Genomic DNA, 232346 nt, shown 5'->3' on the forward strand with positions numbered 1-232346 from the left:
AGGAACCCTCGATAGCGGCTGAGCTGCCCTCCCTGCCCTGGTCCTTGTGCTGCGTTGGATGTCACCCTGGGGAAGCAATTGGCCATCGCCTCCTGAGACGGCTGCGTCTGGCACCGGGGGAGCCGGCAGTTGGCACCCCCCGGCCAGCCCGAGGGTGAGTGCATGGCTACCGAATGGGGGAGCCCGTGGCACCACTCCACGGGGCATCACAGGGCTGTCACTGCCCACCCCCCAGGCCGTGGGGCTGTCAGCTGGAATCCCGGGTCCCCACCCCGTGGGACTCTCATGGCCTCTCCCGGGGATGCCAAGGCCCTCACGCCACCAGCAACCCCGCGGCCATTCCCCGGGAGGAGGGGGAAGGGGCATTCCCGTGGCAGCGCCCGTTGCCCCCACCCCATGAAGGACCCTGCCGGTAGCTCCCCCCTGCTCGGCAGAGGGTCTCGGGGGGGGGGGGGGGGGGCGGGGGGGGGGAGGGTGTGCGAGGGGCCCGGCGTCTCCTGGGTCCCTCCCCGAGTCGAGGGCGGGGCGGAGCGGCGGGGCGGGAGCCCGGGCGGGGCGGCGCGCGGTGACGGCGCGGGAGCGCTCACCGGAGACAAAGGCAGTGCCGGGAGGCGGCGGCGGCGCCGCGCACCGGGCGCGCACCGGGCCCCCTTCCCTTCTCCCTTCCCCCCACCCCTGCCCTGTCCCCCCTCCCCACCGATGCCCTATGGAGCCGCCGCCGCCTGCCGCCTGAGCCACGTGCGCCGCCGGTAACGGGAGCCGCGGAGGGAACGGGCGCGGCGCCTCCGCCTGTTGCGCGGAGCGGAGGCAGCGGGACCGGGGCGGGGAAGCGTGGGGCCTCCATCACCGGGAACCGACGGTCGGGGCGGAGGCGCGCGGCGCGTAGCGGGGCGCGCGCCCCCGGGGAGGAGGAGGAAGAGAAGGAGGGGGCTGCCGTCGCGCCCGGCACTGGGGAGGTCCCCGGCGGGGTTCTCCCTCTGCGGCCGGAGACACCGGGCGGGTATGCGACGCGGACAGCGGGGCCCAGGCCGCGTCCGGGGAGAGCTGCGGAGCGGCCCAGGGGTACCGGCAGGGCCCTGCTCGGCGGCTGCTCCCGGTCCATTCCCCGCCCGGCGTGGGTGTCTCCCAGCCCGGCCCCCACGCCTCCCCCAGCCCGCACGTCCCTGGCCCCGGCAGCTCCGCTCCCCCCGCACCCCGAGCTGCAAACGCCCCCGTTCCCTCGGCGCCGACAGCCCGCCCTGCCCTAGTTCCCGGTGTCCCGTTATCCTGGTGCTTGACCCACGGCCCTTCCCGCACGGTGCTCCCCTCCACTCCGGTATACCTTCGCGGAGATACCCAGGCCAGGAGCCTGTTGCAGCTGGGGTCAGTGAGCTCTGCCCGCTACGAGCTGGCCTTAGCCAGGCTCCTCGGAAGGGGCACCCCCTCCCCAAACACCTCGATGCTGCCTCTGGCCCCACCTTCGTCTACATGATGAAGTACCCACCGCTGCCTGCAGTGCCAGCTGCTGTCTGCCGAAGTGGGGCTAGGGTTTCCTTGACCTCCTCTTTCCCCCCCCCCCCCCCCCATACCTCCTTCCTTGTAGATGGGCTTGGCCTCTGGCCCCACAGCTCCACTGTCCCTCCTGCTGCCCCGCCTGTCCCTTCGGCACCTACTGGTTCTGCCGTGGCAGCCGGCAGCATGACCCTGACCGATGGGGCAGTGGGAAATCCCACACCCCTTCACTGAGCAAAGGCACATAGGAACACGATGGTGTCTCCATGGTGGCCCTGCCATCAGCTGCCACCGCTCCATTGCTTGCTCTCCTTCCCACTGATGAGCCTGTTTTCTCCCACACCATGATAATAATAATCATGATGGGTGCTTGCATGCCTGCCTGCAAGCACCCATGGATGCTGCTCCCCGCTCACTGATGTGCATGGTCCCCCTGGCACATGCTGTCCCTATTCAGTGCTTGGCTGGACATGGCTGAGCTGTCACCCTGCCTAAGGACAGGGACCTGATCAGTGACACTTCCCATTGCCATCACCCCCTTCCCTCTGTCACCATGCCAGGGTGCCACCATTCCCTGAGCCTCTCCTCTGGCCACGAGGCTAGTGGTGCACGTGCTCACGCCAGCACCACGTGCCAGCAGCAGTGGGCAGCTCCACACATCCCTTCTCCTCCCTGAGGCACCCTGCCTGCTGTGGGGTGGCATGGGGTGTGGAGCTGCCTGGGCTCTCCAGTCGATTTGAGGCATTCTGGGCGGGGAGGAAGAGGGGATGGCAGCAGGCGCCTCATGATCTTAAAGGCACCTATGGTGTGGGGCCTCAGCACCCGGCTCCTGCACTAGAGGGCCCAGCACCACCATGGCAGGGTGCTGGGAGGGGTGCGGATTAGCAGCCGTGGGGGCGATGGCGGGGGTGCGCATGGGGCTGAGCATGGCTCCCCACCGGCTGCGGGTGCCGCTGCGCATGTGGAACGAATCACCATGGGAACGGGGCTACCGCGTCCCCGCCACACTCACACTCACATCTGTCTCGTTGCAGGGCCCCCCTCCCCAACGACCCTCTCCCAGCGATGGGCAGTGGGACCCCACCGGCCCCATCCCCCCGCCGCCCACCCCACCGTCCCCCTGCCCCACCACCCACCCAGGCCTGACCCACCTGCTCCAGCCCCCCACAGTTCCATGGCGAGGATGGACCCCTGACGGTGGGCACCTACGGGCCGAAGGAGACGCCGCCGCTGGGCACGGCACAAGGAGATGCTCTCGGCAGCCCTGACAGCATCGGGTGCTGCCCAGGCCCTGCCACCGCCGCCCTGAGCATCCCGTCCCCCACCCCGAGGGCAGAGAGAGAGGCAGGGGCCTCCCCCCGGGGCCGGCAGCCAAGATGGTGATGTCCCAGGGCACCTACACCTTCCTCACCTGCTTCGCGGGCTTCTGGCTCATCTGGGGGCTCATCGTGCTGCTGTGCTGCTTCTGCAGCTACCTGCGGCGGCGGGTGAAGCGGCAGCAGGAAGAGCGGCTGCGGGAGCAGAGCCTGCGTGCGCTGGAGCTGGAGCCGCTGCACTACGAGGGTTACGGGGGCAGCCCCCCCGGCATCGCCATTCCCCACCGCCTCCGCCTTGAGCCCCACCATCATCACCCTCACCACATCCCACCCCCCCGGCCCTGGAGCTGTCGGCACGGTAAGGAGCAGGGAGGGGTTCTCAGTGTCCCCAGATGGGATCTTTTGGGGAGGAAATGGTGCGAGAGCCGGGGAGCAGCACTAACGGCAGCAGGGGTCCGGGGGGGGCTTTGCCTTGCAGAGTCAGACTTGTCAAAGCCGCCGTGTTACGAGGAAGCCCTTCTGATGGCGGAGCCCCCACCGCCGTACAGCGAGGTGCTGATGGACACGCGGGGGCTCTACCGCAAAATCAATGCCCCTTTCCTGAGCCACGAGCGGCTGGAGAAGCAGGAGCAGCCCCCCAGCTACAAACCCCTTTTCCTGGACGCCAGTTACGGTTCGGCACTGCACCTGCCCCGCTCGGCCAGCCCCGGCCACGCCTGCCCGGACCTCTACCTGCAGGCAGAGTGCTCCCCCCGCATGTTTCCCAGCTGGACGGACTCGGAGCTCAGCAGCAGGGACACCTACGAGCCGGGACCCTGGCACCTCCCAGTCTCCATGCCCCTCTTCGGCAGGACTACCGCTGTCTAACAGATGCCTCGGGGGATCCCCGGACCTTGCCATGGGTACCTCTCCGGCACTAGGGGGGTGGTTCTGGTTGCCCGCATCACCCCGGGGACACCAGCCCTGGCATGGGCCATCGCTGCCGGCGTGGAAGGGGCTGGTTCCCCATCTGGCCCCTGCCAGCCTCCCCATGGCTGGGGCCCCCCCATGACTGGGGGCGCTGGGGACCTGGACTCTACTCTGTTTCTTAAATTTTTTGTTTGTTACAGTTTGAGAATAAAAGTTTGTGGCTCGGGTTTGCCTCCCGGCGGGCTGGCATCATGAAACCCCCGCAGGGCAGAGGCAATTTCTCCCCCCCCCCCCATCGCGACCCTCCCTGCCTCCCCCCCCAGCAGGCTGCAGCCCCCATGGGAGTCGCTTTATTTATTAACAGACATGAGCACACCGCCGGTACAGAACTTGTGCTTTCCAAAAACAGTTACGGGGCGGGGGAGGGACGGAGAAGGGCCAAGCAGGGGCCAAGCTGGGGGGAAGAGAGGGGGTCCCAGCGAGGAAGGAGTGGAAGGGTAAAAAGCCCACCGCCAGCTCCCTGCCGGGTTTTGGTGGGGGGAGGGGGGGAATGCCACCGGCCGCAGCCTCGCCTCGGTCGGGTTACTTTATTGCCATATTCATTTATTATTATTATGATTCCTTGTGTTTTGTTTTGATCTTTTTTAACTCGTGCAAAGTACTGGGAGGGGGTGCTCTCGGGGCGGGCACGATGAGAACGAGGACCCTGTCCCACAGCCGGGCAAGGAATGCGAGCATGTGTCCCCCCCCCACAAAGGGACGCTGGGGCAGGACACTGCTAAGGGGAGGCTGGGGGCTGACACGGCTCCTACCGACAACTTAAAAAAGAGAAGGGGGGGATGGGGCTGTAAAAGGTGCCCCGAGGCGGGGGCGCAGCGGGGTGGCCCCTACCCGGAGACCTCATCCTGCGGGGCCCCGGAGGGGTGAGGGGTGGGTCCAGCCCCTGTCTGCGGCCCCCGCTATGCCCCACGCCGGCTGGGGCGGGGAGCTGCCTGCGCCGGCAGTGGGACCCAGGCTTAAAGGTCCCCCCCGAAGCTCTCCTCCTCCTCGGGCAGGGGGTCCGTGTCCCAGCATGTGATGTCGATCTCTGGGGGAGCAGGGTAGGGGTGAGTGAATCCGGGTGGCATGAGATACCCCACAGAGGGGCTGTGGGGTGTCCCACAGAGCAACAAACATACTCCCCCCATCCCCACTCACCTGGGGGTTTGTTGTAGAAGACAGGCTGAGGAGCTTTGGCCGACAGCTCCTCCGGGGGGGGCACCTCCTCCTCCTGAGACTGGCTGAAGTAGCCCTCGCTGGCCTGGGGTGGGGCAGGTCATTAGGACCCACCCCCCACCACCACACCCCCAGCCACCTCATCATTCCCTGCCCAACCCTCTCCCACAGCTGCTCACCTGCTCCCCACGACCTGGTGTCCCATCCTTGGGGGCCATCTCTCCATTGGTGATAGGAGGGGTCTCCCGGCCCAAGTTGTCCTCCTGAGGGGCATGCTGGCAGTCAAGATCCTGGGGCTGGGGGTCCCCCATGTCAGCTGTCTCCTCCTCCTGCTCCACGTCGCAGAAGGTGGCAGGGGGCTCGGGCAGCTCATCAAGGCTCAGCAGGGCCCCCTCACTGGGTAGCACAGCTGGGGGACCCTCAGGGACAGGGGCAGCAGGCAGGGGCCAGGAAGCTGGGGGTGTCACCCCGTCGCTCTCCCACAGGTCGATGAGGCTCTCAGGGTTGGGGGTCCCTTCAGGCTGGGACTCGGTGGCCATGGGTGGCAGGGTGGGCTCAGCAGGCTCCAGGGTCACCAGGTCCCCCAGGGCATCACCCCCTTCTGTCCACACTGGCCTGGGGCTGGACTCATCCCTGGGGGACTCAGTGGCCTTGTCCTCGGGCCCTGGGAAGGGCCAGTGCTGCTCGGGGGTGGCTGGTTCAGCCTCCTGGGTGCTGGGGGAGTCTGCAAGGTGGGGACAGTCGTCAGTGGGGACAGACCCCTCTTTCCCTTATCCAGGGCTAGGGGACACTTGGGGACAGGGCTGTAGCTGGGGATGGGGGGAGTGGAGGGGGAGCTGTCCTGTGGGATGGGAGTAGCGGGGATGGGTGCAAGTGGCTGGGAAGGTAAGGGGAGCAATGGTACCAGGGCACCAGGGGGCTAAGGGGACATGGGAGGGTGTGGGCTGTGAAAGAGAGGAAAGGCGTGGGGGCAAGGCCGTTCCTTGAAGGGTGGCTGGGCCCTGCTGGGGTGGGAGGAGTGTCTGTGAGGCACAAAGGGATGTGGAGGGGACTGGGAGGAGTGCACTAGGAAGATGCAGAAGGGAAAGCTGGGACGCAGCAGAAGATACAAAGGGGCCAGTGGGACGCAGCAGGGACAGATGGGAAATGCATAAGAGCTGGCTGGGATGCACTGGGGATGCAGCAGGAGAGTAGGGATGCATGGGAGGCGGCAGCAACACTGTCAGGGATGTACTGGGAAACGCAGCACAGACAGCAGGACTGCCCTGGTTGATGCTGCAGCAATGGAGATGGAGATTCACTGGCTGGGGCAATGCACTGTCACTGTCAGATTGAAGCATGGGGAGGCTGAGCAGAGACAGCAGGGATGCACTGGTGTTAGAAAATGCACTGGAGGCAGCAGGGGTGTAACAATGTCGGCAGGGCTGCACTGGGGGATGCAGCAGAGACAGCTGGGATGCACTGGAAGAATGCAAGGATGACGGCGGGGATGCAGCGACGCAGAGCAGTGGGTATGGTGGGGACGTGCTGGGACGCAACAGAGCCGGCAGGGGCTACGACAAAGGCCGGAGCTGGGAGGCAGTGAGCAGGGCAGGGGGTGGGCAGCAGGGCTGCAGCACTAGGGCTGCTATGGTGGCTGCAGAGGAGCTGAGGGGGCTGCAGCGGGGGATGCACTGCAGGGATGTGCCCAGACAGCCACAGGCAGGGGCAGGCAGCGCCAGCCCTGTGCCCACCTTTGGGCATTGCCGGCGTCTTGCTGCCCGGCGCGCGGGTGCCCGGCTCAGCCAGCGGCGTGGCGGCCGGGCTGGACTCGCAGGGGCTGCAGCCCGCTGCCGAGGCCTTGCGATAGGTGTCCGAGTGGCTGCCTGCGGACAAGGGAGACAGGGTGCCATGGGGGGGCTGTCCCTATCAGGGGAGGACCAGCACCCTAGTGCCACCCCTGCTCTTGCCCCATGCTGACCAGGCCATCAGCTGTCACATTCATGTCACCTTGTACCTGCCACCGCACTGTTCCCTCCAGTGGTTGGGCAGAGGCACCCATGGGTGCAGCAACCACTATGCCCTGCTCTGGGCAACCACACACGCCTGCTGCAGCACCCGCATCTGCAAGATACAGGGACAGGCAGCCCTATGCCTGCCATGGTGCACAGTGGCCTTGCCCACACATCACCACAGCCTAACCTCTGCAGGCACAGCTCTGTGCCCTGCTACCCCAGGTTGGGGATGTATGGCCCCACATGGCCCCAAGCACTGTCTGGTCCCTTCTGCTCCACAGGCACAGCCCCGTATGATCCTGGGCACAGCCTTTTCCATCTCTGCGAGCACAGTCTGGCATGGTTCAGGGCAAAGTCTGCCCTGTCCCAATCTGTCCCACGGTCACAACCTGCTCCATCCACCTCTGCCTCAGGAGCAGAGCCTGTACTGTGCCCCTTCTATCCCATGGGCACAGCCTGCTCTAATGGCAGAGTATCTTCTCCCTGGGCACAGCTCTGCCCTGTCACTGTCTGTCACAGGGACACAGACTGCTCAGTGCTGCCTCCCCATACCATGGGCACAACCTGCCCCATGGGCACAGCCTGGTGCATACCCCAACCCTAGGGGCACAGCACCCACTGTGGGGCCAGACAGATCATGCAGGGTGTTAGTGGGTGCAGGCACAGCCCCTGTCAGGGTGCCCAGCCCCCTTGGGGTGCCCATGGGAGGGGCGCTGCTGTTGCTGTCAGTCCGGTGTGCCGTGGGGCTGGGATGGGCTGTGGCTTGGTCCCCCAGAGCTGCATGCCTGGGGACTCCCAGCTACCTACATGGGAAGAAAGAGGAGAGATTTGGGGTGCGATGGCAGGTGATATAGGGGAAGGGGGTCCGTGGGGGGGAGGAGGAGGAGGAGGAGGAAGAAGGTGGCCCACTGTCAGCTGTCTTTATGAAAGGACAGTGCAGACGACCTGCTGAGAGAAAGACAGACAGACGGACAGACAGGGAGACAGAGAGAGAGGGAGAGTGAGAGAGGGGGAGAGAGAGAGAGAGAGGGACAGGGAGAGAGAGAGAGAGAGAGAGATGGGTCAGTCCCTGCTCAGTGCAGCCATGGTGGGGCCAGGGCACAGGGGCATCAGGTCAGGAGGGTGCTGGGACAGGAGGTAGCACTGACAGTGCAGGGTGGGAGGATGGCAAGACGGGAGGATGGCAGGACAAGAGGATGGAATGACAGCAGGACAGAAGGATGGGAGGCAATGCTGCATGGCCAGGTGGGAAGAGAGGCCTAGACACAGGCATGTGATCAACTATCTTCTTAGGCATAGCACAGCCACCACAGCATGAACCCACAGCACAACCCACGGCACAGCACAGCTACAGCACACAGCCCACAGCACGACCGATGGCACAGCCCCACAGCACAGCGCATGGCATGACCCATGGCATGACCCCACAGCAAAAACACACGCCACAGCACCCTCCCTGCCCTGGCACAGTTCCTGAGCACAGCAGCACAGCACAACCCCCAGCACAGTCCTATGACATGGCCCCATGGCCAGAGGCATCCACCAGGACAGCCAGTCCCTGTCCTAGAGACACAAAGAGAGTCCTGGGACTGGACCCCAGGCTGTGGAGCAGCCCAGTCTCCCCACAGGGCACACTCTATCAGCTGGGAGCACACTGTGCCCTACACCTGTACCACTCATGCCCCTTTTAGCTTCCCCTGTGGGATGAGTTTCTTTCCCAAGCCACCCTCAGACTTCCATTTGCCCACCCATGCTACACTGACCATGCTGCCAGCACGGCTGCTGGCACAATGCCCTGACAGGTGAGCGGATGACATCCAACAGGGAGCAGGATGGGCCCCCTCTTGCTGAAGACACCCTTGCATCCAGCCCCTGCCAAGCTGCCCCAGCTGCAGGGGCCACATGAAGTGCAGCGGCAGTGTTGATAATGGTGGCACAGCGGAGCAGGACCTCCTGCTGTCCTTGTGCCCTCAGCACCCAACAGCACTGTAGATAGCAGAGAGGATATCCCCTCCCCACATTACAACCCTTGTCCTCCCAAGACCCTGCTGTGACCTGCTGAGCTGCAGAGAGCCCTAGCAGCACCACACTCACCTGCTCCACAGCCTGCAGCCCCTCTTGGCCTCTCCACAACCCCCCAGTGCCTGCAGTCCCCCAGCCCCTCACCTGTCCTGTGGCTGCCTGGCGAGACAGCATCACTGCTGCCTGATGCCACCCGCTCCTGCTGCTTGAAGAAGTCCCGGGGGTTGTCAGGCCGCTGAGCAATGATGGCAGCAGCCTCCTGTGGGGACAGGCACAAGGGAGGCTGAGACCCATTACCCCAGCGGTGTGAGGCTGTGGGCATCACTGGCTAAGGAGAAAGGATCAGCATCAGGCACAGCTGCCACTGCACTCACCTCCACCTCTGACTCTGATTTCCTGAGCTGCTGTCTGTCATCTTCCTCTTGCTGGTCCCCCTGGAGAGGGACATGGTGTAAATCTCCAAAGCCCCAAGACACCCCAGGAACATGGCTGGGAAAAGCCCTTCCCAGGGTGTGATTCTGGGTGCAGCTCCCCTGGCCCCATGCCCACTGCAGCACTCACAAAGATGGACTGCTCCTTCAAACGCTGCCGAGCCTCCTCTGCCTCCATGCTCCGCTGCTTCCGCCTGCCATGGGCACATAGGAGAGGGACTGGGCACTGGCTCCTGCCAGTCCCTACCCCAACCCATGCCAGGAACAAGCACCCATGCGCCCTCCCAGACGTTTGCAGCACGTGCAGAACCATCCTGCACATGCTCAAGTCTCTCCCTAGCCCCTGCCATGCCTGTGCTCCTCAATTTGCTCCTCTCGCTCCCGGTAGCGCCGCTCCCGCTCCTCCTGCTCCAGCCGCTCCTGCTCCATCCGCTCCTGCTCGAACCGCAGCCGGGCATCCAGGGCCTTTTTCCGCTCCTCTTCCTTACGCAATTCCTCCTCTTTCTAGTAGGGTGGGGATGAAGAACAGGGCTGCCCATCAGCTCAGCAGCAGCTCACCCCGCTGGTGCTACCCACTGTCCCAACCCATACCCCACCTTGGCTTGTTCCCAGAACTGCTCCCGATTGAGCCGCTTCATCTCCACCGTGGCATCAGTCTTCTGGTAAGTGGTGCCCTGGGACAGAGGAGAGGTGGGAGGGGTGGAGGGGCTGGGATCAGTGAGGGGGAACAACAGTAAGCAGCTCACAGGGTGATGGACTGTGGCAGACAGGAGCCCTGGGCCGGAGGGACACCCCGCACCTGTTGCCATCACCGCCACAGGGACATTACCACAGGCTCAGCGTTCTCATCCTCCCGCAGCCGCAGGCGGTGCAGCACGGGGCTGGAGACGCGAGCCAGCCCATTGGAGAGCCGCTGCCCAATAGCCCCTGGGTCAATGTCCTCCACGCTGCTGGCGTTGACAATGACATCCACACCCTGGGGGGAAAAGCAGCCATCAGGGACCAGGTTTGGTGCCCCAGTAGCATCATCCCCCTCCCAAGAGTCACTCACCTGGAAGAACTCAGCGATTTTGGCCACATGGCTGGCGCAGGCGCATTTGCGGGCATCCGGCACATCCTCACCCACCTGTGGCATCCAGGGAGGGGCTGAGCCAGAGAGGGGTGGCAAGGTGACCGCCACCCCGCTGACCACCACAGGGCAGAGGGACCGTGGGGCACCCACACTTCCCTGGCAACCCTAGGCTCCTCCCTCACACTCAGACATGTTCCTGCCAACACTGTAACCTTGCTAGGCACAGCATTGGCACACCCAGCATGGCCCACGTCACACTCACCCAGTTGACGAGGACATATTTGGGGAGCACCGCCTGGGGGTCCTTGACGCTGCAGAAGCCATACATCACCTTCTGGATCTCGAAGTGGCCAGAGAGCTCCAGCAAACCTCCACCTGGCACAGCACTGTCAGTCCAGGGCCATCCGGCACCAGGATAGGTGCTGGGGAAAATGCTGGAAAAGCTGAGCTGGTTGTGGGGACAGACGACCTTACCTCCTGATGCTGCCAGCTTCAGGTCATCGGAGCCATCCTCATATGTGTAGAGGGCCCTGGGGAGACACTATGAGTGAGCCACAGCTGTGGAGAGCATGGGGCACCCCTCCCCTTCCCCATCCTGCTAATGCTGAGGTCAGGACAGGTCCTAGGGGACTGGCCAGGTGTTCCCAAGCAGCCACACAGATACATCAGCCCCTTGCCCATCATAACTGTGAAAGACCAGACTACCAGACAGAGCAAGCAGGACTTTGGGCAGGACCTGTTCCTCCAGCCTCCTGGCTAGCAGCTGTGGGACAGGGTCCCAAGGATAGGGACAGAAGGGCTACTTAGGCACAGGAACCAGCTGTCTGCCATGCTGTGCTGTGAGCCTTACAGTCCCTTGTGTGACCATCCCTGTCCCATCCCAATCCCGATGGTTACTGACTGGCTTTGGGGACAGCCCCACGCCCCAGTGGGGAACTTGGGACTGCTCACATGCCAGGCTGCGTGAGCCGCTGGCCCAGCAGGCACCAGGCTGGGGGAGGACACCGGAGCACCAGCAGCAGCAAATCAATGTGCTGCTGGGGTGTGATGGGGCCGTCATGGAGACTGTTCCTTGGAAACCATTCCCAGCGGATGGGAAACTCCCTCTTGCTCCCACTGTGCCCTGGCCAGCCCTCCCTCCGGGGCTCCGTGGGGACCCCCAACAGCCCACACCTCCCCAGGGGCATGCAGTCAACTATGGGGGGGTGAGAATGCGTGCCGAATTGGTCCAGGGCGGGTGGGCGAGGGGATGAATGTTGCTAGGCAACCAGCATCCTCCATCACCATGGCAACCCCCCCATCCCAGCTGGGATGCAACTCGCCCCGATGACGAGGTGATTAGGAGGGGAGCGGGGGAGGCAGGCAGGCAGGCAGCAGGGACCTGCCAGGCCCTGGCAGGCACCCAAACCTGCCTGCCACCATCACGCGCTGCACCCGGAAAGCCAGGGCCACCCGTGCTGGATGCCCCTCACCATCCCTGCACCACGGTGGGTGGCTCTGGTGATTGGCATTCAGCTGGCAACACTTGTGCAATGCTTGCCGAAGTGCCAAAACCCTTGTGGTGCTGAGCACAGCCATCCTCACCCAAGCTTGCAGCCTCCAGTCAGAGACTGGGGGACAGGAATCAGGAAGGTCCCTATAGGCAAAGGCACTGCCAAACTGTGTCCACAGCTTGAAAGAAAAAGCAAGGGGAAGGCAGGCAGGTGCCTAACATGGAGGGGCCCTCCCTCCACCTCCTGGCACCCACTGCCCTGAGCCCCCAGCAGCCAGCCACAGATAATTGCACCAAGAAGATTGACTTTAATCCGCACATCTCGATCCTGCTAATCAGCCTCTCCAGTCAGCGCCAGCTCCCGGCCTGGAGCCGGCAAAGCTGCTGCAAAGCACTTTATGTCTGCACTGGGAAAGGGGAGCAAACACAGCCCCTGACTCCAACTGCAGCCCCAGTTTGGGGGACCTGCTGTGATCTTTGGAGATGATGGCATCATCTGAGGTGAGGCCAGGGCCATGGCAGGGGTTGGGGTCTCATACAGTTGGATACAGCTGGCTGTGGAAAAAGGAGGAAACAAGTATGGCAGAGCCACAGCATCACTACCTGGGGAGCTTGGTGGGTGCTGGGGCACTGCCTGCTCTCCCACACCATGCAGGGTAGTACCTGAGCACAGTGCTGCTGTCTGCACCCAGGACTGCTCCCAGGGCAGCTAGGGCTTGCTGTGGAACAGAGCCTTATTCTGAACACAGCCCAGCAGCATGGCCTGACCTCATGCTGGGATGCATGATCTGGAGGTTTCTGGTTCAGGTGCCAGTGGGGCTGTGCTGGGGCCAGCAGCATCCCCAAGGTTGGCCCAGGGTCTCACAGACTAACAGCATCACCACAAGCTGGCTGCAAGGAACAGCTGTGCCACAGTGGGGGCAGGAAGCAGCATTGCTTTACCCCCTTCCACAGGCTTTAATCCTCTATCCACCCCTTTCCCAAACCCTGGGGCTCCAGGCATGTGGGTCACCTGTGGGTGGAGGTGCCCTCTGCAGTCCACGGAGGCAAGGGACTCCTGTGAGGATTCCCCATACCCGGCTCCACTGCCCTTGCACGGCCTCATTGCTCACCAGAGCCGGCAGAGCACACATGGGTACCAGCATCTGGGGCACCCGCAGCTGCCTGCCCTCCACACCATGTCTGGGGAGGGGGAGCATCGCCCCAGCCCGGGCACATGTGTTTCCAATGTGGCTGGGAGCTCTAGGGACTCGCCGTGCTCAGAAAGCAGCACCAAATTCCTTTCCGATCGAGTAATAGGCCCCAGCAGCCTCCGCGGGGTCGGGCAGGGGGAGGGGACGCTCGGACCCTCCCGGACCGGGTTGAAGTGGGGGAATCCCAGACTAAACACAGGGATCCTGAACGGGCAAAAGCACAGCATCCCCCAGCAACAGTCTAGGGCCGGGCTCTGGCACAGTGTCCTCACAGCCCCCGGCTGAGCCAGGCTGTGTTACTGTCGAGGGACAGACTCCATCACCCTGCCTGATACAGCTCCCTCCAGCATCACCATTCATCCCGCACCCGGGCACTGGGCCCTGCAGCAGGGATTCTGCTCCCAGTGGCTCCAAGTTCCAGGCATCCCCGGTGACCATGGGATGGAAGGGACAGGAATGATGGGGCGAGTTCAGCCCCGAGGATGGGGATGGTGGGGACTCACTGCCCAGCCAGGGCTCAGCGCTGGAAGCAGGGAGGGCCGACCTCGGTGCTCGCCTTCCCGGGAACTGTTTCTGCTGCTCTCAGCACCTTTGGCAGGGAGGGCTGCTTTGCAGCGGATGCCGGGAAGCGAGATGTACCCAGAGCTGACAGCTGTCTCCTGGCCGGCAATATGCACCCTGCTCGCCCACGAAACCCTTAGGCTGGCTGCTGGACTGAGGAACTCCCCAGAGACCCAGGGCTGGCAGGGCGCAGGACCTTCCCCAGTCTGCCTAACCCAGGGGTCTCCCAGCCCTGTCCCAAGAGCAGGAAACCTGACTAGACAGCGGTATGCATTCCAGATGGGTTCTGGATCCCCCATCGGCTGGGTGTTAGGTGCACCCTGAACAGGGGCTGGATGGTCCCCAGCTGCACGGTGGGTGCCCACTCGCACGGCAGGCACCCCTGCCAGAGAACACCATCACCCCACGTTACCCATCACCCTGGCTCTGCTCAGCCAGCTGCACACCAGGCTGCCAGAAGCATCTCTCTGCTATGCACAGCACAGGCAATCTTGAGGGTCAAGAAGAAGGGGTCCCGGGGGCAGGTGGTCACAGCCAGCTCCACAGCACCAGGGTGGGTCCGGAAGATGTGGGTGGGCATTGGGAGAACAAGGGTGGTGGGGGGGATGATCTGTACCAGCTGCTGCGCCGGCTGCACCAGGGCCTGGATCTGGCTGGGGCCCGGCTCCCGCAGCCCGGGTGCCCCACACTGGGGATACAGGCAGGACATGGGGGCCCGGGGGCTACCCCCTGGGGAAGGCCAACCCCTGTCCCGAACCCTCGGCAGCCCCAGCCCGGCGGGGCGTCTTGGGCCGACGCACCGCGGCCTCCGGGGAGTGAGGCACCCCAGGAGTTTGAGGCACCAGCCCCAGGAGGGGATGTTCGGTCCCCCTGCGGCCGCAGGCCTCGCTCTGCCGGGAAGAGGGGCCGCCTGCTGCCGGGGCACCCGCGAGAGCGGCCGGGAGCGGGGCCGGGCTGGGGGCGCCCCGATCCACACCTCCCTCTGGGCGCCCCTGCCCGCTGCTCCGGCTGCAGACAATAGCCTGGGACCCAGGGCCCGGCCCAGCACCGGGTAGGGGTAGCCCCGAGCCCTCCCCTCCGTGAGCCGACCCTCCGTTCCCCGCGCTCGCTGCCCCGGCTGGGGTTCGGGCCGTTCCGGGGGGCGCTCCCGGGAGCGGTGGGTTCCGGCACTAGCACGTGCCGGCCCGGCGCAGACAAAGCGGGGACCGCGCCCCGTCCCGGTGCAGCGGCGGGCAGGTGCGGGTAACGGGGGCGGCAGGACGGGCACGCCACCCCCACGCCGCCCCGCCCGTCTTTGTGTGCCGGTGCTCCCGACACCGCGGGCCCGAGGAGGCGCGGGGCGCAGCGCGGGGCGCGGCCGGTGTTACCGGGCGGCTCCGTGCACAAAGGGCGGCGGCGGCGGGGACAAAGGGGCGGCGGCGGGCGCGCTCACCAGTCGGTGGGGCTGTCCTCGCCGATCACGTCCTGGTAGGAGGCGAGCAGCTCCAGGCGGTGCGCCGCGAAGCCGACGCCAGCCATGGCAGGGCCGGGATGCTGCCGGGGGGGACCGGAGGGACCGGCCGCCTGCCCGCCTCCGAGACACTGCCGCAGCGGCCGGGCGGAGGGGCGAGCGGCGGGGAGGCTCCGCCCGCCGCCGCGCCCGGTCCTAGCGCCGTGAACGGCGCCCCCCCACCCCGCCTCCACGCCTCCACCCCTCCAGCACCGGCCTTCGCCCCCGCCCCGGCCCCCGCCGCGCCCCCAGGGGACCCCACCCACACGCCGTGTCGCCGGGCATCTCACCGAGACCCCTGGGGTACGGGCAGCTTCGCCCCTGCATCGGACTGCTGCCGGGATCCTGCACCTCGGGCCGTTCCACGCAGCCTGGACCGTCCCCTGCCCTGGGGACCCTGAGCCCCAAAAATCTGCACCCCAGCTCGACTCTATTCACGGAAGCTGTACCCCGGGTGGTTCCAGTGGGTGCAGCTTTTGTGGGGACTCTTGCTGCTTACTTGCCCCTCCATCCCGGTGCTCCCAACCCCTTTCCGATCCCCTCAGGATCCTGGCCAGGCTTGTACAACAGGGTCTTTTCCAGGGGGTTTGTCTCTATGTGAATTCGCATTGCTGCTTTAGCCCTGGCCCAGCGCAGGGCTCCTTAGGGGCTCCAAGCTGGGCCCGCGTGCTCCGGCAAGGACAAGCACCATGCCCTGCCTCATGCTGCTTCCCTGACCCTAGCATTGTCCTCACCCTGATCAGAACTCTACTGAAGAAATCTCCATGCCTGAGAGACAGTGGGGAGTGTACAGGGCCCGATACTCGCAGGCTGGGGTGAGCAATCTGTGGGTGAGCGCCCCAAGCTCTTGAGCCCTGGGCTCTGTCCTGCACACCCTCCTTCCACCACCGTTTCCAAGCCAGGCAAGATTCGGAGCCGCCCTAAGAGGCTCCGAGAGTTTGTGAGCAGCTGTAGAGCAGCTGCCGGGGCCAGCGCAGGGGCCGAGGCTGTGGTAGGTGCCCCACAAGCGGCTCAGCTGGCTTTGAGGGTGAATGTAGCGAGATCTCAAGACATGGTGGGAGCCCTCAGCCCGCAGCCGCCAGGCTTTGTTCTCAGAGCAGCACGGCTGCAGCCCCTCCCCAGGCTCCACCTCCGCAGCCCACCCGAGACCCTCCTTCTGCACAAGTTCCTCACATGGTGTGCAGAGCTGGTGGGCAAGATCTACTCTTGACAAAGCATGGAGGCACCATGGGTGGTAGAAACAGCATCGGTGGGGTCAGAAGCAACAGGACACCAGCCAGAACCAGCTAAGCCCCCAGTTGGTGCAGGTCCTCCCTCAGGCTGCAGCACCACAGCTCAGCCCTGGCCTTGCTCCAAGGAAGGGTACCCTGGAGCTGAGCTGGCACAACCTGTTCCAGGGCTCCGTCCTGCATGGCTGCCTCCCTCTGCTCACAGGTTGCTGTCTTGGCTGTGACAGGGTTGGTTCAGCAGCTGCTCATGTGGAGACGCAATCACCTCACCTTCCCTTGTGCTTCCCCTGACCTTGGTTGCCCAGCTAGGACTTAAGCTTGGGAACTTACCACATCCCTGCTTGCCCTGGCTCTGCCAGGCTGGCACTGGCTGTTTCTGTCCTGTTTTGCAGCTGTGCCTGTTGCTTCTTGGTGTGACCATCCCATCACCCATATATGCCTCAGCTCGACTGCCCAGCCCCAGCCCAGACTGCCTCCATCATTCTCACTTTCCCCTCCCCATCTTTGAGGGAGTTTTGCTCTCCTACAGCTAGCATGAGGAAGATGTAGCACCAGGGAGATGTGGCATGGCAGCTGTAGGTCAGCTCCGGGTGATAGCAGGAGGCATTTGGTTTCCTGCAGCCATCTCCTGCTCCCAGCAGAACCTTCCAGTAGATTAGCAAGACAATTTTCCTTACAATTGCTCATCATGGCAAGAGCTGCAATTATTAATGACCGTTGCAGCTGCCAGAGCAGAGCAGGAGGAGTGGCTCTTCCCTAGAGCCGCTGCCCCTGAGCCTGTTCCAGCCGGAGGCGCTGGTGCGGCCTCACACCCATCCCAGAGGACAGCAGCTGCAGCACATGAGCCAACGCTTGGCTGCTCAGCACCGGAGCACGCCCAGAGTGCTGCACGTGGCCCCTGCGCACACCATCGCTGCTTGTCCCCTGCACAGGACTAGCATTCAGTATGCAGCAGGGACTAGGGACACTGCCAGGTAAGGAGGGGGGAGAGGGCTGCATGATCCAACACCTGCCCCATGACCCCTTGCAGTAGTTTTGCCCTTCAGATGAATTACTGCCTCCATTAGCAGTCCTACCTCCCATGAAGAGAGAAGGATGACCTAGGCGACAGGAGGGGTCCAGCCCCAGCTGATAGAGGCAGAAAAAAAAATCAGAAGGGGAGGTTTTCCCTGGAAATGTGGAAGGACTTGAGTCAGTCCCCAGGGGGAACAGGGCAAGGGCTAAGCATGACCTTCGTAGCTGGCTCCACTTCACTTGGTGAAACCGCAGGCCTGGAGACAGCCAGCACTTGCAGAGAAGTGTTTATTAAAGGCACTAAAAGCACCGTGGCTACATCAGCAGCAGCCTAACTGGAGAGTGTGGGTTTGGGAGGGGCACTTACAGATTGTGACAGCAGTGGCAGAGCACTCTTTGGTAGGAAACCATGCCCAAGCCTTGCAGAGCCCACCAGCCATCATTACATGTTGTGAGCCCACCACCAGGTGGGTTTGGTGTGCTGCCTTGCTCCCTGGCCCAGCCAGTCTGGGGTTGCTGCCATATGCCAACCCCCACACACCAGCCCAGGGAATTAGCAGGCCAGCTGGGCTGGGGCACATGAAGCACAGATTCCCATGCACACAGATAGGTAGGAACCCATGGCAGTAGGCGTAAGAGCAGCCAGGGGCTTGCTGCAGGCAGGGCCCTGGCAGGGGAGCAGGGCTGAGTCTCCAGCCATGCACTAAGCACACAGCAGGGAAAGTGGGCAGGCTGGCCCTCACCCACTCAGGGATGTACTGGGACCATCCCTGCCCCAGTACTGAAACTGCCAGGCAGATGAGCCCCAGCTGAGCAAGGGAATAGCCCTTGGTGGTTCAGAACTTCCCCAGCTCCAGCCTCAGCAGGGCTGCAGCCACGATGCTGTGTGGCCTGGGGGCAGGAGACCCATGCAGTGTCCCATTGCCAGGGCTCCTAGGGCCAGTTGAGGAGCACAGAAGAAGCCATTGAGCTATAAGGGGCTCTGGACCCAGCACTCTCCAGCTGGAGCCAGGCCAGGAGCTGCCAGGAAAGAGGAAGGAACAAGGAGTAGGTATGAGGGCCCAGCCTGTCTCCCTGGGCACAGCAGCAGTGGGGAGAGAAGCATGCAGGGCCAGGGGCACACGTGGGCACAGCTGAGCTCCTGCCCCTCACACATGGGAGAAAGCATGGCTCTTGCAGAGCGGCTTGTCCTTCTTAGAATAGAACGTCTTCCCTTCCAGGTTGGTCTGGCAGATCTGCGGAGGAGAGTGCAGGTAGTCAGGGTCATGGGGGCTGAGACAGTCCCCGAGTGCCCTCCCCAAGGCCCAGGGCTCAGAACTGGCATCACACAGCTGCCAAGGAGCAGGAGGCTCAGAGCAGGGTCCCAAGACACCAGCACAGAGCCAAGTGAGGAAAATCATGCGGCGGCAGGGACCCACACTGCTGGCATACGCGTGGGGCATGAGTGGCAGACACAGCCCCAGCCCCCATCAGCAGCCGGGGAGGGAGACACAGGGCTCACCGCGCAGACGAAGCAAGTGTCGTGCCAGCTGAATCCCAGTGCCTCCAGGAACCGGTCCCCAGCGTCAATCTTGAAGTCACAGCCACGGCACTTGGTGCCAAACATCTTCTCATAGTCTGTGAGGAGAGGCAGAGACCAGGTCAGTAGGGTTTCCAAGGGAGCAGGGCTGCAGCACAGCTGGGATCCCATGAGCACAGCCTGCAGAAAACTCACTCCTAGCCCCAGGGCAGACAATGCCCAAGACACCAGGGAGAGATGCCTGTGCAACACAGGGTGGCCTCAGGGAGAAGGCAAACCTCATCTCCCAGGATGCAGTGCTCACCCCTGATGTACATCCTCCGTCATCTCCATGGCAACACAGGGACAATGGCACTACCCAGTGGCAGCCAGGGAGGATTGGGATGGAGAGCTCAGGACAGCAAAAAGGGGGTCCCTGCATTCCCTATGGCCCAGGGAGAGCCCTGCAGTGCCGGACAGCCCATTCCCCACCCCCATGAGCTGCTGCTGAGCCCTGATGGTGCTCGATGTCCCATGGCCATGCAGAGTGACACACAGAGTCCCTGGGTCCTACCTCTCTCACAGTAGGGCTGTCCCTCCTCCATGTAGAAGGCACGGTTGCGGATGGGAGTTTTGCAGGCAGCACACATGAAGCACTGCACATGCCAGGTCATCTTCAGTGCATGCATGACCTCCTGAAGAGGAACCATTGTCAGCCAAGGACGGGACCACCCTGTGCTACAGGGGAGCCTCACCCAAGGCAGAACGGGACATAGAGTGCCCATGGGATGGCATCAGGACAGGAAGGGACAGAGGCAGACACCTGCAGGGGAATGGAGAGCAAGGACAGGAGGTGTGGGGCAGGCAAAGGGACACTCACTCCAGTGATCTTCTTCTTGCACTTGGCACAGCTGGGCGCGTAGCGCGTGTCATAGCACTTGGGGCAGAAGATAGAGCCCTTCTCCTCAAAGAAGCCACCCTCATCCAGCACTTTCCTGCACTGGCAGCAGGTGAACTCCTCAGGGTGGTAATAATGTCCCAGTGCCACCAAGTACCGTCCCCTGTAGCAGGACAGAATCACATCAGCCACGCTGGGACCCCAGACAGTGGCACGGCAGTGGTGGTGGCCAGGGCTCACCTGATGACCTTGTTGCACTTGTAGCAGAGGGGCGTGCGGTTGGAACCCTCGGGGCCTTGCTGGGCGGCCTGCACGATGGAGCTGCGGTTCTGCATGGGGGTCGGCGTGGCCGGCTGGCTGTGCTTGCTCACCACCGTACTGGTCTTGTCTGGGGCATAGCGCTCCGCAAACGAGGGGTCTACAGCCCAGGGTGGGCGGCTGGTAGGGCCAGGGGTTGCGGCAGGGGTCCTAGGGGCTGCACACACACACTTAAGTCTCCAGGACAGTGCTCCAGATCCCTTGACAGCCCCCTCCCAGTGCCCATGGATGTGCAAGCAGCAGCCCCCAGCACCACCATCTCTCTCCCTCCTGAGTCCAGAGGAAATGTTTTGCTTACCCAGTCCTGGCTCAGTCTTCATCGCTGCTCCTGGGGACGGGTCCAGCACGGAGACCTGGCTACAGAACAAGCAGTTAATCCAGCTTGTCCCACTTGCCCTCACTGCCCAGCTGGCCTGTGCATGCAGGCAGTATCTGTTGCCCTCACAAGCAGGCAGGAGTGTCTGGCCAAGCCCCCATGCTCAGCCAGTAGCTGGTTTGGTGATGGAGTACACCAAGCCAAGTGCCTTCAGCCCTGTAAAGACACATCACTCTGAAGGTCTATGGCACCCATCATGGTGGTCTGGGAAGTAGATGCCTCTTAGGTTCCAAAGACCCACCCCTGGGCTGTTCCAGACTGACCAGAGACACCTGGGACCACACAGACCCCAGCTGCTTGCTTATACACGGTGGCCATCCCCACCTTCAACAGGGTGCAAAGGGGCTTGGACCTGACACAGAATGGGGAACCTCAGGGTCCCACTCTGGTAGAGATGGGGCCAGGTTGGTCCTGGGAGAGGTAAGATCTGTGCCCCTTGGCAGGTTGCCAGCACTGGACATGCCCACTCAGGAGCAGGGCCAGGGACAGAGGCAGAGTCAGTGGTGTTATGCCTCTTCAACACAAAGAGACAACTACAAAACCAGGAGCATTTATTTGTGGCAGAGTGAACCAGGTACAACTGGGACCCAACATTCACAGCACTAGGGCAGAAGACATCACAGACAAGCAAAGTTAAAAACAAGGGGCAATGTGCACCACCCCTGCATGGGGCGAGGACCAAATCCTCCCCAGCCTCAGCTCCCTTTCCTGCACCCACATGAGAAGCCAGTGACACTTGCCCAGCTCTGCCCAGCCCCATGCTAGGCTCATAGGAAACTGTGTTCCAGGTACAGGCACTGCCCACACACACCATCCCCAGCAAGGTGTTGCCAGTGCCATCAGCTGCCCCCAGCCCACTGTGTTCAGGAAAACACGGCGCAGTTTGTTATCCCCAGCTCAGTGTCAGCCTGTGCCCAGAGGCCTGCATGGGAAACGCAGCCCTGCGTGCAGCTCCTGCTGCCACCCGGGCACACACTCCCCTTACCTGGGTGCTTTAACAAACACATCATCATGATCCTCCACTGAAAGCAGCAGGAGAGAAAGGAGGAGACAGGGTCAGTCTGCAGCAACCAAGGCCCAGGGACGAAAGGGAAAGCAAGGAAGGGAAGACAAAGGAGCAAAACCGACCTCTCACCCTGCAGGCCTCCTGCCCCAACACACAGCCCTGCCCAGCCCCAGGGCAGGGCGTGGCCCTAGCCCAGCAGCAGCTCCATGAACCCCCATATGGACCCAGGCAGCTCCTGACAGCTCAGTCTACCTGAAGGGTTGACTTGGGGCCAAAATCTAGCCTTGGTGCCACATCACTCCACAGCCTTTGTCAGGCACTGGCTACCCCAGCAAAGCCAGGCACTCCTGGCCAGCCAGGCAGCACCGGGCTCTGTGGGAACTTACTGCCTTCTGTGCCCACCAGCTGGGCCAGTTTCTGGAAGGAGCGGGACTGGGAGGTGCCGGTGCGGGGCTGCCAGTCCTGAGCATCCTCTATCAGCCGCAGCTTCCCAGGGTCACACACAGGGGTGCTGGAGGACTCCAGCGGCTGCGAGGGCTGCCTGTGAGTGACAGAAGGCAGCTGCTCAGCCAGCACCATGCACAGACCCTGCTTTGGCACAGGGCAGCGATCCCAAATCTGCTCTCAGACACGCTGACCTGACCCAGCACTCACCACTGCTCCCTTATGCCCAAGCTGGATCCACGGGCATCCCTGTGGCATCAGAGAAATGGCGGCACAGCAGTCAGTGACTGACCCATGGCTCAGTCCATCCCTCCTAAATGCACCACCAGCCCCACAGAGGCATAAGCTCCATGAAGATACCAGCAGCATTCACTCCAGACCAGACCAGCAGCTACCTCATTGTCCCACAGGACATCATGCCCCAGGCCCAAGCACTTCCCGGCATATCGCAACACCCCACAGCAAGGTGTTGCCAGCACCACCAGCTACCCCCACCCACTGCATCCAGTACACCATGCTGACATTTGTCCCTCTCAGCTCAGTGTCAGCAGTTCTTAGTGGGTCCTGCTCAGCAGGTCCTGCCCAGCACACCTGGCATAGGAACAGCCCAGTTAGGTGACAGCGTGGTGGGAGACAGCCTGCCTGGCAGGGCCCTCCCAAAGTGGCAGTCAGAACAGTGGCTAAGCATTGGCAGTGCCTGCTATGGAGATGACTGCAGGGTGAGCTCTGCAGCTCTACCAACAGCTCCTCTCTGTCGAGGGGACAGAGAGGTAACGAGGATGGAGAAGGAGAAAAGCAAAAGGAACAGGGTGAGAGCTTCCAGCTTCCCCAGAATCATCTCTGGCAGTGAGGGCAAAGCCAAACCTGCTGGTGGCACCGATCCACTCTGCCCAGTAAGCTGGCAGCCCCACCCTAGGAGCACAGGACATCATGACCCAAGTCTATTTGCTACCCAGTATCTTCCCACATGCCTAAGCCAGGCTTTCCCAGTGGTGGCATCCTCCATCCCTTGTTTGTCCAAGAGGCCACAGTGCAGCAGCTCAGTGCCAGCAGTGTGTACAGCTCCCACTGCTGCCCTGGCACACACTCCCCTTACCTGGGTGTTTTAACAAGCTCATCCTCACGATCCTCAACTGAGTGCAGCAGGAGAGAAAGGAGGAGACAGGGTCAGTCTGCAGCAGCCAATGCTCAGGGACAACAGGAAGGGAAACAAGGGAAAGGAAGAAAACCGACCTCTTCTCCTGCCCCAATGCACAGCCCTGACCAGCCACAGGGCAGAGCACGACCACAGCCCAAAGGTACTACTACAAACCCCCCCACAGCCTCAGGTAGTTCCCACTGGTTCAGCCACCCCAGGGGAGCCACAGAGGCCCAAGAACACACCTCCTCCTGCCACATCACCAGAGAGCCTCTACCAGGCACTAGTAGCCTCACTGAAGGCAGGCACACCGAGGCAGCCAGGCAGCACCAGGCTCTGTGGGAACTTACTGCTGTCTGCGCCCACCAGCTGGGCCAGTTTGCGGAAGGAGCGGGACTGGGAGCTCCAGACGCTGGGCTGCCAGTCCTCACCATCCTCTAGCAGCCGCAGCTTTTCAGGGTCACACACAGGGGTGCTGGAGGAGTCCAGTGGCTGCGAGGGCTGCCTGTGAGTGACAGAAGGCAGCTGCTCAGCCAGCACCGTGCACAGACCCTGCTTTGGCACAGGGCAGCCAAGCTGAAATCTGCCCTCTGACCCCCTCACCGGACCCAGAACTCACCGCTGCTTCCCTGTGCCCAAGCCGGACCCACGGGCATCCCTGTGGCATCAGAAAGTATGGCAGCACAACGGTCAAGTGTTTGACCCGTGGCTCAGCCCACCCCTCCCACACATGCTGCAGGCCCCACAGAAGCGTAAGCCCCAGGACGAGGCCAGCAGCATTCACTCTAGATCAGCCTCGCAGCCACGCCACAGCCCCACAGAACATCATGCCCCAGGTTCAGGCACTTCTCAGTACCACCCAAAACCCCCAAGAAGGCATCTGTGCAATCAGCTGCTCCTACCTACTGTGTCCAATACACCATGCTGCCATTTGCCCTCCTCAGTGCAGTGTTAGCAGTGCCCAGTGGGTCCTGTCCAGCACAAGCCAGCACAGGGACAACTCAGTGTGGAAACAACTTGGCTAAGGACAGCCTGCATGGCAGGCATGTGCCCAACTAAGATACTCCTGAGGTGACTGTCTATTTGATGGCAGTGCCTGTTGTGTGGCTTTGTCAACAACTTGGCTCTAGAGAGAGGATAGAGAAGAGAAGAAACAGCAACGGGGCAAAGAGCTGCCCCAGAGTCACCACAAGCAGCAAGAGTGAGCTCAAATGAGCAAAGTGTGCTGAGCTCCATGTAGGCACTCTTGTGGCTGCTGCTGCCACCCTGGAACACGCTCCCCTTACCTGGGTGCTTTAACAAACACATCATCATGATCCTCCACTGAAAGCAGCAGGAGAGAAAGGAGGAGACAGGGTCAGTCTGCAGCAACCAAGGCCCAGGGACGAAAGGGAAAGCAAGGAAGGGAAGACAAAGGAGCAAAACCGACCTCTCACCCTGCAGGCCTCCTGCCCCAACACACAGCCCTGGCCAGCCCCAGGGCAGGGCGTGGCCCTAGCCCAGCAGCAGCTCCATGAACCCCCATATGGACCCAGGCAGCTCCTGACAGCTCAGTCTACCTGAAGGGTTGACTTGGGGCCAAAATCTAGCCCTGGTGCCACATCACTCCACAGCCTTTGTCAGGCACTGGCTACCCCAGCAAAGCCAGGCACTCCTGGCCAGCCAGGCAGCACCGGGCTCTGTGGGAACTTACTGCCTTCTGTGCCCACCAGCTGGGCCAGTTTCTGGAAGGAGCGGGACTGGGAGGTGCCGGTGCGGGGCTGCCAGTCCTGAGCATCCTCTATCAGCCGCAGCTTCCCAGGGTCACACACAGGGGTGCTGGAGGACTCCAGCGGCTGCGAGGGCTGCCTGTGAGCGACAGAAGGCAGGTGCTCAGCCAGCACCGTGCACAGACCCTGCTTTGGCACAGGGCAGCGATCCCAAATCTGCCCTCAAACACTCTGACCCCCTCACCAAACCCAGCACTCACCACTGCTCCCTTATGCCCAAGCTGGATCCACGGGCATCCCTGTGGCATCAGAGAAATGGCGGCACAGCAGTCAGTGGCTGCCCCCCGGCTCAGCCCAACCCTCCCATACACACTACAAACCCTGCACAGAAGCCAGTGACACTCACCCACCTCCACCTGGGTGCCCCACAGCAGACTCATTGTGCCCCATGTCCAGGCACTGACCAGCACCTCCCAGCACCCCCAGTAAGGTGTTGCCAGTGCTATCAGCCTCCTCCAGATCCTATTTGCTCAAGAAGTCATGGTGCAGCTCAGCCTCCCCAGCTCATTGCCAACAGTGCCAGCAGGTCCTGCCCAGCATGCCCAGCACAGAGACACCATGTCTGAGACAGCCTGCCTAGCAGGTGCATTCCTGGCCAGAATATTCCCCAAGGTGAAGGTCACAACAGTAGGTGAGAGGTGTCAGTGCCTGCCATGTGGCTCTGCCAACAGCTCAGCTCTAGGGAGAACACAGAGGAGGGGGAAAGAAAAGTAACAGCAACAGGGCAAAGAGCTGCCCCAGGGTCACCACAAGCAGTGTGCACAAACCACCTGATGGGCACCCTCATGGCTCCTGCTGCCACCCTGACACACACTCCTCTTACCTGGGCTTTTTAACAAGCTCATCCTCATGATCCTCCACTGAGTGCAAGAGAGAGAGGAGGAGACAGGGTCAGTCTGCAACAACCAAGGCCCAGGAACAACAGGAAGGGAAAGGAGGAAACCCAATCTCTCCTGTCCCAACACACAGCTCTGCCCAGCCACAATGCAGAGCACAGTCCCAGCCCAGTAGCACCACCATGAGCCCACACACAGCCCCAGGTAATTTCCACTGGCTCAGCTGCTCCAGAGCAGCCACAGAAGGCCAAAACTGAAGTTCTAGTGTCATGATGTCCCATGACCTTTATACGTCTCCAGTTGCCCTGGCAAAACCAGACATCCCTGGGCAGCCAGGCAGTGCCAGGCCCTGTGGGAACTTACTGCCATCTGTGCCCGTCAGCCGGGCCAGTTTCTGGAAGGAGCGGGACTGAGAGGTCCCAGTGCGGGGTCGCCAGTCCGCAGCATCCTCTATCAGCCTCAACTTTTCAGGGTCATAGACAGGTGTGCTAGGGGGCTCCAGCGGCTGCCTGCATGTGACAGAGTTATCTGTCAAATCTGACAGATCCCCACCCACAGCATCACCACTCTGAGAATGCTCCACAGCTTCCCCCCAGCACAGAACCACAGCATACCGGTACCTGAGATGCTGTACACCACCTTACTCCCCACACCCCCTACTCCTCCTCCATGTAGAAAAGGCCCCTTAAGGGCTGAGACAGCACTGACCACCATTCCTGACTGTTTGAGACTGGCCCTGAGGACCAGGAGTGAAAAAAGACACTGCAAGAATAAGCCAAGGCCAGAACAACACTGGTAGTGGAGCTGCATGAGAGTCCAGTCAACATCTACAGTGCTCATGGCAGTGCCAGCTGCCTGCCTGGCCCTGGGCTAGGTAGCCAGCACAACCTGGCAGCAGTCACCCAGCTAAGCCAAGCTTCAGGGAAGGGACCACACACAAGTACACTCCAGGACCCTATCAGCCATCAGAGACAGACAGCACTGGCCCTTCAGGCTAAGGACAGCTTGCTGTCAGGAGAGACCCACCCATACGGGCAGAACAGCATATGCTGCCTGTCCCCAGGCCCTAGAAAATGGGGGTACTAGCAGGGAAGAGGTATGCAGGGAAGACAGAGAGAGCAGACAAAAGGCTTACTGACTTGTCAAGGCTCAGCACCTGTAAGGGAAAGGGAAAGACAAAGGGAGGAGAGAAAGAAAGAAAAAGGAAGGTGAAATTAGATGCGCAGCACATAGGAAGTTTCCAGAGCTCACCTATAACCTGCACTGGTCCCGCTGCCCCTAAGACTCATGCTCAGCTCACCCAGGGCTGGGAGCACACTGGGATGCTAGAGCAGATACCAACAGACTAAACCATATCTCCCTCAGCCCCCCAAAACAGGCCTGGGTGCCCAAGGCAACTGTGGCCACGTTCCCCCCCCACACTGCCCAGTTTCAGGGCAGCATGGCAGGAGGGGCAGGGATTGGCAGCTGCCTGACACACAGCAGCCAGGTGGGCAGTCTGCAGAGATGGGAGCTTCTTCCCTGTGAGCAGGACAAAGATGGCACTGCATAGAGGTCAAGGGCTTGCTTTCACCCAGCCCATCCGGCGGCCAGGGCACCAGCAGGATGTTCTTGACCAGGCACAGACACCACTTCCCTGCCACTGCAGACACCAGTGGGCATCCTGCTACAATTTCTGTGCCCAAAGGTCTCCCGGCACGTCCCCAAGATAGGGATCAGCACGTGCGCAGCTTTGTGTCCCCGCGCACGACAATCCTGTTATGCCACTTCAGCACCAGCCATCAGGGAGCCCTGGCACGGCACCGTTGCCCACTCCCACCCATAGGTGCCAGGCATGCAAGGCGCAGCAGGATCGGGCAGCGGGTTCCCCCTGATCTTCAAGGGGCAGGAGGGACAGCAACATACCCATTGTGCTGGGGGGTGCAGGTGGGCCCCAGGGGCGCATACGTCACAGGTTTCGTCACCAGCCCGGGCCGTGGGTTCGGAGGCGAGCCAGCCCCAAAGGGCCGAGCTGTTTTGTTGAGGGCGGTGCTGGGAGCGAAGTTATATTTCAGGGGCTCAGAGCAGGGGAGTGAGTCCTGAGCGAGACAAAACACACAGACACAGGCTCACACGTCAAGCAGCATGCAAGGGGCAGCCCTGGGCCAGGCAGCGCAGCAAACAGCCAGGTAAGAAAGCTGGACAGCACATGCACCTCAGATGCCAGGCTGGCATCTCGCACTGCAGGGCACCTGGCCCAGCGACAGGCGGTCACAAGCCCAACCCAGGGGTCGCTGGAGCATTAGTTCGTGCCTTGGGCATTCGCTGCCGCCCGAGGCAGGGCGCCGCATGCACACGCGCTGATCACAACCGTCCTGCGGCACAAAGCTGAACACGCATGGCTGGCTTCCATCCAGCAGCCACCGGTCACCGGCCCCAGCCCTGCCTCCCTGTGCCAGGCCACTCCCCAGCACTAGCAAACACGGGCCCCCGAGGCTGTTGAATCTCCTTCCCTGTGTTGGCCCTTCCTACACCCCAGTCCACACCCAGCAGGGTCAAGGACAGGCAGTAACCAGGGCCTGGGGGCCGGCTGGGCAGACCCCACTCCCTCTGATCCCTGCAGTGCCAGAAGTCAGAGTTGCTCCTCCAACAGGGAGTTTTCCAGCCCTCCAAACACACCCCAGTCCCCCAGGAGCAAAGTCCATTTGCCTGTCTATGCTCAGAGACTCCCCCTTCCCTGAGACAAGGCTAAGCTGCTGCTTCAGCACCAAGGGCAAGACGTACCTTCTGCGGCTTCCCCATCTGGTTCTGGGCTCTGCAAGAGAGAAGACAGCTGGGCAGGTGCTGGAACTGGCCCACCCACTACCACGATGCCAGGACACCAGGGATACAGCACTTGCCCAGGGGGAGCCACAACTGGCTGGCACTGCCCCATGGCTTGCAGGTGAAGGCTGGCAGCCAGACTAAGGCTCATCCAGCCAAGAAGAACCCTTGAACCCAGCTCCAAACAAGGAGGCAGTGATGCTGGGAGATAGTGATGCCAAGAAATGGCACTAAGGAGAGTGGCCATGCCAGGACCACAGGTTTGCAGGACCCATGACTCCTACCTGCTCAGGGTGAGGGAGAGCCGGTCCCCACAGGCACGGATCCTGTTCTGGGCCTCGATGTGTGTCATGGAGCTGGTGCTCTCCCCGTCGATGTACAGCACCCAGTCGCCCACTCCCACGCCAGCCTGGGCTGCCTTCCCGCCCGGTGTCAGCTGCAGGACAGACAGAGTCAGGGAGAGCCAGGCCAGACAAGCAGTGCCAAGAAAGTGGTGGGACACCCTTGGTCTCACAAAAGCAGGGGTCTGCTAGGACTCAGGCTCCCTCCTGCAAGGCACAGCCCAGTACAGGACACCCATGCTAGTCTGACCCACATGGATACAGGGAGCCTGGAACACCCCCACACACACAGCCCTGGTTTCCCAGCACATTATCCCAGAGCAGCCTATTCCCATTAGCTCAGCACTATCCCAGGGCACTGCCCAGCCCCTGCCCTCTGGCACAGCTGAGAGCTATGACAGCACCCAATAGCCCCATGCCCATGACTCAAATGGTGGAGGCAGCACTAGCTCAGCCTTGGCAGAAGGCCTGGCTGCCCCTGAAGCTATCCCCATAGTAGGAAGGGAGCACAGTGAGTCAGGGCCCATCAAGCAGCCCATGTCTCATTGCAAACCACAGGCATGGCCAGCCCTTCTCCTGAGGTGAGGGGGCAGAACATCCACCTACAGCCACCCACACTCATGTCCCATTCCCCTCCCGGCAGACATTACCTCATCCCCACAGAGGAGCAGGAGCCCCCTGGGGACACAGAGCCACCAGCTCCTACCCACTCTGCTTCCCCAGACCTCCCCCCACCAGAGCGGCTGGGAGCATAGCCACAGGATCTTGCCCAGCCATGGTGCTGGGAATGTGCCCTGCCCCTGAAATGGCTCTACTGAACAGCTCTACATCAGCCCAATGCTTGGGAAGCAGAGGCTGCCTTCCCCTCCTGCTAAGGATGCACAGCCAAAGGCGAGCAGGGCCCCAAACACAGCATGCAGCTCCCAGGCACTGACAGACAGACAGACAGACGTGGGCAGGCTGCAGCCATTCCTGCTTCTCCAGCAAGGAAGAACTTGAGGCGCTTGGACTTGGACCAAGTATTTCCTCAAGTCTTGTTTGACATGAACATAAAAGGAGCGAGCCAGATTCCCAGCACCATCAGAAGGCTGAAAAATCCCTGTTGCTGGAGCCTTGGCTCCTTCTTGCCCTTGTGCAGGGCCCAGCTTGCCCCAAAGCCACATTTCCGTTCCCCACACCAACACCAGCCCTCCACATAAAGCCAAACACCAGGCAGGACACAGTCTGGCTCCATCGGTATCCTACTGTAATGCCCAGCAGAACTCCTCTGGTCCCCCCATACTACCCAGCACCACTCCTCCTGCCTGGCACAGGGAGATGGCTGGGTAGCAAGTGACACCAGCCTGCTCCTGGCCACAGAGTTGCAAGCCCCAGCTTGCTGCCCTGGAGGGCTGGGGAAGACGCGGGGTGGCTGCGTAGGTTTGGAGGCACAAGCAGGAGCTGGGAGAGGTTTGCACAAAGCTGCCCAAGAAGAGGAGAGCACTGCAGGCTGCGTCACATAGGCACACCCAGCCTGGCCAGCACCACCATGCTCCCCTTCCTTCTCTGCACCAGCACACCAGGGAACCCCTTTGGCAGGTGCCAGCTCAGCCAGGAGCCATGGCAGTGCCAGCCCTCCTGCTTCCTGCCTGGTCCCGCTACCCACGGCTCGCTTCCTCCCCTCCGCCCAGCCAGTTCTTTGTTCTGTCTCTACCTCCTTCACCACACCCAGTGAGGTGCCTGCTGAAGACCCCTGTTCAGGGCTCACACACCCCAAATGGAGTCTCACCCAGTGCAGAGGGTAGGCTCACCCTGCACAAGGGCCCAGGCCACATTCCCCACCACCTTCCTGCCTGCAGCACTGAAGGCCTCTCCCTCCCTGGCTTGCAGATGCTGGGATGTGCCACGTAGCACCCAGCTATCCAGACTCCAGTCCGTATCCTGGCTCCACTGTGAGCAGCTCAGGGCAACAATCTCACAGCTTGCCTAGCCAAGGTGTCAGGCCCCCAGAACAACTCCTTGCCGCAAGAAATGCATGCACAGAGAGCCAGCATGGTACCTCTTTTGTGTGACCACCAAGCTGAAGCAGCTTCACAGTTGCCCTAGTAGAGTCACAGCAACAGACACAGACAAAACCCAAAGCATGAGCCAGTGCTACTTTTCCCCCCTCTACTCCTAGGCCCCACAAAGCAGGACCTCACCACAGCCCCCAAAGCCCAGGGCAGAATGCATCCTTCCAGCCTGCCCTCGCAAGCCCAGGCCTGACAGGACAGCCTCGCCTGCTTCTTCAGGCAAGCAGTGGCCAAGGACAGCAGTGTGCTCCAGGTAGAAGCTTTAGGGCTGAGGAAGTCACTGGGGTAGGCAGCAGCTTTAGGACTCAGATTGACAGGGTGCTGGGCCATCTCATTCAAGTTACACTGTTACCTAGAGAGGTCAGACCAGATGATCCTTCAGGTCCCTTCCAACCTTATGGGCTAAGATTTTGCAATTCTTCCTCTCAGACAGAGCCTGCTGCCTGGGCACACAGCCCAACCTCCCTAGAGAAGCCCCCAAAAGCTGGATACACCCCTTGGGAATGCCCTTGCTGCTCCTGCCTGCTCTGCCCTGGATGGCAGAGCTGGTCTGCTCATACGGCAGGTCGCTGCTCCATGAGGCCCCTGCTCTGGGCCCTGGGAGGCTCCTCCATCCAACCAGACCTTTTGTTAAGTGCTGGCTGGCAGCCAACAGAAACATTTTTTAGAGAATAAACTCGCTGAAGCCATCTCTGTATGCTCAGCAGCGATCAGTAGGCCCTGGGGCAGCAGCTGCACTGGCTACTCCAGCTTTACACAATACCCTCAGGGTCCATGCTCCATGCTGGTGTTCAGTGGGGTCCCATGTCCTCCAGGACACAAACAGGATGCTGGGGTCAAGCAGGGGGAAGGTCCCCATGCAGCACTCAGTGCCACAAGCAAAGCTGCCCTTTGAGAAAACCTCTGTGCCAGCTGCTCAGGCGTCAGCTACACAGGCAATGCAGTCACATTCCAAGGCTTATAAGGCAATTACATGGCCAGAGCTGCAACCAGCAACTGCCCAAGCCACCCAGGGACAGGGAACCACACAAACCCAGAGGCCAGCAACAGTTCTCACCAGGTGCCTCAGCCACAACTAGCTGGTAGCATAATAGGTCATGCTAGAGAAATGGGCTGGTTTTGTAGAGGGAACCACATCCCAGTGCAGACAGCACCACAAGCTGCCTCCTCTCTCTGCTCATTTTAGGAGCCAGGTGAGGTAGAGAGTTGGGATCCACAGAGTGAGTGGAAGGGCAGAAGGGCACAAGCCAGGTCCCAGGATGCAGAGCCCAGCATCAGGGTGCAGACCAGGAGACCAGCCTCACAATTCTAAGATGGTGAAAGCAGCTCCCCTCTTCCTGTGGTGGGCTCTGCAAGGAGCCTCCCCTGCCCCCTCCAGCAGCCAGAGTGACTCTGCAGAGGCTGTGCAGCATTTCATGTCTGCTGCAGTCTGCTGCCCGGAACACCCCCGTGCCGGATTGCAGCTGATAAGGCACCAAGGAGGCTATGCAGGGCCAGGCAGGACAGGATGCAGTACTCCCAGGGCCCCAGTTCATCTACATCCCCCATATGGCTCTGCTTCAGTCACCAAGATACAGCTTCCACAGCCTGCTACCCAAGATACAGGAAAAAGAATGTGTATCACTGGTCTCAGCTTCTCTTACCCTGGAAATGGAAAGTGGCATGCTGAAATCCTTCCCTCCTTGCAGCCTGAAGCCCCACGGTGCTGGCCCATTCAGCATCACTTTATAAGACTCCATGTCGCCCATCTCTGCAGGGAAAGAGGGTGTGATCCTGGCATTAGGGTACATGGGAAGAATGCTGAGAGAGTAGGCGAGGAAGGGGCTGGTGTCTAACAGGATGGAGCAGAATAAGACAGGTCACACTTCCAGCAGTAACTCCACCCTGACCATCCTACACTGTGGTTAGAGGCGCACCCCAAATCTATCACCATCTCTTCCATCAGCATGAGAGCTGAGGGGCCCAGGCTAATACTGACTAGAGCCAGAAAGTTAGGCAGAGCCCTGCTGCCTCCCATGGGCTCGGTTCACCCTCTCCCAAACCCAAGATGTGCTCTCCCATGCGGCAGCCCAGAAACTCTCACTGCTGAAAGCAGAGACCGTTTTAGGCTGCAAAGAAGCAAGAGCAGATACGGAACGGGCACTAGAAGTGTTTTTGCCGGGTGAGTTAACAGCAGCACGGGAGCTGCGTGATGCCACCCAAGGCGCTTGGCAGAGCAGGCAGGCAGGCTGGTGCTCCGGCAGCCGGCCGAGCAGATGCCACCTGGGAGCGAGCCCATCTCCGCACACGGAGCTGAGACTCCGGCGGGGAAGGAATCCCAGCGATCCCCTGCGTGCCAGGGCCATGCTGACAGCTGTCAGCTGTCCAAGCATCCGGGCGGGCGGGCAGACAGACCAGCCCCGGCCTCCCAGCCACCCCTCACCTGAAAGGAGCCACCGAGGCCCTGGAGAAGCCCCACAGGATTTTCGTCCTGCTGCAGCCAGGCCGGGAAGAGGGTCGGCTCCGGGTATCCTGGGCCCTTGCCACCCCTCTCAGAAGGGCCAGCGGGGCTCTCAGCTGGGAGGCGTTGCAGGCTGCAAGGCCGGGGGCCAGCGTGCCCCCGCTCTCCCCGGGCCGGTGAGGGCTATATAAGGCGTGTAAGACGACACCAGCCCGCTCCCCGCTCGGGAGGGCCGGAGGAGGGCTGCGTGTCAGGCATTCCCAGCAGCCGCGAAAGCCTCAGCTAGGCGCCGGGACCGGAGCGGGCAGGCAGCCCCTCCTGGGGCTCAGGCCGGGGAACACTAGCACCCCCACACCCTCCTACTCCTAAGTGGCTTCCAGGCCGGCCCACTGCTCCTACCCCACAGGTCCTCAGAGTCCCGCTCTTCCTCCTGCCCCGCGGAGACCCTCAATCCCCGCTCCCCATCCTGTGCCTCACAGTCTCTCTTCCTCGGGCCGTGGACCCCGGCCCTGCCCGACATGGGCCCGATCCCGCCCAACCGCCTTTCCCCCGACCCAGGCCTTAGTCCTGCACCCCTCATGACCCACCGATACCCCGGCAGAAGACGAGGGCCTCTCAGCCCTGCCACAGCCCACCCTGGCCTTCCCGCACTTACCCGCGGCCACCTGGGCCCCCGGGGAGCGAGGGGGAGCGGAGCGGGGCGGGGCGGGCTGCGGCGCAGCGGGGAGCAGACCAGACCCGGCGGACACGAGACTCAAACGCCAGCACCACCCCTGCCTGGCCCCGCCTTATATAGGATCGAGAGGGGGCAGGGCCGGCGGGCGGCTCGGCCAATCACTGCGCCCTCCAGCCTGCCGGGGCGGGCACGGCGGCGCACCCTGGCGGGGAGGCGCGGATTACCCCCGCCCTGCCCCGATTCCCAGCACCAGCAGAGGCGAGTTGATCCCGAGCTGTTTATTCTCCGCAGCCTACCACCGAACGGCATCCGGGCCGGGTTCAGGGCCAGTCCCGGGGGCCAGGGGTCTCCCGGCTGAGCAGCCGCACCAGTTTGGCCCGGAGGTTGCTCTGGGGTTTGTGCCCAGGACGGCCCGGCAGCAGCTCCTGCTCCCCACGGCCCCAGCACTGCTCCGGGGACTGGGGGCTGCCCCGTGGCAACGGGGCTAAAGGGGCCTGATTGTCATAGATAGGGCCCAGGTCACTGCTGTGGCCCTCTGGAGCCTGCCGGCACGCCACCTCCCACTGCCTTTCATCCTCTGCCTCCTCCTCCTGTGCCCTGGCTGGGCCCAGCTCCGAAGTGAAGATGTTCTCATAGAGATGCTCAGGGGCTTTCCCTACAGCCCAGGGCTCTCTAGAGGCCGGCTGCCCTGGTGTGAAGAGAGGCTGCTGGCTTCGGGCAATAGAAGCGTACACAATAGGAGATTGCGTCCCCCCCAGAGACAGGTTAGGCTGGAGCTCCTCGGCTCTGGATCCCCAGGGCTGGTGCTCAGGGCCTTGTACTTCAGAGGGAGAGAAGAGAGGGGAGTCTGGGGCAGCCTTGCCCTGCTGCTGACAGGCAATGGCAGCAGCCACAGCCCGGCACAGCTCCAGGGCCCGTGGGGTACTGAAGGTGAAGGTGCCCTCGCCAGAGTCACTGCGCCGACCAGCCTCAAAGGAGAAGACGCTCTGTGGAGATACATGACAGGGTGAGAGGTTGGCCCCCACCCTGGGCAGTCATCAGCCCCAATTAGTGAGGGGGATACTCACCTGCTCATGGCCAAACTTTCGGAGGAAGGGGTAGGGCCAGGTGAGCAGAGGCTGTCGGGACTGCGGATCCTTCAGCACCAGGCTCTGTGGAAGGGCTGAGAGCAGGTAGTGCCCGTGCAGACCACAGTGGGTAGCTGCATCTGTCCGGACAACCAGCACTGGGAACTCAGTCACTACATGAGTAAAGCAAGGAGGGGGTCAGCACTGCAGCACTAAGCTGGAGCCCACTCCAGCCCTGTCCACTGCCCTTGTACATACACTCCTGCCAGGAGGTGTAGAGGGAGTTCTCTTCCATAGGGACAGCAGGACTGGTCCGGGTCTCTGCACTGCTTTGCACTGTCTCCTTTGTGCCCTGAAACAGAAGGATGTGAGTGCAGCACCTGGACTAGGTGAGCACAAGCTCCTCTGCTTGCCCATGCACCCCAGAGCCCCTCGGTAGGAGGGGTCCCAGCTGTGCTGGACCTCATGGTACCTGGAAAGCCAGCTGGCAGAGCTGGGTGATCCACTCATCCCTCTCTTCTGCTGCCAGCAAGTAGCTCTTCTCGGTGGTGGTGAGGTAGAAGGCAGCAGTGGCTTTGGGGCAGCTCTCAGTGCTCGCTGGGCCCACAGAAACACAGTCTGACAGGCGAATGACCCGGCGGGCACAGTGCCGCAGGGAGGCCTTCTCCAGGGCAGTGCCATCATCCCGCACGTCAAACTTCTCCATGCGGGCCACACCGGAGGGGCTGGCAGCAAAGAGCTGGGCTCGCATCTTCCTCCAGGACCTCTGGGGCATAGGAAGGACATAGCAAGGACATGGGCAGGGGAAAAAAGGGTCAGCAAAGAGCTGCAGGCTGTATCCTCACAGTGCTGCCCTCTGTGCGGGCCCAGCAGTACTCAGCAAGAGCTGTGCAAGACAGGAGGGGTCACAAGGGGATCCCGGCCATCAGCTGCTGGGAGCTGGAGGAAGGCAAGACAGCCAAGGCCCACTGCAGACCCCCATATCTGTGGGGCAAGACAGTCCCAGAGCTAGACTGAGGGGGGAGCGAGCTCAGCTTGGCTTGCTGGGTGAGTCATACTCACTCCTCCCTTGCTGAGCACCAGGTACCCCTCTGTTCCCTGCTGCAAGTGGTGGTGGTGCTGCTGCTGCTGCAGCTGAGCTCGAGCTGTTCTCAGGACAGACTCTGATGCAAATTAAAGCCATTTTGAGCTGGTGGGGTTTCTGCTGGCAGCCTTACATCTGCTGAGCATGGCCAGGCCCTATAGCTCACAGCCCGCTTCCTCCCAGGGGAGGCTCTGTGGCACCAGCACCTTCCCAGTCTGTCAAGGGATAGAGGAGTTGCACGCCCCCATGCACCCCAAAAGTGCAGCAGAGCCTCCACCCTGCAGAAACCGGACACAGCTGAACACCCAAAATACCCACTACCATCAGCTCCCCTGCCTCCTACACCCAGGGTACCAGGCCTACACATGCAGGCCCTGCTTGCTTCAGCTCCAGGACTCAGGTCTCACTGGGTGAGGTCACAGTGTGATCATAGCCCAGCACATCTACTGAGCCCCTCATTGGGACATGCCCGACCCACCACAGCAGAAAGGATGCAACTAAGTCCAACACCCAGATCACAGCTGCCTGAAGCTAGCTTGACCTTGTGGAGACTCCCATTTTATCACTCATACCACGTCCAGAGGGGTACAGCACTCAGCTCCCACTCCAAGGGCACAGGGCAGCTGGCCAAGCCATGAGGGGTGCCCACAGATGGCACTGGCACCCCAGAGCCACACTGATACAGGGCTGGGGACAGAGCCATGTCCCCTGCACTACCCTGGGGTGCCCCACTCCCACACACACACTGGAACTGCACCTCATTAACACACGTTTATTCTTTCATTGCAAATCGTGTGGTGACCAAGCAAGAAGGGCAAGCCCAAGAGGGTTCCTGCAAGGATGAGTCCCCTCAGCCACAGGCAGAGCCCAGGGCCTCCCTAGGGCAGCTCTGAGGGATTTGGTTCCAGTATCCTCTTCCCAGGCTGCTACAGGCCCAACCCCAGACCTGGCATCAAGATAGATGAGGGCAAACCCTGTACCCATCCCCCAATCCAATCTTTACCTTTCCAAATTTGCTGTGCTGCACATAGAGGATCCCATCCTTCACAGGTTTCTCCATAGGCCCAGTGCTGCCCTGGCAGCCAGCACAATGTTCAGGGGCTTGAGCCACCAGCAGCAGAGAAAATGTGACTGCTGCAGCTGAAGTAACTGCATGGGGCAGACTTCCTTCTCTCAGAGACTTCCCCTTTCTGGTGTGTGGGATGAGAGGCAGAGGCTGGGCCATAGGAGGTGTCCATCCATCTGTCTGCCCTCCCCCTTACACAAGGGCAGTGGGGCAGAACTGTGGGGCAGAGCACAGGAAGTGCTGTGGGGACCGCCCAACACCAGCACAGCACCTCGTGTGTGTTTGGGGCATATGGGAACGGCCATCAGCTGAGGATGAACAAAACCAGGTAAGGGGAATGGTCCTGGAGTTGTTGAGGTGCTTTGGGGAGGAGCAATGCAAAATCCTGGCCCCCCTGCTGCCAGCTGAGGCACCATGAGTCAGTCACAGACCAGTTGCTCCACCTGAGGCTTCCTCCTCCCTTCAGGCACCGCTACCTGCTTGCCCAACTTGCCACTGACGTAAGAGCCTGTTGCAGCACAGCTCCAAGAGTTCCTCCCAAGGCAAGAGCTTCATCAGGCTGAGCTGGCAACAGCCCTAGTGGCCAAATGCCCAGAAAAGCAGGGGGCACAGCTATGCAGGACAGGCATCTGGGAACTGCCCTGGCTGAAAGGGATTAAAGGCTCACAAAAGGGGAATGCAGGGCAGCATGGTCCCCAGGCTAGAAGTCCATAGAGCTGTGGGCCAGGTAGTCCTTGCGTCCGATGTTGCTGACTTGCTTGGTCTGCATGGCTTCCAGCTTGGGGCAGTCAGTGATGCGATGGCCCAGGCCACCACAGAAGGCACAGCCCCGCTCACCTGCAATGAGAGAGGTGAGGTCAGGGAAAGCTGTGCCAGACCAGCAGAATTCCCCCCAACTCCAGAAGCTGCAACACCAGGCTGTCCACATGGCCGGGCAATGCCAGTCCCAGTGCAGGTAGAACCAGCCTGGGGACCCTGTGGTCTCTCACCTCCAATGTCAAGCATGGTCTCATCCCCACAGTGCAGCACCTGGAGCACAGGCGGCACCTTCTGCTTTGCCTCCAGGAGCAGGGCCTTCAGGTCCATCAGCACCGACTCATCTGAGGAGAGAGAGACAGATGAGATGCTGCCTGTGCAGGGGTGTGGGCACTGGCCCATTGCACTGTCTCCCCTCCACAGGCCATCATGACTTGTCCCTGCTTGTTTGAGAACACCCCCACTGCCAAGGCAGAGGCAGCTCCACCACCTCCAGCTTGCCTCATAGAGCCACAGTCTCCCAGCCCCATGCTGTTTCTCACCACAGGCCTTGTTGATGAAGGTGGTGGCAATGCCAGTGTTGCCCGAACGGCCTGTCCGCCCAATACGGTGAACTGGGGAGGAAAGCACAGGATCAGACTCGGGGGAGTGTGATGTGACAGACCACCCCCATTCCTGGCCACTGCACCCACCCCACCACACATTCATTGGTCCCCTATGGGGCCCAGTCCACACCATAGTTCTCAATCTCCTCTGGCATATCATAGTTGATGACGTGCTGGATGGCTGGGAAGTCCAGGCCCTTGGATGCGACATCAGTGGCAACCAGAACATCCTTCTTCCCATCCCGGAAGGCCTCGATGGCTTTTGTCCGTTCCTCCTGATCTGCAAAATGCCCAGCAGAGAAGATCAGCAAGGGCAGAGCTCCCAAGTCTTACCTGTAGCAACAACCATAGTGGCCTCAGAGCCAGACTTCCTGGATGAGAGAGCCTACACAGCCTTTCCCCAAATAAATGAGCAGAGGGACCTCCAGGTCCCATGGGGACCCTCACCATGCCTATGCCTACTACACACAATGCAGTGTTTGCCCCAGTCACTGCCACAGCCTGGCCTCACTCCACCGAACTGCTGCATGATGAGACTTCCCATGGCCATGTACTACTCTAGCAGGAGGGGGGTCAGGCATGGCCACACTGCAGCCTGGGATTTCCAAGACCCAGGCCTCTCCCAGGACCCGCACTGACCTTTCCCTCCATGGATGGCTACAGCCTCCACACCCTTGAGCAGCAGGTACTCATGGATTGCATCGACATCTGCCTTCTTCTCTGCGAAGATCAGCACCTGCAGCAGCACAGACACTGTGGAAGAGCTGACTTTCTGCAGGCTGGCACTGCTAGCACCAGCACAATCCCCCAGGAATCCCGTTCCCTCTTGCTGAGTGGAGTACACAACAGCTTTGGGCCCAAGACCTGCTGGTATGTGGAGCACAACTCATTCACATGTCTACCCCACCCATGACAGACTCCAGCAGCATCACAGCTGTATCCCCATTGCCAGCTCCACCTGCATCCTGGGACTGCATGTGGCCATGCTGCCAGGGCAGCCAGAATGCACTACTCACAGGTGGTGGGGTCTTCTGCAGGCACTCCAGAAGGTACACCATCTTGGCCTCCTCTTTCACATATTCCACTTCCTAGAAACAAGCACAAAGTCAAGTCAGGCTGACAGCAGAGAAACTGCCATCACATCATTAAAGGACACTAATCCATTAACCTTTTGGGAACCTTTTGATGCAAGGGATGCATCAAATGCCTTTATGAACAGTGCTGGCTCCCCACAGAGTCATGGGGAAGCTTCTGACTACCTCACCTGTACAACATCCAGGCTGGCAGCACCTGCTCTCCCAACATTAATAGTGATTGGCTTCACCAGGGCACTCTTAGCAAAGTTCTGGATCTTCTTGGGCATTGTAGCACTGAACAGGAGGGTTTGCCGCTGGCCCTGCACAGGGAATGGGTAAGGATTTAGCACTCACATAGGTTGGTGCAAGGATTGAGCTTCAGGGTGCTCATATTGTGCCATCTCAGTACCTTGAAGTAGGAGAAGATGGTACGGATGTCACCCTCAAAGCCCATATCAATCATTCTGTCAGCTTCATCCAAGGCCAAGTAACGGCAGATGTCCAGGCTCACCATCTTCTTCTGTAGCAGGTCCATCAGGCGCCCAGGGGTTGCCACCATCATGTGAACACCACTGTAGGACAAAGAGAAGGCATCAGGCCCCTGTATTCCCACCCCATGAAACAACACATAGGGAAAGTAACATTGACTTGGCACATCATCTTTGCCCCCACATTTTCCTGAAGCTATTTATCCCAGATTTTACCTCTCAGCCCTCTGCTAGAGCACAGCTTCAGCCCCACAACACTCCCACCCCAGAAGATCTTACTGTTTGATTGTCTCCATCTGCTCCTTGACAGACATGCCCCCGATGCAGAGGGCACAGCGCAGTGGTGGAAAGCCATCCTCCTGCAGCAGGCGACAGTAGTACTCAATGATGCCGTGGGTCTGCCGGGCCAGCTCCCTCTGCAGAGATAAAACTTACTCATTCCTAGGTTTTCACACAGGGAGCATCTGGCATTGCCACTGAATATATCAAAGAGCACTCCCACGCATCACCATGCCCCTGACACTCACAGAGGGACAGATGATGAGTCCGTAGGGTCCCTCTCGCTTGGAAAACGGCAGCCGCTTCTCCTGCTCCAGACAGAACATGATCACCGGGAGGGTGAACACCAAGGTCTTCCCAGAGCCAGTGAAGGCAATGCCAATCATGTCCCTTCCTGAGAGGCTGGCAGAGAAACAGGGCCAGCAGTGAGGGGAAGCATCACTGAATGGCTCAGATCTCCAAGGCTGAGCAAGGTGACAGGGTGCATCGGTCACCAGGGAAAAGCACCCTGTCCACACTACTGGGCAGGCTGCAGGGAAGCAGGCACCAGCTCTAGGATAGGGCCAGGACACTCACATGGTAGGGATGCCTTGGATCTGTATGGGTGTGGGCTGCTGGATTCCTTTTTTCTTCAGGCCTCTCAGGATAGCTGTCAGAAAACAAGGAACACGTATATTCATGACATGAACTCTTCCCCCCTTCCCTCCTACTCACGTCCTAACAGGAGCTTTTCCACCAGTGACAAACACCCCTTGGGCCAACAGTTAGGCGATGCAGCAGCACCGCTGGGAATTCAAGCTGCAACCCCTCTAACAGCAAGCATTAAAGATCCAACAGCTTCTCTCACTGACTCGCACTTCCCAGGAGAACAATGCCCTGTGTGCCCTGCCAGGCTCCTCTCCTAGCCCACCTGCTGGGAACTTCATCTCCTTGAAGCTCTTAATGGGGGGTGGGATGCCTTCCCCCTCCACCAGGATGTGGTACTTCTTGCGCACGCGATCGTGCCGTGCCTCTGTCATGCCCAGGATGTAACGAGGTGCTCTCCAGCTGCAAAGCCAACAGAGGAAAATCATGGTACAGAATGAGGCTGGGACTGCAGGGCCAGCAGCCAACACAGAGGCCTCAGGGAACTCCCTGTGAGGCTCAAATATCCCAGAGAAAGCAGGTAACTCCAAGGGACTTCCTTGTGTGAGCACAGGAGCAGATCTAAGCCAGTTCCATGCATTAAATGTTTCCCTAAGTCTGAGGAAGTAGTCCCAAGCTAACAGCAGAGAATTATTTATGGATGGTGAACAGAGCACGCCAAAATATTTTGAGCGCATCTCAGTCATCTCTCTGACACTGCCTAGAGCACCAGTGGCTCTGTGGGCTGCCCTGGTCTCTTCCTCTAGCTTAGTCACCTCCAGGATATGAAGATTCAACTCCAGCCTTCAGCTTTAACATAAAGGTGCTCTAGCAAACCTTACTGTATATAAAACAACATCCACAAGAACCCTGCAGGCTTTGATTTTACATAGTGTAGGAAGCCTGACAGCGGAGAAAGAAAATCCAGCAGCCACAAAGCAGTGCTCCTCCTGCCAGGCTGCATGGCCTTTAGTTCTCTTTAGCTGTGAGGAAGTAACCTCACCAGAAAGACAACTTCTGTACAGTGAAACTCACCTGGTTTTAATTGGATCATCGTAGGTGATGCCCTTTGCCATCTCCTTCACTGACATCAAAGCTACAAGAAGAAAGCTGACAAGATCAGTGCAAACTCTCCATCTCCAGATACATTCAACATCAGCACAGAACTACTTGGGCAGACCGTTTGGGAGACTATGTTTGGAGACAGAGAAGGAAAGCAGCACTCTTTAACAGCTCCTCTGAGTAGAGGAACACCAAGTTCTGCAGCCCACTATACCCAGAGGCCTTCCACAGAAATGTCTCAGCCAGGCAATCAAGCTGCCAGCCATAGGATCCTGTTATGGTCTCCCAGATCATTCCTCTGTGTGAACAGCCCGGAGTGTTGCAAGAAAGTAATACCTCTACTGCTATCCAGACACCTCAGGAGACAGGTCTCAGACGGGGATCTTCGACTCACCTCTGCCCTCTGCCACACTCTCGAGGATCTTCTCTTCCTCCTTCAGCTGCTTCTCCTTGGCTGACTCCTTCCGAGCTGGGGGGGAGATTTAGGGAACAAGTGAGGTTTCAGTCCCACCAGAAGCCACTTGGCAGTACAGACAGCCACTCCCTCACCTTCTGCCTTCTCTTTGAGGTGCTGGTGCTGGTCCAGCAAACTGATGTTGGACTGGGGCCCCAGCGGGATGTCATCCTCGTCACCCCGCTGCTCACTCCCGCTGTCTCGCTGCTCCTCCTCTGACACCACCTTCCGCCGCATCTGCAGCAGCTTCTGCAGCTAGAAGGAAGCAGATCGAGCCAGACTGAGAGACTCTGCGTCGGGATGGACGCCCGGAGGCCTCTCCCGCCAAGGCCGGGCCCCGTTACCATCTGCTGCTTGCGCTGCTTGACGGGCACGTAGGGCACATAGTCTTCATCATCCTCCCCGGACAAGTCAGACGTCTCCGCCGCTTCCTCCCGCTGCCTCTGTGGGAAGACGAGACGTCAGGCCAGCCCGGGACGGAGCCGGTCCCCCTCGGCTACGCTCAGTCCTGCACGGTTATCGGTACCGTCCAGATCGCGCCCGGGCCCTACCTTCCGCTCGGGCGCTGCCTCCATAGCGCCGTCTCCGCGCAACGGCCGCGCCGCCCCGGATGTAAATCCCGCACGCCGGAAGTGACGTCCACCGGGACGGGCGCCGTCTGCCACGCCCCCCTCACGCAGGAGCAGGGGCAGGCCCTGACGAGTCTCCTCGGCAGCTCAACTTACGCGCAAGGAGCATGGCCGTACCCACACCCCACACACACCCCCGCCTCCGCCCCACCCCGGAGCGGCAGAAAGCAGCAGACAGCGGGGTTTAAATAAAATAAAAAATTAAAAAGTTCTTTATTGGGGCCAGCACGATCCTTCCCCGCGGCGCTGGGAGCCAGGCGCCCACGGAGAGGGGGACGGGACAGCCGGGGGGGGGGTGTCACCCCGCGGGGAAGGTGGGACATGAGGACGGGGCGGTCCCCGCGGGACAGGAGAGCACCAGGGCCCCCCGCGGAGGAGGGGACCCCACCGAGGCTAGGCGGGGGGCCCGCGGGGCAGGGCGGGGGGCACAGTGAGGAGAGGCAAGCAGCCGTGGGTGGGTGGGGTAGTCCCCCAGCACCTCACTGGGCTGCGCTGGAAGTGGTTTTCTTCAGGGTGAAGTTGGTCCAGTTCACTGCAACCTTCTGCCGGGTCTGCTTGGCCGAATCCAGGCAGAACCTGGTGGGGAAAGGACAACCTCAGTCAGCTGCCAGCCCCTCCCCAGCCCTGCTGTCAGAGCTCAGTCCCTTGGAGCTGCCCCCTCACCTCTTGAAATATTCCACTTCTCTGTCAGTCTCATCCATCTCCACCCCGTCTAGGTCCTTGGGCAGGAACACGTCATCTATAAAAGCAGAGAGAGGGTCAATGTGGCTCTACAGGCAAGGGGCTGGCAAGAGTCAGTGTGGATGGCAGGGCAAAGCAGCGCTCCCAGTACTCACCGATCGAGGTATTGGATTTCTCCACCTTGTTCCGGCTCTTCCTGCTCTTGCCTTTAGGCTGGGGGGAGCCACCCAGTGCAGATAGGGCAGGCAACTGCCTCTCTGCAGCAGCCAGGGCAGGTGACTGCTGCACTGGCTCTGGCAGCTCTGCCTTGCCCTCTCCCCTCCGGCCCTTCCACTCGCCACTCCTCTCCTTCTCTGTCCTGCTGCTGCAGCCCCAGGGCTGCCCCTTGCCATTCTCCCCTGGCTCAGCACAGCTGCCTGCTCGCTGTGGCTCTGCAGCACTTGCCTTGGAAGGGTTCTTGGTTGCCAGAACCTGCCCCTTTGCACCAGGGCTCTCCAGCCGGCCCTGGCCACTAGGCATGGCAGCAGCACCTTCCCCTTTCTTCACCTGCCCACCCTGCCGCTTGTTCTTCCGCTGTCGGCTACCCGCAGGCACTGGCTCTGGTGGTTCTGGCCCTTTGGGCTGTGGTCCCTCCTTAGGCTCTGGGCTCAGCCCACTGTCATCCACGGCAGAGTCTGCAGCCTTGGACTGCACCCAGATCATGCGGGAGAGGCTGGGCACGGCACTGAGGCGCTTCACCACCCCATTCTCAGCTGCCACTGGGGCTGGTGGTGGATCCCCAGGGCCCTCAGCCCATCGCGGGCCCAGCTCACCCCGCAGCAGTGCGTGGCTCTTGGTAGGGCCCAGGCTCAGTGGGGCCAGGGCTAGGTCTATGTCCTGAAGGTCAGATGAACCATTGAGGTGGGAGAGCAGGTTCTTCTGCTCCAGGACAGCTGCCTTCTTGGGGAAGTCGTTAACATCCAGGTTGAGGTCATAGACACTGAAGCTGGCCCGGATGGAGTCCTTGATAGTGTTCTTGATCTCCTGTAGCCGGCTGCTTAGGAAGCTGTTCACCCGCTCCAACTCCAGCTCTGGCCACTCCAACAGCTTCTCCTCAGCCGTCTCCCTGGCTTGGCTGGCTGCAGGGGCATGCTCTGCCCGTTTCTGGGCCTCCGCCTCCAGCTGGGCTTTCTCCTTTTCCTGCAACACAGGGGCCATTAGGGTCACATTGCCTGGGCCGTAGCCCCTTACATGCAGGCCACGAGCCTAGCTGTACACCAGCTTTGTCATGCAGCAGACCAAAGGACCATCACTCAGCATGGTCACACCATGTCTTCCACAGCCTCAGCACTGTTCTGTGTCCTCCATGGGACTGCAACAACCACCACACTCCACACCAGATGCCACTCTGGGCACAAGGCCTCAGCTTGAGCCATCATGGCACTGTCTGTCTCCACCACAGATGCATGAGTGTTGGTCACAGATGTGGCACAGAACAAGTAGGACAGTGCAGTCCAAAGAGCCCAGGAGGGCTGGGCCTCTGCAGGAATAGAGGCAAGGAAAGCCCTGTACAGAGCCAGCCACTGGTGTCACCTCAGGGGAGAGGGGGGCATCGAAGGACACAGCATTCAAGGAATCAAATATGGGTGAGATGGTAAAGTCTTTCAAGGGAGTTGCCCCACCTCCATCCTGCAGCTTGCAGCACTTCCCTCTGCCCAGCCTCACCTTCTTCTTCTGCTTGTGTCGTGCCCGCTTGGCTGCCTTGGCACTGTTCAAGGGCTTAGGCTCTGTGCTGTTGATGTAGTCCAGCAGCTCGTCCACATTGCGGTGGTCCACAGCAGGCTCTCCTGAGCTGCTGCTGTGCCCCAGTTTCTGCGGCAGCTCCTCTTTCCTCTTGGTGAGACGCGAACGCAGCTTCTCCCGGATCTCAGCATAGTTGCGGCTCGTGGGAGCAGCTGGGGGCTGCAGGAGGCAAGCGCTGTCAGACAGGCAGGCACCAAAGCCAGGATCACAGACAGGCTGCCCCAGCTCCCCCACAAGACTCCACCAACCTCCCCAGATGCTCCTTTCCCTGAGGTCTCAGTGAGACAAATTGGTACAGTCCCCTCTGAACTCTTTCCCACTGCAAAGCCACAGGGTTTGGCTGGCCATGCCAAGCTCCAGGGCTGGGCAGGCAGCTGTGAGTCAGGAGCAAGGGGACCAGCCGGCTGCTGAGGCAGGATAGCAACAAAATGGGGAATACATGTGCCAGCAGGGAATAGCCATGGCCAGACCTGCCCACTTCCACACTCTTGGCACACAGACTCCGCAACGTCACACAGACGAGCAGAGCACAAGAACCAGGGGTGGCTGCAGACCAGTCACTCACTCACCGCATTGTGGCCGAAGAACTCACAGTAGCAGCAGTCACAGAACTTCCCATCTTTCTGGTTGGTAGAGGAGGAGGTACAGGAACTGCGCTCTGAGCTGCTGTCCTCATCCTCCCCGAGCCCCTCATCTGCCTCACAAGGCTGTGGTGGATGGCAGCTGGTACCATTTGGGAATTTGTGCCCTTTGCAAGAGGGCTCCCTGAGGAAAAGGACAGAAAGGCAAGAGATGAGTGAGAGCCAGGGCGTCTCAAAAATCACCCCCAGTATGCACACACGAATAGTCCTCATGGGCAGCCTGTGCCCAAGTAGAAGGATTTGCAGAGCAGATAAACCCCCTCCCCTGTATCCTCCTCCTCCTCTGAAGATGGCAGAGGAGCCCACAACAGAAGACATTTGTAGCTCCTTGCCCCCCAGGGCCTCTGGCAGTCAGGAGGCTGGGGCACCAGAGCTCCAGAAAACAATGTCCCTCTGACAGGCCACAAGCTGATTCCAGGGCAGGGAGCAGTACTCACTGGGGGGCAGCAGGTAGCACAGGTGAGAAACGCTGGAACTGCATGCAGCTGCCAGACAGCCCCACGTGCAGGCAGGCCCGGCTCCCATAGGCACAGACTACCCAGCTCAGAGACAGGGAGGCCAGGGCATGGCCCACAGCACCATTCCTCGAGCTCCAGCTCGGGACCTGGCTGGCTCTCCACAAGGAGCACTAATCAGCAGAGAGGAACCAATGCCCGTGACTCAGTGTGCTCTCTTCCAGGGCACAGGCAGCCCAGAGAGGGACAGGGGAGCAGGTGAGCAGAACAAGTCCACAGGCTTCATCTTCTTGAGGACCTTTGCTCAGTGCCACAGCTGCCCGACGGATCTCACTGACAAAGGTCCTGTTGGCCAACAGCAGGTTGACCACGTGCTTCCTTTGGGTCTTTTAGCTGGAGAAGGAGCAAGCACAGTCTCTTCTGCACCACAGTACTAAAGGACAACCGCAGGGAGAAGACATGTGGGTAGAGAAAGAGCTCAACCCTCAGAGACCAGTGGTCTGCAGCAAATACTGTCTCGCAAACACAGTGGCTCTCCACACCACCATGCAAGGCAGCTGGTCCCTTCACAGGGAAAAGCATATCCATGGGCAGGGGTGGGAGAAAGGGCACAACGGCCAGCAAGGAGACAGGCTAGAGGCAGGCAGGGCTCCCTCTACTCACCTGTTCGTGCTGGGCAGCTGGTGGGAGGAGGGAGGAGGGATGAGCGAAGTACTGCAATGCCCATTGCAGGGATGAGTGCAGCCTGACAGGGGAGGTGGCATCTTCAGCAGTGGCATGTTGGCAGGGGGCAGGTGAGGGCTCTTACACGACCCTGGGCTGTGCGAGACCGTGCCAGTGGGAAGGGGCTCAGATGCCGGCTTTGGGGCTGCTGCCTGTGCGCTGGGCACAGGGAAGAGCGCAGCCTGTGGTGAGGTGGCCAGTGGGATGTGAGGTGGGGAACCAAAGGGCCCTGGATGGGCAGGCGTCTGCTTGGAGGGGATCAGCGCTGGCAGCTGGGAGGGGAGGCCAGTGGGACTGTTAGGAGGAGCAGTGAGGTCCGAGTGCTGATGGTGCTCTGAGGAGTGGAAGGCCTCACCTGCAGGCAGGAGCAGAGACAGTCAGACCCCAGCTGTTCTGAATGGGCCAGAATCATGCTTGGAATCATGCACAGCCCACTTTTCCATGGGACAAACCTTGCCTCACCCCAGGTAGAAGAGCACTTAGGCAATAAGCCATCCCTGCTCACAAGAAGCCTTGGTGGCACTTCATTTCCCCCCCAGGACTCACGCCTGCCCCCAGAAGGCAGAGGAAGGAGAAGGCACTGGGGCAACAAGGACTGTGTGGGCTGGGAGGATAAGGCTCACCCTGCCCCTGGGCACAAACCTGGTGGGGTGGCCCTCCGGCACATGCTTTTGAACTGCTTCGGCAGCGTCTTGCAAAAGTCAAGTGAGGTAGGCAGAGGCGAGCCTGGGGCAGTGCTGCTGGAGGTGGAGGACACTGTGTGGCTGTAGGGACAGGCCTTTAGCCCCAGAGCCACTGCAGGCGCCTGGCTGGCACACTCCGGAGAAAGAGCGAAGCTGGGGTGCTTGTCACCTGGAAGGAAAGCAGAGCTAGAGCCAGCTCATAGCACCCTCTGCTTTTGGAAAGGACTCAGGCATCCTGCTGGCACTGGCGTTCAGACACACAGCCTGCCTGACCCTGCCCACCAGCTGGGTGCCCACCTAAGCCAAAGATCAGGCAGAAAGCTCTGCTCAACCCCACAGCTAGCTTCAACTCACCTAGTGCAGCAGGAGGGGCCCCAAGGGGGTTGCCCTGTGCAGCCCCGTTGGTGTGCTGTGAGTTCCAGAGGCCCGAGAGCTTGTGAGCAGACAAGAAAGAGCTGGGGTCCCAGTCCCCTGAGTTCCCGTGGCACGAGGAAGAAGAAGAGGAGGAGGAAGAAGAAGAGGAGTGGGAGCCACCCCCACAAGATTGTGACTTGCAGGATGTGTGGGATAACGAGACCTGGCAAGGAAAACACAGAGTGAAGCAGCAGCGGGCTGGAAAGGGGGGGCCCTTGTCCCCAGGGCATCAGTATCAAGACCCCCCTCCACTGCTCTGAGACAAGGGCTCAACTCATAGGAACTGCTCCTGTTTCGGGGGTGGCAAACAGCCAGTCCATCCAACAGCAACACAGTCTGGCTCCAGGGCCCCTACCAGCATGGCTGTGCCAGGCCAAGGGCCACCCATTTGCTCTGCAGCCACTCAAACCCCATCACGGTTATACAAAGCCAAGCAGTAAGAAGCTGCTCTTCCCCTGAGCTCCACGCATGGGCAGACACCTACCCTGGCACATACTGTTGTGCCAGGGAGACTCAGTGTAACATTGAAGAGCAATCAGGACCAGAGGGGATGCAGGACAATACAGAATGGAGCAGAGCTGGCAGAGAAGCAGTAGCAGTGCCGGCCTTGCCAGGCCGGCAGCTCCCACACAGCACAGGCTGCCGGGCAAGCCTCCACAGCACCACACTCTGCCCTACCACAATCTCTCCACAAGGAGCCAGCAGCAGCCCCAAGGAGGGCAGCATGGCTGCAGGGAGCAGCAAGGCTGAGATGTTTGAGGTGCTGAGCTCTGAGCAAGGAGGGGGACCCAGCCAATGCCACAGGGTGGTGGGGACCACAGGGTCCCGGGAGCTACAGCCCCAGCCTTTCCAAACCCAGCTCCATAACTACTTACTGCCAGGGCCTGCTCCTGCACTGCCCGCCGCTCTTCCTCCTCCACGCTCTTCCGGCAGCTCTGGCAGATCCACAGCGGCATTTCTCCCAAGAGGTTCTGTACGAGCGTTGGCACAAAGTCTGGTGGCAGCCTCTCGCCCGGGGAAACCAGCCCATTGTGGGATGGTCCTCCCCAGTCCTTGCGCTCCCGGTGACAGAGCAGGCAGCACGTCTGCACTGACTGGTTAGTGGTGGGTAGCACCTGCAGAAGGACACACAGACTATGAGCCAACTGAGATACGACCTGCCATGCAGCAGTGTTCCAGGTCAGCACAGGTGTGGGGCAGATGAGATAGTAAATGAGACCTTGGGATGCTGACACCACACCAGACAATTTCTGGTAAGCTAACATGTGGGACTACACCTTCTCCCACAGGAGGAGAGCAGCATCAGGCTACTCAGCTGCTGCCAGCCTTCCACGTGCTACCTAGGAGCATTTTGGACCCTTGGGAAGATTGCACCATGTTAAAGAGCCAGCCCCAACACCAACCAAAGCTGGGAGGCCACCATGTAACTCCCACTATCACCTCCGGTACAGCAGAACTAAGGAGACTCGCAGAGCAAAGCAAGAACCACAGACACTGCCATTCAGGGACACAGAACAGGGGGTCTGGCAGCCATAACCCTGCTCCTTGCCCATCGCAGACCCCCCACTGCGTTAGCCGAAAGCCCCGGGCCCTCCCACCCGCCTCTTTGTTCTGCACAGGCCACGGCGCAGATGTGTCAGGCTGGGGTGCAGCCCCCGGTGCCGCTTCGCGCTCTCAGCGCGGGGCAGTCAGGCTGGGGCGTCCCACCCAGCGCTGCGGCAGCAGCGGGACCACAGCCCGCGGGCTCGCCGGAGGCCTGACAGCCGTGACGAGCCCAGAGTGGCGCGGGCGAGGGGGCCCCCATTGTCTGCGCCGCGGCGGGGCCCCGCCACAATGAGCTGCATATTGAACTGCTGCCGTGAAACAGATGGCGTCTCCCAGGCTCAAGGTGAAGCAAAGGTCAGAGGCCAAGGAAAGTAGAAGGGGCGCACAGCTCCCCTGGCCACCCGCCTGGCCGGTGACGGGGAGGAGGGGGCTCCCAGGCCCCCCTGTGTCTCAGAAGGGGCTGACACAGACACCGCCGCACACAAGAGAATGGCTCTCCACGACCCACCCAGCGCATCCAGACCCAAGGCCCACCCCTGTGCTCCTCGCCCGCGACCCGGAGCAGGCAGCAGCCGCCAGGCGTGTTGGGAGACGTCAAGTGGCAAGAGGTGCCGGAACCAGCCCACAGCCTGCTCAGCAGATGCTGAGGCCACCTGCCACCAGCAGGGCTGGATCCCTTCTGCGAGAAGCTGTGGAACACTCCCTCAAGCACACCACGCCGCCCAGGCGAGCACACCTGTCCCCAAACCCCGGTCCCGGCTCTCCAAAGCGCACACCGATCTCCCGAGCAGACCTGCACGATCTCTTTACATGCAGGGACAGAGCAAAGGGTGCGCAGACCATGGGACGAGAAAAGCCCTTTGCTTTCATGCCGCTGAGCACTGCTGGTCCTGCCAGAGGGGAGAAGCATGCAATGGGGGGGGACTGGCTCCCTGGCTCATTCACCCTCACCAGCAGAGGCTGAGATCAGCTTCTCCGACTGACTGGGAGAGACAAGCCCCCATCATGACACATATTAGTGGGAGCCTCCAACACCCCAGCCACCTCCCCGAGGTACCACAAAGTCCCGCTGCTGCTCAACACATCCAAGGCCACTCAGCCATCCAGCACAGCCAAGCCAAGGTCAGGGCCCTACCCGCACACCCATCCCAGCCCCGAGCACGCCACAGAATGCTGTGAAAAGCAGCTCTCACGTCCCAAAGCGGCCACGCTCCCCAGAGAAGGGCTGTGACTTCACTTCCCACCCTCCCTGCTCATCTCAGCACCACCACGGGGTACCCCAGCAGCGTGGGTTCCCCACCACCACCTCCGAAGGCGCAGCGAACCCTCCAAAAGCGGGAAGAGGGAGATGGGAGACACCAGCGCCTCGAGCAAGGGTGTGCCTCAGGGATGCACCGAGGTGGGAGTCAGGGCGCGGATGGAGTATGGCCCGACGGGGATCCGGGGGAGGCCCCCCGCCCCGGGCCCTGCCCCATCCCCGAACCGAATGCGATTCCCTCACGGACGGCGCCGCGGGCCCTAATTCGGTACCTGAGCGGTGGCTCTGCCCGACTCCCCGCTGCTGCCCGCCGCCACCACCACCTCAGGCGGGGCGGGCGGCTCTGGCGGCGGCGGTGGTGGAGGGGGAGAAGGTCCAGCATCGGAAGCCGTCACTCTCTCACGGCGAAACCCAGAACCACCCGCCGCCACCACCGCCGCCGCTGCTGCTGCCTTATTCCGCCTGCGAGTCATGGCGAGCGCGGCCCACCACCCGCCGCAGCCAGGACAACAGCCAATATGGCGGCACGGCCCGTCGGGCCCCTGCCCGAGGGGAAGGAGGGAGGGGGGGAAAGACACGACAAGGTGAAGCCGCCGCCGCCATCTTGCGAGAGGGCGCCATCACACGACAGCGCGCCACCTGTCGGCGGGGAGGAGGTGGTGGCGCCGTGGTAATCGGCGGCTCCGGCCCTACCTTCGCACTTCCCCGCGTCCTTCTGCTAAGCACGGCGCCGCACAGCCCGGGTACGCTCAGGGAACCAGGGTAACAGAGGGGCTGGAAACACATACCCGCACGCTGGGGTCGTGTAGGAAGGCCAAGACAGTGGGCAGTGTGCTGCACATCTGCAATGGACTGGTGGTACCAGCATAGCAGGACTGCGGTACAGGCGAGCTGCAAACACACCTGTGACTGAGGACGTTGCAGTGCAGGGATACATCCGCAGTACTGAGAGCGCTCTGGTACATGGGGATGAGGAGGAAGAGAGGCTGGAACCCATGTGTGCATTGTAATAAAACCCAGGGCTGTGCTAATGCTCAGCAATAAGCCCATGGCTCCAGCCTTCCCACGGGCGGAAGACCCCATGACACTCGTGTGGGTATCCAGACCTTCTGCACTCCATCTCTGTGTAACGATGCCCCCCAGTACCCTGGGTGCATACTGCACCATGCTCAGTGTCAGAGTATCCTTGGAGTTGCAAGTCCCTAACCAGACAGGACAAGACCTGCAAGCTGCACCCTGTGCACTGTTCCCGGAGCAGGGCTCTCTTGTCCCTCCTATGTAGCACATGCCCGCTGCCCCAGCTTTCCTGCTGCTTCCTGAGCTCACGCTACTCTCTGGGATCTGCTGCCCACTACACCAGGTCCTGCAGCCCTGGAGTACCCCCAGGGTGCCCCCTTAAGGGAGATGGAGGCAGCTCAGTCTCTCACCTCCCTGCACCCTTGGTGCCACCCATCACCCCAAAGCCACTCATCGTGGCACTGGTCTGCACGAGGCTAGACCTTGCTCTGTACTACGCCCCATATCATGGGAGCTGCCCTTCTGGGGTGGGGTGGAGTTTGGTGCTGGTGACACAGGGTTACTTGGTGCACTTGGCCACTATAAGCCTACAATGTCCCAAACATGTCCACAGCTGTTGGACAGGCAGTGCTCCAGGCTTATTGTTTGCACGAGGACTCCCAGCCACGGCAAGCAGGACAAGCTGCCCAGCCAAAACCAGAGCCCAGAGCCTGTGGGGACATGCAGATCCCCAGCACCAGGGCTGGTCTTGCACCCGCAGCTGGCTGGCTCAGTCTGTGTGCTGTGGGGCCGCTGTGACTCAGGTACTTCCTCAAGCTTAGGTGGTGTCACCGTGTTTATTTAATCGTCTTCGGTAGATTTTTTACTACTGAATCTACCCCATTAGGCTTCCAGCCGCTTGAATTATCGGCATCCACATCCTGTGGCAAGCAGTGCCAGGTCAGGTGTGGTCAGGAGCAGTGCAGCCTCCTTCTTCTGTATGGACAGGGTAGTTCACCGTGCGCGGCACCCTAAGCGTTCCCCGGGACCCTGTCTTGGCCAGTCGTCCCCTTCTGCTCCCACCAAAAAGGCTGCTTTGGCCCCTTCCCGCTGAAGCACCTCACACCCCGCACAGCCCGTACAACAAAGAGCAGGCGGGTACCTTCGGGAGCCTCCCGCAGTGACACCCTCCCCCCCCCCAGCCCGAGCATGTTCGGGGCTAGAGGGGCCGCAGGGCTGGGTCCCCAGGGTGTCCCTGCCCCCAGAAGATTGATCTTCGGGGGGCTGCGGAAAGAGGGAAACAGTGAGGGAAGAGCCGCGGAACTGGGAAGGGACGACCTGGGCACCGGGAGAGGAGAGCCATGAACCTGAGGGATTGTATCTGTGAACTGGAGCCAGGAATCGAGACCAGAAGGTGGCACCGGTTAGGAGAACTGGGGCAGCCAGAGGGGGCACCCTGCCAGCCCCACGGGGCCCCCGCCTTCATCCACCCTGCCTCAGGGAACCGGTTCGTCGAGCGGCAGCCGCCTCCCGCCACACAGCAGCGGGAAAACCCACGGGTCCCGCCGAGGGGAAGGGACCGGTCCACTGGGTCGTCCCGGTGCTGGGACTAGGTGGCCCCTGCCCCGGTCCGCCTCCGGGCGGTGCCCGGTGCCGACCCGCCCCGTCGGCGAGCGGCGGGCGCGGGGAGCCGGGTGGCGGCAGAGCTGCGGGACGCGCCATGCTGCCCGCCGCCCTCCGCCGCTGGCTGCGCCGGCCCAAGGTAAGAGCAGGGAGAGGGAGGAGGGCACTAGACCTGTATACCCCCCTACCCCCCACCCCGCCCCGTCGAGGCTGCCCGGAGGATCCGCTGGCACCGCGCTCGGGGGGGGGGCGGCGGGCTCCCCTCGGGGCGGAGCGAAATGAGGGAGTGGTGCCCGGCTCCGCGGCTTGGGGCGCGGCGGGAGTACGGGCAGGACCGGGCACCTCGGCGCCCGTACCTGTACCGCCCGATCCCGGGGCGAGGAGATCCCTTCCAGGCCTTCTCCGTCTCCACGGGGGTCTGCGGGAGAGATGGAGCCAGGAGCGTCCCACCGGGCTTCCCGCTCCCCTCGTGGACCTTTCAACCCGACCTGGTGTTTACAGCCGCACACACATCCGTGCCCACGCTGCCGGGATGCGGCTGAGCTTGTTCGTCCTGTTCTGCCCCTGGGGAAACTGAGGCACGGGTGGGTGAGGACTGCGGCTCTTCCCGGGAGGGCTCGTCCGGGGTCCTCCCGGCCTGCCCCCGGGCCCCAGCACAGCTCAGCGGAGCTGGAGGTGCCATGGTGGTCTCATGTACTTGCCCAAGTGGATGTTCATGGACACAGAGCTGCCCCACAGGGACTGGACACAGGAGAGCAAACCCTAGCATCCACCACCGTGCCGGCTGGAGAGTTGGGGTTCCCCTGGCCCAGCACCCAGAGGATGCTCCTGCCATAGCCTCTCTGCTCTCCTCACAGCGCTCCGACCCTCACCTGCTTTCCCAGTTCTTCTTTGCTGATGAGAGGGTGACACAGGTGGTGGCTGAAATCAACAGGCTAGATGCAGAGCTGGACCCACAGCAGTACCTGGTGCTCCTCAACCAGCTTCATCTCAGCCAGGTATGGTGAGAGCCTGGGCTGCAGTGTCACCCTCGTCTCCCCAGGTGGCTGTGGGTGACATCCTTGCCTTCCCCAGGCTCACTTGCTAGCTGTCCTGGAGCAGATCATGGAGGAGTGCATTCCCACGCAGCGGCACAGTCGTGACTACCTAGTCAAGTTCCCTGAGGAGCTCTTGGTGGGCAACTTGGGGAACCACATGCTCTTTGCTGCTGAGGTGAGCTCAAGGATGCTGTCCTGGGGTAGAAAATAGGTTCTGGCATCCCCCGGGCTGGGGGGCAATGGGTGCCAGCCAGGACAGTGCACCTCACTGCATGCTGACCATAGGGGTAGTGGCTGTGCTGCCCTGGATGCTAGCTTCTGAAAACTCTCCTGGTCCTGGTAGTGTCTCCTGGCTGGGACCTTCCTGGAAGTGGAGGAGGCAGATGGGGCACAGCTGCGGCCCCAGGCCAGGAAGCTGCTGTCCAGCCTGGAGTTGGTGCGGACAGTGCTTCGGGAGCAGAGCCTGAACCAGCCTAGTTCCTACCCAGAGCCTGTCCAGGCTGTGCTTGTCCAGTTCGACCGGCTCTTCGCAGAGTTTGAGCTGAGGTGGGAGCCAGGGTTAGGGTGCTGGGGGCCAAGGGGGCTCTGACAGGGACAAATGATCCTCATGGTCCCTCCATTTCTCCAGCTATGTATCCTCAATGGTGGTGGTTAAGTCACCTGAAGAGATCTACAGGCAGCAGGAGATCATTGTGCTCTTCTGTGAGACAGTTGGGAGGTAAGAAACACTACACACCAGGCAGGGAACTACAGTGACACCAGTCCCAGGAATGGGGCAGTATCCCAGGGCTCAGCCCCACTGTAAGGGTGTCCGTCCTTCCCTCAGAGCCCTACGCCTGGGCTACCTGACTCAGGAGATGATCGATGGCTACGAACCACTGCTGATGTTCACCATCCCTCGCCTGGCCATTATCAGGTGAGTGAATTCCCCTGGAGAAGAGAATGATCCGGGATGGATGGGTGTTCCCTGCCCTGTACTGGCCTCCTCTCCCCCTGAGGATGTGTGGTCCTGGGCAATGCCCTGATGTGTACTGGGCTTTATTCCCTTGCAGCGGTCTCCTTATCTACCCTGAGGGTCCCCTCAGCTTGGAGCGGAGCCCTGACCAGATGTCCCGGGTCTTCAGCCCCTTCTACAACCTCCTGAAGAAGATCAGGTATGTGGTGGGGGGCAATGAGCACCTGTGGGTGCAGCCACAGGACACCACTGGGACCATGATGTGGGGCTGACACTGTCCCCTCTTGACAGGGACCTGCTGCAGGTGCTGTCTGCAAAGGAGCTCTACCTGCTGGAGAGGAGCCTGTGCACAGCTGAAACAGACCCCTGTGATCTGGCCACCCCTCCAGCTTGGGGGGCAGATGTGGCCAGAGAGGAACTCTCTGCTCCCCGGGGTCTCCTGGAGGTCACACATGCCACCCCAGCACTTCCCAGCAGAACCCCTGGTATGGGGGATGATGCAGGCACCACTTGGCAGTGGAGGTGTGTGTTAGCAAGGGAGCAGGGCCAAGATAGCAGCTCTCTGCCCTCTGGAATGGGATTTTTCATACCACCCCTGGGGTAATGGTAACCTCTCCCCCATGTAGCCCTCAGCCCCTTGGGAGCAGCCTGGGGCTAGATGCCACCCCCGGTGCCCGCTGCTTGGAGCTGCGCTCCCGCTACAGCAGCACCAAGGATATGCTGCACACCCTTTTTGTCTGCATCTCAGGTGAGTGACTATCTCACTACATCCCCCTGAAGCACCCTGACCCGCAGCACAGCACCCTGACCCCACTGCACTTCTGGTGCAGGGGTGGCCGATCAGCTCCAGACCAACTTTGCCAGTGACCTGCGGAGCATCTTGAAAACAGTTTTCAAGATCATTGCCTCACAGACAGAGCCCTCAGAGGAGCCAAATGCCAGCCGTGAGTAACCCCCAGAGACACAAGGGATGGCAGCTTACTGCCCTGCCTTTTGCCTGTCCCTGGTAAGACAAAGTCACAGCCCCAGGCATGGGAACAACGTGGTCACAGTGCCCAGCCCTGTGTGGATGAGCCCAGGCCTGGTTTGGCTGGATCACCACAGCCCTTGTTCCTGCAGGACACAGTGACCCATGTGTGGCAGATGTTCCTCGTGTGACTGAATGTCCCCTGTGCTCCAGCCCTGAAGAGGGAACCAGGCTCCAGAGGGCAGGTAGGGGGTTGCCCAGGATGCCATGGCTCTGTGGCAGGGTGCAAAGCTGTGGCTGATCCTGCCCCTATCGTGCTTTGGAGGGTCTGGCTACCTTGGACAGCCCCAGGCACACAGGGACAGTTGCCTTGTCCTGCCTGAGTCTGGCTCAGCAGAGCAGCCAGCCCCATGACACACAGGAGCATGGTCAAGCCACGGGGTAGGGGACATTCCTAAGGCCAAAGCAGTGATGGAAAATGGGATAGGAAGCTTTAACCAATGTGTTTGCCCAGCAGGTGCCCACCATCTGCCTGAGTGGGTGCCAGACAGCACATGCAGCCAGTGCTCTGCATGCCGCTCACCCTTTACCCTGCTCCGTCGCCGGCACCACTGCCGGAGCTGCGGGAAGGTAGGAGAAGTTCGGGCTGGCGGTGTGGAGGTCCCCCCGGGGACTTGGCTCCACTCAGCACTTCTCTGTCTCTCTCCTGGCAGATCTTCTGTGCCCGCTGCTCACCTCATGCTGTGGCGCTGCCACACTATGGCCAGCTGAAGCCTGTGCGTGTCTGCACACACTGCTACGCCGCACATCTCTTGCCTGCAACCCGGCACACCCGGAGCCAGTGACAGCCTCTGCGCCAGATCCGCATCAGTAGGAGGCTGCAGGCCTGGTCTGGGGAGAAAGGGCCACACCAGGGCTGCTGGGCAGCTCTGTGACCTCACAGCTCCCTTTGGGCGTGGGTGGGCATGGTGGTAGGACCCTACACATGGCAGCAGGACACATGTGTGTCAGTAGTACTGGCCACGCACAGTGGCAGCCTGTGCCCCATGCTGGCATGGCTGAGGTCACGGTCGGCACAGGATCGCTTCACCAGATGCACCACAGCCATGTCCTGCTCCTGGAGAGTTGGCTGCTGCCATGTATCTGCCCCCCGTCTGGAAACGTGTGGGAAATCTGCTTCGTGGTGGTTTTTTTTTCTAGGTGAACTTTGGCTGCTCTTGGGTCGAGGGCAGAGTCTCCCCCCGGGTCCTGGCCTGAGAGGGTGCAAACAGCCCTCACATGACGGCGGATGCCCCAGGGCAGCCCCGGGCGGGTCGTGCATTGCCCGGGGACTGGCCCTGGCCCACGGATCCGACGCTCACCTCACTCACCCCAGTCCTCGCCCTATGGTTTTAATAAAAAGTTAAAGCCGCCTGTCTGGGCGCTGTGGTGCTGAGATGTGGCAGTTCCCGCGAACGGGAAGTTGTGGGGGCAGCCGATCCGGGCTCTGAGACACCTCTGAGTTACAGGAAGGATGGCGGGCGAGGGGCTAGGGACGGTGGGTTCTCCGAAGGGGCCGAGTGGCCGTGCGGGGCACACACGTACCCGCTCCCGCCTGGCTGACATGGGCACACACGCAGCAGCCTGGGCGTGAGCACGGCTCCCAGCGAAGGGGGCGTGTCGCACTGCTGGGAAGGGAGGGGGGGGGGGGGCGGGGAGGGCGTGTCGCACTGGTGGGAGGGGCCCGCCGCGCCCCTCCCCACGATTCAAATTTGAAGCACGGGCTTTCCCGCCCGAATTTGTTTCCCCCGCCGTGCTGACGTCAGCTTCTCACAGCCAATGGGCGCGCGCCGTGCCCCTGCCGCGCCCGCCCCTTCCTCTCCCCCCCAGCCTCAGCTATGGAGCCGGCGGTCACCAGCATCCAGGTGCTGCTACAGGCGGCCGAGTTCCTGGAGCGGAGGGAGCGTGGGGCGGACTTATCCCGGTGCCCGCCGGGCCTAGCCGAGGCCGAGCACGGCTACGCCTCGCTCTGCCCCGCGCGGTCCCGCCGAACCTTGGGCAGCGTCCGGTGAGCGACAGGGCTGAGGGAAACGGGGAGGGGGCAGCAGGGATAACATGGATAACATCACCAGGGGCCTCTCCCGCAGGTCGGTGCACAACGCGCTGGAGAAACACAGGTACCGGGATATGACGCGAGGCAGCGGCGGGGACGGGGGTGGTCATGCCCGTGTTGCTCTAGAGCTGACCGCCGTGTCGTCCACTTCCCCTCCCGGCCGCAGGAGAGCCCAGCTCCGGTGCTGCCTGGAACGACTGAAGCAGCAGGTGCCAGTGGGTGCGGGGCCGGCTCGTTCCACGACCCTGAACCTCCTACACCGCGCCCGGCTTCACATCCAGGTGAGTGGGACGACCCTGGTGGCTCTCGGGGCCGCCCAAGTTGGCGGCCCTGCTCCGGACCCTGCTCACAGTTCTCTGGATCCCCGCAGAGACTGGAGGAGCAGGATATGAGGGCACGGAGGGCTAAGGACCGGCTACATAACCGGCAGCGGAGCCTGCGGCAGCGATTGGAACAACTTCTCTCGCCTGCCGGTGCTGGGGAACGGACGCGGGCTGACAGTTTAGACTCGTCCCAGCTCTCGGAGCCCTCTGAGGGAGGTTAGTGGAGGCAGTGTGGGCGGGTAAGAAAGGGGAGGGGAGACTGTCAGAGGCGTGACCTGGGCTCTCCGGTGGCCAGAGGATGACGAGATAGAGGTGACTGGTGCAGTATTCCGTGGGGACCTGCTGTCCAGTTTCGGCACCGGGAGGGACCACAGCTACTCCAGTCCCCGCGGCCTCGCATCCTGACAGTGCCTGCCGCCTTCCCTGCACTGCCTGCTCATCTCCTCCCTGCCAACTGCCGCAGGAAACGCAGCCTCATCAGGCCTCCTCACAGCTGCGCGGGTAAGGGGCCACAGGTGGGGGCAAGCACCCAACTTGGTCCCTCCACTGCTGGGCCGCTGAGCAGCACTGGCCACTGTGCTGTGTGCACAGGGCTGGCACAGCACTGTGGCACACACTATGCAATGCACTGTCATAGGGCCTGGCTGTCACAGACACCCTCCCATGCACCCCCAGGCAATCTGGGGGCTGCCTGGCACGGCTGTGGGCCAGCACTGCCCCCAGCAGACATGGCTACAGGAGGGCTCTGCCACACCTAGAAAGCCAGAAAGGGAAAATGAGCGCATTAAGCAACCTGCCTTCATGCCCCCACAACTGTTCCCCTCTCTTGTATGTACCCAACACTATTCTAGTAAAGGCACTTGCTTGAACTCCTGCTTGTCTTTTGCTTGTAAGCCTAGAACCCCAGCAGCGGGCTGGGCCTCTGGAGTAGACGACAGCGCTGATTTTTCTCTAGCCAGGCCAGCCCCAGGCTGAGTCAGAGATGGGAACAGATTCTTTAATGATAATTACATCTCAGAGAGGATCTAACAGCAGCTGATTGTCAGACTTATACAGTTTGTTTAAAAATATAAAATCTAGGGAAGCTTCCTATCTGTTCTGGTGCAGCCGATGCCCACCTGTGCGGGGCCCCTCACACGTACTGCTTCTTCTTGGTGGCTGCCTTGCTTGCCAAGTCCTTGGCTTTCTCTGTAGCAGCCAGAGCTGTCTCCTTGGCTTTCTCAGTCGCTTCCTTGGCTGTCTCCACCAGCGTTTTGGACGGAGCTTCTCCTGTAACATGGAAGTTGTTAAGCCAGCTCCAGCAGGTCCCTGCCCTGACTGGCACAGGAATGCCAGCTGATGCAAGCTAGACTGGCTCCATCACTTCCCCACATAGTGGGGAATATGAGCACAGCACTCCTGACATGCTTGTGTCAGGGAATGTTGCAAGAGGAACTGCAGACATATAACTGCTTCTCTCTCTTGCCTATGTTCCACTTCTGCCTGTGCTCCACCCCTGCCCAGCCCTGACAGTGCTGCCTGGCTGCTTTGCTCAGGAAAAGCAGGCTGTGCCAAGACACAGGGGCAAAGGCAAAGATTTCACAGTTGGATTAGTTCAAGCCACGACCTGCCCATTGACTGGAGTGTTCCCAGGGTGACCTTAAAGTCCAAAAGACACATTCCACCTAGTCCCAGCCTACTCTCGGGTGCTCACCTTGCATTCTCGCTAGCACATATTCAAATCCCTTGGTGCTCTTGGTCACGTTGCTTTTGAACCTGGCCAGACCAAATTCCTGCAAGGGAAAACTCACTGAAAGGTGCAAATCCAGCTCCCTGGTCACACACAGCCCCTGGGGCGTTGTCCCAGGTTCACCAGTCCCAAACACCTGGTGGGCTCAAGCTCACCAGCAGTGATGGTTCTGGGATCTCAAGAACTCATAAGCATGGGGGGAATGAGGGTAAAGGGTGGAAAAAACCAGCAGAGGGTAAGGAGTAAAGCAAGGGGAGCAGTAGCTTTAAGGTCTCTCTAGTGAGTGCATACGTAATGGTACTTCAGCGCGTGGCAGTGCTTACCTGGACAGCCCGTGAGACGCCAAACAGGCTGGAAGAGACCCAGGCTTCCCGCTTAACCTCGGTCCAGTTGCTGTTCTCTGGGTTCACTTGGTATACACAGCGTTCCTCCACCACCTACACAAGGCACAACCTGGCTGTGAGTACTGACCAGCACCTGGGGACACACCAAAATGCATGCCTGCCTGTTGGCACCTACCATAAGACGTGCATGGTTGATGTTCCAGGTGAATGTGGTCATGGTTCGGTTCTTGGGGTCCACAATAGAGTCCTCCAGGATGTAGACGGAGTGGGCGACGTTGGCCGGGAAGAAGCGCTCTGCCCAGCGGGGCATCCGGTTGGTCTTGGTCAGGAGCCGCCGGGAGAGCAGCTTGTGGTCCGCTGTCACCTCCCGGTGAACGATGTCTTCGGTCAGGACATGTTTGCTACAGCAAAGAGGAAGAAGAAAATATCAGGCTCTGCTGCTGGCCAACAACCATCCTGGGGCTGGGAACCATCAGGCACTGCAGGGAAAGAGAGCTGAGTTGTTAAGGGGGAAGAAGAACCAGCGTCCTACAGTGAGCCTTTAGGGTGGGGCACCCGCTCTGGAACAGGGCATGCAGGGGGCCTTGGTCTCGTTGGAGCCTCGCGAAAGGGACCGAGATGGGGGACATGAAGCCCTGAGGACCCCCTTGGAGACGGGCGGAAGGCCGCGGCAGATATCGGGGAGGGGCCCGGCGCACCTGTAGGGGTTAGGGTAGCGCTGCCAGAAGGCGGCGAAGACCTGGTCCCAGGGCCCCTTGAGGACGCCCAGGCTGGCACAGTACTTCCCCATGGGCCGCCGTCGCCGCTCAGGCCCACACCGCTGTTCCCTTTCCGGCCCGCGCCTGCTGGGCGGCCGCCATGCGGCCTCCGCCCGCCCCGCCGCGCACTTCCTCCTCGCGCCGCGTACTTCCGCCTCTGGCTCCGCCCCCATCGTACCTTGCGCTTCCGCCGCGCCCGCCCCGCTTGGTGTCGGCCCCGCCCCGCGGCGGCGGCGGGAGGAAGATGAGCGGGCGGCGAGTGGACGCCAAGGTGGTGCTGCTGGGGCAGGAGGGCGTAGGCAAGAGCAGCCTGGTGGAGCGCTGCGCCCACCGCCGCTTCCGACCCGGGCCCTACCAGAACGTGAGTCACCGCGCACCGGGCCTGCTTCAGGCCGGCGCCGCTTCGGACTGGCCCCCGGCCCCGCCGCCCTTCCTTTTCGGCCCCGGCACAGTTCCCCCGTGTCCATTTTCCCTCCGCGGGCTGGTGAACGCCTGTATCGCTCCAGTATACCTGGGTCGTTCCCCTCGTTTTCCCACTGTGTCCCCAGGCTGGTGCCTCCCGTCCCTCGGGTTCCCCTCCTGTTCTCAGGCCAGATGCCCCTGCATCCCTGCGCAGAACTCCACGGCCCCGTGTCGATGCCTCCCGCGACCCCGGGCCGGTGCCCTGCCGCGTGTTCCCAAGGCCGGTCTCCCTCGTCCCTTTGTCGCATTCCCAGCTGCGAGTTCCCGCGAGTTCCCGGTCCGGTCCTTGCGAGTTCCCGGGCCAGATGTCCTGCGCATCCCTAAGCAAGATCCTACCGCGTGCTCGGGCCGGTTTCCCCTCGGCCAGCTCCACTGCTGCTTCTCTTCCAGACAATCGGTGCTGCCTTTGTGGCTAAGGTGATGACTGTAGGGGAACAGACGGTGACCCTAGGCATCTGGGTGAGTGCAGGGGTGAGGGCCATGCCAGCATCTCATTGCAATCCCGAGTGCATGGAGACCTTTGAGACCCTCGGCCGCCATCTGAGCGCTTCCATGTCACCTCCAGGACACTGCTGGCTCGGAACGCTACGAGGCCATGAGCCGCATCTACTACCGTGGTGCACGGGCTGCTATCGTCTGTTACGGTAAGGGCATTGTGCCACGGGCAGGGGATCACACCAGTGGGTCAGGATTGTGCACACGAGGGAGGGAACAGACCCTGACCCCTCTCTGCAGATCTCACCGACAGCAGCAGTTTCCAGCGAGCCAAGTTCTGGGTTAATGAGCTGCAGAACTGCGAGGAGGTACGGCTAGGCTGGGCAGGGCGGGCTGCAGAGCCTCGTCTGAGGGGAAGGGGAACTGTGGCAGTGCTGGTGGCAGTGGCAGGAGCACATTTCTCCTGCTGCAGGACTGCCGGATCTACTTGTGCGGCACCAAGAGTGATCTGCTGGAGGAGGACAGGAGGAAGCGGGGTATGGACTTCCACGATGTGCAGGACTATGCTGACGGTACGAGCGGACACTGTGTGAGGCTGAGGTGCTTGTAGCGGGGTAGCGTGAGCCCTTTTCAGGCTCCCACAGCACCTACTGGGAGTGGGGTGGAATGGAGGTATTGTATCCAGAAGGTACAAGGAGCTCTACCCATGCTCTGGCTCTACAGCAGTCCTGGTGGCACTAGCTCCTGCCAGGGACCTCTCTGGGCACAGCATGTCCTGACATGGGCAGACACGTGGCCAGCTGGGCTGAGGGGACAGCAATGGAACCCTGCCCTGGGCTCCTGCCAGCCTGCTGTCAGCGGCTGTGTCCAAGGGGTAACTCTGGAAGGACCTGAGCCTGTGGGGCCACATCTTGCACCCACAGCAGGCACTAACCCGAGTCCTTGTTTCAGAGATCAAAGCAGCACATTTTGAGACCTCCAGTAAGACAGGCCAGAGTGTAGGTGAGTAGATCCCTCAGTGCCAGCCCTGTCCTGCTCAGTGGTAGGGCTGCCCACACCTACCCTACCCCCTCTCTCCCTAGATGAGCTGTTCCAGAAGGTGGCTGAGGACTATGTCCACTTCACGGCTTTCCAGGTGATGACAGGTGAGCAGGCAGAATCTGTCCTTCCCCCAGCACCCTGTGGGGTGCAGATGCCTCAGGAGGAGATGGAAGACCAGTGCTGTGGGGTCGGGTAGCAACTTTCCTCATAACCCCCTGTCCCTGGGGCTGCTACAGCTTCATGCTGGGGTTTGTCCTGCCAAGCTTGGATCCGGTTATGACCATGTTGTCTCTGCTCAGGCCTGGTTCAGCACATTTGTCCAACTGGGCCACAAACGGCCTTTGGCTAAGAAGCAGCCAGGAGCCTTGGCTGACTGCAGGACTGGTGCTCAGCTCGGCACCAGGTCTGTCCAGGCATGCTCAGCCCAGCTCCACCTATACCCCTGGGAGGTGCTATGGCTGTGAGCCTTGCCACTTCTGTTGGGACACTAAATCCCTCCCCCACGGGACATGCCAGTGCCCAGGCCTGGGCCCAGCAGCTTTTGGGCTCCCACGCAGTATCGTCGTACAGACATGCCGGCAGCTTAGCACCCCTGCTGTCTTCCAGAGGAGAAGAGTGTTGACCTGGGCCAGAGGAGCAGTACCTACTTCTACAGCTGCTGCCACCACTGAGACCTCCTGCCAAAAGGGAACTGCTGCTGCCTGCTGGGCAGCTGGCATGCGCCGGAACCCTCAGTTTTTTTACCTGCTGTGTTTTAGCTGTCCGGACCCAGCCGCAATGCTGCAGTGATGTGCAGCCTCATGGACTGCTCTCCTCCTGGCATGTGCAGTGGCAGAGGGCTGCTCCATGCAGTGCTGGGAGCTACTTGACATCATCCCCAGGGGGACTGTGTCATCCAGCATCTGCAGGAGCTGCTTCCCCGAGTCACTGCTGTGGCCCAGCAGGGGCTGTAACTTATTGTCTGGGAGATGCTTCCCGATTCTCTGCAGATTTAAGTGTCTTCTCTCGAGGTGTGCAATGTAAATAAAACACATTGTGGTCTGAGCCAGCCCCTTGCCTGTGCCACTGCCAGGACTCTCCCCTCCCTGCCCTGGGCGCCCGAGCACAGCCCATTTCCCTCCACGCAGCAAGACAAACCACAAGAGGACATCGAGAGTAAAGTTAAACTTTACTTTACAGTAATTTTTCTTCTATGTACAAAGAATTACAGTACATGTTCTGGGAGCACCTGGGCAGGGCAACCCTCTTTTCATTACAAGTTTCACATACACAGCCAACAGTCTAAGGGGAGCAAAATGAAAGTAATCAATGGTCCAAGACTCCCCCCTCTCCCTCTTCTAAAAATAATATACATGCTGGAAATATGTAGGTTTCTCTCACCTGCTCTGGTGTCCCCCCTTAGAACTGACAGATGAGCCCTGGCCAGGGCCAAGCAGCCACACGTGCCCCCTGCAGTGCTCACCCCAGTGCCTGCTTGCAGCTCTGGCAGGCCTCTGCCTCAGCCAGGCACTTTTGACTTCCATCATGTTTTCCTCTGGGGGTTACAATCCTCCAGGGGACCCCTTCTCTGCCACCACACTCCATGGACAGCAGACTTCAATGGGAGACAAATGCAGCATGGGGCTGCTCACACCAAGGCCTTCCCCCATTCCCTGAGCAAACCTGCTCACAGCTTCAATCACTACCACGGGTGGCTCCTCGTGACTCCGGGCAGCAGGCAGCCAGGACCCCAGCCGAGTGGAGGGTGGCAGGGGGACATTCAATGCCAGGCGCAGTATGTGACACATTTGGTGTCTTGGAGGGGAGCAGGCTAGCAGAGCACTGAACTCAGCACTGTGGCTGAGTAGGGCCAGGAGTACTGCTGCCAAAAGGCTTCTGCAGCCTATGGCAGGGAAAGCTGCTCCTTGCCTGCTCCGGTGCACCTCACCTCCTCCCACCCACATCGGCAGGGGCTACCCTCAGTGCCAGCCACGCTCCATCTTTAGTCTCCCCGTGCTGCTGCTTTTTCTTTGAACAAGTTCCCAGTGTCTAAAAAAATACACAAAACCCAGTTCCTTGAAGTCAACAACTTGGAAACATCAGGGGGCAGGGGAGGAAGAGGCAAAAACTGAAACCAGCTCAGTACCAAACGGACACAAAGAACATGCAGTTAGCGGACGCCTGTCTTGCTTCATGTGGCTCCACTTGCTCCCTATGCTCACGGGGCCCACTGGCACACTGGTTTGAGTCTCAAAACTACCACACATTGAAGGAACCAAGTCATGCCTTGTCTTGTCGCTGTCACACACGCTGAAGCCCAGCCCCAGCTATCAGGGGACAGGATTCAACTGGCAAAAGAAACCCCCAGCCCACAGGCCAGGAGCCTTGAGTTCAGCCCTACTGTGCTAAGCTGCCGAACAGGTTACAATAGCACCACAATAGCCCAAGTGCTTTGCCAAGGGCAAACTGATTAAAACTTTACCTTGAAATAGGCCATCACAACACCCATTTCTCAGATTTCCCTAGGAGGTAGATTCAGTGCTGTAGGGACTGTCCATCATTGTCACTTCTCCAGCCCACATGCTCATGCACTCTGTCTCCCTGCACTGGACTTTGCTTCTATCATTGTTTTAGAAGACCACAAGCAGAAATTCTGCCTTTTCCCACCTTCTGCTAAGCGAGGGTACTGTCACCCCACAGGTGAGACTGCTGTTGAAGCCAGGCAAGCAGCATAGCAGTCCCCAAGCTCCAGCATCCCATCTCCCAAGCCCTGGGAGGCCCGAGCACCCATCACGCTGGCCATGCTCCTGCAAGAGGCACAGCCTTGGGCTGCAAACGCTACTACCAGTGTTATCACTATCACAAGGGATCGATTAGCATGGACGAAGCCCAGGCAATCAAACATGGTGCAAGGCCTTGCAGGCCCCTCTGTACATTTGGGAGTAGCTGCACAGTTTGCCACTTTAACACTCACTGGCTGGCAAAGCCTCATCAGTAATTTAGGGCAAAGCACATTACAAGCGGGTTACAATTAGGGTTAATCCAAACATCAAGCAAAATCAGAAGTTAAGGCTGAAATAAAAACAGAAAGCATTGAAGGTCTGAGGTTTCTCAAACTCCCCCTGGCCCATCACAATGCTGGCTGTGGTGCCCAGGAAGAAGCACACATCCACAGCATGCTCAGGTCAAAGCACTGTCAAGATGCATCAGGGTTAGGGCTGCATTTTCTTGCTTTTTTGTTTTGTTTTTTTAAATCTCCTTGGTTTTTCTGTGAAACTGAGCTGTCCTAGCACCCTCAGTCTCTTCTGATTCACCTTAGCACATTACCATCCTTTAGACTCAACCATCTCTCTCATCTTGGGAATTTTAGCAGCCCTACCTTCAAAGCGAAGTCTGCGCCTGTGGTGGCTTAACCCTGAATTGCAACCCATGCACCCACACAGCACCACTGGAATACTTTGTGTACTGAATCTGGTTCTTGGAGGTTTGTTTTTTTTTTTTAAACAGGAAACGTTTTAACTCAAGAACACCAATAAAGAAAGCTACCATGAACTAGTTAGTGAAGTTGTGCAGTAGGAGATTGTTCTTACAGTGGTAATTTTTCTCCCGGATTCACCAGAGCGCTGGCTGTCAGCAAGCTGGTGCAGATAGGACAAGCCACGCAGGACAGTGGCCACTTCCCTCCTGGAGCAATCCCACAGGTCCTGCAGTGGGTCCTCCTGCCCTGCCTGGACAGGGGGACCCTGACCCATGTCCACCCAAGTCCCTCACCAGAGCTCCTCTATCACTGAAGGTCAACTGAGGCACCTGCCCACCATGAAAACCCACCACTGAAGCTGGTTTCACTGTGGGACAGCTGGTGACCCTAGCCCACTGCTCTGAGCAGGGGTAGCCAAGCTGTCCTCACAGCAAGGGTGTTAATCAGTATGGGAGCAAATCCTTCATCCCCTTCAGAGCTGGGAGGGACCTTCCTTTAAGTGGGCTCATAAACCTGGAAGTTCCCATGTGCGTCCCTGCGACAGTAGGAGAAGGTACACAGCTCTAAGCATAATTACAGCCAGGATTCTGCTTCTACAACTCTCCCCACCAGTGAATGAACACAAGAGTCACCTCTTGCCCATCCTGGGTGCAATTACAGCTGACCCAGAGCTGTTAGCGGCCAAGTAACTGGATCTCTTCAAAGCAGAAAATAAGCACTGCGGCCTTAGCCATGGGGCTGCAGCAAAGCTGTCTGAGCCCAGTGCAAGGGTTTGAGGAGGCCAGAGCAGAGCTGCAGCACTCAGCCACAGGAGAGGCCTGCCAGGGGTTGCACGTTATCTGCTGCTTTCCTCAGCCTTCAAAAACCCCAATGATTCAAATTGGCTGAGCTCTGAAGGCACCAATTAACCCAACTACTCTGCTATGGACATCTCCCTCTCGTCCTCTGAGGCAGCACTACTAGCTGCTGCCAACACCAAGTTGCCTCAAGTGCTGAAGAAACCCCAGATTGCCTTTGTGAGGGTTTTGCTGCCACAAGGGCAGACTGGGCAGGACCTATCTCTATGACTGGTCAGGCCTTGCCTGTCTTGAGGTGACCCAGCAGAGACATTAATTCCTAAAAGCACCCCTACTCCCTCTGAAACCCCCATATACTTCTGAGAAAGCCCTCCTGATCCTACAGATCATGACCCAGGGGCTCAAGGAGGGTGAGGAGGGAAGGGCAGCTTGCTGGCTTCCTCCTTCAGTGAATTTTCCAAACGCTGATTTTATCGAGCAGCCTTCCAGCTAGGCTGAAGTCAGCTTTCCGAGAGTGGCTGGAAAGAAGCGCGTCGGAAACCCGGATCCTGGTGGAAAAGGCATGAAGGGAGAAGACAGGCAGAGTACAGACAGATGCAAGGAATATAAGGCTGTGGGTTTGAAATGCCATGCAACAGTTCAGTCCACGTTCACTGTTCAAAACAAGCTTTTTGGGTAAGAGCCTGCTGCTGCTGTCAGCCTCACCCTACTACATGAGCACACGATTTAGAGAAGTGATTTGTGTTGGGTGTTTTTTTTTGTTTTGTTTTCAATCCTGCACTTGTGAGAATCCATCGAGAACTTCTCCAACCTTACAGATTTAAAAAAGCCTGCACCAAAACTATTCACAGTTTATTTTGTTTGCTTTCCATGAAACAAGTAACTAGGGTAACACGTGACAATGCGAAGCGGAGGTGGACAGAGCAGCGCAAGATACCTTTCTGGTTTACAGCTGTAGCTGGCTTGGGCGGCTGGCATGGAGGCGACCCTACTTTACACGATCTACATGACTAAGTCCAGCTCATGGGAAGGCCCTATAAATGTAAATTCAAGATTTATTTTCCTTCTCACACATGATAAATACTTAATATACTGAACAGCATTACTATTTATTCTTAAATTTTGTCGGTTTAAAAAAAGAAAAACAACAACAAAGGAAAAAAAAAAATAAAAGAGTTATGAATGCCCTTAGGTTATCTTCTCTCTCAACGGCTCTGAGGAGTTGTCCTGATTCCCTTTGTGCAGGAGTCACACAGAAACACAAGCTGCTTGCATTTCCCCCAGTTTCAGCAGCGAGCAGAAACTGACCTGCCAGTCTTCCCGGAAAAACAACATTAAACAGCAAGTTTCCATAAGCCACAAAGCTTTTGAAGTCAACAGCTATTCTACAAAGGATCTGAAATGATTTGGACTAGAAAAGAGATGCACCATAGCACTGGTAACGTCCCCTCATGCCCAGCACACCTGGCCTTTACAGCAGGGTGTTGTCTTGGGGTGCTCACATCAGGTAAGGAGAATGGGTCAGGATTTGTCTCAGTACAAGTGTCTGCCTCCCTTCATAAAAAACTGCAAAGCTCAGGACCATCTGCTCTGGCAGCAGCAGGCACTTGCAAACCAGGTGGGAACAAGGACCTGCTCCTGTAACAGAGGAAGAGGGTCAGCCTCAAACCCCATGTTCCCTTTCCAGGCAGGGTCCCAAAGGTGTGTCTGGAGAATGATACACTGGAGTTGCGCAAGGGTCTGGTAGCAGGCATGGAGACCTGAGGCTGTGGCACATGGACTGGCAAACCACAGAGGTAATATGCTGTGAGAGTGGGTGAGTGAGCTGGTCAGCAGTGCTTCCTTGGCAGGACAAAGAGCCCACCCAGATTGAGCCATGTCACCCAGGGAGGCCCGTCCATCCGGCAAGGGTGCTGGTGGTCGCAAATGTTACTCTGCAAGTCCCTAGGATTCTACTGATTGCCTCATGAGTACCATAGCCAAGTGAATTTCTGCCTCAAAGGTTGAGTAAATGGCTTTCAGCAGGCCTAGTCTGGACACCAGCCTGGCAAAACCAGGTGCTAAGCATCTTAACTGGAAAAGAGGGGGAAAAAAGAAAGCCAGCCAGCTGCTGGAGCCCACTGCGTTCCAGTGTGAGAACTACTATTCAGTTGGAAGGACACACGCACACACACACATGCACACCAACACAGTCCAGTTAATTCAAGTCTCCTTTGGTTGTAGAAGAGTTAGGCCAGAAGCTACCCAAGAGGAAGGTGTTGAGGTGGGTCGTGACAGCTACGGCAATCTTGCCTCCATGCTGTGTAGTGAACGGAACAGGCTTTGCTCGCTGCCCGGCCGCACATCCTGCTGCTGAGAAGAGCAGGTGTGATGGAGACACGTCCTGAACACGTTTGAGGTAAGGGGGAGAAAAAACCGCTCAGTCTGCAGGCTCACGGTGACAACAGAAGAATAGACTGGATGGAAATTTGAAAGGGAGCACCACCACCCTGCCAGGGTGGTGCTCAGCACCTTGGGGAAACTCACCCTGCCCTATGCTCCTATTGCTGTTTCATAGGTCACAATGCTTTTTAAGTGCAGGAAACACTCTGTGTGTCCTGTGCTAAAAGACTGACACGTAAGAACAAAAAAAAGCCAGATGGTTTCTTCCAAGATCTCTTTTCCCTGAACTCCTTCAGATTCCCTGTTTCTTGGGCTTGGCCAGATGCTGCTTTGTACAAAGAAGCCCAAATGGATATTGCCTGTTGCTGGAGAAAACTGCACTGAGTGAGCACAGAGGGCTCCTCTCCCAGCTTGGCTGGAGACGATACCTGTCCTTCAGTGAACCATGCACACAGCACATCCCAGCGAACATATGGACAAACCTCACAAAACAACACCCTGTAGGGAGAGACCCCAGGCAGACAAGAAATAAACCCCTTTCCTGCTTCTACCAAAGCCTGGCAAGGGCATACACCTGACTGCTCACTGCCTGACCCCTGAAACATCTCCAGTCCCAGACTGATCTGCTTCCTTTGCATGAAGAGCAAGCTCCCTAGCTGTACCCGGGAACCCCCTACAAATCAGAGCTGGAGCTTGAACACACTGAATCAGTAAAATGTGACCATTTCAATGGAATTAAGTGATTTTTACCCGGAGTGGAGTCTTTATTTCAGCAGCTTCACTGTTTGTAAAAAGGAAAAGGTCACGAATGCTCTCTCCCTTTGGCTGGGCCACACTTAGGCTTAGAGAATGTCCTTGCTCATGTCACAAGAGAATATGGATGTGATGTGCACGGGTCAGGGGCTGGGCTCAGGGAAGTGAATGAAAAAAATCCAAAACAAAATAAAACAAAGATTCCCCCTCCCTAAACATTAAAAGACTGAAACCTGCCTCCCATATTCACCAACCTCACTTTGGCTCTGAGTCGGCCAACTCACGACAGACAGAATCCTGGTTACGGGCCAGCGCTGTGTTTTGTTCAGGCAAAGGGTCCTGCCCCCGAGAAGTCTGTACTTTTCCACTCAGCCAAGAAATCTGGTCAATTGTCTGAACGTTTGTCACAAGCCACTCCATCTGCTCCGGGGGCACCGGCGCTTCCCTGGCTGGCCGAGGGGTCTGCTCGAACGCACACAATCTCTCTGATGTCCAAGGGGTTTGCTCTGCAGGGGCTGAGGCAACTTCCCAGCTGGGCTGAAGGGTCGGCTCTGGTAGTTTCTCTGCTGTCCGAGCAGGCTGCTCTGCAGGCATCAGGGCTTTTGCAGTGGGCCAGTGAGTTTGCTCATGCGTCTGTAGTTTCTCTATAGGCCAAGAGACCTGTCCGACATGTGCCACTGCTTTCCCAGCAGACCAAGAGATTTGCTCACCAGCTAACATGGTCCTCTCTTTCTGCTGGGGACTCAGCTCCACGGCTGAGGCTCCTCTCTCCTTCAGCTGAGCATTCTGGTCAACGGGCCGCAGTGCCTTCTCTGACAGCAACAGCCTTGGAGCTGACATAGCCAGGGGCTTGTCCAAGGCCTGAGGCCGAGGAGCCACAGCAGCAGCCAGCTTATCCGATGCCTGAGGCCATGGGGCTGTAAGGGTGAGAGGCCTCTCCAAGAGCTGAGGCCGAGCCGCTCCAGAGCCAAGAGCCTTCTCTGGAGACAGGACCCGCAGGGCCCCAGAGTCGGCAGTCTTCTCTGGAGGCACAGGCCGCAGCATCCCGGGGGTGAGAGCCTTCTGTGTGAGCGGGATCCTCAAGGCCCCTGAGCCAAGAGCCTTCTCCACGGGCAGGACGTGTGGTGACCGAGAGCCAGAAGTCTTCTCTGGAGGCAGGGGCCGTGGCAGCCCTGAGTTTGAAGCCTTCTCCGTGGGCAGCACCCGTGGCATCCCTGAGGCAGGAGCCTTCTCCAGAGGCAGGGGACATGGCACCCCAGAGCTGGGAATGTTCTCTGTGGATGGGACCCGCGCTAGCCCAGAGAAGGAAGCCTTCTCTGGAGAGGGGGTTCGTGGCACAGCTGATCCAGAAGCCTTCTCCATTGGCAGGATCCTTGAGACTGGGGAGCCAGGGACTTTTTCAATGGGCAGAGACCACAGGATCCCAGGACTGGGTGCCATCTCCAGTTCTGGGACAGGTGGTTCCACAGAGCAGGACGCCTTTTCCATAGACCGAAGCCGCAGACTCTGAGCAGAGATTTTGTCCAATGGCTGAAGCTGATCGTTGGCAGGAGGCTCGTCCTCTGGTTCAGACTGCAGGGTCTCCACCGTGGCGAGAAGTCTGTCTGACAGCTGTGGGTGCACGCATTTTGTTGGGAACTCATCCAGCAGTTCAGACTGCTGGGTCCTGGTGCCAATTAGAGACTTGGGTGATAACCCCAAAACCCCAGGGGCAGCCTCAGGCTCGTCTGACAGTTGGAGCTCCAGGGCACCAGCACTAACAAGTGACTCGTCCAACAATGGTGGAGTTCCTGGAGGAGATTTGCTCTGCAGATGAGGCTGTGAGGCATCCTCACTGGAGTGCTCATCCAGCGGCCACAGCACTGAGTTGGTGGGAGGTTTGTCAGGCTCCTGAGGCTTCAGTGCCAAGATGACAGGCTGCTTCTCTGGCTGCAGCCTTAGGGACAGGGCAGCCTGGGGCCTGTCCGACGGCTCCAGGCGGAGTGACAGGGTGGTGGGAGGTTTGTCTGAAGGCTGCAGCCGGAGCGACAGGGTGGTGGGGGGTTTGTTGGATGGCTTCAGCCTCAGTGACAAGGTTGTGGGGGGTTTATTTGATGGTGGCAGTCTCAGTGCCAGGGTGGCAGGTGGTTTATCTGGTGGAGGTAGCCTAAGGGCCAGGGTGGTGGGGGGCTTGTTTGACGGCTGCAACTTCAGGGCTACGGTGGTAGGGGGCTTGTCTGTTGGTGGCAGCCTCAGCGCTAGGGTAGCAGGAGGCTTTTCTGGTGACTGCAATCTGAGTGCCACAGGCTGAGGTAGGCTGTCCACAGGCTGAACACTCAGGTCTGTGTCTGCAGGTGGCTGCTCTGGTGGTTGGGTGTCCTCACCATCAGCCAGGGCTTCTATGGGAGGCGCATACTCACGAATTTCTCCCGGCTCTAGAGGGTTGGGCCCACAGGGATCATGCTCTGTGCAGCATAAACGTCCATCCAGCTTAGAGATGAAGAGCATGCCTTCCCGATGCTGCTTGCAGAAGGACCTGGGGCACATCTCACAGAAGGAGGCGGCTTCCTTACTACACACATCACACTGATGCCATGGGCACTCCCATTTTCCTGTAGCACAGATACGGGAGAAAAGACATACCTTAGAAATGGTAGATGAGCAAGAGAAAAGGCCTGCTGCAAAAGGAGTTTAAGGGAGAACAGGAACACCCCTGTAATACTCCCGCACTATTTTACACGTCCTCAGTTTCTGTCAGAGCTCCCAGGCTCAAGAGGCAGTTGAACAGGAGCCTGTATCCTCAGAAGCAGCGAGGGCAATGATAATAATGACAAAACACAAGCCATGCCAGGTAAGATAGAAAGCCTATCTGGCTCCAGCATGACACTAACCAATACGGCTGCTTAAAGAGGAGACATCCCCAGCTTGCACATCTCTGTGGCTCTGATTTCTGCACACAACAGCAGTACCTGTGCATAATTCACCCAATGGACTTTTAAAGTAGAGGCACTGAGTTCATCTAATTTGTTTTTACTTCTGGGCCAACAACTTCTCTTCCAGTTTATCAGAAAGAAGAAGTGAGAAAGCACTGGTCACAAGGGAGTAAGTTTCTATTGTCTCTGTACCTAAAGGCTTCCTCAACTTGGTCATGGCATTTGGCCATGATAAACACCTAACACAGTCAAACTGCTCCTGGGGAGCTCCACATCCACATGGAATCTGTTCACCATCAGTATCAACACCATCATGTAGGAAAAAGCCAACATTACACTTCAGATATTGCTGCTTTTTTTCACTTGTAGATGACTTCACTGCTTCAGTTCCCCTGCTCCTCCAGCCAAGGCTGCAGCCATTTCTACCAAATGCTTCTCACCAGTTTAAGGACACAAGGAACAGTGAGGCCATTTGCACAAGGATACAAAATGCCAAGTTCCTGGCCTCTTGCCATAGGACCAAGATCAGCTGCCTTTCCAAATATACCTCCTGCCCCACGCTCCCCTAACAGCTCATATGCCCATGGTCACCCAGCTCCCTGCAGTGCTGTGGTGAGAGCTCTCTGCAGAGCAGTCCTCACACAGGCCAGCACAAGGGTGACACAGGGCAACCTCAGACACAGGGCCAGAGCACTTCCTGGCCTCCCTGAACCAAGCCTACATACCTGTGGCTTTGGCTACCAGCTCTTTTCCAGGGAGGCTGGAAGGGAATGCAGATGCAGAACAGCACTGAGCAGATGTGAGCATTTCTCCATGCACATCAGCTTTCCACTCCCCTCCCTCATGCTGTTTTCCCCTGGGGTTGAAGACAACACATAGCATGTTTTTCACCTCCTTTGAAGCCAGTCCAAGGCTTCTGTTCCGGTCTCAAAATACGTACACTGTTTTTCTGTGTCTTGTCTGATTTTTCAGCATCCTTTTCAGAGAGGGGATGTTTAACATCACACATGGTTCTTCCTGTCCCAGCCTCAACAATGCTGCAGAACAGGCTCTAGCTGCTCCCCACACACCATTAGCAACCCAGAGCCACACTTAATACTCACTTTGACCACTGGAAAGATTCTGGGACTATAATAATAGAGGTCATTTGTATGGAGGGAAAATAAGTCAAAACCTGCCAGTATATTGGAGGAAGGATGAATCCCATCAAACCACTCTAATGGTCTTTGACAGGATAAAATGCCTAATGAATAAGCAGCCTCTCCAGAGACAGCCAGGAGCTCTTGGAAGTAAGATCACATAATTAGGAATTTTCTTTCTTGTTTGCATGTTACAATTACTTGACAGCAATGCCTATGGCAGAGGAAACATTTGGGGAAAAGTGCTGAACCCTTCATGTCCTGTAGGACACTCTAAGGAGCAGGCTATGAAAAGAGCCTGTGTGTAAAAAGAGCAAAATAGCTACAACTGACAAAGTCATTCCAAAAACCCAACTATTAATGCTCTTGAGCAAACTGGTGAGGCATTTCCAAAGACATCCTTCAGAAGTCTATTTTAGTCTGCATTTTAATTTAAAGCTTCTGGAAGCAGAAGAGCAAATACTCTTACAGAAACAAGAAACAGGTCAATACCAACAAGGCTACCAAGGACTGCAAAAAATCTGGTTTGGCTCAAGAATTTAAACTGGACAGATGCTCCTGCACCAGCAAGGTGCAATTAAATGAAGACTTGTGCAAAGCAGAAGAAATAAAGCAAGTATTTCAAAAGGAGGACTCAAGTGGAACCACAAACACCCAAGTTATTTTTGCAAAACAAGTCAAATCTCCTTTCCTGAGAAATTGTATGTAAAGCACAAGAACACAGAAAATAAGAGCTGCAAGGAGAGGCTGTGTTTGTTTAAGCCAGAAAAGGGACTAAGGAGACCACAGCCTCCCAGTATGTTAAAAAAAATACAAGGAAGCGTGAGAGATGGCAGCCTTTTGTTTCTTTCCAATCTAACTATTAAGAGAAACTTTTTAAATGGAAAACAGGCAAACAGGCCAAAGGCTAAACTTTCCTTTATTGGAGACTTCAAAGCCTATTAAATACTGCCAGGATACAGAAAGTGCCACATCCTAGCACACAAAATTGGACAGAAAGGTGATACTTGGGACTTCCTTGCCAGCCAGAATGGTGATGTTCCATGGGAATTACCTGCACTCCCACTGGCTTTCACTTGGCTCTGTTACAGCATTTGTTCAATGAGCAATGCAAGTTCTTCTGTACAAGCAGCCTATTCTCCCCACAACTCACGTGCACGCACAATTCTGTCATCTACAAAACATGATTACCAGCCTCGTGCACCTTCTGCCAATTTTCAGCTAGAAGTGCTGAATGCCCAGTTCTGGCTCCCTGTGGCATACTGATAAAAACTCTGTTGCAATGACTCTCTGAGCAGCTACTTTCAGGGACTGCTTGGTTCCATGTTTCTTCGCTAGCCGCTGAGTGATGTGTTCAGAAAACACTGTACAGAGCTGCACAGGTAGTAATCATGAAAATGCTTATAGTATTGAATCAAAATATTTACAGCACCTTCAACGCAGCTACCTCTACTAACCACATTAATTATTTTAGCAAAAATCCCTAAATTAGGTTGGATGAGTTTTGCTACCTAGAACCTTGTCACCTAGCATTGATGATACTCTTAGCATTTAATCCTTTGTCGCTTGATCCCCTACCAGCTTTCCCATCCTTCTGGCCTGGCAGAAAACAGGCTAGCTGGCCTACCAAGACCCAGGTCAACCTTTTTCCCTTTCTGAGCATTAAACCTGAACACCCCAAAGTCACAGAAACTCCTTCAGTAACCAAGACAAACTGTAACAACAGAGGAAACATTCCCCTTAACCAACTCCTTTAAGGCTTTTAAATGTAACTTAAATCTTTCCCTCGAGTTGATGCTGTTTTGCATATCCTGAGCTACTAAGAAGCTGGAAGCTGTTTTATGACTCATACAGGGAGTCTATTCTTCTGCATACAACTAGAAGTACTCTTTCAAGATTTCTTTCCCTATAGATTTCATTATTTCTGCCCTCATTTCACCTCAAACTAGGATATGCTTCGATACCATTCTCCTCCCTGTGAGCTCCTGGCTATTCAGGCATCTAACACATTCCTCTCTAACTCCTATTTTCCACCAGCACTTTTCCTCACCCTTCAATTCATCTAACTGTCTTCAAATTTGGGAAATTGGGAATCTGAGGAACCTCAGGCCACAGCTAAAGTGGGGGCTATGCTTTGCCAGGATGAGGTCAGCTAACAAACACCACTTCTTAGGCTAGGAGCAGTTCCCTTTTCAGCAGTTCCTCTTTTTGCAGTCACAGTGGGGTGCAAACCAGAGTACTACTGACACAAGTGAGTACAAGTCTGAAAGACCTCTCTAAATTTTATGACACCGTGAAGTGAGTGCAAGGTGGTTTGCAGTGCCTGGGACACCTGAAGCCAGCGCTGCGACCCAAGCAGAGCTCAGTTGTGTGGAGCACTGACCTGCAGGTCTCTTGGTCAGGTTGAGGCAGTCCGCATGGTATACCTTGGGGCAGCCTGGCTTCTTACAAGAAACCAGCTGCCCCCCGTCCCCACAGCTGAAGCACTCATCCTCTCGCTCCTTCATCACCTCCGCCTGCGACCGGCGCTTCATCTGCGGCCGTCTCTTTAGCTTCTTGGACTTTTCCTCAGTGACAGTGGGTTGGCTCTGTGGGTCAGACAGTGTCAGTTAATGCAGGTCTCTGCCCCTTCCATCTCTTCACTTTCTGCTACAGTGGAGAAAATTGCAAATCCTGCAAATAAAAGTTGCACTGCCAGCCATACCTGAAATGTATGCAGCATCTCTGCAGAGCTTCTTAATATTTGGCAACTGTTTTACTACAGAAAATGAGGTGTGTGCTTTTGTTTTCTGAAAGAGTCTGGAAGCTCTACACAAAAACCTGGTTAAGCATGGGATATAAACAAGTAGCAACAGTGGAATATAGAGTCTAGGGCTGCCTAGTGTCACTGAGCTTGTGCCATCTCTCACAGAATATTCAGGTTCTCAGTCAAAGCAGTCAGGTCACCTGGAACCCATGACTCCTAAGAAGCTGCTCTCAGGCCTTTCTGCACTTTTTGACACTCCTCACCCCTCTCCCCACTTTCAGTCCGAGTTTATCTGTGATCAGTTTAGATCTATTTGTTCTCATGTCAGTGTTATTCTTTCTGGCAGAAGTTTTTCCTCTTCCCCTGAAAAAAACACTGGGACGTACACTACTACTCACACACCAAACACTGCCACAGTCTGCACCCTCAGCCCTCCTGATGGTTTTTCTCTGCCCCTATTGAGTTTGTTTCTCACAGGTTACAGAATTATATGTGCTACTTCCCATACAATGACATCGACTCTTCTCCCAAAGCCCAAGAAATCCCTCCCCAAGCACCATCAGCATTTGCCTTTTCACTGCTGCGTCACAACAGCAGCTCAGCCTGTGGCAGCTGAATTGCACAATAGCTCCTTCCCCACCGTGACTGCTCCATGATGACCTTCTCATGGCAGATATGTTTCTGCTATCACCCTCCAGGTGTGTACCCTGGTGTAGTTAATCTCTCAACTCCAGCCCATTCCCAGTGAACCTCACTCCTTGCAGCTGCCCCATCCCCTCCTTCTCCCACTTCGATGACATCACCACCTCTGTGTCATCAGTACAGGTGAGTCACCACGCTTCCGAAGCTGTTACAGGCAGTAATGAAATAATCACAACTGGTTCCAAGACTGGCAGCTAAATGGCTTAAATAATTTCTCCTTTAGACTAAGGTTTCCATCATCACTGTCTGTCACCCCCTAACCCCATCCCAAGCTAGGTCCTCAGACCATTTTCCTAAGCCCCCAGCACAGATCCTTGTCACCGTTTGAGGCTGTGCCTTTAAGAAAGGGAATATGGTGGACGGAAGTTGGTAAATGAAAAGAACAATCTAAACTAAAGGGAGTTAATACAGGCCTTTATCAGTTTCAAGGCCGAAGCCTTGGCAGAAAGCCCAGGAGCTGCAAGCTGTTGCCTGAAGGAGAAGCGGAAGCAAGACTGAAGATAAAAGTGCCGGAGTGCCCAGGATACCTTCCTGCACTTCCAGTTCAGAAGGTGCTTCCTCCCACTTTACCAATGAAATTAGTTTAGATTGTTCTTTTCATTTACCAACTTCCGTCCACCATATTCCCTTTCTTAAAGGCACAGCCTCAAACGGTGACAATCCTATCTAAGCTTAACCTCCCACTGTACCAAACACTCAACTCCACAAGGATGAAACTACCTCTCCCCAGTCAGTGACCTTAGCAAAGCACTACCAGTCTTGTTTACCTGAACAGACAAGAACTAGATTTTATGCAGTTTTCCATGCATATTTGTGTACAAATGTGCTCTCCATGCAGAATATCTATGTGCTGAGACAATGCCTACACAGCAATTTTTTCATCCTTCATTGTGGTGGGGTTGGAAGGGTAAGGCCAAGAAGCCTCCTCCCTTCCCCCTTGTAAGGTAAAGGGAAAGAAAATTGAAGGGAAAGGAAAAAAAACCTCAAGCTGAATTAGCAAAGCAGTGGAGCTGTATATTTACAAAGCAATGTAGGATATGCAGGGGAATATATATAAATTTACAATATCTACAATATATACAAAGATATACAATAAAGTAACACAGAAATGAGAGTAACCCCCCTTGCAGAGGGGGGTTCCCCACCTCCGCTCTCCCCTCTCTCCCCCCCCTTTCCCCAGAGTAGGTCAGAAAAGAGAGAGAAAGAGAAAGAAAGAAGTTAAAAGCAGTTTTGTGCTAATTGGAAGCAGTTAATACAGGCCTTATCAGGTTTGTCAGTTTGAAGGCCGAAGCCTTGGCAGAAAGCCCAGCACAGAAAGCTGTTGCCTGAAGAAGAGGCGGAAGCAAGACTGAAGATAGAAGTGCTGGAATGCCCAGTTCACTCCCAGTTCAGAAGGTGCTTCCTCCCACTCTTCCAATGAAATTAGTTTAGATTATTCTTTCCGTTTACCAACTTCCGTCCACCATATTCCCTTTCTTAAAGGCACAGCCTCAAACGGTCACATTCATTCAGCATAAATATTGGGCACTATTTTCACCACTCTCCTATCAAGAATAAAGCCAAAACCACCAAAATATTTTAAAATATTTATCTCCAGACCTAGGATTTCAGAATTCATCAGGGGTGGTTATCCAACTGTCCTGCCTCCAGGGAGTTACATCTCCTGATTGTTTTCTTCCCCTTCACATGTGGATGTCTCCGTTTTCAAACCATCACTCCCACTGACAATGGGGACAAGTCAAGCCTTTCTTCTCATTGAAAACGCAGACAGTGAAATCACTCCACTTAAAACTATTCCACCTACTCTCAGCGTCGGCCAGCTAATTACAAAGAGAACAAGAAAAATCTTTCACAGCTAATTTGAATGTCTAAGCAAAGTCTAACAGCTGGACCAAGCGATTCCCACTTGTTCACTGCAGTACAATAGACTCCCAAGCTTTCTTCCACAGTCCCGGTTAGAAAGGGCACTTTTAAGGGTGAACTCCAGTACAATCAGCTTCTTCAGGAAGCTTATAAATGCATCTATTGCCAGAGGAATTTGAAAAAACCCACACGACTAGCCCCCCAAGGTACTGTTTTCTTGAGTATCCTTTCTTAGCCCATCTCATCAAGATGGAATGAGTTGCCTCAGGCATCACCCTGGAACATTAATGCCAACTAAGGGGCACCTTTCTCCGATTTCCATCATGAGACCTGCGATTTCAGGGCAAAAGTGACAGTCAAGCCATGTATAACACAATCAATTGAACTTTGAATCACAACCCACAAAGGAACTAAATACATCAGATGTGTAATTTCCCTCATCTGTCAAGCTTTTGAGGCCATCACTTTTTGTTTTATTTTAAGTTGATTTTTCTGCAGAACTAAGCTCTCTGGAGAATTCACCAAACCTTGCCGGTATGTTAATGGCACTTAACAACTGCACTGCTGGAGCTTTTAATCCTGAAGTGTGGGTAAACCAGCTGCCAGTATCCACATGCCAGAGCAGGATTACAGACAGATTTGGTGAATGTCTTGAAAGAAACCAACAGCTGAGACATATTTAGCTGGTGACAGCTGGGAACTCAGCCAACTGCTCCTGTTACTTTGTTTTCCCAGCGAGAACCCAGCTCACTGGTAACTGAAATCAACTCCTGTTACTGTCACATTATAGTTAAACCCCACGAAACTCCCAAAAGCCACTGAATTCTGAAGGCTAGGCATTTTTCTACCAGCTGACTTATTTCTTACTCCTGTCTGATTTGTGCAGTTCAGTTGCTTAACTAAAAGGAGAAATAAACTCCAAGAACTTTCCCACTGCATGGAAGATAGTGATGTAGAAGCCTTCTGGATCAGAAGCAACCCCAAGTCTGAAGGAATGCTGAAGTTTGCTGGCCTTCCAGCAAATGCTCACAATTTATCAGGCCTTTAACTCCGGGAAACAGGCTGAGTTAGAGTTTCTTAGTTATCTAATGGAAGTGTTTTCCATGCCAATTTCCCCTCTGAAGTGATGGAAATTGTCATACCACTAAGCAGAAAATTCGGGGGGGGGGAGGAAAAAAAAAGTATTTCATTTACTCTTTTGTTGTAAAACACAAACTCCTCTCATTTATAGCAACTCCAATAATTCTCATCTCAGACCTGCATTCTCAGAATGTAAACATGGATATTCAACTCGCTTCAAGCAGCGTTTTCATGGTCACAGAGACCATGGTCTCTGCAAAAACCGATGCAGAGAGATGCAGAGAGATGCTTGGCAAGAATAAAACTTAAAGGAGGCATCCTACCTTTGGCCGTACTCCTAGGAAGCCACTGCAGTTTGGGGCACCACACTTACAAACGGTCTTTCCATTTCCCAAACACTCCAGATTGTAGTTGAAAGTCAGCTCAGTCCCTGGCACAGAAGCAGATCAAAACCAAGCAATTTGTAACGAACTATGGGTGCACTGCTGAAGTAGAAGCACTTTCGAAACACACCACCACAACTGACTGTCACAACTACACCAGGACACCAATTAGTAATCTCCCTATAGATCTGTGTGCAATGAAAATTCACACTCCTACCATGTGCTACAGCCAAAATGGTTATCTGACCTCATGCTGTGGCATGTTTGGTTCTATTATTTCACTCTTCAAACTACAACTAGGAACCTCCATTTACACCATGGATGTGTTTCATTGTGTCAGTGCTGCTGTTAAGTAAGCCTCACGACTGCCCAAGTGAAAACAAAAGTATCTTCCCAGGGAGCTGCAAACCCTCCCCTTTCCTTACAGCAGCACTCCAGCAGGTGACAGAGAGGGGCTCCTTACCAGCTTTGATGTTCACGAGTGCAAAGAGCCCGACGCGGGTGTCGCCGTTCACACACCACTTCTGAGTCTCGCAGTTTGGCTGGCAGCAGTGGTTCATGAACCGAGCGTAATTGCCCTTCGGCCCAGCATCGATGATCCGGTCCTGGGATTGCAAACAGAACACACCATAACAAAACAAAAACTACAGAAAAATGCATTTAATGAGCTGCCCTTACCTCCTCAAGCCCTCACAGCACAGGTACCACTGTACCAGGAAAGCACAAACAGCAGTGAGAAGTACAACAGAGAGCAACTGATGAGACTTGCAAAGCACCAGAATTTGAACATGAATGTTTGTGTTTTAACCCAGTGTAAGGGACAGGTGGGGCTGTGCTGCCTGGACAATTGATAGATGCCAGTTGATGTCTCTGGCTGGGGCTGACAGATCAGAGTAACACAGTGCAGAAGGCACCTGACAAAACTACTGAAGAGTCTGCGGGTTCAATTCCACCCCCCTCTACTAGGATCAGCAAGACCTGGGATCTGAACTTAAATGAGGGTCTCTCACTGTGGCTGATTATTGTACACCTGACTTCTGGACTCTCCAGAATTCAGCTGCTGAGAAGGGTCCTGAAGTTATGTTGTAGGTTACACCAGAGATGGAACTCCTCCTGAGGGGGTGGAAAGTCCCCAGAGGGAAGCATTAGATATTGTAATATGTTATTCCATTCCTCTTCCTGTATTATCCCTGCATAAGGGGCAGACTTTTCAGTCAGCTTTCTCTTGGCTCTGAGCTTTCACCTACAAATCCAGAGATAAGAACTGCTAGAGCAGCTCTGGATCTTTCTCTTGTTCCCATGATGGCCCTTGTTTGTCCTTATCTTTTGAAGAAAAAGCTGCTTCCCCCTAGGTTTCCTTTTCCATACAGGGGGAGATGGTACTGGCACAGGCAGATTCTCTGCTGCAGCCACATCTGCTGGCCCAGAGACCTTCTCTTGTTCCTGAGCACTCTAAACACTGATGAGATTTTGATATGCATGTGCTAATCCCCAACACACTGCTATGATTTGTTTCTCTCAGGAACTCACAGGCTGACAACAAACTCTTTCCAAATATTTCACCAGCATGTCAGGATTTTGCACTTGCGCAGGGGTGAATTTCCAAACCACTGGAGGACTCCACTGCCTTATGAACTTACTCAGACATTCCCATACACCCTGCCACTCATTATTCAGCATCAGGACAGATCTCTCAGTGAAATTCTTGAGAAAGTCCTGTACTGCTCTGCAAAACCCCTGGCCTGCCACTATCCAACAGAGGATCATCAGAACTGTAAGCCATTCCCCTGAGATACAGCTCATCACCAGAAGGAATATACACAAAATGCCAGCACACCAGAGGCAGCTGCCAGCAGAAGGCAAAGACTCCAACACAGTGAACACAGCGAACACAGCACAGGGGAAAAAACCTTTATCAAACTAATAAGCTTCAAGCCTTAACTGAATGCCCTCCTTATCTCTCTTTTTAGTTATCTCAATCCTTTTGTTTCCTGCCAAAATCTGATTGTCTTAATTAAGACAGTGGCTTTTCATGCCACGAGTTGGGTGCCAAAATATACGTGAAGGTTTGAAACAGAACGAACAGCTCAAACCGAACCAGTGGGTTAACCTGGCTGCTGTCCCAACACAGAAGCGAGGGAAAAGTAACACACAGAAACTTGGGATTGAGACAAAGAAGCAAGTGAGAGAAGAATAGAGTTTACTGTCAAAAATCAGATGAACATAGTACAAGATGCACAATTATCTTCGTCTATTTGCAAAAGAATCACAGTGCAAAGCAGCAGTGAGCAGAAGCAAAAGCCCAAGCCAGAAAACTACTCCCCCATTCCTCCTTGTCCTGCCACCATCCCAGAAGAAAAGAGCAACACCCAAGAACCCGGAACCCAGAAGCAACAACTGTAACAGGAAGCCTCCCACGTGAAAGTCTGAACTTCAAGCCCCATAATACTTGGCTCCAGTTAGCACTTTCACTTTAAAAGCTGGTATGACTGTGCCATGGTACAGATAACAACAGCTGGTTCAATTCAATCCATGACAGGTCACAGTTTCATCACCATCTTCTTCAAAGACACTCAGGTTCCTGAACAGCCATGAAAGCGTTCCTGCCACTTCCTTGCACGTCAGCTCACCCTATGGTGTCAGCAGTGGATAAGCACTCCACCAGCACACTTCCAAGGCAGCCCCTGTGGTTCCAGACCCAAACTTCTGCTTAAAAGCAAAATACCATTTCCCACATCTTGTACATCAATGCATACAAGAAAAACAGGAAGAGCAGTAAGGAGCAAGGTCCCTTTCTATACAGTACACTGCCATTTGTAGTTAGATTGCTTTGGAGAGGGAAGAGCAGCTGCAAGAGATTCATTTTTCTCATTATAAAGAGAGATACTAACACTTGGTTTTGTTCCTGCTCCCATTCACCAACCAGGCAAAGAAGAAAGGTAGGGTCAGTGTGCATCTCCAGCAAGAAAGAAGGCTCAGAAAACAGATTGTTATCCTGTCCCATACTTGACTCCTTCCCATGCCTGCTGCAATGGTGTTCTAATCTTCTCAACGTCAAGCGACAAAGTGTGGAAAGCACCTGACAAACTATTCACCTCACACCAACAACTTAGCCTCCAGGACCCACTGAGGAGCCCGTGGGTTTAATTCCACCCCTCTCTCTCTCTCTACTAAGATCTGCAAGACCTGGGACCCGAACTTAAATGAGGGTCTCTCACTGTGGCTGATAATTATACATCTGAGGACTGATGCCTTCCATGGAGTTCTAGACCCTCCAGAATCCAGCTGCTGGGAAGGGTCCTGAGGTTACAACGTTCACCCCATTATGCTGAAGCAGGATCTATGATACTCAAACAATTGTACTCAGACCTCACCTCTCCTGAACAAAGCCCAAAGGTTGCTTCAGACTTGGCTCCTAATACTCAACCTGAGACTTCTCTACTTCATGTTAGGTCAATTCTTTTAGTCCTCTCTTTAGAGGATGTGCGGAGCAGCTCATCAGCAACTTCTATTTTTTATGTGCTGGAGAGAACCACTGTTGTGCTTTGCATGCAATTGTTTTACTCAAGTCTAGAATGACGGCAAGAAGAAATTCCTTCCACCTACCTTATCCAGTGTCAACATGTAGAAATTGGTGATGTCATGCTCCTGAGCATAGCGGATTCGGGCTCGGCACTCCTCTTCATCAATTAGCTCCCCAACATACTCATTAACAAATTCACCCTATCAGAGAAAAACCAGCAAGCTGGTAAGTCAAGACAAATTCCCTGCCAGGATGGAGGGGCATCCACCTTTGTGCTAAAACTTAGTTCCCATTTCCTTTGTGGAAACCTTTTACTCTTCTGTGCTTTGCAGCCAATTTGAACAATGCCCTTCACTAAGAGCCCTCAACCATACATCTGTTTCACATGCTCAGCAAGTAAGTTTAAATAAATTAAAGCAACAATGGTCATCAGATTGTTCTTTGTGCTATGGAAAGAATTAACACTCCAGGACAGCAAAAAGTAAACCACAAAACCAGCTCTTTGCTGCAAAGCTCAAAGCACTGCCTAATTGCAATCCATCTGGAAATGATTGCCCTTTGGGGACCAACTGCACTGAACAGCATGATGCACCTAGAACACCTGGGCCTGCAGGGAATTCGTGGAGTTTGCCTGCAGTGAAGCACTGCAGAGGTCAGACTCAAAGGGAATCCCAGCTCTGCTTCACTACCACTAATAGAAGCCTCCATTAAATAACCGAGTTTTGGTGTTTCCAGCCTGTCTACTGAAACTGATGCATAGAATGACAGACAGATCCTTTAATGTATCCCAGAAGGCAGCAAAGCCTAGACAAGACAGACATTTTTCCTTCCACTATCAAGTCCTCCCCCATAGCATGTTGTCCCTACTACTTTTTCAGACTTTCTCCTACTATGCTAATTGTCCTGCTTCATTCCACTCTTCTTTAGCTTTGGAGCTCTCTTTAATGCTCTTCCTTCCTCAGCACAGATGTGTGTCCACAGAACTACTATTCTCTGGATTTACAAACAACAACAAAAGTGTTTTAACTGGTTTCAGCAATAACAACAGCCATCTCCAAGATAACAATTCTTCTTAAGAGCCAAGTCCTGGTTTCAGCCTCTGGTATGAGATTCTCATGCTGGAAAAGCCTGGCTACTCAAAAAAAGAGGACAGATAATCACTGCTCCCCATCTGGAAATTCTGAGAACCATTTCCAAGCCAGTGATCTGGTGTATTCATAAACTCCATCATCCATATAAGCAGACTGATCAAACAATCATCTTTCTTACTCTATAGGACATCAATATCACAGTATAACTAAGGTTGGAAATGACCTTGAGGATCAGCAAGTCCAACCTATCAACACAGACCCCATGACTAGACCATGGCACCAAATGCCATGTCCAATCCCCTCTTGAACATCTCCAGGGACAGTGACTCCACCACCTCCCTGGGCAGCCCGTTCCAATGACGAATGACTCGCTTGAAGAACTTCCTCCTCACCTCGAGTCTAAACCTCCCCTGGCACAGCTTGAGACTGTGTTCGCTTGTTCTGGTGCTGGTTGCCTGGGAGAAAAGAGCAACCCCTTCCCAGCTACAGCCACCTTTCAGGTAGTTGTAGAAGGCAACGAGGTCACCCCTGAGCCTCCTCTTCTCCAGGCTAAACAATCCCAGCTCCCTCAGCCTCTCCTCATAGGGCTGTGCTCAAGGCCTCTCCCCAGCCTTGTTGCCCTTCTCTGGACACGTTCAAGTGTTTCGATGTCCTTCTTAAACTGAGGGGCCCAGAACTGGACACAGTACTCAAGGTGCGGCCTAACCAAAGCAGAGTACAGGGGCACTATGACCTCCCTGCTCCTGCTGGCCACACTATTCCTAATGCAGGCCAGGATGCCACTGGCCTTCTTGGCCACCTGGGCACATTGCTGGCTCATATTCAGGCAGCTGTCGATCAGTACCCCCAGGTCCCTCTCTGTTTGGGAGCTCTCCAGCCACTCCGACCCCAGTCTGTAGCTCTGCATGGGGTTGCTGTGGCCAAAGTGCAGCACTCAGCACTTGGACTTGTTAAATGCCATCCCACTGGATTCTGCCCATCTGTCCAGTCGGCAAAGGTCCCTCTGCAGAGCCTTTCTACCCTCTAACTGACTAACATCTGCTCCTAACTTGGAGCAGATAACATCAATATGCAAGCCATTTTCTTAAGTTAGCTGAGCCAAAAACGTCAGGACCAGAAAAGTTAAGTTCATCCATTTCTTTCCTACATTGCATTCCAGGAAGTTTAGGCTCAAGGTGAGGAGAAAGTTCTTCACTGAGAGAGTCATTAGCCATTGGAATGTGCCCAGGGAGGTGGTGGAGTCACTGTCCCTGGAGGTGCTCTAGAGGGGATTGAACGTGGCACTTGGTGCCATGGTCTAGTCATGAGGTCTGTGGTGACAGGTTGGACTTGATGATCTTTGAGGTCTCTTCCAACCTTGGTGATACTGTGAAATTAAAGGTTGTAATTTTTCCAATCTGTTGAACCTAACACTGAGCAAAAGAGATGTGAGACAAGAGGAAAAAAATATCATAGGCAGAAAGAGAGTATGTACCTTTCTGATGTCTGTTTTGGCTTGCAAGCCCCAGCCTCGTGCCAGCGTGCGGAAAATCTGTACCTCGGGGTACTGCCGCTTGGAGAAGCACTGGTTCTGGCAGCGCTCCCCAGCAGGGCACACCAAGGGGTGGCACTCATAGAGCAACATGCGATTGATGCATTCCGAGTCCAGGCCGCAGGGGTTCTCGTCTGTTGGCTTGCAGTTGCAGCGTGGGATCTCGGACAGGTCTGCAGTGAAGATCTGCACCTTGCCCACTGGCCGGTTCACCTTGAATGCACACGAGGGATGTTAGCTCTTAAGAACAGGTTATCCTGACAGTCACTTCTGTACTCAACCCCTGCCTACGAGCTGAGAAGCTGCAGCGCAGGTTAGTCACAGCAAGAGGCAGAAGGACACAGGTACAGGCAGGTGTGTACTTCTGGGCACACTATTTCAAGAGGTACACAATTAGAGGGAAGAGCTAGAGAGGATACAGGTCCCCCATTAGCATCACCTGGTGCAGTGTGTATTCTGTGATCCCAGACGGATGGGGGAGCAGCTGTCAAATGTCCCACTCCCATCACCACTGTGCCTACATTCTGCCCAGGTGGCCCAGCACTCTCACTGGGTGCACACCACACCTGTGACCAACATCAAACCATTTTCTGCATTAAATAAGCACTTTCAGTCTCCCAAGTGTCAGGCCCTTTTCCTTACAGCCCTGGTCTTTTAATTTGTTACCTTCAAGCTGGTTTGTGCTCTCAGCTGTCGCTATGAGAACCAGGCGGGCATGCCCCTGACAGAGTACAGAGGGCTTACCTACACACCAGGCCACAAGCAGTTAGCTCCCTACCCAACTGTCCTGCAGGTGGAAATGAATGAAAAACCAGACAGGGCTGGGGTTGGAAGGCCCAAAGAGGAGCTCAGAGTTAAGCCAAGGAGCTCTCTAAAATCCGCTCCAGAGGGAAGCAGAGCGCAGCACCAGGTGGAGAAGCGACTGGCGTGTCTGTGGCATGAGCAGGGTCCTTTGGGTTTGGTTAAAGGCAGCGGACGCTGAAAGGTAGGCAACAGAGAGTCAGGACTTTTGAAAGAGACACTGAAGAAAAGCTCCTTGCTGTTCTTTGTCTAGGTGAGCAACACCATCAGCTCCCTTTCCTCTCACACAGAATGAAAGGAGGGGATCATTCAGTAAAACTATTCCAGCCCCACACAATTTATTTAGTCCCACCCACTGCGCAGATTCCAGGCTGGCAGCCAGCCTGAGGCTGGCCTAGCCTTAACCTTCCTCCTCTGTTTAAAAGCAAACTCTGTAGAAACACCTGATTAATCTCTTCAACACGACCTCCCCTTCCTCCTAGTTCTGCCTCCCCTTCCAACCTTCCTATCACTCTTGGGTTCTCCTCTGATGCTTCCCATCTCTTGCTCAAACTGTTCATTCATCACCTCATTAACAGTGACACACAGGACTAGGACAGTATCCCACCAGGGCAGACAGAGGTGCCCTGGTTGGGGGGACAGTTGATAGCTCTGGCATTATCACCCCAAGTGACCAGAATATTGAAGCAAGCATGCCCAGCAGGCCTATCCTATGCCCCAGGACCCTGCTGGTACAAAACCAGTTCCAAAACAGGTCGTTGCTCGGACTAGGCACATTCCTCATGTGATAAAGGATCCCAAGTGTATTTTGCAGCAGCCTCTTGTGTTGGTGCTCTTTGATGTAGACTCTTGAGGTACTGATATCCTTAGAAGGACAGGTGTGGACAGCCTCAGCCATTTCACCCAGAACCTTTCTGCAGTCCACCGTATGCTGCTGGAAACTGTTTTGCTTTCACAGAGACAGAGTTTGCACCCAGGCCCCAGAAGAGGTATCATGGCTAATGACCATAATTGTTATTATTTGTATTAAAAGGGTTTTTTGAAGTCTCCAAACTGCATCTCAAGTTTCTGCATTCTGTGACCAGAGATAGGCTTAAAATACCTATGAGGAGCTACTTCAAATGTGCCTGGCCCACACTGCTGCCACAGCATTCAGCTGCACTCTTTACACTGTACAGTAACTCATGTAGGATACCACCTGCCTGCCTAGAAATCTTGTTAGAACCAAATTGTGCCAGCAATCAGTTAAGCCTTCCTAGTTTGTCACACACAAAAGGGAAAGAGCAAACAGAGCCAATGAAAAAGTCCCTGAATCATTTAATTTCTAAGCAGTCCAGACCCACATCTCAAGCACATGCACCAGCATGGCTCCAGCTCTCCTCTCAAGTCACATCCATCCTCTAGGGCTATAGCTGCTCCAATTCTATCTCAGAACAGCCCTAAACATTAATGGTTCCCCAAAACTCAGTAAAATGTCTAATATTCCAGCCTGCATATCTGTTTAGTACTTCTTTCTGTATCAGTTGGTGACTAAACAGATGTATAAAACAGATGAGATGAAACAAGATACAGCAGGGGTTACCATCCTCCACACAGCTCTGCTCCACTACATCCTGACCATCTCCTGTCATGCACCACCCTGCCCTCAGACCTCAAGGTAGAGATAGACTTTTTTCAGACACAGAACAGCACAGAGATGTCCAGATCTGTCCCAGTAAATCAGAATACCTCTGCTACTGGTCTCTGGCTTTCGTGCAGCTCTGCGCATACAGGGATCCTGTCTGTGGAGGATGACAAGATGCCCAGAGGCCCCAAACAACCTTGAAATGTAGCCAGACACCCAAACAGCAGAGACATTTCTGATTACACATAAGTCACCTGCACCAACGGCTCAGAATTCTCTTCCACCCCCTACCAAATCCACCTGCCCTCACCTTGATGTGTTTGTAGGGAGGAGGTTTCTTGTCATTCTTTTTGTCTTCCTGGAGCTGTCTTAATTCTTTTTGTGCCTTCAATTCTTCAAATCTCACTGCAGCTTCCTGAAGAGCTAAGTGAGAGAACAAGCTGCATTACAATGGAACTCCTTCTGCTCAAACGGAGCTGGGCTGCCAGCATCCACCCAATGCTCACAGCTCCACCAGCAAACCTCCCTGACCATGTACACCAGAGGCAAAGGTTCACTACAGAGGGATGAAGAAAAGGCCAGGGCAGTCTTGAGAGCTATAGGAAGGGAACTGTTTGTGGGTGAGACGAAGCATCCAAACTGTCAGCTAACTTTCATGGTTTTGGGCAGAGGTTTCAGACAGCCATATTCACAACTCCCAAGTACATTTTCATACACAGGTAAAGACTGTGGATACAGGGAAACTGACAAAGCAGCAGCTCACTTGGATATCAGAGCTGGAAAAGCATTCGAGATCTGTGCACCCTTCTCCCTCTCTGGGAGTCAAACCAACAAACACTCTCTATGATAGATAAGCAGCAGCTCAGTCTACAACTTTAACTTCACTTTAGCTACAAGAAGACATGCTTCTCTGTTACAAGAATGCCACTTCTCCAAATGGGAATGAACAGAAAAAGATTTATCTCCCTAGACAAAGACAAGTTACCTTTCTTGTATATGCCATCCACGCCCTTCCCCATCTTGTCTTTGCTGCTGACATCACCTTCCATGTAAGGGAACACTCGGGCCTGGTGGGTCCACAGGTAATCCTTGGAGCCAAAGAACAGCACAGGGAATTCGCCAATGTCATGTTTCATTTTCTGGATGTTGACAGGAATTGTCCTAGGATGGCAAATCTCAGCTGGCCACCACCTGCAACACAGGGAAGGGCAGATGAAATCTTTGGCTTCCTTGCTTCCATAAACCTCAAGATGTATTCTACTGATGATGACAAGGGGAAAATGTGTGTGAGGGCTACCAGCATGTCTGGTGGGAAGACAAGAGGTTTCTGAAGGAGAAGAGCATGCATTTGACCAACTATTACATGCATGCAAAAATGCCAGAGGCTGCTGCACTGTACCCTGCAGAGGGGAGCAGCTTCTCACCCCAACCACCATGAGCACTGCATGAAGAAAGGATGGGGACAAGTGTGTTCTACCTTCACCTACCTGTAGCGCCCAACTTTCACCCAGACTACTTCCTTGTAGTGTGGCTTTTTGCCTGCCTTGCAATCATTACAATACCAGCTTCCCTCTGGCATCTCAATGTTTAGACACTCACGGTGAAACGCAGCCGGGCACGACTCACAGCATAAAAGGCTGCCCCCTGCAAAGAAGAGGAATTCATCAGTCACTATGCGGGAGCCTTGGACTCCACACTTCCAGACAGGACAGCTGAGAAAAGGGCAAGAGGCTCCTCTGTGAACCTCTCTCAAAAGTTGCACCCCTCTCACGATGCAAAAAGAACCCTTCTGAGAAAATGTCCTAGCCTGACATTGGACTTGAATGGGGCTGAATAGGAAGGCAATCTGTTCTCTGTGGTTCTGACTGGCACGTTCTGGACAGACAAAGCTTCTGCCTGCTCTAATGACTTCTTGTGAGGGCATTCCCTGGCATAAACCACCTCACCTTCCGAGCAGACGAAGCACCAGCTGACGTTGACGTGCTCGTGGTTGCGGCAGCCCCTCCGTGCAGTGAAGTGATTGGGGCAGATGATGCTGTTGGAGGCGAGGACCACGGAGCCGGCAGCAAGGCAGAAGTCGTTGGAGTGGTAGGCAACCGGGCACCGCACGCAGCGCATCAAGCGACCTGGCATCAGAAGGTATCAGGAACACAGTGAACCTCTACTGGAGGATGACTTCTTGTTTCCTGACAACACTACCCTCTATTGATACCCAAGCTCAGAACAAGAAACCATAGGTGACCTTTGGAAAAAGAAACCGGCTTTTATTTTCTGGCCACCACCCATGACCTACTCGATGGGTTCCTATTAAATGATTTAGTACACCTCTATATGTAATTATAAATACATTTAGTAGGTAAGATTTGTATATAAATATAAAAATAATTGAGTTATTTAGAAGTGAAAAGCCTCCTGCGTGCTGTGCAGAGACAGTTCAAGAGTTCACAGACTGGGACTGCTTCCTATCATACACAAATAATTAGTAAATCAGCTCAGACAGTAATTACAGAGGGGGTGTTCCAAGTGGTTAGCTGCACATAATGAAACCAATCCGTGCAGCTTCTGAAGACATCAGCATTTGTCTCTCTGTTTTATCAGATTTTACCCAGAAATTCCAGAAGGCAGAATTCAGAATTGCCTACAGGCCTAATTTATCCAAGGTTTTTGAGAGCCTGCTTTCAGTTTCCCACAGGAGACTATAAACAGAGAAAGGAGATGGGAAGAAAGGAGTAAGTCTGACCACTGTGAAGCAACAATCAGAGAGACATAATGTAACCATTCAGTGGGGAAGTGGACAACTGTAACAATTTCAATACACACTCTAAGAACAACAACAGAGCTGGTCTTATTATCACTTGCCTTAAGATAAAGGATATAAAGAAAGGCAGTTTTAGAAGCAAATATACAAGGAAATCACATGAAAGTTTTAAGTTTAATCACATGAGATAAAGGTCAAGGTATGGCTGCAAACAGCCCAAACAAATATTGGCCTGAGACACTTAGCCCAAGGGTGTCACTATGACAAGATAAGAATTTGCACTATTAAAAAAGAACAGCATCATGGTTTTCACTACACTGTCCTCTAGGCCACAGCCTTAATAGTCAGTGCTGCTAAACAGGCACTGTCTGTAGCACTGGCACAGTCAAAGGCAGGTAGGAAAAGCATCAGAGTGCCCATACTGCTCCACAGACTTATTCAGAATTCCAGAGAGGCATGTGGCATCACCAGACGTGCAGGCATCCAGGAGTCTGGACAGACAACACTTCAGCTGCCATGTCTGACCATCAGGAGTGCTGATGAGCAACCACTTTGCATACCGAGGCCACCCCTGTCCACTCCCAAGAAAAGCTATTCCCACAGCAAGCACTGTGGCAAGGACAGAGTATCAACATGAAGAACAGTGGACAGGAAATAAAGACAATGCTTCTAACTGCATCCCCTAGATCACCAGAGAAGGTTTTGGTACCTTTAGAGGCAGAGATGTTTGCTGGGTTAGCAGCATGACAAGTCATGCAGATGTGCAGGGAGCATCGGAAGCCCTTGTTCTGCATGACTGTGGGGGGGTACTTCTGTATGCAGGCTTCGTGGTAATACTTCCCACAGAGGGGCAGCAAGCACCGTTTCACATCTTCCCCGCAGGTCTTGCATACAAAGCAGGTATGGACCCCTGGAGCAAGAGCAGCAGATGGAACAGCAGTCACACAGAAGGGCTAAATGAAGACCTGACCCTATCATCAGGCTGTGTATAAGCACAGCACACCTTCCCAACCTGCTGTGCCATCCCAGAGCTCTCTGCAGCAGGCTGGTTTTGCCTGCAGCTGCAATAAAGCTCTAGGTTGAAAAGAAATATTATAGTTGTGATTGCAGACCAGGAAAATAGAAGAAGAAAACCAAAACCTGACAACCTTACTGAAGACATTCCCCTCTTTTCTAGCCTGTTCCACTCATCCTCCCCACCAGCCCTCTTTCCATAAATCCAGGTAAGAATTTCCCTTCTCCTTCCCACCAGATCCTGGACACTACCCACATTTCTGAACCAACAGTAAGAATTACCAAACGCCAACTAAACAGAGAACTGAGAAGTAGTTAGCAGCCCCACTGCAGGCACATCACTCCAGCAAAGCAGCACCAGGCAAACACGCAGCAAGCACCCTGTCCTGCACTCATGAAAGCTGCCATACCTGTGGAACACTCATTGCAGATGAATTTGCCCTTTGGCATCTCGGAGAGCCCAAGGCACTGTAGGTGGAAAGCACCACAGCACTGAGACTCACACAGCAGCAACTCCCCTGGCTTCTCGCAGATCTGCAGGGAAAGCAGCACAATTTCAGCTCCAAGCCACCTCCTTCCCCAGCTCATCCCAGACAGCAACAACCCATGTGCCAGCCAAGACTGGTAACAGACTTCTGCAGAAAAATGCTAAGTTCTTGTGTCAATTAATTCAGGTGGTTTGTGTATGGCCACTGCCATTTGCCATCCAGTCCTTGCTACCACATTATCAGCTAAAATTAATCCTAGGCTGGTCACATCACCCTAACATCTGTGAATTTTAGCAGGAGAAGCAATCTCAGAAGAGGGGCTCAGCTGAGAGCACAAAAAGCTTGTTAATTCTACAACAAGCACCTTGAGGCTACCTGGGCATATCTGGGGGGCTAGTGTATCCCAGGACTTACAGAAAACACTTTACAGTGGTAAAGTTTCAAAGAGCTTGCTTCATGGACTCTACCTGACACACGTTCTCCTTGAGAGCTGCTCCTCCTCCACGCTCCCCCTGCATCTTTTTAGACGAAGGCACTCCATGGTCGTTCTCTGACCCCTCTTCGTTACCCTCTTTGGGGCTTACAGCAGTCCCATGAACCAGTGCCTCCCCCTTAAAACAGAAATCCAAAGTCAGAGCTGTCAGCAGTTCCTGTCCTGACCTGGAAACTGCAATTTCAGCTGTTGAGCACAGAATGTTTGGCAGCTGGGTCTGTGTGTTACCCACTGTGGAAACAACATCCCCCATATATAGTTCCACCAAAACACTTACAAGAAAGAAGCAGCAATACATCTTAGTTTACCAGGTTATTTTAAAATATACATTCAACACTAATTTTCCTGTGCTAACCCCTCTGAGGAAGGAACCATGACTTGGAAAAAAAGATGTTGTCCTGCACAGAAACAAATCAGGTAGGCTGCAACAGTCTGAAGCATCCTGCATGCTGGTGTCTAATTGCACCGGAAATGGGAATGAGAAACTGCAAATTATTTTTACTGATGTCATCCAGTAGTGAACCAGACAGAGGGTAGAAGGGCTCTGCAGAGGGACCTTGACAGGCTGGACAGATGGGTGGAGTCACCATCCCTGGAGGTGTTCAGAAAAGGATTGGACGTGGCACTTGAAGCCATGGTTTAGTTAGTCATGAGGTGTTGGGTGACAGGTTGGACTTGATGATCTCTGAGGTCTTTTCCAACCTTATTGATTCTACGATTCGACATTGCCCCAGACTTGCCTCTGTCCTAACCCATGTAAAATACAGGCCCATAATTATTCAGATCCTGTGTTAGCATGAACAAGTTGGTCAATAACACAGTGAACAGTGCAGAAGAGCACTTACACCATAAGCATCCATCCAAGTATCACAGCACTGACCACAACACCTATTGGTGGAAGAGCATCCTGCTGAGAAGATGGGCTTCAAATGATAAAGGCCCAACTGCACCCTCACTGACCAAGTGAGGGATCCTGCCATAAAGCTTCCCAAGGTGGAAGAACTCCTTCCAGTGTGTCCACTGGACCTGCCCAGACACTGTTAGAGGACAGGAGAGAGGCAAGTACCCTAGAGACACTTGTTTCGGTTCTGGAGCTGCACATGGCAGCTCTGCCCTGACTTTTGTCAAGATGGGCAACTAGGAGCTAAGAAATGCCAACCCCCCAGCTTCCAGGCCTCTTGGGCACAGTCTAGGCAACACTTCAGTGTCTCACCAGTCCCAGCTGCCACTCCAGAGTGGGTAATCTTAACAGCCATTCATGCTGCACAGAAGTGTGATGCCTTCAGGTAAGTGCCTTGAGCAAGAACATTTTAAGGATTCTGCCATTTTTTAAGGGCTCAGCTCATTGCAGCTAGTTGCCAGCTCCTCCTTGAGTCACCAAGTCATACCTAGTGTATGTCCAGACATGAACTGTACACCTGAAGAAACCTTGTGTGAAATTCAAACTGCTGGAAGGAGCAGCAGCCATCGCTCTCATATCTTCAAAGCCTGCTTGGTGCCAGGTGTCCAGCTAACGAACACGAGAGGGAGCTTTGCACCATTCTCTTTATGGCAGAGCCTCAGCGGTGATACTAAAGCTTGTAAGCTCAACTGAATGCCCTCTGAACACATCATCAGTCTGGGCAAAATAAAGACCAAGCTTTCCTGAGGTTTGAAGTTGGAAGAGCCTGGACCTGGCATTGTGGTCAGATAACCATTTCTTCCTTGGCCTAGTGGAGTGAGGTTTTTTTCATTCCTGAATTGCAACAGTGTCCTTTTACTTACAGACATTTCAAAGCCACCTGAGTTCTGTGGAGCAGTGATGCACAGGTACACTGATTGTCTATTAAAACACACAGTACAGAGATGAAAGCTATTAATTGCCTTTATTCAGCACACACAAAAAAGTCCCAGATACAGACTACTGCTGGTCCAGCACACCATAGGGTGCACAGCCTGACAGACTACCATCACACCCTTGCTGGAAGGCTGGCAGCAAAGCAGCCTGTGGGAATACTGATGATGAGCACCTAAGCTGCTGCTACCTTGCCACAAAGCCCTAGCAGAGGGAAGACAAAGGTCTCCAAAGCACTGGCAAAAAGACCATCTAAGACAACAGTCACATTCACCTCCATGTGCAACAGCAGCTTCTCAAGCTAGGTGCTACGATGCTTCTGCAGCTGTGTTTCTGCTAGGACTTACAGAGCTCTGCTGTACAGCAGCCCTCTTGCCCCAGCACTTGCTCCTGGAACACTCTAGGAGCAGCACTAGCAACCAGTGCTCCAAGGACTCTACTAGTAGAGCTCAGCTCTTCCTATTCCTGCATAGGTGGTGTTCCTTCTGCTCAGCAGTGACCCCAGGCTTGCATAGGTCACTGTAATGCAGGACAAGAGCAGTGTTAAACAGCTACTGATATGGGCAAATAACACTAGCTGTAGCTTCTGCTCACACTGGAGCCTCAGCGTTACAGACACAAAGTGAGCTCTGCACCTCTTGTGGCCACTGAGATCAGGAGGGGCAGGGTGATGTACTGTGGTCAGTGACAGGTAAGTGTTTTGGAAGCCAAGGGACACATACTCAAATTTGCTACAAAGGTATGAGGAATTTAGAACCAGTTGATCTTTCCATCCTTGTGACTGTTTTCTACCATGGCTGCTACAACACCTTGGTTTGAAACTTGATGGCCAAGTTTCACGTGTTACTGGAACAGGAGACTAAAATCTAGAAGTCATATAATCAGTAACTTCCTCTCCAGATGTGAAAGCATTCACAGCAGCAATGCTACCTCAACAAGTGGGCCCACACTGCCCAGTGTGGCACAGCACACTCTCACCCTGTTCTTTCAGCCTAACCCCATTCCACCTGGTTCCACACAGCCAGGCAATCTGCACATTTCACACACAGGATCTTTGCCTTATTTTAAATGATGCTCCCAGAACCACAGAGAAGGAAATGCTAGAGCAAGGCACAATGGGTAAGCCCAGGCACTCATGCTGGGGAGCCAGGAAGGTCACTATTCAAGGCCACCACTCAACCTGTCACACTGCTCCCCTTCCTTACCCTACCTACCATGAATGCTGCAAAACTACATACCTCCTACAGAGGGTGGGTCTTCCTCCAGAGCTCTCTCTGCTGCTGTATCTGGCACATCCTCAAAAGCCTGGCCTGACCTTGGCTCGCAACCTTGACAACCATTTTAACAGCATTTTCCATCCCCTTCTCTCTCTCTTGCTGCCCCAGTGTTGTAAGATTGCACTCCTGGCTCCACAAACTGGCTGCTTAGTTTTAGCCCAGGCAAATCTCTTCCTCTACAAGCAGCTGGATGTGAGGCTTCACTGTGCTGTATCATCAGACCATCTATTTGTTCTAGCACTGTTCAACACAAAGCAGAGTTCTTTGACTGGTCTGTGGAAAATCACTAAGGGACCACTGTGGTCCAAATTCCACATGAGAGCACAACTGCATCTCCACAGCACAATACTCACCAGTACTCATGCACTCACCTGAGCCAAGGGTTGAACACACTCACCTCAGTGGCTCAAGAAATGGATACTGGCAAAAGATGTTGAGCACTGATGTGGTTTAACTTTTTTTTTGCATGGCTTACCATACCTAACTTCAGGTATTCAACACAGACATCTAAGGTGGGAAGCAATTAAGACTCCCTGGGCTTTGTCTACCCTGAACAGCAAAGTGCAGGATTCAGAGCCATGGCCTGGCTGCTTTGCTGCTCTGAATTTCTCCCTCTTTTCTACCCTATAGAAGACTCACAGAGAATTTGCTGGCTCAGAGATGAGCCAAGCCTCTCAGGGAGTAACTAACAGCAGACAATGTTAACTGCCCCCCAGCATTGGCACAGATATTTGTATAGGCTTCTTTGAAACATGATTCCAGATGAGCACACTTCAGAAGGATCACCAACCATCAAAGGAAGGCTTGAATGGCCTGGGGTATTTCCCCACTTTATCACCCCCATCAGAAATGCCCTTTTGCAAAAGCAGTAACAGCAGGCTGCCTGGCACTGCTTAGAGGCATGAGGTTTGTGCTCTCCTGGAAGCTGTGTAACAACAACAAATATAACAATATATATCTATAATTGGCTCCTGAAATACATACTGACTATCCTGACAGAACAGCCTGCTGCTGAACCTGGGCCACTGGAAGTGAGAGGCGATGGTGAGAGGCCCAGAGGTGTCCCGCCTCTCCCAGGAAAAGTCTTGCTTCCCCTACACTTGGGTGATACCTGGCTCATTCCTAAAAGGCAAAATGTGCTTGTCAGAGATACTTGCACACCAACTCTGCTGGGATGCAGAAGCAAATTGCCCCAGTGATCTCTTTCTGCTGGATAGCAGAATGTAATCAGAGGCTCCTGTGAGCAGTCACAGACACTCCCCACCATCCCCTCCAACATGGTTCTTAGCTCACTCTGGCAAGCAGGGGCAAGTGGAAGAAGGGGTTAAATCCACTGTCTAGCACTTGTGCTACATACTGCTGTGTGAAAGTGCAGTATTCCCACCACCATCAGAGAAGATCTCTTACAGCAGTTGGACTTTCTGAAATGCAATGCCAGATAAAACCTGGTTCCAACAGATCAGAACAGCCTCTTCCTGGAGAATTAGCTGAGTAGCAGCTCAAAAGCTGGGCCCAAGTTAAGCAGTCACCAACACAGCTACTAAATCAAAGTAGTATCTTCAGCTTCAACTCCAGTTCATGCAACTGCATCAATGGGACAGACTCAACGGCCATGTCAGCCAGCCAAAGATGACCTGGCTGGAGCTCTGAAAGTACCCTGGGAAGCAGCAGGCAAGTTACAGGGATAACAACATGTAGGAAGACCCAGAAGTACCTCCGAGTGTGTGGTGACCCTCAGCCGCATCTCATTCCTCTCCTTTTTGGGGTGCACTGCAGCAGAGGGGTGACGCTGTCGCTTCCGCTTCCGCTGCTTCTCCAAGAGCTTTTCAGAGGCTGGGACACAGCAGAAAGACCGCTTCAAGAAACAGCCAGAAAGAACTTCCTCTCTACAGGTACCACCAGCAGGTTCTACACACGTCACCAGGCAAAAGACAGGGTAACAGCATCTGTGCTGAGGAGTTTCCTTCAAGCACCCAGCCTGAGACACAAATATCATCTTCACTTTCCATAGATAAATCAAAGACGTAACAGTACCTGGGGTGAGCAAGCTCAGTACTTATTTCTTCTGCCACTGCCTCAGCTGAGAGCAGCGAGAGCCCAGGTCACGTCAGCCCTTACACACATAAAGCCACAAACATTGGTCCAAATGTCAGCAGCAATCTACCCCCACAGCCCTGCCTTCACTTACCTTCTGCCAGATCTGAGAAGTGGGCTGGCGAGTAGAGCTCAGAACTGTCACTCTCCGAAGGGCCAACACCCTGCAAATTCACAAGAGTCAAGTCATCAGATGCAAACTAGAGATGCACACTGCTCAGCCACTCAGAGCCTTTATGAATGAGTGCAACATGTAACTTACTGAAAGATCAGGTCATTAATTTGTCATTGATTAGAGACTTAAAGAGAAAAACATTTGTGTTGCTTGTGTGACAGATCCCACATGAAAAAGTCAGGTTCTAGGCAGGGAGGAACACGAGTCTGCTGCGCCTTGTGATCACCAGCATCACCCACTGTTTCCTGAGCTCTCCCAGAAAAGCTGCTAACATTCTGTAAGCTGCTGGGAACAGAGACTCTCTTCTTGCTTTACATTTATACGGACCTCAAGACTGAATGACGCTGGCCTCTGCATTACTGCAACCATGATAACTGTATTAAGACTCTCGCCTCACAGAGAGAGAAAAAGGAAAGGAGGAAAAGTGTTATTCATCAATCTTAGAAACGGTGTCAACAAGTCTTGTGCAGGTCCACCACATGAGAATTCTTTCAAAGTTGCTTTCTCCCAAACCATGTCATTGAATATTTCATAGAATGCACTGGTTTGGAAGGGGCTTTTCAAGGTCATCTAGCCCTGCAATAAGCAGGGACATCGTTAACTAGATCAGATTGCACAGAGCCCCAAACCTGACCTTGAACGTCTCCAGGGATGGGGCCTCCACCACCTCCCTGGACAATCTGTTCCAATATCCTCATAGTAAAGACTTCTTCCTAATGTCCAATCTAAATCTGCCCTTCTCCAGCTTAAAACCATTGCCCCTTGTCCCTGCTGCTGCATGCCTTTCTAAAAAGTCCCCTCCCCCCAGCTTTTTTATTACACCCCCTTCAGACACTGGAGGATCACTCTAAGGTCTCCCAGGAACCTTCTCTTCTTCAGGATGAACAACCCCAACTCTCAGCCTGTCTTCATAGGAGACATCTTCAGTGGAGAGGAGCAGCATGTTCTTTAAAAATCAGCAGAGTGTATCACATGTGACAGAACTCAAGCCTCCATCCTACTACAAGCTCTGCACTTAGAAGTACCATTCAATAGGAAACAAAGGAAATGCTGCTCAGAAGAAATCTGATTGGAAAAGACAAAAGCCTTAGGTTCAAGTTCAAGCTATGTTGCAATGTAACAGCGACAGAAAGCCTCTGAACAGAACCTTTTTGTTCACACCTTCCCAGTCAGCATCCAGATGACTCCTTTTCCATATAAATCAATGAAAATAGGGTATTTTACAGCCCAAACTACCCAATCTCCATTACAAGTGGAGAGGGGTAGGGAACACATCTGTATTCAGCAGTTTTTTCCTCATCAAAACACAGAAACCAGCATATCTTTGGGAAGGATGGACCTTTGCTCCTGACCCACAGCCAACAAACACCAAAAGCACAGCCCACTGCAGCATGTCTCATTCAGCAGTCTTGCTGTCTAGGTGTTTACTGTCTGGTTTTCAAAGAGCTGGCAGGAAAGTACCTTCTTTGGGGGAGTCCACTCCTCCTTCTTTGGCATAAAGGCAGTGTCCAAATCGTTGGATTCCAAGAGCTTTTTCGTGGGCTTCCGCTGACGCTTGCTTTCAAAGTTTCCTGCAATGAAACTCTTCAGATGAATGGGGGTTTTCTTTTCAATCAGACCAAGACTATCAAGCAAATACCAAAGAAAAGTTCAAAACAACCTGCTTCACCCTCTCTTTGGGATCATAAGCTCATTGGGCAGAAATGCCAATTACCCATTTCTGTACCGCTTCCATAAAAACAGACCACGATCTGCCATGACCTTCAGGCACACCTTGACAAGTAATACAAAAATCCACCCACAGAAGTGAAACTATGAAGTCAATGCCAGCAACTAACACATCCTGGCAGGCCAGTTTTAGATCATAATTTCCCAGTCACTTTGATGTGGTATGAACCAGTCCCACCACTGACATACACAGCCCCGCCTCCACTCCCGTACCACTCCCACCAGCATTCACGTTATGCATAGTAAACAGGCAAAAGGGCATGCTCCTGGTTAACACTACCTGAGGAAAGACAGCCCCCAAACAAACCAGCTGTAACCAGCAACATTTCCTATTTAAACTTTTTGCTGGCATTCAGGAAGCAACAAGTTGCTAGAGCTCGATTCATCCACAGTAATTTTGGCAACAGCATACAGTTCAAGTGCTATGAGAGCAAACACTCCTCAGAAACAGACTGCTGCCCACCATACCCTGCTCATCTGCTTGCTTTATCAGCCTCGTGTCCTTTCTGTGACACACACCCCTCCGTGCACTCCTTAAGCATCACACACCTAATGGAGGGAGAACATAGAATCATAGAATCGTAGAATCAATAAGGTTGGAAAAGACCTCAGAGATCATCAAGTCCAACCTGTCACCCAACACCTCATGACTAACTAAACCATGGCTTCAAGTGCCACGTCCAGTCCTTTTCTGAACACCTCCAGGGATGGTGACTCCACCCATCTGTCCAGCCTGTCAAGGTCCTTCTGCGGAGCCCTTCTACCCTCTAACAGATCAACACCTGCTCCCAACCCGGTGTCATCTGCAAACTTACTAATGGGGGACTCAATCCCCTCATCTAGATCATCAATAAAGATACTGAATAGGATTGGGCCCAGCACTGATCCCTGGGGGACACCACTGGTGACTGGCCGCCAGCTGGATGTGGCACCATACACCACCACTCTCTGGGCTCGGCCCTCCAGTCAGTTCCTGACACAGCACAGATTTAATATTGAAAACTCCCCTATCTCATGGTCACTGCACCCTAGACAGCCTCCTACCATCACATCTCCCACCAGCCCTTCTCTATTTGAGAACAGCAGGTCAAGCACAGCCTGACCCCTGGTAGACTCACTTAACAGCTGCATCAAGCTGCCCTCCATACACTCTAAGAACCTTCTGGACTGCCTCCTCACTGCTAAGTTCCCAGCAGCTGTCTGGCAGATTAAAGTCACCCACAAGGACAAGGTCTGATGACCTTGAGACAGCCTCCAGTTGCTTATAGAATATTTCATCAAAATCTTCATCTGGGTTGGGTGGTCTGTAACAGACCCCAACCAGGATGTCAGTTTTGTTAGACCTCCCCTGATTTTAACTCACAGGCACTCAATCCTTCCATCCCTTACCCCAAGTTTTGTGGCATCAAGAGATTCCCTAATACACAGGGCCATCCCTCCTCCTCTTCTCCCTCGCCTGTCTCGCCTGAAGAGGTTGTAACCATCCAGTGCAGTAATGCAATTGTGTGAATCATCCCACCGTGTTTCTGTAATGGCAACTACATCATAGTTTTCCTGGTGAACCAAGACTTCCAGTTCCTCTTGTTTGCTACCCATACTGCGTGCATTGGTGTACCTGCACTTCAGCTGGGCTGCTGATTTCTCAACTAACTCTATATACCTCTTTCTCCTCTCCAGGGAGACTGGTTTCATCACCTACCCCCTTCAAATCTAGTTTAAAGCCCTCCCAATGAGCCCTGCCAACTTTAGTGCTAGAGCCCTCTGGCCTTTTCTAGATAGATTCACCCCAGCTAGGTCCAGCAGGTCAGATGTGGTAAAAGTTGCCCCTTGATCAAAGAACCCAAAGCTCTGCTGCTGGCACCATCCCTTGAGCTGTTTGTTGATGCCATGGGTTCTCCTGTTCCTTTCAGTGTACACCCCTGCCACTGAGGGAACTGAGCAGAACACTACTAGAGATCCTGCCCCATCAATCAATTGTCCAAGGGCCTTGAATTCCTTTTTGATTGTCCGGGTGCCCTTCTTATCAATCTCATTGCTTCCAGCTTTAATTACCAGCAATGGGTAATAGTCAGAGGGCTGAATTAGCTTTGGTAGTCTCCTAGTGATGTCTCTTACCCAGGCAGGCAGCAGACTTCCCTGTGGGATGGGTCAGGACAACATATAGGACCCTCTGTTCCCTTCAGGAGAGAGTCACCACCACCGACTGCACTCTTCTTTTTCTTTATGGCACTAGTCCTGATGGTTGATGGGGACCGATTCACTTTACGCATCCCCTCAGATGGTTCCTCTTCTGTCTTCTTGTCCACATTGCCCTCAACCTGCAGGGCCTCATACCTACTGTGCAAGGGCAACTGGGGAGTTGAAGAGGGCCGGGATGGACTCCCCAAGCTCCTCCTAACAGGGACCTGTATCCATTCCCCCCTGCTTCCAGGGATGCCTCCCTCAACAGGAGAGGTCTGTAAAGCCTGCTCCCACATACCTAACTCCCTTTCGCATTCCCTTATAGTCCTGAGCCTTGATACTCCATCCTTTAGCTCGCCCCACAGATGGAGGAGGTTATTCACTTGGTCACACCTCACACAGGTGTTTTCTCCTTCACTCTCCATTCCAAGTGCCAGACTCCAGCACTCTCTGCAGCTAGCAGCCCAGACACCTGCATGCTTGTGCACTGGCTCTGTCTGGGTACCTACCGTTTTTCTAGTAGCCTTCGGTCAAGTCATTACCATGGCTGGATCTCTCCAGGGAGGTGAAATTAAGTTTAGGGGGTTTTATTGTTTGTTGTTAAATATATATATTCCACCTGACTACTATATTTTGCCCAAGCTACCACAGAGGCTTCAGCACTCTGTCAGCTGACCCGGCACACGCTGCTAGCTGCAATCCTGCCAGAAGGCTCTCCTGCCAAATGGCAGTCGGGAGGCTTTGCTCTGCCTCCTTTAAATTTCCCGTGGCTGACGTCACCCTCTCGAGCAGGTACGTGAGCAGACGACCCTGCCAGTCCTTGCTGTCTGCTGAAGTCCTCCCACCCCAAAAAGCCCACAAAAGAAACCAAAATAAAGCACCTCTCAGCTCAAGCACGTGGGTCCCAGTACCGGACCCGAGCAGCGCTCTTGCCAAACAGCAACATGGCATCATTCTCAGTGCAAAGCTCTACCCACAGCTTGGGACCTGTGCACTTGAGCAAGAGGTGATTTTTCTCAGGAAAGGGAAGAGCCATGCAACCTCTGAATACTATACTGGATGTTCACTCCCACTGCTGCACCCTGTTACTATTCTCCTGCATCTCCAATCTCAGGGTCACATCCATAGTTTTCCCTTCCAAAATCCTCTCTAACTCTAGAGAATGACAATACAACAAAGCAGATCCTGATACTGACTCTGCTGGAAAGGGGGAAGGCTCATCAGACCACATTGCCACTTTTTATACTGGGCTGTACTGAAAGCTAAGGCCCTGGCTCGCTGCTAATGTGAGTTTCTGACAGTTTCTACAGATGCTTAGAACGTTTAAGAGAAAGAAGCTTCTTCAGAGGAATTTCTGTGCTTCAATTCCCTAGGAAAGGAAAACATCACCCTACATCCCACAAACTATGCAGACCAGACTTCATGTAAAACCTCAGCATGGCTGGTGGTCATCCAAGGGTTTTAACAAGAGCAAGAGACTTTCAAGCTAAAGGAACACAAGTGTTTGCAAGCACAGACGGCAAGGAGTTGAAGACCTTAGGAGTTCTGTCATCTAGACAAAAGGGTATTCAGCACCAGGACCTTAGGAAGACCATAAGACACAACAGAAAACTATTAGTTTAAGTGTGATTATCCAGCTCACTGTGACTCAGCTGCTGCACCTATCCTGTCTTCATTCCCAGCACCAGGAATTGTCATTGAATGAAGTAAAGTGAAACCAAACAGCTAACATCTACTAACTTTTTCACGCTGACTGAAGCAACAACTTCCACTGAACTTATGATATGTTCACCTACAGGAGCAGGACCACACAACCTCCTTCTTACCTGATTTCAGAAATCTCTCTTCTGCATCTGGAGAAGCAGAAGCTTCAGAAGCATCTGAGGAAGACAGCACCAGTTCTGGGCAATCTGAAGGTTGTTCTACAAGCTGATCAGCGGGATCAGCAGAACAGGATCCTAGTTCTGAGAAGGGGCGCTCCGCTTCAAGGATGGGAGGGGACTCTTTGGTTGAAGATGGAGTTGAAACCAAAGGACTTGTCTCCCGCTGGGCATCTCTGTCAGGACTGCATTGTGCAGGAAGACCTCCTTCAAATTCAGACCTCGCCACAGAATTCACCTAGCATACAAAATATGATAGTGAAAACATTCATCCTGTATAGTACTGCACGCTGCAAGAACACTCAGTCAGCAAGAATGCATTAAAAGCCTGCAGACCAGAGCCCCAGAGTAATAGCTACGAAGAGCACATCAGCTTTGACCCACCTTTTGCAATTGCTCTTGGCCCTTCTTTGATTTTTTCTTGGGTGCAAATAAGTGATCATATTCTTCTGCATATTCCAGAAGCCGTTTGCTTGGCTTTCTAAGGCGCTTCCTCTCTGAATGTGCTAAGAAAAAGGAAAGCAACTTCAAGGCTGTGTTTCTGAGGCAATCACAAGATAAAGTTCTCCCCATCATCCGTAGACAGTAGCTGTTCCTGCCCTTCTCTTCCAGAGGCAGCCAGTAGGAAGAACCCTAATACTTCTCTTTGATACAGCCTTACCATTTTTGAGCTTCCTGTTTTCCATAATCCTGACATGGCAGGTGTGATTTTCAAGGGTTTAAGGAACTTCAAGGAGTTAAATACGTGGAGAAACATTACATATCTAACCAAGGGGCTCCTAGAATTTCCCCCAATATCTCCCTAGACCAGCTGCACCTAACCTCCTTGCAATATTTCTATCAAAGCCTAAGACCATTAGCAACTCATCATACTACTTTTGCAAACCCAAAACTCCTTTGGTTTTAGTGCAGGGGCCAAGGAAAACACTGCTTAACACAGCTGTTGTCACTAGTAACACAAACTGAACTCCTTCCCTTCCCACCCTCCATAACATATCTTTGTATATACAGAGCCTTGTATTCCCCATCTGCTCCTGCAAGCTCATTTATTGCCTTTGCTTCCTGACAATAGAGTCCACAATCAGATCAGGGAGCGAACAGTCCTCGCCAGTGACTGCAAGCTCCGCAGGGCTCGTGTGCCTCTGTGTTTGCACAATGCTGCACCACTGCAAGGGAAACCTGGTAACAGGTATTTCCTTGATCCAAACCTAACCACCCACACCACACCGCCTCAACATCCCAACACGTGGCAAGCCCTGATAGTCTACAGCATCTCTACTCCAAGCTGCAAAGGCAAGATGATGCAAGTTGATGCCTTTTTCTGACTTCCCATGATACATCTCACTCTTCCCCTTTTCCAGTTTTCAAATGTATTAAATAAAGTAATCAAAACACTCCTGCTAGTCATGGAAGCATTTTTGGTTTTCTGGAAGTTTAGGAACAAAAAGTGAAGATTCTCTTTGCTTCTTTTCACCTGTAGAAGGTGGCTGCCGCTGCTTTAAAATGGAAATGTTTTATAAGGAAGCATTCCAAGGCAACACTTCAGAACAGGGATGTTGGACAAGGTTGCTACCCTTTCTTGTGGCTTTGTGGTTAAACAAGCATGAAAAAGCCAAACTTGGCCAAAAGAGAAGGAGCAACATTCTGACTTGCAGCTATTTTCAGCTTCTACCAATGCTCTGCACAGGTATCTGAGTGAAATACATGTTTCAGCACATAACCAGTTACAGGAGGAGTATCTTCACTGGGCAACTCCTTGGAGCCCCAAAGCCATGCAGCAGAGCACAACAGCACTGTGTCAGAAGGGCTGGCTTAACTCCACTTTTTATCCCAAAGTGAATCCTACACAAGTATCCCAAATGCAGTCTTGATTTTCACTGGCCAATCACATACCTGACAAAACTACTCTTTAACAAAAACATTTTGTGTCAGCAAATTCCAGTCTTTATTTTCGCCTTTTTTACTTGAAATCACACCACAGTTTGTAGCAAAGACATGCCCAGTGTTGCTATTCAACTGCAATGAAGGGTTTATGTAGTCTGAGCTCAGTGGAAGCTACAAAGTTAGTACTGCAGTCTGTTGCGGTTTCTTACACCCATAAGCTGCCTGCTGTGCATGAGGATTAGCTGCAACTTGAAGCATGAGCAAACAGAGAGGACTTCTCTGTAAGCTGCAGTTAGTCTAACTTCCAGCATCACCCTCTCTAATTTTTATGTAACTGGCCTTGCCTGATACAAAAGGAGGACTAGTTTCCACAGATGGGCTTTTCACAGCATTAGAGGTTTACTCACTCACACCAGCTTACTGGGGATAGCACAGCAGTCCAGACAGCTCCTCATATGTGGAGGCTCTGGTGTCTCCCTACAGCACACCTGTTCAGGTAAGCTTCAGGTGTGCTGCAAGGCTCCCACACAATTTAGGGCAGCATCCCTATGTGCAGCACCAGGACAGCTCTGCACTCATCTCCACCTGTGCTACCTCGTCCAGGAGCCTGCTGCCTTCCCTCTGCCACTTCTCTCCCAAAATGAAACAGAATCACAGAATGGCAAGGATCCCTGGAGTTCATCTCATCCAACCTGTCCACAAGAGCAGGATCACCTAGAGTAATCACCCAGGAACACATCCAAGGGGGTTTTGCTTCCAGAGTAAGAGACTCCACAACCCCTCTGGGCAGCCTGTTCCAGTGCTCTGCCACCCTCAAAGTAAAGAATTATGTGGAACCTCCTATTTTCTACTTTGTGTCCACTGCCACTTGTTCTGTCACTGGACACTGAAGAGTCTAGCTCTATCCTCCTGACACTTGCCCTTTAGATATTCACAAGCATTAATTAAATCCTCTCTCACTCTTCTCCATGCTAAACAGACTAGGCTCTCTCAGCTTTTCCATGTAAGGCAGATGATACAGTTCCCTAATAATCTTAGCAGCTCCCCATTGGACTCTCTCCAGTAGTTTCTTGTCCTTGAACAGAGGAGCTCAGACCTTGAAGCAGTATTTCATACGAGGCCTCACTATGGCAGAGTAGAAGGAGAGGAGAACCTCCCTTGACCTACTGGTCACACTTTTCTTAATGCATTACTGCATCTCAGCAGGTCTTGTTCTTAGCTCTCTGTAGCCTTGCCTCTTTATCTCACATAGCCACATTACAGGAACACTTCAACTGCAAACCCAGCATGACTTCATGAGAACCTGGCTGCATCTTAGTGCAAATAAAGAATTTTCTCCCTCCAGCAAGCTGCAACATTGCTGTGGCAGCATCCTGACAGACCCAGGACAAGGTGCATTTCATTGCCTGCTTTGTGAAGACTTAAGGCTTAAACACACAGCTACAGCCAGGAGTCACTGAATGATTAAGCGTGTCATGTTTTCAAAACAGAACTTTTACCTGGCGTGTTACACCCTAAGGACTTGTTTTCTGTGCCTGCTGTGACTTGACTTGGGCAGGTTCTACAACCACTGTGCCAGGAGCTGCCTTTTCCAGAGACAAAAGCACAGGTAGCTTTTAGCCACCCCCAACAGCAAAATACACATACAAAAATGTGCAGGGAGGGAACACATAAGTGAAGAATGCACACAGGTTCAAAATTCTGCTAAGTTATATTAACTTACGATCTTGCAAAGAGGTGAGGGCAATTTGCATCTATGCAAAGCTTTCATTTTGCTGTTTTCATTGAGGTTTGCTTCCCCTGATTCTTTGCAGAAATCTGAGGATGTGTTGAACACGGTTTTGATGAGCCTATTCCTTCTCACACCCCCTTCAGTTATTTGGTTTAAATCAAAACAAACATATATCATCCCCACGTCTGTAGGGGAGGCGGTGCTGTGTGACCCTTTCATCTTCATAAGCCTCCTCCTTCCTAGGTCACTTCCCTTTCATAGGTGCTGCCTTAGTTCTGCCAGTCGTCTTCCACACCCACCTCCAACCTAGCCTCCCCAGCAGCATTCTCCCCTCTGGTATTCTCCTCCCACCTTCTGACCTCCCCTTCACCCCTCAGGCAGCCACACCATAGCTGTAGCTCGGGAAACCTGCAAGGTTCTCCAGCTGGTTATTAGCAGTTAATAAAGTTCCACACTTAAATACCAAACAAAAAACCCCAAAACAAAAACCACCAAACAAATAAACCCCACCACCGGAACAAGCCATAGATGGACCCCATCCAACAACAACAAACAAAACCCAGCAGCCATTGAGGCCGTTTCCCCACAACTTTCTGGTGCTAACCTATCCAGCTAAGACCAAGCACGTGGCACACATTGTGAAGGTGTTAAGTTTCCAAAAATCCCAGTCCCAGAAGGATGCTTACTACTTTTCATTGTGGTTTGTAATGTATTTAAACTTTCTGAACAAGATGAGCAAAATCCCATAATCACTCTGCTGCCTTCTTTTGTTCTCCATGCTTACAGAAACCCCCAAACCAACATAACACACTTTCTTCAGCTGTGATGTATATATCTCCACGTTGTGAAACAGCCCCCAGTTCCATAGCTTATGCTTTAAATGAGAAGTACAAAATGCATACAAATACACTCTGGCGCAAGTCCAGCTCCCTTACCTTGTGCAGAGAATTCAGACTGGGGAGCAAAGTTGCCAAGCTCTGTTTCTGAGTCCATCACACTGTTGTTTGGCTTACCACATACATTCAAATGCTTCTCAACTAAGTCTAAATGATTCTCATAGTCCTGCTCTGTCAGGTCTCCCTCAAGCACCTTTGGATGAGGGGAATGCCTACGTCCCAAGCACTCATTTCCCTTCAGTGAAAAGCCACGAGAATTCAGGCCAAAGGCACTCTCCAAGTTTCCTTGTTCCCTAGATCTATTGGTGTGCTTATTAGGTCTAGCACTGCTTTGGTTAAAACGCTGCCATCGCTTTTTGGGTGCTACGTGATTTACATCATTAGACTCATCACCAAGAGAGCTCTCACTATTTGCCTCTGAATCCAAGTCTGGACTCTCCCCATTTTCAGCTGAAGTGCAGCTCTCAATATTTCTACCAGCTTCAGGTCTCCTTCCAACATGACCTAAATTGTCATCAGATAAACAGGCAGACTCTTCATCAGTTGAATGTTCTGTTAAATCAATAGACTCTTTCCTCTCAGTATCTTCTGCTTCATTACCTAGAGGACTGGTAACTGAACCACGAACACGGAATGCACGTTCTCCTGAATCTCTGGATAACCGACTTAGCAACTTACTTGGCCCTCCTGGTTTTAAGTCCTTTCTGTTTGAAACTGTTTTATCTCCAAGCTTTGATGACTGCTTAGATTTTGCACAGTTGCGTTTGGGCACACAATTTGTGCCGTTTGTCCCAGAAATAGCAGCACTCACAGGCTCCTTTTTACCAGTACCAACCCCTGTCAAGTTGGTTGGAGGATTGCGTGAAAGTGAGGAGTTGCTTAGAGCAGAGTTGGGATTTGCTGTTTCCTGGACACAATCTCCATTTTTTTCTATTTTAAATGGGGGACCTACAATGGACAAGGACTTTAGACCACTCGCAGAATTGCTTCCAGAACCATCAGCTGTGCTGGTATTTCGAAACGGGACTATATTTTGACCAGTCATCAGTTGTTGCTCTTTTGTCTTACTGTCATGCATATCCTTCAACATCATTAGCAAGGTGCTGAATTTGTAATCTGGCTCAATAGGCAATCGACCATGACCAGAGGCGGAAGAGAAAAGTAAAGGTGCAGCCTTCGGGGCGTCGGAATCGCCAGCGTCGTCGTTGATGGAGCGGTAAGACAGCTCCTTCAGCTCGGACAAGACGTGTTTCACCACAGCTGTTTCTATTTCAGCAGAATCCCTGGTTTTCTCATGCAAGTTGTTCAACAGTTTCTGGCCATCGGCTTTTCTGCTTCTCTGAACAGAATCTTTCTGAAGGCCAGAGAAACCTTTGGTAACGGAAGAGCAGCGATTCACACCGCCCTCCTCTTCGGCAAGAGAAGGCTGCGACCCAGCAACTTTTTCTTTATGTTTGCATTTTATACTCCTGATTCGGGGCAATTTCATGCTTTTCGGTTTTAAAGTCGCTTGATTTGCAACAGCAGGCCAGGAGCTGTCCTTGGAAGCACTTTGGGGAGTAGTGTGCTTCTTTGAAAGGGAAAGACTGTCATTTCTCACATTTGAGGAGCACTCAAGAGCCGTCAATGACATCTCAGCCTCAGAGAAACCTACTTCAATCCCCCGATCTGCAAATCCAGCATCAAGTCTGCTTGTTACTGAACCTCCCAGAGGTTTGCGATCCCGGTATGACTTCTTCCTGGCCCTTATGTTGCTCTTCTGAGGAAGACACATGGAAAGCTTCATGTTGCCACTTGATGTCATAGGAAATTCCTTCTCCACTTTATCTGAAGAATCACTAACTTCAAGAGCGCTAAAGGCTCTCTCTGAACTTTGGTCCATGGTATCTACATCACTGTTCCCACCATCTGAGAGGGAAGAGGATGAATCTGATTCAGTTTGCTTTTTCTCAATACCAGTATCAGATGCAGAATAGTGTATTTGGAGTTTGGAACTGCACACAATGCCCAGGGAGCTCTTCTCTCGCTCCAAAGATGCACTAGAAAACAAATCCCCTTGGAGGGTGTTCTTCAGAGCATCGTTTTTACAGTTCTCATAGTCCGGTTTCAAAGTTGTCTTTTCAAAATGTCTTTCTCCAAAGGAGGAAAGCAAATGGTTTTCCCTGGTGCCACTGGATGCTGTTAGACTGCTGGCAATCCGTCGAAGCTCATGCGACGCGTGCTTATCTGGCAGGTCCCCAGCAATCATGTTTGTAACTATGCTCTCTGGTGTTTTTACTCCGATTTCTCCCCTCGATGCTTCCCTTCTTGCACCACTCTTTTTTACTCTAGTCCTTTTTCTGCTGTCAGAGCTCTTTTTGACGTGTGGCTTAATGTGCAATTTTCCTTTTTCGCTGGGCAGGTGTCTGGAGTCAAATGCCAAGGATTTAAAACAGCCATTCAGCTGCCCCTCCCCTTCTGCTCCAGGGCCGTTGGCATAGTATTCCGACTGCAATTCCTTCTCGCTGTCCGGCTCGCTGGAGTTCTGGCTGCACTTCTGATCCTCCGGCCCCCCGAGAAGAATGTCTTCTGCCTGTCCAACACTGACTTCCCATTTAGCCATAAATCTTTGGGGAACCTTGAAGTTGGAGGAGACAGAAAAAAAAAAAAAAGGAAAAATAAAGAACGAGAAAATGCAATGGGGTAAGCAACAAGACCGAAGCAAGACAGAGACACACAAAGCACAGCGACAGTTCTGCATTTTGCATCTTTAAAACAAATTACATGGATCCCTAGAGACTGACTAGTGGACACAGAAAATACTACTTCTGGGTAAGTATCCTGCAGTCCTGCTGAGCCAAAGAAAAATCCCTCTGCACGCCCAAAATAGCAAAAAGAGTCTCTGTACACACTGATCTCCTGAGAACCAGATGTCTTGGTACCGCAGCAAACCCTGAACACAACAGCTGGTAAAGGTGAACACATATGGTTGGGATCCCGGACACAGAAATGCAAAGAAAGGGCACACAACTCAGAGCTTGATTCCATTGTCCATCTCCAACTCACCCTGGTAAAATTATGAGGCCCACATGCTTATCTAAAAATGTACTCTATGAAATTCAAGACATTCAGTACCCAGAAGTCTCCCAGCTTTAACTCTGTACCTTTAGGATAAAACAAAACACTCTCCACACTGGACAGGAACCTCTGCTAACACCTAAAACCAGCAAGAAACTTGTTTCTTATTCACATGTGTAGTTCTTGGCTACAAAACAGCAAGTTAAAGGCTTCGCGGCCGCTTCTAAAATCAAAACCATTTCCAAGGCAGGAGGAACAACTCAAATTTCTAACACTTTTCCTTTTAAGAAACCCCACACCACCACCAACAAAAAGTTTAATAGAGCCTGTTAGCAAAACAGCCAAAGACACTCAGCTTCAAATCAGATCTTGGATTCCAGGGATGTAAATCTGGCCACTTATGTGAGCAAGAAACACTTGATTCCCTCTCCTGCAGCCACATTGGCACTGCCATTTAGATACAGGATGAGAAGCTAGCCATGCAGCTAGCATGTTACTTGGAAATGCTACTTGGAAGCATGTAACAAGTTGTCAAGGGGCTGGGAACACAAAGAGAGAAGTCCTCACTGAACACGCCCCTGGAAAAGCAAAACCAAATGAAAGCACCACACCTGAGGACTCACATCTGCAAGAACACATTTAACCTGATGAGTTTGCATTAAGTACTGAACTGTTAATAAACCTCCTGGAAAAAAGAGAAATTAAAACCAGACACCATTGCCTGGTATGACTGACTGTTCTCTTACAGCAGTCTATGTACTTCTCCACTTAAAAAAAGTTAACTTCTCCAGTCATCTTCCTAAAGATGTAGACCAGATCCCTGTGTCACATTACATTAGACAGGCTACAACTGCTCTGGGGGTGCTATGTTTGGAAAGGGAGATGATACCGTGAGCCACAACACTCATTCCCACAGGCTCACCGACAAAAGCATTTTCAAAGTCAAATTAAAAGTCCTCACAGGTTTCTACACAGAGAATTGCTAAAGCAGGGCTTAAAAACTCCACTGCTTTATCTCAGTCAGTGATCAAGCAAAGCATGCAACTCCACCTCTGCGTCAGATCAGCCAAAAGAGGCTGCCAGAGAGCACAGGAAGTTATTTAGAAGCTCTGTAAGACATCAGGAGAGGGCTGTGCCGCTGAACAGATCTCAGACCTGACCCCTCTGCCTCTCTGAGCTGTCTAGGCAATAAAAGCAGCAGGCCACGCCCCAACACAAAAGAAAGCCTAGAAACTGCTGGCAGCTTTTACAAACTATGCTGACTGTAAGGATGCAAACAATCACTTCCCTGGCCATGTTGCTGCAGTCACTACCAGAGGAGAAAGCTGCCCTGGGACTACCCAGGCATAAAGGAATACTTTGTACTATGCAGATTCAAAGAACAAAAAGCCTAGAGAAAACAGATCTTTCACCTTATGTTTGTAGCCTTTTTCCTTTTGCTTTCCTCTTCTCCGAAGAACAGGCAGCTCTTCAAACTGATGTCTTCCCTCAAAGAGGACAACTGCTTTCCCAGCAACCCAGGCTTTCTCTGAAGGCTCTCCTAAGGCATCCACATAGTACTCTCGGTATGGTCTCCGGTTGGAAACTATTTTGAGAAAGTTAGCAGAATTAACCCCTTGCATGTAACAGAACAAAGACACAGAACGAGGCTATAATGGGCCTGGCAATTTTCAACGGTTTTTTACTTAATAACATTCCAACATAAATGCCATCAGTGTTCTGGGGATTTCTACTCAGAACTAAGGGAGATCTGTTTGATCTCTGCTGTCTGTGTTCTGCATTGCTACTCTGTTTCTAAATTTATTTTTTTCTTACAAACAATTGGTTGTTTGTAAGGTCTAAGATGGGACATCTCCCTAGAGCAGAGACCACACTTTGGCTGCAAAAAAAGGCAAGTAATTTTTTTTTCCTTGAGAACTACAACAACCTAGGCAGGACATTTCTTTTTTGCTACTCCCTTATTAATGATTAAGCAGTCCAGTGAAAAGGCTTGACTTTGTGCTGTGAAAAGGGAACAGGGTGCCACCAACACCCAGAAATGCCATGCCTCTGGATAGGATTTACTCATACAGGCAGAACCTCCTCCACCACAATATATCCCACGCTGTTCAATACTTTGTAACCAAACTCTTATTGAGGACATAAAACACTGACAGCAGTACTGAAGTAGGTATACACATGCACAAGGACCACGAGGCAACATGACAAAATGTTAGCTGCAGTAAGTATCTTTCCATACTTTGGGTACAAAAGTGCAGAGCAAGAGAAGAAACTCTATCAAAGGGGCTCAAAGATTTTTCAGAGCTGCTTTCTGTGCAAGAATGCCACACAGAAACGGTTTGATTAAGAACTGAACCAGTACTGGGTGCACTGGTGAAAAAGGACAGGTTACAAGCATTAGAACAGAGTAAAAACAAGGCTTGAACAAGGCATATAAACTTCTCCCTGCATTTTGCTGCTATGTGTGCTTCATGTTCTCCTGGGAACACCTTCACCCTCTGAATAGGTAGCCTAGGCTTCACAGCCCCTTTGTTTATGCTGCCTCTTCCTGCAGTGCCAGCACAGTGCGGCAGCCTGGCCTTTTAGCGACACTGACAATGGAGATTGTGACCAAGACCACTGAGAAGATGACAAATAATGACCAGAGCAACGCCAAACCAAGGGCAAAGATTACTGACTTCATCAGTCCCATTCACAGTACTGGGACTCAAGCCACGGAGCCTCAACGTTTCAGGTCCAAAAAATTCTTCAAGAGCTTGCTGAGAAGAGGCAAGCTGCTTTCAGGAGAGCACCACGCCTCAAGCCCAAGAGCAGAAAAGGTTTTTGCACAAGTGAGGAGTTTGAAGCGATCAGCCTTGTTTTGAAGGGCTCGTTCCCTTGGCAACAGAAGAGCCAAGGTTAGAGGACCGTGCTTCCTACAGAGCCCTGGCAGCTCTCCCTGCCCAAATGCTCTGAAGTTCAGATCCGCTTGCTCTGCCATCTCAGCATCAGGGAGAGCAGATGAGCAGATTACATACAGCAACAACTGGAAAAAGCAATTTTCCCCAGAGCTCTATTGGTTTAAACACAGATAAAACATGATGGGAGAGTCTATTGTGTAGCTGGAGATGAGACCTTGCTGGAATTTGGAATAGTATGTTTCCTCCGTGCAGAATTCCTTTATTAGAAATCCTTGTAAGACACAGGCTGAGAGGGGATTACTGCACAACTATATACATTAAATCCTGTCCAAAACTTCATGGGAAGGGATACAGAGAGACAATATATTTGGCATATCTTCTGGCAACATCTTTGACAGGAATGTGAGAGCTCAAAAGGGACTATTTAAACCAGCACATTCAGTACCATTACGAACCAGGATGAACCTTGTCCAAAAGGTGAAAGTGTAATGTGGAGAAATAGAAGACTACAACAGAAACCATACTTGGAGATGACACGAGCACTATGTAGAAAAAAAGCTACTTCATGCCTCTAGAGAAATAGCAGAGGGCTCCAAGATGATGGCCACTCAGAAAAAGTCTACTCATCCTCAGCACTTAGTTCTTGGGCTGGCAAGGGTCACAAAAATTGGAGAGAAATACACTGGTGAGTGGCAGCCTCACCAGTCTAACAGAGCTGTCAGTGGCAGACGGCACCAGTTCAAGGGGTTTCTAGTTGCCCAGATGAAAAAAAAGAGGAAGAAAAAAAAAGAGGGGGAAAAAAAAAGTAAAAAAAAAAAAAAGTCGGAAGAGGAAGCCAGGAACAGATAACTAAGTCTTTCCATTTGTGGCAGTCACCCCATGGCAACTAGTATAATCCTAAATGCACTGAGAGAGCCTTCAAATGAGCTCCAATTTCCAATCACTTTCCCCTTGTTCTTTCCATCGTTCACCTACACTTCTTTGCCTTGAGCTTTTAAGACTGCCTTCCTGGCCCCCCCCCCCCCCAGCATTCATGCACACGTAGGTTTGTTATTTCCCTATCACCTCCTCTCACACTATGCTCTAAACCTTCACATATGTGGCTCCATATCCAGGTTTTTCTGATATTTGCCCATAAATGGCCTAGTTTCCTTGTGCCAAACGAGATCAAAAAACTTTCACTTCCTCACACACATTCCCATCACACCTTCAGGCATTCACCAGCTACACTACACTACCCCACAGCCTGCTTCTCAAGCCTTTCTAGTCTCCCGTTCCCTGAGCTTGGCCAGCTCCCCATGTCCTCACACACTCCAGGTTTCCCAGCTCTGCTTGCCCACCCATTGCATATCTCTGTCCTCATCTCTGTGATCCACCTCCTTTTTTCTCTGCATCCTGTTTTTTGAGAGGCTGCTCTTCTTTATGCACTGTCCTGAACTCAGCTCAGCTGCTCATACTTCCTATACTGCCATGGTTTAGTTGTCTAGGTGGGTTGGATTGGTCGATGGGTTGGACGCGATGATCTTGAAGGTCTCTTCCAACCTGGTTTATTCTATGTATTCTACTCTGGAAGAAAAGCCTTCATGTCCAACAGCTACCTATATCACTTCCACCAGACTCAGTCCTGGCATCTTCCCGTCACCTCCCTGATCTAGGCTTACTTTACAGACCCAGGCCTTCCACAGTACAGTCTATTTCTTCACACCTTTCAAGGGCCAGAAATGTTGGGGTTTAAAAAAAACAAAGATGAAAACCTGCAACGCTCTGCCATACACAACACCTCCACTTTGTGGTCTGAGTAGATACAGTACCTTTCATTTTTGAGTGACAGTCCAGCACTGGGTCATGACAAACTGTGCATGGCCACCATGGGCGTCTGTTGAACTTGGCCCAAACAAGATCCCCAACTTCATACTTCACTGGAGTAGGTTTCTTCTTGGCTCGGATCTTTGGGGAAAAACCAGAACACAAGAAATCACTAAAGCTCCAGATGCTCTTAAAGAGATTTGCCTCCCCCCTGTGAGCAGATTACATCTGGCCACCAGAGACATTTACATTAAAAAGCAAGCCCAGATTTTACTTAGTGGATCCTACACCTTCAAAGAACACAACGGTTCTCTCCATCTTTCTGAAAGAACAAAACAATAAACCAGGCTTTGAGAGGAGCTGTTCTGTTATCTTTTAGTAAGGAACATGACCTCTGGAAAATGACTGCACTCAAACTTCCCACATTCAAACAGGTAAATATTTGGAGTCACTGCTAGCCCCTATTACTTCACTAACACAAATTTGTTCATTTCAGAAATTACAGTGTACAGAAAAGTAGCAGTAAGAGACAAAATTCCTGACTGGAAGGTGATGAGAACAGCAAATCAAATCTTTATCAATTGGATAAAGAGAAAAAAGGTTGGTATGTACAAGCTAGTAACTTCCCTGTTTCTCAGATGTGCTCAGGAAAAAGCTTCACCATAAAGCATTTGAAACCAAAAGCAAGTATAATCAGAAAAAAGCCTCTTGCATCCTCATTTTTCAGTTTGCATGACCAACACTGCCATTCCTCTGACCCAAAGCTCCAGAGCTAGGGAATGTATCAGCAGTCACCCCCCAGCAAGGGAGCAGATGGGCACACAGATTTCACCTGTCTCCAAAGTATCAGCTCTGGAGAAAAAGCCACCTGAACCCACCCTGCTTCTCACAGCCATGCAGCAACCGTAAGAACCTCAAAATCTTTCAACACACAAAAATCTAAGGCTGCTTAATGCCATTTCTTACTATCAAAACCCAGAACCCACACTATTTGCTACATATGCATACTGTCTGGCTGGACACTGCACCACCAGCAGGACCTCTGCCAAGAAGAGGATTCAGGAGCTTACCAGTGTTGTGACTAACTGAGCAAAAATGGGTACAATAGGTTTTCCACAGGACAGGGGAGAGCAGAGCTGTGAGGTGTCCTGCCTGTTTACAAGCACCAGACAACAGCATGTCCCAGGTGAGTTCAGCATTTTAAGTGGCGTAAGAAGTGCTGCAGGTATTATTCCTGCTGATAAGCATCAGCAACATGCTCCTCATTAAAGCTGTCATAGCACAAATACACACCTTCTCACTTCACTTCTCTGTCCTGCTCACCATCCTTCCTGAGGTGTCTTGCAATTCACAGTTCAGCCTCCTAGCAACTAAAACGCAGCTGACCTCTCTAATAAAAGGCATGCTCCACTCCATGTTGAGTTTTATGGGTTTTGTTCATGTGGTGATATAAAATATAAGAGGATAACCTTCTCTGTTACATGAAAAAGAGCAGGTAGTGTCATTACAGGCGAGACTGCTGAAATTCTTTTGAACGAGTATTCAAACTCCATGCAGTAATTTATCGTTGAGCAGGAGCTCAGGAATAGGAAACACCAAGGAGCAGGGGTGGGGGGCTGCAGACCCTCACACTGCCAATGTCCTGCTGCAGCCTCCTTGCCTGCACCTTGTCACAGATAGGAGTTTGCTGGGATGAAAAACCCAACCAAAACCCAACATATCTGTGAGCATGGACCTAGAGGTGCTGCCTTTCCTGGGGCTTTTAAAATGCAGACGCACTTTCAGATGCAACTCTCCTTTTCTTTTCCCTGTCCATTTCCAGCTTGTATTCTTGTGACTCTTATTTCAATTAAAGAGAAAAAAAATCAATCCAAAACCCAAATACAAACCAGACACACCACACTTTTCAACCCCAGTGATTCTCTCAAATAGACTGCATACTGTACACACAATGTACGTGCATCTGACAACTGTAACCTGAGCACGGTCAGCTGGATGAAGCAGTATAACTATGCTGGAGATCTGCCAAAGCCATTCACCTGAGGGACATCCATAGCCCTTGCCTAGAGGCAAGTCTGCATTTAAATCAACTCTTTGTCACCCTCCAATAGTCCACACAGCCTCCCGATGAAAACCTGGCTTTCAAGAAACTATTCAGACAATACTCAACAGTTACCTTCCTTTCCCAAGCAGTCTGCAGCTATTTTCATTCCTCTTCACTTCCCCCTTCCCGGCACCGGCAGTGAGACGTTGGCCTCATCATCATCCACCATAAAGGCCCCACAAGGGCTGGAAGAGGCAGATCAGGAAGCACCTTGTCCTCACACTGTTTTGCTCTCTACTCTCCCTAACCCTCAGCACCTGGCCAGAGATGCCTTTACATTTCCACAGTTTAAAAAAAGCAACACTTTAAATATTTGCAACATTAAAGAACACGAGCAGAGGAGCGAAAGCAGGATCATTTCCAGATACAGGAAATCTCCTCCTTTAAGTTGTGCTGTAGAATGCCAGAAATATAACCCCCCAGGCATGTATTTCTTGGGTCAGAACACAACAATTAATTCCTATTACAATTAACATTTATTACACTGTGCCAAGATCAAACTGCTAATAGATCCTGATGGCCAAAAACCGAGCCCTGCAGTAATTATGACTTTCCTGCGAGGTAGGAAAAGGCCAAAATTCTTCTTGAACACAACGAGCTTCAGGTGTAATCCCTGTATGTGGTCAAAGCACTGAATTTTTTACCTGCAGAACATGGAAATGTTTAAGCATTTAAACATCAACAAACCCCATAAACCACTGCATACCAGTTAGGCACCACATTGTAACTCCAGACAAGATATACACTGAAATTCAAAGCATGCAAGAGACTGAGAGCTAGCAAGGAGGGGAAGGACAGTGCTCCACCACAGATTTCGTATGGTTAGATGTTCTCCTAAATGCTGTTGGTGCCGTCTACTCTTGCCATCAACTGTTTAGCATCAATCAGCTATTCAGATGGGACAAGTTACAGCCTAAACTCTAGACAGCAAGCAGTATTTCAGATCACTTTGTGCTATTTTTGGAAAGAACAAAAATGTCACTTGCAGATGCTTTTATATCAAATCCTCTCCAACAATGCAAGACCTCAAATGACCACTGATCACTGAGGAAGGGGTCACAGGATGAGATTCAGCAGAAGGATTACATTAACACTCAAAACCCACCTCCTGAATTTGCACTACGCCAAACAGTGGCATCTTTGGAACTCACCAAGTGCAGCTCAGCATTGACATTCAGTATTTCACGACAACTAAACAAGCAGTTTACCTCTGCCCTCCTGAAATTCTCACCATAAAGCAAATACAGAATCATTTAGATTGGGGAAAAAAAAAACACCACCATCAAAAAAACTTTAAAAGCATCACAGAGAGCTAACCTTTTCCAGTTACCTTTCTAAGTGATTTTATTACTGTACACATAATTCTGTTGGTCCTTGACTGTCTCTCACCAGTCTTCTTCCCTTTAAAGTCACCATATCATTACAAAAGTAACACTTAACCAGTAACTACTTGGCTACATCACTTGAAGTTGCTGTTCAGTCCATTAATCTTAACAGAAGAAGAGACACAAGTCCACAAACACACACATATGCTGATAGCCACGGGGTGCACCCTTCCTGGAGCACTGCTCATCTCTGTAGTAACCAGAGCAGCACCATCATCTCTGCACAGCTGCAGACATCCCACATGTCCTGACAACGTGACCAGGGGTGCAAATATCTTGGCAGAGCCTCAGCAAGACCAAACCACACACACAAGCAAAAGGGCTGATGTAGATTGTAATAGGCCAAGATTTTCAGTACCATGTACCCAAAGAGCTCAGCTGTCCAGAGTTCAAGCACTGAGCTGCAGCCATTGTAGCCCTGAAGACTTCAAATGCACTTCTGCTTTGGAAAGTCAGCATGGAAATGCTCAGCCAAAACAGCCCTGTCATAGTTTATTCCTGATTTAATTGCAAACATACTATTCAATGGAGCAAGGGACAAGAGCAAGCTTTTGGAGAAAGGCTGGGGCAGTAAAAGAGATTGCATGTGAGAATGATGGAGAAAAGCAAGAAAGAAGCCACTGATCCCCGAAAATAATGAAGATCCTGCTAAGCCTTTTGCAGGCATGAAGTGGACAGAATTAAAGGCAAAGAAGAAAATAAAAGGACGTGGCCAAATCCAAATGATAATCAAACACTGCAGTACAAACAAGGCCACTAACAGCCTTTTCCGCTGAATGTGGAGTTGGTTGCTGCCCAGGGCCCTGCAGCAGGAGCATGGGCTATCTCCAGAGCAGATCTCACCACAGCAATCGGTGCCAGGTAAGTCACGCCCCACACACAAGCCGGCGCGCATCAGTGCCAGAGGCAAAAAAGGTAGCCACAACCCTGTCCCGTGAACTTCCAGCACTGTCTTCTAACATTCACATTCCTGTGGCACCAACTTGGCAGCAGCTCTCCCTGCTTCTTCCTGCAGCCCCCACCCACCCCCAGGATTGTAAACAAGCTGTTCAAAATACAGTTCTAACTACTACTACTTAGTAGTTAGAACTGGAACCCTAGTGAAGGTCAGTCCACTGCCTTCTCCTCTAACACCTTTTTTTCCCCTTAAAGTTCAATAACCATTAATTTTTCCCTGATGGACTGAGATAAGGAGTTCACCCAATTCCTACAAGCCACCAATCCACCACCCAGATATGGCTGAAGAGCCACAGCTCTTCTCAACGGGGCTGGGGAGGGAATAGAACAAGAATCAAACAAAGCAAACCTGAGACAGAGATGACATCTGAAGGCAGCTGGATTAACCCAGGCCAAATGATCTGCTTAAAGCAGGATCTACTAACACAACCAACCATATGGCTGGTGTCAAAGGTATACCATTCCTAGGACTCATCACTCCCAATTCCTGACATGTCACCACACACACAATGGCTATTCGCCCTCTGTCCTTGCGAAGGAGGGGAGACAACTGGGGCAAATTCTATTACAAACCCTCCCAGAACTAGCCAGGAAGGATATCACTAACAGTATCCCAAAGGTTTTCACAGACACTGCTTCCCTGCAGCTGAAGTTGAACTCTCAGACAGCGACTGCTGCTGCCTGTAGCAGGGTAAAAAGCACAGCTCCTACCACTTTCTTCCCCCTAAGGATGGGAGGGTGGGAAGAAGTGATCCACTGATCCTTATTTCACTCAGCTCCAACACTCAGTACCTGAGAAACAAATGAATCCAGATAAAAAGACAGATGACAGGAATTGAGAAATAATCTTTGCTTGTGAACATTGCATGGAAAGCTAAAAATGAGGCGAGATTAACACTGAAGCAAAGTCAAGAACTGAAATTAATAACTGCTTGTGATGAAAGCCAAAAATTGAATTCTTATTAGCAAAGATTCTTGTTTTAAAGCAGCTTTTCTCAAATCAAAACCAAATCAAGTTGAAGACAAAAAAATGGGAAGAAAATTGAATTATATCTACTTCACAGCTTAAGATGTATTTGAAGCCAAGAAAAAAAGTGGTTATCAGTCAAGGTTTCTTCTGTACAAAGTAGCATTACCAAGCTCACAAGCTTTAAGCCTTCATAGTCAAAGCCTGCAATCCTGAGCCTGAATTTGTGCAAGCAGTGAACAGCCCTTTGCACTCTGCTATGTGAAAACTTACAGGAATAAATCCCTGCACAGGGTAAGGAGTAAGCCCAATTGGAGTAAATGTGTTACAAACCACCCAAACCACACCACCTGCAGAGCATATCTGCTGAAACCACCTTCACCGGAATAACCACCATACCGGCACTTCATTTTATAGCGAGGTTCAAGTCAAAGAGAGAAGTCAGAGAAGCCTGCTGGAAACCCACAGGCAACCTGCATTGCTTGGGGCCAGGGGACATGCTCTTTGTCCCACCCAGTGCTCCAGTCTTCCTTTGACTTCAGAACTGCAGCAAAAAGCAAACAGGCGTCTGACCTACATTTGTGTCTGAAAAAGTATACTACCTCTTATCTGGGACTCTTATCACACAGAAGTGTTAAATACTCACAAATTAAATATTCACTAGCAAAAAATACAGCAGGGATTATGATACATGCCAAAGTTCTATTATCTGCATGCTTGTGGGTATTTATTGTCTTTGTCGAGTTTTCAGTAGCCCTTTCCAGGCCTGTGAAGGCAAACGTCTGAAAAGAGAGAGCTGACCGCACTACACTGTAACCCACACATCCTGAAGTATTTCTGTCAAGTTCAGGAGTTACAAACAGATTTTAAGTGAAGGTACTAATGGGAGAACACCAAGCCTCAGACACCAGGGTAACCAATTATCGGTTAACAGAACCTGTTTCACTCTCTTAAGAGGGATTATTTTCCTAAGGATTAAACAGAAGAGCAGTGGGGCAGAAAGCTTAAAGCTTTGTCACTTCAGCATCCTGATAACCAGAAATGTACTTGACAGCAAGCTTTAAGGAAGGCAGCAGAAGGAAGTGGGAGAAAAGGGGTGTGATGTTCCCCCAGAACCCCAGTGGAGAGAAATCTACAGGCAAACAGATTTCAAACCACTGCCAGAAGCAGAGGAAAGACTCTCACGCCTGCTTATCTGTAAATATTTTCAATGATAAAGCAAGTTCTTTTTAAACGTGGCTTTTTGATTCTGCACTAATTGTTTCAAGCAAGAGTGGAACCACAGGCACTACCAGAACTTTGCTGAGTTTCAAAGCAAAAAGTATCCAATAGTATCTTGAGTCAAGAGAACTAGCGAAAAAAAAAAGAGAGCCAAACTGAAAGTTATCAGATCTGCCCCCATTTCAGCCTTGCTTTTGTGCTCCTCTATACATTACCAAACAAACTGTTTGCAGGACATCTGATAAGCCCAATGTTCAATTTCACCCATTCAGGAAATTTAAAGATATTTCAACTTCACAAAATGAAACTTGGCTGTTGTCATTTCTATATGTAAACTGTATCCAATGCAGCTTAAGATGTAACTGGAATGAAACACTGCTAGAGAACAACTTGTACATGCAGCACGAAGAGTGAGCATCATATCAGAACCTTAACCGCTAAAGATGGAGAGTTTAGTTCAAACATGTGACTACAAACAATTGCTTGCTGGTTCTTGGGCTTCCCTGCCCCCCAGTTCCCTGGGGTTCTTTAAAAGCAACAAACATTTCACCTGGGCTTGCAAGTTTAATCTTCTGCAGAAATCATGATTTGCTCACAGCAGAAGGAGGCATGATTCCACTTCTTTAGTCCCAATGCAAAAATGGCACTTACTCAAGGCCATAACCTCCTCAAAACAAGGTAGCATTTGGAATGCAAATCCCCACTGCCCAACTGAACCACTTTTCCAAGACAGAAATTGTGAATGTTCTGCCCACAGAAAATCTAAGTTTAAATTTGCATTGAAAATTTCAGCTGCTTGTGCTGAATCCCTACTAAAAATGAAATCAGAGTTTTTGAACACCAGTAGTGCAATACTTACACTGCAGTGCTCTTGATACCCACACTTAGAGCCGTGCCCTGAGGAAGGATCACACTTCAGTCACACTTATGCTTCCAAGATACTTCCTAACCTTTAGATTGTGAATCCAGCTTCCTAAACATACTTGCACACATGCTGTGAGAGGATAGCCAGCTAGAGAGAGAAATCCTGACTTGTTTCACTGCTGCTATTCAGAAAGCTGTGGGCAGCCACCACATGAGCCAGAATAGTAGGAAGTCTGAACAGGTGCTTGGCAAAACCAAACTGCAAAGTAAAAACAGTGCAGGCAGAGAAACTACTAAAAGGGAGCTAACCACTCTGCTCCTTGCCCTTCTCATATTAAACAACAGGCAAGTTCTTTATCTCTCCACCAACAGTGGGAAATTCATTAATGTGATCCTTCAAATCAGAGAAACATGTAAGCTTTGAGTAGGGCTCAGTGCAAGAGTCTCACCACACTCTCAGCACCAGAGGTCCTATAGGAGCAGAAAAAAACCCAAAGATGGTTTGGTTTTTTCAGTGCACTGAGCTCCTACTGCATAAGGAATTTTCTGTTATCTTTTTCCTAAAGAACAACAAACCAAAGGCACCCATCCTTTGGCCAGCATGCAACAAGCTTGCTCTGTTCAACCCAACGCTCCCAGTTTCCCACGCAAGAAAAGTCAAATTCTGCATGTCTGAAAATGAAAAATGAGTCACTAATGCCTTAGTTCTGATGAGTGTCTGAAAGTTAATACAAGTTACACTGCTATTTTATTAACTGGTTCTCTTCAGAAGACCAGGGCAGCGTGGCTGTGCTATCTCCAGCTGCGTTTGCAGCTGTCTGTTACCATGCATAACTCACAAAGCAAGGTCCCGATCAAGAACTCGCACAAAGGTTGGCAACCATACCTGCTATTCCCTTCCCCAGCATTCCACCCAGCTGCACCCCATGAGGAAGAGGATGGAGGGACTGAAGATGTGATGCCCTTTCCCTGTGGTTCAGCCACAGACAGAAGTCCTGAACCACTCCCTTTCCTGATGCCAGCACATCACAAGTGGTGCCCCTTTCACCTGCAAACTTGTTGCTTCACAGAGCCATGGCAGCAACTTGGTCCCAAAGGGGTCACAGACAGATGTTGCTGGCCAAGCCATTCCTCTGTGGATCATACAGTTCCACTTTGGAGGCTAAAACCAAACTGGGCCAATGAGCTGAGTGGGTCAACTTAGTATAAATCTACTGCTTGGGCTGTGCTAGAGACAGAAGCAAAAGTGCCTGGCCAGGGCCAGTCTGTCCTCTCCACTGCTGGGGGAAAGAAAGGATACTCAAGGACTTTTGTCCCCGTTTCTTTTCTCATCCTTCCAAAGACCTGAGTGAGATAAATCTTGATGCAATCTTAATGGTAACTAAAGAATGTCAACTTCAACAAGTGATTTTCATCCTTCAGCTGAGGCAAGAGATGCTGCTGAAATTCTTCCTGGCCTCATCAATGCTTTTGGACACATGAGAGATGGATGTGCCCCAGTCCATCTTTATCTCTGTTGCACACTTAATCACTGCTGCAAAGCAAATGCCACCCACATTGAAAGTGGATTTCTAATTTAACCACATCAGAGAAACTTCAGCTGGCTTCTGCCAAGAGTGTCAGCCTCTGCCTGCAATGTGTGGCAGCATCTTACCCTCTCCTGAACACTGGAGTCAGGAGAATCCACTCAGAACAGCCAAAGCAGCACCTGTGCTCCTACCCAGGACTGAATCAGCTGGACACCCAGCTGTCCACATTCTAGTCTGTCTCTGCACAGCACAACTCTTGAGGCATGTCAAACTCTTGTCACATTTCCTCAAGTCCCTTGCTGCAGTGACCTACCAGGAAAAGCACAGTATGTTCCTGAGGGAGGCCAAACATATACCTATACCCTACTTGTGTCCTGACACCCTCCTCAGCAAACCATGAGTGCTTAGCAAGGAGGCTTCAGTAATCTTCAGGCACAACTGCAAGAACTACATTCAAGCATCTCCAAACCTAAGAAACAGAAGACACACTACCTGCACCCAACCCTGACCTCCCTACAGCTAAAATATGAATTGCCATTTGCAGCCCTCCCCATAGAGTGGTGGTACAGCAACACCGGTGCCCAGCCACAGCCCTGTCCCACAGCACAGCAGAAGCCCTAAACCCTCAGCACTAGAACCAAGCCACTCCTTTCAGTTTCCAACACCAGCTTGACCTTACCCAGTAACACCTACACTCATGCCAATCACCCAAAGTAACATTTACACTTCAGTAACTATGTCAGCAGGGCAAACTGCAACTTTTATCCAGCAACCCTGAGCACAGGACAGCAGCGACTCAGGTGGCCCCGGCACTCCAATCTGCCCTGGCAGCAACCTGCAGAAATTCAGCGTTACATTTTACTCAATGCAGAACTCTCACAGGTCAGGCACTGCAACTAGCACTTGCAACGAGTCCTGTAACTCAGCAGCCTGCAAACTTGTGGCTGCAGGTAAGTCCTTGAGCGCCATGAGGTGATATGAAAGCAGGCAGGGCTATCGTTGATAGGTCTAAACTCACTAGACAAGAACCTGCACCTGGGAAGTGTTTAGGGGTCCACAAATCAATGGAGGTTGAAAACTGCTGCTCTAATTCAAAGCAGACTCTCTTCCAGACCTTTTCCATCCATTAACTTGGAAGTCCTGGCAATGCCTTCACCACCATAAAGGTCTAAACTCTCATTTCACGGAGCAAAGACGGCACTGCACAGCACAGATGGCTCCGTGCAGACGGAACAAAACGCAGGTCGTATTTTTCGGGTATTAAAAAAGGGCAGTAACTTGATTGTTTATTTTTCTTTAAATTCCCAGGACAATCCCCCTCCTAAGAGTTAGTTCCCTCAGGTGTTTTTATTCCCTGTGCCTTTCTCAATGTCGGAACAAATAACTGAAAAAAACAATCAAAACTATTATATACAGGAAGCTGTCAGTCACGGGCTAGAAAAACAGAAGTATAGGGTGAGCAACGACACTGCAAGCTGATCATCACCCACAGCACTGTCACTTTGAGTTAAGAATGTCTTTTTAAACAACATTGTCTCAATTGTAACTCAGAAAACACCACTTTTTTCCCCCCTTGGGGCTCAAGCACCTTGTTAATAATTTTTAGAGTTAACACCTCTTCAGTGGGCTACAGATTTTTTCAGTTAACATTGGGATATCAAACAAAAACCCCCAAACTAGTAAAGGTTATGTTACACAAAGCTTGATCCCACTTCTGGGAATGGGGTGCAATGAGGTGCAACAAGAAGCTGGTGTACTGCAAAAGGCACTCAACAATGACTTCATGCAAAACAGAAACATGTTGCCCTGAAGTCAAACACTACTGCTACAGCATCAAACTGAGACACTTCCATTGATTTTTAGGCAAGGGTTTAGAGGAAGCTGTAACAGCAGAACTAGAATCACACTCTCAGCAATGTGTGTTAGAAAAGAAGGGTTCAAGCTCTGGGACATACACTTTTCCAAAAGAAATCACCAGCAAGCACACATCCTAAAAAAAACCCACCTGTGAGAGGCGACTTTGTGGCTACAGTTGGCCATTTTTCCCTGTAACAGTAGCAGGTTATACACAAAGCATGCCACACTGTATAGAGCAGAATTTCACAGCAGAATGGTTGTTGCACTCCCCTGGCAACAGTCTTCACTGGAGACTTGAAGTCCTTATGCCTGCAGACAGTGCGTTAACCAGGACATGGCTTGAACAGTCCCTCTGCCCCAAGCTTTACACGTGCTTACGAGTTTTAAGTATAGAAAGCAGAAACAGCACAGAGGTTCCTACCGTTGTACTCAGCAAAACCTCACCTTCAAGAGCACCCTAATCTGCACAAAAACACCTCTGGCTTTGCCATTTGCAGGCAGTCAGGCTCAGCTTCAGAGAGCAGATGAACCACAAAGGCACTGATCATTTGAACTTCACACTGCACAATGAGTAGCCAGAACATCCATTTTCACAGGAGAAACCACAGTATTTTCTGTAACATCACACACACAAACACTATTTCACACCTAATCACAACACCAGATTAGAGAATACAAATGCAGCAAGGACAAGTAACAGCAATCCCAGCCAAATACCAGAATAAACATTTCCAGGACTCAGCTTGTCGAGCTCTAGATCCTATAGACTGTTCAAAAATCTGCTGTCATTCAAAGTGAGCTGCTCCTCATACCTCAGTGAGACACAGTCCTGCTGTGGCAGCACCTTAACACCCACCCTTCTCACTACCACCACCACAAAAAGCAGCAATGCAGCACCATGCCCATCATGAAAGCACTGAAGTCATGAAGGACCTCAAAAAATTATGCTCAAGCAGTAACACATCCCAGGACAATGATCTAATCACAGGGAAACAGCTGCTCTTCCAGATGCCCACCGTGGCTGAAGTCCTTTGTGGGTAAGCTCAGAGCTATTCAAAACAGGAATGCAGTTCAGTGCGGGTGTCCAGTGGATACTAGCAGACTGCACAGCCATGCTAAGCAAGAATGCCCTACCAACAGTGGCATCCATAACGGAAAAGAGAAGGGTGTGCAAGCTCAGAGGCACTCTGAGCACCTCTGAGACAGCAGTGCACCCAGAACCTCTTCTCACCAGGTGCATGCAGAGGGAGACTGTGCCCACAGGAAGCACAGATGGCCAGATGGAATTCACCTCCCTAGCAGGAAGATGTCAACTGATCAAGGAAATTTACATTCCTTGCTCAAACCAACCACTGTCATGCCTATTGCATCTCAGGGATATAACATTACTAGTAGTTAGTTACACCTCAAACCAACAGTATGGGACCCTCTCAGAAATGTTTACAGGAGTAGCAAGTATCAGCCAGGTGACATCAGTTCCTTTCTTTTATTTTTAGCACAGAGAGAAATGGCACTAGACATACCAGTGAACAAACCAAGAACCAGAGTAACTCTCACACAGGGACACAAGCATTTTGTAAGGAAACTACTCTCCCACAGGTGCAGGTTGCAAGAAAAGCCTGAAGTTTATCATGGATTAATTCTAGGGCTTAAGGAGATGACTCTAAGTGATTTTCCATAATTCAATTAACAAATAAATAACTAAAATCAGTGTGGTTCTGGGAAAGCAAAACCCTTCCAGAAGCCCTACACACATGCCCTGCTCATTCCTTATATGCAGACACTAGAAGCAGCCATGCAAAGTGATGAAAGATCTGGCTCTGGATTTCCCTGTACCTCATTTCCTCATCACCACTACCCAAACAACACACTCCTACGGCATGGAGCTGGACAACAAGGAAATAGTATGAGAAGAATGAAAAGCCACATTGAGCAAGTGCCTCATGTGAGCACCACACATGCTGCAGCCTGAAGCCATCAGGGCCCACAGACAAAAAAAAAGTAGCTTGTGAAGGTGTAACACTGGACTCTAGGCTGCACAGCATACACACACACCGTGAGCGGTACAGACATGCTTCAATCTGAGACCTCTGCTTTTGAGTGTTCAGCTCCATAAACCAAATGACTCTTACATACTTTGTAGGCAGCAATTGAAAATCAGTGACAGAGTGAAAGCCAAACTAACATGGCATCTGCAGTTATGTAGGAAAGCAAAACTTCAGCACAGCAGTTCTCTTAGAAGTGAGACCACCTGCTTTAATTCCTCAGCAATCAAGTTCAAGCAAGACCTACACCACTCAGACCTGACACGGCTCCATGTAGCCTGTCCCAGAGGTTGAGCCTGTGCCCAGCTCTCCCTCTGCCTCCACAACATGCTGTCCTCTACAACTTTCAAAGGCCAGGAAAGCAGCAAAAACAAGCTCACATTAAGATGGTAAGGGATAGAGAAGTTGAAAAACGACCACTCGTTTAAGTGGCGAGAACCTAACACGTGTACAAGAAAGTAAGCTCCCAGCTGCTGGCAGTCACGGTCATCACTTCTGGAGCAGAAGGAGACCAGAGAACCACTGCTGAAATGTCTTCCTCTCCAACGCAAAATGTGGCAGTAGCTGCTGGAAGCACGGAGAGCTGCAGTCAACCTTAAAATCAAGATTAACTTCACTTCAGAATATGCACATCCCTCTTTACAACTGAATGCTACCTGAACAAGCCCTCCTCTGTCTGGAGTGCAAGGGATGTCAGGGCTATCAACAAATCTCCAAGTGAAACAATACCTGCTGCCACCCTCCCATCCAGGGGCATTACTTAAAAGACAGACTTTGCATCCCACTAAAGACTTAAGTCAAACGTTAGCCCTTCTGCCGGAGGCACTCCTGGCATTTTGGAAATGGCTTTTCAAAGGAGTTTGCAATGATCTGGTGAAGAATTCAAAATTTGCCGGGGGCAGCCGCACAAGTCCACTTTCCTCCATTTGGTGAAAGAGGAAGTTTGACCAGCAAGGGGCACACTCAAAGCCAGGAGCTTCAAGAAAAAAAATCTCTGAGAAAGTCTCACTGTAAGGTGAAGGAGCCCCATCATCAGGCTGGGTAAAAGTGATTACCTGACAGAGTAGCCTAGCTATGACAAGCTACCCTAAAAACAGCAGTGCAGAACTCTTGGGGGGGTGTGGTGGTTGTGTTTTTGCTTTACATTTTAGCAGAGTCTCAAAAAGAAGTTGACTCCAGTTACTCAAACACAAGTGAGACTGGAAATAAATACCTGTATGAATGTGTGATTTAAGGAGCAAGTTTGGTTAATTCTACCTACTATATCATGATCAACAATTAAAAAGATTTGAACTGTCTCAAGGGTAATTTGGCACAGAGAAAAATCCCTATTTCTTCCCATCCCACGAGCAACAGAGCTAAAATGAGGGACTACTAGACAAGCCACACTTACTAAAGTAAGAACACAAGACTCAAGGAGAGAGGGATTCCAATCTGGCTAAACAGTGTTTTGTGTTGCTTTTTCCTCTGAAAGCAGCTATGCTTCCAAGTCACCAGAACACTTCAGCTAACACTGGACTACAGGAAGTCAGTTTTACTGAAAAGCCAGCCCCTTGTTGCATATTCAAACAACGGGCTTAATCACTCAGGCCGTTTTGACAGTGTAGAAGCTGCAGTTCTGTGGAGCACGTTGTAAAGCCACTGATAACAGAGGCAAGTGTTGTGAAAGTACCTCTCCTAGCTTCTGTTTACAAAGTGAGACCCTCCCACAACCGCATCACTGAGCACATGCCTGCTGAGAACCCTGCTTTGCTACAAAGCTAAGTATATGCACAAGCCTCAGCTCAACGACAGCCTTTTACCCCCAGAGGCTGAAGACAACTCCAAGAGGAGTCAGATTCTTCCCAAGGAACACTCAAGAGGATCCATGATCCAGAGCCAGAGCTGAGCCTAACTGTGCTACAAACGAATTAAGCCGCTGTCAGCATCTTCCTGAAATTGCCTTGCCGTGGGCCCTCGGTGAGGAGCACTCCCCACCTCCCAGAGCACCCAGCAAGAACACTGCACATCCCCAAATGAACACAGCTGAAAGGAAGTGTTTCTCCCCGGGTCCTACATGCACCAGCAGCATCTGTTCAGCGTGAGCGGCTCTACTGGAATTAAAAAGAGCAAGTCGGGTTTCAGTGTCAGTGCTGTCACAGGAGTTAATTTTCACTTAGCATCAAAAAAACACTCAAACCCCAGAGCATCCTTCAATAAGGAACCTTAAGTCTGCAAAAAAACCTCTTTAAGAAATAGAAAGAGAAAAAAAATTACTGAAGAACCACAGGAAAAAATAGGCCTGGATATCTACAAATAAAAAGTCATGCTGAAAGCCTTTAAGAAAATGAACTGTCATTCTGAAGCACACTACAGAACAACGGTGAATTCATATCCAACTCTTCTCAGAACTCCCGAAGTCACTCAGTTTCTCTTCACGTTAAGCAAATACAAGGAAACAAACCGAAGGGATTTCTAAGCGTGCAAAGAAATTGGAAAGAAAAAGGGGAAAAAAAAATAAAGTCATTCTGAGGTTTCCTGCCCGTGAGGTCTGTCAAGCCGTGACACGGCTCCTCCCCGGCCATCGCCGAAGTCTCACGGCTTGGCTACCTCAAGCCAGGCCAGACAAAGAGCCGCCCGGCAACGTTAAAGCTGGGGCAGGCAGGAGAGGGGAAAAGCTCTGCTCCTGCGTCTCAGATTGAAAAAACCACCCTGTAACGGAAAAAAAAACTCCACCGAACTCCGCAGCGATCCACTGTTGTCGGGCGGAGGGATGGTGCCTCTTGCTCCTGAAGGGAGAGAAACGCGGGGGGAGCGGAGCGGAGCTGGTCGTGCCGGGGCACAGGTGTGCGGCAGAGCCTGATGACAGCCCGGCGACCTGCGGCAGAGCGCCCAGAGCAGCTCCGAACCGCGGGCCCGAGGCGGCCACAGCCTCCCCCCGCGCCTCGGCAGGGTCCCCTCGGCAAGATGGCTGCCCGCCCTCGAGGGTGCCGGCTGCGAGGGCGCCCAGCGCAGCTCCGCCGCACCGCGCCTCGCCGGCCTCCGCCGCAAAATGGCAGCGGCCGCGGTCCCCCGCCCGGCACACGCCTCCCTCTCCCCCTCCCCCCGCGTCGATGCTTACGAGCTGCAGGGCCGTCGCCGCGGCGGTGGCGGAAGGCTCCGGCTTCTCCCCGGGGCCGCCGTCCGGCACCGTCGTCGACACCAGCTCGGCTGGCTGCAAGCGGGGCGGCAGCGGGCTGCCCGGGTCCTGCTGCGGCCCGGGGTGGCCGCGACTCTGCGAGCCGGGCTCGGCCGCCACCTCCTCCTCCCCGTCCACCGCCTCCTCTTCTTCCTCCTCCTCCTCCTCCTCGTAGTCGTAGTCGTCGTCGTCGTCGTCGTCCTCCTCCTCCTCCTCCGGCGTCTCGGTGCCCTCCTCCTCCGCCGCCACCTCCTCTCCGCTGTCCCGTAGGAGCAGAGGGAAGGCCAGGGCCCCGTGGGGCGCCTCGACCGCTGGGCCGGGTCCGTCAGCGCCTGCCGCTGGGTCCTGCTGTGCAGAAAGACGTGGGGGTGGCGAGTTGGGGTCGGGCAGGGCCTCAGCGCCGTCGGCGGCACCACCGAGATACTCGGCGTTGATCATGGAGGCCAAGTCCTGCAGCCGGCGCAGCGGGATGTAGCAGGACGAAGGGTCCTGGCTGTAGACAGACTTAGCAGTGGCCAGCTGCATGGCCGGCGGCTCGGTGCCGCGGCCTTCGCCGAAGGGGCTGCCTTTGGCCTCGGCGACCGCCAGCGAGGTGCCGAAGGGGACGAGGCAACTGCGGCGGCTCACTTCGCAGGCCTGCTCCATGCCGGGCCGCGAGCATCCACCTGCGGGCACAGCACAATAGGGTCAGCCCGGCCGCCGCCGCAAAATGGCAGCCGTGCCCGGGGGCCCGCTACAGCTCCGCCGGCCCCGCGCGGGCCGACGCCGCCGTCGCGTTAGGCCCGAGCTGCCCGGCTTCGGCTTGGCACGGCTCTCCTTAGCCTAGTGCCGCCTCGCCACTCTGCAGGGCGCCGCTCACCTGCGGCCGCCGCGGCCGGCTCGCCGCCTGCCCCCGGTACGGGACGAGAAGGAGACGCGCCGACCCGGCCCGGCCAGGCCCCGCCAGCGCTGCTCCTCCACCGCCTCCCTCTTCCCTCCCCCGCATGCGCGCGCCCGCAGCCGCCATCCCGCCGGCGCGCGCCCCCCGCGCCTGCGCGCGCGCCCGCCGCACCCGCTCTTGGGGTTCGGCAGTGGCCAATCAGCGCGCGCCCGCGCGGGCCATCCTCTCCCCCCCTCCCCGGGGGGTGTCCCCCCCTAGCCCCCCCCCCGTGCGCGCCACCCGCTCCAGGGGGTGGGGAAGGGGGCGCTCAGTGCTGCCCCCCCACGGTGTGCCCCGCCATTGCCCTGCTCCCTGCCTGCGGTCCGGCTCAACTGGCCTTGCCCGGCCCGGCCAGGCCCCGTGCACATGGCGGTGCGGCCTGCCCGGCTCTGCACCCTCGGACCTGCCGTCCCCACCTCCATCTTAGGCAGCGGCGGAGGGACACCAGGCGGCCGCGCTGGGACAGGCGGTGCGAGTGGGAAAGCCGCTGCCCGGCCGTGCCTCACCTGAGGGCCCCGGCGCCCCAGTTGGCCGCCGCCCGACACTCCCCCAATCCGCGTCGTCGGCCGCGGGGCCTGCGTGCGGCAGCGGAGCGGGCGCCAACAAAATGGAGTCGGCCGGGCCCTGCGCCCCGGCGGGGCAGGCGACGGGCGGTGGCTGTTGCCCAGCGGCTTGGGCCGCCCGCCCCGCCTCGGCCCCGGTCCCAGTTCCAGCCGCGGTCCCAATGGGCAGCCAGCGGGGCGGGGGGTCGAGGGCCGCCGCCCGCCCCCGGCGTACTCGAGTCACCCTCTGCCATTGTCCGCCGCGGTCCGGGCTCGGTGCACCGGCCGCGCTCCCCTCGTCGCCCTCCCGTGCACCGGCGGGCTGAGCTGTCGCCCCTCCGGGGTGCCCGCGGTGCCGTGCCTCGTCTCGCCTGCCGGTGAAGCGGCGTCCGGGTGCCCGCGGCCTGGCTGTCCTCGCCGCTCCCGGACAGCGAACGCCGCGCTCCCGCCCGCCCTCCCGCCGCCGAGCGGCGCGCAGCCGGCCCCGCGCCCGCCTGCTCCGCCGGGTCGGGTCGCCACCGGCGCCCCGCCGCTCCCCCCTAACCCCCCCCGCCCGCGGGCAGCAGCGGCGGATCCGTCGCTACCTCCAGATGGGGGCCGGGGTCTCCGCCGCCAAGCGTGCGGGTCCGGGCGCCGCGCCACGCCACTGCCGCACCGGCACGGCTGGGCAGGCACGGGGCGGGGGCGGCCGGTCGGGGGGCAGCGGCCGGGGCAGAGCAAGAGATGTGGCACCGGGGCGGTGCTGCCCGGACCGCGCGGGGGGCAGGGCTCGACCGCCCCCCGGGGTGCCAGGCGGGGAGTTGGGTGCTGCCGCGGGGCTCGTCTGGCCTCGGCGCGGCGCTGCCCTGGTGGACCTGCTCCCCCTCACCCGATACTGCCCTTTGTTTCTCCCCGACTCCGGCCTGGTCATGCTGCCCCCCCCCGCCGCTCCGGGTAGTGCTTATGGAGCCGCCTCTCTGCACACTCGAGCAGCACCGGCTGCCCGTCCCTCGCCACCCCGGTGGGGTGCAGCCACCAAAAGCACCATCCGGGAGCAGTTGTGGGATGGCATCTTAGCGAGGCAGCAGGGTTCAACCTGTGGGCTGCCCTGTGCTGTGCTTGCTCCTGGCTTCTCCAGCTGCCCCTTTGGCCCAGTGCAGTCTGCATCTGGCAATGGGGCAATCATTTCTCCCCAGCATCTGTCCCAGAGGGGCCACACTTATCTACCCAACCTGTTGTCCCTGCACCAGTATGCTGCCACCACCAAGAGATTGCCACACTCAGTCTGGTGCCACTGAAGAACACCCACAGAAGGTGGGGTGACTTGGCAGGATGCACCATGGTTGGAGGTTTTGCTCATTACATGTTTATAGCTACAAAGCCCCAGATTTGGGCGTGGCTGGAGACACCCACCCTGCCCGTGGGCCATCTTGCTCAGTGCCCATGTGGTGCAGTGACATGTGGGAATGGGAACTGCCCTGCTCCCATTGCTGCACAAGCTCTGTGCCAAAGCCTCATGTCTACATGGTCTTCCCCACCTGCACAGAGATGAAGCAGCACCTGGTCTGTGTGGGGTCATCTGGATTTACCACAAAAGGATAAATCCCTTCAGCACAGTCTCCTCAGATTAGCACTGGCTGCAGCAGCCACACCCTGGCACACCTGGACAGAGCCCTGGCAGCCAACTTTCCTCCTTTCTTGTTGGAGGAACCTGACACACATGTTTCCACCACGTTCCCAAAATAGTCAATGGTTTATTTATAACCCCCACAGCAGTGGGCAGGGCCCTGCTCGGGACAAGAGAACCCCATAGGCCGCACAGCCTGGCACCCAAAACCCAGGGAGCGAGGGCTGGCATGGGGAGAGATTTAAGCCCTGACTGTCAACAGCTGCCTTCGTTCTGCTTATTTGCCCCCTTATGCTGGAAAACCCAGCCTGCGCACTGTCCCCATGTACAGCTCTTGTCCCCACTGAGTGCCAGCTGCTGAGGGCTCAACCCTCTGCTTGTGGGCACATGGCACTGCACAGCCCCACAAGATGTGGGGTGGACAGATGCTCTATCACTTGGGTGGTAGTGGCTTGCAGCACCCCTAGGCCTGTCCCCATACCACTGCCCCCCTGGCACATCCCTGCTAGGGGTGCCCTAATGGGGCCCTGTGGTGCTCACAGCAGTGCTTCCTACAGCCATGTGGTTATTGGTACGGGGTGGGGGTTGTGGAATGCCCTCAGCTGCACTCACTGTCTGCTGTGTCACCTCTCCCCATGCCACAGGCAGGGCCCATAGGAAGGGCCCAGCCCCATTCCCTCTCTTCCGGCGAAGGAGCAAACAAATGGCACCCTGCCTGCTGCTGCAGCACTCCTGCCCGGACGTGTGGCACATCAGGCGGCAAGGATTGGCCCTGATGCCGCCACGCAGTGCGTTGTCTGTGGGCTGTGGCGGGGCAGCACGGGCAGGCAGCAGCCTCACAGGAGGTCTCCCAGCTGCCGGGCTTCGCCTGCGTGCCCCCTGCCCTGCCATGGCCAGGCTCACCCCCTCACCCAGCCTAGCTTCCCAGAGCATGCTGGGGGCTCTGGGGCCTCTGGAGGGCAATGGCTTCGGAGCAGGACAGCACTGCAGGCTCCCTCTGGAGGCCTCAGTCCCCGTCCACAGCCTGGTGCCGTTGCCCCATGAGGGCAGCCCCGTTCCCCAAGCCCCCACCGCCCGATGCACGTCCCCGGCTGCCGCCATGTCTGCTCCGCATTGCTCCATGCACGGCATCCAGAGCACAGCCCCGATTCCCGCCATGGCTGCTCTCTGCCGCCTCAGCGATGCAGGAGGGAGCGCGGCACCACGATGGAGGCTCCCGTTCGCTCCCTCCCGGAAAGATGGGGGCGGGGAGGGTCCCCGGGGAGCCCCACGCCCCAGCCTGGAATGATCTGGTGCCCACGCGGGTCCCGCGGGAGCTGTGGGCAGGGTGAGCTTGCTGCGAGCAGCTCCCGGCTGCGGCTGTCCAACCTCCGGCAGACATTTGGGCACTGCAGAGGCGCAGGGATGGCAAGAGGGGGCCAGGCAGGGCCTGTGGTCAGCGCGGCCCCGGGGAACCCCACCGGGGCTCTACACAAAGTGGGAAGGGCGGGCAGGAGCCGTTGCGGAGAGGCTGGCGTGTGGCCCGAAGCGTGGACGAAAGGGTTAAGTAGCTGCGGCGGACAGGGGGAGGGAGGGCTGGCCCGGCCGGGGGAGAGGAAGGAAACAGAGGAGGAGAGAAGAGCATCCTGCCCGTAGGGTTTGCCGGGGGCCCCTTTCCACTGGGAAAAGGCTTGGGGGATTTGAAACCAAGAGAGCGGAGACGCAGCGGCAGAGAGAAGGGGCAGGCGGTGGAGCTCAGCCCGCTGCATGCCCGCAGCTCTGTGGCGGCAGGCAGGGCTGCCCGCCTCCGCCTGCACCGGCAGCCCTGGGTTTCTCCTCACTGACCTAGTGAGTCCGGCACAGGGGTCTGCTCCTGTGCTGGGGTGACTCTGGCCTCCCATGATCCCACCCTGCTCTGCTGCTCTCTCCACCTGCCCCAAACCTTAGTGGGTTAGCCCCAAAGACAGGCAGAGCAGGAGCAGCCTCAGGACATGCAAGGGCCGTGGGTGAGAGGCAGGACCCACCCTACAAGCTGCTGGGGTCAAGATACATCAGTGATGAGCTCCCCTGTCCTACTTAGAAGAGCTGTTGCTGGCCTGTGGTCAGGTGGAAAACTGTCATGCCAGCAGCCCTGTGCATCAGAGGGATAGTGCCCCAGGGACTGGAGCTTGGAGTACCTGTCTGAGTGCTGCAGCTGTTCTCAGGGACCTCCCTGCTCTCCCATCCCTCAGGCAGACATTTGGCCCCCATCCCCAGCTGCGGGGATGGACTGGGCCCAGCCCTGGGCAGCCAGGCTGATCCCTCACTGGGTTTTGCTCTATACACTTACGGTAAAGTCGGGTTCACAAGTCTCCTGTGCCCTTTCCACTCTGCTCTCCATCACCTGGAGCAGGTATAGGTGGGGTAGACACTGGCACATGGTGGCACTCTGCAGCCTAAATCTCCCATTCTGCCCCACTCCCAGCCCCATCCATCTGCGAGGGTAATGAGATGGAAAGCGAAGTCAGCAACCGGCCCCATGACACAGACCATTATTCCCAGCCTAGTTTGTCACCCCTCCAACCAACACAGTCCCAGGGCTGGCCTGGCGTGAAGGTCACTGTCTCCAGCTGGTAAGGTGTGGGTGAGAAGCGCCCCGGGGTTAATTTCTGCGCATCCTGCAGGCGCAAAGCTGCTCCTTCTGGCCAGGAGATGGGGCTCGCCGCCCGGCTTCACCTACCTGCTGCCGGCCGCGGCCGGGCGAGCGCAGAATGCTGCGGGTCGGAGAGAGGCTGCAGGGGGCAGCCCGCCGGCTGCGCTCGCTGGGGCCCCGGCTGGAGGAGGGGCCCCACAACCAGCACTGGTCCTGCGTGCTCAGCTCGTTGCAGGGTGTGTGTGTGTGTGCGTGCGCGGGATGGGGGTGCATGAAAGAGGACGTACAGGGCTGTACATGGGGTGTAGGGGAGTGTGTGAGTACATGTACAAAGAGGGGTTGTGTGGAAGGGGTGTGCGTGAGGGATGCATACCTGTGCATGGGGGGTGTGTGAGGGGTGTTGCGTGTTTGTGTGGCCGGGGGAGAGGGTGCATCTGTAGGGTGAGAGTGTTTCTGTGGTTGGGGAGGGTTCTCTCTCTGAGATGTGCCCCCAGGAAACAGCATAGGGTGCCCCCACTTGTGGGTACCCATGGGTCCCCTTTCCTTACCCACCAACCTATGGGGACCCTTCCTTCCCCTTCATTGCCTGGACAGCAGTGGGGTACATGGGGCACAATCATGGGACAAAGACAGGGTATGCAGGTGTGTGCCAGGCAGCAGCAGGCAGAGAGGCAGTGCCAGGTGGGGGAGGCAGAAGCCTGGTGCCTTTCAGCCCCTCCCTGCCTGGAGGCAGAAGCTTTCTGCATCTCACAAAGGCCAGATTCTCCTTGGAGATAAAAATCTGTTGCCTTTGTTTTGGGGAGAAAAGAGAACAACACTTCCTGTCCCCCCAGGAGTTGTTAAGCAAAGGCATCTCTGGGACAGGGGCTGGGAGCTACATCCCAGAACTGGAATGAAGAACCAACCAGTGTCCTGGCCCCTGAAGTGCTTTGTCTCCTCCAGGACTCATCATCCCCCAGGACCAGAGCCATATCCATCAGGACTTAGCACCCCTCTAAGGACTGTCAAATCTCCTCCAGAACCCAGCATTCTCTCCCAACCCCCAGACCAGAGCCATCTCCTCTAGGGCTCAGCATCTCCTTCAAGACCACAGCATCCCCTAGAACCATAGAATCCCTCCAGGACCACAACATCCTGCCCAGGATCAGTAGTGCAGAAGGGTATCTGGGAAGCCCCTCAACCCCCCAGACATGTCCAAGCAACATGCAGGGGGACCCTGGCCAGAGGGGTTACAGGCAGCCCTCCAGGTGGGCAGGTTCTGGTCAGGCAGCAGGTATCTGGACTCAGGACAAAGGCAGGTAGGGTGCCCAGGGGCAGAGCCAGGCTGAGCAGCAATGCCAGGGCCCAAGGGGCAATGCCAGCTCTTGGGGACTGGGGAGCAGGCAGCAGGGGTTGGGGGTGTGGTGTGTGGGAACGCTGCCTCAGGAAACCAGCGGGATTTACTGGGCTACATGCTAAATCCCCCTCACAAAAGGGGCCTGTTTGTGGGGACAGGATGCCGATGGCTCAGCCACACTTGTTTGGCCAGCAGAGCCTGGCGGATTAAGGACAATTGGTTCAGCCCTGACAGAAAATACCAGGAATGTTAAACAATAAAAACCGCCTCCAGTTGTCGTGGGGCTGCAGGATGCCCTGGGCTGCCTCCCTGCCCAGCCATGGCTCCAGCTGCCCTGTACTCGGCAGAGTTGTCTCTGGCACAGCTTGCTGGCACCCATTGCTGCAGCTCTCAGGGATGCACCGGTACCTAGGGATGTGGATCAGCCCCTTGTGCTGGAGCGAGGCTCCAAAAGCATCCTGAGCTGAGCTGGGCTGAGGGGATGAGGCACTGCCTGCACCCATGTGCTGCCTCCATACACAGCATCCTTGTTACATGAGCAAGGACTAAGTGAGGCTGTGGCAGGGGGTAGCAGGTCCCTTGTGCACACCCACCTGGCATTAAGCCCACCTCTGGCTCTGAAATTGGCTACACAAACCATGCTGGACATAGAGCACTGGCTACTCTCTGTGCTGCCCCCCAGTATGGAGACCGCAGCCTGGAGTGAGGTGGGGGCAAGCAGGACACAGCCCCCAGGGTTTCAGCCCCACTTCCCATGCACCCATTCATGTTCATCCCCCGTCCCAGCTGGGAGCCAGGCTGCCCCCTTGGCCAGCCTGAGCAATTTGCCCTCCAGCGTGTGAATGTCCCTTTCAGGGCTGTGCAAAATGCATTGGTTCTGGCACATTAGCAGACAGCTGGGATCCTTCCCAGGCAGGCAGGCTGCTCGGACAGGCAGGTTTCACACCTGCCTGTGGGTTGTCTGCCTCTGTCTGCTGTGCTGGAGTTGGGGCTCATCACAGTAGAGATGAGCAGAGCTGGGGATAGAGGCTGCAAGCACACTGGTGAGGCTGGGCTCTCCTCATCAGCCTTGCAAGGGGCTGTGATGAGAAGGGAGCCCCAGGATGGCTTTCCAGGCTGCTGGGCTTCCCAGCATATGCAATACATGACAAGCACTGCACCCATGGCTAAGATGACCCCATGCAAGGGCAGCCACAAGATGCACCCCTCAAGCCTGGACTCTGGACAGCAGTGGGCAGGGCTGAGGGACTCTGCTGCTCCAGGCCCAGGTCCTGCCCCACAGCACCTTCCAACCCTTCTCCCCTTGGGTGGGTTTGGAGCAGGCCATGCTGGGGAACCAGCTTCCAGGCTGGGGGACTGCAAGTGCAGCTGGGAGCTGAAGGAGGAAATAAGATCCTGGGGCTAATGGCCACCCAGCCCTCGATGAAACCCTAGACCCAGGGAGCGGGCTGGCAGGAGGGGTTGAGACAGCTGCAGCCCTGCCTGCCCACGCTCCTGGCAGAGCCGGGCACCATGGGCTAAGCGGGGTGGGGGAAGGCAAACCACGCACCAGAGATCAGGCCCAGGAGCTGAAGCTCCCCAGTTTGCACTCACAGAGGTATGGGGTCTCTGGGGAGGCAGCACAGAGCAAGTAACTCACTCTCATCTAGAGTCTCAGGGCTGACACAGGCAGGGGGTGCAGGGGGTCCCCAGCACATGGGCCTGGGCCCCAGAGTGCTTTCCCAGCCCGTGAGCCTGCGGCAGTTGAGGGATCAGTTTCAGGGCGATGCTGGTAGCGGAGTTCATGGTGGCTTAGTGCAGCAGCAGCTAATGGGGAACAGATGCGAGGGTGCTTTGTGCTGGAGTGGGCCTGGAGGCACGGGAGTGGGGACATCACTTCCTGCACCTGTGGCAGTGCCTCTGTGCTCCCCAGGAGCACTCACAGGCCCCTGCACTGGCTGGGGTGAGGAGAAAGCCCCCAACCTGCCTTCCCAGGTCAGCTCAGCCCTTCATCAGCCCAGAAGCAGCCCAGAAACTGTGCCAGGGTCTATTAAAAAAATAATTTATCGGGTCGATATTTCATGTACATAAATATTCATCTCTATGGCTATGTACAGACGCAGCAGAAGCCCACAGGCAGCAGTGCTCCCACCCAGAGATACTTCCACTGAAGCTCTGGCCAAAGCCTGGGTCCCTGAGCGATGCCATGGGCATCCCAGGCAGTGCCTGACTTAGAGGGGCTCTGGCTGCCACTGTCCTGCAATGCCAGGCAGGTCTCAGCCAGGACTGAAGGTTCAGAGACAAAAGAGAGCCCGGGGAGAGAGAGACCCCCTGCCCTGCTGCTGTGGCTCGGCTCAGGGCCCTGCCCACCCACCACTCACATTGGACAAAGCAGGGAACCTGCAGGCACCCAGACCCACTCCCCTTAAGGCTAGAGGTGGCCTTGGCATCACCCTTCCTTGCCCGCCCTTAAGTCCTCACGCTGGGATAGGAGAAGAGGCAGGGAGTCAGCGGCAGTGGGTCGTGGGTGAAGACAGAGTCGTCAGAGGAGCAGGAGCTGGCGGTGTCCTCACAGGAGGGTGAGTACTGCTCGAAGGGCATGGAGAGGTCCAGGTACTGCAGGAAGAGACAGTGCTGTCACCACCAGTGCTGCCCACCCCACCGCCTACTGGACTCCTCAATGCTCACCTCCTCTGAAACAGCTGCCAGGATCTTGTCCAGTCCCTCCACGAGCTGCTTGAAGGTGGGACGCTGTGAAGGTACAGCGTGCCAGCACTCCCGCATCAGCATGTACCTGGGGGCAAAGGGGCAATGAGGGAGCGTCAGCAGGGTCTCGCTGTGCCCCCTGCCCACTCTGCCTGACCAGTACTCACAGCTCATGGGTGCAGTTAGATGGTCGGTCCATGCGGTGGCCCTCCTTGAGCAGTTTGAAGAGCTCCTCTACAGGGATGCCAGGGTAGGGGGAGCCCCCCAGTGTGAAGATCTCCCACATCAGGATCCCAAAGGACCATCTGGGATCACACAAGGCAAAGAAGGGTCGACCACATCCTGGGTCTGTCCCCAGGCAGGCAGGACCATAAGTCACCTCAGTGCACCCTGTGGTGCCATGGGAACAGGGACAATAGAGGGTGGCATCACCCCTGGGAAGGATGTTCCTCACTGCTGCTGTCCCATGGAGTATCCCTGTTCTACTCAGGGGTACCCCCCAGTTAATGCATAACCCTATGGCACTGCCTTGTCCCACACCCACAGCATTCTTGTCCCACACCCAACAGCACACTCAGCAGTCCAGGGACTCACACATCACTCTGGTGGGTGTAGACACGGTCAAACAGGGCCTCAGGTGCCATCCACTTCACTGGCAGGCGACCCTGTGGGAGCAAACCCTTTGCTCAGCCCTGGACAAGGTTCCCTGTACCCCATGCCCCATTCCTCTCCCATGCCTCCTCACTCACATTGCTGGTTTTCTTGTAGTAGTCAATGTCATGAACATCCCTGGCCAAGCCAAAATCAGCAATCTTCATCACACTCTCTGCTGTGACCAGCACATTGCGGGCAGCCAGGTCACGGTGGATGCACTGCAGAAGGGGAGCATCGCCCACAGGGGGTGTGAGATGGCTGTTCCAGCTCCATGTGTCCCCTTTCCATACCCAGAGCTGCTGCTCCCCTCCCATGCACCCCTCAGTAGTGGGGGCACCCCCATGCTGTGCTGGCTGCAGCAATAGGCACAGCAGTGGGGAGATACCCAGGGGCTAGGATAGGCTATAAATTTTTGGGGAGATGCTGCCCTGAGCTTTACTGGTGGATGTGTCTGGGAGGTTCTGGACGGCCAAGGAGAAAGGGATAGACTCTCCTTCCCGATTCAGAGAGAGGAAAGTGAAAAGGACATGGCTCTTCTCTCACCACCATGCCCATCCCAGGCACTGCAAAGCACAGGAAGCCTGTGCAGGTTGTGTCATCCCTACCCGTTTTGACTCCAGGTACTCCATGCCACGGGCCACCTGGTAGACACAGGAGACCAGGTCCTTGAAGGAGAGCTGCTCCTCGGGCATCGCTGTGACGTCGAAAGCGTAGTCAGGTGTTGGGGGGCGGCGGGCGCGGAGGTATTCACGCAGGTTGCCTTTAGCAGCAAACTCCACAATCACGTACAGCGGCCCTGGGAAGGGTGTCAGCTCTGCTCAGCCCCTGCCCCAGCACAGCATCCCACCTGCTGCTCTCCCCAACAGCCCTGTGCCCTGCCCGTCTCCTGCCCAAGATCAACCTGTAGGGCTCCCTCACCATCCTGCGTGCAGACTCCCAGGAGGTTGATGATGTTTTTGTGCTTGTCCATGAGCTTCATCATCTCCATCTCAGATATGAGGTCAGCCAGATCCTTGTCAGTGGCATTGTCTGGGAAAGGAGGGCCGTGTCACCGTGCCAGCTGGGGTGGCACCACAAGCTGGCAGGGATGTCACCTCTGTGCCTGGGGACACTGGCAGAGGAGCCATTACCTTTTAGCATTTTGATAGCCACGGTGATGGCTCTGTCTGGCTGGTCTCGGTCAATGCCATAAGCCTCTGCCCGCACCACCTGGCCAAAGCAGCCTTCTCCCAAGGGCTTGCCCAGCAGAAGCCTGGCAGGGACAGATAGAACTGTGAGAGATTTCAGGGATGGCCCTGCTCCCCACCACTGCATGGCCAAACCCCAAGTGGCAGAGGCAGAATGCCTAGCCCACACTGTTGAAGCTGAGTCCCAGCACCCTGGGGTATAGCAGTACTGTGGTATCCAGTAGTGGCTGGAGACCTCCCCATCCAGCACCCACATGCTGCTGTCCCCAGAGGGGCTGGGGAGAGCAGCCCCCGGTCCCAGACCTGCCCTGAATGGCACCGTACTTGTCTCGAGGGAACTCCCACTTGGCATCGAGGGGCAGGTCCAGCTCCATGACCCCAGCCAGCATTGGAGCGCAGCTGGAGGAGAGACGGGTGACACGCATCAGGGATGTGCTGGACTTCCTGGAGGAGCTGGAATCCAGGGAGAACTGCAGAGAGAGCTCAAGAGATGTTAGCCTTCCTGCCCGGTGCTCCAGGCACAGAGACCCAATGGTGCTGCAGAGGCCCTCACTCAGAGCAATAGGGCAAGGGGGATGCCAGAGGCAGTGGGTCTGGCAGCAGCACAGGTTACGATAGGCCCAGGTGGCACTCACAGAGCCAGCTGGCTGCTAAGGTCCCCTCACACACCCAAGGGCTCCAGCTTAGCACCCACCTGTCGGATGAGTGGGAATTTGGAGAGCTTGTGGACTGCCATGGGCTCCAGGGGCTGCTTGCTTGACTGAGTCTGCATCCGGCACAGCACCACGATGATGATGGCCATGGCCACAGCCAGTGAGCCCGAGGTGTAGATGATGATGTCAGTGTACTTGGCCTCGGGGGCTTCAGCTTCCCGCACCAGCTCCTCTTCTAGAGGAAGTGAATGAGTTGGTCTAAGCCATGGTTCCTGCATGCTGGGGGTCTCAGCTCCCAGATCAGTTCCCTTACTCCTACCTGGCAGGACAGTGAGCCAGGCAGACTGGTAGGAGAGGCCAATGGAGTTCCCGGCCAGGCAGGTGTATTCCCCAGCATCCTCCATGGAGACGTTGCGTAGGTACAGCACCTCCACCTCAGAGCTGTTGATGTCTGCAGTCTGCCAGGAAGATGCATGGACGGTCAGCATCCTGTAGTGGACCCTTCTCCTCCTCAGGGGACTCTGTGCTCTCCCCTGTCACCACTTTGGAGTGGGCATCTGGGAACCAGGTGCTTCGAGCCCTTGTTACCTTGAGCACTTGCACATAGGGGACCCCATCGGGACCATAGCTACTGCCATTCACTTCAATGTGTTTCAGCCACTGGATATGGGGCTGGGCATCACTGTAGACCTTGCAGAAGAACTCAACGTCACTGCCCACCAGGGCTGTGGTGTTGGCAGGCAGCCCAGCCTGCAAGATGGGCCTGTGCGGGGACCTCTCTGTGCAGAAGAGAGCAGAGTGGTGTCACCAACACAGTGGCCCAGAGCAGGGGTCCTTTCTCCCTCCCTCCCCACCAAGCCATGGAGAGCCCTTCCTTGGCCCCAGAGCAGAACGGCGCAACCAGAGCCTGGACTCCATCCCCACATCCCTCAAGTGTGAGGGACATGCAGGCTGTGCCAGTGGAGAGGACATGAATAGAGGTTCCTCCACCCTCTTCCCATGACCCTGACCCCTCAAGGGGAAGTGAGGAGCCAGGACCAGCGCTGCACTGAGGAGCCCTCACCGAGTACATCCAGGAGGTAGCTGTAGTGGATACTGCCAAACCTGTTCTCCACCAGGCAGGTGTAGTTTCCACGGTCAGAGGGCACCACACTCTCCATCACCAGGCTCCAGTGCTGGTGCCGGAGCTGCAGAAGAGTTATGTAAGGTGGTGAGATGTGATGGGGGACCACACCCTGTGAAGGGAGGCTGCAGTGCAGAGACTTGGTCCTTACCCGGATGCCCCCGATGCGGTGCTCCCCCCGGAACTCTCGCCCGTTCTTGAACCAGCGGATGCTGGGGCTGGGGCTGCCCGAGGCTGGGCAGCGAAACTTCACTGTGTTTCCTGCGGGTACTGCATACAGCTTCTTGTCCATCCGGTGTGGGTGAGTCCAGTAAGGAGCTGAAGAGGTGCGGGACAAACAGTAGGAGTCATCCAAAGAGCAGCATGAAGGCTGCTAGAGCTTCTCCCAGCCACTCATGCTGTGAGCAGGAGGCAGCAGTGCCCTGCACTCCTGGACCTGCCCCAGCTGTCCTCTCCTGCCCAGAGCAGCACTAACCTCTGTGCACATAGATGGGATCTTCATTTCGGTCTCCGTGGGGACCATCCCCATCGCTGTCTTCATCATCATCACCTGAAGCCAGTGAGTCTGCAAAAGAAAACAAGTTGAGAGGGACATAACTGCCTGCAGGGCTTGGAGGGCAGTGGCTGCCTTGCTGCTCCAAGGGGCAGCTAGGTGCTGTCAGGGCTCCTACCCACAATGGAGATGGTGAAGTTGCGCAGGATCTCCCCAGTCCCTTGCGCCCGGCAGATGTAGAGCCCTGAGTCCTCGTAGGCGACCTCTGAGATCTCCAGCAGGTTCTGCCGCAGGCGGATGCGATTTCCCAGGACCAGTGGACGGGACTCCTTGTACCAGACCACGTTGGCACCACTCTGGTTGGCATCACAGTAGAGCTTCAACGTGTTGCCTGGATCCAGCAGGAGATGTTCCTCTTCTGACTCCAGCAATGGTCTCTCAAATAGCTCTGGAGGGATGCCATGAGTATCCAGCCTGGTGCTCATTTCTCCCCGATGACAGGACCCACTCCAGTGTGAGGGCACATGGTGTAACACAGCCCAATACCTGCTCTGCCACCCCAGAGGCAGGCAAAGGCTGGACTCTGCCCTGAAGCACAGGGACATGGCTTCCCTAGCTGCCAAGTCCCAGTCCAAGGCCACATATGCTACTGTTCTGTAAGGGCCACTCCCAGTGGCGCAGGGTGCTCAAACCCATTGTGCCTCATCGAAAGAGGGCACCAAACCCTCCTGGTCACCCACTGTCAGATCTCTGTGTGCACCAAGTACAGCTGAGACCTCCCCAGCCTGGCTGGCCCTTGCAATGCCTGAACTGGGCAGTGGTGCCCTGTCAGCTGATGGCTAGCAAATAGAGGGCAGAAACAACACAACTGCCAGCGTAGCAAAGCCCACCACAGACTGACTGCCTGCGTCTTCAGCCATCTGTGTGGCTATCACACAGAGGACGGGGGATAGATGGGCCTCTGCTCCCTTGGGACACGTCCTTCCCCTGTACCCAACACCAAGACACACTTGCTACAGAGCTACGCACAACTGCCCACAGCCCGTGGTGCTCACACCATCCTGCTCTGACATACACGTCCATTGAACGAGCTAAGCTCTCATAGTGCAGGGACAGTCTGTCGGGAGCCACCCTGCCCCTTTCAGCCTCCACACTTCCTCGCCCAGTAATAGGAGATGCTGGCCCCTCGTGCCATGGCCCCCAGCTCCCATCAGCCCAGACCCACGGTCAGGGATGTGGGGCTGCGTGCCCAGGGTCAGCACCCAGCACCCCCAGTTCCAGAGACTCGCTGGGAAGAGGGGAAAGCATTCAGAAAGCACCACACCACCGCCTTCAAGCCCCATTTCACCCACCCTGTAATCGTACCTGGCTCCATCGCCCTGCCCTGGGCAGCAGCCGCCAGCAGCAGCCCCATCAGGACCTGCAAGAGGAGCCGCATCTTCCAGACCGGCTCCCACCCTGCGAGACAGGTAGGGCCAGAGTGAGCGGAGCTCGGCGAGTAGCTCCCTTCCACGCGTGCCCCGACCAGGTGGAGATGGGGTGGTTGGTCCCAGGGAGCGGTGGAGCAGCAGTGCGGTGTCCCCAGGGGAGCCGGGGAGTGGGTATGCAAGGCGCACGGAGGACTCTGGATAGGGTGAGCTTCCTTCCAGCCTGCTCCCTTGGGACACGGCACGGTGTCGGGGGACCCTGGCTGGGTGCAGGGAACGCGATCACTCCGGCCAGCCGCAGCCTGGCCAGGAAGCCGGGAGCAGTTAGCTGGGTACAGCGGGGGTGAGCCGCGGGGGATCCCGGAGAGAGCGGTGTCGGGGTGACTGGGAGAGGGGAAAGTGTCCCGGGAGGGAGGTCGCGAGGAATTATCCCGAGGGCGAGGGTCGCGGGCGGCGGCGTTACCGGTTGTGATGGGCTCCTTCGGCGGAGCCGCCCGCGCAGCGCGGGGAAGGCCCGGGCAAAGTCCGTGTGCCGGCGGGCTCAGCGCCGTCGCGGCCCCATGTCGGGCAGGGCTGGGGCTGGCTCCGGGATGAGGCTAGTCTCGGCACGGCACGGCACTGCACGGCACCGGGGCTAGCTACGGCTCCGCGCTCAGTCCAGCCCCACTCTGCCGCGGCAACGGCGGGCGCGGGCACTTTGTAGGGGCGCGCTCGGGTTACAGCAGCGCCGCCCGCCCCGCCTGGAGCTACGGGGTTGGGGGGGAGGAGGGCGGGGGGGAGGGCGGGTGTAGGAAGGTAGCGGGGGGGGACCGGCCTCTAGCAGCGCCTGCTGCGACTGGCCGCGCTCCGCCGGCTCGTCTGCAAACTCAGCCGCCGCCGAGCTGGAGCGTGGGGGAGCGAAGCGAGCTGCACCGACTCCGCCCGCGCAACCCTCGGCAGCATCGCCCCGCGTGGGGGGGAAAACGAGGTGAGCTGCGGAGCACCCGGCGTCGCTCCCCTCCACCGCCTCCCAGGCAGACCCCACATGGTGGGCTTCCACGTCGGGAGGAGCACATCGGGGCTGGGGGGAAAGAGGGGGGGCAAAGTCGCCTGTGCCCTTTTTCTCCCTCCGTGGAGCCCTGGGAACAGGCAGCACCCCAGCCCCGGAGGTGCCGAGAGTGACATCTATCCCGGCGGGTGGCCCTGGCCCGGGTTGGGTGCTGAGCGTTGCTGAGTGCCCGGCAGCCGGCTCACTAATTGTGCTGCAATTAGTTGCAGCGTTATCACTAGCGGTGCCATAAAGTGGCTGTGACCCTCATTAGAAGCCCATAACGGAGCATCGTAAAACACCACGAGACTGCAAGCCAGGGCTGGAGTGGCCCTAATCCGACCCATAAACACTTTCGCCTTTGCTTTCCCCATGCTGCTGCCTGCACCAAGGTGGGCAGATGCCAGTATGCCCAGGCCCTGCTACCCATGTGCTTCCCTGTCCTCTTAAGCAGAATCCTTGGGCCTCAGACCCTTTGAGGTGCCACAGTCCCCAGGCACACCTTTCCCTGCGCATCCTGCTGACACTAAAACAGGATAGAGGGTGACCCCAGCACATGGTCAGGGCTAATCTGTGCTACAATCTCCCATAGCAATGTCCACCCCATGCTGCTTCTCACCTGGGGTGCTGGTCCCCACCCTTGGGTGCTGGCCCACCCCTGGGGGGCAGGGGCACATGGAGCAGTCCCTGGGGCCAGCAGATCCCAGCAGCTGTTCATTCCTGCCTGTGCGTGAAGCAGAGGAGAACATCAATTTCACGGAGCAGCAGCCGCCCCTGCAGAGCTCCCAGCATGCCGGAAGCACAGGAAAATCTTGGGTTCAGCTCGATTCGAACCAAGACCAAATTACAAAAAGAGAGAAGAAGTTGTTCCTAGTACTGGGAATGCCGGAGGGGAGAGCTGCAACTCAAGAGAGTGCATGGGAACCACTGCCAGGGCTAGGCATGGACAGACCCCCTGTACCCTGGCCAGGTCCAACCAGTACCGGGTACAGGGCTGGCCAGGAGTAGGGCACAGGCACCAGTGCTGGCATCTTACCCTGTGCAACACCAAGCATCTTTGCCAGGGCAGACCCATGCTGGGTGAAGGCTGGGGCACAGTGAGGCTGCACTGCGGGTGGCTGGGATCCAGTCCCCTCCCTGCTGTGGGGCAGTGCTGGGCCGGGGGTCGGGTTGCCTAGCTTGATTTATAACAGCAACTGACGGCAAACAAAAAGCCCTTCATGGCAGCACAGCCTCACTGCCTGCCACCCGCTGCCGCCAGCACTGCCACAGCCTCCACCATGCCAGTGGCACAACAAGGGGGGGATTGTGCCAGCGCCAGCACCCCATGCTGCGGGTGCACCCCTGCCCTAGCACGCTCCTTTGCTGCCTCTGTAACCCCTAGCCCTGTGGGCAGCTCCCATCAGCTGCGGCAAGGGGACACAAGTCCACTGAGCCCCAGAGGTGGGGTGCCCAGGGAAGGAATGCATCTGCAGTACCCCACAGATGGGGCATCAAGGGGGCTGGCATGGTATAGATGGTTCTGTCCCATCACAACTGAAGAGAGGTGACCCCTGGCCAGAGCCTTACTCTTGCTTACATGTGAGGGGTCCTGCGGCAGCAAGCATGAATGAGGGGCTGGGCACTGGGACTCCATCCTCCCGCCCCTGCCCCTTTCCCCAGGCAGTAAATCATCCCTGCTCCACTCATGAAAGGCCCGTGTATGCGCTGCCGGCGCAGGGAGCCTGCCTGGTGCCAACAATATTGCTCTTGGAAGGCAGCCTGGGCTGCGGGAACACAGCAGCCCCTTGTGCCTGGCCCCAGTGCTTGCCGCCGCTCCCGCTGTGGTGGCACCTGTGGCCAGCATGAGTGTGTGCAGCACAGCGGCTCCTGGGGGGGCTGGAGTCCAGGGGGCTCTTTCCTCATGGAAGTTTCTCTTGGCCTCCCCTGAATGGCTCTTGTTTGGGGCACAAGCTCCGAGCACCCCATATGTGCATGGGGCTCAAGGTCTGAGACCAAGAAAGCTCATTTCATTTGCTGGGGCTAAGTGAAGCCCCTGGTACTACAGGAGCAGGCCAGCCCTGGAAAACAGGGGTCCTGGGCTGCCCTAGCACAAGTGCTTCCAGCTCCATCCAGCCCCATTTGTCTTAACACATGACACAACCTTGCTGCCCTTGTAGCAGCAGGGATCTGCCTACACAGGCAGAAGCCAAGCAGGAGGGCGAGATGCTCCACAGGAACTGGGTCCTGTGCCGGAGGCAAGCAGCTGGGCTTAGGGCATGGAGCTCCTGCCAGGCCTGCCCTGCCTGGCCATCCTTATCTCTGGCAGGGAGGGACCGATGGAGCAACCTGTCCCGGTTAAGGTTTAACCAGGCAAAACTTGGCAAACACAAAGCTCTTTCTCTCTCTGGGGAGCTGAGAACATGGGGCCCAACACAGGGGCTGTGGGACAGGGACATCAGGGCCCAGGCTTTGGCCAATCCCTCAGCACAATACAGGAGCATCCACAAATTCAGGCAGTGAGGGCAGAGCTGGGACCATGTGAGGCTGGAGCTGGCCTGGCAGCAAGAGCAGGCAGTGCCATGACTTGCCTCCACTGCAGCCCTGTAATTCCTGCCCACCCCAGCTATTCTGCATAGCACTGGAGCTGCAGCTGGCACAGAGTGCATGGGGCCGGGATGGGCACTGCTTCCCTTAGGACACAGTAGATGCCACGTGCTGAGTTCTACACCATGGTGCCCATTTGTGGACTGAGCAAGCAGATTTGTCCACCAGCCCTGTCCCTCACAGGGCATCAAGGGCCTCTCCTGGGAGCAGTATGGCCACAGCAGGGGACTGTGAGGCAGGGATGGGGCCACCTCCATTCTCCCAGCCCCTAATCGCAAGCAGGCACCGGGCCCTGCCTCCACATCTGCACCTGATTTACTCACTGGAGCCAGTGGGGCCACGAGGGATGGCAGTGGTTGGGGCTGTGGCCAGGGCTGTGTTCCCCCCAGCTGAGGGGGATTCCTGGGGCCCATCCCCATATGCTGCTGGAGGAGGAACCAGCTCTTCAGACAGGCTCCATGGAGCTGGCTGAGCATGGGCAGGGGACACTGGCTGCCGGGTGGCTTCATGCCCTGTGCCATGCCTGCCAGTCTGGACAGAGCTGGTGCTCAGCCTGGCACTGGCAGCCAGAGCCCTGGCCCAGAGAGGTGCTGCCTGCAGAGGCCCTGGCAGGGAATAGCAGCACTGAGCAGCCCTGACTGCAGCTGGGCAGCACCAGGCTGGTGGCACACTGGCGCCAGTGCAGAGCCTAGGGACCATGCTCTGTCCTCAGCCTCCCCCAATACAGGAATGTCTCTGGCCTCAGCCAGGCTCCAGCTTCCCTCCTGTTATACCTGAAGGTGCCCATGGGTGCTGGGTCCCCCAGGAGCAGTTCACCAGCAGGATGGGCAGCCAGCAGAGCGGGGACACCAGTGATTTCAGCACCCACCTGATCCATGCTTGGAGCACAGGGATGGGGCTGGTACTGACCAGCCATGAGCACCGGAACCCCAATCACAGCTGGCAGGGTCACTTGGTTGTGGGTGCCACAGCACACTTGCTGGCAGCCATGCTGCTGCTGGAGAAGGGGACATGCCAGGGGTACAGGCAGCCCTGTGGCCACTTTCTCCTCCCCTGCACCTGACCTGGGGAGCACCTGCACTTGCAGATCTGAGACCACAGTCAAGTTACAGGAGTGCTGCAAGGGGAAGCGGTCAGCAATGGACAGGCAGGTGCACTGCCCTGGCAGAGCCATGCACCACAGGAGGGATGCAGCCCATCCTGCCCAGCACTACCCATATGGCTGATGGCAGTGCCATCTGCAGTGCCAGTACAAGGCCCTGCACTGCTCCTGAGGACACTAGTCCTTGTGCTCTGCTGCAGACATGCCTGCAGAGGGGCAGCACAGCTGGTCCCAGGCACAGTGAGTGAGCTGCCCTGAAGGGACAGCAGCTGGACATGCCTGCCATGATACCAATCCTGTGCTGCCATACCAGTCCTGTGGTGCCATGGCAGTGCCAGGAAACAGCTCAACATCCTGCAGCAGTCATGGATATTTTGGTCTTGGAGAATTGCCAGCAGTCTCCCAGCCCAGACTGTCCTGTCATCCCTCCCCTTGGTGACTGGTGTGCCCAAGGCCATGCTGACTTTACCAGCCAAGGCCACTTACCAGTTTCCTCTGGACCTCAGGGTGCTGTGGGAGGAGAGCAGGGCCTTGAGGAGGGCAGATGGGAACACAAGTCTCCCACCACTCCCAAGTATTTCAAAACATCCTGTTCTTTGAAGTATGGCAAAATCCCAGGAAGCAGAAAGACATCACCCAGAAGTAGTAATAAACACTCTATTTGGAGAGCTTCACCTTAGGGAAACAGCAGAAACACAAACACTGTGTACAGGGGAAGGCAAAACTGTCAGTACAGAGACAGGAGTGACTGGGACTGGGCAGTGCTGGAAATGGATCCCTCTCTGGTGTTGATGCACAGCACATCTAGAGGGCACCTGCCCTGGTACAGGACAAGAGCCAGGCAGTGGAGATTCGAGTTGGAGGCTATCCAGGGATACCAGGCACACAATGCTTCCTTCAGTTCACCAATTTTCTGCTCATTGATCAGCTCGCAAGGTTTAAAAAGTCTCCTGCCACAGAGGGAGTCCAAGATTAGACCTCAGTAGTGGAGCAAGGCTGGAAAACACTAGGAAGGCAAACCCAGACCAGCAGGAGCCTGTCCTAAGGGAAGATGGCAGATTCTGTACAGGGTGATGAAAAACAGCTCATGCACAGCCTGGAGTAGGGAAGGGAAGGCACTCACCCCAAGCACTGAGATTAGCAACCAGCTCCCTCTCTCCTTACATAACCTGACCAGTGCGCACACTGGATTTTGGAAGGGCCCCTATAGCCCAGTTCTCAGTCCTGTGAAGGTGTCAGCTGCTCCCCTGGCACACAACGCTGGGGGTCAAGGGCCCCAGCCCACCCTCCAGCAGCTGCTGGGCTCACACAGCAAGAGGCAGCAACTTGGCTCAGTCCAACCTGGCAGCGTGGAGTGCCCACGGCTGTCACCCACGCTCCTGCCACCCCCACTGGCCAGGGAAGTTCCCAGAGGGGCGACAACTGTGTCCTTCTGCCTCCTAGAAGAAAAACAGCAGGATGTTTACCATGGATTAGCAAACTCTCAGCTCCACAGAGGCACTGATGCTGGGACAGAGCCATGGGATGCCCCACTCAGAGCACTGGCACCAAACACGAAGCCAGCCCAAGGCACGTGGCTCTTGCAGCGGGCTAGCCGAGAGCAGGCAATGCCTTAGCTTAAGGCAAAACATCTGAAGAGCTCATCCACAGTGCACAGCAGTCTCAAATGCCTGCCCTTCCCTCTGTGGTGCATGAGCACCTCAAAGAGACCATCAGTCTTAACTTCTGGGTTTGAAATACAAAACATCCCTTTTCTAGGACGATACAAATGTGTAAGAACTTTGAAGAGAGGGGTTGGGAAAATAGTGTCTAATGAAGGACTAGTGAAGGTAGATTTTCAAAGGTCTATAGCTAATGACCAGCTAATGATTTGACCAAGTTATACTACAGTTTTCTGCTACATCTAAATTTATTTCTTCCTCCCACCCCCCTCTTAAAACCCTCCTTCCCCAGAGTGTTTTGGTGGCAGTAGGGAAAATGCTGCACTTCCATGCAGGTCCCAACAGAATTAGTAATGAACTCACACTTGCTCTACCTTCCTCTGCTGATCAGATGCAGATCTTGGAGATCTCCACTGCTGCCAAGTTTGGCTGAGATCAGTTTAAGTCACAGGGGGTAAAGACACACACGGTGAATGATCATGTACACCTGTTTCCATAGGAAACCAGGCTGAACAGTTACTTCCTTCCACATGGAAATCCTCACAACAGAAGGACGAGCTGTGTGGAGAGCCAGGAACTCAAACCCTTCTCACAGCCCTCCACTCTCACCACCAGCAGCTTGCACTTGTTAGACCCAGACAACCAGAACTGTGGTACTGCAAAAGGCTCTAATGGCAACCAGTGGCTCATGAAATTCTGCACAGAAGCCTGACCACGGGAAGCATGGAAGGAGATGCCACGCTGCTTATTTCCTACTCTTTTGGCCTGTACAAAGCTAGACAACCTGCACTGTGTCCCACATAAGCACTACTTGTTATGGTCTAGGAGCTCTTCTCCAGTAAAAGCCACCTCTGAGCATGGGATGCTGGCTCTCCAGGTGCAGGAATCCCTTATTTACTCTGGTGAGGGAGGAGGTAGCCACTACCAGCTTGTTGCCAAACCTTCCTTACACCAGATACACACCTCCTCTCACACCGCACCCACCTTCACAGGAAGCAATTATACAATGAAAACTACTCTAAGGGAGTGAAATATTTGCTGTCTAGCAAGTCTCTTCCAGCTGGATCCTTTTCTCTGACAGATTCGGTCCCCGTTCTACTCAACGGGTGCATACAGGAGGGTAGGGCTTTGCTTATCCAGAGGGATAATGAAACCATTGTGGGCTGGCAAAGGATGTGCGTTCTTGGGCCACCAACAACTCCAAGAACAGTGCTGCAACTTGCTCTAGAAGTCTTGGCTGAAATAACTGTAGCCTCCTGGGGCAGTTGACTCTTCCCGGACATACTGCTGTGGTGGGAACGATCCAACAACTGGCACTGCTCCTGGCATCCTGGACATTGAAAGGAGCGAGAGGAAGAGAAGGGGAAAAAAAGAGACAATGTCAGAAGTGCCCTGAAATGTGCCAACAGCAATCACTGCTCAGCAGGCATGGCTGTCAGTGGAGCAACAGCCTGCTGTAGCCAAGTCAACAACTTGCCAGAAAAGCTTCCAAGTGCATCCTTGCCCTCTGTGCCTGTGTGTAAACAGACACCTTTAGTGTGGCAGAATTAGCTATTGTGCAGCTGAAGGAAGATTAAACAGCTTCCATTACAAAGCAAGTATTCTGGCTCTCCTCAGACTGCAGAAGCTAGCCTGGAACAGGATCGAGTGGCTGAAGCCAGGAGCAGCTTTCTGGAAGGGAGTTGTGTGGCTGCAAAAACTCAGACAACATCTATGTCCTTAAAGGGAATATTTATGGTTGTGTGTTTGGAACTTCCTCAATGTTATTGTTCTAGAAAGGGATACTTTTTGATGTGATCTGGCTGTGCTGTTCAAGAGCTGAAACCTCCCCAGGATGCCGGATGGAGCGTACATCTTCCAGTCGAGTGTTCCAGAGAGCCACGGGAGCACGGGGCTGGTATTCCACAGATAAGCCAACAACAGATCCCAGTTTTCCTCCTCCCATCTCTGGGAAATTTAGCTGTGAGTCTGCCCTCACTTCAAGGCAGGGTTTCTAATATCTTTCTTCTAAGAAGCTCCACAACCAACCCAGACTCATTACTGAGCCTCTTTGAGTGAAAGCTTTGAAATCAGAGATCTGAACTTTGCCTGTCCGTAACAATTATTTTTGGTACTAATCACCCACCAGGCTAATATTTTTTTCGATTCATAATACATGCAGGGAATGCTATTATTTAACTTACCAGCCATGAGAGAGCAAGCTCAGGAATACAGTGTTAGGTTTCCAGTGGGTGTTGACTACATGCCAAATTTTAAGACCAGTAACCCCAGGAGAAGTTCGAATGGCAAGCAGATCGCCGCTAAGCCAGTCTTTAACTAATTAAAATCTCGGTTGTTAGAGAAGCCGTGTTTAATGAGTGTCAGGCTGAGCTGCACTGCAAAGATCCAGGCTGAGCTGAACGGTCAAGAACCGGAATCAACTGCGGGGCCCTTCTAGCTCAGCAGCATCCCGGAGCTGCCTGCAGGGGGAGCCGCAGGAACGGATCGCCTTCAGGTCCCAGCCAGCAAGCTCACACCGACCCCGCTCTGCTCGCAAGTCAGCTAGAAACATGCATTCAGAACTGCATTTTAAGGTATATTTAAGCTGCCATTTGAATGGAGAGGCTGGAAAAACTCTTAGACGCCAAGGTTACTTACTGATTCTTGTGTTTGAAGCCACTGATGTGAGCTTGGTACTGCTCTATGGAGTTCAGCACTATGTTACATGTGCTGCAGGGGTACCCCTTCCCAGCTGAAATAGACATCAATGTTAGCACACACAGCTAGCCAACAACGTGGTGCCTGAGGCAGAAACAAGTGAGATAATCAATCACTTGGTGTGTTAAACAGCCGCTAAACAAAGACAAATAGCAAGTCAATAGCCTGGCCAGGCGGGGAAGTCACAGAATCCCACTACCCCACTTCATACCAGCCAGGCATTGCAAGGGAATTACTAAGCCTTTCAGTAAAGCTTTACTGGTCAGAACATGGGTTTGTTTACCTACAGAAACAAAGACATATTTCCTGTAAACTTTCACAGTATCAGACACAGTATAAGCCTCAGCACTGAGAGAGGCTATGCTGCCTTCACAACTTCATTTCTCTCTCACATCTGCAGTTCTCCTCCATCTGTACCTCACAGGACAGATGATAAGGGAAACACACAGTTATCAAGCTTAAAGTGTTTAAATAAAGAAATAATAGCTTTTAAAAGCAGCCAAGAGGAGATTACACACAATGTCCAGCTGCACACTGAAGCATTCTGCTAAGCCCTGCCGAGGTGCCAACCGAGAACATTAAGCTCTGTCGTTGAGCAGTTTGGTTACAGTCAGTGTATCAGTTAACTGGAAAAAAACAATGTTTCCAACAATAGTTGCACTAAACAGATCAATGGCTCTGTGTAACATGACAACTCCATCTGGAATGAAACTTCAGGAGGTTGGAGATACTGAACAGGCAAGCATGGCGGCACAGCTCAGCACAAAGAGTCTCTAGCAGGTGAAGATCCTGGCAGCTGTCCTCAAGACACTAAGCACTCCTGAATTTTGGCTCCCTGGGAGTCTCACAAAGAAAACATTTCCTTAAGGTGAAAGAGGAGACTCACCCCAGGGGAGCAGAGCAGCATAATCACAGAGTGAGAAGCACATGATGTAGCAGACACCCCCTCACCCAGCTGCTGCGTCTCAGTGATTTCAGACTAGTGGGACACGTAATTCTGGGCAGCAAAGGCCAGAGGAGCTGTCACAACCCTTGGGTCTGCCTCCCTGCATGACTAAAGTCAAGATCTCTCTGTACCAAATTCAGCTAACAGGTGTGTGCTCGACTTGTCTAAACTGCACTCCTATGTCCCAAACCAGCAGCACCTAGGGGAGCTGTGAGCAGACAAACACCTCAGTGTTGCACTGTAAAGAATGTATTTTTGTCTGCTGCCACAGACCCCAAGCAAAGAAAAGTTCAGCAACAGGCAGAGAGAGGAGAAACATCCTTGACTGCAGCACACCACATCCAAACAGCCTCTGAACACAGCCCAGGCTCAAACTTCACACCTGAACAGCTGAAGTGCCCTGGAGATGTGTCATGGGCACTCTGGTTCCGCTGGCACTTCATAGGAGACGTTGCTCACACAGGCAAAGGCGCAGCCCACCCATCCAGCCTGCCTGGGCTAAGGCTCCTGCCACTGTCACACCAAAGTGGAACTATTCATCAGACCCCTCTAATTAGGTACTGAGCAGATGGGTAATGTAAGATACCAAGCACCTTTTCCATCTCCCACATGACTACACAATGTGGGAGAGAATATTACTGAGATAATTGAGCTTCATTTCTTGTAAGTGCTACCGGTATCTAAAGGTGGCCTGCAAAGAATTAGAATAATTAATCTTCTGCTTGTGTGGGCTTTTATGACAGAGAAAGAAGCCCTTGAAGAAGATTTTAAGATGATTTGTCTGCTTATTATTTACCTCAAGTATCCAGCAGGTACTAGACTTCCCGGTCCAACAGAAGGCTGCTGGGAGGAACAAGGGAGTTTACCATGAGCTCCTAATGCTTTTGCTGGACTCCAAGGGCTTTCATCACACAGAAGTGCTCATAAGCAGCAGATCATAAACCAAGTGAGCTTTAACTGTCTGCCTAAAGTTCTTCCTTAATAGCCCTTTTTTTATTTTTTTAACTCCCCCCACACTCCTGTTTGCTCTGGAGAGAGTTGCATTAGTTCATCAGATGGAAGTGCCCACACAGAGGCTGAAAGGCATTCAGGGAGAAATCTCTCTGGCTTTCATGTGCTTTGAAGCAGCAGGTGCAGTCAAACCTATTTCTTCCATCTTTGGCTAGTCCCCTCCAAAGACATCAAATGCCACTTTTATCTTCCCATTTTGGATGCAATTACCTAGTTAGAAACAGTCCTGGCCAAAATCCCTGGATTATCTGCACAGAGGATAAGAATGATACATCCCCAATTAGACAACATCACAAAACACAGCCCAGAGCTTGTCACGAGTTAACTACAGCCTGAAATCTCTCTTGCTGTTGGGAGCTACATCAACCAAAAACCAGTCTTACAATGTATAATTGAGATCCTCATCATCAATTCTCCCCTGCTCCCCCAGCATGGACTCTCTCATCCAAAGACCAGCCAGACACATTCCATTGCTCTCCCACCCAGCTCTAGAGCTATTTATTAGCCTGCCTGCTGAGAACTCACCCATGAAGGACGCCGCCGGTGCATCAGGGGTTCGACCATAGTGTGCCATCAGCTTGTGTTTGGTCTCTTGCTTTCTGTGCTTCTTGCCTACATAATGCTGTTTTGCCATAAGGGGATTGTTGAAAGTGGCATGGCAGAGGCTACAGAACTTGTCTGGGTCACTAATGTCCTTGTTCTCTTCGTTAGAAGACGCAGTAGAAGTGGGGAGGGTGGCAGGATGCTTCTGTGGGGGCACTGGTTCTGTAGGGTGAATCCAAACTCTTGGTCAGTCACAGAACTCAGAAGTGAAAACCAGTCACTTTACTTCCCTAAAACCCATGTTAAAAAACCCAATAACCCACTACTCCTAAACCCCAAACCTAGACAGAGAATGTAGGACATCTACATAAATTAATGTTGCTTCTACCTCTTCCCTTAACACTGCAGAACTGAAAGGTATGTAGTAAGACAAGTCAAAGCAGCCCAGAAAAACTTTAAGGGCTAAAAAACTACCCCAAACAGCTGATTTGCATTTTCCTCCTTAATATAAGCATGGCCCTATTCAAGAAACACTGGGCATGAATGAGCTTCCATCTGCTATTATCATCATCCAGCTAGAACACAGGCACAAGGCCCCATGCAACAAAGGCAAGAGGGTTTCTGGAAACACCTTGCAGCTGCAGAACTTGATCCTGAACCAATGGCATGAGGAGTCTTGCCTAAGACACAGCTCAGACCTAACACAAGCTGCCATCCTCAGGCACAAGGGCTTCGTTTTCATTCTGTCCTGACCAGCTATAGCACTCCAGGCTCTTGGCTGCTGGGCCTTTCCATCTGCTAGAAAAGGGACTGGACACAGAGGCAGCTGCCCCAGGTCAGAGCTGACACCTGCCAGGGCTGCATGCCATTGTGAGAGAGGTCAGTGGCAGGTGCTCTGGGAAAAGCACAAGGTCAGGACAGGTACATGCTGATGCTTCCCAGCTACACTCTCCCAGTTCCCACCTATCTGCAGCTCACAAGTCATTGAACCTCAGAGGCTACATCCCTGCAGTTGAGCAGGCCTGATGAATTTGCTGTACCAGAGACTTACCAGTCACTTCAGCCCCTGTAAGCCTTCAGTGAGCACTGTACCCTGTGACAAGCATTTCTACAATTTAGTATCACTCTCTCTGAAGAGTGGCTCTTTCCTGGTCCCTGCACACAGGGATGGGTACAACACTGCTGTGAGCTGCATCTCTCTCAAACAATGCAAAACAAAACCACTCAACTTTGCCAACACTAACCCAGCGAGCTGGCTGCTGAGAGATGCTGCATCTCTGGAGGTGCTGCCTTACTCTGGGTTGCAGGAAAGAGTCCAGACATCCTCACATGAACTGACACTTGGGGTCCAGTGAGCCTCTGAGCTCTTTTATTACTGGAGCAGCCCTTCAGTACAACACAAAAGCACTGCAGACAGTCATACCTTCCACTTTGGGGGACTGCTGCTTCATGTTCTTAGCGTGGGTCTTCCCCAAGTAGTGAGATGTTGCCACAGCTGGCGAGGAAAAGGTCATGTTGCAGATGGGACAACACTTGTTCCTGTCTTCCCCATTGCTGCCTTCCTGCTTGCTGTCCTGTGCACACAGAATCACAGCATGGTTGGAGTTTGGGAGGGACCTCTGCAGGTCACCTCATCCAACCTTGTCATGAGAAGAAACACTAAGGCATAGGGATCTAAACAAACAAGGTAATCAGAGACATTCTATTATTAAGCTGAAGAAGTGTGACCAAGCAGGATTTCCATGACGTGGCATCAACCTCTCTCTCACTGGAGAATACTCTTGCACCAAATGACTTTTAAGCTGTTAGTGAACCACCCTAGGCAGAGGGGCAGCCCTGGCCTGTATGGGTTAAGGACAAGGTCAAGTGTGTGGCTGTCAGCACTGGGACAGGCAGCCTTTAACTCTGCAAGGTGTGAACCAAGCAAGGCAAACGTCGCTATCAGCTGGGACATCTGCAACATGATGCCAGTGGAGCAGGCAGCAGCAGCCAGCTCTAAGCCTAGCACTATGTGCAAAGGCATCTGCCTTTATCCCCCACTGCAAATGCTGGGGAATTAGGGATTAAAGCTGAAGTGATCATAAAAGTAAAATCTGTTTCCCAAATGAGTCATGGGGCAGACAGATGGCCAAGTGGAACGTGATGCCTTTACTGACCAACAGGCTCCAGGGACTGCCTGAGGAAACTTAAAAGAGGATTGCTGTGGAAAAAGAATTCACAGAATGGTCTGGGTTGGAAGGGACCTCTGAAGGTCATGCTGTCCAACCCCCTCTGCAGTCAGCAGGGGTATCCTCAACTAGCTCAGGCTGCCCAGAGCTCTGTCAAACCTCATTTTGAGTATCTCCAGGGATGAGGCCCCGACCACCTCCCTGGGCAACCTATTCTAGTGTTTCACTATTCCCATAGTAATGAACTTGTTCCTAAAGTCCAATCTAAATCTGCTCTTCTCTAGTTTGAAGCCATTGCCCCTTGTCCTATCACTGCAGGCCTTTGTAAACAGTCCCTCCCCAGCTTTCTTGTAAGCCCCCTTCAGCTACTGGAAGGCTGCTGTTAGGTGTCCCTGGAGCCTCCTCTTCTCCAGGCTGAACAACCCCAGCTCCCTCACCCTGTCCTCGTAGCAGAGGTGCTCCAACCCAACGTGCTCTCTGTAACAGCAAAGCTTAAGCAACGATGCTCCTGACAAGCTGTCACTCATTTGCCCCTTTTCTTTCAAACAAGACCATCAACACAAAGCAATGTACACTTCTTCCAGTGGGGAAGACATTCTCACCTAGGCTGTTTAAATGGGAAGGGCAGCAGGAACTGTGCTCGTCGAGACAAAGCCCTGGAAACACGCTTGTCTTTGAGCTCCTCAGTTCTCACAATGCCCTTTCTGAGCATGTTTCCTTCATCTATTTTTAAAGGTGCCCAGGCCATATAACAGCAGGCCCTGCTTGTCGGTACTTGGACCTGAAGGGCTCTATGCTCTCCTCTCACCTGCTTCACATCCAGCTTCATCTTCTTGCCGTGGGCGAGCTCCTCTCCGCCGTGGATGGACAGGTACCGCCTCACCTTGTTGGCGTGCTTCTTGCTCTGGAGAAAGCAGAGAGAAACGCGCCGGCCCCGCCGCTCAGCACCCCGCGGTGCCCGGCGAGGGGCAGCGGCGACTCCCCGCTTCCTACCTGGTAGTGGGCCAGCCTCTGGGACTCGGAGATGAGCAGGGCGCTGCACACCTTGCACTGGGCCTCGGTGAAGATGTGCCCGTTCTCCCGGATCAGGCGGTCCACTGCGGGGCGCAGAAGGGGGACACAACCAGCGCGTCAGCATCTGGGCCGGGCCGCGCTGAGCCTTACCGGCCCTGAAGAGTGCCCCCCGCCCTCGCTCCCCTGCTCCTCACCTGCCTCCTTGCCCACCGGCAGCCCCGCGGCGTCCCCGTTGCTACCGGCCCCGTCCGCCATCTCCGCCGGCCCCGCCCCACTCCCCGCCGCTCTCGCGAGAGCCGTTCACGCACCCCCGCCCCTCCCGCGCCTAGCAACGGCGGGGCGGCCTCCCGCGAGAGCCCCGCGCGCCCTGGCCGCGGGAGGCTGTGGCGGCCATGTCAGTTGTGGGCAGGGCGGCGAGGAAATTGCGGTTTCCCCAGGCATCGCTGGCAGGCCCGCGGGGCCTGGGCTTTGTGGGCGTCCCCGCCGCTACAACAGCGTTGAGCGTAGGGGTAATTAACCCTTGAGGCACTGAGTTTTCGGAGGCAGGGAGTTGAACTGCCAAACCACGCTTCTCTCCTCCTGGGGAACCGGCGCCCGCTGCTCTGCCCGTAGCGCCCGTCACCGGGCTGAGAAAGCGGCAGCACCTGCAGCCGCACCTCAGGAAACGGTGCCGGAGCCCAGCGGCCCCTTAGAGCCGGGTCCGTCGCCTGCCCGCCCGCGACATGGCGCCGCCCGCGTCAGCGCTCCGCTGGCCACGTGACGCGCCGTGAAGCCGCCGCCGCCGCCATCTTGGGTGAGGGCAATGAGGCCTCCGCCGCCAACTTGACTGCGGGTGAGAGACCCGCCGACCGGGGCCGACGCGGCGGGGCGGCCCGGTGGGGACGCAGCGGCGCCGCCGCCTGTGGCCGCGACACGGGGCGGCCCGGCGGGGGCGGGGCGCCGGCCGCGGGAGGCCCGGGCCCGGTGAGTACCTGTGCCCCGCGGGGCCTGGCGCGCCGCTCCGCGCCGGGCCCGCTGCTCCGGGGCTCGCCTGGGGCTCCTGGGACTGGGCGCTAAGCTCCCCCACCCGTGGCCGTTTCTTTCTCTGGGGCTGTTCCAGGGCTGACCCCCCCTAGGCATGCCCACCGGCTCCCGCCCCAGGTGACCCCGCTGCCGGCGCACTCCCGCCCCAGCCCTGTCCCCCGGGGGTGGGGGTACGCTCCGCTATCGCTTCCCTCCAGAGCTGTACTCAAGCCCCTCTTCTTGGAGGGGACCCTGCTTCTGTGCCCTTTGCCGTGGAGCTGTCCTAGTGCTTCTCTCCTGGGGCAGTCCCCTAGGGGGGGCAGTCCCCTAGGGAGGGCACTCCAAACACGATCCCCCAGAGCTCTCCCCTGGCCCCATTCCCCGAGATGTCTCTCCAGGCTAGGCCCTGGGGGCAGCCCCTCTTAGCTCTCCCTACCAGATCTGGCTTCTTTTCCAGAGGCTCCCATCTCTTTGGTTTAGCCCATCCGTCCCGGGACCCTCCCCATGCTTCCCACGCTGATGCTGGTTGAGTTGCCCGGATCCCCGCCATTGTCAGCCCAGCCCTCAGCTCGCTGCGGAGCCCTCTGTGCCTGCAGGCTTTTGCTTGGGAAGGGGAGGACCTCGGGTGGGTGCTGGGGAGAGGGTTGCTCTCCCCCCATACGGAGCTTGGTCCTGGAGGAGGGACTGATGCTGCGTGCGGGATTGCTTGTGCTGGACTAGAGAGAAGCTGAGCAGTTAGGATCTCCCGCAGCGCTCAGCAGCATTTGCAGATGCACGGCGTGGCCTCTGCGCTCCGTGTGTCACTCCTGGTGAAGAGCCAGCGCTACAAACGGATCGATCCTGTAAACAGTTCCTCTCCCCCTGCGTTGCTGTGAGCCCTCGCTTCCTGCTGGGCACAGAGCACCAGCTGGGCCCTGCGCGCTGGGTCGAGCAGAGGGTCCAGGGATGCTATTTCCCGGGAGGCAGGCGGTGCTTGTCCTGCCTGAATGCTGAGCCCCTTTGCTGTGCTGCCGGGGAGCGTTTTGCCTCTGCTTCCTGAGGTGGGGGGAGGGGGGGGGGGGGAGTTGTTTACAAAGCGACAGCCTGTGCCTCAAACGGCTCAGAAACTCATCCGGGGATGAGAGTCATTCATTTTTGGCTTCATTTTCAAGCATTTTTCAAGCTGTCACAGCTTGGCAGGTCTGTAGCTGCAGTGTCAAGATTTAGAATTATTCTGTCGGTAATTGCTTTCCGATTCATCAAAATGATAGATGAGAAGGAAAATGACAAATAATCATAAGTTGGGGATCTTCAAGGAGATCCCTAAAAATGTGACTGGAGAAGCGTGGCATCTGCGGGGGCCCCTTGTCAGGAGGTCACCTTTGCTGTCAGAGCTTTTACAAAGAAATTCTCTTGAATTCAGAGTTGGAAAAAAAAAAACCAACCCAACCCTGGATAACTGCACAACAAGGTTGTGAGCCAAACTGCAAAGGTAGTTGTAGATAATTCAGTCTTTGGCCTCTTTTGCTGAGCCTAAAAGCAGGTATCATCACCTCGGGTACCAGCAGCAAGTCCTTCCAAGTGCTAAAAGCTTCTGTGCTTAACTTCCCTACCTGAAGTTGGGGGGGGGGGATGCACTCTAATGCATGTTTTCTTCCCTCAGCTGTACCAGCTTGTCTAATAAAAGCTATTACTGCTCTCCTACTCATAGCCTCAGACGAGCACAGCTACAAGTGATCTCTTACTTGTCTTGTTCCCTTAGTTACATTTCCAGAGACTCGCTTTGCCACAAGTCCCTTCAATTTCAGGAGCGTTGTGGGAGTTGTGTGGTTACATCTCTTACATCTTTTTTTCTTCCCCCCCCCTGCCTTTCCTTTAAATGTTGAAGGCAGGTGACTCATCATAACTCCAGCTGATATTTTTTTCAGTGATCTCTTATTTAGCACAGTGCACCGAGCAGAAGATGTATCGCAGAGTCAGAGGAGAGCTGGCGCTGCCAGCGTGGATTTGGGAAAAACAAGGCAGCATGGCAGCTGCTTGTTTCTGTTTGCTTTTGTTTCGGTGGGAAAAAGATTTGCAGGGCTGCCTCCAAAAGCAGTGACCTTGCACGGGCTCACTCACCGGGGGCACGGCCATTCCCCGCGCTCCTCCCAAAAGCCTGCCTGTGCAAGTGGCTTTCTTCCAATAAGGGAAACTTCCCCACCCCGATGGGTGCCCTTTGTGGTGGCAGTTGGGTGTGAGGCTTGCTTCATCTCCCTGGACAGAAGGCAAAGAGACCATTAGGAGCAAAAGATTAAAAAGGAAAAAAGGAGGAAGTATAATGAGGCTATTCCAGCCAGGCCTGGGTTAGCTCAGCTGGAGCTTTGTTTTGTAGCAGCCAGTGCTTTCACACAAACACTGCTTGTTTCTGTTTCCCCTCGCTAAGCAGACAAACGCTTGTGGACTGCAGTGGTCGTTGCAGTCAGTTCTGGGGCTGTGCATGCCGTTTGTACAATATGCTGTCTTCAGAGAGCTCAGCAAACCTTCCGTTCAAATCATGACTCACCAGGCTAATCGTCTTTTGTCTCTAGGCATGTGTGTGCATGTATTTGCAGGGGAAGGCAGGCAGAGAGGCTAGGGGAGCTTTTGAAGGCTGTAGGTAGTAGAGAGCGTTCCTCTCGGCCTCACCTTGCTGCCTCGGACTGTAGATGGAGCAGTGCGCTGCTGTTTGCAGTGCTGATGGGGGTTTCAGACTCCTTGCTCGTTGGTGTTGCTACGTTCAGTGTCTATTTGCAATTTTCTGGTGTTACATACAAAGGTTCCACACTATGCTGGGTAATGTAGAGTCTTTGTTGCAGTTGTTACTCTGATTTCAGATGTAAGCAGCACATTTGAGCTATTTCAGTGGAAGGCAAAATGATCCTGTGGAAGGACACTGGTCTGGGAACTGGCCAACTTGACTTGCTTTTCTCTCTCTGTCATCCTCTGGTGTGTAACAAGAGGCTTGTTGCTAACTACTCTGCACATGTTTAATTCTATCTTAAACAGAGCTGGTCGTGCTCAGCCTGCTTTGTGAGGCTCTTTTAGATTACAGGTCAGGAAGCACTGACTGTTGTTACTTGCCAAACAGCAAGCAGGCAGGAAAGGGTGGCTTAACTCTGTGTGCCATCCTGCTGCTCTTGTTCACTGAGATCTCCTCCTCATCCTCTCAGCTGAGTCCTTTTTGATCCAAGCAACTAATGCTTGCTGTGCATCTCTCCAGCAGTCTATGGGCTGCCAAGGAAAGGAGATGCTGAAGTACTAGCTTGCATTGTGTGGGCACCTGCCCTCAATTGTGCTGTTCATAGAGCACTCAGGTTTGCACTAATAATGCTCAGCAGGTTCCTCCCTGCTCATCAAGTGCCGCCTTTAGTACAAATGGTTTGGGCATGTCTGCGCAGAGGGCTTCCGGAGGCTGATGCTCATTGAGGAATCCAGGCTGCAGATAAACTTGTCTTGTTTCCAGCCTGCCACTGCTATTGCTGGCATTTTCCCTTTTTTTGTAGTGCTGGTGCAACCTTCCACCAGGCTGCTGTGCTGAGAGCAGAACAGCTTTGTTTGGGGAACGTGCCTTTTCCCCTTGTTTTGTTGAATATAAAAGCTGACAAATTGCTGTGCTGTGGTGGGTTGTGGTGTGCAAGTTTCAGCTTGATCTGCTTCCCCAGCCCTGGTGTGTTGTGTGCCAGGACAGTGGAGCTGTGGGGCTGAGGAGAGGATGTTTGGGGCGGAGTTGGAGACCAGGAGACCTGCCATGAAGCGATGCTTTGGAGGAGTTTGCTGATGTGCTTTAAGAGGAAGCCTCATTGCTTTGGAGCAAGGGCATTCAGTGTAGCTTTGGTCTGCATTGCTGTTCCCCTGAAACCTCTTTGCAGCAATCAACTATAATAAAGTATTCTTAACTAGATGAGTGGTGACTAGTACATGTGGCTCCCAGTAATGCTAAATCCACCATGCTTTGTAATAAGGTTCTAATGCCTGGGGTATTTTGCCTAAAAATAGCCTACGAAGGATGACTGTTAGGGGAAATCTAAATCAGAAGGAAACAAATGGCTTTTAATCTTTCCCTCTGTTTAGAGTGAAGGATGCCAAGAAGGAAGAAGCTCACGGAGGGCTTGGACTCCCGAGGTCAGGATGGGGAGGAAGAGGAGGAGGAGGAGAAGAGGAGCCTCAGCAATGCCAAGAAGAAGCGCAGTTTTGTGGATGCGTTTATTGTTATATCCGACAGCGATGGAGAGGTCAGTGATCAGCTCACGGAGCCCAGGGCCTGTGCTGGGCCTTGAGCACTCCACGCTGTCTGTGCTGGGGTCAGGCTTTGTGCAGAGCATATGGTGCCATTCCCTTTCTTGCATAGGAGATGAATCAAATCCTATTTGACTAGGAAATGAATGGTGTACTTCGTGAGGGTGAGTTATGAGTCTGGGATTTGATAACCAAATCCTCTCAGAACTGAATGTGAAAGGTAATTTAAAAGTAACCTTTCCTCAATCCCTTTACAAATCTTTTTTTCCATAATTTTTTATTTGATTGATTTCCAGCTAAAACACAGAAACATGATTCTGTATTAAGTGCAAATAGATAGAGAATGACTTGGAACACAGGCCCGTGGGTAGCTCAGGCACAGCTGCTGTCTGGTAAACTGATCCTGAATTAGAGAAGCCTGAGTTTGTAACCTGCTTCCATAGGGTGTCAAGGGGAGCTGTGGTATGGATGTAGCTGGCTAAGACATAAAGTATCACAGTATTACAGTATCACCAAGGTTGGAAGAGACCTCAAAGATCATCGAGTCCAACCTGTCACCACAGACCTCGTGACTAGACCATGGCACCAAGTGCCACGTCCAATCCCCTCTTGAACACCTCCAGGGATGGTGACTCCACCACCTCCCCGGGCAGCCATTTCCAATGACCAATGACCCTCTCAGTGAAGAACTTTCTCCTCACCTCCAGCCTAAACTTCCCCTGGTGCAGCTTGAGACTGTGTCCTCTTGTTCTGGTGCTGGTTGTTAGAGAGAAGAGACCAACGCCTTCCTGGCTACAGCCACCTTTCAGGTAGTTGTAGAGAGCAATGAGGTCACCCCTGAGCCTCCTCTTCTCCAGGCTAAACAATCCCAGCTCCCTCAGCCTCTCCTCACAGGGCTTGTGCTCAAGGCCTCTCCCCAGCCTCCTTGCCCTTCTCTGGACACGTTCAAGTGTTTCGATGTCCTTCCTAAACTGAGGGGCCCAGAACTGGACACAGTACTCAAGGTGTGGCCTAACCAATGCAGAGTACAGGGGCACAATGACTTCCCTGCTCCTGTTGCCCACACTATTTCTAATGCAGGCCAGGATGCCATTGGCCTTCCTGGCCACCTGGGCACACTGCTGGCTCATGTTTAGGCAGCTGTCAATCAGCACCCCCAGGTCCCTCTCTGTTTGGGAGCTCTCCAGCCACTCTGACCCCAGCCTGTAGCTCTGCATGGGGTTGCCGTGGCCAAAGGTTCCAATCTCTGATCCCTTTGCAAACATCAGCCTTACCCTGAAAGGCTGAAATGTCTGTGTCTGTTACACTGGTGTTGGGATGACTGCAGGAACTCCCTCCTGGGGGGGAAGCTGCAGGCCTGAGAGTCTGTCCTCCACTGAGTGAGCAAATTACTAAAGTCAGTATTTTTAGGCATGATCTTTGACGCTCTGCTCTGCCCTGTCAGCGATTGGGGATCCTAAGCTGCTTGTTGTAATTCCACCATTTTCATAAGCATTTGGTTTCACTCCCAAGCTGTAGATCTCAAATCAAGTCCCTTTCGCTCCCACATCTGCGGCGCGCTGCTCCACAATGAGGCGATTATCATGTGAGGAGGGGAAAATGCACTGGAAATAAACAGTGAGAAGCTGTAGGGCAAATGATATTGGAGGTTTTTTTTCTTTGCATTGTCTTGAGTTCTTTCCCATTGGGAAATTCCCTGAAAGAAATGGAACATATGGCAGTGATAGTTCAGTGGGGTTAAACCCTTAGCTCTGCAATATGCTAAGTTAACTTCAGATGTCTGCTGCATCGCTGGCCTTTATTGTGAGACCTATAAGGGGAAAAAAAAAAGAGATCAGCAGCTCTAAGAGCTGCTGCAGTACATAAAAGATCAGGACCTGTTATTGTCTGCAATTATTCATCTCAATGTGCGTGTATCTGGGAAAGAGGAAACAAACGTCTCTTAAAACACATCTATAAAAAGGTTAGGCTCCCTGGCTGTTCTGTAAGTTTGTCTATAAACAATAAATTCTGATGGCATAATCGGTCATATTACAGAAAAGGATATGCTCAGAGAGGCCGTTAAAGAGCCAATTAGGTTCTGTTTTAAGTGACAACAGTTCAGTCAATCGAATGAGTGGATTTATTCGGCTCAGTCTCTTTCTTCCTTTCCTTCTGTGAGTCATCAGCTTCCAGATCCAGTGCCACAGCCTCTTGTCGTCGTTGTTTTCTGCAAAATCAAGCCCCAAAATGTGATTTACTTGGGAATCTCAAAAAAATCCACCCCCCTCCCCCCCACCCTCCCCCAGCTGTCTGGCTTCTGTAAGTGTCTCAACTCTTCGGCGTCCATCAAGTTGAATTTCAGTTTCAAACCTTGTGTCTGTTGTTCTTGCTCTAGTAAGACCTTGTTAGGTGTTCAAGAAGAGGTGTGGGAAGCTCAGATCAATAGCAATTTTAGAGAACAATGCATTCTCAATTAATCTTGCATCTGTTAGGACATGGTTCCTTATGAATCAAAAGCTACAAGGACAATTTGGGCATCATTGATTTGATGGCTTTCTTCCTTGGCAGTCTCTTGGCAGGTATCTATAGAACAAGTCCCTAGTTCTGCTTCCAGACCAGCAGATCTTGTAGCAGCTGCACCTGGAAAGCCTCCAGTTTCTCACTTTTGATGATCTTTGGCAGACTGCCTCTCCCAGGAATTTTTCAGTCATGCTGGATTATCAAGCTCATCCATGTTATTTTGCCAAATTTTCTTTCTTTTCTCATGCCTGTGCTGTGGCATCTGCAGAGCTGCATCAGAGGAATTTTTCTGGACATGGGGCTTTCTGATCTCTGCTATATATAATCTTGGATTCAGGGAACACTTGGCTGTTTTGGGGAGGGGTCAGACAAAATAAGAAGTCTCTCTGGCTTTCTGGAAACAAGAGGAGATGACCTTCATGCAGATTGTGTCTCTGAAAATGTAGACATGATGAATGAGCAAAGTGGTTCCTGTCTCCCCTGACTGTTTAAATCCTGTGGGGAATTGATTGCCCGTGCCAGAAGATGGGTGGTCGTTCCCAAAGTCACAGTATTTCAAGTAGTGCCCAGCAATGTTCTCTCCAAGCACAGCAATTCCTGGTCTCTCTCATCAGCCTCCTGTTTGAACTGGGCTCTTGATAGAGATTCTTTTACCCACAAGACTTTCTGAAGCCACCTCTGAAAAGTTATTCTCACCCACAGGAGGCCTGGCAAGGCATGAGCATTGAGCACAGACAGAGGCCCAGCAGTTTTGCTAACCGGTTTGATTGATCTGCAGCCTGCAGTGCAGTTGATCCCAAAATGCTGCTGATCTGCTGTGAGACTTTTTGGAAGACTCAGTTTTTCCTGGCTAGATCCTTTGGGAGCTTTGGAAGTATCTGGCTCCACTCAGAGTGTTTGCATGAAGTCCCACAGGCTCTTCCTGCCACATCAGCTCTGCCAGCCCTTGGGAACAGGCGATAAGACTCCAGGGTAATGAGTGCCATCTATTTCTGCATGGCATCCGTGGCCTGTCTTCCCTTTGGTATGGAACGTTCCTTTGCCTGAGTAGTTCTGTGTTTGGAGATACAGTCTGGATAGGATCACAGAATTGTTTTGGTTGGAAGAGACCTTTGAGATCTTTGTGTCCAACTGCTAACCTAACCGTGCCAAGTCACCACTATACCCTGTTCCTCAGCATCACATCCACATGTCTTTAAATCCCCCCAGAGATGGTGACTCCACTGTTTCTCTGAGCAGCTTGTTCCAGGGCTTGATAATCCCCTGAGTAAAGAAATCTTTCCTAATGTCCAATTTAAATTTCCCCTGGCACAGCTTGTGGCTGCTCTTGTCCTATCACTTGCTACAAGGAAGAAGAGACAGACCCCCATAGCAGTGTGAATTGACGTTACAGCAGAGATGTTGGCTTTGGTAGAAAGAGGGAGGTGTGTTTGGGCATTGGCTGGAATACCCAGCCCATTGCACTCCCCTGTTCTCCATCAGCTGTGGCAGAGGGCACTTGCCTTGGGACCAGGCATGGCCTCAGGGACATCTTGCTACGGAGAAGATGGTGCTGGAAGTTTCACAGCTAGGATGGCAGTTCCTGACCAAGCAAGTGAAGCTGAGTCTCGTGGGAGTGCTGCTGCAGCACCCTGCTGTCCCCACGGGCTCTGCTGTGGTACCGAGGGACCTGGCGCCTCCAGTTCCCAGAGGAGAATGCATTGAGTGTGCTCTTAAGGAGGCTCCACAGCTCTGCTGTGCTCAATCCTTGGAAATCAGGCTGGTCTGAATCCAGATTCCTCACAGCCCAGTAAAAACTCTTTTTTCTACAGGGGCTTCCCTCCCGTGTGTCAGGAACTGCACATCTGGCACAAGCCCCACTGAGTGTCGCTGTTCAAGTCTCCACTTCCAGCAGGTTTGCTCTAATGAGCTGAAAGATAGAGCAGAGCTGAAACATGTTTTGAACTGATGGCAGAGGCTAATAAAGTAGGGTGTGAGACTCATTTCAGCAGTAGCCTTGGCTAGGCTGAAGTGTGGCACTTTCAATATCTTAACTGTCTTTAAAAACCTCAAAATTAGTCTGATTTTTCATCTGCATATTGCCCATGCAGGATGTGTGATGTTTGGGTTTATGCTATTGTTAGATGGTCCCAACTGCCACTGAGCAGAAAAATTACCCAGACCTTTTGACTTTGCAGTCTGTACTTTCAGCCACAGAGATGTTCTTCTGTAGCCCTTCCTTCCCTGAGTCGGTAGAAGATGACTTCTGTGGTTTATGATGTGGATTCAGGGGAGCAGGATGTGGGAGCCTGGCTACTGGCTTCCATTTATGGGCTTTTAGAAGCAAGTGGAGCTGTATCTGTTTCTGCTGGCAGAGTCAGATTCTCTTGAGTATGTGCAAAAGCATTTTTGAAATGGGGAATTTGATCTCCTGCTGCATGGTGGAAATTAAACAGGGTTAAAAAAAACCCAAACCCAACCCCCCCCCAAAAAAAAACCCCACCACAAACAAACAAAAAACCATCCCAACCACCACAACCAAACAAACCAACCCCCAAAACAAGGCAGAATAGTGGCTGCTTTCCACAAATGTGTAGGGAACTTTGCAACCCATCTTTTTCTTGGTCTTTGTACAATGCTGACAGTGAAATTGCTCATAAGAGAGCATCATAAATTAAGCTGCAGAGCCTGACGCACAGGAAGAGAATTTGGATTCCTTCTGGCCATTATGTTCCAAACTGAAGGCAGAGGAGGAGAGGTGCTCTCCAGGCTGGCACTGAGCAGAGGTGTGCAGCTCCCACCTTGCCTCCACTGTAGTAATTAGTTTCCCTGGAAGTTGTGTTTTGGAGATGACCTTGTAGCTAAGAGTACTGGCTGCAGTTTGGGAATGTTTTAATTGATTAAGATTATTTTTGGACTAGTGATCTTATTAGAAAGGCAGTTGGTTGAGTGGCCCCCTGAGTTCCTATTATCCTTGTAGACAGATGAGCATTAAAAGGTTGGGTCAGAAAGAGCAAACCCTCTTGTCTTCTCTGAATTTGCTTGGCCCCTTCTGCTTCTCCCATCCATGCCCGCGTTTATGCAGAGTGCTCCGGGGCCTGCGGGGCTCTCTCCCAGCAGAGGTACAAACAGCCATAAATCCTAATTAAAAGGTATGTTTTATTTTCTGGGTTTAAAAATAAAGAAGATTTAAGAATTCTTGGAATTGAGATGTGTGTGTATATTTTGGCCCATCAGGATTAATTGGATTTGCTTCAGCGGTTCGCTCTGCTGTGGCTGTTTGGTAGAAGGCTGCTAAGCAATTTAAACATCCTCTCTCCGATGTATGAGGTTCATACAGCACGTGTCCTGCAATAATTTTGCTCCTGCCACCGTTGTAAATGTCGAGATTCTTCAGGACCCAGCGTGAGGAACCCAGGCACATACTCGGCTGCGCAGGGAAGCCGGGCGGCCGGCTGGCACCGGGCATGCCGTTTCCCTCCCAGAGCCCTGGAGGCGTTTGAGCCCCGTCTTGTCGTGTGGTGCGTGTTGTAAATGTGTCTCTCTGTGCACAGAGCAGACCCTGGCAGCCCTGGAAAGTTTGGTTTGCTCAAATAAATCACATCCGTGCCCTGGAAAATAGCTGCAGATGAGAGTGTCAGGGCTGACCTTCCAGCAAGTGCAAGAGTGATGAGGGGAAGATTGATGTCTAGAGAGAAGAGCTGGGGATTTGCAGAGCCTGCTAGGATTAAACTGCCCCTGTCTTAAACTGGAGTAGGTTTAGCACTGCTAGACAGGGCTTTGGGGGGAGAGTGGGAGAGCTGTTACTTAACCTCCTCCAGCATATAATCCTGGTGTGATCCTGGTGCATTCCCCACAGATTGTTTCCCACTCCCTTAGGTCTGAACTCCCCACAAGGTCAGCATGGAGATGCTGCTGCAGACCCAGGCAGAGCAATTCAGAGTAGGAGAACCGGTGGCTTTTGGAAAACTGCAGAGAAGGGCAGTGTGCCAGGGCCCTGGAGGAGAGAGAATTTCACTCACTGAGCATGAGCTAGGCAGGCTCAGAAGAAGGAAGCATCCATCTTCTAGGAAAAGAGACTCTGGCTGTGTAGAAGCCTTTTGGAGATACAGTGGCAGGTCTAAGAAATGAGGTATCAAAACCAGGCTGGGTGTGGAAGGGAAGGAGTTGGTCAAAACCAAAACCCCTTAGGTGCAAGCATGACTGTGTGTGTGGACTTGCTGAGTGTGACTGCTGCCTTGTGAGGCAATTCTTAAATCAGTGGAATGAGGAATGGGACAGGTATTAGGGCATGTAAAAGCTGTAATGTATTAGTGTTTCAGGAAACCACTTAATAGTATGTCTTGCAAAATCTTAGTTGGATAAATAATTCAATTTGGTCTAGGTACTAACATTCCTGGATTGAAATCCTGCTAAAAGACCATCAGCAAAAGCTGGTGATGAGCAGAAAGGCTTGTTTGAGGGAGATGTAAAGCTGAGGCCAAGAGGATCAATATCAGGTCTGTGTGCGTTCTAACATCCTCATTAATGATGAGTAAGAGGGAGCAAGTGGTGTATATAGATTAATAAAACCTGGAGATAACACTGAAGCTGGAGATGTCTTTGACAAAACTCAGCATGGAGATGCAGTCCAAAGGACTTCCCAGGAATCAATTACACTTGAAAATAAGCAATGTGTCCACTTGAATTAAAGTAGTGCAAACCCCGTGCCCCACCTTGAAACCCCACTCCGGGCACAGGAGGTGGTTGGAGGCAGAATTGTGTGGCCAGTTTGCTGTGAGTCTCACGGACAGCAAAACCAGCTGCAGCTGCAGCCAGAGCTGTGTGAAGCCCCATCCTGGCCAGGCGTGGGTCTCTGCCTGAAATGCTGGGTTTGATTCTAATCCTACATGATTTAGAGAGACAAATTGGAGGGGGTCCAGTGCCAGCCTTCGGTAATGTGTACGCCCTCGCTTAAGCCGTTAGGACAGCGACTTGCATAAATGTGTGCCAATTAAGCCTGTGACCATTCTTGTTGCAGTTCCTGTGCTTAAAGCAGCAAGCACTTGAGTTGTTTGTGTGGGTATTATTCCAGGAGGCGTTGAAATGACAAATTTCTGAAGTATTCAAGCTTCAGAAATTAAACACATGTGGCAGCACAATGAGAGAGTAGCAGCAAGTGTAAATACAGCTGGCTCTCCTGTCCTTGGGGTGCATTAGTGTGTGTCCCCCAAAAGGGTTAGGATTCCAATTCTGGTCAGCTGAGGTTGTCTGGGCAGAGTAATAGACGCTGCCTGGCAGGAAACAGTCCTGGCTTACAGGTGTGCCATGTTCAGTTATAAAAAGAAGTTGTTTTCCTGTTTTGAGTGCTTCCAAATACTGCTGTTTTAGCAAGACCAAACAAATGCTTTCTGAATCATGGGCAGCAGGTGCAGTGCATGGTGGTGACTGGCACGAAGTCTATTGTCTCTCCTACTTCGCTTGTTTATGTCAGTCTGTAACTTCTTGCTCCTTATGCTTGTCACATAGCTTTTAATAGTTACAGAATGTGCTTGAATTAAGTTTCAAATTCAAATTTCACACAAATGGAGGCTTGTTCTTGAACCAATGTTTGTGTCTGAGTGGGGTGGGGGGAGCTGGTAGTATTTCTTACATGTTGTGTGCTCTCACTGTAATTTTTTTTTTTCCATTGCAGCAGGAGTCAAAGGAGGAAAGCGAATTGCAAAAGAAGAGATCAAAACAGCAGCTGGAGAGAGCGAAGTTTGCTGCTAAAAGGAAAATTGCACGTAAGTCTCAAGTGTGGGGCTGGGGAAGTAGATGGGTGCTGAGCAGCTACTGCTGTCTGTCTTAGATTATTTCCCCTGCAGAAAGGCTGTGGTGTGGCTGGGGGTGCAGCTCTCGGAGAAGGCCCTTCTCAGGGGTAAAATTTGCCTTTCTGAATAGGCACACTGTCACTTGTTTTCTCCCCAGGCGACGTGTGCGCAGACTGGAGCGCTTCCAAAATAAGTGTGCGAGGGTGTCGGTACCTCACCAGCTTTCAAAACTGGTTGAAGCCTATCTGAGAGCACTGTCAGTCACAAGCTGCTTTCCTGTTCAGGCCCCTCAGCTGCTGCCTTTCCCTGAAACGTCGTGAGGCCCTGACCCGGCAGTCGCAGCTCAGGGAAGATCTGAGTCGCAGCTGACAGTTCCCTGCAATCATCGGCTAGCAGCGCGGGGGCAGCCCGAGAAGCCAGCAGCGTTGGGCATCATAAGGAAGGGTGTTAAGAGCCAGAGATTTGCTTTACGTCATTTTGCTGTTATATAAAGCTTTGGTGCACCCACATCAACAATGCTGCGTGTGATTCTGGTCTCCAGGTCTTGAAGACTCTGTTGAGCTAAGGGACGTTGGTGAAGGGCAACCCAAGCCATGAAGGGGAGGGAGCAGCTACCTTAGGAGGAGCAACTGAGAAGCCTGCGGCTGCTCTGCTAGGCAAGGAAGGTGGGATCAGAGTTCACTCCAGAAAGGCAGTGCCTCAGCTAAACACAGAGCTGCTGTTTACCAGCTCCTGCAGCCGGGGTGCAGTTGGTGGAAATAGCAGGGGATAGATAGGTTTAGAATAGGTGGGGGAAAGTGAAGCTTCACACAGCATGTCGACAGACTGGACAGATGGGCAGAATCCAATGGGATGTCGTTTAACAAGTCCAAGTGCCGAGTGCTGCACTTTGGCTACGGCTAATCCCATGCAGAGCTACAGGCTGGGGTCAGAGTGGCTGGAGAGCTCCCAAACAGAGAGGGACCTGGGGGTGCTGATTGACAGCCACCTGAATATGAGCCAGCAGTGTGCCCAGGTGGCCAAGAAGGCCAATGGCATCCTGGCCTGCATTAGAAATAGTGTGGCCAGCAGGAGCAGGGAAGTCATTGTGCCCCTGTACTCTGCATTGGTTAGGCCACACCTTGAGTCCTGTGTCCAGTTCTGGGCCCCTCAGTTTAAGAAGGACATCAAAACACTTGAACGTGTCCAGAGAAGGGCAACAAGGCTGGTGAGAGGCCTTGAACACAAGCTCTATGAGGAGAGGCTGAGGGAGCTGGGATTGTTTAGCCTGGAGAAGAGAAGGCTCAGGGGTGACCTCATTGCCCTCTACAACTACCTGAAAGGTGGTTGTAGCCGGGAAGGGGTTGCTTTCTTCTCCCAGGCAGCCAGCACCAGAACAAGGGGACACAGTCTCAAGCTGTGCCAGGGGAGGTTCAGACTCGAGGTGAGGAGAAAGTTCACCGAGCAAGTTGTTAGCCATCGGAATGTGCTGCCCAGGGAGGTGGTGGAGTCACCATCCCTGGAGGCTTTCAAGAGGAGATTGGACGTGGCACTTGGTGCCATGGTCTAGTCATGGGGTCTGTGTTTATAGGCTGGACTCGATGATCCTTGAGCTCTCTTCCAACCTTAGTGATACTGTGGTGAACTCCTGGAAGTTTGTGTTACAGAAGTTTGAGGAGGGGTCAGTACCAGCAGCTTGAATAAGGGATTAAATGTATTGGTGGACAGTAGGTCTGTAAAGAGGTGCTCAAGGGAACAGGCTGGGATATTCCCAGTCATATTCTGCAAACAGTGTTTCAGAACGCTGAGGATGTAACAGCAGAAGGCACTGCTGCGTGTGGCCAGGCTTGCCCGTACAGCACCTTGTGTCAGAGTGGCCAGAGAGGTGGGGCATTGCTTTGCCTCAGCGGGTCTGTGCCCGCAGCGCTGTGCCCTGCAAGGCCCAGTGGCCCATCCAGCATCTGAAATTAATTTCAAAATTAACATTTTACAATGGGAGAGATGCTGTCTGCTGCAAAACCCAAAGCAATCACTGAACAAAATGGAGCATGCCACTGCTCTGCAAGCAGCAGCAGCAGCAGCAGTTGGGCTTGTCAGTCCTCAGAGGCCTCGTGTGAATTAAATGGTTTTTAATAGAGGCCTAAGGCCATAGCATGAAACAGCCTGGCTCTTTGTGGGAGTTGAAACCCACTGTGCGTGTCCTGTGTCGAACAAGTGAGACAGCAGAGTCAGAAATGGGGGAAGAGCTTTTCTTTAAACTTTCATTTTTTCTTCTCTTCTTCTTCTCCCAAAAGAAACAGAACACCAAATAAAAGCTGAACAACCCCCCTCCCCCTCCCCCCCCCCCCCCCCCCCCCCCCCGAGATGCTGTTAAAGATGTGAGTTGCTGAAGTTGGATGTCCTTGCATTCAGTGCATCAGGCTTTGGGAGCTGGTGCCCTGTGAAGGGTGTTCGGGGTGCTCCAGAAAATCTGCATGAGACAGGGCTGGCTCTCTAGCCATTGTACAAAGAGGAGTTCTGCTGTGTTTCTAGATGTTGAATTTCTTGATAATAGTTTTTCTTTTCCTGGGGCAAAAGCTGCCTTTATTGTCCCCAGTGTGAACGTCTGCCTCCTGGGAGCGCAGGAGGCTGGGGGGTGCCTGGCGCCACTCGGTCGCTTGTTTAAGCATGTGTGGTAGTGGGGCTGTTCTCTCATTTATGGGAACCTATAATTAGACTTTTGGTGTTTGCTTTTGGGCAAATTAAGATTTGAAGTAGTAATTATTTTCTCAGTGTCTTTAAATACATTCCGCGAGTTGCGAGGCGAATTGCTCTTTTGTGACGATTCGGTGCTGCTGGTGTAGAGCAAGCTCTTCCTCCTCCAAACTGGAACATTTCAGATATTTGCAGGCTCTGGTTCTATAGCACAGCCTTCCATTCCTGCTTTGTTGTGGTTTTATTCATTTTAACCTAGAGCCATAACTAAAATACATCTGTGACGTTTCATCCCGACAGGATAAATGGAAACACGAACCCTAAAGAAGTCTCCCTCTGTTTTTCCAGCGGAAGCCAGTGCTTTGAAGCACATTTGAGTGTTTTTGCTTTGGATGGGTGGAAATACTGAGATCCTGCATTTCCATTATTTTCAAGTAAATCTCATATTAGTTAGTGTTAGAACTACAACTGGTGGGGTATTGCATCTAATTCACTTTGCAAATGTCAAAACGAAGCATAAATCGCTTAGCAAATTGCCATATTAGCATTTAAAAAGGCTCCAAACGGGTTTAATTCCTTTAGGGCTGCAGTGTCTTAAAACCGGTTTCTCCCTGACCCCTCCTTCCCATCTGTGGGTTTCTTGGACTCCTAGGTCCCTGGAGAGGCTCTGGGATTTCATGCTACGTTGGGATGGATGTGTGGCAAGTGGATTTTGGAGCGTGACGTGCAGAATCCTCAGCCGGAGGTGCTGGTGGTTCCCCAGCCAGCAGCGGGAGTGGGTGACGTGTGTGCACTGGGTGTAAAGCAGCCTGTTTGTCTGGGCAGAGGGTAGTCGTTCCTCCACGGTTTGTGGGAGCCCCTGCCTTACTGGTCTGGCCTGGGAGCGTGGCTGGCCTCTGCTGCAGGCTCCTGGAGCGCTCCTGAGCTGTGTTGGCACACACAGGTTGGGGGCAAACACAACACTCTGGATTTCTAATCATCCTGAATTATGACCGGTGCAATCAACATCGAGTTTAATAAAACACATGGTGCTGAGAAATGATCAGACATGGGGCACAAAATACCATCAGCTTCAGACTGCTCAGCCTAAAACAGGTCAGGTCTCCTGGAAGGCATGAGCAGAACTGCTCTTTGCTCTCCCCACCATAATGTCAGGTGGATTTAAACTCTAGATTTCCCCTGTCTCCAGAGCACCTACTCAACTGGAACGTGCACTAAGTGCATCTTGTTTGTCACTGGTTTCTTTGCCAGAGGCAGCATTTGTCTGGCACATTCCCTGTCCCCAGAGGGGAAATTGCTGTGCCAGGGAGGGAGAAGAAAACAAAATGTACAGTAGTAATTCGCCAAAAAATGTTGCTTTTTATTAAGCTTCATGGATGTTGATAGCCTGAACTGGTGAGCACTCAAGCCCCCGTTTCAATTTAAGCACGTGGAGAGGCTTGTGTTGTGGGGCCCCCACCACGTGCACCCTTTTTTTGGCACGTGTCAGAGTGTGCAGGATCTGGCCTGACTGCTGTGATGATTTGGGCAGGGAAACAGATCAGCTGGCTCTTACTGAATGCTTGGGAGGTGTTTGGTGTTGTGGAATTGCTGTGTTCCTGGCGTTCCCAGGATCAGGAGGCTTCTTCATACACTGGGCTGTCATGTGCATGCCATTAAAGCATGCTTTTTTTCCCCCCCCCCCCTTTCCCATGGTCCCTCCTGGCTGTAGCATCATAGAGTGACTTTGTCCAAGGACAAAAGATCCCCATGAGCCCTGAGTGTATTGCAGTCTGCCTTCACTTCAGCCTCTTTCTTAATTTTTAACGAAATTAAAAAAGACCACAACCACCCAAACCAAAACTAAGGCTAAGTGCTGATTTAGTAGGACCTGTGAAGGAATCTGCTGCTGATAATCAGAACAGTCCAAAACTGCTTCAAATCTGCTTGAATCAGGGAGAACCAGCTTGCCACCAGCAACGAGCTGGGGGGAAGGGCAGAGCAAAGCCGAGGCTGGTGCCCTGTTGGATGCACCTCAGTGCAGAAGTGCCACGGTGCACACAGGCTGTGCGCTGTCCAGTGAATCCCAGGCTGCTTCAGGGGAGCCTGCACTGCTGTATTTTGGTGGCAGCTGGTAGGAAGAGGATGGGTTAGAAAATGGGAGCCTGCAACTTCTTGAACACATCTTTATCCCGGGCAACGTCTGCCTGGGAAAGGGGCTGCAGCGAGGGCACGTTTTGTGCTTGGGCAGCCTTGCTGCTCACTCACATCTCCTGCGGCTCCTCTCACCCAGCAGAGAGCAAACCTCTCCGTTCATGCTTGAGATGGTGCAGGATTCAGCCTGCAGGAGGAGGGAGCGGGTTTTGAGGGAAATCTGTCAATTTGTTTTGAGTGAGAAGATGTATTTTTCAGCTCCTGAGAGTGCTGTTGAGTTGTTTTCCAGGCTGCACTCCCTTCTGCAGGCATTGTGTATTTTAAGCATAGTGGAAGCGTTGGTTTGAATCTAAGCAAATAAGTGTTTTCCAAAGTAACTAACTGCTTTGTTTCTAAATAGCCTCTCTTGGCTTCTGGTTTGTTCCGAGAGTGGAATATTTCAGGAGGAAATTTTCTGCTGAAATAGCAGTTACAACTGTAGAAAACCTGTTTCCCATGCATCACTGACTTAGTGATGCAGTGGAGTGGTGATGTGAGCAGAAGGGGGATGTATGCATGTGAAAGATCCTCCATAATACCACCAAGCAAGTAACATTATCCTCCACAGAGCTTTCCACCTGCGGCTCGGGGTGAGCAACGTGTAGCTCTTTTTCTCTCGGGTAGGTCTCCTGTGGCATTGCAGATGTCTGCGTGTCAGAAGGCAGCGATCTCAGTGCTATTTGGCTGGTTAATAAGCGTGTTAAAAAAGATGTGTTCTTTATCCTGCCTTGCTGCTGAACCCATCCAGTATGAAAATGAGCACACTCTGGGAAATCAGTCCTTTTCCTCTCCCCTTGAGCACGTGTTCTGCAGCTGTAGAGCGTGTTGTCGGATGAGGGCGACTAAAATGACCTGTTGCAGTTAATAAACCCAGAGAGCTGGAGTTTAGGTTGTTGGAGGAACCCAAGTGTAGTCCTTGACTTGGGTTACCTTTTTCATTTTGTGTTGCCTGCTCTGGTTTTGGTGACACCTTTTAAAGAAAGCTGAGGTTTTGATGTTTTGCTCTTCATTCCTCTTGCAGAGGTGGCACCCTTGGGCATTTCTTCCACTGTGATGGGTGGCTGTTGGGCATTTACATACACCTGCAGCTGTGGCTTGACAGTATCTTTGTTTTTTTGGCTGCTGCAGAGATGACTGAAGAGGAACAGTTTGCCCTGGCCCTGAAAATGAGTGAGCAAGAAGCCAGACAAGTGAACTGTCAGGAAGAGGAAGAGGAGGAGCTCTTGAGGAAGGCCATTGCTGAGAGCCTTAATGTAAGTATGCTTCTGTGAAGAGGCTTACTAGGGTTCTTCAGCAACATTGCTTTCTGTGCTTGCTTTGCCACTCTGCACAAAAGAAGGTTTTAGTGGAGGCCCAGCTATTTCCAGCACAAGCTGGAGCTACAGCAGTTGCAAAGTACTTGTTTTGTACCATTCCTAGTATGGGAGACATAGGAGATCTAACCTTAGCTGTTCCCTGTTTTGAGGTACACAGTTCTGATTTGAGGGGTTGTCTGCTGTCCAGGTGATGGCTGCCAGTGTGCTGGGCGAGCCCTTGGTATGCTCTATTGATAGAGAGCACGTGTCTTGGAGATTCAACCTTTTGTTTTTCAGAGCTGTCAGCCCTCAAACTCTTCTGATGCAACCCCTCAGCTGTCTGAAGAAGCACTGGGCATGCAAGGCCAAAGACAGCCTGCTGAGAAGGAAGGCTCTGAGATCCTGGGAGGTCTGGCACTTTGCCCTGACACCCCTCACTCTGAGTGCAGCTCCCACTCACAGAGCACCAGAATTGATGGGAGTGGACAGATGGATGTCGCCCGGAGCCCCCTGGTAGTGTTGCGGAGGTTAAGCCAGGAAATCGTTGAGAGCTCGCTAGTATCCAGCATAATCGTGTCTCCGGGGAAGGGCCAGCCTGTGACAAGGTCAAGTGAAAAGCCTTCCTCACCAGCAAAAAGTGATTCTAGTGACACGTTACCCAGCACTCTTGGAGAGGACCTCATCTCTTTGAGTCCTGTCTTTGGCAGAGTGTCTTCGGGCTCCTGGCGACTGACACCTCGGAGACTGTTCAGAAGCCCCTCCAGCTCTTCTGAAGCCACGGGCCACGAACCAAAAGAGCAGCCCCTGCCCTGCACTGACCATTTTGCAGGAGAGGCTGCTAGTGGTAGCTCAGCCACGCTCTGGAAGAGCCAGGCCATGGAACAGTGTGGTAGCCCCAGGAGGAGTGGTGGGGGAGCAGGTATCAAGCACACCTCGCAGCCCAGGCACACCACCAAAGTCTCTGCTTCCACAGAGCGAGCAGAGCAGGATGAAGTGCCCGACGGTACCCCTAAGCTTTGTGTACTAAATGTGACAGAGGAGAAGCACAAGCAGGAGGAGGTGAGAGACACAGTGCACTATTACTGGGGGATCCCCTTCTGCCCCAAAGGGGTGGACCCCAACCTGTACACCAAAGTCATCTTGTGTCAGCTGGAGGTTTACCAGAAGAGCCTGAAGCAGGCTCAGAGGCAGCTGTTGCATAAGAAGGAATTTGGTAACCCAGTTGTGCCCAGTTCTTCCTTGAGCCAAAACGAGCTTGGGAGAGAAGAGCAGATAAACAGGGAGAATGGGGTTGCTGATGATACAGAAGATGGAGACCCAGATGGGCAGAAGGAGTCTGAGAGCCCAACCTGGCTCCTCCCTTCAAAGAGGAGGGAGGCAGAGAGTCCAGGGCACAGCATGGAAGAAGAGAAGAGCTCTACTTCTGATGATGAACCAACCACCAGCTACTGCCAGGTAAGAGTTTCACCACTGAGCAGAGGTTGAGCAGTCCTCCTCTTCTGTCCATTTTAGGGACCATTCCCTTCTGCAAAGCAGGCACTGCTGTTTAATGCACCTCTTACATTTAGAGAGGAAGTCCACACAGCATACTGTGAAAGGGAGTGGAAAAGCTTAGATGCTGATCCCCAGCTCACAAATGGTGGGGGCCATCATGCAGCCTGGCAGTCGTCCATTAATGCACCACTGAGATAAAGACTTCCAGCTGACTTGTCCTTCTCAAGAAGGGTGTAGCCTGGCAGTGTGTCAGGGTAGCAGGTACCGAGATGATGCTGACTGCCACCAGCTTATAAGCCCCTGGACATGTGGGAAGCTGTGTTCTCCTTTGCAGGCAGAAACGTGGCTTTTGTTCTTGCAGTGCAGCCTCTCCTTTTTGTACCTACGTGGTCGCCCGCATTCATACGTGCTTCTCCCTTGCAAGTGCTCTTTTCCCCTGTGGTCCTGCAGTTGTGGCTGGGAGAAGCTCTGCATGCTCACAGACCTCTTCTGCCTGCCTGGGGTGATCTGTCATCGCGGCGTGCTCGTCGTCCTTGCTCTGGTGGTTGGACACCTTCTCCCCGGCTTGCTCGCTGGGGCTGCTAGACGCTAGGTGTCAGCCTCTGTCTCCATCAGAGCTCTCTTGGTGGAGCGGAAGGCAGCTTTCTGTCACTGCTAAGTTTAAACAGATTGCTAGTCAGATGAAGTATTTATTACTGCTGTATTTTAGGTTTGTGTCAGCCTTTTCCAACCCTCATTTTTCATAATGACTTCACTCCCGGATCATTGTATAACTTTATCTTCTCTATGACTGAAGCCTCGACTCTGTTGTTCCTGTTTTCAAGTGTATTTGATCATTTACCCTGGTGTTAGAAAGATACTTAACTTGTTTTGTGATATTTATATTCTGTCTTGTAATATTGAACACTTAGGAAAAACGTCATGTCTGCATTTTCTGCTTGCAGAAAGAGCAGAGCAGTCTGTGCTGAAATGTGACTTTTCATGAGAGTGCTTTGGCTTGGGCGTAGCAGATACAGATTTAAACAAGCCTTAGAGGTGACCTGCAGAGGGGAAGAAACCAACTTGTGCCCTTTTTGATTTCTATAGGGTAGATACAAAGGATTTGAAAGGTCCTTAAGGCAAACTGCTTGCTTTCCTCCTTCTGTGTCTTTTCCTTTGGAAAAGGAGATGTCATTAATCTGGAAGGTTGGGGTGACTGTGGAGGTGTGCACTAAAGCCCTTGGAACGCTGCAGCAGCTGGGAACTGTTAATCAGTATGGAAAATTGTGGGGTATTTTTTGTATATTACCCTTTTAATGCTAATGCCTAATTAATTCTTGGGGAGAAAAGAGGTTTTAGCAGTGCTGAGTGGGAACTTGTAATGTGCTCATCCTGACCACAAGAGCTCTCTCTCAAAAAGCTTGTATGTAGAGGTTCTCCTTCTGCTATTTTTAAGGTGAAAGAATAAATAAATAAATAAAATAAGGAAGCAGGAGGGGGAGCAAACTTTTAAGCATCAACCCTAGCCCCAAATTTGCCAGTCTTCTGTTTACTTGAGAGAAAATAATTTCTAACTGCCTTTTCATCTGCCTCATCACATCCAGCTTGAGAGGCTGCTCCCTCCTCCCGCCTCTCCGTGCAGCCGCGCTGAGGCCAGCGCAAGTGATTTACTTGCAGGATCAATATGTTTGATGTTTGCTTCTGCCTCCTCTCCATTTTTTTCATTCTATCAAATGCAATTTCTCCAGCAGTGACAAAGGAGGTGCCCAGAGAATCTGTGTCCCTGGTGTACTGCATTGCTTGGAGACCTGGCTGCCTCTACTGCCTTGAGGCTCCCCTAGTGCCACTTGGGCTACTTTGCTGGTGGTTCTGGTGGAGATTTGGAGCTGCACCAAGGCTAGGAATCATCCACAGGGACTCAAAACTGTCCTTGAAAAAATCTTTGTGCTGTGTGTTGAGCCAGTGAAATGAAGCTGTAAATGATGTCCTTGAGGGAGCCTGCCTGTAGCCCTCTTTCAAAACACTTACCTGGAGTGGGCAGAGACCTTCCACCCTGGCAGTGGCCAACCGCTGCAGCTGCCACCCACAGCCAAGGGACAGCTGCACAGAGCAAATTCTGGTTGTCAGGAGATCTCATAGCCTGTGAACCTGCACTAACGAACTTCAATGCTAATAGAATCAATTCCTTCATAGCCTTTCAAATAAGGTTAGAGGACTCTTGGTCTTTAAAAGATTCAGAGGGAGAAGGCCCAGTTCTGGAGAATTAGAGTCTGGTGACCTGAATTAGTGCCAAATCTTATAACATATGTACTAGGAAAAATAGAAACATGGCCCAGTATTCATCACCAGGGCAGAGACATTGTTAAAATATGCACAGCTCAAGAAAAAAAGGAAATAAAAATAAAGGAGGATGTGTGGTATTTTATTTCTCCACAGCCTAACCCATCATTAACATAAAGAACAGCATAGATCAGACAAAATATTTGGGGGATGGAGTCGCTTTAAGGAGATCTGAGAGGCAGCTTTGTTTTAGGACTTGCTTGGGGAGGGAGGGTACATCAGCCATCCAGGAGTGAGCTGATTGAGGTTGAAATCTATGGTGGCAATCAAACTCAGAGTTTAATAGACTCGAGGAAGGAAGGAGGAGGAAAACCCCTTGGATTTCTTTGAGAACTAGCATGAGAAATTGTGGGCCTGACAGCAAGGACTGCTAATAAACCATCGTAATTCCATCTGATTAGAGAATGGCAGGTGTAACCTGTACACTGAAAAAGAAGAAAGGGATCTGAGTAATGACTGGCATGTTAGCCTGACCTTGGCAGTGCATGAGGCTTTTGAACAATTTTTAAAGGAAAGAATAAGTGGAGTCGTAGGGCGAAATGAAAAATGGGATGAAATGCAACTCGGATTTGCCAGCTGCAGCTTGTGCAGGTTAATCTGTTCCCTCTCTTTGATGGGACAGTTGATTTCCCAGACAAAAATGCAGCAGATCTTATCTGTACAGGATTTCAGGAAAGTACTTCTTGTGGTCAAATATGAGCTGTACCAGTTGTTCAGGTCATCCTGGCTCAGGCAAATAGATTTGAAACTGGAGTAGATAAGGGTTGCTGGGGTGCTTGAGGGATTGCAGAGGGCCACTAAAATCCTTAGGTCTTTTAGCTCAGCACAAATGGAGGTGGGGAAGAGCTGTGGCTACTGCCTACAGGTACTTCAGGGGAGATGCTAGGAACAGGCAGAAGATGTGGAAGGTGATGGACAGAGCTGGCGTGAGTGAATGGGCATGGACTGTCCAGGAGCATGTCTAGGCAGGGAGGTAGCAAAAAGTACTGCCAGATGTTATTGCATGTTGCTACTGAACCACCTTACTGCAGGAGTGATGGAAGGAAAAAGCTGATTAGTTTAGGATGGGTGCTTAGCCTTTTTCAGAAAATCATGGGTAACAGGCTGGGTGCAGTGTCATGCACAGAATCTGATGGCCCAGCAGGTCCTGCTTAGCTGTGTACATTGTTTCATATAATACCAGAGTTTTCCTTTCCAGGCCTCCCAGGTGCTGCCTGCAGAGGATGTGTGTGAAGATGGAGAACCCATGCAAATAGCACAGAGGTGAGCAGGGTGATTGCAGAGTGTGGGGCTCACAGGCTCGCTCTGACCTGAACTCTCCCACTCTCCCTGGAGGGTTTCAGGTTGCAGTTCCATAGGGCCTCACTGCAGGGCCTGGCAGCAGGGCTTGCTGGAACAGCTATCTGCAGTTGCTGCTGTTGGGTGTCCCTGGAAAGCCATGGCTTTGGAGCAGTGAGGGAGAGGTGGAACACAACTGGGGAGAAGAGATCAGTTGCTCTTACTTTATAAAACGTGCAAGGTGCATCCTAGTACAAGTGCAAGGACTTGATCCTTGCCCTCTGAAGCGAATGTGACACGGTGCAGTAAAGCTGTGGCGATGGGGAGGTGAGCTGAAGGTGAGTTACAGCGATGTCATCACGTGGTCGGCCTGGGAAGGTGCACACAGACAGCATGGTGCAGGGTTTACTGGAATTCTGTGTGTATTTTTATGTTCTTCCCTTGCTGCTGAAGAGGAAAGACAGGAGGAGGAAGCCAGACGGCACTGCCTATCAGCCAAAGATAGAGTGCAGTGCTCCAGAAAAGCCACTTCAGCAGATGACAGGTGTGGGACAAGTCAACATGATTTTCTTCAGATTTAAGCCTACTTCTCTCTTCCTTTTTTTTTTCTCCTTCTTTTCCTTTTCCTTTTTTTTTCTTTCCCCTTCTTCCTATGGATGCAGTTCTGCAGCAAAGGCTGTGGGAGAAGAAGGGCAAATGGGAGAGGGCTCGAGGAGCAAGTTAGCAGAAAGGGCAGCTAATGTCATGTTTTTAATTTGTTAGGTTTTATCATTTAAAGCTGCTTTGGAGCAAACCTGCCAATTTTCTTCTCATCTAACGGCGTTTGGCCTGAGCAGTTAATATCAGTATGCAGAGTGTGAAAATCCCTCTTGCTTGCACCTTTCTAACGAGCTTAAAGCTCGCCTTGGGGAGCAGGAGGAACCTGCAGCTGCCAGTGCTGCTGAGGCTGATGAATCTGTGACAGCTGAGGTCTGAGCTCCTGTGCTCGCGGAGAAGGCACCGAGGTGTGCACTCTGCGGCGCTGGCAGCCTGCCTGCCTAAGGCAGAACAGGCCAGGGCTGAGCATGGAAAGAGAGGGACCTCTTCTTCACTGTGGCTGATGAGGTTAGTTTGGGATGCTCCCCAGGCTGCCTAGGAGCTCCTGGCTGCCCCTTTTGGGTCTGAGACACACCTGGGCGCTGCAGCCCTTCCTTCAGCAGCTGGCACATCTGCGGCACGGCAAGAAATGGCTGCAGTCTTTGCAGTTTTGTGCACATTAACTGTTGCCATCTGGCTCCTGGTAGTGTGCCAAGCGCAGCCCTCTCTTGGGCAGGGCTCAGCACCCTGACTGGCTGGCCTCAGCAGCGTTTAATAGGAGAACGTGGCTCTGAGCTGTCTGGAAGTAGTGAAGCGCTTTAGGAGGCAGCAGCAGCGGGAAGAGGCTGCTTTGCTTTCTGCAGGCCACTCTGCCTGGTTGGTTTACACTTGGTGTGGAGCATGGTAGATTGGGCCTTTAATAAATGATTATAGGCTTTGTTACCAGGAGATAGTTGGTGTGGCAAGAAATGTGGTTTGACTTCAAATTGATTAGCCCATTTTATAAATGTCATAGCAAGTTGTTTTGTGTGAGTCCTTTTGAAGTGAGCCCTGATGTTAGACACAGAGTGAAACATGCTCAGCCTGGATTCGTAACAAACGCTTTGAGATGCTTTATTTAGAGAGAAAAGCCACTTGTGATTTCCTATCAGAATTTTGTTATTTATCATAAATCAGCAGTGGCTGCTCTCTCCTCGCTGAGGCCTGTGGTTGAGCTTAATAAATCTTCTGTTTGTCGGTGTGGGGATTCATGTTTTGAAAGTGTGTGCTTGCATACTCGATCAGACTAATCGGAGAGCCGCGCAGAGCGCGGAGCCTGTCGGCATGGGTGCCAGACTTACTCAGCAGTGCCTGCCTGTTTCAGAAAGACACCCTGCAGTGTGGGGGGAGGAAGCAAAAGGAGGAGTCCAAAGGCCAAAACAAGAGGAGCGGTGCCCAGTGCTGCTCGGAGGAACCTCTGTGCTAATGCTGTTAGGACTTTGCTGCAGGGCAGCTTTGCCTTGTGGGGCATCCATGCTGCTTCTGGCTGCCATGCACAGTGATGAGAAAGAAAATCAGCAGTGTGAGGAGGGAGAAGGTAATGCAGGATAAAGCAAGTCTGTGTCTTTCCTCTCTGAGGATTTCTCTCCCTAGACAGAAAGAAACAGTGCTAATACCTGCACAACTCCCAAATCTTCTAAGAGTAGAAAGAATCAGGAGAGTCCTGCAGTTGCAAGCAGATTTTTTTGCTCCCCCTAACATGAGATAATGACCCTTCAGTCCTTTTTGTCAAAGGCTTCCTTGTTCCCTTTGGGCTTTTTGCTTAGGACAGCATTTTAGAGCCTCGTTTCACTGTTATCCTGGTCATTTCTGGTTATCAGGTATTGATCACTGGGAAGTTATGGCATCATGTGCTGTTCTGAACTGCAGGAGACAGGCAAGTGTGAGCTGTCATGCCTGCAGGATTGGAGATTGATACTATATTTATGTTTTGAACAGCCTCCCCATGCTGACCCCACTTGGCAGTAAAAGGAGCCCAGATATTTCCACAGAAAACTCTGCTGAAGAAGAGATCTCTATTTGCCCAGGTAAGGGACACATGAGAGTGTTCTGAGTTCTGCACCAACAGTTACACACTTACAAAATTTAGAGGAAAAATAAGAGATTTTTTCAGTTATGTGAACAAAACAAGATTTCTTTCTTAGCTCTGTTTGTCAGGGCTGAAATTATCTGGATAATTTTAGTGTGATCCCATGGTTCTGGACTAATTTCCTCTAGGACTGTTCTGTGACCAGAGATTGCTGGAAACTTGCTGCTGAAGAATAGAATAGAATAGAATCAAATTAACCAGGTTGAAAGAGACCTTCGAGATCATCAAGTCCAACCTATCAGAGACATCAGGATGTATGTCAGGATGGGAGGAGGTGGGGGGTGTCACTCTAAACAAGGTGTCAGGAGAGGGCTCTTCAGTGCAGTCAAGAGAGTTTCAGATTTGTCAGTGTCAAGATACATGTAAGGCATGGAAACCAAATTAATTGCTGTCTTAATTAAACATGTTTGGGACCAATGAGTTTTTCTTCCTTGGTCTCTCCTATCATGTGTGAGTTTCTCCATTCCAGGGTTTTAAGTGAGAAGATCAATGAGGAGACTGCTCCTGTTGACGAGCAGCTGTAGAGAGAGAAGTCATGGTGGTGCTTGGAGGCACATTTTGTTGCTAAGAAAGATGTGGAGGTCTGAAGAAAGTGTGACTGCGAGGCAGACAGCAGAATGGGAGCTCTGTTTGCCTCGGTGTGAAGGAGATCTCTATTCTTGCTTTGTCTCTATCCCAGCAAGTGTCCCACACACTTCCCTGTGTCTAGTCTCACTCCCCATGAAGCCGCAAAGCTGCGGTGGCTTTGTCCTCACACCATCGTGCTGTGACTTTTAACCCTTATTCCGGCTGTGTTGTTGCAGGTTGTCTGATAACATTTGTGGCAAGTCTAAAAAAAAACGTTTTGAAGCTGTGAAAATGCTGTTAAGAAAGGGGCTAAGTCACATCAACAAGTGAGGAGGTGGTTTGGGGGCTGCAAACCTGTGCTGAAATGGAGGTGTTTTTCTGCAGAGACCCAGCTGAGTCCACTGGAAGCTATTGAGGCGGAGAGCGAAGAGCTCTGCTTGGGCAGCAGAGATGCACCTTTGCAGGTAAAAGAGCCTGAAGTTGAGGAAGAATCCTGTTTCCAGTCCTGCCTTACAGGCCTTGCTTCAGCTGGGCTGGGCCGGTGTTGCCCCTTGGGTTGGCTGGGAGCTTGGACTGCTGCCTTTGGGATCCTCACAAACACTTCCCTCTTAGCTTTTCTGCACTGCTTCATAACTCCAGTCCCATTTGTCTGGCAGCTGTGTCCAGCTGCTTCTGGAGCCTTTCAGTCCTGTAGCTGGAGGGCTGTTCTTAATTCCAGCTCGTTCTTTTATACCACATACACTGCTGTGCTGGAGGATGCCATCAGTGTGGACAGCAGCAAGTTCCTTGCCCATGATCAGAGGTTTAGTGCTGTGATGGACTGTGATGCAGAGGGACCCCAGGAGCTGTGGTGGTTGTCCTAGAAAACCTGTCATGAGTGTCGTCATGACCTGCTTTTTCCTGTTACAATCCTCAGACCTTCAGTGTTTGTTCTCCACAGACCGTGTTCAAGAGACTAAGAAGAAAGGTTTACCCAGAGACTGACCTGGAAGAAAGATTACATTAGAGCATTGGGGGCTGCTGGTGGTTTGCAGTACAAGCAAAATGACCTGAGCCCAAGAATCTTGTTTTCTGTGCCATAATGGTTAATAGCAGTCTTAAGTCAGTGGCAGGGCCATCCTCTTACCTCCCAATGCAGGTGTGCACTGTTATGTGGCTCCTTTCCTCATGTTCTCACACCTGTGCAGCAATTGCTTTGCAGCTGTCTCTGTACCAACATCTGACTTCAGTTCCTGCTTCTGATAATGCTCCCTTTGTCTGTTAATTTAGAGTGTGATATCAAAGGGGTTGCCAAGTACTCCTCTGGCAGGGTACATGAATACAGAATCATATGGCTCTAGACAAGAGGATTCATTTGTGGAAAGCTCATTCTGGGAATCTGCAGCTTGTACAGTGTGTCTGCAGCTCTGATGCCTCCTTGTCACAGGCCTCTTAATAAACCAGCTTCTGCTCTTCGGTGCCTTTCCTTCTGCAGGTATCTCAAAGCACTGCTCAGTCAATTAGAGACTGCAGCAAGGAGAGTTGAACTGGGTGGCCACAGTCACCAAAGCACCTTTGTGACCTGTTTGGCTGTGGCCAGGGCACTGCTTTGTCTCTTATGCTTTGCAGATGGTTCCCTGGGTCCTGCACCTCTGCCTAGTCAAGACAAGGTGATGAGCACAGTGTTTGGGAGCAGTGCCTCTGGGAGTGGGGCTTCCTAGGGATTGTTTTGCAACACAATCATTGGCAGCAGGTACCAGTCTGGAGCCTGCAGCCCTCCAGAAGGACAACAGAAACAGCTTCCATGTGCATCAGTGGTTAGCATGAAGCAAGTGCAGACTGCTGGGACTGGCTGCTTCCTAGCAGATGCTGAGCCAGGACACAGGAGTTTTCTTGTTGAGCTCAGCCTCCAGCGTTGCTCTTGGCTGACTGCTTGCTGCAAGTACTATGTCTTGTAGGCAATTTCCTCTGCTAAAGAGGAGAGACAACAGTCCCTGCCTCTTCCAGGGGTGGTTGGTTCTGCAGTTAAGGTTTTCCAGGCTGTTACAACAAGGTTTGGTACAAGCAGTTTGGGAACTGTGGTGTCTTTTGTTACAGTGTGTTTTGTTTCCACGTAAAACTAGTGATTTACCACTGAAGGTAGGTGGGCAGGATGTGCAGAGTTGATGATCTCCTAAGACTGCTTTACAAATGGCAGCTAGAAGGAGCAGTGCCTGCTGCTTTTCCCCATCATATTTTTCACCTGTGTTGTCTGACTAGGGTAATGCAGGTTTGATCTGGTCACTCATATTTGACACGTCTTGTGTTTGACGGCGCCTCTGTGTGACACCCCACAGTGAGGACTTCGCAAGATGTAGTGACACTGAGATGTGAGAGCAGGGTATGAGTGCTAATGCTGTAAGTAATGTACTTCAACAGCCTCTGTTCAGCTGGAGGAACTCTTGTGACAGCTCCTCTGCAGAAATCCAGGGCAGAAAGCCTCTCTGGAAATGAGCGAGGTTCCTGGGGCTCAATGCTGTGTAACTCTTCAGCAACTGTCTGGGAGAAATGTGTTTTGGATTTGCATTCTCAGCTTAAGGTCCAGTCCTGCAATGTTTTGCACAGCTCCTCAGAGTCAACAAAGCCCTCTTCTTCCCTTTAGGACATAAAAATCAGGATCAGACTTTGGAGAAAACAAATAATAAACCCAGCAATATGACAAAGCAATCTAGTGGCACTGAGCATCTTGGCTGGCTTCAATTGCTGCTTCCCTGAAATCATGCTGTTGGAGGGAAGTGGGCAGCAGTTTTCCTGCATGCTGTCTGTATGCAGATTTCCCCTCCTTGGAAATGTTCAAGGTCAGGATGGATGGGACTTTGAGCCACCTGGTGTAGTGGAAGGTGTCCCTGCCCATGGCACAGGGGTTAGAACTTGATAATAGTTCAAGTTCTTTCTGCCCAAGCCATTACATGATTCTGTGTCACTGCTTGCCCCATAGGACAGAAACTCCTGTGTCGTTTTCCTGTAGATTTCTTCTGCATGGTTAATATTTAAATGACTTTTAGAAATTATTGTGGCCAGGGAAAGGTTCTCTCTTGAATGTGGAGGAATCTTGTAGCAAGCTTGGCTAGACAGAGATTTAGTTATGAGTGAGATGGCAGCAGTCTGCTGCATCTTGGGAACATCAGCAGTGGTGAGCAGACTGTATCTCCCCGAGGTGGTAGTGGAGCACCTTTGCAGCTGTGTAACCGAGGCAGAAAGAGAGAATTGGTAAGTGGTGATGACACCCAGAGAACAAGAATGGGACCTGGCAAAAAAGCACTGCTAGTAATTCTGTGTGATATGAATTTTTAATGGTTTTGCCTCTTTCCTTGATCTGTGTCCCCTCTGACTGCTCCAGCCACCTCCTCTAGAGAGGAGGAGCTTCCCCATGATCTCTTCAGACTCCCTAAAAGCACAGCAGCCTCCTTTCATCCTGGGGGAAGCTGTGTTCCCAGACAGTGCTGCCTGCATAGCGTGTATCATGCCCAGAAACTGATCAGCACAAGTCAGGTGTTGAACTCTTGCTTTGCCCCATGCATTTTCAATCAGTTTTGCTTCTGAGCTTCCCTGATTAATGGAAGCTTTGCCATTTTTTCTGCCCTAGTATGGGTGATGTTTGCCGTAAGTGGTGTGCATGGCTGTGCAGTGAGGTTTCACCATGATTCAGAAGGACATGCTGCCTGTGGAAGACGACTTAGTTATTGGGACTGCACATTTTACTGAGCTAGTGGTGTTATTTCTGACCAGTTTGTGATGAAGGGAGAATAAAACTTTCCAAGAAAAACTGAGTCTGTGGGAGGATGAGTAGCTACCAGACAGCACGGAGCTCTGCACCTAGCTCGAGATGAGAAGTGGCACAATTAACTGTTTGGCTAATTTTTTTCATCTTCTTCTTTAGGCTGGTGGAGCTGAAGATGCTGGCAGGATTGTGTCTGAGTGCAGTCCTACAGCTGCTGACCAGGTGTCATGCCCACTGTGTGACCAAGACTTCCCAGCGACGGAGATTGAGCTGCATGCCATGTACTGCAACGGCATCATGGGAGAGGAGGCTGGCAAAGACAGTCCAGGTCTGCCAAGCTCTGCTTCTCTCTGTTTGCTTCTTGTGCTCATTCCCTTTCCCTGTTACTTGCAGACAGGTGCTGCACTGTTGTCCTTCTCAGGATATTGGGTGTGTGGCCTGGCATGTGGGGAAGTTTGTTCACTCTGTCTTGTTCCACCTCCAAAGCAGCCAGGAGAGTGTTACCTGAGGCTCCTGTGTTTCCAGGATCTCCTGCTCAGTTAACATCTCAGTGATAGACTTCGTAATTCATCACATTATTAGTCCCTTGGAAAGCGTGTAAGGCGACTGTAACCCCAAGCTCTATCCCTGGATGCTGCAAACAGTACTCATAAGACTTGTCTGTTGTGTGTTTCGTTGTGGACCTGCAGAGAGTCTGCCAGTGGTAGAGAATAGAATAGAATAGAATAGACCAGACCAGACCAGACCAGGTTGGAAGAGACCTTCAAGATCATCGTGTCCAACCTATCATCCAACACCACCTAATCAACTAACCCATGCAACCAAGCACCCTGTCAAGTCTCCTCCTGAACACCTCCAGTGATGGCGACTCCACCACCTCCCGAGGCAGTCCATCCCAATGGGCAATCACTCTCTCTGTGTAAAACTTCCTCCTGACCTCCAGCCTGAACCTCCCCTGGCGCAGCTTGAGACTGTGTCCTCTTGTTCTGGTGCTGGCTGCCTGGGAGAAGAGACCAACCTCTGCCTGTCTACAACCTCCCTTCAGGTAGTTGTAGAGAGCAATAAGGTCACCCCTGAGTCTCCTCTTCTTCAGGCTAAGCAGCCCCAGCTCCCTCAGCCTCTCCTCATAGGGCTGTGTTCCAAGCCCCTCACCAACTTTGTTGCCCTTCTCTGGACACGCTCCAGCAAGTCAACATCCTTCCTAAACTGAGGGGCCCAGAACTGGACACAGTACTTGAGGTGTGGCCTAACCAGTGCAGTGTACAGGGGCAGAATGACCTCCCTGCTCCTGCTGGCCACACTGTTCTTGATGCAGGCCAGGATGCCATTGGCCCTCCTGGCCGCCTGGGCACACTGCAGGCTCATGTTCATCCTACCATCAACCAGCACCCCCAGGTCCCTCTCTGCCTGGCTGCTCTCAGCCACTCTGACCCCAGCCTGTAGCACTGCCTGGGGTTGTTGTGGCTGATGTGCAGAGCCTGGCAGAATGGCAGGCTCCCGAGCCACGTGGGCAGATGTCCTTCAGGGCTCTCGAGGAGGGAGAATGTTCTGCACCGCTCCAAGCGTGGCCTGCCTTCTGCAGCGAGCCTGGCATTTGTATGTGCAAAAATGGCTTGTTCAGCTGCAAGAAATTGCAGAAAAGTTTCCCTCTTGTTCCTGTGAAATTGCAAAATGATAGCTATCGATTTAGGAGCTTGGATTTTTCTCCTTCCTGTGAAGAGTGAGGCACAGAAGCACGGTCAGAACGCCCATATTAATCCTCTCTGCAATCTTCTCTGTATCAGTTTTCCATAGCTAACCTTTGTAGAGCTTAAGTGAGCAAATACACCAGTTGGTTATCAACATATTCAATAAGTTCTGTTTTAGCTGCTGCTTGAAATGTAAAGTCTGTGTTAGCACAATGTCAGGTAATATCAAAGTAGTAGCTTGTAATAAGATTAACTTTTCAGGTTGTGAATACATAATTTTCAGTTACATACTGGGTTATTAAATGCAACCTAAGTCTGTGATATTCAAGCAATTTGAGACAATTTGGGCTAGCACAAGGACTGCAACTTCTTTCTTTGTCTGGCAGGAGAAAGTTTCACCGTGTAATCTTAATGCAGAATTGATGTGGCTTTAAAACACAAGGTCATTGTTAAAGCGAATCTTTGGGGAGGTGGCATGGGTCCTGTCAAGCTAACAGGAGGCAGAGTAGTGGCTGGAGCTCCTTGGGGCTTAATTTTGGTGGAGAGTTCTCTCTGCAGGCAGAAACCAGCAACTAATGCAAAGCATTCGCTCAGGCAAATCACAAATTATCACAGTTCCTCTCCCATCCTCAACACTGATACCTGTGCTACAAAATGGAGCAGCATGTTCAGTCTGCCTTTTAGCAGGGATGTCTTTGGCCCTGTGGTAATTGGGTCCCTGGTGTGACTGGACTGTGAGTCTATCCATTGATCCTGGGGAATCCTGACTGTGATCAGGGAAGGCTTTGAATTATTTGGCAGTGTGAGGGAATTTGTTCTTTCCTTTGGTGTTGTCTTTCAGCAGGACAGAGTTCAAGGCTGGCCTCTCCACTCTGCTGCCAGACTGGTCTCCTTGGGGATGTTTGTAAGGGTAGTTATTTTGGAATTGCTATTCTGCTGTTCAGAACAATCCCCCCCATAAGAAAACTAGCCTGGAGTAAATGAGATTTTGGTCTACAGTAATGGCTCTAAGTAGAGCAATGGTTTGGGGATGAAATCACAGTAATTTGGGGTTTCTGTTACCAGTTATTCTAGTGTTTTTCCTGTAGAGACCAGGTTTTATTAGCCATAACAGTCTCTGATACCTGCATTATTTACACCAAGATTTTGCAGGACCGTGGGGCTTCCTGGACCCAGAGCTGCACATAACACAGGGCAGGACCCTGCTTGTCTGCTGGGGCTCTGGCTCCTGTGGCTCCTGAGCCCGGTTCCCAGTGGCTGTGCAGAGAGGTCTCAGCTGATGGGCTGATCAGGGGCAGTTGGGGTGAACAGGCAGGGATGATGTTTAGTTCTGAGCAGAGGCCAGGCAGTAGACTGGCACAGCTGTGCAAGTACAAAAGGACTCTCTTCCCAGGGCTGTTACCTTGGCATCTGTCACTAGCACAGAATTCACAGGTAAAGCTAATGCTTGGGGAGAAAAAAGAGGTGGGAGAATTGTCTTCTGAAGCTAATGCCAGCTCCTGTGTGGGTCCAGAAGCTGTTCTTTACTGCTGCAACACTGTGTGCTCTTGGCTGGCTGTTGGCTTCCTCGAGAGCACAGCAATAGCCTTGTGTGAAAGGAAAATCAAAATTCTGTCCTCTTAAGCCCTGTTCTGATCTGTGAAGAAAAGATGGCTTCAGTTTTCCTTTGGTGCACTGGGTCAGGGGTTCCTGCTTTGTCTTTGGACTTATTAATTGGATTTATTCCTGATGTCTCTAGAATTGCAGATTGTGCAGTCCTGCAGACTGTAGCTGTCAGTGTTTTTCATTTCAGATTACAAAAGGATGGGGTTCTTGCTGCTTTTATTTCTCTTCTCCCTCCTTCTAATCATGCACCAAAGTCTTTCAGTGCAATGTATCAGGAGGCTAGCTCAGTCCAGCTGATATTTAAGGACAGTTGTGAGTTAGCTGGGCAAGATGAGTTAAGGTTTCTTCCCCTATGTATGTACATGAATGCCCTGGCTGGATGCCCATACTGGAGCAGTATGAAAATCTGGTCATGAATTTCCATTTTCCTGTGGTCTGAGTAAACAAAGAAGAGCAGCAGTGTGCTACTGTGCCAGGCGAGGTGTGGGCCAGGTTCAAGGTTTCCATCTCAGTGCCTGCTGTTAACACTAAGTGGGGCTGTGGAAGTGCTGTGCCAGCTCCTGTTGCTTCAAGCACTCAGCTGAAGGGCTTGCTGGTGTGAGAGTGACTCTGTGCTGGAGTCACCACATTCCTCACCTGCTGCTGCTGCCAATGCAGGAATCCACTGGTCTCAGTCTGAAAGCAAGTCCTAGCCACTACTGAGTACAGCAAATAGTCTCAAGCTTTGTGACATTCTCTGTTCCTCTTGTCCTGTATCTATGTGGTCCCAGACTCTCAGTTCCAAAGTGAGCCCAGAAAAAAGAATGTTTTGTACATCCCTTCCTCCCAAAGTCTCAAACAACCTGCTGCAGCTGTCAGTCTTCAGCACCAGTTCTGTTAAAAAGCTCCTGACATCAATAGAAGTAGCACTGATACAGCAGAAAGAGTAATGGAGTGGGTGCAGAGGAAAGCTTCATCACTTCTGAGAAAGGACAAGATGCCAACAAGCCTGCCACTAATGGAGTCCTGCACAAGAAACAGTACAGCAGGTAGTGAGAGAGTGGAGGAAGCCAGTGAGTTGTGCAGCAAGATGAGGAGCTAGATGACTGTGGCCTCATAGCTCCACATGCTGACCTGACCTGGCAGCCCCAGGAGATGCCCAGGGTGGGCATATTGAGGACAGTTTGCTCTTCTTCCCCAGGCTGTAAGCTGGAGCCAAGCAGCCCAAGGATGACTTGTCAACCAGAAGAAATGCTTAGCCAGGAAAAGGTTGTTCTTGAGCTGCAGAGTGTATCTGGCCAGAGAAGAGCATCACACCTAGGAGAGTTGCAAGGTTTTTGTCACACAGCAGGTCAGCAGTGCTCTGGTGGGGATTTTCTCTATGGCAAGTCCCTTCCTGCAGGTGACCAATGTGTTTTGGCAGGGGTCATGCCTCACCAGCTGGCCCTCTTCTCTCTCCTGTGCCACTGCTTACAGCAACACAGCTGGAGGTCTTCCCCTGGGCAGCTGCAGAGCTGGTCCCAGACACCTCTAATGGGCCCTGTTACTCCAGATGTGTTCACTGCTTTTGGAAGAAGATAGAACTGATGAACACCTGAGCTGGTGCTCGAGGCTCCCAGGACAGCGCCGAAGGAATATTGCCGAGCGCACGCTGGTTTGGAGGGCAGCTTTCACCACGCTCTCAAACACACACGTGTTAGTTGAGTTGTTGGGAGGCTGGATGGCCCAGGGGGTGGTCATGGTTGTCAGTTGTCCTAGTCAGGCTGCCACTTCGAATCTGGGCCAGGCTAAGCTAGAGAGAAGCGTCCACTCCAGCAGCTGTGAGCAATGAGCTGTTGGTATCAGTCATCGCCTACGAGACAATGCCCACATCCTGGGAAACACTCAAGCTTGTTCCTTCAGCATGGATGTCTCCAGCAGCTCCTGAGCATCTTGCAGTGCATTTGCTGGTCCTGGCTGCAGATCAGTGATTGCTACTGAGGGACCAGCTGTGTTGTATCATCGTGGTGGACAGATACTGGGGTTGCCTGACCCTCTGAACTGGAGTTTTGCTAAAACTCTGAAGGACTCCCTTTGTTCTACACAAAATTTTGTACATCCCTTTATTAGAGACAATGTGCCAAGAGCAATAGGTTTGTCGTGTCTATACCTTGGATTCAGACCCTTCTCCTAAAGAGAGTATTGGAAGCAATGTTACCAGGCTGTAAAATACCTCTCTGCATTGTCCCCTTAGCCAGCTTGCCTGAGAGTGCTTACTGTGACATCTGTTTTGGAGCTGGAGTCTTGAATGTCCCTGGTGAAGCAAGCTAAGCTATCTGATATGTTCCCTGAGGATCTTTGCTGGTGGCATGTCAACAGGAATACATTGAGAGGAATTTGACTGAAAGAGACGATGCTCCAGTGTGCTCCCTGCAGATGCCTGAAAAGCAGGTTTGGAAAGGCTGCTTGGGCTTGCTGAAGGAACAGAAATTGGACCCCTCATCAGCATGCTGGTCAGCTGGGATCTCACTAGCTGCCCACGTGTGTGGGAATCAGCCCTTCCCTGCTGCCGCTGGAGAGCAACACCACCCATGCTCAGCCCTGGTAGAGATCTTCCTCCAGAAGCCCCACAGAGCTGCATGCAGACAATAGCACAGATCACCCCCAGCTCACACGGGCAGGGGGAAGGCATCAAGCTTAGGCTCTTTGTTGTAACCTTCCCCTTCCAGCTGAGCCATGTCCATCCCCAGCAAGGCTTACTCTTCCTGCCACATCCGCAGAAGGGCTGGTGCCTCCACACAGCACCCGCCTCAGCTCGCCTTCCTTCCAAGCTCAGAGTCGCCACACTCCCTCCCCTGCAGCCAGCACGGGTACTTCTTTTGGCAGGGAGCAGTGCTGTGCTGCTGGAGCAGCTGGGTGACTCTTCTCCCAGGCTGTTGCACTGCTGCACATCAGCTCTAGAATGACTGTAAACTACAGACTGCTGATCCAGCTGTTCCTGCCAGGAGACAAGTTACAGTGTGAAATGGCTGGCTGGCTTCTGAGTCTGGGTAAGGAAACTTATTCAGTATCCCTCCAGAAAAAAAGGAGAATTGGTCAGCTACCTCTTCTGCAGGAAAGACCCTGCCCATCCCAGTCCTGTATTTCTTTTCCCTCTTTCATCACTTCTGCTGCAGCCTTGAGCAGAAGTGATTGAAACCTGTTGCATTCAGACGCGGTGTAGGGATGCTTTGGGGGCCAGCGGTAGGTAACCCTTTCTGTTTTCCCTTCAGTGCTCACTCGGCGTCAAAGAGAGGCAAGAAGTAAAGCTGCCAGTGGTGAAAGTGGCCCAACATCCTTAGGCATTGACAAGTAAGTAGGTATGCTTGCCCTGCCCAGATCGTTTCTGTGCTTCAGTTCTAACTTGCCGGTGGATGGCTCTATTTGTGTGTAAATGCTGGCCGTTGGCCTTGCAGCAGTGCTTCCCTCAGTGCCTCTGCTTGCAGTGCTGGCTATATTTAAACTGAAGCAAGAGGAATTTGCTCTGCTCAGATTTGTTTATTGTTGCACTAATTTTCTTCCAGCTCAATCTGTGGTGGGTCAGGGACGTGTGGTCTCTGACCACTGTGGGGGTAGCTGTAGCTGAAATGGTGCTAACTCAGTCAGTTTCTGATGAGAGATTTAAGCTTGCTAACCCCTGTAAAAGAAGGGACTAGGACAGGGAGGCTGTAACATGGCACCTGTAGTGATATTCTTAATTAAATTAGACTTTCAGAATAGCAGTGGCTTTGTTTAATCTCTTCCCATGCAGCCCCTCCTCCTGCCACCCACACAAAGCATCATAAGAGAGGATCTGACAGTAAAATCCCTGCTATGGAAGCAATTTTGCTGTTACAAACAGTGGATGGCAACATCACTAATGGAATTAGGCTAATTATAGAGAGGACAGCTTCTGTTTAGACACATTATCTGGGTAATCAGCACTGACTGGAAAGAAAATACGGGAAAAGTACTGCAGAGTTTTGCTTGATGGGGGCTCTCCATGCGCAGTTTCGAGCCTGGGGTGAGGTTTGCTAGGGGAGTAGTGCTTATCAAACTGAACACAGTGCTGCTGGGGCTGCTCCCTGGGGGCTCATCTCTTCCTGAAGATGGTCCATTCCTGAACAGCTCCCTCAGTGGATGCTCCCCTCCTGAAGAACTGGTTCCCTCTCCTGCAGAGTTGTGATCCCTGCCAAGAGCTGGTGTGGAAGTGAGTGTGGCTGTGTAAATCCACACCTGACCTTCATCTCTTTTTGCCTTGGATAATTTTCTTCCCAAGCACACTCAGTCATTCTGTGTGAGCCTAGCATCTTCTACACAAATGAAGGGGGTTTGAGGAGCACACTGTGCCAGCCCCCCAGCAGGAGCTCGTACTCTGCATTCCTCTCCCAACCTGGCATGATGTAAAATGGAGACAGTGCAGAGAAAGACTTGATTTACTAGTCAGACAAGTTCATCCAGCCCTGGTAAAACGTCTCTCTGATTTAACACACTTGGTTTGCTTTTCAGGCAGAATTCAACTCCCCTTTGCAAAGCCCTCACACTTCATTTCTGTGGATTTTGACAGGGTGCTTTATGTCTGGGGAGAAATCAGCAGTGTTTGAGATAGTTAGATGAGCAGATTTGATTACCGTCCCGCTGCTGCAGCAGCAGGATACAGAGGAGCAGGCAGGGAAAACTGATAATCACTCAGGCTTTGCGATTGGTGCCGGCCTGACCCTACTGAGAGAGACCCAGTTTGGTGACATCTTCTCCCTGGTGTGGCCTGAAGGAGGAAAGTCACTGCTGGTGGCTGGGAGCCCGGTGCAGGGTGAATCCTAATGTGGTGCTCTGTCCTTTGCTGCCTGGCAGGTGTCAGAAGTGCTACCTCTGTAAGTCACTGGTGCCACTGCTGCAGTATGAGAGGCACGTGGACAGCTGCCTTCAGGCTGCTAGGCAAGCTCAGGGAACCAGGAGGCTGCGAAGCACCAAGGTGAGGGGCGACCCTGCAGACTGTCTCCTTTGCTTTGTGCTGGCTTTGGGGCTGGGTTGGCAGCAGGACCTGTTCCCCTGGCTGTTGGGATGAGCTGGCCTGGTGTAGCACTGCCTGTCCTTGTGGGCTGCTGTGGCCAGAGAACTCATTGCCCTCTTTCCCGTGACACTCTGTGAGAGCGTGGACCAGTCCCAGGGGTGAGCTAATCCAGCAGAGCTGCCAGTAACCTCTCCAGCAGGCAGGCAGCCAGGGCTGTCCCACTGCCAGACAGCGTGCCTCCGTCCTGCAGGCTTCCTCGGCTGAATATAGATGGAGTGGAGGGCAGTGTCGGGGTGGCAAGCATAGCTGACTCTATCTACAAGCCCTTTCCCATGGGGAAGGCTTCAGAGCCAGAGCAGTGGGAACTGCTCAGTGCTGCGAGCAAACCACAGCATCCCAGGAGAAATCTGGGGGAGTGAGTGCTGTGGAGGTGTGCCAGGTGTGGGGGATGTGCCTTGCTAGAGGAGGTGGGAGGCAGGAGTGTGGGTTGCAGCTGGCTCACAGTCACTTGCCAGGTGTTGGTCCCCACCATGCTTTTTCATGCTTGTGACAGTCCCAGGGGAGCAGAGAGAGGGTCCTTCCAGGCCTACCCACTAGTTCCTGCAGGCAGAACTCTAGTGCTGCAGCTCTGCCTGTGCTCAGAAATATGATTCTCGGCATGAAGATACAACATGATGTCTTAGTTTTGTATAATCCCTTAAATCCATCACAGGCCTCAGCCCTCTGGGGATTCAAATGCAAATGATGAGATTCTGGCTGATGATTTTTGGCTGGGATACAGACAAGTTCTGTGGTTCAGAGAACTGCAGGGCACGGCTGCTCCTACATGTGACAGGCTCTGTGGCAGCTGTTTGGCTCTCTGTGCCCTATATGTGGCTGGTGTGCAGGGTCCTGCACACAGGCATGGGCACAGGACGTGGGTAAAAGGTGCTGAGCTGGGCAGCCCTTTGGAATGGCTCAGCAAGGCTGTTTCCTCTGGCCCTGTCATGTGCCCAGGTGGCAGCTCACCAGGGAACAGGTCCTGCCTGAGCATAGACTGGACTATTGTAAAGCTTCCTAGTGGCACTGCTGGGCTTGTGGGCTCCTGCCACAGCCCATTTTGGGATGCTCTGCACAGCAGCCCTGCAGTTTGGCTGAGAGTGCCTTCTAGAGCAGTTCTGGGAGCAGCCAGGAGAGGGGACTTCGCTGGGCCAGCAGGTCTCAAAGCAGCCATGCCAAGTGGTTTTCCCTTAACCTGTCTGACCAGCACAGCTGCATCTTCCCAGGGGCTGAGGATGGGCACAAGATGTGCATTTCTTGTCCTGCTGTGCCCTGGAGGAAGGCTCTTTCCTGTGCCTTTGGATAGACTGGAATGGAGCCTGCTCTTTGAGTCACAGTACTAGGAGATGTGCCTGAACCATGGAAGAGCCCCCGGTGTTCACATCTCTTTGAGTGCCCCGTGCTTGCTGATCGGGCTTGGGAGTGGCTGCTTGCACTGTATCCTCCTTCCTTACTGGACTCTGCTTCAACTGCTCTCAGCTGCCCCTGCTTTGGCACTGGTCATGCTGGGCACATGGTGGTGCCCTTCCCACTGGCAGCTGGCTGTACTCAGCTCAAGGTCCTGGAAATGCAGCATTGCCTCTAGTGCCCAGCCTGACCCCACAGGCTGGGGAATGTGTGGCCATGAGGCTACCCTGGCTATGGGGTTCTCTCTGCAGCGCTGTGACAGTGGTTCTCCTCTCCTTAGCAGGACGTTGGAAGGCAGGAGAGAGGACTCCTCAGGATGCTGGAGCTCTCGGAGAGCAAGGCTGAAGGTGGGAAGTTGCTCTCTGTGCCTGCCTGGCCGGGTCAGGAATGCCATTTCCCAGCTCTCCCCTTGCAGTCCCCTCTTGGCCTGGGCTGTGCTGGGACAGCAAATTCTCCTTGCAGAGGTCTGTTCTCCCCAAGCAGAGCAGGAGGCTGTGGGCTTTGCTGGCCATTGGCATCCCGCAGTTGGCTGCATACCTCCCTGCCTGTGCCCACTGGACTTGTGGCAGCGCCCAGAGGCCTCACAGGATGAGAGGTGTGCTCTGAGCCATTGCCCCAAGAGATGTCCAGCTTCCTGGGGGATGGCAGGGTGCTATCATCCCTACCTGCAAGCTAGCACTTTCCTCTATGGAATCAAGGGCAGGAGAAGCCAAGGAGGGAGAAATGCTCGCAGCAGCACTTGGCCAGGCAGGTCTGACATGTGCTCTTGTTGCAGGTGGTGACACAGGGACCCCCCTTGCCGGATTAGGAGACCAACAGTCCCCTGCTGCAGTCTCAGCCAGAGCCCCCAGGGGGATAGTGGCAGACAGCCCCAGGTCCCTTCGGCACCCTCCTCGTGACTCCTCTCCTGTGAAACCTGGCATCTCCTCAGAAGCTGCAGACTGCGTGGAGGACTCGGAGCCTCGCCTGGCTCTTTGCCTAGGCAGCCAGCAGCAGACCAAAGGTTGCCACCAGAGAAAGCGCAAATTCTGAGGCCAGCGGGGCGGCAGGGCCCCCTGGCAGCCTCCTGCACCCTGGTGAGGGTCTGGTGGCACCGTATCCCTGCTTCACCCGCAGCCTTGTTCCCCCACTCCCCTTTTGTATGTTTTATACGACCTGAGCAGGGAGCGCGGGGTGGAGAAGTGACTGTGTGTTTTATAGGTGCCTGTGCAGCTTTCGCTCTGTTCAAGAGATGGAAATATATTTATGTATGTTTTTATGAAACTGCAGCAACACAGAGGAGCTGTGCTGTGCTTCTCTGGGGAGCAGAACGTGCTGGAGGGAGGAGGAACAGCAGGTGCTGTGGCCAAAATCGCATTTCCCAAGGCCTGTCCTCAGGCTCGAGTGGGTGATGGGAGCTTGGGGACCCCCGGGCGGGGGCTTGCAGTGCACGGTGCTCGGGAGCAGCACATCAGTGAGTTTCCCAGCTGGGAGCTGTGGAGGGCACCTTGCTGCCGGCTGCCAGCTGTAGCCAGCAGGGGTGTGAGTGCGGTCCTGTCCCCGCGTCCTTGGCGTCTTCCTGGCTGGTTCGGCGGGGCTGAGTGCTGCCGTGTGTGCGGTCTCTGTGACAGGGAGGACTCTGCCTCCCGCGGCCACCGCTGGGGCAGCTTCAAGGGCAGGAAGGAGTTCCAGACTGGGCCGCGGGGCTCCCCCCACTTCCCGGGAGGCCCCTAACGGAACGGAGCCGGGACGGGGAACGCATCACCGAGCTGCTTAATTAATGGGACGAACTAACGCAAAGCTAATTAAAGCTCGGCCTCCGGTTTAGAAGCGCCAAGAGGGAACTGGGGCGATGCTGCCCGAGCAGCCTGTCCCGCGGGCATGCCCACCGGGGCCCCCAGTGCGGCCAATAGAGGGCGGAGCCGCCCGCGGCCTCTGCTTCTGTTGCCAGAGCAACGGCAGCGGCGTTGCCAACGGTACCCTCGCGACACTGCCGGCCGCCCCTCCATCGCCGGCCGCCCCTCCATCGCCGGCCGCCCCTCCATCGCCGGCCAACCCTTCCACCGCCGGCAAACCCTTCCACCGCCGGCAAACCCTTCCACCGCCGGCCGCCCTTCCACCGCCGGCAAACCCTTCCACCGCCGGCCTCCCCTCCACCGCCGGCCGCCCTTCCATCGCCGGCCGCCCCTCCATCGCCGGCCGCCCTTCCACCGCCGGCCTCCCCTCCGCCGCCGGCGGCCCTGCAGCTATGGCCAGCCGCGGCCCGCCCCAGCCCAGCCAGTACGGCGGGGCGGCGAGGGCTACCCTCGGGCAGAGCCCCTCCGCCTCCAGCTCGCACCAACTCCTCCAGGGCCGTCCCCCCGTGAACCGGTGAGGGGCTGCGGTCTGGACGTGGCCAAGCGAAGCTGGGTGTGGGGAGGCCGCGTTCGGGGCCCGCGATGGCTCTGAGCAGGCTTCCTCTGCTCCGCCGAGTGTTGCATCTCCCCGGACAAGGCAGAGACCAGTCTCGGGCCTCTTGCAGGTGGAGGGCAGAGGCGGGCAGGGAGAAGAGGGTGATGGCGCCCGAGCACGTCTCCGGCCCCTTTGCCATCGTGGGGCGCCGCTACCCTCTCTACCCCCGCCTGCCGGGTCGTGATTCCTGTGACCATGCTGTTGAGACCACGGCCCCGTGGAGCAGGGACGCAGAGCGGAGGTGGGAGGCAAAGCCTGGGACGGCACACCCTCCCCCCCCCCCCCGCCACTTGTGTGCTTGGGCAGGCGTGGCCTGTCCCCCTGTCGGCCAGGGCTCTGCGGGTGACAGCCGCCTCCCTCCTGCAGGTTCCCAGTAAGCCATCAGCTGGGCTACCAGAGCGATGGTCCCTACAAACCGGTAAGGTCCATCTCTGCCCCACATCGATCGAGAGGCATCCCCTGCCCCTCACACCTGCCCTAACCAGTCATTCCCAGGTCAAACGAGCCATGCTGGCACTGACCATTCCCCTGGAGACACTGCAAGCAGTGAAGGGCCGCATGCTGCAGGCCATGCTCAAGGGGCTGAGCCACCAGACTCACGAACAGGCCAACGTGCGGATGCTGCCCACCTACATCCGTTCCACACCTGATGGCACTGGTAAGGCAGTTCAGCCTGGGCATGGGCTGCTCTGCTACCTACAGCCCTGCACGCCTTGCTGGACAGGATCCTAGGTGTGCTGGAGAGAGATGTACCAATCTCTGGTCAGTTGTAGGGTCCATAGGCTGCCCTTGCACTGCATCTGCCAGGCCTTAGTGCAGGGGCAGAGGCCAGGAGCTAGTTCCCTTGGTCTCTGTGGTGGTCTTAAGCTCACAGGAGCCATGGGTGAGTGACTGTCCTTGGGACAGGGTGAGGAGCAGATTTTAGGGTATCTGCCACAGACTGACACCACCTTCACTTCCCAATAGAGAAGGGTGACTTCCTAGTGGTGGAACTGTGCCAGAGCCATGTCCGGACCCTGTGGGTGAACCTCCCGGACAATGGAAACCAAAGCATCCAAGAGATGTACAGGACCTTCAACATTCCAGAGGACATCATGAAGGGCACAGGGGAAGCGGTACGAGGAGGCAGTGGCAGAGGGTGGTTTGTGCCAGGCTGCCCAGCACCACAGAGGCTCAGCAGGGCTCTGGGCCACTGCTGGGGGCTCTGGGCTGCCTCCTGAAGCCTGAGTGCTGAGTAGGGGGAGCAGTCGGTCACCCGTGGCCATGCCTTTGCAGCTTTTTGACTTCATTGCGGTATGTGTGCAGCAATTCCTGTCTGGCATTGGCAGTGCCCAGAGTAGCTTCTCCTTGGGCTTCATCTTCCCTTTCAGATGCAGGCAGACACGACTGGACAAGGTGAGCAGGACATCCTTGTCCTGGGGCTGCATCTACCTTCTTCCCAGCCTATCAACCATGGGGAGAGGAACTGCCCTTTCCTGGAAGCCAATGGTATGGCACTGTGTTCTACACAGGCTGAACTCATCTCCTGGGCCAAAGAATACAGCTGTAGTGATGTGGAGGGAAAGGATGTTGTGCAGTTGCTTCAGACAGCCATCAACAAGCAGGAGGTGGGGATCTGTGGGATGAGGAGTCCTGGCTGGGGACTGCCCCCATGGAGCAACTGACAGTGCTCTTGCTTTGTTGTTGGCCAGCTCTACCATGTGAATGTCATTGCCCTTATGAATGACACTGTGGGCACCATGATGACCTGCAGCTTGGAGGGGAAACCCTGTGAGGTTGCCTTGGTTGTAGGTGAGCAGTAAGCACCCTGTATACCAAAGTGGTGGGTGTGGGGGTCTTTGCTCATGCTCACCCCCCTCACTCCCTGCAGACAAGGGTACCAACTGCTGCTTTATGGCCGAGGCACGGCTGGTGGAGATGGTGGAGGAGACCAGTGGGCAGATGTGTATCAACACCGAGTGGGGCTGCTTTGGGGACGATGGCATCCTAAATGACATACTGACCCCATATGACGAGAATGTGGACCAGGAATCCTCCAACCCTGGGGAGAAGAGGTGCACACACACAAACACACATAGAGTGAAGGCAGAGTCCCTGGGGTTTCTCTGTCCATCCCCTGCAATGCTCCTGGGTGCTCCCAAAGGGCTGTGAGGTGCCAGAGGGGATGACTGACTCTGGCCTGGGCTGCACGCAGGTTTGAGAAGATGGTGGGTGGCTTGTACCTGGGAGAGATCATCCGGCATGTGCTGATCTCCCTGGCTGCTGAGAAAGAGCTCTTCATTGGAAGCAGTGTTGTTGTCCTGAGGACCAAGGGTGCGTTCAAGATGCAGCAGATCATGGAGATCATTGAGTGAGTGACTAGAGGCCAGGAGCTGCCATGGCTGGGGGGGAATAGGTGGGGTGACAGATGGATGCCCCTGGCCAGGAGCGGGTGGCCTTGTGAGCTGGCACTGTGCTCTCCCTTGCAGAAGTGAGCAAGGCACAGCCGAGGCAAAGAAGGCTCTGGAGGCTCTGGGGCTGCATCCGAGCAAGCAGGATTGCTACCGGGTGCAGCAGGTCTGCCGGGTGGTGGTGAGCCGTGCCGCTGCGCTCTGTGCCACAGGGCTGTCTGCCATTCTCAGCTACATGTGCCAGAGCAGGATGCTGGAGCAGCTGGCAGTCAGCGTGGCAGTGGATGGTGAACTCTACCACCACTGCAGCAGGTGAGGAGGAACACGGAGTTCCCAGGCTGGGTCCCACCCCAGTGGGGTGCTTCACGCCAAGTCCTCAATATCTTCTTCTTCCACCAGGTTCAAAGAGATCCTGCAGAACGTGACAGAGCTGCTGGCCCCTGAATGCAGAGCCACCCTTGTGCCTTCGGTGGATGGGAATGGGCGGGGGGCAGCCATTGTCACGGCAGTGTCCTTGCGCCTGATGGCCCAGCGCCAGGAGGTGAACCAGCTGCTGGCCCCGCTGCGGCTCAGCCACGCTGACCTGGAGCGTGTCCAGGCGCTTATGAGGCAGGAGATGGAGCTAGGGCTGGGCCAGGAGACCAGTGCCACTGCCTCTGTCCGCATGCTGCCCACCTATGTCCGTGGCACGCCCAATGGCACTGGTGAGTGCAGTAGAGTGGGGAAAGGGCTGCCAAAGAGGCTCTGGTCCCGCTGATCCCCTGTGCTGGCTCCCTGCAGAGCAAGGTGAATTCCTGGCACTGGACCTGGGGGGGACCAATTTCCGGGTGCTGGTGGTGCACGTGTCGGAGGATGGCATCCGCATAGCCAACCAGATCTACGTCATCCCAGCTGCTATCATGCAGGGCACTGGCGAGGCGGTGAGGCTGAGGATCTGTGGCCAAGGGACAGGGTGAGGGGTGGGGATTGCTGCCTTCTCCACTGCCTGTGGATCTGGGATGGGTCTGGGAGACCCCCACAGCATAGCTCCAGCTTGGGTCCTGCTGACCATGGCCCCTCTCCTCAGCTCTTTGACCACATCATCGAGTGTATCATGGATTTCCAGCAGAAACAGGGCCTGATGGAGCAGGTTTTACCACTTGGCTTCACCTTCTCCTTTCCCTGCCAGCAGATGGGCCTGGATAAGGTGAGGGGATGACTCCAGCCCCATGTGGGTGGGGAAGGCCCTGGGATGCAAGGCAGTTGCCTCGCCCCTGCTCCTGCTCTCTTGCAGGCAGTGCTGCTGAACTGGACCAAAGGCTTCAGTGCCTCAGGCTGTGTGGGCCAGGACGTGGTCCAGCTGCTGAGGGAGGCAGCCCAGCGCAAACAGGTAGGAAAGGGCAGGGAGCCTGTCCCCACCCTGCACCCAGGCAGTGCCAGCTCCAGAAGCTGTCTGTGTTTTAAGTTGCATGTGTCACCATCTCTCTCTGGTTTGGCAGCACTTAGGGCTGGAGGTGGTGGCTGTGGTCAATGACACAGTGGGAACGATGATGTCCTGTGGCTATGACGACCCCAAATGTGAAATCGGCCTCATTGTGGGTGAGGAGCAGTGCTGCACCCAGGGGGTCTCTCAGCCCCCTGCCCCCACCACCAACCCATGTGATATGGCCACGAGGTGTCAGGCAGCTCTGCCAGGGCTATGGTGGGAGGTGACACCAGCATGGGACCCACAGGGACAGGGACCAACGCCTGCTACATGGAGGAGATGTGTAACGTGGGTACCGTGGAGGGGGACCAGGGCCGCATGTGCATCAACATGGAGTGGGGGGCCTTTGGGGACAACGGCTGCCTGGATGACTTCTTCACTCACTTCGACCAGCTAGTGGATGAGAAAACCATCAATGTGGGCAAGCAGAGGTAGGTGAGGGCCCCACGGTGAGGAGGGGACTGGCTGGGGGTGCCTGTTCCTGGCTAAAGCTGTGCCTGGGGCAGGTTTGAGAAGCTCATCAGCGGCATGTACCTGGGTGAGATTGTACGCCAAATCCTGCTGGCGCTGGTGGAGAAACAGCTTCTATTCCGTGGCAAGCCCTGCCCCAAGCTCCAGACCAAGGACATCTTTCAGACTAAGTTCCTCTCTGCTATTGAGACGTAAGTGCTGGGCTCCACTGGGCTCCACTGGGTTCTGTGTGCCTGGAGTGGGGGGCCATGCTACACTGATGTGGTGCATGCAGTGTGATGCCATCTCCAGCTCAGGAGATGGGGATGTTGATGGGGATGATGATGCTAATAGTGCCCCTTGGCCTGGGGCAGGGAAGGGCTGGCCCTGAAGCAGTTGCAGACCATCCTGCAGGAGTTGGAGCTCGAGGCCAGTTCTGAGGACAGCGTGGTTGTGCAGGAAGTCTGCCAGACCGTGTCCCTGCGAGCAGCCCAGCTCTGTGCTGCCGGCCTGGCTGCTGTGGTGGAAAAGATGCGGGAGAGCCGGGGCCTGTCCCATCTGGCTGTCACCGTGGGGGTGGACGGCACCTTGTACAAGATGCACCCACAGTGAGTGGGGCCAGGGGCAAGAGGCAGCCACTGGGGACCCTAGCCCTACATCAGGGGTCTGGGAAGTGGTGGAGGGAGAAGGGGGGCAGCACCAACCCTCACTCTCCCCTCCTGTCTCCCCCAGCTTCTCCCAGCACCTTCAGGAGACGCTGCGGGACCTGGCGCCCAATTGCACTGTCACCTTCCTGCTGTCAGAGGACGGCTCGGGGAAAGGGGCTGCGCTTGTGGCAGCCGTGGCCTGCCGTGGGGCTGAGCCCTAGGGAGGGCCACCGCTGTCACCCTAATAAAGCGTTCTGCTCTGCACCCCTGAGTCCCGATGGGGGAGGCTCAGGGAGGGAGGGCAGCGCACGGCTGAGCACAGCCCCACGTAGCAATATATATCGAATTTATTTACATTCACGTCCGGCAGACCCCCCGCCCGCGGCACCGCTATGTACATAAGGCCAAGTGTAAATACTTGAATGCACTTAATACAGAATTAAAAAAACGGTCTTTACACAACAGGGCCTGGGGCCCGGGGCCGCCCGGCCCCACACGCAGACAGCACGACGGCACCGCACGCACGACGCACACCCAGAGACCCCCCCAGACTCCCGCCGCGGGGCCGGGGGACCCCCAGGCCTGGGCTGAGTCCCACCACCACGGGGCACAGGCATCCCTCCTCAAGGGCTGTGGGGCATCAGGGTCCCGGGGGCCGGCCTGGGCCCTTTCCTGCCCCATGGCGTTGGTTCCCCCCCTCAGTGGGGGTTTGGCCCCCCACGCATTGCCGTGCTCAGCACTCGGCCTCGGAAACGGCAAAGAGGGCATTGTCCTGCTTGCCCACCTCGGCCACGGCGGCGGCCAGCTGCGAGAGGTTGCCATTGGGGAAGTGCCGTGCCTCCCAGAGGTTGAGGATCATGGCCGTGGGGCTGGGCTTCGAGGCGAAGAAGCTGAGATGGCTGGTGGGGGACAGAGGGACCATGTCAGGGCACAGGGGTGACCCCACACGCTGGGACCAGCCCCATGCTGGCCACATTTTGGGCACCATCCAGCTCCCAGGGCCCCACAATGTTCTAGCATGCAGCTGTAGGTGCAGGATGAAGCCAGGATGAACCCAGGATGAACCCTCCTGTCCCCAGCCCCAGTGCTGTCCCCATCCTCAGCTACCTGTCGAGGTTGAGCTTCTGGGCCAGCATCCTCCAGTCAGCTCCCCGGGTGCCTGGTGGATCCAGGCTGCTGATGATCTTCTGGCGGATGAGGAAGGGGATCTTGAAGGCACTGGGGCCCACCAGGGCTGGGGCACCCACCTCGCTGTCGGGGACCAGCCAGTCTGAAAACCTTGTGTCCTAGGAGCGAGAACCAGGTGGATGTAAGCCCATCTCGGGGTCACCCCTGTGAGCAGACCCTAGCCCTGCCCTCACCTTGGCAATGTTGAAGTTGACAGTGAAGCTCTGCCCGTCGCCCTCCACCTGCCAGACCCAGATCTTGCAGGCCAGCTCACAGGTGCTGGGGCTTAGGCGCTCCAGAGTGAAGGTGCAGTGCAGGAAGGGCTGCAGCCCACTCCAGATGTGGTAGAAGGGGATCTCCTGTGGTGAGGTGATGGATCAGTGGCAGGGACATCCCATGCTCATCCCCACCCACTGGCTGGGCTCCTCACCTGGTAGCTGGCAAGCAGCTTGCTCTTCCAGAGGGAGCTGGGCATGTCATGGATGGAGAGGCGCAGGTTGTGGTAGCTGTCCTTGAAGTGCAGCACCCGGGGGGCTCCAATCAGCTGACCCCCCAGCTGCTTCTCCAGCTGGATCACCTCCTGCTGGCACAGACAGCAGCTGGGCAGGAGATGCTGCACACTGACAACCCAGCCCTGCCCACATGACCCTTGCTCTCCTGCCCATGTGGCCCTTGCTCTGAGCCATGATTGGGACCCCTGGTACCTTGAGGACATCCTGGGTGTCGCTGAGGCAGTAGACACGGATGTTGTACTCCAGCGAGGGGCAGGCGGCCGGCGCAAACAGGACCAGCTTGAGGCGCTTGGAGGCCGCCATGCTGAGGGACTCCCCGACCAGAGCAAAGCGTCCCAGCTGCTCGGTGAAGATGTAGCAAGCCTGCGCTTCCAGCTGGCAGTAGTACAGCTCCGTGCATGGCTCTGCGCCCAGCTGCAGCACGTCCTGCAGCATCCAGGCAGAGATGTACCCAGGCATGGGCATCATCCCCCCAACCCTGACTCCCTTCCCCCCAGTGGTTGCTCACCTCCCACGTGCCCTCACACGACTGCTTCTTCAGGCGGATGCTCCAGTTCTCAGCGCTGGCCTCCACACAGTGCCCCATGGCCAGGATGGCAGGGCGGGTGAGGAGGACCCCAGGGGGGCCGCAGCTGACGATGGGGCTCAGAAGTGTCTGGCAGCCGGCCAGGGGCAGCCTGAGGCAGTGATGGAGACAGCTGAGCAGAGACAACCCCATCCTGGCCACCCAGTGCCTCAGCAGCCCTGGCTGTGGCACCTACCTCACCTCCTCTTGCTTGTGCAGGGTCAGGTAGACCTCGTAGATCTTTCCCCGCGGGATGGCATCGGGTGGGATGAGCAGGCTGATCCCTGGGTAGAGAGGTGCAGACTCAAGGGTGAGACCCATGGGAATGTGCCCATGGTGGGCAATGCTCCAGCACCCCATGCCCGCTCCACCATACCTGTGTTGGGGATCATGAGCCGCCCCCCCAAGAAATTGAAGGTGCCATAGGCCATGTTGGAGTTGCCACGGGGCAGGGAGCGAAAGTAGCTCTGGGTGGAGAGCCGGGCCACGAAGTCAGCACCCTCAGCGGCGGGCGAGCTGTGGTGCAGCGTGTGCCGCCCTGTGCCTAGTGGGCTCAGCAGGTGCCCGTTGGGCAGCTGGAGCTTGGCAGGGCCTTCCTGGCGCGAGCAGAGTGAGCCCTGGTAGGTCATGGTGGTGGTGCTGAGGTCAGGCTGGATGGTGAGCAGGCTGGGGTTGTCTGTGGCACAGAGCAGGGAACCGTGGTGCCAAGGCACAGCAGGGGTGGAGATGTCCCCGCCAGTGGCACAGTCAGCCCCAGGGAGCATGGGGCACACAGGCCCTACCTCATGGTAAGAGCTGTATAGGGCATAGCTGCTCCTGGGGTCCCAAAGGGCACTGAATCTGCCTCACAGCATAGACTCTTGGGGCACAGTCACCTCCGGGGTACCTGGAGCACCCAGCACCAACCCAGGCTGCAAACCTTATTAGGGACCAGGGACCCTATAGGACACAGAGCCCCCATCCACAGCCATGGACCCTATGTGGCACAAGGCACCAACCCCACAGTCAGGGACCCTTTAGGATGCAATGGTCCTGGGTCAGGGATTCCACAGGACACAGAGCCCCCACTTGAGTGCAAGAACCTTATGGGGCACACAGCCCCCACCCAGAGCCAGGAATGCCCTGGGGCAGACAGTCCCTGCCTGTAGTCCCCCTTGGTGCACAACCATCCCAGCATGGGCGCACAGTCTCGTCCTAGCATCTCACCGGCCTTGCTGGGCTTGATGCTGACAGGCTGGAAGCCAGCAGTGAGGATGGAGGAGTCAGCCACATCAGCATCCAGGCCCCCCTTCTTGCGGCAGTACACCAACACTCCGACCAGCAGCAGCAGCACCAGGCACACGGCCACAGCCACCAGCCCCACGTAGAGTGCCACGTCTTCTGCGCCAGGGGCAGCTGCACAGGGCAGGGCGTCAGCACCCATGGGCACCCTCCAGTCCCCTCTCCCAGGGCACAACACCACAATCCCTGCCACACTCACCGTGGCTGCAGAGCTCGGAGGTGCAGTTACGAGTGTCCAGCTCAGGGCCATGGCAGTCCCGGCCGCCGTTGCGTGGCGCTGGCTCCGAGCACTCCCGGCTGCGCCAGTGAGTGCACTCAGCCCCGCACACCGACCACTTGCTCCACTCTGACCAGACGCCGTCCACTGTGGGCACAGTGGGGGGGTCAGTACCCTGCTGCCACCCCCCCTTCCCTGCTCCAGGCCTGGCAGAGATGGACACACAGTGGGGTGGGAGGACAAGACATCCAGAGCAGGACAGGGAGTGTGACAGGTGCAGCAGGGAGTGCAGCATCGGCATGGTGTGGGTGGCAGAGGTGCCCTGGTCAGGGCGGGTACCTGGACAGAGGGTGGTGCAAGCGGTTTTCTGCACGTTTTGGCCCTCACAGAAAGCACCCCCGTTGAGGGGTGTGGGATTGGTGCACGTCCGGCTCCGCTTCTGCCAGCCCCGTCCACAGCTGGTGCTGCAGCCCGACCACTGCGTCCATGTCGACCAGCCGCCGTTCACTGAGTGGAGAGGGACCCATCAGTGCCCTACCAGGACAGGGGATGTGGGGAGGAACAGGACAGAGAGGGTGACACCAGGGCAGCGTGGCGGGGACAGACATGGTGGGGCCGTACCGTAGACAGTGATGGCGGCGGAGGCGCTGCGACGCCGTGCTACAATGTTTTTGGCCACGCAGGTGTAGTTGGCAGTGTCAGCCAGGCGGGCCTGCCGCAGCACCAGGCTGTGCTCCGGAGTCACATAGACATTGGCATCCAAAGCCGGGTCCACCAGCTCCTCGTTGCGCAGCCACTCCACCTGTGGGGCGCGGGGAATTTGCTGGGTGGGCAGCTGGGCCACCTCCTCAGGGAACACAAATGGTGTCCTCGCAGTTAGAAGGCAGCAGCAACCGTGCCTTGCCCTGCTGGACAGGAGGGCTCACCTCGGCAGGAGGGATGCCCTCAGGAGGGCGGCATGGCAGCACAATGCCCTGCTCAATGGAGACCTCCCTGGCCATCGGCTCCTGCTCAAAGTTCTTGCGCAGATCTAGGGAGGCACAGGAGCGAGGTGAGGAGGCTGGGACCAACTCCCTGCACCCCATCTGGGTACCCCCAGACACTCACAGGCGATGCGCACAAAGGCTTTCTGACTCTTGGTAGTGCCAGAGGAGCTCCAGGCCACACATTGGCACCAGTACTCCTCCAGCCCAAAGATCTTCTCCACTTGCTGGCGGGTGACCTCTATGCGGACTTCCATCACTGGCAGCCCTGCCACCAAGGCAGCATGTCAACACCAGCATGCTGGGCATGGTCCCCATGGCCCCAGACCCATGCAAAGCCCTCTGGAGAGAGATACATGTGGCTCCCCATCATGCGGGCCAGCACCCCCTCTCCTGCTGGCACTCACCGGTGGCACGGTCAGTGCTGTGCTGCGTGACGTGGTCAGCCTGGTGCACCCACTCGCCGTTGCACTTGAAGTAGATCTGGGTGGCAGGGGTGGCACGGCAGGCCAAGCTCACTGCCTTGTTCTTCACGATGTAGACATCCTCCGGCTCCAGCTGGAAGTGAGGAAGCAGGTCTGGGGATGCACCGGACGCTGGGTTGGCCACGGTTGCACTTTGCTGAGCACCTGTGGGGAGACAGGGGCTCGGCCACCACCAGCATTCCTGGGCTGGGCCGTCACCCATCCTGGCATGGCCTAGTGCCAGTGCCCTGTGTCCCCCCACTGCCACCAGCGGTGTGACAGTCACCTCCTGGCCCCACCATCCATCAGGGAGAGCAGCCACGCGGTGCTGCTGAACCTGTGCCGATCCCTCATGTCCACACTTAGCGCTAATGAAAAGGAAATGTAGTGTGACCAACAAGGGCCATCGCTCACGCCTCCCGGGGCACTGCTGTCTCCCTTCCCCAGCACACTGCAAGGGGCTGGCTGGGGGGCTGTATTCTGCTCAGCTGTGCCCTGGCCTAGCACAGAGATGCAGAGTGAGTGGTGGGGTGTGCACCTGTGTCCTGTGATGCTGGCACCCACATGGGAGTGGGCACAGGCATGGCACAATAGGGGCTGGCTGTCCCCAGTGTCCCCAAGGTGGCGAGGTTCATCTCAGGGCTGTGCAGTCCTTCAGGCTGTCCCCTACCCAGTTTGGGAGAAGCTGTGAGTGCCATGCACCAGGGCAGGGTTCCTATGGGGTCAGCAGCGCTGGGAACACAGCAGGTGGCACAGTCCCACAGTGCTCACATACCCCAGCCTGGGCGCAGCCAGGTGCTCCCACTCCCCACACCCATCAATGCCTGCTGTGGAAAGAGTTAATAAAGCAGGGCCCTAAATAAGCATTTGATTAACAAACGATAAAATAGCGATTGTGTCACTGAATGAAGCTGTAATTGCTGCTGCTAATTGGCTGGTTAGGATTTAATAAGCAATTAAATGGGATGGAATGCGCAGTAATTAAGTGCCTTCGTTTGGCAGCCCTGCTCCCCACATGGCCCACGGGACCCCCGTTGCCTGTGCCCACTGTGGCTGGCTCCTGCCTGGTACAGCCACCTGCACCATGAGGACGAGGACGCAGGGGACCATGGGGAGACATGGGACACAAGGATCCCTCAGGCCTTGTCTGTGTCTCCCAGAGGGGTTCTGAGCCCCAGTGCTCCCCTGAGCCGATCAGGCCCCTGAAAGCTGTGGAGCGGGCGCCAAGCAAGCCTGCCGCGATGCCCGCCGGGATGGGCAAGGTGCAGCAGCTAATTTACACGGGGAAGATAAACGGCCACCATAACGTGCTGGTTATTACCCCATCAGCACTTTTACAATGTCGCTGGCAATTAATTTAATTAAAACCCCTGTCGGGGAGATACAGGCATTTCATATTTCATTGGTTTAACGACACCCCCCCCATCCTCCACCCCCCACCAGCCGCAGCCCAGGGCTGGCCCGGGGGGTCACGCCGCGGACAGGCGCTGCGGTGCCCAGCACGGTGCCATCACCGATTCTGGCTGCGGCATGGCTCACTGCAGCACCCGCGGCTCGCACCGCTGCGCCACCCATCCTGGCACCCCTGGCTGCCCAAGCTGCACTGCCCATGCCAGCACGTGGGGCTGAGCTGAGCAAAAAGGCAACCCCACTTTATTTACTGAATGCCAGTTTGCTGCTGCGCAGTAGCACCGCTGCCTCCCGCCTGGGCACACTGGGTGAACGCGGGAGCCGTGCTGTGGGGATCAGCCTTTTCATCACAGGAGAAAGGAGTGCAGCGGGCACCGAGCTGTGGGTTTGTCCATCACAGCCAAGCCAAGGGGTGCAGGAAGCCTGTGGCCAGCAGCAACCAGGAGGGGTGCAGAGTATCTCCAACTGCTCACCCAGTCAGGGTGTTGACTCCCTCGTGGGGCATGATGAGACTATGGGCAGCAAATGCATATGGGGACATGCAGCAAGCATGTCCCCTGGGAAGGATACTATCCTGCTGCTGGGCACTGTGCTGAGCACCAGCTGAGCTCTGCACTGTGATGTGGCCAAGGATGGAGCTGTGTGGTACAGCCAGGAGTCTGGAGCTGGCCTGGAGCCCCAGCAAAGGAGTGGAGGGGCTGTGGTGTGTGTCCCACGCACCATAGGTGTTCCATCCATGATGGTACCCCATACATGGTGGGCATTCCATGCACAGTGGGCACCCCATGACTATCCAATGCACCACGGCCATCCTAGGCAGCACAGCTAGGCCAAACACCATGGATACCTTGTGCAGCAAGGATGCCCCATGCTCTGCAGGCACCTCCATGCACAGGGTCCCCCACCCCTCAGCCCCTGGGTGTGGGTGCAGTGTGGATGCAGCGTGGGCAGCAGCCCCCCACACGACGCCCGTTCTGGCTCCCGCACCACTTCGGCCTCGCCACTCACCTGCCTTTGTGTTGCCATGGAAACAGGCAAGATGCTTATGTCACCTTGGCAAAGGGAACTGGGGAACTTCAGTAGGGATGGGGGACGAGGGGGATGGTGGGGAGCCGGGTACCACTTGCCTCTGTGACTGCCCCTGCTGTGGCGGGGGGGCACACAGCCCCGGCTGGCCGCTCTCTGGGCAGCCAAAGGGGTAAATGGCAGTGCGGCTTGCCACGGTGCTGATAAATCACGGCGGGCAGCGTCAGTGCATTAAGCAGGGATTTATTATCAATTAGCCCCTGCCCACATGGGCTAACGAGCACGCCGGCAGGCCTGGCTAAAGGGCAGGAGGCTGGGCTGCAGCACACTCCCCCCCCCGCAGGGTGCAGAGGGAATGGGGAGCACTCCACTCTGGGCTCTGCACACTTGCTTCACCCCAGCACTGCAGGACCCCCAGCTGTGCTGGGTCTCCCTGTGCACAAAGTCTCCCAACCGCTGCCAGCACAGATGGCCACACAGCCCCTCACCACAGCACCTGGGGCCCCCAGCCTCAGAAAGCCAGGTATACTGGAGTTACTGGTCAGGAAGGAACTGCAAGATGCTGCATTGCCCAGCAGTGGGGGAACACTGCCAGGACCCACCAGGTGCCATCGGGTGCCCCCCATCCTGGTCCCTCTGGTACCAAGCCATGATCCTACTCATGCTGCCACACTCCCTGGTGGTGCTGAGAGCAGCATGCCAGGTGCCTTGGTGCCTGCCATGGAGACACGCCAGGAAGGTCAGCATGTTCTTGGCGAGGAGAGGCTGCCCAACAAAGGATGCAGCACTACCAACCCCGGCACAGGCATGCTGGTGTGTGCCTGCTTGACACAACTGCCCCCAAGAGGAAGCAGGCAGCTGCCTGCAGTGGGAGAATGTTCCAATGGCATGGGTATGCCCAGAACACTGCTGCCCAGCAGGGACCCATGCATTGGCTGTCTCTGCAAGGCACTAAGCCATGCCTGGAAACTCTGCCCTCATCTTCCTCTGCCCTCATCCCTTGCCCACACCCCTGCCTAATGCCTGTCACCCTGAGACACCCTGCAGCAAGGTGGAGACCTGGATGCCAGCATCTGCCTCTGCTGCTGCCCTCCCGTCTGGGGACCTCCCCAAATCCCCACAGGCTTTGCAGCTGGCAGATTCCATCCCAGCTGGCGCCCCATCCATCGTGCCCGCGCCAGGCCTGGCATGCCATTAACATGAAAGATTTCCTTGCACTTTGCCGGAGCCTGGCCTGCACCCGGGCAGCAGGTAATTAAAGCAATAATTGCTGCTGATTGTGCCAGCCTAAACGAGGGAAGGATGGGTGTCAGGAGGAGGGCAGAGGATGCCCGGTTGTGCCCAGGGGACCCTGGTAGTGCCAGCTCTGCCCACTGCCCTACACACAGAGGTCTCTGCCACCAGCACTTTTCTCTCTGCAGGGTGTGAAGTGAACTGGCACTACTCACCACCATCAAAAAGCTTGTCTGAGGCTTTGAGCTGGACGCTATCATGCTGGGAGAGGCTGGCTCCAAGCGGTGATGAGCTGGTTCTGACCCAGGAGAACCCCAGTCTGAGGCTGTGGCTTTGCCTGGCACTGCTTTGCTGCCTACAACTCCCCCAGCACTCACCTGAAGCAAGAGGGCATCAGCAAATACACCCACCTATCTACCCCACAGAGTCACCACAGTGATGCCAGGCAGGTGCTGGTGCCAGCCATGGCCAGGCTGGGAGCCATCAGGGTCAGATGCCAACACTGGGCAGCATGGCCTGGCTACTGGCCAGCCTGGCACATGGTGAGCACCAGAGACAGTAAGACAATGAGCAGTGTCAATACCTCCCCTGTGCTCCAATGAGCACAGTGCCCCAGGAGTGACCACACCTGCCCCAGGACAGCGCCCCCAGTTTCCTGGCACACCTCCATGAGATACCCTCTGTCTTGGCCCCGAGTGCCCCCCAGATGCCAGCTCAACAGCCACGGTGGAGGGAGGCTGGGTGGACGTGGCTAGGGCCTGAGGGCGCCGTCTCACAGCGAGAGTGTGGCAGCGTCTGGGCGCTCATTAAGCCAGCGTCGTTATGAATGAATTAGTCAGGCGGGTTTGCATGACAATGGAGCTGCCTAATTACGGATTTGAGCTGATAAGGCGCTCCTCAGTACATGCAATTAGCATGTGCCAGGGCGGGCAGGGCTCCCGGACTGCGGCCTCGCCCAAGCCCCACGCCCACCCAGGGGGCTGAGCAGCGCTAGCTCTGCCCCGTGCCCAGGATCTGGGGACGGCGGTGGTGGCAAAGGCAGCAGAGGAGGACAGCCCCTCGCTGGGACATTCTCTGCCTGCCTGGGGGCTATCGGCTCTCGAATCCACCGATGAGCAGCCTTCCCGGGGCACCCACGGAGTCGGTCCCCTCTATAGCACACACAGAGCTCTGAGCTCCAGGCATAGGGAACCTGCAGGATGCATGCCAAGCCATGACAGCCCCGTTCAGTGGCACTAAAAAGGGAGAGGGTCCCATCCTGTCCCTGGCTTGGTGGGGGATGAGGGAGCTCCCCTAGCCCTTCCTGGCACTGAGATGATGTGAGAAACACAGTACCAGCACAACTCCATGTGCCAGGATTGTTGGTGAGGTCCTGAGCCTAGAGATCTGAGTGACTGAGAGAAGCATCAAGATCACCCTCAGTGCCATGTCCCAGCCAGAGCAGGTAGGGGATATGGGTACAGGTCTGGGAAGGCTCTGTCTGCACAATGGTTCCAGCTGCAAGCCTCCAGCTCGGTGGCCTCTCCCTCTCTCACCCCTGGGTGGCACATGGTGGTGCTGGCAACCACAGTGTTCCACAACCCTGCAGTAGAAAGGGCTGGCTGGAGGGGCCTAGGACCAAAGTCCTCATCCTGTGGGCAGAAGCCTCAGGCAGGGCAGAGTCTGAGGGGGCCAGAGTCAGTGGCCATCTGCCAGACACCCACCTAGAAGCAGCACCCAAAAAGTGGGTAGATTGTAAGGCTGAGGAGTACTGGGCAACTGAGCCTGACTGGATGAGGATGGGACACACTGTGCTCATTCTGGAGCTAGTCCATCCCCGCCTGGTCACAGACAGACATGTGATGCATAGAGCAGTGATGGTGCTGACAAGCTGGGGCAGTGCTGGCACAGAGGGTGCACCTCTGAGTGCAGTGTAGGGCATGGAGGAACATGCACAGTACACAGGCCCTGTGCCATCATCCATCAGGCACTGGTGCCAGTGCCAAGGTGGTCATGGCTACTGCCGGCCACCCAAGTGGGACAGGCACTCAGTTGCATGAATGGCTGTGAGGCGTCTGCAGTAGCTCGGGAGGTGCCCACCTCTGGCAACACTGCTAGCGTCCTGGTCCCCTCCCGCAAGCACCTGCCAGGCTCTGCACGGCTTGATGTAGTGCCAGCCCCACGTGGCACCGAGCCAGAACAAACAGCCCTGGGCGGGCTGCGTCTGCCGCGTGCTCACGCTGGCAGCCGGCACGGCAGCTTCCAGCCGCCCGGCACACGCCAGCTCTGCCTGCCTTCCTGCCTGCCCTCCTGCCCACCATCCTGCCCTCCTGCCTGCCCTGCCGAGGCACTGATGCCCAGTCAGGTGTAGGTTGTGGGGCAATGATGGGATGCAGCAACCTGGGGTGCCAGGCTGTGGGGCACCAGGTTGTGGAGTGGAGTGGTTGCAGAGCTCAAGGTTTCCCAGCAGCACCGTATGACTTCTGTGCAGTGAGAGCAGAGACCATGCCCCAGCTAGAAGAGCTGGGGCAGGAGCTGGTGTGGCAGGAACTTGCTGAGGCAAGGGCCGGACTAGAAGCAGGGTCTGGCACTAGCTGCCACAGGTGCCAAGAGGATGGAGTCACAGAAGTGCTGGGCCAGGGGTAGCTCTGGGGAAGGTCCCTGACCCTGTGCCCTTGCCCTTCCACCACCACAGAAGTCAAGTGGGGCAGCTCCTGCACCTTGGGTACTCAGCTCATGCTACGGCCTGCAGATAAGCCCTAGCCTTCACTGCTGCCCTTGCCCTTGCCCTGCAGGCACCAGCAGCATAGCCAGCAGCCTAATCAGGGGATGCTGCTCTGCAGCTGCAGGCAGGGGCCCTTTGCCTTGACACTGGCATTGCCCTGTCCACAACCCGTGCCTCACTGCCCTCGAGGAAGGAGTGCTATGCCATGCCAGGATGGAGCAGCACCTGGTGCACAGAGGCCCAGCCTTGCCACTTCTGTACTGAGCTGTGGTCATGCAGGGGGCTGGGCACAGTCATGCCACAGCCAGCTGTGAGCTGCTTGACAAGTGAGTGGTGAGGACGAGCTCCCACACTACACTGCCCCGAGCTGAGTGCCCCCCACACCTCACACTGCAGAGGTGGTGCGGCATGGCCTGGTTCACCTCCTGCCCTGCTACCCCCAACTCCATCCATCACCACAGACCCAGGGATGCCATGGGGACGGCAGCACTCCACATCCAGCTGGGGGTTGGTACCCAAAAGCAACCTCCATATAGGGTGTCCTACACCCAAGAGGTGCCCATCCACCGTCCTGGCTCCGCAGCATCCCGCAGACAGGCCATGCTGGGAGCACTGGGTGTGGGGTCCCCAGGGGTGGCTGGCCAGTTAGAATGGGTGTGTGGATTACAGAAGCTGCACCGAGGCCAGGTGAGGGTATGTCTCTGGTCTTGGCAAGGGGGTCTGTGGGCCAGGACTTCCAAGTGCAGACGGGTCCATGTCCTCTCTCCCCAGACCCCCCGCAGAGCGCACGTCCAGCGCCGCGCAGCTCCCCGCCCCCAGCCCGGTCCTTTGTCTGCAGTCGCCACTTCAAGGCTGCCGTGACACCTGCCAGCAGCCGCCAGCCCCGGGCACCCACCGCAGCCCCCAGACCTCCCACCCCCGGGCCGGCAGACGGTGCCGCTCAACCCCGGAGTCCGGCCTGGCCCACTTCCCGACCCGACGGGTCCTTCCCGGGAAGGGGATGGGTAGAGTCGGGGGACAGACGCGCTCCGGACCGTCCGCGTCTGCAGCAACACCGATGCATCCCCGCATAGCCCCCCCCACGCCACAGCCACCCACGCCAAGGCCACCTACGCGGAATGACAGTACCCTTCACCCGTCATCATGGTCTCCCGTGCCCCGGCTGGGTGATGGGGACGGCAGGTACCCCGTGCAAGGGGCAGGGACCCCGTGCCGGGGGCTGAGATGATGTGCGTGGGAGAGAGACGCCGTGCCCGGGGCAGATCTGCTGTGGACCCCCGGGCGCGTGGCTGGCAAGGCCCCGGGGGAGCGGAGCCGTGCCAATGAGGAGGCGAACGCCTTCAGTGCATGCAGCGTCCGGGAGAGCTTCGGCTGGGCACGGGGGGGGGGGGGGGCAGCCACGTGTGGGCACGGGGTGGGAGAACGGCAGTGCCTGCGGTGGGGCGAGGGGCACGTCCTTTGCCCAGGAGGGCATGCTGGGGACCTCCCCATACCCCGCTGCCAGCCAGGCACCCTGCACGGCCCCTGGTCCTCGGGAGGACACCCAACTCCCCGCAGGACGCCCGCCCGCCGCCGCTCCCCGGGTGACCTTGCCCAGCGCCCGATGTCGGGTCCCCGCCGCTCACATCAGCCCCCACCAACCCGGAGCCCAGTACCCGCGAGGGACGCGCGGTGACTCACCGGCGGCAGCCAAGAGGGCAGCGGCGAGCAGGGCACCGAGCGGCCCCGGCGCGGCAGCGGTGGCGGCGGTGGCGGCGGCGGCGGGGCCCCGGCGGCGGCGTGGCCCCGCACCCATGTCGCGCCCCGCGGAGCGCTGCGCGGCGGGGCGAGAGAGCAGGGCGGGCCGCGCTCCGCGGAGCCCTCAGCGGGCCATGGCGCCACCGGCCCCGCCACCGCCACCGGCCCGGCCCCGCCGCTGCTGCCGCCCGCCGCTCCGCTCCGCCCGGGCGCCGCCAATGCGGGGCGGCGAGCGCGGACCCGCCCGCCGAAGGGACGGCGCAACAGCTGGGCGCGCCCCCGCCGACGCCCCCCGCCCCGCACCACCGGCGTCGCACCCCCCCACACGTCTGCATCTCCCTCCTGCGTCCCTCCGCCCTGGCCGGTGCTGAGGTCCGCATCCTTCTCCCCCTGGTTTGCCCCTTCCGCCCTCCCATCCCCTGCCCCGGTACCGTGTACCCCCTTGCACGGCTTCCTCCCCTCCCACTCCCGGAGTACCCTACCTGGCAATATGCCCTCTGCACCGTCTCTATCTCCCCTCTGCATACTCCCCCTCTCCACTCCCCAGTTCCCGTGTCGGGGCTGTGAGTCAACACCTTTCCCCGAGTGCAGCACCTCTGGTTTTCACCCCTCCTTGGGCACCGTCCACCCACCCCAGCACAGCATCCCCTGCCCCTGGGACACTCTCATCCCAGGACAGCACCTGCCCCACACACCTCTCTGCCTTGAGCCCCTGCTGTAGGCATGGGACAGGTGATGCCCAGGGGTCCCCTAGCCCAGCCTGGCACTCCTTGGGTGGTGCCTGGGGACAACCCCAGGAGAAAAGAGGGTGCTGTTGGCACTCTGCCCTGCACCATCCAGCTGTCAATCCTCCAAGGGTGAGCGTGGTGTCTCATGGTGGAATGTGCCAAGGAAGTGGGACATCCTGTCAGGGACATATGCCATCTGTGAAGGCCCATCTCACTGGCATACACGGAGGTCTGTCCCCAGAATACCTCACACCCAGCCAAGCTAGTCACTCCCAGGGCATTTGGTTCTGCCCTGGGTGCAGGATGAGGCCATGCTGTCCATGCAACTAGCCAAATCCAGCTGCCATCACCATTGGGCAGAGTGCAGTATGGGCAAAGGGTAAGAGACAAAGGGGAGTGAGGCTGTACTGGGGTGCCCGAGGTGCTTCTTTGTGGGAGCCAGGGCCTGCCCAGCTGCAGAGGGCAGGGGCAGGGCTGGGCAGCAACTCCCAGTGCTGCACAGCGATAATTTAATTAGCAGATTCAAGAACAATTAACAACTGTTCTGACACCTTCGAGCGCTGAAGTGGGTGCGAAGCCAGTGTGGGTCTCCCGGTTGGCACCAGCTGTGCCACAGCTTTCATCCACCCCAGTGCAGTGCTGGCAGTGCCAGGCAGAGTCAAGGCCACTGTCAACACAGTCCTGGAGTGAGGCCAGAGCCATTGCCCACCATCACCCCCCCCTTGCCAGGGAACCCCTGCACCAATACAGCCGTGCACCATCGGTGTGCTCAGGCAGGGCAGGGCACGTGGTGTGGCACCTATGGGTGCCTGCTCCGGTTCCACCCTGCTGCACCATGCAGTGCTCCGAGCCCCGGCATAGCCCGCATGGGCATCGGTGGAGGGCAGCCGACAGAGGAGACCCGCGGCCTGACGTGGGCAGAGCCCCGGCGCAGCGATAACCACCCTCCTTCAGGCTGGCTCGTTATTGCCGGTGGCATTTGCATGGAAACAGGATGTTTTTACTCCTCGCTGCTCCATCTGCTCCTGCTGAAGTCACCACACCGCACGTGAGCTCCCGGGGGGCTGCCATGGGAACCGGGGCGAGCTCTCTCGGAGCGCCGAGACCACCAGCCCGCCCTGCCGGGGCGCCCGGACGCCCTCAGCCAGGCAGTGGGGCAGAGCGAGGTGGGGATACCCGGCGCAGATGACAGGATGGCACCTGTGCAGGGCCCCAGCACAGTGCCGCCCAGGGGCAGAGCGGCGGGGGGGCGGGACTCGGGGCCCCGGTGCTGTGCCAGCCCCATCTGCTCCTTGCTCCGCTCTTCCGGGACGGCTTCCAGCTCCTGCTCCTGGCACTGCACCAGCGGTGCCAGCGACAACACTCCCACTGCCCAGGCACCTATCACAGCCTCCCCACCCCACTGCCCACCCGGGGGTGCCTGGTCCTGCTTTGACTTCACTCAGTTCCCTCGCCATGTGCTTGTGATGTGCCGTGCCATGCAGGTGTCATGCCAGGGCTGTGTGGCATCAGCCTGCATGTCCCTCCTGCACCACAGGCCAGCATGGCCAGGCTGTCAGTGGGGAAGTGGCAGGCCACGTTGACGAATTAATAGACTCTAATTAATACAGATTGGGGAGATCAGTTTCAATTCTGCTTGCTCTCCTTCTTGCTGAGGAGGAGCTGAAGGGGCGGATGAGCCTGAGTCCTGCTCCACAGGCTGCCAGAGCCCTGAGCCCTGCCTCCAAGGGACTGTGCCAGCCTGGTTCATGCCCATGAGACACTCAGCACCCCTGACCACCCACTGGTGTGGTGTGAGGTTTTGCAGTATGTGGGGAACTGTAGGATTTGAGGGCTTTAATTTGTGGAGTACAGTGCCCGACCAGCCTGGTGCCCCTTGCATGACATGCTCATTGCCTGGGTGTCCCTCAGTCACCACAGCCCCGGGGGGATACCAGAAGCAGCATCCCCACTGGGTGCTGTAAATGGATTATTACCCAGAGTAATTAAGATGGGATTAAAAATTAATTCTCTTCTCCAGCACACCGTGGTTGTGGCTCAGCCGTGTGCTACAGCCATTATGCCAGTGCTTTCTCCTGAAAGAAACTGCATTGGGGTGGAGATGGAGGGAGAACTTCACCTGAAGCGGTGGTACCCGGGCTCCGCAGGCTGCAGCTGCCACCTCCCTGGGAATGTCACCACCCTGGCACTGCTCTGTGTCACCACATGCCCTGGACCCCACGCCTGGCCAGGCCAGCCAAGGTGAGGCAGCTCCCACCCGCTGCCAGGCCTGGCAGAACCCATGCCCATGACATCCCCAACCTTCTGCCCGGCCCTGGCAGCCTTGCACAAGGCCAGTCCAGAGATTTTCTAAACTCCCATCAAATATTTAAATAGGATATTTGAGCTCATGTATAATGGATCACCCGTGAGCTGCCTCCCCATCCATTTGTGGTATTTAAGGAAGTCAAATATTAAACACCATTGTATTAGCAAACCTGCCGTCTGCCTAATTGAGCTACAGGCAGGGAGGTGCTGACGAATAAACAACGTATAAAGCATGGCCCCTGGAGCAGGATGCGGCCCGGCTGCCAGCACCGTGCAGGAACGGGGCTGCGTGAGCTCCTGGAGTGTGCTTCAGCGGGGAGCAGGCGCCGGCACTGCAGGTGTCGCAAAGGTGCGAGCAACACGCGTGCCACGCAGGGGGCATGTGCCAGAGCGTGGCGCAGCACGGCACGGAGCGGGATGGGACATCCCAGGACTCGTTCTGCACAGGGGTGCTTGGAAATGGAGCCAGCGAGAGCATCTCCAGCTGCACAAGGGCTCTGCGTGCAGAAAGATTATGAAAATTAAAAGTAAATAAATATGGATGTTGAGGACCTAATTCTGATAAGAGGATTTTCAAAATTAGCCATTTGCAAGAGCAGATTAAGAGTGCACGGCGCTGGGGGCGGGAAGGGCTCTATTAAACCACGTGGCAAAGCCCACCCCAGCGCAGCCCGCTCCTTGCAGCCTCCGGCACCCACAGAGCCACTCCCTGCTTTTTAACTCCATGGATTTGCCGCTGCCGTGAAGGGAAAGGGAGCGGCTGGAGGGGCAGGGGCACAGCGCTGTGCCACTCTGCAGACACGGGTCCTGCAGACATGCTTGCATGGCACCAGCACCTCACAGGAGAATGTTGGGGGCCAGCGGCGCTGTGGTGCTGGTTCCTGCACACAGGGGACAGAGGAGAGGGGGGGCATAGTGGTGGCACAGAGCTTGGGATCCTCAGGGGTGTGCTTGGTACTCCTATCCTAGCGTGGGGCTAGAGCAAGGGGGAGTGGGGTGAATAGGTGGCAAAGCCACTGCCTGCACATCTTGTGGGCACTCTGTGCCATCCAGTGCAGCAGGTGCTCCTGGCCAGAGCTGGAGCTGATGCTCTCCTGGCAGTGCTGTGGGTGATGGGGCAGGGATACCTCTGTATGCCCTGAGGTGGAGACAGGAAGGAGGCTGATGGGGCTGGGAGTCCCTTCATGTCCTTTGACTGGGATTCACTGTCCAGGCAGCCAAGTGGAAATCTCATTACAGGTTGGCACACAGGCAGTGTCCATGTCCCTGTCCCACCTGGCTGAGGGCTGGTGCAAGCTGGGGTGGACCTGGCTGCAAGCAGTGCCTGTACATGGACACTGTCAGGGCTGGAAGTGACCACGTGCTCCCCTCAGACCTACCTTGTACCCCTTACCTCAGCTGAGGGCCAGCCACCCTCCTCCTCAGCCTGACAGAGATTCCCCTCTCTGTGATGCAGCTGGGTCAGTCACGGGTGCAAGGTGGGTGCCAGCTCCCATGGGGCCTCCAGACCGGGTGTGGAGCCAGGGATGGGAGCTTGCAGGCAGGGTACAGGCAGGGTGCAGCAACCCAGATGCCTGGAGTGACCTGCACTCCCCCAACAGCAGCAACAACAGACAATTAATTAGCATAGCAGTGGGAGAGGAGCTGGTGGAGCTGTGTGGGATCGATAAGTGCATCAACTGCCTGGGAAACACCAGCCCTCCCAGTCAGAGACATGGCACTAGGGTGGGCAGGGAGCCTGGCACATACTCACCACCTCAGCTGGGTGCTGGCAGAGGGGTGGCTGTGAACTGCAGCATCACCAGCCCCTTGCAAGGGGACACAAGAGTGAACAGGGCTAGGAGGGCAAGGACAGGCACTGGTGGCACTGCTTGATGTGTGCCCTGTACCTTGGCCACCCTGGGACTGGCAGTTGCTCCTTGCTGAGCAGGAGAGTGGC

At 54.7% G+C, this 232346-nt stretch overlaps 16 protein-coding genes across 41 annotated transcripts; 6 read left to right on the forward strand and 10 right to left on the reverse strand.

Annotated features, from left to right (window-relative positions):
• The first annotated feature begins 2396 nt into the window (after positions 1–2396).
• Positions 2397–3942, forward strand: PRR7 (proline rich 7, synaptic). Of its 2 annotated transcripts, none has more exons than XM_068160735.1 (2): positions 2397–3165; positions 3286–3942. In XM_068160735.1, exons 1-2 carry the CDS (start codon positions 2868–2870, stop codon positions 3672–3674), a joined length of 687 nt encoding a protein of 228 aa, XP_068016836.1. In that variant the 5' UTR covers positions 2397–2867; the 3' UTR covers positions 3675–3942. The 2 variants fall into 2 exon arrangements, with proteins under 2 accessions (XP_068016836.1, XP_068016826.1); XM_068160725.1 differs by having other exon boundaries at positions 2398–3165; positions 3259–3942.
• Positions 3943–4062: 120 nt separating this feature from the next.
• Positions 4063–15290, reverse strand: DBN1 (drebrin 1). Of its 5 annotated transcripts, none has more exons than XM_068160642.1 (15): positions 15129–15290; positions 10925–10980; positions 10713–10825; positions 10430–10504; positions 10208–10354; positions 9975–10052; positions 9731–9882; positions 9509–9572; positions 9322–9381; positions 9092–9206; positions 7733–7873; positions 6665–6796; positions 5111–5655; positions 4914–5016; positions 4063–4803 (listed from the first exon to the last, which is right to left on the reverse strand). In XM_068160642.1, exons 1-15 carry the CDS (start codon positions 15212–15214, stop codon positions 4733–4735), a joined length of 1938 nt encoding a protein of 645 aa, XP_068016743.1. In that variant the 5' UTR covers positions 15215–15290; the 3' UTR covers positions 4063–4732. The 5 variants fall into 5 exon arrangements, with proteins under 5 accessions (XP_068016743.1, XP_068016750.1, XP_068016767.1 ...); XM_068160649.1 differs by having other exon boundaries at positions 7733–7870; positions 15129–15289; XM_068160666.1 differs by lacking the exon at positions 15129–15290 and adding an exon at positions 11187–11205.
• A 2409-nt stretch (positions 15291–17699) lies between these two features.
• On the reverse strand, positions 17700–34129 carry PDLIM7 (PDZ and LIM domain 7). Of its 5 annotated transcripts, none has more exons than XM_068160739.1 (22): positions 34001–34129; positions 32549–32655; positions 28798–28949; positions 28475–28505; positions 26851–26867; positions 26075–26220; positions 25699–25735; positions 25076–25114; positions 24800–24954; positions 24393–24429; positions 23726–23764; positions 23457–23611; positions 23065–23101; positions 22179–22217; positions 21911–22065; positions 21504–21540; positions 20441–20499; positions 20065–20299; positions 19807–19987; positions 19501–19621; positions 18930–19045; positions 17700–18663 (listed from the first exon to the last, which is right to left on the reverse strand). In XM_068160739.1, exons 2-22 carry the CDS (start codon positions 32651–32653, stop codon positions 18577–18579), a joined length of 1980 nt encoding a protein of 659 aa, XP_068016840.1. In that variant the 5' UTR covers positions 32654–32655; positions 34001–34129; the 3' UTR covers positions 17700–18576. The 5 variants fall into 5 exon arrangements, with proteins under 5 accessions (XP_068016840.1, XP_068016846.1, XP_068016850.1 ...); XM_068160745.1 differs by lacking the exon at positions 34001–34129 and adding an exon at positions 33328–33503; XM_068160749.1 differs by lacking the exon at positions 23726–23764.
• Positions 34130–34284: 155 nt separating this feature from the next.
• On the reverse strand, positions 34285–37397 carry DOK3 (docking protein 3). The gene is made up of 5 exons (XM_068160784.1): positions 37176–37397; positions 35561–35854; positions 35347–35440; positions 35089–35261; positions 34285–35007 (listed from the first exon to the last, which is right to left on the reverse strand). Exons 1-5 carry the CDS (start codon positions 37395–37397, stop codon positions 34342–34344), a joined length of 1449 nt encoding a protein of 482 aa, XP_068016885.1. The 3' UTR covers positions 34285–34341.
• Positions 37398–37936: 539 nt separating this feature from the next.
• On the reverse strand, positions 37937–43237 carry DDX41 (DEAD-box helicase 41). The gene is made up of 17 exons (XM_068160777.1): positions 43134–43237; positions 42927–43025; positions 42678–42837; positions 42523–42597; positions 42102–42162; positions 41353–41489; positions 41019–41091; positions 40691–40844; positions 40443–40579; positions 40085–40247; positions 39864–39995; positions 39616–39687; positions 39239–39335; positions 38730–38879; positions 38537–38608; positions 38228–38338; positions 37937–38075 (listed from the first exon to the last, which is right to left on the reverse strand). Exons 1-17 carry the CDS (start codon positions 43155–43157, stop codon positions 37939–37941), a joined length of 1854 nt encoding a protein of 617 aa, XP_068016878.1. The 5' UTR covers positions 43158–43237; the 3' UTR covers positions 37937–37938.
• Positions 43238–43394: 157 nt separating this feature from the next.
• Positions 43395–51996, reverse strand: FAM193B (family with sequence similarity 193 member B). Its single transcript, XM_068160737.1, is given in 11 exon segments — positions 43395–43787; positions 43875–43950; positions 44048–45071; positions 45597–45833; positions 46244–46439; positions 47434–47848; positions 48136–48345; positions 48531–48753; positions 49466–49705; positions 51666–51878; positions 51880–51996. Coding segments are annotated over 11 exon segments (3048 nt in total). The 3' UTR covers positions 43395–43690.
• A 1948-nt stretch (positions 51997–53944) lies between these two features.
• LOC137452426 (lateral signaling target protein 2 homolog) lies at positions 53945–58449 on the forward strand. Of its 3 annotated transcripts, XM_068160848.1 has the most exons (13): positions 53945–54151; positions 54870–55010; positions 55087–55224; positions 55393–55595; positions 55678–55767; positions 55876–55965; positions 56102–56203; positions 56296–56526; positions 56631–56752; positions 56835–56948; positions 57124–57216; positions 57486–57601; positions 57685–58449. In XM_068160848.1, exons 1-13 carry the CDS (start codon positions 54110–54112, stop codon positions 57814–57816), a joined length of 1614 nt encoding a protein of 537 aa, XP_068016949.1. In that variant the 5' UTR covers positions 53945–54109; the 3' UTR covers positions 57817–58449. The 3 variants fall into 3 exon arrangements, with proteins under 3 accessions (XP_068016949.1, XP_068016930.1, XP_068016939.1); XM_068160829.1 differs by lacking the exon at positions 53945–54151 and having other exon boundaries at positions 54299–55010; XM_068160838.1 differs by lacking the exon at positions 53945–54151 and having other exon boundaries at positions 54303–55010; positions 57489–57601.
• Positions 58450–58707: 258 nt separating this feature from the next.
• On the forward strand, positions 58708–60255 carry MXD3 (MAX dimerization protein 3). Of its 2 annotated transcripts, XM_068160860.1 has the most exons (5): positions 58712–59018; positions 59098–59127; positions 59230–59344; positions 59434–59602; positions 59682–60255. In XM_068160860.1, exons 1-5 carry the CDS (start codon positions 58849–58851, stop codon positions 59789–59791), a joined length of 594 nt encoding a protein of 197 aa, XP_068016961.1. In that variant the 5' UTR covers positions 58712–58848; the 3' UTR covers positions 59792–60255. The 2 variants fall into 2 exon arrangements, with proteins under 2 accessions (XP_068016957.1, XP_068016961.1); XM_068160856.1 differs by having other exon boundaries at positions 58708–59018; positions 59098–59344.
• A 107-nt stretch (positions 60256–60362) lies between these two features.
• Positions 60363–62372, reverse strand: PRELID1 (PRELI domain containing 1). Its single transcript, XM_068160871.1, has 5 exons — positions 62158–62372; positions 61635–61860; positions 61439–61552; positions 61080–61158; positions 60363–60655 (listed from the first exon to the last, which is right to left on the reverse strand). The coding sequence occupies exons 1-5, from the start codon at positions 62247–62249 to the stop codon at positions 60519–60521; spliced, it is 648 nt and encodes a 215-aa protein (XP_068016972.1). The 5' UTR covers positions 62250–62372; the 3' UTR covers positions 60363–60518.
• A 43-nt stretch (positions 62373–62415) lies between these two features.
• Positions 62416–66237, forward strand: RAB24 (RAB24, member RAS oncogene family). Its single transcript, XM_068160883.1, has 8 exons — positions 62416–62578; positions 63070–63138; positions 63245–63323; positions 63415–63482; positions 63587–63686; positions 64066–64116; positions 64197–64259; positions 64762–66237. Exons 1-8 carry the CDS (start codon positions 62462–62464, stop codon positions 64824–64826), a joined length of 612 nt encoding a protein of 203 aa, XP_068016984.1. The 5' UTR covers positions 62416–62461; the 3' UTR covers positions 64827–66237.
• Positions 65305–136563, reverse strand: NSD1 (nuclear receptor binding SET domain protein 1). Of its 3 annotated transcripts, none has more exons than XM_068160807.1 (23): positions 136558–136563; positions 135166–135887; positions 119142–119277; positions 115843–116015; positions 111413–113990; positions 107246–107367; positions 106808–107099; positions 102534–102643; positions 100992–101061; positions 100518–100636; positions 95667–95810; positions 95122–95245; positions 94407–94607; positions 92886–93065; positions 92427–92583; positions 91925–92130; positions 91250–91362; positions 88458–88727; positions 85976–86092; positions 82833–82974; positions 82310–82416; positions 77979–78183; positions 65305–74135 (listed from the first exon to the last, which is right to left on the reverse strand). In XM_068160807.1, the coding sequence occupies exons 2-23, from the start codon at positions 135865–135867 to the stop codon at positions 71800–71802; spliced, it is 8604 nt and encodes a 2867-aa protein (XP_068016908.1). In that variant the 5' UTR covers positions 135868–135887; positions 136558–136563; the 3' UTR covers positions 65305–71799. The 3 variants fall into 3 exon arrangements, with proteins under 3 accessions (XP_068016908.1, XP_068016918.1, XP_068016898.1); XM_068160817.1 differs by lacking the exon at positions 136558–136563 and adding an exon at positions 136082–136168 and having other exon boundaries at positions 112052–113990; XM_068160797.1 differs by lacking the exon at positions 136558–136563 and adding an exon at positions 136082–136168.
• A 7698-nt stretch (positions 136564–144261) lies between these two features.
• On the reverse strand, positions 144262–151182 carry FGFR4 (fibroblast growth factor receptor 4). The gene is made up of 18 exons (XM_068160895.1): positions 150922–151182; positions 150397–150489; positions 149210–149479; positions 149014–149103; positions 148690–148856; positions 148479–148602; positions 148004–148194; positions 147735–147873; positions 147457–147650; positions 147087–147232; positions 146706–146827; positions 146494–146604; positions 146181–146371; positions 145671–145793; positions 145516–145586; positions 145089–145226; positions 144904–145009; positions 144262–144831 (listed from the first exon to the last, which is right to left on the reverse strand). The coding sequence occupies exons 2-18, from the start codon at positions 150467–150469 to the stop codon at positions 144685–144687; spliced, it is 2403 nt and encodes an 800-aa protein (XP_068016996.1). The 5' UTR covers positions 150470–150489; positions 150922–151182; the 3' UTR covers positions 144262–144684.
• Positions 151183–155816: 4634 nt separating this feature from the next.
• ZNF346 (zinc finger protein 346) lies at positions 155817–165476 on the reverse strand. Of its 7 annotated transcripts, none has more exons than XR_010990109.1 (8): positions 165408–165476; positions 165193–165296; positions 165008–165103; positions 163455–163605; positions 162014–162253; positions 161274–161317; positions 159472–159565; positions 158075–158164 (listed from the first exon to the last, which is right to left on the reverse strand). XR_010990109.1 is itself a non-coding variant. In XM_068160976.1 (7 exons), the coding sequence occupies exons 1-7, from the start codon at positions 165466–165468 to the stop codon at positions 158059–158061; spliced, it is 852 nt and encodes a 283-aa protein (XP_068017077.1). In that variant the 5' UTR covers positions 165469–165476; the 3' UTR covers positions 157966–158058. The 7 variants fall into 7 exon arrangements, 5 of the variants coding, with proteins under 5 accessions (XP_068017068.1, XP_068017077.1, XP_068017090.1 ...); XR_010990108.1 differs by having other exon boundaries at positions 161274–161320; XM_068160976.1 differs by lacking the exon at positions 161274–161317 and having other exon boundaries at positions 157966–158164.
• Positions 165477–166000: 524 nt separating this feature from the next.
• Positions 166001–207967, forward strand: UIMC1 (ubiquitin interaction motif containing 1). Of its 6 annotated transcripts, none has more exons than XM_068160910.1 (13): positions 166001–166176; positions 170287–170447; positions 178607–178697; positions 184698–184822; positions 185162–186319; positions 189876–189940; positions 192509–192597; positions 193611–193690; positions 197125–197293; positions 203489–203567; positions 205086–205206; positions 206972–207038; positions 207467–207967. In XM_068160910.1, the coding sequence occupies exons 2-13, from the start codon at positions 170295–170297 to the stop codon at positions 207721–207723; spliced, it is 2454 nt and encodes an 817-aa protein (XP_068017011.1). In that variant the 5' UTR covers positions 166001–166176; positions 170287–170294; the 3' UTR covers positions 207724–207967. The 6 variants fall into 6 exon arrangements, with proteins under 6 accessions (XP_068017011.1, XP_068017029.1, XP_068017020.1 ...); XM_068160928.1 differs by having other exon boundaries at positions 206975–207038; XM_068160919.1 differs by having other exon boundaries at positions 178610–178697.
• Positions 207968–209037: 1070 nt separating this feature from the next.
• HK3 (hexokinase 3) lies at positions 209038–214364 on the forward strand. Its single transcript, XM_068161015.1, has 19 exons — positions 209038–209362; positions 209488–209539; positions 209617–209779; positions 210088–210236; positions 210397–210516; positions 210633–210728; positions 210813–210912; positions 210992–211175; positions 211316–211471; positions 211590–211823; positions 211911–212215; positions 212292–212431; positions 212578–212697; positions 212785–212880; positions 212990–213089; positions 213224–213407; positions 213483–213638; positions 213801–214034; positions 214159–214364. Exons 1-19 carry the CDS (start codon positions 209109–209111, stop codon positions 214292–214294), a joined length of 2979 nt encoding a protein of 992 aa, XP_068017116.1. The 5' UTR covers positions 209038–209108; the 3' UTR covers positions 214295–214364.
• Positions 214365–214402: 38 nt separating this feature from the next.
• On the reverse strand, positions 214403–227430 carry UNC5A (unc-5 netrin receptor A). The gene is made up of 16 exons (XM_068161024.1): positions 227316–227430; positions 219206–219427; positions 218923–219066; positions 218742–218845; positions 218437–218617; positions 218155–218322; positions 217798–217962; positions 217524–217712; positions 216694–216993; positions 216514–216601; positions 216261–216429; positions 215945–216178; positions 215671–215820; positions 215435–215599; positions 215181–215359; positions 214403–214972 (listed from the first exon to the last, which is right to left on the reverse strand). The coding sequence occupies exons 1-16, from the start codon at positions 227428–227430 to the stop codon at positions 214807–214809; spliced, it is 2739 nt and encodes a 912-aa protein (XP_068017125.1). The 3' UTR covers positions 214403–214806.
• Positions 227431–232346: the final 4916 nt, after the last annotated feature.

Source organism: Melanerpes formicivorus, unplaced genomic scaffold (genome assembly GCF_026170545.1).
Source record: "Melanerpes formicivorus ecotype bairdi unplaced genomic scaffold, bMelFor1.0.p_v2 SCAF_2, whole genome shotgun sequence".
NCBI lineage: Eukaryota > Metazoa > Chordata > Aves > Piciformes > Picidae > Melanerpes > Melanerpes formicivorus.

Excerpts from the sequence above, each read along its gene's own strand:
- UIMC1 (XM_068160910.1), top strand. The coding sequence starts at position 170,295 with ATGCCAAGAAGGAAGAAGCTCACGGAGGGCTTGGACTCCCGAGGTCAG. Across the intron at positions 192,598-193,610 it reads AGAGATCTCTATTTGCCCAG|AGACCCAGCTGAGTCCACTG; the intron begins GTAAGGGACACA and ends GTTTTTCTGCAG. Across the intron at positions 207,039-207,466 it reads CTCGGAGAGCAAGGCTGAAG|GTGGTGACACAGGGACCCCC; the intron begins GTGGGAAGTTGC and ends CTCTTGTTGCAG.
- DDX41 (XM_068160777.1), bottom strand. The coding sequence starts at position 43,157 with ATGGAGGCAGCGCCCGAGCGGAAG. Across the intron at positions 42,598-42,677 it reads CCTCAAAGAGAAGGCAGAAG|CTCGGAAGGAGTCAGCCAAG; the intron begins GTGAGGGAGTGG and ends TCTCCCCCCCAG. Across the intron at positions 38,609-38,729 it reads AGAGGAGATTGAGAACTATG|TTCACCGTATTGGGCGGACA; the intron begins GTGTGGACTGGG and ends TTTCCTCCCCAG.
- RAB24 (XM_068160883.1), top strand. The coding sequence starts at position 62,462 with ATGAGCGGGCGGCGAGTGGACGCCAAGGTGGTGCTGCTGGGGCAGGAG. Across the intron at positions 62,579-63,069 it reads GACCCGGGCCCTACCAGAAC|ACAATCGGTGCTGCCTTTGT; the intron begins GTGAGTCACCGC and ends CTTCTCTTCCAG. Across the intron at positions 63,324-63,414 it reads GGCTGCTATCGTCTGTTACG|ATCTCACCGACAGCAGCAGT; the intron begins GTAAGGGCATTG and ends CCCTCTCTGCAG.
- DOK3 (XM_068160784.1), bottom strand. The coding sequence starts at position 37,397 with ATGGCCCAGCCTCTGCCTCTCATCCCACACACCAGAAAGGGGAAGTCT. Across the intron at positions 35,262-35,346 it reads CTACACCTCCTGGCAGGAGT|TGACTGAGTTCCCAGTGCTG; the intron begins GTATGTACAAGG and ends TTACTCATGTAG. Across the intron at positions 35,008-35,088 it reads GAAAGTTTGGCCATGAGCAG|AGCGTCTTCTCCTTTGAGGC; the intron begins GTGAGTATCCCC and ends GTATCTCCACAG.
- UNC5A (XM_068161024.1), bottom strand. The coding sequence starts at position 227,430 with ATGGGTGCGGGGCCACGCCGCCGCCGGGGCCCCGCCGCCGCCGCCACC. Across the intron at positions 219,067-219,205 it reads CAGCACTGACCGTGCCACCG|GGCTGCCAGTGATGGAAGTC; the intron begins GTGAGTGCCAGC and ends CCTTGGTGGCAG. Across the intron at positions 218,846-218,922 it reads AGCCTTTGTGCGCATCGCCT|ATCTGCGCAAGAACTTTGAG; the intron begins GTGAGTGTCTGG and ends GTGCCTCCCTAG.
- PDLIM7 (XM_068160739.1), bottom strand. The coding sequence starts at position 32,653 with ATGGGCGACATGGAGTCTTATAAAGTGATGCTGAATGGGCCAGCACCG. Across the intron at positions 22,218-23,064 it reads GAGCTTGTTAAAACACCCAG|GGATGCCCGTGGATCCAGCT; the intron begins GTAAGGGGAGTG and ends CTGATGCCACAG. Across the intron at positions 21,541-21,910 it reads GCTGGTGGGCACAGAAGGCA|TGGAGGATCATGATGATGTG; the intron begins GTAAGTTCCCAC and ends TGCTGCTTTCAG.
- LOC137452426 (XM_068160829.1), top strand. The coding sequence starts at position 54,693 with ATGGTGGTCTCATGTACTTGCCCAAGTGGATGTTCATGGACACAGAGC. Across the intron at positions 55,966-56,101 it reads CCTCGCCTGGCCATTATCAG|CGGTCTCCTTATCTACCCTG; the intron begins GTGAGTGAATTC and ends ATTCCCTTGCAG. Across the intron at positions 57,217-57,485 it reads AACCAGGCTCCAGAGGGCAG|CAGGTGCCCACCATCTGCCT; the intron begins GTAGGGGGTTGC and ends GTGTTTGCCCAG.
- NSD1 (XM_068160807.1), bottom strand. The coding sequence starts at position 135,867 with ATGGAGCAGGCCTGCGAAGTGAGCCGCCGCAGTTGCCTCGTCCCCTTC. Across the intron at positions 107,100-107,245 it reads GCCAAGAGCAATTGCAAAAG|GTGAATTCTGTGGCGAGGTC; the intron begins GTGGGTCAAAGC and ends TTTGTATGCTAG. Across the intron at positions 82,975-85,975 it reads ACATGTTGACACTGGATAAG|GACCGGATCATCGATGCTGG; the intron begins GTAGGTGGAAGG and ends TTGCAATCCCAG.
- FGFR4 (XM_068160895.1), bottom strand. The coding sequence starts at position 150,469 with ATGCGGCTCCTCTTGCAGGTCCTGATGGGGCTGCTGCTGGCGGCTGCT. Across the intron at positions 148,195-148,478 it reads CTACCTCCTGGATGTACTCG|AGAGGTCCCCGCACAGGCCC; the intron begins GTGAGGGCTCCT and ends TCTTCTGCACAG. Across the intron at positions 146,828-147,086 it reads TGGGAGTTCCCTCGAGACAA|GCTTCTGCTGGGCAAGCCCT; the intron begins GTACGGTGCCAT and ends TGTCCCTGCCAG.
- DBN1 (XM_068160642.1), bottom strand. The coding sequence starts at position 15,214 with ATGGCTGGCGTCGGCTTCGCGGCGCACCGCCTGGAGCTGCTCGCCTCC. Across the intron at positions 10,355-10,429 it reads AAATCGCTGAGTTCTTCCAG|GGTGTGGATGTCATTGTCAA; the intron begins GTGAGTGACTCT and ends TTTTCCCCCCAG. Across the intron at positions 9,573-9,730 it reads GAGCAAATTGAGGAGCACAG|GCGGAAGCAGCGGAGCATGG; the intron begins GCATGGCAGGGG and ends TGCCCATGGCAG.
- ZNF346 (XM_068160967.1), bottom strand. The coding sequence starts at position 165,468 with ATGGCGGACGGGGCCGGTAGCAACGGGGACGCCGCGGGGCTGCCGGTG. Across the intron at positions 165,297-165,407 it reads GCCGGTGGGCAAGGAGGCAG|TGGACCGCCTGATCCGGGAG; the intron begins GTGAGGAGCAGG and ends TGCGCCCCGCAG. Across the intron at positions 162,254-163,454 it reads GCAGTCCCCCAAAGTGGAAG|AACCAGTGCCCCCACAGAAG; the intron begins GTATGACTGTCT and ends TTCACCCTACAG.
- HK3 (XM_068161015.1), top strand. The coding sequence starts at position 209,109 with ATGGCTCTGAGCAGGCTTCCTCTGCTCCGCCGAGTGTTGCATCTCCCC. Across the intron at positions 212,216-212,291 it reads TGGCACGCCCAATGGCACTG|AGCAAGGTGAATTCCTGGCA; the intron begins GTGAGTGCAGTA and ends GGCTCCCTGCAG. Across the intron at positions 212,698-212,784 it reads AGCAGATGGGCCTGGATAAG|GCAGTGCTGCTGAACTGGAC; the intron begins GTGAGGGGATGA and ends GCTCTCTTGCAG.
- PRR7 (XM_068160725.1), top strand. The coding sequence starts at position 2,868 with ATGGTGATGTCCCAGGGCACCTACACCTTCCTCACCTGCTTCGCGGGC. Across the intron at positions 3,166-3,258 it reads GCCCTGGAGCTGTCGGCACG|GGGTCCGGGGGGGGCTTTGC; the intron begins GTAAGGAGCAGG and ends TAACGGCAGCAG.
- MXD3 (XM_068160856.1), top strand. The coding sequence starts at position 58,849 with ATGGAGCCGGCGGTCACCAGCATCCAGGTGCTGCTACAGGCGGCCGAG. Across the intron at positions 59,019-59,097 it reads CGAACCTTGGGCAGCGTCCG|GTCGGTGCACAACGCGCTGG; the intron begins GTGAGCGACAGG and ends CCTCTCCCGCAG. Across the intron at positions 59,345-59,433 it reads GCGCCCGGCTTCACATCCAG|AGACTGGAGGAGCAGGATAT; the intron begins GTGAGTGGGACG and ends GGATCCCCGCAG.
- PRELID1 (XM_068160871.1), bottom strand. The coding sequence starts at position 62,249 with ATGGGGAAGTACTGTGCCAGCCTGGGCGTCCTCAAGGGGCCCTGGGAC. Across the intron at positions 61,861-62,157 it reads CGCTACCCTAACCCCTACAG|CAAACATGTCCTGACCGAAG; the intron begins GTGCGCCGGGCC and ends TCTTTGCTGTAG. Across the intron at positions 60,656-61,079 it reads TGTGCTAGCGAGAATGCAAG|GAGAAGCTCCGTCCAAAACG; the intron begins GTGAGCACCCGA and ends TCCATGTTACAG.